General features: G+C 36.3%; 19 protein-coding genes and 1 long non-coding RNA gene across 32 annotated transcripts; 10 read left to right on the forward strand and 10 right to left on the reverse strand.

Annotated features, from left to right (window-relative positions):
- Window positions 1-12709: 12709 nt before the first annotated feature.
- On the reverse strand, window positions 12710-27403 carry LOC109054162 (kelch-like ECH-associated protein 1A). Its single transcript, XM_019071460.2, has 7 exons — window positions 26984-27403; window positions 20156-20770; window positions 18480-18836; window positions 16938-17614; window positions 14759-14964; window positions 13495-13671; window positions 12710-13375 (listed from the first exon to the last, which is right to left on the reverse strand). Exons 2-7 carry the CDS (start codon window positions 20363-20365, stop codon window positions 13200-13202), a joined length of 1803 nt encoding a protein of 600 aa, XP_018927005.2. The 5' UTR covers window positions 20366-20770; window positions 26984-27403; the 3' UTR covers window positions 12710-13199.
- Window positions 27404-29697: 2294 nt separating this feature from the next.
- On the forward strand, window positions 29698-45391 carry LOC109099638 (cytokine receptor-like factor 1). Of its 3 annotated transcripts, none has more exons than XM_042777953.1 (10): window positions 29698-31311; window positions 31929-32042; window positions 32165-32679; window positions 35594-35872; window positions 37573-37702; window positions 38296-38465; window positions 40267-40424; window positions 41759-41927; window positions 43201-43386; window positions 44165-45391. In XM_042777953.1, the coding sequence occupies exons 3-10, from the start codon at window positions 32622-32624 to the stop codon at window positions 44179-44181; spliced, it is 1167 nt and encodes a 388-aa protein (XP_042633887.1). In that variant the 5' UTR covers window positions 29698-31311; window positions 31929-32042; window positions 32165-32621; the 3' UTR covers window positions 44182-45391. The 3 variants fall into 3 exon arrangements, with proteins under 3 accessions (XP_042633887.1, XP_042633873.1, XP_042633881.1); XM_042777939.1 differs by having other exon boundaries at window positions 29699-31311; window positions 43201-43382; window positions 44165-45389; XM_042777947.1 differs by having other exon boundaries at window positions 29699-31311; window positions 31929-32679; window positions 43201-43382; window positions 44165-45389.
- Window positions 45392-48700: 3309 nt separating this feature from the next.
- Window positions 48701-51007, forward strand: LOC109099646 (outer dense fiber protein 3-like protein 2). Its single transcript, XM_042777967.1, has 3 exons — window positions 48701-48873; window positions 49507-49623; window positions 50306-51007. The coding sequence occupies exons 1-3, from the start codon at window positions 48726-48728 to the stop codon at window positions 50791-50793; spliced, it is 753 nt and encodes a 250-aa protein (XP_042633901.1). The 5' UTR covers window positions 48701-48725; the 3' UTR covers window positions 50794-51007.
- On the reverse strand, window positions 50718-54332 carry LOC109099661. Of its 2 annotated transcripts, XR_006162777.1 has the most exons (6): window positions 53403-54332; window positions 53150-53268; window positions 52370-52464; window positions 51811-51954; window positions 51506-51651; window positions 50718-50821 (listed from the first exon to the last, which is right to left on the reverse strand). It is a non-coding gene; the product is annotated as an uncharacterized LOC109099661 (long non-coding RNA). The 2 variants fall into 2 exon arrangements; XR_006162776.1 differs by lacking the exon at window positions 50718-50821 and having other exon boundaries at window positions 51223-51651.
- Window positions 54333-58318: 3986 nt separating this feature from the next.
- Window positions 58319-77515, reverse strand: LOC109103152 (helicase with zinc finger domain 2-like). Of its 3 annotated transcripts, XM_019116500.2 has the most exons (19): window positions 77308-77496; window positions 75074-75661; window positions 74474-74581; window positions 73855-74375; window positions 71546-72190; window positions 68922-69714; window positions 68057-68129; window positions 63766-67855; window positions 63438-63523; window positions 62723-62860; window positions 62420-62575; window positions 62197-62341; window positions 61726-61845; window positions 61363-61555; window positions 60833-60967; window positions 60542-60763; window positions 60125-60290; window positions 59839-60006; window positions 58319-59651 (listed from the first exon to the last, which is right to left on the reverse strand). In XM_019116500.2, exons 2-19 carry the CDS (start codon window positions 75590-75592, stop codon window positions 59539-59541), a joined length of 8391 nt encoding a protein of 2796 aa, XP_018972045.2. In that variant the 5' UTR covers window positions 75593-75661; window positions 77308-77496; the 3' UTR covers window positions 58319-59538. The 3 variants fall into 3 exon arrangements, with proteins under 3 accessions (XP_018972045.2, XP_042633930.1, XP_042633936.1); XM_042777996.1 differs by lacking the exons at window positions 73855-74375; window positions 74474-74581; window positions 75074-75661 and having other exon boundaries at window positions 77308-77492; XM_042778002.1 differs by lacking the exons at window positions 58319-59651; window positions 59839-60006; window positions 60125-60290; ... (5 more) ...; window positions 62420-62575; window positions 63438-63523 and having other exon boundaries at window positions 62722-62860; window positions 77308-77515.
- A 450-nt stretch (window positions 77516-77965) lies between these two features.
- On the reverse strand, window positions 77966-84056 carry LOC109103177 (guanylate-binding protein 1-like). 2 transcript variants are annotated; one of them, XM_042778013.1, is made up of 12 exons: window positions 83916-84056; window positions 83239-83338; window positions 82877-83073; window positions 82643-82770; window positions 82393-82502; window positions 82108-82301; window positions 81444-81689; window positions 81122-81270; window positions 80772-80903; window positions 80242-80454; window positions 79709-79811; window positions 77966-79577 (listed from the first exon to the last, which is right to left on the reverse strand). In XM_042778013.1, the coding sequence occupies exons 3-12, from the start codon at window positions 83067-83069 to the stop codon at window positions 79168-79170; spliced, it is 1878 nt and encodes a 625-aa protein (XP_042633947.1). In that variant the 5' UTR covers window positions 83070-83073; window positions 83239-83338; window positions 83916-84056; the 3' UTR covers window positions 77966-79167. The 2 variants fall into 2 exon arrangements, with proteins under 2 accessions (XP_042633947.1, XP_042633948.1); XM_042778014.1 differs by having other exon boundaries at window positions 83239-83284; window positions 83916-84033.
- A 2005-nt stretch (window positions 84057-86061) lies between these two features.
- LOC109103157 (guanylate-binding protein 1-like) lies at window positions 86062-97008 on the forward strand. The gene is made up of 11 exons (XM_019116520.2): window positions 86062-86216; window positions 89112-89308; window positions 90333-90460; window positions 90654-90763; window positions 90870-91063; window positions 91507-91749; window positions 91886-92163; window positions 92956-93168; window positions 93823-93925; window positions 94130-94323; window positions 96122-97008. The coding sequence occupies exons 2-11, from the start codon at window positions 89116-89118 to the stop codon at window positions 96341-96343; spliced, it is 1878 nt and encodes a 625-aa protein (XP_018972065.1). The 5' UTR covers window positions 86062-86216; window positions 89112-89115; the 3' UTR covers window positions 96344-97008.
- Window positions 97009-98235: 1227 nt separating this feature from the next.
- LOC109103197 (guanylate-binding protein 1-like) lies at window positions 98236-107354 on the forward strand. Its single transcript, XM_042778032.1, has 11 exons — window positions 98236-98453; window positions 98593-98792; window positions 100246-100373; window positions 100604-100713; window positions 100816-101009; window positions 101712-101954; window positions 102088-102365; window positions 102722-102934; window positions 103582-103684; window positions 103880-104073; window positions 105512-107354. The coding sequence occupies exons 2-11, from the start codon at window positions 98600-98602 to the stop codon at window positions 105731-105733; spliced, it is 1878 nt and encodes a 625-aa protein (XP_042633966.1). The 5' UTR covers window positions 98236-98453; window positions 98593-98599; the 3' UTR covers window positions 105734-107354.
- Window positions 107355-108254: 900 nt separating this feature from the next.
- On the reverse strand, window positions 108255-115474 carry gbp1 (guanylate binding protein 1). Of its 4 annotated transcripts, none has more exons than XM_042778053.1 (11): window positions 115242-115474; window positions 113827-114037; window positions 113618-113745; window positions 113421-113530; window positions 113127-113329; window positions 111150-111395; window positions 110898-111046; window positions 110126-110257; window positions 109690-109902; window positions 109482-109584; window positions 108255-109279 (listed from the first exon to the last, which is right to left on the reverse strand). In XM_042778053.1, exons 2-11 carry the CDS (start codon window positions 114014-114016, stop codon window positions 108885-108887), a joined length of 1869 nt encoding a protein of 622 aa, XP_042633987.1. In that variant the 5' UTR covers window positions 114017-114037; window positions 115242-115474; the 3' UTR covers window positions 108255-108884. The 4 variants fall into 4 exon arrangements, with proteins under 4 accessions (XP_042633987.1, XP_042633977.1, XP_042633985.1 ...); XM_042778043.1 differs by having other exon boundaries at window positions 115215-115474; XM_042778051.1 differs by having other exon boundaries at window positions 113827-114044; window positions 115215-115474.
- A 5778-nt stretch (window positions 115475-121252) lies between these two features.
- On the reverse strand, window positions 121253-131843 carry LOC109051743 (centrosome and spindle pole associated protein 1-like). Its single transcript, XM_042778068.1, is given in 29 exon segments — window positions 121253-121576; window positions 121656-121707; window positions 121709-121771; window positions 122319-122413; window positions 122689-122749; window positions 122848-122876; window positions 123123-123235; window positions 124050-124176; window positions 124443-124503; window positions 124863-124931; window positions 125063-125161; window positions 125399-125548; window positions 126099-126211; window positions 126298-126366; window positions 126455-126602; window positions 126809-126914; window positions 127346-127400; window positions 127703-127797; window positions 127894-128018; window positions 128506-128551; window positions 128778-128874; window positions 129228-129316; window positions 129451-129510; window positions 129612-129763; window positions 130113-130172; window positions 130462-130556; window positions 130651-130708; window positions 130793-130891; window positions 131450-131843. Coding segments are annotated over 28 exon segments (2463 nt in total). The 5' UTR covers window positions 130805-130891; window positions 131450-131843; the 3' UTR covers window positions 121253-121412.
- A 1200-nt stretch (window positions 131844-133043) lies between these two features.
- Window positions 133044-139807, forward strand: LOC109051728 (deubiquitinating protein VCPIP1-like). The gene is made up of 3 exons (XM_019069210.2): window positions 133044-135797; window positions 136053-136139; window positions 137043-139807. Exons 1-3 carry the CDS (start codon window positions 133214-133216, stop codon window positions 137690-137692), a joined length of 3321 nt encoding a protein of 1106 aa, XP_018924755.1. The 5' UTR covers window positions 133044-133213; the 3' UTR covers window positions 137693-139807.
- A 2438-nt stretch (window positions 139808-142245) lies between these two features.
- On the reverse strand, window positions 142246-144776 carry LOC122149017. The gene is made up of 5 exons (XM_042778101.1): window positions 144438-144776; window positions 144315-144355; window positions 144051-144209; window positions 142803-142888; window positions 142246-142727 (listed from the first exon to the last, which is right to left on the reverse strand). The coding sequence occupies exons 1-5, from the start codon at window positions 144649-144651 to the stop codon at window positions 142577-142579; spliced, it is 651 nt and encodes a 216-aa protein (XP_042634035.1). The 5' UTR covers window positions 144652-144776; the 3' UTR covers window positions 142246-142576.
- A 137-nt stretch (window positions 144777-144913) lies between these two features.
- adhfe1 (alcohol dehydrogenase iron containing 1) lies at window positions 144914-150984 on the reverse strand. Its single transcript, XM_019069211.2, has 14 exons — window positions 150867-150984; window positions 150439-150488; window positions 150315-150367; window positions 149963-150016; window positions 149610-149764; window positions 149312-149508; window positions 149070-149147; window positions 148789-148894; window positions 148159-148311; window positions 147890-147988; window positions 147398-147476; window positions 146920-147016; window positions 146483-146640; window positions 144914-145740 (listed from the first exon to the last, which is right to left on the reverse strand). The coding sequence occupies exons 1-14, from the start codon at window positions 150917-150919 to the stop codon at window positions 145657-145659; spliced, it is 1416 nt and encodes a 471-aa protein (XP_018924756.1). The 5' UTR covers window positions 150920-150984; the 3' UTR covers window positions 144914-145656.
- A 2048-nt stretch (window positions 150985-153032) lies between these two features.
- Window positions 153033-154048, forward strand: LOC109051731 (corticoliberin-1-like). The gene is made up of 2 exons (XM_042778142.1): window positions 153033-153100; window positions 153606-154048. The coding sequence occupies exon 2, from the start codon at window positions 153626-153628 to the stop codon at window positions 154040-154042; it is 417 nt and encodes a 138-aa protein (XP_042634076.1). The 5' UTR covers window positions 153033-153100; window positions 153606-153625; the 3' UTR covers window positions 154043-154048.
- Window positions 153561-159181, reverse strand: LOC109051730 (E3 ubiquitin-protein ligase TRIM63-like). Of its 4 annotated transcripts, none has more exons than XM_042778111.1 (10): window positions 158831-159181; window positions 157902-158074; window positions 157341-157521; window positions 157141-157236; window positions 156861-157006; window positions 156625-156763; window positions 156456-156478; window positions 156234-156358; window positions 155883-156148; window positions 153561-154548 (listed from the first exon to the last, which is right to left on the reverse strand). In XM_042778111.1, the coding sequence occupies exons 1-10, from the start codon at window positions 158948-158950 to the stop codon at window positions 154468-154470; spliced, it is 1350 nt and encodes a 449-aa protein (XP_042634045.1). In that variant the 5' UTR covers window positions 158951-159181; the 3' UTR covers window positions 153561-154467. The 4 variants fall into 4 exon arrangements, with proteins under 4 accessions (XP_042634045.1, XP_042634055.1, XP_042634064.1 ...); XM_042778121.1 differs by having other exon boundaries at window positions 157341-157518; window positions 158831-159177; XM_042778130.1 differs by having other exon boundaries at window positions 156625-156712; window positions 158831-159169.
- Window positions 159182-161459: 2278 nt separating this feature from the next.
- LOC109051744 lies at window positions 161460-164984 on the forward strand. Its single transcript, XM_042778151.1, has 8 exons — window positions 161460-161606; window positions 161689-161866; window positions 162017-162093; window positions 162178-162364; window positions 163087-163335; window positions 163531-163702; window positions 163781-163929; window positions 164049-164984. Exons 1-8 carry the CDS (start codon window positions 161523-161525, stop codon window positions 164222-164224), a joined length of 1272 nt encoding a protein of 423 aa, XP_042634085.1. The 5' UTR covers window positions 161460-161522; the 3' UTR covers window positions 164225-164984.
- A 1574-nt stretch (window positions 164985-166558) lies between these two features.
- Window positions 166559-181937, forward strand: LOC109070086 (cytochrome P450 7B1-like). Its single transcript, XM_042778177.1, has 8 exons — window positions 166559-166581; window positions 167145-167218; window positions 167569-167652; window positions 175350-175486; window positions 176525-177127; window positions 179776-179982; window positions 180105-180283; window positions 180957-181937. The coding sequence occupies exons 2-8, from the start codon at window positions 167175-167177 to the stop codon at window positions 181275-181277; spliced, it is 1575 nt and encodes a 524-aa protein (XP_042634111.1). The 5' UTR covers window positions 166559-166581; window positions 167145-167174; the 3' UTR covers window positions 181278-181937.
- On the reverse strand, window positions 181812-188435 carry LOC109070076 (solute carrier family 39 member 6). The gene is given in 12 exon segments (XM_042778167.1): window positions 181812-182344; window positions 182906-183096; window positions 183221-183301; window positions 183874-184203; window positions 184292-184379; window positions 184921-185097; window positions 185399-185568; window positions 185938-186042; window positions 186160-186304; window positions 186494-187186; window positions 188311-188355; window positions 188358-188435. Coding segments are annotated over 12 exon segments (2241 nt in total). The 5' UTR covers window positions 188421-188435; the 3' UTR covers window positions 181812-182191.
- Window positions 188436-191677: 3242 nt separating this feature from the next.
- LOC109070078 (caveolae-associated protein 4a) lies at window positions 191678-195398 on the forward strand. The gene is made up of 2 exons (XM_019086670.2): window positions 191678-192214; window positions 194536-195398. Exons 1-2 carry the CDS (start codon window positions 191834-191836, stop codon window positions 195142-195144), a joined length of 990 nt encoding a protein of 329 aa, XP_018942215.1. The 5' UTR covers window positions 191678-191833; the 3' UTR covers window positions 195145-195398.
- A 4452-nt stretch (window positions 195399-199850) lies between these two features.
- LOC109070088 (transmembrane protein 71-like) lies at window positions 199851-207144 on the forward strand. Its single transcript, XM_019086683.2, has 10 exons — window positions 199851-200002; window positions 202284-202334; window positions 202431-202479; window positions 202613-202822; window positions 203608-203798; window positions 203897-204079; window positions 204193-204259; window positions 204662-204720; window positions 205152-205201; window positions 205318-207144. Exons 1-10 carry the CDS (start codon window positions 199936-199938, stop codon window positions 205339-205341), a joined length of 951 nt encoding a protein of 316 aa, XP_018942228.2. The 5' UTR covers window positions 199851-199935; the 3' UTR covers window positions 205342-207144.
- Window positions 207145-222287: the final 15143 nt, after the last annotated feature.

Consider the following 222287-nt stretch of genomic DNA (forward strand, 5'->3'; position numbering starts at 1 on the left):
GAGGAGCATTAGTAATTAGGCATTAAACGGAGGTTGATCTGTTGCTCTCTAGATTGATTTATTTAAATGGCAAAGGCTGTAATTGCTCCTGCCCAGATGCCAGAAGGACAAAAAAAAGCCCTCCAGCAGCATTAGGGCAAGACCCTCTTCAGCACTTCCTCTTAGGTCATGCTCAATTACAGACCTGCATCTCTCATCAGCTCCAATACTGCATTTTCAAAGTGCTTTTATTCAGATTTCATGCTAATTGAATAGACTTGTTTGCATGCCAATCAGCTTATTTGTGAGTTCTTTCCAGAGGATGCAATCACAGTTACACAAGAAATCAATGCATCGCAGTTGACCTTCAAAGCAGTTTAAAAAACAGGGCTGTCTCTAGAGGAAGTAAAAGAATTTAGAAAACCCTTTATAATAAAACAAATTAATTAAAAAGAAAATAAATCACACTCCTTATTATTATAGCTACTTAAAAGATAAAACAATATAAATCTGGGAGTTTGTCATATGGGGAAATTTTCACAAGGTCTTTAAGTTTTTCATTCAAAAGTCCAGTTATGCAAATGTGTTGATCCTCTAGTTGATTTCAACAGCTAAAAACATAAAATAGAACCATACAGTATTTGTAAAATTTTAACATGTATTTTTTGTACACTTTAATAATTAGTTTTGTTGCTCAAAACAAAGTTGCTGTTTTTTTCTTATAGTTGAAATACATAAAAAGGCCTATTTAATTAGCATGGCTTCAACTGCATCCATGCTCACCCCATATAATATGACAATCTGCACACTACTGGCATACTGTCACAAATGACAGTACATTTACATAATGGATTTACATAATGAATTGTATCTTTGGTCCAGTTTCCAATACCTTATTTTTTTTTTTTTTTTTTTTTTTGCAGTCAGGAATTTAAAATATGTGCCTATGTAGAAAATGAATTTAAATATTATAATATAGATATTTTTAAATGACCTAAATATATTTATATAAATGATATAAACAAAAACAACAGTTATATAACTAAAAAAAATCCTTAAAATAATTGACTAGAGTAAAAAGTATAAGAACAGTTGAATATAATATTCAGTGGAAAGTCCCTACAAAAATAAACTTGTGTGTGTGTTGTATATGTTTACAGATATTTTTCTCTTTCCTCTACAGCACATGAACATGTTTGCACTGCCGGTTTTCCTGTTGGCTCGTCTTAACTTCCATGCTTGCCAATTCCTAGGACCTCATATAAATTGTAGGCCTGCAACAGACGGAATTTGGATGCTGACATCAATAAAATGGCTCTTGACGGACTAGACCTATAAAAAAGCAAATATAATTTTTTTTTTCCAGAGGTTATGGGCTGTGTATCAGTGGACAATCCAACTTAGAATTCCATGCATCCACTTTACTAACTTTCTATGAGATCAGTGTATCTGTATGTTGATTAGCTGGCCAGAAAATGCCTTGCATCTTAGTTATCAGTGTTAGGAGTTGGCGGTGGAGGGACTTAAGTTGGCTGTGATAAAAACAGGCCTGGTTTTGTGCATTTAGAAAAAACACTATTTTGCACATAAAATCAACTACGATTGAAATAAACATCCTTTAGAAGCAGTGGAGAGAACAGAGAGGGGAAAATGATGGAAGAGGAAAAGAGAATTAGAGGGAAAAAGCGAGTTGGGGGTTGGAAGGAGAGATTGAGAGAGAGAGAGAGTAGCAAGTAAAGAGGTCAGTGTGAGATTATAAAACAAAGCCCGACCTAACCTGGCCTATTTCTGACTGCAGCCTTTTCTCCACTCAGACCTAGAAATGACAGATTTAAGAGAGTCACTGCATTTCAAAGGAGATGACAGTAGTCATTTTATTTACCTAAGCTTCAGCTCTGTAAAATGCACAAATATCATTATAGCTTTTAATTTAATTGTTATTTTATTCGGCTGAAACAGTTTTATTTTAGTATCATTATACATATTATTCATTATAGATATTATTATTTTGAATTAGTTTTATTTTATATTTTCTGATTTCATTTTAATCTTAGTAATTCTGCTGTGTTTTGTCATTTTATTATTATTTTTTAATGCGTATGTAGTTTTAATTTATTTTTATTTAATTTTTCATAACTTAACTTAAACTAAACGAAAATGAGAAATGTTGCATTACTTTTATAGTTCATTATATAAAATGTTTTCATGGTTTTAGTTAACAATAATAACACTGGGTTAAATAAATTAAGACATTTTTCCAGTACCATGTTGTGATATTATTTTATTTTTTTTCCTAAATGAAATTGCGATGACTTCATTTAAAACCAAATATATCCATTTAAATAGTTTTTATTATTTTTCTCTGAATACTTTTTACATTAATATAAAATATTTAATGCAATAACAATATATCCTATTGAGTAACATGATATATTCAAACCAACTTTCATCCTATCTTAAGGAAACATTACACTTTTTTCCACCAGTCCTTGGTGTGACATGTTCACGCACTGACAAACATAACAAGCAAATATCTCTGATGTGATCTGAATGAAGTTCCCTGCTGTAGGCCTGTGTGTTTCATCTCATTGGGTGAAATACACATTTGTTGACAGTCTTCCCTGAGCCAGTGCTGTAGAGTTTCTTATCCACCCTTTTCAGGGCCTCTGTGCCCCCCTACTCCAATCCACCCTCATTCCCTTACACACACAGCATGTGTACAAACTACAGACAGCTAGAGGTACAAAGGGCCAGGTCTCATCTCTTCAGCCATTAACATTGGAGTACTCCTGACGGCACTTCACAAAAACCCTACAATACACTCTTTCCTCACAAACAGGAGTCTTCATTGTTCACACATAAAGCCGTATGTTAAAACAAACAGCAGTGTAACCGTAATGAAAGAAATAGTGTCTGTTTGCCTGTGTGGTTTAAAATTACAAACACTCTGCACCACTTACATACAGACAAGAATCTCATAGGAATCAAAAATATAAATGAGATTTCTTTAAATTCTCAAGGAGATGTTTGTATAAATCTCTCCCTTCACATATTTTTTGTCTTAGAAAAAGACCCAATCTCTATGGAAGCCTGTTTCAGACTCAGAGTAAATACTAAAACAAGTACTTGTAAGATGAACTTTAAATTAGGGAAAAAACTCATTATGAGATATAAAGTCACAATTGCGAGAAATAATGTTGCAAATAGGAGAAAGTTACATTTTGAAACATAAAGCCATGATTATGAGAAAGTAATCTTCATTTGTGTGATATAAAGATGTAAATGTAAAACACGGAAGCCCATTTCCAGAACAGGATAAAAAATAAAAAAAGGCCAATTGCCGCAGCTTTTTTTCTCGCAAGAATGAGCTTATATCTCACAATTCTGTCTTTTTTTCTTGCAGTTCAATTCACAATTCTAAGAAAGTCTGAATTGGGAGAAAAGTCGCAATTACCTTTTTTTAATTTTTATTCTGTGACAGAAACAAAAAACAACAGAATATGTAATTTCAGATTTCAGAAAAAAAAAATCAAATTGCAAGATGTAAGGAAGGAATTGCAAGGAAAAAAGTTAGAATTCTGAGTCTCCTTATTTTTAATTTAATTTTTTTTAAACAGTTTTTACATTTTAAAATAAAGTTAAAAAATTTAATAAAAGTAAACTTACGATGATGAGGAAATCTCATAAATCTGCAATTATGAGAGTAAAGTCACAAATGTGAGACATAAAATCATAATTACAAGTAAAGGCAAGACACCAAAGTCTGTAATCAAAAAAGTGCCCGATTTAAATATAAACTTAAATAATTCTCTCAATTAATTTGTTCAAGGCCAATTTATCTGCACTATGCTATCTACAATAATTATAAAGCCCTGTATTTGTACCATATGTCATTCTAGTCTATATATTTTTTTTAAGGGAGAACTATATCACAGTATTTCATTCACAAATTTCTCTGAAAACCCTTCACATATTCAGAGCAAAGAAGACACACTCGAGGACACATTCTCAATGGAATGTTGAGGGAGAGAAGTCTGGGAAAATAAAGGAAGTACTTTCAGCGGAGTAACCAATCCCTCTCTTCTTTCAACCGACAGGCAGAGCGCTAACCACAGTGGCAAGTAAGGGTGATCTGTTTTGAGACACACGGATGCATGCGGTGTCAGAACCAAAGCCTGCCGTGAATAATGAGATTTAACTCAATTAGAAATGTCATGAGGTGCAGAGAGAGCAGAGGAGAGATAGAGAGAGTGATAGAGAGACAGTAATCCACACATGTCCTACTCTTTCGGCACTAGATTATAGCCTCAGCCACTGTTTATCCTTGCTGTAAACGTTCTACCCTGCAGAGACACCCATCATCTCAATGGCATCCATTTGGGAAGATTTGATGAACGACATGTCTTATTAAAGGTGTACTCAGTCAGGGGTGTCATGTACAATATATACTGTATATATATTTGGGGGTCACACTTGTGTTGTTTGCAGTCAAAAGTGACCCAACACCTGAAATGTAGTCTTTTTTTATTTTCAGTAAAATCAATGTAATATATTTTTATTCAACAATCTTTTTTCTTTTTTATTTTGAGAGAATTTCATGATACTAATTAATATTATTAATTATATTATCTATTTTACCCCATTGAAAATAATATAAAAAAAATCCTAATATTTTTATATTACTTTTCTATCTGGTGAGAGTAAAAAAAGAAAAACATCTGAAAATCCATGGTTTAGCCACTAGATTCCTATAGAGCTCTATATAAAAAGGCTTATAAATTCTCTAGTTGTTTTTAGACATAAATACTTATTTTTTTTAAGTTGTGGATTTGGATATATATTTAGACATTCTCAAAGTCAACTTTTTTATAAAAGTTATTATTTTTTTTTTTTTTTAATGTTGGTTTGATATATCAGTTTAATTTTTAATTTAAAAATTTGCATTTAAAAATATCATTTCATTTTAAATTTTCAAATTAAAATGTCATTAATTTTTACTACAGTCAAATTTTTACTGCATTGAGGCTGAATTATTGATTTTATTTCATGCATTTGCAAAATAATGCTTCTGTCACATTGCAATTTTTTATTTTTTTTTGGTCACATTGTGATTGCCATAAACGTCATCAAGTTTCATATCATTCCGTTGAAGTAGGGATTTTTAACATTTAAAAAAAAAAAAAAATTCAGTCTAAAATGACAACACCAGAGGGTTAAATGATATGAAAACAAGCAAAATGTTTTCCTCACAGTGACTACAAACATGCTAACGTTATTGCCCCAATATTTTCAATTCTTGCGTGGATGGATTCTGTGATCATAGTATTCTGTATCTTATATACAGTGACGGCTGAATGAAAAATATCAGCAAGGTAAGGTACACTGACTTCTGTGTTTGGAAGTTTTTGTTTTTGTTTTTCATTTTGTTAGTCAGAGGACTGTCTGTAGTGCAAAATGCGCCGCGCGTATAGTGTTACCAGACAGAATAGCAGACCCATAGCATTACAGTAGGCCTATATGAGAACCTTGCTTTGGAGAGTATTGCAAAACACAACAACAAAGTTGCTGGTGAGCACAACATGTATTGTATGTATTGATTTATGGATCTCAACAAAAGCCTATAAAATGTCTATTAAGATATCACATAATACTGTCATGATGCTTTAGAAACAGCAGCCAATCAAAAGCAAGAAAGGAAGTAAGTTAGTAAAGCAGTTCTAAAACAATATCTGAAGCTGTATTTTGTGTCGCACGCACCTTGAGTGTGTTGTCTCTATTGTAAAGAGCCCGGACACTTAATGTGGACATTCAAAACCAATTCTGCCTCTCCTTAGTAGCCTCCTCGTCCGAGCACTCACCATTACTGTATCTCACTGGCCGTTACACAGAGAAACCAAAGACTGTGGATGATTCCACTGGGATGATTTGGTGAGAAGCCATAATTATATTAGATTAGGACCCTGCAGCAGACAGCTCATCTTCGACCACCTCGGCACCACAGGTTAGACAGAGGAGAAAAAAAGATTAAGTGCAAAGAGGAGGCAGAGGTGCAAAGTCATCAAATCAAATCTCAGCCTTTTAGCCGTTTGGCTGGCCAGGATCCGCTGCTGACAGGATTTTTTTTTTTTTTTTTTCTGCACGGCCAGAGGTCTTGGATTCTGTCTACATGCTGACTCCACATATGATCCCTATCAGGGCCTTGCAGGACCCTGTGCCCCTCACTGTCAAACAGAGCAGGTTTGCACTGACTGAGGGCGATGTAAGTGTTAACAGGTGGCGGCAGAGTTTAGATGCACACATATCTATCTGGGAAATGTCCGAGGTGAGTATAAATTAGTCAAGGCCTTTTTTTTGTGCTTTGATTTACATGTCAAATTCGATCTGTATTATTGATGATCAGCATCTGCCAATTTAAGCCTGTTTTGCAGTGGATCTTGGTGATGAGTTCCATCTGAATTCAATTTGTATTCCGAGTTGCCAGTAGGAGCTTTTTACTGGAACGCCCCCTCAAGTCAAACCCACAACAACTCGACTTCAGAATCCAAAATGCACCTCAATAGAAGTGAAAAAGTAGTAGCTAATATTTAGTATTGTTTATTGAAACTTTTGTTTGTTTCTATCTAAATAAACTCTGTGGTGCACACAGTACTATCTAAGTCAACATGATACTTCGGCATTATTATTTTGGCAATATTTTATGTGTGATATTGGTAACAATGGTTTTCTGATTGGCTGTCACTGTTTTCATTGTTTATCAGCTGGGGAAAATGTTTTGGAAGTGATTCCAATGATATTCCTCTGTGTCATTATTGTTATAGTTAGGGTGAGGACTCTGATAATTCTGAATGAAATTAAAGATTAAGGGAGATGAGGATGAAATAAAGGATCTCTAAAATAACTTTTTTTTAGCATTTTTTTTCTACTTGTTGGAATTATGTCATGTATGTTAGATGATGTCACACCGCAAACCTGGGTTATATAAAACCAACATTTGCATTCTCGCTTCTGATATTACTAAATTGATTACTAGTAAACAGCAAAGAGAGAGAAATCAGGAGAGAAGATGTCAACAGGGACAGCAGCAGCGATTATCCAGGTTAAATCTTTATCTGAACTAACTCCAATTGACCAATGTCCTCATGTCTCTAGGGATTGCATTATAGTTTTTATCCACTTACGCAGAGTGGGCATCTGCAGCTGTTCTCATGCAGAGACAGCGGCAGGGAGTGAGAGCAAGAGACAGAGACAGAATTAGGCAGGACTCCAAATTTATTTAGCATTTGTTTCAATGTGACTCATAATGTTGCTGTATTATGTATATAATATTAAATAAATGCCTTGGATTTTCACATTAATACATAAAGTTCTTCTCCCATTAATTCACATCTTTATCCCTCATCCTTTTAGATTCTCATGCACTATTCATTCATTCTCATGCCAAACTCTATCAGCATGCAACAGTGCCTTATACAGTTCTCACCGCCAAGTACTAGCTGCACAGATACGCTAATATGCATAAAATTGTCCCATCATCTTGAGTGAAATATGCATATCTTGTGGCTGATACTCACTGCATGTCCCAGAGGCAAAAGAACTGTAATCTTGCAAGCGGAAGTCATTCCCATCTGAATAATTGATGCGAAATGATTGGCATAAGAGGTGGCATGTGCCCATAGCCATTTCAACAAAGACGTTCAGTAATGGTCACCGCATCATAAATGACAAAACGACTGGCCATGCAATGTAAACACATTTTTTTTCCCAAAGAAAATACAAATTATGGTTTTATAAAATATTTTAGTGTTAATTCTAACTTACAAATAGTGACCAAACAGTAAATTCAGGTTAAAATTGTTTACTTGAAAAACTGGCAATTTATAAAATATAAATAAAAATTGGTTTACACATATGCATTGCAAAATAGCCCTTATTATTATAATTATTATTATTATTATTAATGTTGTTGTTGTTATTGTTATTATTATCCGTATGTTACATTCCGAAATTTGCATTTGCTTGTAAGTTATCTAATTTCAAATGTACTAATTTCTTATTTCCGCGGAGGGAGGGTGATACACTGACTTGAACAGCTGCTTCATGACCCAAAAAACTGTCAGTCTTTCCCTGGAATAAATTGTGGAATGTTCCATTTTTCTCAGGCAGGGACGCTTAAGGTTCTGTATGCCATGAATAAGAGCGTAAAGTTCTGAACTGTCTTTGATTAAAGACTGAACTTAAGTAAATCACTCATTTAGTGATCAATCCAAGCATTTATCGAATACATTTGGAATATTTGAATGTGTCTCCAAGAATAATGTCTACATTTTCCCCCGTCTCCGGAAGCTCTCTTTCAGGCAGACCCATACTAGAATCAATTCACACAGTGGGGAGCTTGAAACCGTCCACTCATGCTTCTCAGCTTAGTTTGGAAAAATAAGTCTTGAACACAGTTTGGATTTCAAAGTTGTACGATGTGGTTTGCGAGAGAAGGTTGCGACGTTCTTGCAGCATTTCACTCATTCGCTATTTCACACGACCTCCATATTAATACCGTTTAGAGATGTCGTGCATGATGGAACGAGTTAGCGTTTATTAGACTGAGCTGACGCTGTTCTTTAAACACGTATCGCACGTTGCCAGCGAGATAACCATCTTTCTACGTGCTTATGCAGCTGTTATTTCGCAGAGTTAAGTTATGGTTGACTTGATGTGACATCGGTCATCCTCGGCTGGACGGGCGTGTATTTGCATTCAAAGCCATGTTCAGATTGTTCAGATTGTTATTAAAATATTTAGTCAAATATGCTCTTATCCGGTATTATAATTGATATGATAAAAAAAAAAAAACTGTGTGGACCACTTATATAAAACAGCCATGAAAATTTAGATTTTAACCCTAAGTCAGGTGTCTTCAACCTATTTCAGGCCAGGCCATACAGACAGAGTACCTATTACGTAAAATCGAGTCTTGCATTTTAAAACTAGCATGCTTTATGATATGGTTCTTAGTTCCAGTCCCATGCATAAGCTACCACTGCACATTTTGTAGGGGTGCACGATAAATATCGGCCGATAATTATTGCGCATCACGTCAGTAAAGCCGGTTCTCTAATCAGCGGTACATTCCATCAGGTGCGTGATTTCACATAGAGCAGCTGTTACTACACGGATAAATCCAAGCTGATAATGAACATGGATTTGCGCAGCTTGTCAGTTAACAATGGCTCCGTGTAGTAACAGCTGCTCTACGTGAAATCAGTCGATATTTATCGTGCACCCTTATCGTGACTTTCAGGGAGCAACTTTTTAAAGGAATATAGGATTATTTAAAGGATATATTTGTAATGTGTACATTTATTAAAAAAAAAAAAAAAGTGGCAAATAATGACTGTTTTTGTCAGCTGTTACAGACAGCGATTGAGCTGTTGTTTCTATGGTTACCTTTTACGCATGCAGCACGCTAGGTGATTTATTTGTGAGTGGATACATTTAGCGCTTGTAAACGTGGTTGGCCGATCAGCGAAGGGAGATCTCCTCTCTCCCCTATTTAAGACGCTGTTTTTGAAATGCACCACATCGGTAACTGCAAAAGGCAACTAGGCCTATTCCAAATGTGTGATGAAACGGTGCTACTGGATTAAAACCGTGCATCCAGCAGCTGTACGCGAAAGCAGACCGAACGTGCGAACGAACTCAAGTGATAAAGTACGCAAGAGTCGCTTGATTTGTCTTGGAATTTTGTGTTAAACATAAACTGTTGATGTAATTACTTTTATTAAATATTGGGGAATATAAATCCCTTTCATAGAGGTTGTTTTCATGATTTCTGTATGTTTATACACTTTTTTTTTATTATAAAGTATATAGTTTATTTTTTAAACCATAACAAGGAGCATGGTTTTACTATGACTATAATCGTATTCATATTTGAACTATTTAATCGTTCTAATGAATTTTAATTAAAGTAAAATGTTAATTAAATTAGAGCTTGATGAGTGTCTTACATAAATTAGGTGTTATTAGTTTTTGACTTTCTTTTGATGGAACATAAAAGATAATTTGAGAATTTATATATATATATATATATATATATATATATATATATATATATATATATAGAATAGAATAGAATATATAATAGAATACACACACACACACATGGTGTACAGAAATATTAAATTTTACACTTATGATTGACATCTGTCAAGGTCATTTGGATTTGTAGTCCACAACTCAAGATGACAAGGAAAAATACACATTATTTATAAGCCTTAAAAGTAGTTTAGAACTATGCAGTTTTATGACAATTGATGTATGAGAGATCTAAGCAGGACTGATATAAAGCTTATATTTTTTCTTTAGTAAACGAAGGGGTGACATTAATAGCTGTTTTTTCCCCCATGAGGACAAGAACCCAGCAGCAACAAACCACTCATTTTGCCGTTGCTGTCAGCCAAGAAAGCAAAGGATCCTAGCGCCTCCTATGTATGGATGTGAAGACTAACACATTAATGAACACTGTCATTCAAAATACCCACCTTTATTTGCAACACGGAAGTAAGCTTTTTTTTTTTTTTTTTTTTTACTGTAAATGAGTTTTCCGTTTCATTAGCCGATAGAAAAAGTGCAGTAAATGATAAAACTATTTGCACTAAACCAATGTGTTTATGATTATGATACTAAATTGAAAATAATGTAATAACACTAGTTTGCAATATCAAGAAGCAAAAAGGACAGTTTTTGTACAACTAAAGTAACTGGAAGCGGATGACACCAGAAACAAATGGCCGCACCCGGTCTCATGTTACAAATAAAGTCAAAACAGAACTACATATTTCAGTTCTTTTTTCAGATATAGGCTATTACTAATATCAGAGTTTAATGATAAACTGTGGATTTTATATATTTATATGACTTTCTCAGATGTGACAACTGCCAATAACAACCTATGACATTACATTCCCAGTGTGGCCTGAAACATCCTTCATTTTACACTGTATCACATCATTATATGTTGCATCTTTCACATTGACTGCAGACACTCTTGAGCTTTCTTTGCTTTGACCAGTCAGTACATTCATGTGTTGAACATTGTGATGCTGTCTCAAGTCCCTTACACTCTGTAGAAGGCAGCTGTGTGTCAAACCAGATAATGAATTCGGGGGCTATTGAACATGTCAGTGTGGATGTGTGTGTGTCTGTGTACTGAAGAGTGCGTCATAGTTTGCTATGTGAGTCATCAGATATATTGTTAGGCTCGGGAAGAGACGGCCCCTGCTCTCCATCCAATCAGAGCTCAGGATGAGCCAAAACAAGGCCTTGGGTTCTTTACTCACACTCTTATGTGTCTCTCAGCATGTGTTTGTGTGTGACAAATCCACTGCCCGCTGATCACACATCTTACATCCTGCCACATGGTGAGGATTTGCCAGCCAGTCGCCCAAGGATTGGAATCTGTTTGCCCAGTATGCCAGTGTTGACATGACACCTCATGGTTTGATACGGATAAAGCCAGGAACCTACAGAAATAAAGTGGAGCCCCTGCGTTTGTGGATTAAACAGTTATCACTAGGTAAACAAACCATTGAGCCTCACCGTTGAAATGTAACGAGCAACTCTCTGTAAACTATAACATGTGGAGACAGTTAGTATTGCACACAAACCTTTCTCTAATATATATATATATATATATATATATATATATATATAAACACACACAATAGCACATAAACTTGTCTTGCCATGCAAAAAAATTATTCAGATATTTTATATTTTTCTATATTAATCTGTGAAAGATTTAATCAAACTAAATACTCATGAATTAACACTGTTTATTCAATAAATAAACATGAAAAAAAAAAATGATATAGGACACCTGTACAAAAATCATGTTAATTTACTATACATCCACATCACTTCATTCAGTATTAAGGGCCTGTTCCAATACCCACACTTGCTGTCTTGGCCACTACAAAGTGCACAAGACTGTTCCAGGTCTGAACAATGCCAAAGCTCAGTGCCTTTAATGCACACTAAATCTCTAGACTAAGCATAGTCTAAGCAAATGATAAATTGCAAGGAAAAATTAATTAGCTATTACATATAATTACATATCCAAGTTAAATTACATAGATATTACATATAATTTGGCAGTAATACTACTTTATTGATGCAGAGAGGAGTCTGTATTTTGTAAAATGTTAGTAACTGCTTTTAACTACTTAATTAGAAACACCACAATAAAACTTTTGTACTGTCATCTGTTACAACTGATAAACAGACATTTAGTGCAAAGTATAGAAAATCCAAATGTGGAAGTTTTATAAAACTTTACTTGCATTTTTACTACACAGTGTTATATGTATGTCCCAATTGGCTAATCAAAAGTTCTACAAAGACTTGGGGTCTTCACACCCACTTGTGCCAAATATAGAAAATGCATCATGTAAGTAGGCAAGTGGTCAAGTGCAAAGACCCCAAGTATTGAGGCTTGCCCTAGATGCTCCCATTGCATTTGCGAGTAGAAGTCCGCCACCTAGTGGTGAAAAGTAATCATGGTAACACTTTTTATTACACGTCAAAATCATATGTAATATAATATTTACCTATTTATCATTAAACCCTATGAAGAATTTTAAGTTTTATAACATGAAATTATCATTGTACTCTTTAATTATTTAGAAGAACATTCAACTGATTATAAGGTGTATTATTAGACTTTACAAATTAATTTCAGAATTTCTAATAGTTTTTTTAATGCATTATAGGTCCTGGCTTCAAAGAAAATGTTACTGCAAACACTCCTGACAAACAGCAGAGATCCTAAAGTTGTCAGAAATGAAACCCAAACTTTCAAAAGATTTCAGTGTTTTTTATCAGGTGTGCACATTAACATTAAAAATTATTATAGAACAAGTTCACAAAATTACATCTTCGGCAGTCCGACAAAACAATTGTGTGCGTCTCAGCTACAGAATATTAATTTAGTCCTGATAAAGTGATCAGAGGTTCATTAGTCCAGTGATTAGCAACACTCCTCTCTTTAAATCACACACACATTGTAGTGAAGATCTATCAAAAAAATAAAAAAAACTTTAAAATTAACCTAAATTACAGTAAATGTCCTTATTGGCATCACATGCACTAAGAAGTTTGAAGGAAATGCAGCACTTTCTGTCTTCAAAATGGCACATGTTCAAAGTTCACGTCAAACTTCGACATTACATCTCCTCCTCGTCCTCATCCTCCTCTAGCAGGATTACAGGACATGGTTCCATGGTTACAGCAACACCCATTCCACTGCGCCCAACAGGCATATCTGTTACATACGTCCATACATTACTGTCTGGACAGTAGCACTCCACACTAGACAAGAAACCCCCTTGATTAAATCCACCTGAAATGGAATAATATTTACATTTATGCATTTAGCAGACGATTTCATCCAAAGCAACTTACAGTGCCTTCAAGGTATACATTTTATCAGTTGTATTCCCTTCCACCAATCCAGCTCACCTAACACATAAATCTTGCATTGGTAGACCACGACTCCATGTGCACTGCGGCAGTGGTTCATAGAGGCCATGGGTTCCCACACATCTCGAGTGACGTTATATCTCTCCATCGTTTTGAGCTGAGTTTGACCATTATAGCCACCCACTGCATAGATGTAGTTATCCATACACACCACCCCTACAAACAGAATAAAAAAAAACAGACAGCTTAGTACATAATCAGCATGTGTTTATTTCATTAATACAATAAACCTGAAGTATTTTCTTATTTGTAAGTACATTCCGGTATGCTGCTCCCTGCCATACAATTAAAGTGAATGGTGACCAAGTATGTCAAGAATTTCAAAGGAATATTTTCATTGTATGACTCACATTTCAATCTTTCAAACATTTCATTTACTGAGTGACTATGCAAATTTTGACCAATTACAGTTTGTTGTGTTAGCTGCAGGGCCAAGCAGCTCTGGGAAGTGGGCATTCCTAGAAGAGCAGTCACCTTCATGGGTATTTTTAAAAATTGTTTTATTAATCTTTTTTATTTATTAACTTATGAATGGAAATACAATGTATCTTTTATTTACTTAGAAAGTTTATGTTTGATTCAGGTTTATTATTACATTTATATACGTTTATTGCCAGAGACTTACAAAAGAGAAATACAAAAAGTGATTAAACTTTTGAAGGTACTAACAGGAGAAGTGCTTACAATACAAAGTCTCAATCATTGTCTAGAATAGTAAAGTATTATGTTTCAACTTTAATGGTGTTTTATGGTGATATTGTTTTTTTTATGTTGAAAATGCCACTTGATTAGATGTGATGTGGTCTTTTGTTCTCTTATTTTCATATTGTTCCCTTTAGTCACTTTTATATAATTGCACCATTCCAACTGGGGGAAGTCGTGGCCTAATGGTTAGAGAGTTTCTCTCCCAACCCTAAGGTTGTGGGTTCGAATCTTGGGCCGGCAATACCACGACTGAGGTACCCAATGCACAGAACCCCCAACTGCTTCCCGGGCGCCGCAGCGTAAAAAATGCCTGCCCACTGCTCCGGGTGTGTGTGTGTTCACTGCTGTGTGTGTGCACTTTGGATGGGTTACATGCAGAGCACAAATTCTGAGTATGGGTCACCATACTTGGCTGTTTGTCACGTCACTTTCTTTTGTCACTTTCACTTTCATTCATGCAGTACATATGCGGTTCACTTGTCAAGTAAAAGAAAACAGTTCCAATTCATTGATTTGATAAATGATACAGAATATTTACCGAGACCGCTCCGAACTGTGTTCATAGGTGCCACGTGCTGCCAGGTGTTCGTGTCTGGTTGATAGCGCTCAGCCGTGTTCCATCGGTTGTCCCCGTCGAATCCTCCAACCACATACAGACTTCCCCCACACGCGACAACACCGGCCCCCAGCCGAGCTACTGACATAGGGGCCAAAAATGTCCAGCGGTTTGTCTCTGGGTCATACCTGTGAAAACAATAAGCAGGAAATCCTTACAAACCAGTTGTCAAGGAATATGATTTCCTAGAAACAGCTATGAGGATGTCAACACAAAACAGATTTTAATCTGTCTCTCTAAATGTCTCGGGCTCATCACTTCAAGAATTTGTTTTCCTTTGTTCCTAACAATGATATCTAGTGCCAAATACCAATCATACCTGCAAGCAATTCCAATGAGTGGATATATGAACCAACAGAATGTCACAATTAAAAAAAAAAAAAAAGCCTTCAGCAAGAAGAGGTTGCATTTTACCTGCCAACAATGCAATATCTCCATTTAAAAGCTTGTGAAGACAGCTACTGTTACTGACCCAAGAGTTTCTGTCTCTCAGCACAACAGAGGCACATACCGAGGCTTGAATTTCACACATCTTTGAAATTATAGATGATCTATCGACATTCATTATTTGAATTTGTGTCTAGCTCTAATTCTTTAATAGAATACACACGCCTTCTCTCCCTGCATTCCTGGACAGATTAACTTTCTGATTTGAGCTGCTCACTCAGTCATAAATTATCCTCAATAGGATTCACGTGGCTCTGTTATGAATCTGAACTTGTGCTCATCTACTAGAAAGCTAATGCGGTTAATGAGGTTTATGCCACTTACATATACTGTTTGTGGCATACATTTATCTTGTTTTTAGGATGTCTATATAATATATACACACCACCTTTTAAAGGTTTGGGGTCAGTAAGATTTTTATTGAATGAAATTAATATGTTTATTCAACAAGGATGCATCAAACTGATTATAAAGTATATAATGTTACAAAAACAAATAAATCAGAATATTAGAATGATTTCTTAAGGATCATGTGACACTGACGAGTAATAGCTGCTGAAAATACAGCTTTACATCATAGGATAAAATTATATATATATATATATATATATATATATATATATATATATATATATATATATATATATATATATATATATATATATATAATTATATATCAATATTAATATTTTGACTGTACTTTTGATTAAATAAATGCAGCCTTAGTGAGTATAAGAGACTTCTTTTAAAAACATTTCCAAATTTTTGAACAATGGTGTCCATACATAAATGTATTTTTTATTGTTCTAAGTTCAGTGTCTTAATTTTGTTTTCCAGCATTTGGTTATTCATGTAATTTTGTATTCTGTACAACACTTTTGAAGAAATAAAAATATCAAGACTAATTCAAGCTCATTCATTCATTTATCATTATTGGCAAGATTATTAAATTAGTTCGTTCAGTAAATGCTTCCTTTATGTAAATGTTTTGAAGTTCCAAAAACCTTTTCAAGGTAAATATAGCATCCACTGTAGTTCTCACATTACAATAGAGTCCTTCCTTTCAATTGTGACATTTAGATGCACTGTCATACAGTGTCTTGACAAACAACACGGCACCTTTGTTTTGAGTTCATGCGAAGTCTGCTTCCCTGATCTGTCACCATGCTTACTATTTAATAAATTTAAAATATTCAAATCAGGACACTTATTGTGCTGTGGAATGTACGTTATGAAACAGATTTGCCTGGAGCTTTTTAGTCAAGAGCGACTGCTCTGAAAAGAACTGAGCAAAATGATCTCTACACCCTGATAGAAGCTGCTTGTTTTAAATCAAAACACTTTCTATAACCGATGAGGGATGTATCACAAGTGTAGCGTGAAACATAACCTTTCTGCATAATTTTTCATTTTTATCTTGTATAGAAACGTTTTGTGTAAATGTTGTTCTGTTGGACAGGTGTGCAACGCAGTCTTCGATGTCATACAAACTCCTTCAACCAACTTTTAATCTGTCACTCTGCACTGTGCTAATGTTTTGTTTCCGCTAGCGTACGTATAATAGAAAGGAAATACAATATAAAGGGAAAAAACCCCACAGCGAAAAAGAAACAACACAAAATCTTTTCGAGTTTTCTTCCTGTCTCAGGCTCACCTCTCAACGCTGTTGTGATGTGTAGAGGCATGTGAACCCCCTACGGCATAAATGCTGCCGTCAATGACCCCGACACCCACTCGGTTTCTTGGTGTGTTGAGTGGAGCCAGCTGGGTCCACTGGTTAGTCATGGGGTTGTAGCAGGACAAAGATCCAGACTCTGTGTTGTTCTGCAGAGAGAGATTCCGTCCACCGACCGTATAAAGGAGCCCGAACAACACGCACGCCCCAAGCCCACTACAAGGAGATTCCATGTCAGCTAGCTTTATCCAGACATTCTTCCGTGGGTCGAAGGCTTCCAGACAGTCCAGAGAGTGTTGCTTGTAACCTCCCGCTATGTAGATGAGCTGAGTCCCACGATGAGGAGGAGGCGGCAGGGGTTTCCGAAGAGCCATGTCCTGGAATATCTTGGACAAGAAGTCCTTGCAGGAGTTGGCCTTGCTGAGGATGGGGCAGGACTGCAGTTGCCTTTTGAGGAATGTGGGCGGCAGGGCGTAGATGTGGACTGCGTTGAGAAGGGCATGGAAGTACTGTGCTCGGCTCTCTGCATCCCAGCGGACCCAGTCGATGCAGGCCTTGTAGACCTCGGACTCGCAGAGCACCTTTAGACTGTCCTGACTGATCAGTTCCAGCAGCTGGCAATGGGACAAACTAAAGAATTCTTCCTCTTTGGTTACCTGTGACAAAGAAAAGTATATATGTATATATGGACATATGTAAATATGTTTTCGCATAATTACAAACCCAAAAATAAATGTCAGCATCAAAGTGCGTTTACGTTAATTATTGATCAGCCAGTTTTTGGGGGCAAAATGACGTAATTTTGATAGGAATCCACAAGATTGGGAATTTTACATGAGGGAGAAAGATTTCCTAACACAGACTTCACAATGGGTTCAAGTGGGTCATGCAGATTCACCAGATTGTCCAACACGAGGATATTTGGTTTGAAAGTGACTTCTTTGTGAACGGTGCTTTATATATTGGTACACTATTGATTATAGACAATGTACTTCAATGCTAAATTTACGATGTTAATAACTGAAGAATCGGAGTCTGCTAAAAAGGTACACTGCTTCCATTGCTTGGAGTCATGTGGACCACTTTTACTTAGGTCGTTTTTGAGCTTGATAGTATGAATCACCATCCAACTTCCTTGTATGGAAAAGAGCAGCTTGCACATTCTTTCTGACATCTCTTTTTTAGTTTAAGAAGGAAGAAAGAAAATAATGCAGGTTGTAATGACATGAAGGTGAGCAGATGATGATAAAATTATAGTTTTGGGGAGAACTTTTTCTGTAATGCCTGATTAATTTGACAGCTGGATAATTTATACGAATCAATATCCATCTGCAAGACAGACCTGAGTTCCATTGACGAATCAATTAGCTACACAGTGCCATTCTCTATAGCCTTCATTCATTCAAAGACTAACTGCTGCAGGTCAATGGCTCAGCACAGTTACTTAAGAGAGCACAGCAGGTGCAACTATCGATTGGTGCTAACTGACAATTCGGTGAACGGAGTCCACAGGGCACGCACCTCATTGAAGTGAGTGTTGATATACTCTCTTGCGCGAAGATGCAGCTCGGTGCAGCCGATCTCTTCTGCAAATCTCAAGATACCTATGACATTTGACGGCTCCAGGTTCTTCGTGAGGAAATCGCAGCAAGCTTTGGCCACCTCTTCCATCTGATAGCGCATCGCCGTCAAAAGGACGTGAAGAACACACTTCTCGCCCACTGTTATACGGGAGGTGTAGGCAAAGTCAATGAGGCGGCTGATGACCTGAGGACACACATCTCGCAGGGTGACCTCTGAGGCATGGCATTCCTTGAAGTTACTGGTGAACATGGCTTTGAAGTAAGGACTGCAGGCAGCCAGCACCAGTTTATGCACCTGGGGAATGAAGACACTTGTTCATGACTGGCATAAAAACAAAGCAGGCAGGACACACCTGAAACTAAATCATGAGAGCTGTATGTGCCATGTTCTCATAATTACAATCAAATGCCTTAACATGTACAAACATAACTCTGCACTTGTAATGAGGACAATTTATCTTTGTGCACTGTAATTTGCAGTGTCAAGGACATACCATATTAAAAATAACTAACACGCTGGACCTGTTTCTTAAGCTAAAACCTAAACACCTAAATGCTACACATGAATTAAGGCATCACAACCTTATAATGTACAATATGAAGAATGAACAAACATATTTTTGAAGCACATAGTAAATTACATGCGTGCAATAATTTAATGCTTTTGTGTAATATTTCATTTTAAAATAATGTTTGCTTTTGTACTCTGCATAGAAAATATACACTACTGTTCACAGGTTTATGGTCAGCAAGTTAGTTAAATACTTTTATTCAGCAAGGATGCATTAAATTAATCAACGGTTAAAGATATTTACATTATTACAAAATATTTCTATTTCAAATAAATTCTGTTCTTTCGAACTTAAAGACTCCTGAAAAAAAAAATGTTTCTTGAACAACAGCATATCATAATGATTTCAGAAGGATCATGTGATACTGAAGACTGGAGTAATGACTGCTGAAAATTTTAAATTGTAATCATATTAAACAGAATTACTGCTTTTATTGTATTTTTGAATAAATAAATCCAGCCTTGGTGAGTTTGAAGAGACTTCCTTCAAAAAAAAAAAAAAAACTTACTAATCTCACACTTATGAACTCTATTGTATGTCAATGTTGTTTTATATTTTTAATAACTTTTGAGTACACTAATTCACGAATATAAGTAGTTTAATCGGTTCTCACTGAACTTAAATGTGTCCTAATCCACCTCTCTACTGAGAAACTTTCACGTAACAAATATTTGTTGCAAAATATTTCAAAGCTGTCAGTCATTTATGAATAATTATGAGTGCATTCTCACAGGTTAAGGCCACACAGTCTTATGAATAACTGATATACTGATGTAGACGAGAACTGTATAGTGCACGAGGTTGACTCAAACCCAGGCAACCAAAATAGCCCCTGAAAAAAAAAAAACTAAAAATACTGCCTCCTAACATTGTTCTCCATTATGCAGTTGTTAATTGTGAGAACATTATTTCCATTGCACTTTGGTTTCAATAAAAATATATTATATGGCATTAATTCTTTTTTTAAACATATTAGTCAAACTTGCTATTCAAGCTTACTTGCACCTTTGCACTTTTAAGAACTGACTTCCATATCTCTTACCTTAAAATCCACTATCTTGTCTTTGTAAGTCACATGTAGAACCAGGTCACAGAGCAACTCATGATGGCGGAACTCGTCCATGATCTGCATGGCTTTATAGGGATGACTTTCAACCGTGTAATCCAAGTAACCATGACCCCTCATGGAGGGCACCACGATGGCAGAAAAATCCTCATCTTTGATGGGTCTCTTCTTTCTTGGACATATCATTCTCTGAGACCTAGAATGTCACTGATATAAATAGGAAATGGATGGCGATTGCAGTGGAAGAATGTCTATATCCATCCACGTGTCATGAAGAAATACAGGCACAACTGATGATCGCTTAGGGATAGAGAGCCATGTTTCTTCTGCCTGGTCAGAAGTCCACCATACCAAATTTCTGTATCAAGCCAAGTTGGCATTGTTGAAATATCACTCTGTTGTTTCTTTTAAATCAGACAAATGTTGCTCTTTGGCTTGTACAGATGAGGTAAAAAGTCATTTTTATACTAGAGGATGTACAAACAAAGTTATCTTATCTAAAAAATTGTTTTAAACACAAGCATTAAAAAGGCAATATTCTTTTCTTCCAAAAAGTTATTGTCCACTGAGATGGTTTGTGCTCTTTTCACCCTGTGAAAAACAGAGATACAACAATGAGAAATGTTTTGTCTATCCCCTATAATGCTTTCATTGTTTACCAAATGCATAATTGAATATAGCCAAGATGGCTGAGGAAGATATTTTAGATATAAAACTAAACAAGCACTACATGGAAAAGGCGATATACAAGGAATACAATGGCAGCATTACACAAATCCTGAAGAAGCCATTTCTACTCTAACAATGAGTACAAGAAACTGTCTTTAATTACAGTCTATGTAGACAGCTGCACAGACTTGGCTGAATCATGTTTCACTTCCCTATTCCTTTGACGGATGTCAAGTAGACTTAAAAAAAAAAAAAAAAAAACCAAGCCACACCCTTATTCACAGACGCAACATGTGATTTCCTGCATAATACTGACAATACTTCGAAAACCATGCTTGGATAGTTTTTTCGAGTGAAGGTCAAAATCTCTGTTGGTGATCAGTCTTGATGTTGTTGCTCATCAGAGGCTAATTTTTTTCACGGGTTATGTAACGTCCCATACTTGCAGGTCATCTCTGCTGCTCTTATTGCACAATTCAGAGTGCTGAGGACACTTATTTGTCTTAAAGCAGGTTTTATCACAAGACAACGCAGCCAGCCACGGCTTCTTAAGAGAGCTCCTTCAGTCATGGCCTCCATCCCTCATAAACGCTCACTGTGTCATGCTCCCACATGCCATATTGCTAAGCCGGACTTTAAAGAGAATGTTAACATGCTGTGCTGTGCACATTAGCACCATGGCCCTGGTGGGATTAACTATTAACACACTGAGTGTCAGGTTATTTGAAGAATGATAGAACAGAAAGTGACAAACTGGAACTTTTGTCCTGGTTAACTACCTTTGTGGAAGATTATGCAGTTAAATGAATAGTTATTATTTGTCCACCCTCATGTTGTTCAAAACACACATGCTGTGTCTGTGGAACAAATCAGTTGACATTTTTGAAGAACCATTACACAGCAGTTTCTATACAATGTCTATGTTTACATGAACACCATTAGTCAGAGTGAGGAATTACTCAGATTAAAATAAGTTTACATGACACGGGCAAACCCCAATTTTCAATCCTACTGTTCAATGCTACTTTGATTACTCCCTAATAAATGTGGTTTTATCTGTATCTGTTCACTTGTATCCCAACCTACAACATGAAACGTTTGATTCAAATGCTGTTTGTTGCTGGTTTCATTTGTCAAATGCAAAAAAGTTTTAGGGTTCCAAGCCTTCCTCATTCTTATGCAGCACCAGCACGTGCATACTTGTTGTTTAACTAGTAATAAATGTCAAATTCATGAAACAATGTTTTTTTTTTTTTTTTTTGATGATCCAGTTAAGGTTTAGCTTGCTTTCCTCTTCTTATCAATGTTTCCATTTTATTTTATCTATTTGTTTATTCATTTATTACTTCTTATCATCATTTTATGTGCTATTGTGTTAATAAATTTTTGGAGCCTTTCATTATTATAATTTTTCACATCATATCTAAACATTTATGTATTTTATTTGTATTCATTGTATTCATTAATTTTGCTTATGTTTGCCCTTTTGTGTGTGTGTGTGTGTTTTCCATCTTGTTTGATAGATGTGAAATTTTCTGTAGATGCTCTACAATGTTCTCTGAAAGTGTCTGTACAGTATAATTTCTGTTTATTTAATAAAAAGCACACTTTGGCAAGAGTGCAAGAAATGTGATTAAAGCATATATAGTATAATTAAAATGTGCATTTTACTGCAATTATGGTTACTCAGATTATAAGCATAATCACATTAACATTATCAAAGTATCCTGTTTACATGAGCTCCATCTTAACTGTGGTACTCTCTAAGTGCATTATAAGAGTGCATGTAAACTCCAGTTCATAGTGGCCACATCTGACTAGCTCCAAAAAAAAAAAAAAAAGATGCATCTTGTGTGCAGTATACCAAGTCTTTCGAAGCCATATTTAGTTATTTACTGACATTCCATTTCAATAAAAAATCATGTCTATAGCCTCTGCTCATGTACAGATTGAAAAAAAAAATCTATGATGTGTCCACTTTACTTTGCAGTGTTTTTGTACGTCATGGAGCTTGACAGACATGGTCACATGAACTGATTAAAAATATCTTGAAAATTTTTACTTTTGTGCTCTGCAGAACAAACAAGTTCACAATGGCATGAGGTAAGTAAATAATGACGGCTTTTTCAATTTGGGGTGGACTATGCCTTTAATAAAACAAAGTCCTCACCACTCCAGGGAGAGAGAAAGAGAGAGAGAGCCAGAGGGAGGGAGAGCGCAGTTCCACCGTGTCAGCAAGAGGACAAAACACATCTTGATAACTGCACCATGACACATCAACATTGTCCTGATAAAGAGCCAGTCAGTATATGGGCACTCTGGAAGGTGTTCATGACTATGAGGAAAACTGAATCATAAAGACACTGGGTACATGGCAGGGCGGTGATCACTGACCTAGAATCAGGCTGATGGGAAATCCTTTGTTCCAATGAAGTTCTAAGTACACTGAATTCCTTGCACAATTGTCATAATCTACTAGTTAACTTGGAAAGAGTCAGATGTGCTCTCTCTCACACACACACTTTAGGAATGTACTGCAGTGTGACTCACAGAGATGACTAACAATAGTTCAATTAGCTTAGGACTCAACAATAAGGATCACCTGATGGCCCTGGGGCAGTATGAGAGGGTTTTGGGACAGTTGACTAAAGAGTCAGATCAGTGCTGCATTGCCACTATGTCTTATGAGGTCCTGGTCACCCAGTCTTAGGTTTATTTCACAATAACAACCAGATAATTGTGCTTTATCCTTTACATAAGTTCTAGCTATTACTAGTGAGTAAACAACAATAAATAAAAAATAAAGTACTGCACATACACAGAGGCATTACAATTTGCTACTAAAAATAAAAATTTTGGTGGCTTCAGTGAAAAATCTGAACTACTGCAGCAGAATTGTCTAGGCTATATGCAAAGAGATGAACAATCAATTCTTCTTGAAGCAATGAAGCGCTTTAACCTCTCAAATCAGCAGGGATACACATAATTAAAAAAGAGAATGAAATCATATAATTAGGCAATATCACACAAGCAAACAACTTCAACAATCAGTTAAGGCTGAGTACCTTATATTTTAGACACAATATTGCCAGTAACTTTGTCTATATGTGCTTTGTCAATGAAAATAGTTGCAGTAAAGCCACAGCACAATCAAGGTCCGTGTAAAGCTTCACAATTCAGTTTTCAGACCATATGGTGCAAATGCAAAAATAAAAAAATGAAACCATACGTTAATTTTTTCATTTTTTTTCAGTTACTTCATAAATGAATAATTGACATTTTCTCTCCTTTTTTTCAATTTTACTTTTGCAAAATTGTGACTTCAGAAATGATCGTTTGAATAAATGAAATATAAATGATTTTCTATTTTGCCAATTTTTTTTCTTTACAATTTGCTAAGTATATTTCACACAGAAATACTCTGTTCTACATTCACATTGTTATATCATATCATAAACTTTGGCCATGTTTAGCATGAGAATCCAACTCTTTAACAGTGTAAATAACTCAACATGCATGAAATAGCATTATACATCCCCTTTAAGCGTTTGTCCCCCATTGAAAACCATTATAAAGAAAATGCTAAACGTGGCTCAGGCATGAAGACAGAGATGTAAAAAGCCCAAATTCGGTATATATTTTTTAATACAATTTGTTAATAAAGTATAGGTTACTATGTACAGGAAAGCAGATGAGAATATGAACGCAACAAGCTGATTTGCACGTTAAAAGTTGTCCTCCCATAGGCTTAATGGAAGAACATGGTGTAAAAACACCAAATTCGACATACATCTTATTAATGTTGTAAACTATATTGCATACTGGAAAGCAGATGTGACCGGAATGAACTCAACATGCAAAATCTCACGTTAAGTGTTTTCCTCCAATAGAAAACTAGTATTTGCAAATGCTTAATGTGCCTTAATGCATTAAGACAGCAATTAAAAATCCAAGCAAAGCACAGGCCTACACCTTGTTAATAAAGCATGCTATTTAGAGACAAGCCGAAGACCCTAGAATATGAATGCAACGTGCTAAGTTGCACGTTAAGTAATTTCCTCCCATAGAAAACTTGAAACATGGCCCTCTTTATACAGATCTGCCATACACACACATATAGCCACCGGAGATATGTGTAAACATAAAGCTTTATTCATAAACGGAAATCTGTCTACATATATCTCCAGTGGATATATAGCTATAAGCGTTTTCTCAGGACTGTACTTTATACTCATTTATATGCTCAGCTGCTACGGACTTTCCACAGTTTGTATCAGCTACCAGTTAGATAGTTTGAGGTAATGTTTGAACTGTAAAAGCTATATTTGAAAAACATTATACATGTAGGCCTAGTAATTTATAACGTCTGCTATGCTCAGCTGCCACTTTCCACGGCCTGCCACAGACTTGCGCGCAGGACTTCATTTGGCAGTGTCTGCAGCGGCGGCTTGTATCAGCTGTTGACCAGTTACATAATTCGTAGTATGTAGCCTGCTGTAAAAACTACTTCATATGTAAATAATTTATAAAAATTTACTATATGCTCAGCTGCCATTCTTTGTGAATGCTGTGCTTCGTATCAGCTGAATATTTATTCAAATGCTTAATGCGAAACTTTGCGAGTTGCATTCATATTCTGGGGTCTTCGTCTTGTCTGTAGGCTATAATATGATAAGGTGTATGCTGAATTTCATATATTAATATCACTCTCTTAATGCATAAACAGTCCACATCCCGCGCTATTGGTACAGCCCACAGCGCAAATTGCAAGAAAAAAAAAAGTAAAAATAGAAAATGTTTAGAATTCATTTATCATTTCTGAAGACCCAATTTAGCAAAAGTAAAATTGAAAAAAAAAAAAAAAAAAAAAAAAAAAAATTGCAATTATTAATTTTTGAAGCAACCGGAAACAAATGAAAAAATTAACTTTTGGTTTTATTCTTTTATTTCTGCATTTGCACCTTATGGTATGGAAATTGAATTGTGAAGCGTTACACGGTTGGCCCGTCCCTCACAAATGGAAACAGAGTTGTAATGATGATAATGGCAAAATTAAGCTTTGCAACAATTCCGCTTAACCGCATAATGTATATACAGGCCACAGTATATATATATACTTTTTTCTTTTTTTTCCTCAAATGTTGTTTTTTATCACAATGTTATGCAAGGAACAGCACCTATAAATCTGTGCCCCATTACAGCCAACACTTTTACATTTTATCTCTGCAAAATATTTTTTCTGAACTTTTTTTTTTTTTATGTTTTTGTCAAAAGTGATTATAAGTTGTTTGGGCGTATTAACACTAAAAAAAATAATAATCATAAAATTTGCAATTTTCAGTCAAGTTTCATGTGAGCTTTATATGGGAATTAAAAAAAAAAAGATTATCGTTTACACCAGATTGTGGTCAAGTGGTTCACAAATTTATAAGTTAACACTTCTACAGAGATGTATGACTGCGTGCAGCATAGAGCGTTCTCTCGCTCCACGATCTCTCGGAACTGGTTTCTTGTACAGAGCCCAGAACATAGAAATCCTGGAGTAGCCTCCCTAGACTTTAAGCCTAGTGATTACAGAAAGCTTTGAGCGTGGGAGGGGCCGTTCCGCTCCACTAATACGCGTTGTTCCACTCCGGCTTTTAGAATGAGCGTTGCTTGGTGACACCCAAAGCTTCAAACTTTGGCACGTTCGGAGAAATTTTCGTTGGCTGAGAAGAAATATACGAACTAACTCGCCAAATTTTGTGTGAAACGTAAGTTGCACGACATTTTTAACTACTGCATAATATAACACTAGCAATCATGCTAAATGTATTTTTTTTTTTTTACCTACAGCTGAATCTGTACAATGCTACTACAGTAGCACTGCTCGTGTGATATTGCTTAAGGATTATAAAGAACCAAACTACTCTGTCAGTACTTTAATTTGGGGTGAAAAAACATGAAGCACTCATTCATGATTTTAGGAACTGTGGGCTGGCTGTCTCTCCCCTGATAACATTGTGCTGATAAGGCAAGAAGCAAAATTACATTTTAGTTTAGACAACTGTCAAGCGCGCGTTTTTTAGTGCGTTCTGGTGTCCATCGACACCAATTTAACGCAGTCCTCTATCTACACCCGCTAAAAGCACTCACCTTGTTTCAGGAACCGGCGACAGTTCTTCACTTACTTCCACTTACGTGCTGTCATAGGTGCTTTATATAAAGAACGATGCTGTTAAAATTAAAATAAGAGATGAATAAATGAAGAAGGGAATGCCCTCCGCGCGCTTTCACGAACAGAACGTTCCAGTAGCTAGTTGGCGCGTAAAATGTCAAAGCAAAACAGAACGGAGGAAAAAAATCGAAAGTTTGCTGTGTGGCAAAGCTCCACCGCCTTCCAGCTGTCAACTGACTGCGAAGGGAAACGCGCGCACACTCTTTCACTAAACGCTCGCGAGCCCGTCGGCAGCCTTCCAAACACACAGCGCAGTATGACTGTGTGAAGGAGGCTCGTGCACACTCACTAGCGCGCGTTCCCGCTGGCAGCGTTCCAGACACTGAGTGCCATTGACATCAGCATGACTGTGCAACTCCACTGTTCAGCTGAACGCCAGTGGAAAAAATACAGGCTGACTGACAAACCGAAAGCAAAGATATGAGGACTGTCAGTTGATCTCATTTGTCATTTAAATATACCTCTCAGATAATCCATATCTGAATGCTTCACAGTCCAGAAAATTTGACATGTTCTTTGCCAAAAATCCTTCAGGTTGTTATGTAAGAGGCAAACAGACACACACTGGGAAACCCTCTTCGTAATCCTAGACGAAATTTGTATTTGTTTGGGCTTGTTGAGATTTTAATTGTCACTGAGGCTTTAGTGAGTCAGAGTGGCATTCCACAATAATGAACAAGCTAATCCACATTACAGGGAACTTCAGCCTCATATTTGCCCCTTCAAACATAGTCATTAACAATGTGGACACAAAGCTATATATACAGATTTTATGGATTTCTGGAAGATAGCAGATCATTTTACAGTAAGTATTCCTCCAAGGGTTCCTGAAGATCGTATTCCTTGCTGGGTTACACCCAGGTCTTTGACCTTAGCAGCATTTGTGAGGATTGTTTTACTGATTCTTGCCTTGTCATGATCTTAAGGAAGTTATTGAAGCACAAACATTGTTTTCCATGTAAATTCCACCTAGAGCATGAAGTGCACGAGCAAATATGTTCCAACGAAGGACAGCAAAGTTTAATGTTAGAAAGATCAGGTGCATATGCAAAGCATTTTCTTATGGCAGTATTAGCACTGAATTTGTCATTCTTAGTCCTGGAGAAGCATATTAAACATTCAATAAATTAGCATTTATTGATTATGCTAATTATGATATGATAATTATAATAATCTACTTATCTTTAACATAACACCTTTTAACACTTACTGTGCACACTTTGGTACAGTAAAACTGTTTAGAATTACAATCAATTATCATAATTTGCCTTTGAGGACAGGTGCAATTGTTATTTGGTGTTCTTTCATATTGCACAAGAAGATAATGGACTTTGCCCTATGCTTGTATAATATGCACACTGCTTCTTTGCAATGTGTGCAGGACATCAGGTGTGCTCTTTCACTTACACAGTGCCAAGAGAATAAAAAAGCACACAGTGACACAGCAGAACATGAGACTGACTGATAGCCCTGCATGCGCAGCACTTTTTTTTAAAGACACCCGCTCCTCCCATTATGCAACCCTCCCTACTTGTTTCTCATTTATTATTTTTATTATTTGAAACCCATTGAGTTTGATTGCTTCAAAATGTAATGTGTATCAAAATAATTTGCATATTGATTAGTCAGCATAAAAAAGAGTAACCAAATGAAACTTTTAAATTTTTTAGCATTGAAAATTTGCTTAATAACATGTTAGTTTTATATGCTAGTTAAGATGATTTGAATAGCCTGATAACTTTAGAGACTGTATTACCAGTTGTAAAATTCTCATTTCTATAATCCTTAATCCTGAAAATAATTCTCAAATTGATTTAAATACATTGTGTTTGTGCTCCCTCTAATGGTTGTTTTTGAATAACATGAAGCTCAGTTGCCTAGATTTACTTTAATAGTGCACTGCGACTAGTGGTCTTTGTAACTGTTGTTATACTATCAGATAGCTGATCATAATATTGAGGAAAGTGCATAATAAAAGCTTTGAGTATCATTGTGTCTAATTAAAAATCTGAACAGCATCAGAACAATTAGAGCATGTAAAAGACCACTGAATTGTTTTTATTTATGCATTATTTTTCAGACTTCCGTACATATATGTTCATATTATGCACTGACTTTAAAATCTCATTTTACTTTAGTTTTTTCGTAAGCATATCAGGGGCATGTTGAGATATTTAGGTCTTTGAGTCATGAATTTGAATTGAACAGTAAATCTTCCAAATATTTTCATTTTCACAAAGAGTACAATATGGCACAGATATGACTATACACATGCCAGTAGTGTAGGAAATATTGCAAGATTTGCTTAACCTAAAAAGGATAGGGGAAGTAAGTACAGCATTTGGGGAATGAATGAAGAATTGGCAAAGGAAGAGAATGAATGGTGAAATATACATTCTCAACCCATTTCTTGTTTGATTGTCGATGCATTTCACCCAGCACATTGAATCCAGATGGAATGAGTAGACAGAGCAAGTTAACAACTCTAAGACTCTTGGGAATTTTGGCTTCACAATTGCAAGATCTTGCCATCACCGGGTGTATGGTTGATATACTGTACATCTGTCATGCATTATTGGCGGGGTGGGGGGGGGGGGGGGGGGGGGGGGGTGCCAAAGGTGCTTCTCTGGCTTTAGAAACTATGTCAGGGGTATCCATCAGAAACGGTGATCTGATTTGTATTTCTTTGACTGTTCATTCCATGTTAATTCACATTTATCCATTCTTTAAAGAAATAATGCGTTGTAACATACATTACAATATAAACAAAGCTTAACTGAATCTGGAAATGCTTTGACCCTACTTCAAACAAACATTTTCTCCCAATCAGTGAGGATTGTACTGCTGGGGTCAGTGACTGTCTCTGTGTATTAAGAGGAAATTGCTTGATTTACAGTGATTTCAGCACATGTTTCACAGAACTGGAGCCTCTCCCAGCTTTCCAGACATTTTTGAGAGGGTTTCTGTGTCGGCCTAGTTGATTGGACATAAAATGCTGAGGTGTGTTGGACTAAGGTTTAACCCCCCTTTGGGTAATCATCATTATATTACTGCATGTCAAATCTGGGTTCCTTGGAGTGCTTCAAAACAAAGCAGCCAATACTTTCACACTCGGCTTGAATGCTGTGAGTCCAGGCCTCAGTCCCGAAGAGAATTCCCCCTGAAATCTTTATGGTGGGATAATTTGTTCCACATGCCAGAGCTCACCCACTAAATCACAGGGTCCCAGTAATCAATGCTTCCCTGTCTCATTATGGTGTGTTGTGCTGTCTCAGAACAGGCTTCTGGAGGATAAATGTCCTCTTAGATACAGACAATTCCTTGAAGTCTAAGTCATGTTCTGGATAGGCATCACCTAGCTGGGTATGTGTCCAATCAGATGCGGTCAGTGAATTGGCTGAGAGATTTACGTTGTAATTCGTTTGCCCAGAGGAAGTTCTTGTTTGCTTTTCTGTTTCTAACTATCTTTGTTGTTCTGTCTCCAAAGCAGAACTCTTTCAACACATCACTCAGATACTGTAATACTGGAGGAACTCCTTTTCTTCCTCTCCTGTAGTTGATCTGCATAGCTAATGTTTTGGATTATTTTCCCATCTTTTAGGATTTAGCGAAAAGTATAATCACTCTCGCCCCTTCAAATTGATCCAAAGTCATTTAATGGACTGGATTATATTCCTAAAGACTCAAAGATCTGAGGCAGATGATAGTAAGACAATTTCCTCTGATATCTGGAGCTTATTTCTGTGTAAAATGACCATGCATGTCAGTTCCTCCAGGCGTGTGTTTCCCAGGAACAGCTACTTCATTCACAAATAATTATACCTTGTTAATCCGTTTGTACGGCTTTCATTTATCTCAAACCTACTGAGGTTCTTGTGATTACAACATCTTGATTAGAAAATGTAAATTTCCTGAGGTGCGATATGATAGATCGTTCTTAAGAATGCATTGACTCAGACATGATCCATATGCATGAGTAAACTGTTTAGAAGTGTAGAATATATTTAGGAACCAGGTGTTTAGAAGTGCAGACCAGCCTTTTAGAAGACATATGCATGAAGTTATAGAATAAAGGCAGAATTAATGAATGTGCTCTCCCTTCCCTTGAGGGCTCTGTGAGATGAATGGTCTTTGTCCCCATTCACAGACTTTGGATGACATCCCTCTTGTTATAGCATTGTATGGTGATAACTGGAAAGGAAGTCCACTCACTCATTTACGAGACAGAACCAGCGAGGAACTAACGGTAAACCCGGTATTAACAAGCATTTTTTCTACAACAGATAAAGTGCCGCTTTGTGGCTTGCTGACCCACAGGCGAACTGACTGTCATGGTTATTGTTTCAAAATATATTTTCTCACCGAGAGGGTGACTCAATGACTAGGACCACGTCTCCAACTGCTCATAACCACCATTAGTCAAACATTAGTCATGACAACTTTTAGGCGTTGGTATTGAATTGATCATTTTCCATTGATTTAAACTTTTTACAGCAAATAAATAAATAACTAATAAAAAGTTTTAAGCTTTTCATGTTTTTGGAAATGTATTCTCTTGTATTTTTTATTTTAAATGATTCTGTTTAATGCAATTTATTTTATTTTAGCAGTATGATTGCTCAGATGTTAACAGAAATTATTTTATTATTATTCTGTCAATATAATTCTTTCTCTGTATAATTGTTTATAGTTGTAGTTTTATTACATTCATGCCTATAGCTATCTAATCTATATTTATATTATAAATATATTTATATTATATATTTACATAATTGTTATTACACTTTTTTCATATCAAAATAATTGGCAAAATGCTATAAAATATAATCAAAATAACATGTATTTTCTTTTTATATTCCATAGAACATTTGGAATACAGAAAAGAGTATTTAGAGTCACATTATCTCCCTTAATTCCATTCTGTTAAAATATAATAATATGTATAAGAGACATGCCAGAGACAAGGGTATACAGAAGGTGAGTTAAATTGTTACTTTTTACAGTCAGTTGTCAAAGAATCTAACTGCTCAACCTTAAATGACTGCCCATAATAAGGCTGAAGGTAAGATTTCCTATCAAGAGATTCTTCTGGCCCACAGGTAGGCTAAAACTTCGGGATTCATCAGGAAACAGATATTACACTGTTCTAGATACAAAACCTGCTTGAGACAAGAGGAGGGCACAGACAGAAGGAAGGGAGGAATAAAACGAAAGAGGCAAAAATGACTTGGAACTATGTGGGTAGACATGGGAGGAGCTTGCAAAGTATAAACTTGGATGTTTCCTAGCAGTGGAGAGCCTCAGCACGGTAAACGATGCCAAAAGTAAATGAAGAGGACGAATGCACCGTGGCATCAACTGAACATTTGACGGATATTGTTTAAAGTTCAGTCTTCTGGAACATCCGTGAGACGCCAGCAGCTCAGGAACTGACGCTGAGATCAACTCTTCGGGTGCACTGGAGCTGGACTCGGTGTGGCATGCGTGGATCAAATATTCCTGCATAGTCCAAATACACTCTCTTGTACTAAAAAAGAAGCGAACTTATTTCGTAAGATGATCTGGTTATTGTTTTTGCTCCACTGTGCTGCCGGCGTGTTGTCGTCTTCCACCCGTGAGTACATTTATAGCCCTCTCTCTATAAGTGTGTGTCTGTGTTACATGTGTTCTTACGTACCTTCTTCATCGAATGGGGTTTGTTTCGGAACTTGACGCGTTTAGTAGGCTATTGAATTTATATTAGTAGATAGAATAGATAAAAAGTTAAAACTCCAGTACAATGTAAATTAAGTTATTTACAGTGATAATAAAACAAAATCCTCTAAGTAAATTTTTAACTATCCAGCATCTGCAAAACAGAATATTTTTATGTATAGGTCAATAACGTGCCATGTTCTTGTAATGTTTATTTTTATTGGTAGGGGGGTGTTTTTCCAGCAAAACAATGGTTATCATTTTTACCTAAACAAAACATCTGTTTTTATAAGCAAAAATAATAATATATTTTAAAAACGTAATAATCTTTACACACAAGGCATGATGGTTTAGATGGATCTTCTCTGTGATATAATTATTTTTTTTTAATGATTTTCATGTCACATTAAAACTGAAATTGGATGTTTACATGTGGGTTACCCCGGACATTAATCTGGTGGACAGGGTTTTCCAACATTTTAAGAAAAAAAAAAATCTTTTTTTACAATCTACATTAAGAACAACAAAATTTCAAAATGATCAAATTTTCTTAGTAATATTATTATTATATATTAAGTTCATTTTTAGCTCAAAACAAAAGTTGTTTTGTTTATGTTGTAATTCAAATGCTTGAGCTCTTGAAAAAGTTCATCATAGAATTTAAATTTGTCTTTGCATTTCTAATGCATTTTTAATAAATTTAATAGATCTGAATGCCATTGACCTGTATACAAATTTTAAGAAAACAGCATTCAGTGTTTTATTTACATTGCAATGCTGTTGTCTTTTTAAATTGCCTGGTTTAACGAATTGAACAACTGATGATATCTGTATCGGTGCAATATATTGAACTATACTGAAAAAGCATGCTAAGGGTTCAAATTTCAAAAGGTCAGAGCATTATTAATTTAACAGGTGGAGGGCTCAGCCTTATGAACCACAACAAAACCCTGACATCATGTTTCTTAAAGCTTATTTCTGTAATGCATATGCAACTGAATGAAAAGTTCAGGTCAAGTCAACTCTATCACAGAGACGATGGATTCTGTTAATAGCTACTTTTGGTATTGGTGAAATATAGGTGTTTGTGAAAGTTTAATTTACTTTTAATGAATAGAGAACAATGTAACAGGATCAAAGGGCATAATTGAGCTGTAAATAACAAAGGGCTAAATTATTAATAGCTATTGTGAAATACATTTACAATGCAAACGTTTAGCACATTCCCCTTACGTGACATTCCGAGGTGTTGGTGGAAGGGAAAATTGAGACTAATTACATCTAATTAAGTATTGCCTCATTCACACCCTCAGTGCCAGGCAGGGGATTTAGAAAGTGAAGTGCAATACAGCCACTGACAGAATACACTCCCCTCTCCTCTAGGTAACATTAAATGCAAAAGCATTTTTGCCGTAACATTAAACGCAAAAGCCTCAGTGAAATATAAACGGAGTTAAAAGGAAAAAAAATGTGTAGACAGAAGTAACCCTTTAAAAGGTCATTGCAGTTTGACAACACGGGTGTGAATGTCCAAAGGATGGTCCAGTTGTTCACCATCTCAGCGGTAAGATCCAGGCTTTACTGAGTTTCTCTCGGCGTTGCATTAGTGATGACAGGTTACAGGCTTACTTCATGAGACCTTCTCACCTGAAACCAAATATCTTACTGCTCATTTCCTATTCAGACACATGCTGTAAATACTTGTAATTGCCCCTGTCATTAAAGGGTTTGAAGTGAAATGTTTTCAAGTCAGATTTTTTTTTAATCCACTTAAATCAAAACACACCTTGCGAAGAGTAATACCAGGCCGTATCATGATTCTGTTTCATTAATGCTATAAATTAAAACAACTGATTTGTATCTTTTCCTTTTGTTATGGAGAAAAATGTCACCCTTTCCGCTCGGTCTGAGTGTGTGTTGATTATGTAATCTCTCTTTTAAGGTTAGTTTATCTATCCATCTTGATGTAATTACACGTAATCACACGACAGTTCTCTCATCACCTCTATTACTCAATTGTGCTGCACTGACACATTTTTTTGAGGGATTCCAAATTTCATATTACAAGGGTGATAATGAACTCAAAAGGGTTTACAAAATTATAATTGTATGTGAGTACCTGTTACACTAATTATCTGGGATTGTTCAGTGCAGTGATAGATGTCAAACCTAATAGAAATTACACGAAATTCAGGCAGCTATCAGGAACAGATGAATATTTAAAGTTTGACCCTGACAAACAATATTGTTTACATTTTGCTTCATTTTTTTCTCATCACTTGGCCAGTTTTATATCTTTTTTTTTTCTTTCTCTCACATAACAAAATAATCTCAAACCAATATTTCATGTGCATATATTTATTTAATGTTCAATTATTATTATTATTTTGTGCCTTTAATGGTAAAATATTTTTTGGAATGAACACTAAACCATAGGTGTATTTAAACGCTGACTCTTTTCACACTTTTTCTCACAAAATAACCTTTAAGCCAATGTTTCTTGTGCATATATTTATTTAATATTTATTTATTTATTTAGAAAACAGCATCTAATAAGGGAGATTATGTACAGTCAAATAAAAAGGAACCATTTGACTCTATGTGTTCCCTTCTTATAGTAAATGGATATTATCTCCTTTTGTGATCTTCTTGCGTTCCCAGCATTACTTTGATTTAGGCTGTCACTCTCAACTTTTTTGATGTGTTAGTCATGAGGTCGGTCTGTCTCCTCCTTTAACGTCATATATCATGTGAGCTCACCCATAACCAGACAGCCCATAATAACCATGCTGCCTCTTTCCAGCACTAACCTGCTTTATCTCGCCCTCCCTCAGAGGTGGCTACAATCTACCCTCAAGACCCGGCCCTTCCAATCGGCTCCAGTCTGACAGCCACATGCTCAGTGAATCCAGACCACGGCGTTCACGCAGGCTCACTCTACTGGACTCTGAACGGAAAGCGTCTTCCCAGCAGCACCTACAGCGTTCTGAGCCCCACTGTGCTCAGTGTCACCCTCCCGCGTCTCTCCGGGTCCCGCCAACGCTCCGGAGACAACCTCGTGTGCCATAACAGCGGGGGTCATGTGCTGGCCGGCTCCTGCATCTATGTTGGCAGTGAGTCCGTCTACCATATTGTTCGTATTTACTCTAGGCTCCTGTACAACTACCAAGTGTGTTTAATTGGCGAATGTGCACGCATCAAACTTAAATACAGTTAAATGGGTTTTGTGGGTAAGCCTGGAGCCTTGGGGAATATGGGTCAGACGTGGAAGAATTAGACAGTCTTTATGAATTGACCCCCTGCCACTGAGCCACAGTTGTTGCAGTATTTAATGTTTTCTGCCTGTCCACCAATGAACTCGAGAGTTGTTTAAGCCCCTTAAGATAGCTATCTGCTCTACTGTTATGCTTTTAGCACCTGTGTGGTCCATTATAGGCGCTTTCCTCGACTGACATGTATGACGGAACAAATGTACCGCATTTGTCAAGTTACATGGAATGGTGGCAGTATGGAAAATTACAAACACAGACACACACACAAGAGCGAGACAAAGTCAAGGAAGCGAGTGTCTGGTCATTTGGAAAAAAGATTGAAAGCCAGAAATGGAGAGATGTGGTTACGATAAGTGTGTGTGTGTGTGTGTGTGTGTGTGTGTGTGTGTGTGTGTGTGTGTATGTGTGTGTGAAGTGCTATGTTGACTCAAGCTCTCTATGTCTCTGAGGTCTCCTCTGTAAGGTTTGGTTCATATAATCACAGTCTTACACTTAGACGCAGTGTTTTTTGTTCTCAGCTGAATGGAATCTTGGCCCCATTCCTGAACTTAAATGAGGATGACAGCTGAAGACACTCATCCATTATTGAAAATATTTAAAGTCAACACAAAGTCAAAATTGACCCTATTTACTTTCTTAATACACGTTCCTCGTCTCATTGTGAATGATTCATTTGTGCACATTATTCCAAAAAAGTTAGTATTCATAATATTTCATCAAAACTTAATGTTTCTTGCTTGTTTTCTATTTTTTTTATTTGATCAAAAAATATAGTAAAACAGTAATATTATTACAATTTGTAAAAAAAAAAAATTGAAATGTACTCCTATCACATGATCATTCACAAATCATTCATTTCAAAATGCTGATTTGGTTCTCAAGAAACATTTTAGATTTGTTTTAAAATATAAAATGGTTGAAAAAGTGTTGCTTATACATTTCTTCATAATTTATTGATGTATAGAATGTAAAAAAAGTGGTGAAAGTGTTTGTCATTTCTAATTAGTTTAATGTATTGGTATATTTTTGTATTATTATTTATATTATTATCTCTAATTTTATTATTATTATTTATATAATTAATTATAAGTAATTATATTATATATTTTTTAAATATATATATATATATATATATATTTTTTTTTTTTTCAGTTTAATGCATCCTTGCTGTCTTTCTGTGTATCTATCTTTCTGTCATCTAACTAAAATTATTAAATTATAAAAAATAATAGTATACTATATAGAATGAAATTATAAAATTATTATATGTATATAATATTTAAATCAAATACAAATATATATATTTTCAGTTCAATAAAATCAAGTCTCTTCCTTCATTTTTGCAATTTATTTTTTTTTTGTATTTCATACACTGTTTCATGTTCACTTCAAAACAAGCAACTATTTTTGACAGATTTTCTGTACTACCTCAGCATTTACAGCATGTACCTTTAATGAGGTGTTATGAGAGGCATGAGTCACTTTCCACTAACTCACTTTGACAGCTAAGTGAAAACTCATTGTCCTTGTCTGTTTTTTAGTGCCTCCTGAGAAACCCGTGGATCTTACCTGCTGGTCCAGGAACACCAAAGACCTCACCTGTAGATGGGCCCCTGGGGGCCAGGGGGAAACCTTCATCAAGACAAAATACACACTCAAATATAAGCTCAGGTCAGTGCCACAGGTCATTCACACTCATGTCAATGCCTCTTCCCAAATTCACGCCTTATCTTGTTTGTATATGTCATGTTCTTACATGCCCATTCACTGTTGGACAGTGGAAGGATGTTTAAGGATGTCTCAAACCAACCATCTGTGCTAATCCCTCCTGATGGGCACATGCCATACACTTTTTATTTGTGACAGGCAAAATCATATAAAAAATTACTTCTAAATATTTAAAATTATTCAAAACATTTTTTTGTGTGCTGTAGTATTATCTTTTGCATTTTATATGTTATTTTTATATTTATTTTTTAGGCTTTTTAATTAATAATTGGCTTTCATGCCCAATGAGCAGATGGAATGCAGATTCCACACAACAATTTTTCACATTCCCATTACCATACCAGAAGGAATAAGCCATAATTAAGGAATCATTCCCACATTTGAGGCTATATGATTGGCTTGTCCATTGGCTCTTAACATTAAAAGCCTCCATATAGGGAACCCACAATAGATTACGGACGTATCACTGCAAACGTATTGTGTCCACGCAGTTGTTGGTATGCATCAGAAAATAAAGCATGTTTGTGCACCTATAGGTGGTATGGACGAGAAAAGGAGTGTGAGGACTATAGCGCTGGAGAGCCGTACACATGCTACATCCCCCGCGACCTCGCCCTCTTCACACCCTACGAGATATGGGTGGAGGCCTCCAACCAACTCGGAACCGCAACGTCTGACATCATCTACTTGGATATCTTAGACGTGGGTGAGTGTGCGTGACCTTTGACCCCAGCCCCAGGTGTTCTCTTCATGGGCAGCACACAATACGAGGAGACCACGTGCAACGTGAGAGCGCCACTCCTTGTAAAAACTGGGTGGAGGCATGACGAATTGCAGCGGTCCATCGCAGCGTCAGTATCCCTTTGCCTCATACAGTATCTACCCACCTACTCACACATACCTGCAAAGCCTTCCTTTACAGTCGAATGGAACTTTTATGAAGTTTTTCGCTAATCCCATTACCATGACCTGCCTGGGGCTACCGTTTAGCAATCTGACTGGAATAGGTGGAAATCTGTTTTGTTGAATTCTTAAGATCTTATGTGCTTTGAGTGCAGGCCAAGCTTGCACATAATCTCTTCAAACAGACATTTTATACAGCAAACATCTTCATAAAAATGGAATTAGAATTGTTAGGACTTAAGTCGGGGGGCATTTTGTCTTGGCAAGACATTAGAAAGTATTTGCAATTAAACTAAAATAGTTTGAACACACACTTAAGTTTAAGGTTATAAACTTTTATATCCTGTGAGTGTAAATCAGTGTAACTGTACCTGAAGGGGGAGGCAGGGTGATTTTGAATGGAAAGGGCATTAAGAGGAAGGTGGGTGCTCCTCGAAACATGCCATAGTCATGACACAGCCACCACACCTAGTGCCTCCACCTCCTTAGCAACAGAGACAATGCTCATCTAAGTTACCAGTTAATTAAACAACAGCTTTGAGATCCAAGAGAACTCCAATTACTTAGAATTTGAAGCAATATCAGTACTAAATTATTTTATAGCAGCCTGAACAAAATGCAGGCAAAGCGGAAAAATACAGAACAATTAGTCAGCTTGAATATCGAGAAGCAGCCTTTGTTTCATCTTAGTTGAATCACAAGATCAAGAAATAGTCTCTAGTCTCGGCTTGCAGACCGCCCAAAGTTTGTTCACTGATCAGCTAGTGCATATTGCATACAAAAAATGGCAAAAGTTTGTGACTGGCTAATTTTACAAAACTTACCAGAGTAAGTAAGGTTTTTTCTTAAAAACAGACTTGATACAAATTTGTAGCGAGTGAACTAGATATCCACGAGATCAGAACTATATATTAATCAGTAATTTTAGACAGACGTAAATTGTGATGACCGTATCTATTCTGTGTTTTCTGTACAATTATTTGTGGAGACTGACATGACACGATTTAAACCAATTTTCACAAAGAGCTGAAATTCATAAAAAAGATGCAGAATGTAATTGTAAGATAGATAGATGTTTGAAATGCCTCTTATAGAAATATGTATTTATTTTATATAGTTCATAATATTAAAAAAATTAACTTTTGTGGAACAGGGTGGGGAAAAAAACCTTTATTTCTTCATTTAAATTGCTAAACAAAAAAATCCTTTTCGTCATTCCAATTCAAATTCCAGTTCAAGAATTGAGGCGTGACACTTTTAACCACTTTATTACATAGAAACCTAAAATTCATAAGGTGCAGCATTGTAATTTCAATGTAAAGAAGTAATGAAACTGAATACAAATTCATAAGAATTTCAGTAATGGATGAATGGATGCATGAGTGGATGATTGATAGATATTTCATAATACTTAATAAATTAATGTTTGTGAATCAGGGTGGAAGAAAACTTGTCGAATTTGTCGAATTGCAGTTTGATAAACTGCTGTTCCGTGTCATTTCAATTCAAATTCCAGATCAAGATTTCAAGAATAAGTTACAATGAGGTCTTTTGTTGCAGTGACTCCAACCTTATCACATGTTGTTTGTGTCGTTTCCTCTCAGTGACGACAGACCCACCGACTGACGTGACTGTGAGCCGAGTGGGTGACCTGGAGGACCAGCTGACCGTGCGCTGGGGGACACCGCCTGCACTAAAAGACTTCCTCTTTCAGGCCAAATACCAGATCAGATACAGACTGGAGGAAAGCAGTGACTGGAAGGTACAGTAGCACTCTCGACCAATGAGCACACGTCATCGGCTCGCTCAATACTCTCTACGTTGCCCGTTATTCTGATTACTTTTACCATCTTCCCACTTTCACACCCATTTGTTTTGTAATGCAAACTGTGTATGCTTGTAAATAAGTGTCAGTTTCTCAATTTTAAAGCATTTGCAGAGTGGCACAATGATTAATTAGAGCGGTTCAAAAGATAACAGTCATGTTTCAGTAGAATTTGAGGTGTTTGTATTACTTGTCCGAAACGTCATTTCCAGCTGTAGCAGAACAGCACATGGTTTCCAGTCCTCTGGCCATGGAAGAGTCCGGCTAAACTTTAGGGCTTCAAATAAACTTAAGCTTTCGCTGTCCCCATTTCGCTCATATGGATCCAATCAGTTGGCAGGTTTCCATCTGAAGCTGGGCAGAGTTGGGTTACATATTTTTTTTTTCGCTTACCCATCATTGTGCTGTCAGTTGCACAGTCTTACATAGTTAACAAAGTCCAAATATGACAGTGACCATCAAAAACACATCACAGAAGACAATCTATTGTTCTAAAAACCCGTTAAGAGGGGTGGATTATCGCCTGGGCCGTTCTCAACCCCACAGATTGCTTACATAGCCTGTGCGGTGGGAAATAATTACCCAGCGTGCCTGTTACAAGGCAACCTGATGATGTTAACATTCTGCCACTCATCACGTTCCAATAGTAATGATGGTCCTCGGATTACGGAGCCATGCATATTAACCGTGTTTGTAGTTTTTGAAATGTGAGTCTGGAAATGGACTGTGGAAAGGGACTGATTCAGGGGTACCGGGATTGTAAATAATTACAGGGGGCCCAGGCCGTTTCGACATTCCTGCATTTGAATCCCATATACCTGTGCTTTAACACACAGGAAGAAGGAAGCACTGAGGCTGGAATGGCCTTGTCTACATGTTGATGATGCTGTCTGCACCCGTGCAATTACTTAATCTGTAATAAGTAGTAGATAACAGATTTTCTCTGAGGGTAGTGTTAGTGCTCCCTGCGTATATGTAGAGCCAGAAGGCAGGCCAATTATTTATGTGTGTGTCCCTGTTATTTACCTCCTGTCTTTGTCTCTGATATATGTTGGTATATCCCCTAGGAGCACAAAAGGGGGAAATGTCTTTGTTCTACGTCTTTGTAGATGAGCTTGTTTGAACTCGCTTAAGGATTTTGAAAGTGAATGGCTTTTTTTCCTTCTTATAGAGAACATTAAATATGCCCGTTAGGGTAACAGTGTGTGTGTGGTATATGGCCGCTGTAGGTGTTTGATGTAACAGACTGTTTTGGGTGTCTTTCTCTGCAGGTGGTGGATGATGTTGGGAACCAGACTTCCTGCAGGCTGGCAGGGTTGCGGCCAGGCACGGTGTATTTCGTGCAGGTGCGCTGTAATCCGGTAGGGATTCTGGGATCTAGGAAAGCTGGCATTTGGAGTGACTGGAGTCACCCAACTGCAGCCTCAACACCGCACAGCGGTAAGAGAAAGATCATTTAAGAGATCCTTGAAAAAGTAACTACTTAGCGGAAACTATTTTTGTGGAAGTTGGTGGGGTTTTTTTTAAGTACTTTGTAAATACCATGGTAAATATCAAAGTACAGGGATATCACTTTGCTTTTTTTTTTTTTTTTGTAAGGTTGCAAAGTTTATATTGACATTTAGAGAAAACTATTTCTGAGTTTTGAACTCAAAAAATAATACATCCAAAATTTGACTTGTTGATTAATTATAAAACAGATTTTGACTGGATGATCCATGTTCAAAGCCATTGTAAAACGCAAATAAATGTAAATGCACATAAACGATGAAGAAGTTAATGAACCTTGGTGAAAGTAAGTTAAGCCTTAGTTAGCTATATTAATGAACAATGAAAAATACTTCTAAAGCATTTTTAATCTTATAATAATTTAAACATTTATTAATTTTAACATGATTAAAATCAAAAATTGTGTCTGATAATATAATTTAATGGAATAACATGAACAATAAACATTTTTATTTGTATTTACTAAAGCTAACAAGTAAAGTCTTCTATTACATTTGAATATCCAGTCATGCAGTTCATGAAATTATAATTATTTTAAACTTGGACTTGTAGACTCATAGCCTAGCAGTCTTTTTGCGCAACGGGTCTCATGTGGGAGACATGAATTTGATTCCAGCTCGTCTTATATTTAAATCCGTCTCCTAGTTATTTCCTGTTTTTTTATTATTAAAGATGACAGAAAGGCCAAAAGCAACATAGAGAATAAATACATATAACCAGCGACACTAGTTAAATGGTAGCAGGAATAGTTGGATTGAGATGTTGCTTTCGCTGTCCTTCATCATATTTTCACATTTTGAACGTGTCGTGCAGTCCATCCTATAATCAGATACATATTTCCAAGACGATGCTCAGTCCAGCAGACACCAACTAGCAGATGCAATGCATTACTTTAGTCATACATCTCCTCGTTTTGTGGCTTGCCAGAGAGCCACGGGGGAGTGTTGGATATATTTTTTCAGAGGATTGTTTCTGAAGATTAACAGATTAACTCCTCTGCACATTAACTCTTCTGGAGCGGCCCACATCTGGAGCTCAGAAACCTATTGTTTATTTAAAATGGAAAAAGGATTTATTTTTATCCCAACTTGTGTTTGGTTGGCTGTGTAAACTGTGCTCTGTATCTGTGATAAGCTTGATGCGTGTACGATAGTGCTTGTCTCCCTGGACGGACACGTGTTGATTTTTGTCTTTCGCCCCACAGAACGGCTGCTGACAGGGTCATGTGACTCAAAGGTGGGGCAGCAGAACTCCACGTTGCGACGGGATTTGAAGCAGTTCTTTGGCTGGGTGCGCAAACACGCCTATGGTTGCAGCGGTATGAGTATCAAACTTTATGATCAGTGGCGGGTCTGGCTGCAGAAATCTCACAAAACGCGCAACCAGGTAGGTAAGGAGCTTTTTATTCGCATTCTACTTGTTTTTGAAGCCAAACCCCATTAATCACCGTTTAGGTGTCTGGTTTTCTTCAGCTTTAGTTTCTTCAACTGTTATGCCAGAAGTATTTGCTCTCCTAACTCTGTGAGACTGGATCCAAGCCCTTGAGTTATTGGAGTTGCCTGGGTTAATTGAATTAAAGTGCTTCTGGTGTTATTGTACTGAGTTTCCTGTGTTTTGCTCGGTAACCACAGAAGTAAATAACATGAGGCGACTCATATGATTTCAGGTAACTTTTCATAAACCATCGTAGTAAACCAGACTATTTAAATAAACTTGAGTAATGAAGTTCTGCACGCCGAGTATCATTCAACATATGAATTTGGTTCTGAGCTCACATCTGTCAGATTCCACAGTAATCTTGTTTTGGAAATTTCAGGGATAGTCCTTCATTCGAGAGAATATGCCCAACTTCTTTCATGTGTCCCAAGTGTGTTGTGGTCAGTGTTATATGAAAAAACATGACCCAAATGCTTGTGGAAAGATCTGACTTCACATTGGATGACCCGCTGCTATGTCATGACAAGACCAACAAGAGATAAACCCGTAGCAATTACACTAGGAATATCCAAATCTCTAAACCACAAATATGCAAAGACTTTTTAACTATATTTTTTGGCCATCACTATCCATGCCGAAACCATGGCCTCAGATTGTTTTTGAATGGCTATTTGAAGACTTTCATGTACTGTGGGCGTTTATCTGATTACTGTAATATTGTCTGCTTTCAGGTTCTTCAAGGAGATAAATCATAGCACGTCGCTCCTGGCAGGCAAAACATTTAACAACAACAGCACACTGTGGAAGAATTCACATTTTCCAGACTGCTGCTTGGCTCAGATCAGGAAAGTTAAAGTACAGCTGGACTCAAAACGGGATGTTCAAACAACAAAAGGTGTCGGGCGTTCGGTCCCTCGGACACAGATTCAATTGTGCAGTTCTCTAAAATGCCTTATTATACAGGAAAACAAACTGTCTTTGATAATAGCCATGGAGATCACGTGGACTATATCCTTGCAACTCGCTATCCGTGGAGACAAGTTCTTGAGTGTGTCGGGGAGCAATTAATTAAAGGTCATAATTTGCACATTTATTGATGACTATGCACAAGCCATGCTTAGCCGACGTGACACATGGTCTATATGTGGACCCATGACCTTCCTAACTTTAGCCGACCTGTATGTTAAAGAGGTTCCTCATGGACAAATGGAAAATGTCTGAATGTTTTTTCAGCCAGTGTTTTGTGCAAATTTAAGACAACTGGAAGAATATTAAGACCATCCAGTTTTACTAAAGGGAGTGACAATGGTGACTAAACTACAGCAGTTTACCTAAAAATCTGACAGGTATACCTCACAGAATATCTTGCCACTTTTTAGTTTCCTAGTTCTTTAAATAATCGGTACATGCAATGCAATGCTGAACATATCAATACATAGAAATAAGCCTCTCACTAAAATAAGTCCCACTGCCGTCATAAAGGAGGACCTACAGACATTCACTATATTCAGGATAAAGTTGGAACCATAGAGTGGACTCAGAAAATGGCCATTTAATAAATGGAGAGGAAGACTTGGCCAAATAATGTTGTTTCTCATGTTTATATATGTGTGTTGCAGTTACAAAACTGTAACTGTGTTTGTAGCATTGAACTGTTTGAAAATATTTTTATGTATTGAGACATTTTACTGCTTTTATTTTTGTACTGAATTGTATCCGCATATTTAAATTTAAAGTTATGTTTTGACTCTTAAGTTATGTGTAGGTAGATTATATTATTATTGACTGAATTGTTAAACCCTAATATTGTTCATAAAATCCTTCTTTAAGATAAAACTTATGAACTTAGTCCTTTTTGACCAAAAACAAGCACAAAAAAACAACCTCTGAATCTGTATTTTTGCATTGTAAAAATATCTCTGCATTCGCTAAAGAAAGATAAATCTACTAGTTTCAGAGAATATACTTTTTTTAACCACATTGGAATTTCAGTTTTTCTTGTTTTAAGTTTTAACATCAATAGATTTTGTTGTATGTATGCTTAAACAAGTAAAAATTATTAGGATAATTAAAATTCTTTATTTTAATTTTTTTAAATGAATAAATATATCACTTCATGTAATTTACAACATATTCTCTGAAAACAAGAGAATATCCCACAGTTATTTATCTTTAATTACTTATGAAAACAAGAAAACTACTGATTTTGAATTTATTTTTGCATTGTTTGTATTTTCTGACTTTTTAAGAAGTACAGTACATGAAAACAATTACAAACAGATCTCAAAAAAAAAAAAAAAAAAAAAAAAAAACAATTGCACAAAGCAGAAGTGTTTTGCCAGACCATGATCCTCTACAGGGAAAAAGATGAATGTGTGTACGAGCAGTTGTCTGGTTAAATTAGTGCTCTTACACTGGCCTCTTCCACGGTCAGTATTTCACTTTTCCCTAAGTAACACCCACAAAGGAACAAAAAATAAAAAGCTTTAGGCCACTGGGTTTAGAGTCCTTAACATTTCAGCCCTGTGATTTCATAACATGTGACTTAAAACAAAATACGACCTATGCTCTTCTAAGGGTTGTAATGGTGACCCTTACTATAATCCCTGTACTGCTTATTGGAGTATTGTTTCACAAGTAAGTGTTTGTAAAGTGAGTCCTCAGGCACTTTCATGCTACAGAGATCAATAATATGCTCGATATCAAGTTGCAGAATAACATTCCCTGCTTTTATTTAAAGCTATTAAAGTATCCATCTCTTGAAGCATATGTTGATTTTGAGTTAATGTACCACCTATATGGAAACCAGGTGACGATTATGTTTAGATACAAATTCATATTCCAGGGTAACTTGACCTACACCTCCTTATAGTCCTTTCTGGCCATCTGCCAGAGGTCATCTGTAGTGTTACCTGCTTCTACACAAGTCACCCAGTCCGAAGACAGAGCAGGTTAATGTTTAATGTCTGCTCACTGGTCAGGGATGACGTCTCAGCTTTCACAAGACACACTTTCTTAGCATGCTGATTATATTTTGTACAGAATTTGGTCAGTTTAGAGCTGCCAAAGAGAAGCAGATTGTTTTAAAGCAATGCAATTTTTGTTTAAAGTAGCTTCAGGCTGTTCCATATCAAGAGAAACTTGATATGGAACATCCTATTGTAAAACTATGCCACAGAAACAAGAGCAGCTTTCCAGAAGTTTCATTTGTTTTGAGTACTGGTTGAAGGTGGCCATGGGAACAGCGAGACTGACAGATTATATAAATCGTACTATATATATATATATATATATATATATATATATATATATATATATATATATATATATATATATATATATATATATATATATGTATATATATATATATATATATGTATATATATATATATATATATATATATATATATAGTGGGTGATGTTACATTGTACATAATTATATAATTATTTTTTACATAATTTAACACTGTACATAATTATAACAATTATATGTGTGTGTGTGTGTGTGTGTGGATCTTCCATGTATTTTTTAATTATTGTTATTTATTATTAAAAAATTTAATTTTACTAGGAACATGGGAAAATATTCTGTACTTCATTCCATTAATATGTTATATAAAAATATTTTCACCAAATTCATACTTAAATACATTTATTCATTCTTAAATATATTTAATAATTCATATTTGAAAGAGTTTCCACGCTCAGGAATTTTTCAAAAACGTGATTTCCAAGTCTAGTAAATTTTCATTTACATAAAAATGTATTTATAAATTAACTAACATTACAATAGGTCATGGAAAAGACATTGAAAAATTGATTTTATATACTTTTTTTCTCATTGGTGTACAAATATGAATGTGATAAAAATATTTTTATATCAAAAGTTGATGAAATTAAATACAGAACATCTCTCAGTATTTACATTTGAGGTGGCTATTAATATATAGTCTTGTTATCTGAAAAGAATGAAGTTATCCAACAATATAAACAGTAGTCATTTCAAATAGTTGTTGACTGTCTAGTTCACATTATGTAATTATTTAATTAGCTGCCGTTTACAGACAAGTTGCCAAGGTGTAACTGTAGTTGTCCTTTGTAGATGTTGATGGATGTTTGGAAATCTGTAATGCGTAAAGATATTGAGATGGATGTTCTTGTAGCCTGGACAAGGATAAGGTTTCTTGTGCTTGTAAGAGTCATTCATAATTCAGGCCGCAGTTGTATCTCTCCAGTGTGTCTAAACTGAAACTTCAACCTTTCCTGGACCTCCTTGAGCACTCTTCGTGCTGATTTTGCTGTCAGCTCTTTAAGCTCGCCAGAAAACATATGCGGCATGGGGGAAGTGGTGAGACGGCACCCCATCATTGCTGGCAGGGAAAGAGGTGAGTTTGTGACCGCTCATTTCAGTAGATTAATTTGTGCAAATGATTGTGTCGAAAGGATTATTCAGCAAAGTTAGAGATCAGATGATTTATTTTAGCACAGGGCTCTGTAAGTACTTCAAACGTGCACTGCATGCTCCTATTTGGCTCTTGAGACTGGATTGGCAGTTTGAAGAAAGAAACTGTCAGTTAGGGCTTTTATTGCAACACCTGCTTGTATCATTCTGAGAATAGAATGTCTTTTGTCTGTTCTTTTCTTGTTTTGGCTGAAGTTTGAAAAGATTGTATGACTTTTAACTATGTAGCAAAATTCATATGATTTTGAATGAAAGTTTACAGCCAAGGTTCTCCTGCATTTTAGAAATGTGCACAGCATGTGTGACATTTTATGTCTCACATGAATCACATTCCATAGTTTTATTTTAGATTTAATAATAAAGGAAATGACTCTGAGGAACATAATTAGCAGATGTATACTTTATATTGACTAACAAAATGAATCAACCTATGCAGACTGACCTGTTCTTATCTGTTATCAGTTATTACAATTTTAAAAAGTGTTATTTTATTATTTATGTATTACAATTTTTCATGTGCTTTTGTCATTCTTCTTATTTAGGTAAAAAATTTTATTTCAGTTTTAGTTTAGTTCAGCTTTTATTTATTTTCAATCAGTAATTTTTGTGCTTCAACTTTTCTAATTTATTTTTTCATTTCATTTATATTTTATTTTAGCTTTATTCCAATTAACAGAATTGCTTTTAATAGTTCTAGTTTTATTTAATAATAATAATTCTACTTATAAATACAATCATAGTACATAATTTTTTACCCCGTAAAGTTAACAAATACTGTATTTACAAATTATTTCCCATTAATTACCCAAACCAATTTCAATAAATGCTAAATGGCTCCACACTCTGTTTTTTTGTTTATGCCCGCAGGGCCCGGACCGGGGCGTTATGCTCTTCCACCCACTATCGGTTACATAAACCATGACTACACCAAACCCAGCAGCCCGGCCTATTCCTTCCACAGCCGCATGAGCAGCAACAGTGAGTGACATGACATGAAATCAAACACTTCTCACACCGACAGATGACATGATCCACTTAACTAATGCTGGGTTCAATCATCTGAGAATGCTTTTAATATGCATGTTCATGCATAAAATGGATATACATCAACATGGCACTGATATGAACTGATAATTTCATAGATTAATTAGTGTCTATTATGCAGTACTGAAATATTAGGTGGATTTACACACACACTTAAAATCCTCATGGTAGGAACTGAGAACACCCAGTCTGATCAAAGTATTCATACAAAAACCTTGCACATCTGGACTTTATATCACAAACAACAGCATCCAATATAATGATTAATGTTATTTCACTGGCATATTAAGCTGATAAAATCCACATGTTTGATTTTAATCCATATGTTTGATTTTAATTAACTTTAGCATTTCTGTAGCTCAAACAGTAGAGCATGGCAAGGTTGTAGACTCGACTGCAGGGAATGCATGAAAATATTCAACACTCTCAGAAAAAAATTATACAGAACCTGCCACTGGCAGTTTTACCAGTTTTTTTCTAAAAGTGATGTTGATTTGCAAACAAGCGTCTGCCAAATGTAATTCAATAAATTCTGATGTGTTTTCTCATACTGTTGCTTTTGAATAGTGGTGTCTGTGGATTCCAGTCCAGGACCGCAGTATCATGTAGATGCCAAAATGACACGCTTTGGCAGAGACGGTACCCCATCATACTCCATGCTGGGCAAAAAAAAGACAGGTGGGGGTTTTTCTGATCTGACTCTATATGCATTGTTTGCAATAAACAAATTGTTTATATAAACATAATTAATATCTTTAAATCATTAATTTTATATTTATCCATTGTTATTTCGATTATGTCTTTCGCTATGCTGCATCATGGGATTGTAGTTTTTTCCCTCAGTAAAGCTGTTAAGTACACAATCTTGTACCTTTGTATTTTTGTCAGATAATTAAACATGTTTGTAATGTTGTGATATACCTCATAGCTGGTTGGTTTGGTTCATGGCTTATAACTGTTTAATGAAGACCTTTTTTTTTTTTTAAATCCCTTTGGGAAAAATAAATGGAAAACAATACTTAAGGCTGCTGAAAAAGTAGGTGGGCACTGTTTCACTCTATAAGAAAAAAAAAATAGGGTGGGGCTTAAATTTTATCCATCTGGGATTGGTTGTATAATGGAAATGGGCATTGCCAGAATGTAAGGGTTCACTGAGAGAAATTGGTAATATCATCTGAAAAATAGTGTAGTTGTTTTTCTTTTTGGAATAACATGCACATGCACTTTTTGGATTGATCATGCATAATACAAATGGTAATGTGTATTCAGAAAGCAAATAGCATCATTTTATGTCATATTCACATTAGCTTTTAAGAGGGGATGCATAATCATATAAAGAAGTTGCTGATTCTCTGTTTTTGATCAGCTGATACATTCCAGACTCCTGGACCTGGAGCCTACTGTCCTGAGAAAGCTCCACCTTTGAACCTTCACCACAGACCTCTGTCTTACACCATGGCCTTCCGTACACGCTACCGCAGTGTGGATCCTGTACCGGCACCCAACCGCTACACCTTACCCAACCTCTTCAGCTCTCACGTTCCCCACAAACCCTCCAGCGCCAGCTTCACCATGTCAGCACGCAGGAAAGCAGGCGGCCCATCGGAGGACCTGTCCATGACCCCAGGGCCCGGCCATTACAACAGCACAGATCCGAGCATTTACCTGAACAGACAGCCTTCTTTCTCCATGCACAGCCGTTTTAATATTCCCACCGATGACACTCGGAAACCTGGCCCAGGCACACACAGCCCAGAAAAGGTGACAGCATACCTGCATCGTGCACCATCTTTCTCCATGGGTGTTCGTCACTCAGAGTTTGTAACACCACTGATTGTTGACGTATTAGACTGAAGGGTTTCATGCAGTGTTTTGTGGGCACCTACAAAAAAGGATTTGTTAAGGGAAAAATAAAGGTATAGGAACAATTTTCCTTACCTGACATCTGGAACATTTTTAACATTCATTAACCTCAGTTATTTTTTTAAAGGGATATTTCACCCACAAAATTAAAGGTTTGATCTTTAATTTTTGTTTGAATTATTTCTTTAATTCTTTTCTGAATGGGTTTATAAACATGGTTTTTCCTTTTAACAATTTTTTTTTAATTGAACATTTAAAAATTGTAAAATGAAATAAAGCTGAAATAAAAATCGAATCAAATATAAATATTAAATGAAAGACATTAACTTGAATGAAAATTATACATTTTTTCCAATGAAACCAGGATAATAAACTTTTCTGTACAGCTTTGTTACTTTGTTACATTATTTCTTGGGCTGCTTGAAAATGTGTGATTTTTACTTATTTATGATATTTATTATTTATTTATTTCAAAACCAGTTAAAATCAGTTAGATAATAAAGACTAAATAAAAAAAATGTTTTTTAACATGCTTACAAACTTTGTGATTACATGCAAGTGGAGCCATGCTGGGTGTGTATTATTTTTTTTAATTTAGTAGATTCTGCACATTGAGCCTGTCAAACAAAGTTATCCTTTGGTGACACAATAAACACTGCAATTCTAACACTTCTGGTTAATGTAGTGTAATGTAATGATTCACCACATCGGATGACAGGCATGGTGGCACTTAACGGTGCACTCCACTCACTGCTCTGTCATCCAGGGATGATATTTGGATGTACTGTAGTAAGTCTTTTCTGCCACCAGTTCACTCAAAACCATTTTATTAGACCCATAAGGACCCAGCTAGAAAACAAAGAATGTTAAATAATTAAATGAACTTCATAGTGACTTTTCAAGTGACTTTTCAAATAGTTCTGTTTGGTGCCTTTTGTTTCAGTACTTTACAGCTAGAAATGTAGTTGCTTTTAACACAGCTGAACATGGTCTACACAGGAAACTCACGGTTCTTGCTGTCTCAGGTTTGCCCCAGTGGAATTTCACTGTGTATTTAAGGAGAAAGTTGACAGGATCTGGCCAAGTGGGTGGTGGACCTCTTCCTGCCTGGCATTACCATCACGCTCACATTCACCGGAGGATCAGGTTTCACTACAGACCAACAAAGAACAAGAATTTAAACACTCATTATGAGCTCATGACACATGCATCAAGATGGAAACACTGATACAATCTTTAAAATACTGCAAAAGCAGCTGTTTCATCACACAGAAGTAAGGTTTTCTAACATAGATCAGCCAAAGCTTAAACTGATATTTTTTGGATGTAAATATTTGATTTATTTATTATTACAATTTAGAATGTCAGAATTTTTTATATTCATTATATGATTAAGTTTTATTATAATATTATAACATTAAAAAAATAATAATATATAATGGTGGAATAAATGAAATGGTAGAAGAGGACTATGAAATCTCACCTATCTGTTCAAAAATAATTGCCAATACGCGTGTTGTGCTACCCAGAGCATTAATAGCTGTAATGTTGATAAGAGTTGGTATACCTGCAAAAATCTCCAGTTCCTCTAGCGCACATTGCCTGTCTTGTTCTCCCCATTTCTGGCATTGATGGGAACTTGCTAGCGGGTCTGAAAAGCTCCTAAATTAAAATTCAGAAGGGCCTCAGCAAATATTCTGAACAAATCATCAAAAATATGGTGAGTTATACAATTAGAGCAATTACAACAGGTGTACAATTTAAAGTACAGCACAATATTCAAAACAAAGCAATATATAAATACACAATCTCTAACATCTTTTAAACTTTTAAAGGAACAGTTCATTCAAGAATTCTATCATTATTTACTCAAAATGGTCATGATAATCCAAACCCATTTATGAGAAATGATGTCTGATTCATGAACAAATCATTCTTTGAACTGGATCTTTTCAATAAATCAGTTTATTTGGGTCACAAAACCAATCTGAATGATTCACTCATGAATCAGAAGCTATTGCAGATTCATCAGAAGACTTGGAATACAGAGCATATGTACATATGGACAATTTACTGATATTTTATGGTGCCTTCACATACTTTTATTTATTTATTTATTTTTAAATAGCATCCATTTATAATTCAAACTTTTAAAACAAGCTTGTTTTAACAAAGCATTTAACATACTGTATACAAATGAACCTTACTTTAAGTGAACAGTTCTTAAGAAGAACCATTTTTTGTGTGTGTGAAAAACATTTTAATAATCTAAAGTACCTTTTTTTTCCACTATACAGAACATTTTGTGCAATGGAAACATGCCATGGATGTTAAGAGTGTAAGATACCTGTATGTAGCAATATAATGTGTTGGAAGTATTGGGTCTGGAGTCAGCGTCCAAGAGCATATTGCTTTTTTAGGGTGACTTGGAGACCAACAATGCACATCCGGGATGAGAGGGGGGATCTAAATAGAGCAAACATTACACAGGGTGAAATTTCATTTTAAGCTCCTTGTGTCATAAGAAAAATAGTGAGACATTTTACCAGACTAACATGTAGAGTATATATAGCATTAAAGTGAAATATGCATAATCCTACATCCCAGGTGTAGAGATACTGTTTGTATCATATCTCCATTCGGTTGGTGGCAGGTGTAGATGCCTTGGTCCTTCAAACTGGTGTTCTGTATGGAGAGAACAGGGCTTGAGACAAGCACTGAACTGTTGAATCTCACCCCTTTTTCTTCTCCGTCAGTGCATGGTATCTTCACAGATGAACCCACAGCTACAAACAGGTCTATTGAGGGAGGTGAGGAGGAAAAGAGACAGGCTTGGACAGATCCAACACTCTGTATGTGTGTGTTTGTTTGTGTGTGTGTGTGTGTGTGTGTGTGTGTGTGTGTGTGTGTGTGTGTGTGTGTGTGTGTGTGTGTGTGTGTGTGTGTGTGTGTAGAGGTGTCTGTGCATGAGACAGTAAGAGTATGTTTTCTGAACAAATAAACCTTACCTCGATTCTCTGGCTGTAAGTTTGTCCTGTCTTGGCTAAAAACTCCACTTGTTATGGCTAGTGCTCCAAAAACATATATCAAGCACATTTTTGGTGTTTTATGCTCACAAACACGTAAACAGGCACCAGTGTAAAAATACATGTATTTTCAAAAATTCATGTATACGTGTATGAGGGTCAGTAACACATTAAGACATACAAGATGATAAAAATGTAAAATACAACAAAACACTTTGTGTTTAAAAATTTAGTTTTAAAATCATGTGCAAATTCTAATTATTTCATGAATAAATTAATAGATCTCAACACACACAAAAATGAGTATTCAAAAACTAAATGCAGAACTGAAGCCAAAAAGCATGAGTTCAGTAACCCTCTGTATTACATAATGAATTGATAATAAAGGAATAGCTTGCCCAAAAATGAAAATTTACTTAAGATTTACTCACAGATGAGTTTGTTTCTTTATCAGAACAGATTAGGATAAATTTAGCATTACATCACTTGCTCACCAATGGATCACCTGCGTGAATGGGTGCCGTCAGAATGAGTTTAAACAGCTGATAAAAACATCACAATAATCCACAAGTAATGCACATGCAGGATTCTTCCTGTGAAAAAGTCCATCCCCTGTTGTCCTCTCACATTAAAATTGATGATGGATTTGTTTATTAGAAACATGCAGCTTTTTGCTTCACAAGATGTTAATTGATGGAACAGAGTTGCATGGATTATTGTGAAGTTTTAATCAGCTGTTTGGACTCTCATTCTGACGGCACCCATTCACTGCAGAGGATCCATTGGTGAGCAAGTGATGTAATGCTAAATTTCTCCAAATCTGTTAAGATGAAAAAACAAACTTATCTACATCTTGGATGGCCAGTAGGTAAGTTTTCAGCAAATGTAAACTTTTGGGTGAATTATTCCTTTAAAATAATGTTTACTACTACTACCTACTGGGTCAGTTCATACAAATAACCACCGATAAAGGGTTATGAAATATTAAAATCACAGTTTCCTCAAACAATAGATACTGCAAACAAATAATGTGTCAACAGGTCATTAGTTTTATATTTGCAAAACAGAAACAGGACACACTTGTGGTTAATAAAACAGATTCAATCTAAGAAGGTATTTTGACATCATTACAGAATCGCAAGCGTTTACGTGGCCAATGACAACAGCACCCTGCCGTCCAATCACTGTATTCATACCTCAAGGTGCATCTAAGCTGATCTAAACAAAGTGTGTTATATAGTGCCTTATAATTTATAAAATATTTTATCCAGCCCATCAATTATAATTTAAACTTAGAAAGAAAAAACTCTCAGTTTACATACTGAAGGATTCAGTGAGTGGTTTTCAGCTACCATGTGGACTGTGATATAATGAGGTCAGAATACTTTTGTAAACAGCACAATGTGCTTGTTTATTGAGTGTGTAGGACTGTTCTCATTCTTCCATTCTTCTATTTTCACAATCCTGAGTGAATACTTAATTCTCATAAGTCTTAAAAATGCAACAACTTTAAATGAAAACATGTTTTGCATTTGAGCTCTTTGGCTGAGACTGAGAATTAAAGGAGACTGAGATTAGTATCGATGAGAACCGAGGACTCACATACATTGACAGATGGTATTAAGGCCATTTTGTAATGTTTGAGGGATTCATAAGATGAACAGAATTGAGTTGTTTTCGGATGTGTCTTAATATTATGCTGTTACAGAGTAAGGCCTGCTGTCATGTCTTTATGCATCCTGGAGACTAAATGGTAGGATCTGTTGTTTGACAAGTTTAAAGTCTCCAACAGATACCAAAATCTGTTATCAAAGTAAATTTTTTTGCTCAAACATTGCACTTTCATGCCTTCATGGGATCATCTGAGTTTTTGGATATGTTTAATTGAATAATCTTCTGTTAGGTAGGTGTTTACTTAAAAATTATCCAGGGAAGATAAGCAGAAACAATTGCTTAATTAAATTAGACCTATAAGCTTTTAAAGCAAGAACTTTAAAATTAATGATAGCATAGACCAGATAATCTGGTCTTGGAAGAATTCGATGAGAACTTTTCAAAGATCAAACTCCACCAGCCCATGTCTTTTTAAGGCTTTATGTATGATACTTTCTGTGTCTTTCCAAATTCCAGATGAGGTAAGAGGTATCAACTGCCAGCAAACAAACAGTTTAATTTTGATTATTATTGCTGTAAAGGATAAGATGTTATCTATGAGCCTTATGACATCACAACAGAACCTTTAAATGATTAAAAACAGAAGCTTCTGGCTCTTCTGAGGAGGAGCATTTGCTTTAATGACAGCAGCGCTCAAGCTGCCTGAACTCCAGAAGTCTGCATAAAACCTGATGAGCATGTTCTCCAGCATGATTTGAATATGGTTTAAATTAGATTTTCAAAGTCGGCTCAGACCTTTGAACCTAAACACTGAAGACGGAAAGAAAGAAAGAAAGAAAGAAAGAACTAACAAACTGGGGTTATTAGGCACCATCTAGTGGTTATTGGACATTATTGCATTTTATTGGGAACTTACGTAATTTTCAGTAGTCCACCCGCGAGGGTAGCCATTTATCCATTTGAAAATCAATAAGGTAGTCCACACGACTGGTGAGCAGTTTTTCTGAGGGGTTGTGTGAGGAACACACGCAAATTAAGGTCACTATTTTCTTTTAATCTTCAGTCAACCTTTGTGGATCTCAAATATTATTGGCGGTCGCGTCTATAACGTGACACGCTACACAATGGCGTCATAACCGTAGACTGTATAAATTCATAACGTCCAGCAGCGCCATTTTTAATTGAACGTGACTGCGGAGAATGCAAAGGGAAAAACCTTCAGTAAATAAGGAACTAAATTTCAGTTTGTTCGTAAGAATCTTTACATAAAGCTATTGAATGGTTTAAGGAAACTCGATTAAGTCTTATGGATTTTACTCGTTTTACCTTTAAAAATATCGTCTTTAATTACGAATGGAGTGGCATGACATGGGGTGAGTAATGACGGAATTCCTTTATGTTGTTGCTAGCAACTGTTATGGCAGAAATTCCAGTTTTAAAATTGTCAGTGGCTCGCGGCACTGTCAAACTGCTTGTCAAAAATGGCGGAATTTTCAGAAAGTGTTGCTGATTAGATTAGCTAGTTTATGAACCAAGTGGATTATCTGTGGTATATCATCATGGGTGACAAATTATGGTAAGATTTTATGGTGACTTGTGAATTTGGTAATTTTTCTATAGGCTACCCCTGTTCCCATGACACCAAAATGCTTTTTTTGTGGTATGAAACAGAGAATATTAAACATCAACAGAGTGAATTTGGCTAAAATAAAGCCATTCAGTGTGAAATAGAGAGGTAGGGATGGGCATATCGATCCTAAAATATCGATATATCGATAACGTTACTGATGCGAGTATCAAAAGTATCAATACTCAAATAAAAATAATGATACTAAGGTGTGCTTTTTACCAGTGATTTTGTTAATTTAACAAAAAAAAAAAAAATTGCATTCAATATGCATTGAATTGGACAAATAACCTGTGTTAATGAATAATTGTGTAGGATAGAACTATTTTCCTGCTCATCTGAACACACGCAAATGCTGCAAGACCGAACCAATCAATCACAGAGAGCATTCATTCACTTCTGACAGTGCATTCAAAAAGGGTTGCGTTTAATATAAAGTTAAGTGGGTATCATTACCCATTTTACGCTTAGTAATTTAATACATTTCTTAATTAAAAAGTTCAGCTTTGAAGTATCATATCGGTATCGATATCGACGATACTGGCCTTTAAAAGTATCGGTATTGTATTGGCAACAAAATAAGTGGCATCGCCCATCCCTATAAAGAGGAGTAACCGATTTTGTAACCTGTAGTGCTGCCTTATTGGATTTGTTGACTCTGCTGTTTATCTGCAGCTATTCCTATCAGGCCAAAATGTTTTTGGGCTATGAAACATCACAGAGTGAATTTGGGTAACATTAAAGCTATTCTTTGTGAAATAGAGAGGGGCAATAAAATGCATAAACCTGCCTTGTTGCATTTGGTGACCCCGCTGTATATCTGCAGCTGTTCCTATCAGGCCAAAATGCTTTTTGGGGTATAAAACAGAAGATTGAAAATCACCATAGTGAATTTGGGTAACTTTAAAGCCATACTGTGTGAAACAGAGAGGAGTAACAGATCGGGACAGTTCGGTAAGCTGTATTGCTCTCTTGTCAGATTTGGTGACCCTGCTGTATATTTGCAGCTGTTCCCATTAAGTCAAAATACTTTTTGTGGTATGAAACAGAGGAGTTAAGACATCACCGGAGTGAATTGTATGCAGGACTTCATTCAGTCCGGTTAAACCCCACCCCACCCCTTCACACTCATGTTTATCTGCCTCCACAGATGTGCAACGCCAACAATCTTTTTGATAATATGTTACACTCAATTTTACATTACAGAATGGAAGAAGAAACTAACAAACAGGTTACACTACCCCATGCAATCAGTTTGAGCTTCAGCTCAAGTCTGTGTTTATTGCTATATAACTGACATACGATAGTACATTTGTCAAAGCGTTTTCAGTTGTGGATAATGTAAATAGCAGTCCAGAGTGTAAAAAAAAAAAAAAAAAACAACCTTTAAAATCAGTAAAGGAGGCTTAGGTGAGTAATTTGATATAGTAATGTTGGTTTCGAATAATCAGGATTCTGAATTTGTAGCATAAGAACGTAGTAAAAAGAGTGTTTTAGTGGCAGATATCTTAATTTCTTGCCACAAAACCTGTAAAATATATTAAGATATGGAAGGTAGCTGGTATAAGCAAAATAATGATTTTATTCTACTCTTCTCTGTTTGTGCTGACCCCTGGTTATTAGTTGTGGGAATTAAGAAATAGATTTCACACATCAGCAAAATTATTTTATATATACAAGATTCATGAGCCCCATGTTAACAAATTTGGTATTTTTATCAAGGTATCCAGCACAAGTTACATCAGCGCAACAAACACCAGAGAAGGTTAATGCAGGTGCTTGACACATTTTGCAGCTTAAATGTTCAATAACTTCAAAGTCACTTTCTTTGTATACTCATAAATGTAAAACATACAAGCCATTAATAAATATATGATTTGTAAGACAAATTCTTTTCATAAGTGAATATAGCACTCATACAACTATAGTTGCTACACTTACATTGTTGCATTTGGTACTACAGTAGGACTGTGGTAAATTGACATTAGCCAGCAGTCATAAAAAAAAAATAATAATTATAATAATAACTGGGTTATATTCAAAGTAAAACAAAAAATTGAAATTAAAAAAATGCAGACATGTGCAATGATAGACCAAGAAATGGCTCAGTAGATCAACATTTACAAGTTTTAAAAACAAACCTTTTGTGGAAATGTATGAATCAAAAGAAATGCATCTTTTTTTTTTCTTTTTTTTTTCTTTTTTTTTTTTTACACAATCAATCAACAAGAGTTGGTATACTTATATGCAACAAAATATATGTAATTTCTTCTCTCAAGCTGCCAATGTTTTAAATTGATTAAAATGTGAATGGCTAGATTTTCAAATTTGCTAGTTCATTTATATAACCATAACAATTAAAAATGTGGTGGAATGATACTAGAAATTTAGACTGTATGGTTAAAAATATAATCATAAAAAACACTGAGTGTAAAATGCTTCAAGATCAATCCGACTTTAAAATCTGATTTAACGGACATTGTGTACTGTAATCTGGTCTGCAGAGACCACACAGCCTTGACCTGAATAATGTTTCAGTAGTTTCTTCCATGCTGTGCTGCAGTTCAGTACCACCTGATTGCCTAAAGCACAGAATCAAGTAAATATATTAATATCTTATAATAGTAAATTAGTAATGGTAGTAGTAAGGATTCTATAATTCTTTTCCATAAAACATTGTAATTTTAGGATATTGGTATATGTATTTAATCATTTGTTAAAAAACTATAATTTAAAATCATTCCTAGATGAATGTAATATAGGGATTACCCAGAATGCATAGCCCATTCTGTGCTCTTGTGATGCCCACATTGATCTGGTTTTCATCACCCACAAAGCCAATGTGATTGGAGAGCCATTCCCTTGAAGGTTGAGGTTCAATCTCATTGCTGGGGCAGGAGCGAACCATCGACAGAATCACATACCGCCACTCACTACCTGCAATCACATTATCATGTTCCTCATTTTTTTAGAATGAAGCTTGAAGATGACCACAAACATTAATAAAATTTTATGTTAAAGCACGAACACAAGAGTCTTCAATAAAAAGCATCACCTTGGCTCTTTGTAATGGTGGTGACTGTGACTCTCTCCATCTGGGGGTCAGTGGACTTTCTGAGTCTATCTCTGATCTGGGCCACCTGTGCATTGTATGGTGACAGAATGGCAATGTCCTCCTGCCTCACAATGCCCACTGACACCAGCTGACGACAAATCTCAACCTGCGTAAGAAGAACACATTCAAACACATCTGGGCTTCTAATTCTAACTTATATATAAATATAAGGTGATATGTAAGACAAAAAGGGGTCAATTAAATTTTTTTTTTTTCATTTTTTACAGTGGAAGTGTCAAGTTTATTTTAAGTGTATTATGAGGTAGTCACAAATACTGTAGGTTCTATTCAGAGTTTGGTGTCTGATGTAAATGGGGTACTTTTTTTGATAGTTTTCATATTTTATCTTTTACTTACAGCTTTCTTAACCTCTGCAAAGTTGGCTTTTGAGTTCTCGTTCCCCCGTGCAGTTGAAACAACCAAACTAATCTCTTCACCTTGTATGTCTCCAAACAGAATGTGTTTGCTTTGTCTCGTTCTTTCAGTTTCAATCTGTAGCACGCTGGTCCGTTCGTCCACTTTAGTTATCAGCCTACCCAGATAGTATGCCTCTGAAGGGAATTTGCAGATCTCTTCATGCTGAAGAAAGAATCCCACATTAAATATGTGTAAGTATAAATGTGGAGCATGTATGTGTTTGTCTTGTACCATTCTGTATTGGGTGTCAAGCAGTAGTGCTCTATCCATGTAACGTTCAAAGAGAGAGTGTGTCATGCCCAGTCTCCGCACATGCTCATTCTTCACGATTGGACGCAACTGCTTGTGATCCCCCAACAGCACGACCTGCAAGACGAGTATATACAAATGTATGACAAGGAACTGTAAACCCTCACAGAAGGTTCTGAATGAATAATTAAGCATAATGCTGTGCATGTGATTTTAAAACTTTATTCTGCTTCTAAGTTTCTGCTGTACTGTTTTCAAAGGTGAGCTGGTAAAGAGTTCTTTGTGTCCAGCAGCTTCCTGTGAATTCTTTGTTTAGTGTATTATAAAGGGCATGTTTTAAGGTTCAGCTTTCTTCCAAAGCCTAGTTTCAGTACTTTAATAATTTAGGCTGTGCAGGCAGTTGTTTTTTGGATTTCTAGGTCATGGGGTTTGCAGCAAGTTTTATGTCCAGTCTGTATAGTTCATATCGTTTTTGACTGACTTGTTTGTTATGGGTCAAGAGTCACACTGACCTTCTCAGGTTTAAAGCTGACCAATGGGACAAGCGTCTGGGGTTCTGTTGCCATGGCACACTCATCAATGAGGATCTGTCGTGCACTGAGTGTCTTGGTGAGGCTGGGGGAGGCAGCAGCCGTGCAAGTGCATAGAATAATATCATGCCTTTCCAGTTCGAACAAACGTGCAGAATTTAGCAGCTTTTTATATCTGAGGATACACACAATTAAGCATCATGCAGACATGCATTTACATAACACACATATCTAGACATATAGTTAAATACGGAGATGTGCTGAAGAAAATGATAATGGAGATTAAGCTAAAAGTAAAGGAAGAAAGGTGGAAGAAGCATTAATAAAACAGAGACTTCTACTTACTCTTCTATGTCTGCATCTGTCAGTGAATGGGGGTTATGAGCAATTCTCTTATCAAATTTCTTTATTTCTTGAGAACAAGGGTTATGACTCATTCGAATTCTGTGATGAAGTGTTATTTCCCTAGACAAAATAATGTGAAAACTGAGTACTGTACAGATAAACCAATGATCAAGAACATTAACATGCATACTGATACTGTGATTTCTACAGAAAGAAATTTGCAAAAACAATATTTCACACTGAAAAAGTATTTCATTAAGTTTTAACCCTCTGTGCTTAAAATTCCAGCTAGTGACAGTTTGTTCTATTTTTTAAGGCCATTTCATCATAACTCTTTCATTATATATTAATAACTGACAGTTATTATTATCAGTTATCAGCTGTCAGTTATCATTATTATAACTGACAGTACAATATCAAATATGATGTTAGGTGATCACAACATGGCAATTTTTAGTTCATTGGTAGTACTTGAGCTCAGGTTTAGATCGCTCTTGGCGCAGTGATTTCTGTGATAACTGAAGGTTGCTTCCGGGGTAGGGAAACTCCTGCATCTCCATCTGTCTGCTGTACACGCGTAGTTGTTTCAGCTTACGTCCAAACCTGAGCAGGTATTCTGTACACACAACACAATCAAATAAATACACACAAGTTTTTTCTTTACACAAATTATAGTTCTCAAAAAGATACTTACCTGCAACTACATCCACAGACTTGTTTGACGGTCCACAGTAAAGAATAACTTCTTTTTTCTCTTTGTCTTTCACCTCCTTCAGCTTCCAAGGATTCTTAGTGTTCAGCTGTGAGAACCAGTAGACTATGTACGCTCCTACAACTGTCTTTCCTGTTCCTATAAAGGATAAACAAAAGGCTCTTTTCAGTCACATTAAAAAACATTTAGAAAAATAAAAGTAAAATCCTGTATTCTGTATGGAATTAAAATAAAGATTAAGATAAAGATTAAAATAAAAAACTGTATATGGTCAGAATGTGTAACCTGGAGGCCCTTGAATGACGGTGAATTTGCTGTTCAGAGCTTGGTCCAAAGCTTTAAACTGGCTTTCATTCAGTCGAGGCAGACCTGGTGGTGGTTCCTCTCTCATAAGCACATGTAGATATACAGCTGGTTTAAAGCCTGTGGATTGAAAGAACCAAAAGTACATTAAAAACCAAGGGACTAATGAAACCAGTGTAATTGTATAATTTTTAACTCACACTGCGGTGTTAAAATGTATTAAAGCTAATAAGACACTAAAATCCTGTCTAGGTATATTATTAATAAATAAACAGAAGCATACTATATAAATCTAAAATTTAACTGTTTCTTAAGAAGTCAAAATGATGATGAATATGCTGTACTTCCAAAAAAAAAAAAGTACTGCAAAAGAGAAAGTTGTAATTGATGGCAAAGAACAGTGGGTCCCATTCACATACATATGAAATTTGCATTTGAATGTTTTCACATTAGCTATTGATTTACCAAAAACTTTTGAATAAAATGTATTGAAAATTTATAAACAAATTCCAGTAGGAACCACTGAAACCACACACTAAATATATGCACAGCTAATGAGAGGTCTGTAACCTGGGTCTGTATTATAGGTGTTTTATGTGTTTGAACTGGTTTTGAGGATGGCACACTTGCATTGCTTAAGGATCTTGCCGTTCATGCACTCACTCAACATATGACATATTATGAATTTAATGCATACTTTCTTTCGGAATCCGGTGTCTTAGTGCAATGTTCTTAACGAGTTCATTAGCCGCTGTTAAATTATTCACTGCACTTTCCTTCCGTCTGGATGAATCAAGCAAAAAAAAAAATAATAATAATAATTAGGCATTAATTTATAACTTTGCATCTAAATGTTGAACAAAATATATTTAAGAACTGATACATAAATATACAAAAATTAAATAATGAGATTTGGTGTAATACAGTATCTTGTAATGTAAAGGGTTTAGTTGTAGAGTATTGAACACTTATAATCTGGTTGTTGTGGTGTGATGAGTCTGTTGTACAGTATGTCACATGCTTACATCTCTGGAATGAGTTTTGGGATCACCTCCACTGTAAATGTGGCATTCCTCTTGAATTTTGGAATGTTCATGGATGCATATTTTATGATAAAGTGAATAATTTTGGACTTATTTACACTGTTTTCCGGTGGATCCAAACATTGAGTTGTCACACCATGTGCCACCCAAGTAAAAAATTCTGGATCCAGCTCTGACTGATCCACTTGGTTCTGCTTTCTGCTTTCTCTTTTTCGGATACAGAGCAAACACCTGGCCAGATTAAATTCAATTGCCCACTTCTTGACATATTCCACAGGCAGAGGGAAAGTTCCAGAGAGTCTGGAGCCATCAAAGGATGGCACCCAAGTTATGTGCACATTCTCTATGACAACACAATCACTATCATCTACAGCACTTGCCGCAGATTCCATGTCACATAGGGGCTTCCATGTCTCCACATATTCCTCTACATCCTTATAGTAACCTTTGGATGGGCGGTTTGCAAGTTTGGAAAAGCACTTAATAGGATTGTCGGTGTGTTCCACACAGATCTCAAAGCTTGAACTCACACTCAGTAACTGTACAGTTGGTGCCCAGTAGCCTCTGTCCCTTTCTGAGGTCAGCTGGACCTGCACAGTGTCTCCAGCTTTCAGATAGAGTGTGAAGTCAGTGTAATGATCCGCTTCAGACATAAAAGTGCAATCAGGATCAAATCCAGAGATATGCACTTCACTTGTCTCACTGTGATCTCTCACATCTGCTTTCAATACAAGGGACTTTGCCTCTTCCCACTGTTCGTCTTGTACTGCCTCAACAATGGCATGCCAGGTGCTTTGCTGTATCTCTGAACAGAACCTCAAGTTCTGCAGTGGTGTCTTGGTCATGCTCAGTGAGTATATCCGTTTTTTCCAAGTCAGTGTCACTTGTTTCTGTTTTTTGTCAAATATTGGTTGATCCTCAAGTTGTAAATTTCTGTACTTAACAGGAAGCTTGTCAGGGAAAGTTCCTTTGTCAAATGGAAATGATAGTTTGAAACTTTCACTGTCATGTCGAACAACAGTGACAAAAGCCACTTTGTATGAACTTTGTTTTTGTAGGTTGACTGCGAGATATAGTGACTCTGCTTTGCTTTCATACTCCCGTGCCCTCATTTCTCCTCTTTTACATTTGTCACACAACAGCTCAATGTCTGTCTGAGAGTACTCAACAGCACAATCACTGAGAACTGCATGCATGAGCCTCTGAAGAACCACATCTATGTACCGGCGAATGGGTGAGGATGCATGTGTGTATGATTCCAGATTTAACGAATAGTGCCCAAGTAAAGCATCTTTGCAGGAGAGAGAACGAATGAAAAAAGCTTTACTGGTACTGGCCCTTAACTGAACAATTGCTGGAGCTAACTGTGGATGAATGTCATCTGTAGAAATGAGATCAGCCATTCTGTAAAAGTCACATGTCAAAGCTGCTGATTCAATCTTTTGCCACACAGATGTAAGAATGATGAAACTGCCAGAGTTCTGCCCAATATTTGAATCCAGATGTTCCTCCAATGCATGGAGGAACCCAAGCTCCTCATTGTCTCTCTTCAGTCTCCCCACCAGTTCAGGCGAAGCTGTCACCGGATAGTTAAAGGTGTTCGGAAATGGAGTTTCTTGATTAATCAGCTGATCACTAGCTTTTTGAAACATTAGCATCAGCTCATCCATCATTAACCTGCACTTGCTGTATTCTGATGATCTGAGATCATCAGGACTGTAACTGTCCACATGTCCAGAGAGTCTCTTTTGCTTGTGCTCAAGTGCAAAATGATAAGCCACAAGGATGCAGCCTTCTAGAGAATCACACTTCATCTCATTTTCACCTGGCTGGTTGATGATGCTGTCAGTTTCATTGTAGGACAATGCCCTGCTTGACTTTATGCGGGAAAGCACCAATTTTTGCTCCACTAGTTTGCCTTTTTTCTTTTCCACTTTCAGAATTAAGGAGATAGCGCGACGATTTTTGCCTGGCATAAAACTCCACATGTTTGATTGTGCACTCAAGTTCTGAATATTGTCCTCAGACATATAGCTAAAAAAATCTACTTTGTGAACACCAATTTCAAAATGACATTCAGAGTCACTGACAGAGATTGCATGTCGAAGGTGGCTGGGGTTACCATCAGGATAAGGATTATTGTTAGGGTGAACATCTCTAGACCCTGGAGAATACACAGTGAAGGTGATCATGTTATTCAGGTCCAGTCGATTTCTGTCAATATGAAATGTCAGGTGCGAGGACAAAGGAACTTCCATATGTCGATCACTGATCATCTTTAATTGTTCTGCCATAGGAGGAGCCTGACACCTCAGAGGAGTGCAGAGTTTAGTGTCTGTGTGTTCTGTCAGAAATTTTGACACTTCATGGTTAAACATTATGTTTAACTCTTCAACCATTAGATTTGCTTCTCTCTCCCCTGGCTTCCGGTGTTTATCAGGTTGGGCATAGTTCCAGTCTTCTTTAAGTCGTGCTTTTCGTTGGCTTCTGGCAAAACGGTAAGCCACCCTGACACAGTCCTCCAAAGTATCAAATCTTAGCTTGCCATCACACTGACTTATTATATACTCAGCCTCCTCATAGGTCAGCTGCTTTTTAGATCTGACCTTAGAGAGGTGAAAGGTCCTTTTTATGATAATGCCTGTTTGCTTTTCCACTGTGACAATTAATGAAATGGCTTTACGATCTTCATCTGGCAGAAGACTCCAAAAAGTGGTGGCAAAATGTTTTGGGAACATGAATGTAGGTTCTTTTCCAGGATCATAAAAAGTTGCTCCCATCTCTTTTGCAAGGCTATCAAGTGAACTGTCCTTAGACACAAAACTAGCCACATCTGCAACATGAACCCCTATTTCATAGAAGCTTCCCAGATTGTAAACACTAATGGCATCATCTAAGTCTCTAGCTGTGGGTGGATCAATGGTAAAGGTTTGTAAACCTCTGAAATCTCTTCTTTTCTCGTCATCAACTCCATCAGCTTTCATCTCTGGAAATGTATCCTCTTGCAGTAGAGGAGGAGGTGTTAGTTTGAACTCTGATTTTAAAATCTCAAGTCCCTCCTCTAAAGATGTCCCAATTGGTAGAATATCCATAACTCTGCCTAGCGGAAATAAACAGTGTTCTTTCCAGTCCAAAATCTGAACAACAAAAACATAGTTCTGTTTTATTTGTTCATCAACACGAAAATTTCTTGTTATTGTCCAATTGCCGTTGGCATACTTCCATACTGGAATAAAATTGCGAGTCTCTTTCTTTGTCAAGATGCGTATTTTGGTGGTGTTGTGATTGAGGGGTATCATCATTTTTGGCACCAAATTTTTGTCAGTGTTCTGTGTTCGTTTGTGATAATTTTCATCCTCTAAAAAACACACAAATTCAGAGGATGTTGGTTGTCTATTTGTGAAACCTAAAACTCTCCCAGTAAGAGAGCCTTCATCATCTCGACGAGTCTCAACCACAACTTCATCCCCAGGGAAAGTCATGCCAATGTTTTTCCTTCCTTTAATATGAATGTGTTCAGATGGATTGTCATAAGGTACTACATAACCTGACTGGTGTCCCTTCATTACCAATTCTCCATGCTTGTACATAGCAGGGTGTTTCCTGACCAGCTCCAAAAGGTTTTCTTTTTCAGAGGAAGAGAATAAAGGCCTCTTTTGTTCGTTCTCTTCCTCTGAGTCCTGTACATCAGAACCATAGTCATCCATCTCTTTCAATATAGCATCAGTTTCAGCCTGGAGAGGTACAAAAGTCTCAGACATTTCTACCTTTTCTGTCTTCTGAAATTTTGAAATTTCCAATACTTCCTGTTGTAGGACATCTTCTGTAAAATTATCTGGTTTCATGCTGCCTTTGCTGATGCAATGTTTTATGTAAGACCTCCAGATTTTTGAGCACTTTCCAAAACAACAAAGAGCACCAGCATCTCCAACAACAATCACCAGTGATTGGGCTCTGGTCAAGGCAGTGTTCAATGCACGAATGTCATCAAAAAACTCTGGACAGCTTGACTCTGACAGAAGTCTGTCTCTTGTCTGAACTGTTGTTATGATGACGACCCTGAACTGTTTCCCTAAGGACACAGAAATTTAATAGGAAAGTTGTCATTTAAAAAAACAACAATAATAAATAATTAAAAAATGTATGAACAGACACAAATTGTGATATTATTGTGAAATAAAAGGTAAGGCTGAGATTATTTCACTTTTTTCTCGATTAATCAAACATGTTTCCTGAGCTTCAGCAGACAGTATTGTTCTAAACCCCCCAGTACCTTGAATGTTTGCTAAATTTTGAACAGACACATGAGCTTCTTTCTGGCGGAGATGATTTTTGATGACCTCAAGCTGAAGAATTGAAAGAGACAGGATGTTTTGATGATGTATCAGTATTGTGACTGTAACAGAATTCAAGCCTTTAATAACTATCATTTTGTCACTATAATTTCGCAGTGTTTTTCTAATATTTCTTCCTCAAAATGACAAAGAAGTTTAAATCAAACTGTTAAGGAATTATAACCGTTAAGAGGAAGCAGATTTGTTAAATTCCTTAGATTTCTCATCCCTGCATGATTAATATTAACAGTTGGTATTTAATTATTGTTCATAGAGCATGTCACCATACAGCACTTAGGGGCCGTTCACACAGAATGCGTTTTTTAATTCCAATGCGCTACTTTTCCATTGTTCTCTTATGTACACACGCTAGACAGACGTGTATGATCGTTGCGCTCACGTCTCATGTCTTTTGAGGTGTCTCACACATGAGCGCCACATTTTTAAGACACTGTGTCAAGTTAAGAGAATTTCAACTTTTTACACACAGCGCTGCTCATCAATGTTAGTTCCGAAACAGTGGACCAATCAGAAGACACTGGAGGAGGGGCAAGCATTGCAAGCTTTTGTTTAGCAAGTTAGCATGTCAACTGTTTTACTTGATGGAAACATGGTGGAGGGGACACTGTTATATCGGTTACTGGATCATATCTCAAAAGTGCATCTCGAGACCCTCGCATTCTGCACTGTGCTTTTTTAAAACGCAAATATGCATTCTGTGTGAACAGCCACTTACAGTATGGCATTAGTTTTAGTCATAACTCATTTGCCATATGTCAAATTTATAAATGCTTTGAATTGTACCTGTTGGCCTTCACTAAGAACACAGATTTGCTTTGGCTCTTTATCACCCCATTCCACTGGCCAGTCAGTCAGAAGCTCTTGCACTATGTTTATCACACTGTTGACCTCAGCAGGATTGAACCAAGACATGGAGGTGGAATTCAGATAGCATTCTCCTCTGATATGCTGAAACATCAGGGGTTGTAACCTTGGGTGGGGAGGGACCTCTCCTTTGGCTTTGATCCCATCACTCACATAGAAGTGAGTGGATACAAAGTCCACTATTTCTGCAGTGGAACGATAGTTTTCGTTAAAGATGACCCTGCTTTTCTTGGCAATGTTGCTGCTCTCATCCTGGTAGAAGCGGAAGAGACGATTAAGCAATGTGTGTTCTGATCGTTTGTCATCGATTACAGAAAAAAGTTTTGGAGCCATCTGCATATGGTCTCCTGCTATAACCACTCGAGTGTGTTTGTCTGCTAAGCCAAGAGCCATGAGTGCTTCACCCTCTAGCATCTGAGATGCCTCATCGATCAGAACATGACTGAAGAAACCTTCAGGAAGCCTCAGCTCACGGAGATGCCTTGTCATTGATGTGGTGGTTATAATGATGCGGTGTGACTCTAGATCAGAGCGTGCTGGGAGGATGAAGGACTGTCTATCTGGAGAGCAAAGACAATATTTCTGAGTGATGTCATCAGTTGCCTTGATGGAGGCCCCACCTCTGTTTGCCTTTATCCTGAGTATTTTGAGGTTTGGGTGTCCATTTGCAATGTATGGATGGAAGTGCTCTCTGACATATAAGTCTGCAGAACTACAGGAAACAAAGCTCAAAAATTAGATTTCTTAAATGTACATTTAAATTGACAGGAGCTTTTATATTCACAGGGGAAATATTGCAAAGCAGATCTATACAAATTAAGTGTTGCCATCTCGATTCCAATAAACAACTGATAGTACTGCATTTTATAGACACATAAGTAACTTGTTTATACCATTCTTTTGAATAATGAATTCTGATCTGGTCAGTTCTGTAGTCAAGTACTTTTGTATAATGACCACTAAACTATAATTCTGTCAGGACCACTATCGTCAAAGATGATTGACACTTAGCATACAATTTGGATTAGCGGCATAGTTCTGTTCTGGGTGTAATAACAATAATCCTTCATGATGATTTCATGCAAAGAATCGACTTGGGTCTTCCTTCAAGTTTCAAAGGTTTACTGAACGTTGTTACACAATACAGATAAACAAATAAACTCCAGTCAAAATCTGTGTAGATCCATCTATACATTAAACATCTATACATCTGGAGATACTAATGGCTCTTACACTGGGCAAAAAACTCCCTGCCCAACCATGTAGTCTGTCATGAATGAGCAGGGAAAGCAGATATTACCCCCTTAGGGTAAACAGAACGGAATCAAATGCAGATATCATTAAAGGGTTACTCCACCGCAAAATGAAAATTTTGTCATTAATCGCTTACCCCCACGTCGTTCCAAACCCGTAAAAGCTTTGTTCGTCTTTGGAACACAATTTAATATTTAGGATGAAAATCGGGAGGCTTGAGACTGTCCCATAGACTGCCAAATAAATAACAGTGTCAAGGTCCAGGAAAGTAGGAAAAGCATCATCAGAATAGCCCATCTGCCATCAGTGATTCAACCGTAACATTATGAAGCGACAAGAATACTTTTTGTACACAAAGAAAACAAAAATAATGACTTTATTCAACAATTCCTCTCCTCTGTGTCTCTCCAAATCAGAGTAGCGCCATTTTGGCAATTCTGAGCTGTACGCAAATGGTGTACGCTCATCTGTGTCAGCCGCGCTGTGCCGATGCACTGTTTGCTTTGAAACCAAAAACGTATCCTTGTGGCGCGGCTGACATAGAAGAACGTAAGCCATTTGCATACTAGTCAGATTTGTCAAAATGGCGCTACGCTGATTTGGAGAGGAGAGGAATTGTTGAATAAAGTCGTTATTTTAGTTTTCTTCATGTACAAAAAGTATTCTCGTCACCTCATAATGTTACGGTTGAATCACTGATGGCAGATGGACTATTCTGATGATGCTTTTTATACTTTCCTGGACCTTGACACTGTTATTTATTTGGCAGTCTATGGGACGGTCTCAAGCCTACCGGTTTTCATCCAAAATATCTTAAATTGTGTCCCGAAGACGAACGAAGCTTTTACGAGTTTGGAACGACATGGGGGTAAGTGAATAATGACAAAATTTTCCTTTAGGGATGGAGTATCCCTTTAATGTTCCTAATGACATAGTGTAACAACATATTCAAGATAAAAGAGTCTGATTCAATAAGGAAAGCCAAGTCCTGACTGTGACGAAAGGAGGAGTTGGGGATGGAGGAGGGTAATTTGCTCCTGAGCAAGCAATAAAGTTGCTGGATAATACTGAATAGACTTTATATAGGAATGCTGTGATTGGTGTTGTATTCCTATATACAGTAGACGTGGATCAGCTGAGAGTCAGCTTAACTCACGTGACCTGCCAGAATTAATGCTACGCTTGATTTGTTGTATAAAGTCTGATATCATTTTTTGGTTTCTTTCTTCTCACATAATAATGATGTAAAATGAACATAACTTAAACATATTTATAACTTAGTAACTTACCTGTTAGTATATGTACAGATGAGCACTTTGTTTTGAGAATGTAGGGCCAGCTTTTCTGCTGCTGAGGCGAGACAGAGTGTCTTTCCAGTGCCAAATGGCCCATATATCAGCAAGGGAGGAGCCACTTTGTTGACCTCGCACTTGCCAAGGATGAAGTTCAGGGCGATTTGCTGCTTGTTGTTCAATTCAGACAGTTTGGTTATGCTCACAGGGACACAACAGTTACTGAAGTCAGGCAGAACGTTGTGCAAGTCTGGTAGGTGGTCAATAGCCTGGTGTATCTGACAGAACGTCAGTCTGTCCAATTGAAACTGAACCTCCATTTTACACCAGGTTTCTCTCCTCAGCTGTAGCTCAGACACACACTGTGCACACAGATGAAGACCGATGTGACCCTCACCAGCAGCTTGTTTGAGCACCAATGCCTCGTACACATGGTTTCTGCGATCTACTGGCAGACTGGCGTTTGCTGGTATGCAATTCACCAAAGCCATCTGCACCCCTCGTTTAAGCATCAGCCCTTCAGGAGAGTCTGGTGTGAGAGAGCAGGATACCTTCAGAGTGGAAAAGAGCTTCCCTGCTGCAGCATAAAACTTTCCATCACTCAACTGGTCAGAGAGAAACACACTCCCACAAACATTTAATCTACAAGTGTGGAAAAAGAAAACAGGACCAACCATTAATATATTGCATATGTAAAAACAGAGGAAATGAGCATGAACAATTAAATATCCAATATCGATCAATTATAAAATCTCTAATATGGGCTATAACCCAATATGACGCAGATATACAGTGTATCCCTATTGATAAACAATTTATTTACTTTTGGATTGGTCTGAAGGTCACAGAACCAATTTGGGTGAAGACTATATAGTCTTCACCCAAATTGGTTCTATGTGATCTTCAGACAAAGCTGTGAATTTTATTACAATTTGTGGAAAGACTAATTGTTCAAAGGTCTTTTCAGATCAGATCAGTATGCCATATTACACTGCTTTTTAACCAATGAGTTTTATGACCAGCCATAGTCATCTGTAGTAAAAAGATATCAGAAAATAATTAATAGTGGCTACACACCCTCAATGTTTGTCACCTAATTATTTAACAAATAGTAACTAGTGCCTTGGTGTCCTTTATGGATGAATCACACTGTGATTTGGCAGCTTTTTCAATTTGTCAGAGTTCAAAAGAGTGGCAATTGCATTGCCACTGAGACATATCAAAGTAATGGGAGTATTCATAATGGATTCCACCTAACAGATTTGAAAGTTAACACCAACTCATATATCCACCTCTTCATTCAGCAAACTTTTCATACTTTTATACTTCACCACCTTAGCTATACATAACAGCAACAGATTTTTAAAGTAGCCCAGCCCATGTTTTAACCATTCATGGAAACGGCAATTAACTTGTTAGAAAAGAATGCCTTTAATCTTTGGATTTCAGTTTCAGTTCAGTTACTTTCATATGATTATACCCGCCTAGTATTATCGAACTCAGAGGCCATTCCATGCTGTGATATCAATGCCTCTGATCCCTGAATGAGTTCAAATTCCAGAGTAAGAAGCATGTAATTACAATTACATATTGTATATTTGTTTCCATAAGGATATAACCTCTCTAGGAACTACAGAACCAATAGTTATAATAGAATCTAACTGTGAACCCAAACCAGAACCTGTTTATACACCTCTCCATCTTATCTATACATTATATCAAGATGTGTTGAACTTTGCCCACATTTTATACTATCATTAGAACAGGCTTGAATTTGCATTTAAAAAGAAGTAAATATGGGCAAACAATGTGTCCTTGTTTAAAAATTATAAAAGATCCACCTTATTTTTAACAGGCACAGCCAAAATAGTGGTTATGCTGCTTGATATTACAAACTGGTGTTTGTTGTGATTTTATTTGAACTTATTATTGCAATCATAAACATACTGGTTAGTAGCGTATATAGTCTTACCATTTACTGCAGCTGATTCTAAAGACTTAATTGTTTTCAGCGTTGTTGATTCCCTAAACCAGGGATGCTCAATCCTGTTCCTGGAGATCTACCTACCTGCAGACTTCAGTTCCAGCCCTGCTCCACCACACCTGTTTGTAATTATCAAGTGCTCCTGAAGATCTTAATTAGCTGTATCAGGTGTGTTTGATCAGGGTTGGAGCTGAACTTCGCAGGAGGGTAGATTTCCAGGAACAGGATTGGGCATTCCTGGCCTACAAAATACTGAAACTAACACTAACCCATAACCCAGGGGTGTTTCAAGTGGTGTACTATTTCTACAAACTATCTGTACCTGCTAATGAGCTTTTCCTGTGCAATTTCCTCTCTGAAAAGGAAGTGGTGTGCTCTTTCTCTGTAATTGTCACGATGAAGTGGGGAACTGTGATCTGCATAGGGATTGAACTGTAGGTTAATCTGGGGCGGTTTGTATTTACTAAGTAACTGCTCGTCCTTCTCCTTTCTGGCAACGAAGGGCACGATAACCCTGTTTCCACTGTTCCAGCGCTCATCTGATAGAATCTCAGCACATTCGCTCTCTTCTGCCTCATCTGGCTGGACATGGAACTGCTGACCGACTCTCACCTTCAGTTTCCTGAGCAGAACCGGTCGCATATCAAAGTCAAATACCAACCACTGCTCATACACACCGGGGCGGAATGACAGAAAAGACACACTCAGCTGGTAGGAGTGAGAGGAGCGAAGGTGGTGGCCTGCAATGTATGTGATTGGGGGGAAGGTGTTCTTTAAACTATCACTCAAAGAGAAAACAGCACCATTTTCTGCTTTCAGTAGAGCCACATGAGCCAAGGACCTCTACACAAACACAAATACACACAAGAAACATCAGTAACTATTGTGCAATATGGCTGAGTGTAAGATGATGCTGGTTAGTGCAGGTTCTGATTTCTGACCTCAGTGGTGATTGTGAATTTCCATCTGATTTCACTGTCTTCTTGTAAACAGTCCAAACAGAGATTCTCATCATGTGTAACACACACATCATCCACCTGCTCAGAGATCTGCAAAATACACATATATGTGTCTAGATGTAGATTAAACATTTAATTGTCGATTTTGTTCCTTTTTAAGTTAGTAGGTAAGTAAAATAATTCAAGGGATGGTTTACCCAGAAATGAAAATTCTGTCATCACTTACCCTCAAGTTGTTCTAAACCTGTATAAGTTTGAACACAAAAGAAGATCATTTTGAAAAATGTAACAAAACACAGCCATTGACTTCCATATTATATTGTGAAAGTCAATGGCTGCTGTCAATCGTTTGGTTATCAACATACTTAAAAACATCTTCTTTTGTATTCAGCAGATGAAAGAAACTCACACAAGTTTGGAACAAGTGGAGAGTGAGTAAAGGATGACAGAATTTTCATTTTTTGGGTGTAGTTTACTAACTTGAAAAGAAACAAAGTTGTATCTTTAAAAACATTAAAGTTACATAGTTGTGCATTGTTGCATTAAGTGCAGTTTTCTTGTGCAGATTTTCATTTTACTTACAATAAGTATCTCATTGCTGCTGCATCTGTATTCTTCCAGGAGTTTCTCCTGGTATGATGAAGGCTCATGAGTGCTCAACTGACCATCTCCTTGCCTGCTCTGTTCATTAAGTCGCTTTCTCTGAGTTATTAGATGAATTAATGTTTCACGATCAAGGTTTGTGTGTTTTTGTAAGTTCCACACCGCGGCTTCTTCTGGACTACTGGCAAAAGTGCAACTTTCATGATGCATATAGCACCCGATATCCTCCTTAAAGTACCAACACACTTCATATCGACTAGGTTGTGGGTAAGCGGGCCGCATAGACACAGGGCTCCATTTGTGACCCCTGACCTTTGCTCTGACTAGCAAAAGATTGTGAGAACAACGGTGAGGTGTTGCTATGATGGAGTAAGAAATGCGTGTCTGTTTATGAGTACAGGCATTACAAGTAGCTCTCAGCTCATACATCTGCATGAACTCCTGCAGCTGAGCATCTCTAGACTTTACTGTAGACATTTCCACCGAGATACAAGCCATAAAATATACAGTCTGGCATGAACGTCTTCAGCTGGCACTTACAGCTTCAAATACTGCTGTAGATTCAGCCTAAGGTGAGGAAAGAGAAGAAAAGAGCTCATCAAGTGACCCCTGTTCTGCTCACATAAGAGAGTATGCAAATGTAATTCAAATTTATAAAAAAATAAAAATAAAAAAAAATACTGCTATATTTAGACCTTTGACCAGCTATAGGAAAGTAGAAAGATAAGCATTCTGTAATTGTCGGTCAGAGTTGTTATGGTCATGTGAGAAAGAAAAGCTGGGGGTGTACAATACAAGGTCAAGATTATCATGCACAGAAGACAAAACAAAATACTTATTTTCCAATTTGGCAAGTGCTCACAACACCTAGCAACCAGATTTAAATGGTGTGAAAAAACACAAAACAAGGGAATTTATCTCCATAGAACAGGTTTTGGGTCAGACAGCATTCAGACTGATTACTGTAGTTAAAACCTCTTTAACCTGAAGCCTGTGAATGGCAGTATGCTGTGTATATTTGTCAGGGTGGATAAATAGGAGTTGTAGGACATGTTAGGTTTATTTCATGTCAATATGGTAGGGGAAAAAAAGGGCTTCAGATCATGTAAACATAATTTTAGGTCAGTGTGTGTAATGACAAACTCTCCAGAAAAACTATGCAAAGTACAGTACCTTTGTAAATCTTGCACAAATGCATTACACAAAACTTGCATATACATAAGGATTCATTTCATTGCATATTTACCTTCTGGTACACAGCCAGGGGTCAGATATCAAAATGTACATGTTGTTGCTAAGCAGCTCTGCCTAATTATGAGGTGATCGCTTCAGCCTAGAGTAAACACTTTTTTATTAGTGCCCAACACTCATATTACCATCATATATCCTCATGTCACAAGTATGCAGAAGTTTTTGTGTTGGCACCAGGAAATACTACTAGTTTGACTACTTTTGAACAGACAGTTGTCATTTTAAACTAGGTTTATCACTTCAGACACTAAAAAGGGAGATTCACATCTTACCACACATCACATTCCACACATTCACTACCATGGAGAGATAGGGTGTTTATAGAAGGAACAGTCATACATTATTTCCTGACTGTGATTACAAAGGAAGAGAAAAGTTTACAAAGAAATGTGCAGTGAAATTTTGAATTTGAACATGCACTTCACATGTTATAGCATCTTTTTGCACGACTTTTATGTAGCCTCTTTTAAAGCATAAGTTGGAGAGTTTGTGACTTTTTCGGTTGGATTTACGCACTCATTAAGTTATCGGATGATGGACTCTATGCATTTGGCGCTACACCGTTTCCTTCATCATTTGAATTGAAATTTTCAGTCTGAATGAACATGTTTATCTTATGTTTATATTAACGGTCATAATGTCTGTACTACCGTTACGACAAAATGTCAACAAATAGAGCTATTTCTTATTAAGAATACTGTGAATGACCCTGTTGTAAATTAAACTACACTTGCTGTTGAAGTGTCACACCCAACGGCTGATGCAAGGAAACAATAACATTGCATTAATAATGAAAATTCACTTTAATATAAACCCAGGCAGGCCTATAGTCTATGGAAAATAAAAACAGCGCGCGCTGTGCAATTACACGCCTGACATAAAATTGGCACGCCTGAAACGGAACGGTAGGCTACCCATCTTTTCCACACAAATAACACGCTTAATTAATTTTTTTAACCTACCTTTACATTTTTGAGTAGAGAAACGTGAGGTCACATGCACTCGAAACCATCTCCATCAAATGCACACCTCGCAAAACCAACTTCATCATCCTGTACTCATCTTTACCGTCGCCGCTTACTTGAGTTTCGTTTTCCTGGGAGTAGGCTATAGGAGATCGTCATTGGTCATGTTCGCCCTTCCCTTTTTCTGTTTGCATAATGACAGAGCGAATGTAAAAACAAATGAGTGTCCATCCATCATGTCTGTCTCGCTCACTTGTTTATAGTATAAGATAGAGGAAGTTACGCCCCTTAAAATCAATGTGGATTACTTTTAAACATATATTTAGATGTAGGTTTAGCATGTGCACGATAATGATGCATCAGCCATTGTGTTATTGATAGGAAATTAATAGAAACATCTGCTAATTTTGTTGTTAATAGCGCGAAATGGAAAATATCGAAAGAGAAGATGACCCCTGGATTAAACTGGCCCCTTACCTAGGGTAGGAAGCCCCATCCCACCAAATGTTGATATTCATGGAAAGTGACAAAATGAAAAAGTGTGTAGACATTCATCAAAAGTGCTGAGATTAGATTATGTGTTGTCTATGGTTAAGAAAAAAAATAAGGTGGGGCACATGCAAACAATTGCACAGGAAAAAGGAGATCAGAGATGTTCAGAGGAAAAACAATTTTATTGTAGAATACTGGAATGTTATATGGCACAAAATATGCTGTATGTTTTGTGGACCAAATTACATTAAGACGAAAATACATTAAGTGTTAAAGTTTTCTTCAATTTGACTTGCTATACTGATCTGGGGATTGGTCATAATGATTTAAGGAAGCCATATGACTGTGAGTTCTACAGTGCTAAGCATTTTTATAAATCTAGGCTGATCATATAGGCTGCATTCAGAAGGAGCATGATATCTGGGCTGAGCATATGTGTCTTTATATTGTCTGCACACCACAGCTTGCTATTTTTCAGTAATCCCTTAATCGATTCTTGACAATGTGTGGCCTATTACACCATTTCCTTATTGCAATATAAGTAAATTTTTAAAGCAAAAACAGGAACTAATAAATTTATTTAAACGTTAAATGGTTTCAAAACACTTCCTTTTTGCGTCTTCATATTTTATTTATTTTTTTCAATCCATTTATCAAAATATTGCAAGAAATTGTAATTGCTGATAGTTCAGTGACCCATGTAAAGGTAACTGTTACACCAGTAGGTGACAACCTATGAATGACTTTAAGCCAGACTTAATGATCTACTCTAGTCTAAGGTTTAGGAACACTTGTTCCTCCCAACAACATTCAGTAAATATTGTTCAGAATCTGGACAGATACCTTTCCCAGTTTAAGCCCCCTAACAATTTTGACAGATTTAAACATTATTCATTTCACTCAACCAGTGGAATGAGTTTGGGGTGGGACTTGCCATTTTTGTCCCATCAGTGGCAGACAGAGGCATGTTTTGGATTCAAAGTACCAGTTTCAGTGAATGCTTTTTGTGAATGCAGTGTGTCATTTCTACACCACTAATGGCACTTAATGGAATTGCAATCTGTTTCAGCAACCCAACCACCAGCTGTGTATGTTTGAGGTAGGACTACTTTTTTATCCAAACAATGGACTGTGCACTGGAAAACACATCACTGCCATTTTACAAATCCTCTGGGTGCTGCTAACGGTGAAGAAATTACATTGTGCACTTTCAAGGGTTCATATGTTCAGGATGCTCAGCTCATTTACTACCTGCTCTATAAAGTGCATGGTTTAGTAAATCATTAAAAGCTACAAAATCAGACAATCTGCAATGGAGTTATGTCAGTGAATGGAAAATATGAGACAAGGATTGTGTTTTGGGTTTTAAAGTTTCAATCCCTTTTTTAGGCTTTTCAACATTGATCTCTGCATGAGGAGATTGGGAACCATTTCTACAAGAGGGCGAAGAAATGGCATCACATAGTCCTTAAAAATGCCACCACCTCTTGAGCATTCCTTTTCATTATTTAACTTCTTTATTTCTTCCTCAAGGTTTTCAGCTTTCTGCTTAAAGCCTTTCTTTAGCATCTCCTCCCGCTCCTTCAGTTTGCTCTCAATGGCTCTGTCCCTCTCCTGCTGCTGCTGCTCCAGCTCCTTGTTGAACTTCTCCTGCATCTGTTTTACCATGTCCTCATGCCGCACTTTCTCAGTCTTCAACATCCGTTCATTCTCAATATGTTTCTCCTCTTCCTCTTTCATCTTCTGTTCCAGCAGAGCCACTTTCTCCTTCTCCTCTGAACATTCAGTCAAGATAGAAAGAGAATCAAATGATATATGATAAATTAACTTCAACTCTAAGTAATTCAGATTTAAGTGTTTAAGGTGGCTACATCCAGTGCTTCAAAAAAGCCTAATATAAACTTACTTTTAATTTGTTTCTCCTTCTCAGTGAGTTTATTATCCATGCAGAGGATGCTGTTTGCTTCAGGTTCCCGCTCTTTCAGAAACTCTTCCAGCACAGCCTCAGCCTGCACATAAACATATCTTAGACCGGTGGTTCTTAAATCAAGTCCTGGGAACATGCTAGACTGGATTGTGAACACAAAGTGTAAATCCAGATGTGCTTTCATTAACCACAAAATCCAGTTATAATGAATGAGGTTAAACAGCTAATAATCATATACATCACTTTTATAAATATATATATATATATATATATATATATATATATATATATATATATATATATATATATATATATATATATATATATATATATATTCTGATTTTGCAATGTGTAATAGGCAATAGACATTGCACTTTTGTGTTACCTGCTGTAAAATAATCAGATACTTCAGACGCATATACAAAACATATGTCAATGCCAGATATAAAAAGATCCTTATAGATGCACTTGAGTCGCATACACTCACAAATAGACACTGAAAGTATCCTTACCCTTACACCTTTGTTGGGTTCTCTGCGGTACTTTTCAACAATGGCATCTCTGTCTCTTTTATAGAGTTCATATCCTCCAGCCTGACTGTATTCTCCATCCTGCAGCCGTTTATTCATGTCCGCAAACAGATTCTTCAGCAGATCTCTGCACTTTTTCTCTGATGCCATCTGATTCTCTCCCAGCAAGTCTGTATAGCACACAGATACAGTTTCCTATAAACACATAAAAGCAGATATAAATCTCAAACATACATAAATAAACTTTCACAAAGACTGAAAGTATTAGAAAATGGGGTTTGTATACGTTGTTTGAATTAGTTGCATTAATCTCATTGATGTAATTTATGTAGTCACCAGACAACACATGAAACAATCTCTAAACTGACACATGTAGTGAGATCTTTAATACTTGAAGAAATCTAATATTCCCATTAATTCCAACGGCATTAATCTCCCAGTTACATATAAGCTAGGATGCATGCATGAGTGTACAAGTATCGAAGAGTCGATCTTATACATTTTTAACTCACCTCCAGTTTTTTCAGGTATTCAGTTTTTTCATCTTTGAATGAGCGTTTCATGAACTCAGAAGTGGCCAGCCTGCTGAATTTCTGGTGCTCACAGGTCAAATATTCTATACTGATTGGTAACATATTTTTCACCTGTAAAACATAGTGTGTGTTTACTTGAAGGGTATTTGTGCATTCATTTAAGATGTTCAAGCAAAATGGGTGGTTCTGATTTTGGAGACATATTCAAAATATTTGAAGGGGATTATTAATCTGTATAGAGACACACAGAGATGTACAGTGAAGGATAGAATTTGGAAACATGACAATATAAAAATCAAGTGAACTAAATCAGAATGCGCATGCCTCACCTCTTCCATTCCTCTCTGATATACTTTCAGAGCTTCTTGAACAGCTGCCTGGTTTTCTTGATTTGCCAGAACAACCACTGCATTGTCCAAACAGGGCACTTCACCACTGTTGATTTTGTCTACATATATCTCAACTAGACGGCCGAGCACTGACAACACACACAAACAGTTTAGAGAAAAGTAAATGCTCCATAGTATCTTCAAAACTAAATAATTGTTCAATTAGTTTATTTATTTGTTTGATTATGCAAAGCTCATACTGTATCTGAAATGTGTTTAAACATTCAAATGAATGAAACTTTTCATTTGGTAGAACACTCACACTGGCCAGTAACTATGTGTCCTCCTTTCAGTCTTTTCACGGCACTGTTTACAAACAAATGGTCACAGAAATGCTTTGTGACTTCCAGAAATTGTTGTGCAAGGTCCTGGTCTTGTAAGATCTCCAGGCGTGTCATGTCTTCCTGGGAGGTAACGGGAAACGGGAACACAAAACACTTCCGGCTAGGGAAATAACGCTTGATACATTCACGAGGCAGATTGTAGTCATTAATTTTCCTACCCAAACCTAAAAAGAGAACATCATTCATTTGCACAAATGCGTACAGCTGATGCATGTATTGTGTGTACTGCAGTATCTGTAACATCTGGATCGTACCAGTTTAGTATGTAGTCTAGATTGCAGGCATCAGTGGTTATGTCAAAAACATCACAGAACGCATATTGTATCATGGGTCAGTGAGCCTATTCATGTTTTTTCAAAGTTTATTAAATTCAAATTCTGCTCCAGAAAAGAAATGAATCTATCTGATGGGCAAGTAATTCTTTTGAGCCTTCCTGTAGCTCAAACAGTAGAGCATGGTTCTAGCAATGCCAAGATCATGGGTTCGATTCCCAGGGAAACCAAGGACCGATAATGTAGCTGAATGTAAGTTTGTTTGGGGATAAAAAAGCATCTGCGAAATGTGTAGTTCTGTCTAAAATACCTTTCTTCAGATTGAGGGCAAATTCAAGGTAATCGTCATCTGTCACTTTTTTTCCATCAATTTCCAAATCCAAGGTGAAATCTCTCACAACCCAGGTGAATGATGGGAAAAACATCACAAAATCAGAATCTTCCCCTTCCTCCTCATCTTCTGCTGACTTGATCTTGATATTCTCAGCGAGCTCAGCAACATAGCTGCAGCACATTAAGAATTATCAGCATCTTGTAAAGTGTATGTTTGTATATGTGAAAGAGGAAGTGGGTTGTGTGGCAGGTTAAAGGATACTGCAGCTTCTCCACTGCAGTGTTATCGATGGTGCCGCGGCTGTTGTACACCAATGTGCTGCTGAGCAGGACAGCCAGACAGAAGATCCAGCTGTCATTCTTAGAGTCTCCCTGAAACACAGAGTGTCTTCAGATCAAAACAACTTCATTTAGAACACAATACAACTTAATACTGCTCCTTCCGAGGTACTAATGGCAAACTGAGACTGGGAAATTATTAGTAGTAGTTAGTGAGTAGTGACTGTGCTCACTTTCGCCACGTCACCAAGTCCCTCTGTGTCCAGCAGCACCAGAGTGTGTCCTTTTTTATTAGGGTGAGGGACACACCACATCCAGATGCCTTTGGTCTTTGATTCAATAGTGCTGCCAAGAGCAAAGCCTGAGACAATTGCATTATTATTATGCAGTTACTGTTTCAGATATTGACAGATGTACACACATTCAGCTTTTATATTCTCATTATCATATCAACATTTTTCTTTCACCTGACTGTTGTCCTGCCAGGCGGTTCATAAGGTAAGACTTCCCCGTACGGTAGAGTCCCACCACAGACACCACCACCACCGGCTCATTGATCGCATCCAGAATGTCTTTGGCCTCTTTCTTCACATGTAGCTTCCCATTTTCATAGTTTTCAATGAGACACACTGGAGCTGGCATGTATTTACTACAAGACATGATCCTAAGTAAAAATCATACACACAGAATTAAACAGACTTACCATACAGTGTGCCATACATTGAGCCAGTTTGAGTCTGTGTTTCAGCTGTTATAAACTGCAGCTAGGCTGGGCTGCATCATGGAATAACAACTCTTGGTCAATTGATAATTAATTATTATTGATTACCTTATTTAGAGGCAGGTGTAGTCCACGTGGAATGTTTCTAAATTTGCTGCAGTAATTGAGGGAAAATTGCAAATCTTTAAGCCTGCGTAAACCACTGCACCTACATACAGTTAAAGAGAAACAGCTAAACACATCTTCTGCCTATAAGCTTCTTATCCTCTGCTCTGTGCAAGGTATGGACTGGGAAAAAAATGCACTCTCATTGGTCTATCCATAATGCAGGAATAGAAAGTGAAAGTGTTTTCGAATTCAGTTTAAGATGAAAAACAACAGCTCTATCAGTTATCTGAAACCCTGCTCATGGGCTCTGTAGAATAATAAAACACATGCATGATTATCTATTTATTTAGACAGAAATTATATTCCACAGTCATAACTATTCTTTTTTTCTATGGAAGCACTTCCCATCATTATCTTGCATTTCAGCTTGAATAATAGCAATACAGCAGTGTCATCCCTCTTCACTGGAACAACTGGAGAATACAGTATGTGGCGTAGCTGTTTAAGCAGTGCTGTGCTGCCCCCAGGCTACAGTATAATTTACAGCTCTTTTTACATATAGTTTTCATCAGAATTTGAATTACTACAATGGACTGTATGATTATGTGTTTTAAGAGATTTTATTTCTAATGTCTGCTATTGTAATTTAAAGAGGCGAAAAAAAAAATAGATCTTACCTCTGCTTGCCTTCTGATGGTTCTGACTGAAGCTCATGCATAAGGGTTGTGGTGGTCATTTTCGTCTCTAAAGCGCCCTCCCAGAAAGTCCGTTAAATGAGGAGATTTCCTGGAAATCATGCTGTCGCAGAATTGACTTCGTGAACAAAGTCAGTCAGATGCGGTTCAAGGGTGAGTAGATATCTGGGGCTTATCCCAGAGACATGCATGTATGAGTCAGAATACACGGATGCACTTACATAAAACACACACACACACAAAACAAACTGTATGCAGGGTGCGAGGGGGGATGTTTTATTTTTTTTCACCTTTGAACATCACAGTGGAGCCATAAATATATAGATTATTTTGGCAGCTGTTACAGAAACATTTTTGCAATAATTATTCTGATTTGACCTTGAGATTAGATAGTTTCGATATTTGACCACTATTTATGATGATAGCTACTTGGTTACAATGACACTAAAGTTCTTATTTCTGCCAGGCAAAATCAATCGTGAGTTAATGACATTTTAAATAGAATAACGTGACACAAACCTGTACATATTCAATTGCGTTTGCTTCCACCTAATTTTGATCAGTGCTTCGCTACACAGCATACAAACTTTTTACTTCAAAAGTGCGCACATTATGTATTCACAGGTTTACCTCACATTTCTTTACATACAGGGATGTAACGATTTATTCAACTCACGATTCGATTCACGGTTTTGATTATATTATATATTAAATTATATTTAAGACAAATTATGAATAAAGCTAAATGTGTCCTTTTATTATTGCTCGGACAAAATGCTGTACATTTCTTTGTGAAATTAAAATAAAACTATAATAATATACTAATATAGCACTTGCATATTATTGCTCTTTTGTTGGTTGTGATTGCTTCTATTGTCCTCATTTGTAAGTCGCTCTGGAATAAATGACAAAATTTAAATAGAATGTAAATTGCATTTTAATCATGATCCAAACAAGGATGTTGGATACATGCAACATGAGCAGTTTTTAATTTAAATTAGATTGTATAATTTCGAAATTTTGAAGCAAAAACAGATTGGTTTGACTTTAGTTTTGTGAAACTATACAGAAAAATATCCGCATGAAACTTCAGCGGACGAGCTGCATGAGACGCAGATTCACTCTCTGCCAGCAGGTGGCGCATACAGCAATTTCTTGGTTTCTGCTGTAAACATTTATGAATTTTAATATGCATTATACAGAGGTAAGATGAAAAGAAAAAAATACCATATAAACTTATACAGTAAGACAGTAAGTTCCCCTCAGACATGCATTCATATGAACTCCTACCCCATAAATGAATCGCGACTTGTTTAGCATCTCAACCGATTTGAATCGTCACATAGCCTATTTGAATTAATTTTCAATCTGCTCACAGTTAATCGTTACATCCCTATTTAAATAGAATAGAGTCATAATTTCTTAATGACTCACAAAAAGACGATTCTCTGCCGATCCATCAGTCAGTATTGCATAATCATAATTCCCACATTACGGTGACAGACAGTAGCTAAACCTCTGCGTTCTGTCTCATAATACATGCATCAGTTTATTAAATATATCTGTATTAGGGTCACAATAGAGTAAGTTTTGAGCAAAAACACTGTGTTTTAATCTCATACTGTCACGCGCGCTGATCTTTCTGAAAAGCCCTGCACGGATGAGGCGCGTGAACGAGATCACGAAACCCAGACCGTCTCTATTAAGCGGGAGCGCTGACAGGTAAAGTCCATTTCTGATTTTATTGTTGTTTGTATTGTCATGTTGCAGTATTTTACGTAATAAAAATATTTTTAGTTTTGTTATATTATATGTTTATCTATTTGTTATTTTTGTTATTTATATGCTTTGTTGGTGGTTGGTGGGATAGCATCACCCGGGGGATCTTTTATATTTTTTTTATCCCCACATAGACACTGTTGGATGTGCAGAGAGCAAAACTGCGGTTCTAATAGAAATTATTTTAATGGGCTCACGTGGCGCCTAAACTAACTCTGTTGAGTTATTTATCGGTGTCCGATACTGGTGACACCTCACCCAGAGCCTATGTTTAACTGTTTATGTTAAACGGGTGATTTCTGGGAAGCCCATAGCCTTTGTCTCGAGTGAACCGAACCAGCTTACTTTCACTTTTACTCTCGCCAGCAGCGGTGTGAGGGCATGTCTGATAAAAGACTCATAAAACAAGAAGACGGAAGGAGCCTCGGAGGATCGAGTTTGTGCGGTTCTGAATTTAAGAACTGAATACGTTTTCTGCTGTTAAAACAAGTCGCTTAGCTAACGGTCCGTCTGCCTTATTATTCAGTTTTATATATATATTTTTTTTTTTCTCCTGTGTGTAAGTATGAAATTACAGGCTAATTATTTTGTTTTGTTGGTGTTTTATGGAGTCAATATAATATCACATATATACGCAAAAAAATAAAGTTTTGCAAAGGAAAATAAAGTTTTGCAAACAAAAATTAAAGTATTGAGGAAAATAATTTTTCTTTTTGCAAACAAAAATAAAGAATTGCAAAAAAATAAATGATACCGCGCGAAAGCAATGATTTTGCAATACATATTTTCCATGGTCATATCTACAATTTTATTTGCAACACTGATTTTATTTTGCGCGTCAGTCTAGTTTGAGCTTGCGCTGCAGTTTTTCCTGTGCGCTTCATTTTTCTGCGCGTCTCGCTTTGTGGCGCTGTTTTGACGTGGGGGTGGAGTCAAGGGGCAGGGGCGTGTACAACATGCCTCCCTGGAAGTGACGTCATCGGCTCGAGACGCAGCTCACTGATCCAGGTACTGTCCAGGGGGGAAGGAAGTCGACCGGAAGTTGAAGTCGGCTGCGTGCCGACATCTTGTAGCAGAACTTCACTTGCGTTAGCATCCCATTGACTCCCCATTCATTTTGGCGTCACTTTGACAGCGAATAACTTTACATCTGAGGCGTTTAAAGACTCCATTTGTCCATTATTTATTTCTAAAAATACACGACAATGTATAAAGGGCTCCATTACCTTCTATGTTACATTATGGCCCCGTAGAAACAGTTTTTGTAAAAATAGGCTAACGATTGCGTCATAACCACTCGACTCTCTGTCGCACAGTAGAGAAATTACCGTACAGACAGGAGGAGAAGCTCGCAGGCAATCGGGGAGACGTCAAGAGGATATGGCGTACTGGTGTTACATTTAAAATACTATACAAAATAATTAATCAGAATACTTACTCCTGCTCACTCAGGCCAAAGAACTCCCCGCTCAAGCTCGCCGTCTCTGCAAGATTAACGATGGCAGTTTGCACGCACAGCTACTAGAAGATTTACATCTGTCAGACAGGTTGCTGACGTCATCAAGTTTAGTTTGAGTCTGCGCGTCAGAAACGGAAGTGCTAAAAAATCGCTAAAAACGGGCTTCATTTCCTCACTTCTTCAATTAATCGCTCCGCCACTTCCACCACTTCCACTTTCTATCTTACTGTCATGATGAGCAGATCCATGCGAGTGGATCGCTTCCTTTTATTCACTAGCATTAAAACATGCATGGTTTTGTTTTATTAACTTTATTAACAAATGTATATGTGTATTAGCAGCATTTGCTCAAGTTAAAGAAGTTGTTACCATGCACATCTGTTGTTTTATTTCTCTCGATGTGCACTCTTTTACTGGCATAAAGTTGGCTTGACGTTGGACGTTTAGATATTCGCAAATCTAGGGACCGTCTCTAAAGTTACATGCGAAACTACTATACCACTTCTCTAACGTCAATAGCATGCAAGGAGAATGACTAACAGTCATGAAAACAACTGTTAACTGTTCATCCAGGTGTCAACTATAATGCACACCTTTTATATTTTTTGATAATTATTAAAATAAACTGTAAATCAAATGTAAAATATTGCTACTTTTTATTACCGAATGGGCTCAAATTTAAAATATGCCATAATTTAAGCTCAATAGCATTTGAACAGAATGACTCACTTTCATAAAAACATACTATAAAGTGTTCATCTAGGTGTCAACTATAATGCACACCATTCATATTTTTCATAATTATTCAAATAAACTGTAAAGCATATGTAAAATATTGCTACTTTTCATCACCGAATGCACTTAAATACAAAATTTAAAGCTCAATAGCATTTGAACAGAATGACTCACTTTCATAAAACATACTGTAAAGTGTTCATCTTCGTGTCAACTATAATGCACACCGTTCATATTTTTAATAATCATTCAAATAAAGCTGTAAATCATATGTAAAATATTGCTATTTTTCATTTGAGCTTTTGAGCTTTAAATTAGTGTTTACGTCCATTTGGTAATGAAAAGTAGCAATATTTTACATATGATTTACAGTTTATTTTAATAATTATCAAAAAATATAAAAGGTGTGCATTATAGTTGACACCTGGATGAACAGTTAACAGTTGGTTTTCATGACTATTAGTCATTCTCCTTGCATGCTAATGACGTTAGAGAAGTGTATAGTAGTTTCGCATGTAACTTTAGAGACGGTCCCTAGATTTGCGAATATCGAACGTCCAACGTCAAACCAACTTTATGCCAGTAAAAAGAGTGCACATCGAGAGAAATAAACAACAGATGTGCATGGTAACAACTTCTTTAACTTGAGCAAACGCTGCTAATACACATATACATTTGTTAATAAAGTTAATAAAACGAAACCATGCATGTTTTTAATGCTAGTGAATAAAAAGGAAGCGATCCACTCGCATGCATCTGCTCATCATGACAGTACCTGGATCAGTGAGCTGCGTCTCCGGGCCGATGACGTCACTTCCAGGGAGGCATGTTGTACACGCCCCTGCCCCTTGACTCCACCCCCCCACGTCAAAACAGCGTCACAAAGCGAGACGCGCAGAAAAATGAAGCGCACAGGAAAAACTGCAGCGCAAGCTCAAACTAGACTGACGCGCAAAATAAAAATCAGTGTTGCAAATAAAATTGTAGATATGACCATGGAAAAAATATGTATTGCAAAATCATTGCTTTTCGCGCGTGGTATCATTTATGTTTTGCAATTCTTTATTTTTGTTTTTGCAAAAAGCAAAATTATTTTCCTCAATACTTTAATTTTTGTTTGCAAAACTTTATTTTCCTTTGCAAAACTTTATTTTTGTGCGTATATATGTGATATTATATTGACTCCATAGTGTTTTCTTTCGCAGAGTCATGGCGTGTGGAGGGTTCATGTCCGCTCCAGTGTGTCTCATTGAAAACGATGAAAATGGGAAGCTACATGTGAATAAAAAGGCCAAAGACATTCTGGATGGGATCCATGAGCCGGTGGTGGTGGTGTCTGTGGTGGGACTCTACCGTACGGGGAAGTCTTACCTTATGAACCGCCTGGCTGGACAACAGTCAGGTGAAAGAAACTGCTGACACGATAACTAAATGTGTGCAAAACGGCAACTTCATAAAATGAGATAATTTCGTTCATGTAAACAATAAATAGCCTATAAATTAATAATAAAGTAAAAGGTAAAATAGTAATAAAGGATTTATGCTCATTTTGTGTCCAAAAAATAATTTACTGAAAAGATGCTTTAAATAAAAATTTTGTTAATTTATTTTGTGGGGCACAAAGTAAATATGGTATATCTGTCCTGAGATGGTAATGAAGAAAAAAAATTAATTAAATGTGTACTCAGTAAATGTTTTTCTCAATACAAAATGATTTACACATAAAGCCACAAGATACATATACACATAAAGATTCTTTATGTTTACACCTGTGCACACCCACATGAATCTTCAGTCATAACAATTGGCCAATAAAACCTGTTTTATTTTACTTGGAGTGGTTGAGATTGTATAACCAGGTGACTAATACTCGCTTAATCTCAGTAACCTCCAATTATCTGACATAATCATGCTCACAGAATCATGACCAACTGAGTAAAGCATTTCAATAATGTCATCGGTAACTAAAAAAAGTAGAATGATGCTGCATTCTCACCACTGAGTGCTGATGTACAGTATGCCCAAGGTAACTGGCATATTTGCCAAAGCAACAATAAAAAAAAATAAAAAAATAAGTGCACTAGAAAGCTGAAATTATTAAGCAGTTTTGCCATCAGTATTCTCTTTAAAAGAGGAAGAAATAGAGAAAATATTTTTTATATTGAGAAAATATAAATCAGGTTGTGTTACCAACATGCAGGAAACCATATTATGTGGTTAGCATGTGACAATCATAAAAAAGATAATGAAGTCACAGAGAGGATATCATGGAGTTGCTTTTCTTAGAAATAGTATAGGCAATGTCTTTCAGAGAAAACCGACAAAAATTTCTTCAGTTCTGGATTGGTGTCTGGAATTTTAAAAGATTTGTTTGTCATTTTGAACATCCTTATTTGTAATTGATTTTAATAATATGATTGTCTCAGGCTTTGCTCTCGGCAGCACTATTGAATCAAAGACCAAAGGCATCTGGATGTGGTGTGTCCCTCACCCTAATAAAAAAGGACACACTCTGGTGCTGCTGGACACAGAGGGACTTGGTGACGTGGAGAAGGTGAGGAGGAAGTAAACAAAGCATCCATAGCAATGTTATCTCTATATAGCAATAAAATCTACCATCACTAGATGAGAAGATTAACTGCACACAATTATTAGGACTTTACATATCAGTTCTAAAATGGATGGCCTTTACTACTAAATCTAATAAGTGGCCACTTACTGGTGCTCACATACTTTTGATATTTCAGGGGGATGAGAAACATGACACATGGATCTTCTGTCTGGCAGTTCTTCTCAGCAGTACTCTAGTGTACAACAGCTTAGGGGTCATTGACAACATGGCACTGGAAAAGCTGCAGTATCCTTTTCACACACACATATATGACGTATTCAGAGTTAATAGTTAATAAACACAGTTAATAAATGGCACCAGTGTTATTCCTCCTAAACAGTGCTGAATGTAGCTATGTTACAGAGCTGACGGAGAACATTCGTGTGAAAGCAGAAGTGAGTCAAGACGAGGACGGGTCGACAGATTTCATGCGTGTTTTTCCATCATTTGTCTGGGCTGTTCGTGACTTTACTTTGGAACTGAAAAGGGGGGATAAACTAATAACATCAGATGAGTATCTGGAGGGCTCATTGAAACTCAAACCAGGTGAGATAAAAAGTTGATATTAAACACATACAGGACATACTCTTTTACTAACAGGCATAAATGCCATCACAGATGATTTTTGTCTTGTTGAAAAACATCAAAAATTCACTAGTCGTAATTGCAGAAATGATGACTGCTTTCAAAACATGGGATCTTTGGTTTGTCTGAAAAACCGATTTCTCAATTCAAATTAATGGAGTTGAGCCAATGCTGATAGATGGGTTGCTAAAAGAAAACAGCAGTGTTGAAAGTTCAAAACTGCCAATCAAGCTACAAATGGCCTACTAAAACTTAAAATAGGATAGGAGAATATGTTATAACATTTCAAAAACAGCACCTTTAACAGTTTTAGGTATAACATAAAAGTGTCCATTGTATACAGTAAATTAGCACTCATAATATATTCAGTTATATATTGTGATTCTATAATTATCTTATTTTAGGTAGCTCATCTCAGAATGAGCAGTACAACCTGCCCCGCCGTTGTTTGCGACATTTCTTTGCGGTGAAGAAGTGCTTTGTGTTCCCTCGGCCAGCTAGTACGCAAAACATGAGAAAAATGGAGAAACTGACCGAGAAAGAACTGGATTCAGAGTTCCTTGAACAGGCAAACAACTTCTGTTGTTACATCTACAACAATTCAGAGCCAAAAACCGTCACTGGAGGCCAGACAGTTACTGGAACAGGTGCGTGCCTTCACAAAATCTCCTCAACAGAACAAATTTATGACAGTTGTGAATCTCTTTTGAGAACCAATAATCAATGGACTGTGTACCAAAAAACATACAATTGACTGAACTATGGATTTGTGTTTCCTGACAGCTCTAGGTAATCTTTCTGAGGTTTATGTGGAGGCGATACGCAGTGGTAAGGTTCCATGTCTGGAGAATGCAGTTGTGTCTCTGGCTAAGATCCAGAATGTCTGTGCAGTGGAAAAGGTCATGCAGTTCTACGTGAACGAGATGCTCACCATAGCTCAGCTTCCTATGCGCCCAGAAGAGCTGTCTGACATCCACAAAATTGCAGAGAAGAAGGCCATTGAAGTTTTCATCACCATGTCCTTCAATGACATTGACCAAATCTACCAAAAAGAGCTCATGGTACAACACCATCTGCATACACACCAAACAAAGTTAGGGACAAACAGGAAAACAGTGACAAGCAGAGATAAACATGGAAAGATCAACTTGAAACATAGACTATCTGAACTATACTGAGTCCTAATTTGCATACTTCCACTATGCTCTAAATGTACATATTACACAATCAGTATGTGCTTCTATTGGCGTTGTCAAGTAAGAAGTAGTAGAAGGAAAGTTCCAGGTTCAGTACAAGAGAAGCTCAATCAGCAACACCAGTGGCAAAATGTTGATTAGCATAGAAAATATTTTTTATATTTTCATCAGTTATAAAAATAATAATAATAATAAAAATAAATCATCAGAAATGCGGTCGATAAAGCTTAAATTGAACTGGACACATTAATTTGCAAAATGCTATGACCATTTCTCATCAAAAAAAATCAAAAGAGAACTATCACAGACTCCTTTTCTTTTGCAAAAATCTGCAATATTATCTAAAAAAATGCATGCACAAACACACACATTAAAAAACTCAATGAAACACGAATTCTGAGTATGGGTCACCATACTTGGCTGTATGTCACTTTTTTTTTTTACATTTATGCACATGTAGTGTATTGAAATCATTTAATTAAAAGTATTTAAATGCATGAACCTTTAAAACGTAGAAAACTTACACTACACTTGTATTTATTATAGTGAATGTGCACAGATTTAAGTAATGGAGATTTAATCCAAGTACAATATTCCGTCTTTATGATTAAAGTGTAAACAGTTTTGCTCAATCTCTAATTTCTTCTCATGATTTAGGGGAAGATTCATAATGAATATCAAGATATGTGCCAGCAGAATCATGAAGCATCTCGCATTCAGTGTGAAGAAGTTCGGCAAGAGGTGTTTGGCAAGCTGGAAAAAAGCTTTTCTGATGGATCATACCTGAAACCTGGAGGATACCGACAGTACAGAGACATGCTCACACAGCTGACCAGTGACTACAGAGCAAAAACACACTCACAAATAATGGTACATTTGAGGCATGTATGCTTTTGCTCACGTTTAATTGTTTGGGAAGGTCACAACAGCACTGATAAACATCTTTAATGCTGACGTGATAACAGTCGTGAAACTGAAACAATGAAAACATTAACTCGGGTTAACCCAGGTTTGCAAATCTATATGCTGTTGTTATTTTCCTTGAAGCACAAAACTAAAAATTCTGAAGAATGTTCATGTTACTTTTTATCCAAATAACTGTTTGTAATGATCAGAGCTGTCGAACTTTAAAATCTGGAGGGAAAAAAAACACAACAACAACACCATGAATGACTAATGAACTGATGTGCAATATTCCAAGTTATTAGATGACATTCAATATGATATGGCTTCAGAAGATATTTAATATAGTGCACAAGACATATGGGCAATATTTATGGTACTTTATGGTAAATAAATGTTTTCATTTTGGAGCTTGACAGCCATGGTAACTACAAACTGTCATTTTACGGAAAATAGCAGCATCAACTGTCCTTGTGAAAAAAATAAACTCCATGTTGGTTTTTTCACGTAAATTATTAAAATTTTGATTAAAAATTTCCTTCCTTTAAGTATGATTTGTTGCAATCACAACAAAACTCCCATTGATGTTTTGAATGATTAGAAATGTGTTTTTCCCCACAGAGTGAGGAAGTGTTGAGTATTTATTTGAGAGCAAAGGAAGAGGCTGGAAATATGATTCTACAAGCTGACCAATCTCTCAGTGCAGCGGAACAGGAGAAAGAGGGTACAATTCAAATCAACTGCACACATTTCTATCAATCAAGGCTCTCAATGATACACAAGACAGTACAATGACTTAAATTAGAGCGCAGAAGAGTAAACAACAGATTTATATACATGATTAATATACTGTTTAGTAGCAGTAATTCAGGCTTTCATTACAATACCTGTTTTGTGTATTGTCTAAACTTTCACTTTTTCAATACAGTGCAAAGCCTAAAGAATGAGATTCTGAAGCAGCGGCAAAGAGGTCTAGAGGAACAGAACTTGTTACAGAAGCAGGCGTTTAAAGACATGGAAAGAACCCACGATGAGTATGTGAATCAGATCATTAGTCAGATGAAGAGAGAGCAGGAGAGAATGAGGAGAGACAATGAACAAGTCCTGGAAGCAAAACTGAAGGTAAAACAGGATATGTCACATGTTCAATGCTGTGCTTAAAGGAGTACATGGAGTCTGTAATACCAATGGAATCTGTACATGTTTGGCTCAAGGTTAGAGGAATATTTATTGTAATGTTTTTGGAATATAAACTCTGTTTATGGTCAAGATTAAGAATAGCCATTCTTAAAGGGATAGTTCACCAAAAAAGGAAAATTATGTCATTAATGACTCACCCTCATGTCGTTCCAAACCCGTAAGTCCTCCGTTCATCTTCGGAACACAGTATAAGATATTTTAGATTTAGTCCGAGAGCTTTCTGTTCCTCCATTGAGAATGTATGTACGGTATACTGTCCACGTCCAGAAAGGTAATAAAAACATCTTCAAAGTAGTCCATGTGACATCAGAGGGTCCGTTAGAATTTTTTGAAGCATCGAAAATACATTTTGGTCCAAAAATATCAAAAACTACGACTTTATTCAGCATTGACTTCTCTCCCGGGTCTGTTATGAGCGCGTTCACAACAATGCAGTTTAGTGATATCCGGTTCGCAAACGAATCACTCGATGTAACCGGATCTTCTTGAACCAGTTCACCAAATCGAACTGAATCGTTTGAAACGGTTTGAATAAACAATAAGCATTAATCCACAAATGACTTAAGCTGTTAACTTTTTTAACATGGCTGACACTTCCTCTGAGTTCAAATAAACCAATATCCCGGAGTAATTCATTTACTCAAACAGTACACTGACTGAACTGCTGTGAAGAGAGAAGTGAAGATGAACACGAGCCGAGCCAGATAACGAACGAAACATTGACTCCTTCTCGAGTCAAGAACCGTTTCTGTCGGACGCATCCGGTTCGAGAACCGAGGAGCTGATGATACTGCGCATGCGTGATTCAGACTGACACACAGCGCGTCTGAACCGAACTGGTTCTTTTGGTGATTGATTCTGAACTGATTCTGTGCTAATGTTATGAGCGCGGGTAAACTGAAGGCTTGAATCAAGGGCAATCATCGCCAATGAAGTCATTACGTCGAGCGCAAAAGAACTGGTGAACCGTTTTCTTCAACCGGTTTATTGAATCAAACTGTCCAAAACGAACCGGTTCGCGGAAAAGAACAAAACTTCCCATCACTACCGGTGATCCGAAAACCGATGCAACCGGTTCTTGACTCGAGAACGAGTCAATGTTTTGTTCGTTATCTGGCTCGGTTCAGTCAGTGTACTGTTTGAGTAAATGAATTACTCCGGGATATTGGTTTATTTGAACTCAGAGGAAGTGTCAGCCATGTTAAAAAAGTTAACAGCTTAAGTCATTTGTGGATTAATGTTTATTGTTGACGCGAACCGTTTCAAACGATTCAGTTCGATTTGGTGAACTGGTTCAAGAAGATCCGGTTACATCGAGTGATTCAATCGCGAACCGGATATCACTAAACTGCAGTGTTGTGAACGCGCTCATAACAGACCCAGGAGAGAAGTCAATGCTGAATAAAGTCGTAGTTTTTGATATTTTTGGACCAAAATGTATTTTCGATGCTTCAAGAAAATTCTAATGGACCCTCTGATGTCACATGGACTACTTTGAAGATGTTTTTATTACCTTTCTGGAAGTGGACAGTATACCGTACATACATTCTCAATGGAGGGACAGAAAGCTCTCAGACTAAATCTAAAATATCTTATACTGTGTTCCGAAGATGAACGGAGGTCTTACGGGTTTGGAACGACATGAGGGTGAGTCATTAATGACATAATTTTCATTTTTGGGTGAACTATCCCTTTAATTCAGTTGCTGTTTGTGTTGCAGGAAAGGGAAGCTCTTCTACAACAGGACTTTCAGCAGGAGGCTGCCAGGATGCAGAGAGAAATTGAGAACCTGGAAGCAGATATGAATAAACAGGAAACATCCCAACAATCCACACTAAGCAAGGTTGTGGAAGGTATCGGCACTGCGGCGACTTTTTTGTTGCCGGGTTTTGTTCCTAAAGCAGTTGGTTTTGGTCTGTCCATGCTTTCAAAACTGTTTTGAAAATGGATACAGTATTGTGGCAAGCAGGGCAGGGCCGACTCAGCTCGAGAGCCGTGGGAATTTAACTAGGCTGGTGACGTGAATCCTAATGAACATCACCTGCACGCCACATTCGAGACCCACGGAGGAGCTCCCGAAGGATAAGAGAAAGAGCGATGACAGTGTGTTTATTTTATAATTAAAGGTTTATGTTTAAATGTTCGCCGGTTCCCGCCTCCTTCTTTCCGTAACAATGAACTTTGTTACAGATATGTTATGAACTATGATCAAAGTTGTTATCAGAGTGACTGCCGTTTTCCATTTTATGTTAAAATGATTCACAAAATCTTTGAATCCTGATGTAAACTTCCTTGGAACCTTCCAATGATTATTTTGAAATTATGGCCAATATCTGTGTCCAGTAACAGCTTTGTTAGTGAACAATAGTGTGGTATCTAACAGACCAAATGTTCTTAAACTCAATTAAAGTGTATTCACTTTTTTTGTTTTCTTGTAATCAGATGAAATGCTATGCTGTGTATTTTGACATCCCTGTATGCTGAATGTGGTGACTGCAGTTTTCTGTGAAATATAATAAATAATTCTTTTGATTCAGGTTGACTGTGTATATATGACAATGTATCCTTGGTACTGAATAAACCTCTGAAAAAAGCTTGAACACGGAACACTCCTGTGTCGAGTCTGTTTCTTACTGTGGCTGTACATTCCTGATTGAAGTGGCTGAAAATGTAGAAATATCTACTTGGTATTTTTAAGCAGCCTCAAAATACTTTCACTACTTCTGAAAAAAAAAAAAAAAAAAACTACAACTGATTTAGATTTTAAAGTAGCATAATCTGTATATTTGAATCACATGTTTAAAAAAATGCCAAAATACTACCAAAACCTATTTCTGTGGCAAAACCGCCAACTGTATAAGGACTACAACTACAAAGATGCACTTGATAAACTGGACAACCATTTAAGTTCTTACATACCAGTAGCAACACAGCAAGCTGCATTGAAAACAAAAAGGTGGTATGACTATAGTTTTTGTAGAAGTTTCTTCAAGTCATGTCACCAAAGACCTTATTTTACACATAAATTAAAAAAACCTTATTCTAAAACCAATAGGCAATTCCTGAGAACACATATGAAAAAGTAGCATTTTGGTCTATAAATTTATGGCACTACTTAAGAATGACAAGGTTTTCAGTGTACATGTGGCCATTTCTTGTACTCTGTTCATAGTTAAAAATAAATAAATAAATAAATAAATAAATAAATTTAAAAAAATGAATGGAGACAAGATTGATTGAAAGTGAAAGTGTTTTTAGATTCAATTCACGCTAACAAACAGCTCCATCAGCTGAAACCCTGCTCATGGGCTCTGCAGAATAATATGTGCATGATAGTTTATTTATTTTGACAGAAATGTTAGTCCACAGTTATAACTATTAATTAGTTTTTTTGTTGTTGTTGTTGTTGTTATGGAAGCCCTTCCCGTTCTAATTTTATAGCATAGTTTCAGTTCTTATGTGAATTTAAATTGTGTATATGCCTACTCATAGTTTTATTCAAAATTCATTCTCATTTTTAAAGCTGTATGCTGTATTATGTGGGAGGTTTCCAAACTTTAATCTTCTTTTTCTTGAAAGGGAAAATTGTAGAAAAATTAGATAGCACACAGTTAGCCTGGTGTTTTAGGAACATATTGCTGCCTTTTACTTCAATAAATGAGTCTGCAATACAGCGTTTGTAGAGCTCTATACGAATGAATGTAGGTTAATTGCGTTTTAAGAAACAGGTTACTCTTAAATGCTAGATATAAAACATTTTTTCCTGTAGGCTGCTAAAAAAGCGATAAGCAGAGGTTATTTAACATTGTCTGACTCTGATGGCACCCAGCGCCTAGCTGTTTATGTTAAACGGGTGATTTCTGAGAAGCCTCTGCACTGATCGACCTGAACCAGATTCCTTTCACTTTCAGTCGTGGCGCCAGCAGAGAGAGCGCGTCCGGTAAAACACATTTCAGACGGGAGGAGCGGACTAGCGGATTAGTGCAAATGCGGTTCAGAATTTAAGAACAGTTTACGCGTTCTGCTTAAAACAACAAATCACCTCGCTAACGGTAGGCTAAACAGTCTAATTTTCTCCATCTGCTTTTCAATATGGCAATATCAAAATGTAATCTTTATTTTTTATATTTCTTTGTATAACTATGAAATCACAAGAATTTCTTTGTTGTGTTTTATTGTTTTCTTTTGCAGTGTCATCATGGCGTGTGGCAGGCGCATGCCAGCTCCAGTGTGTCTCATTGAAAACGATGAAAATGGGAAGCTGCGCGTGAAGAAAGAGGCCAGAGACATTCTGGATGGGATCAATGAGCCGGTGGTGGTGGTGTCTGTGGTGGGACTCTACCGTACGGGGAAGTCTTACCTTATGAACCGCCTGGCTGGACAACAGTCCGGTGAGAGAAACTGCTGAAAGTCTTTCTCGTGTGCAGTGCATGCTGATATGATAATAAGGATAGGATAACTGAATATGTGCAAAACAGTAACTGCATTAACATGAGTACATTTAATAGATGAATATCAATAAATATAAATTAACATTAAAGTAAAAGTTTAAATATTACAGTAATAATAAGAATAAACTTAATGATGCTCACTGAAAATTAGTTTATTTAAAAACAAATGCATGAATACGCAATTCAGATAGGCTACCAGGTGCACTCAGTATTTTTTCATTCATTACAAAACGTTTTACACATTTACATTTACATATTTATTCATTTTGCAGACGCGTTTATCCAAAGCAATAAAAAGAAGTGCCCGTTATAGGCTACAAGGTTTCAGTCATCGTTCATGATAGTAAAAGTTTGCACAGGAAGGGATAAAGGACAATAAGAGTATAGAGAAAGTTAAGGGACCGTTTTTTTATTTTTATTTTTTATAATTATTAATATTTTTTATATTTTATAATGAGGCAGTTAGATGCTCACGGAAGAGGGGATCTCGCACTGCGTCCTCTACTGGACACTATGGGGAATGCCATCAGCCTCAGACGTCACGCCCATGGCCCGTTGGCTGAACGTCTGTTGCATAGAGCACACAAAATTGGAAACACTTCGGGAGTTTTGAAGTCGTTATCGGATTGGTTAAATTATACAGAATTTCCAGGAGACGTGTGTGTCGCATTCTTTAATGTTCCACCTGGAACCAAATATTCCATGATGCCAAACCCCCTCATGTTAGAAGAAAGTCGTGGTGTTTACGTGGTGTTTATTTCTGTCAAAGATGTACCGATAAGGTCTACCCCTGAGTTGTGAGCTCTTTCCCTACCTAATATTTCTGGCAGCAGGGTAGGGTATTTTCAGGGTATTTTCATTTGATGTGTAACCCCCCATCCCTTCCCCCTTTTTTTAATAGGTGTAAATTTGCTACTATTTTTGGTGCTTTTTAAGCAAGTGGACAGGCAATACACCAAGGAAAGGCATAGTGGGTATTGTCATTCCCCATAGTGTCCACTAGAGTATGCAGTACGAGTTCCCTTGAAGGGGAACATCTCAGGTTATGCCTGTAACCATGGTTCCCCAAGAGGGAACGAGACACTGCGTCCCCTGGCCATGCCTTGGGCCTGCCTGTTTCACATCTCTTTCAGACAAAGAAGCTGATAACGTGCATTACAGGTGCCCTCTTATACTTCTGTGCACCCCCGCTAATGTCACGGCCTGTGCGGTCCAAGGAATTGGATATCATGTTGCTTTTGGAGTTGCTTTTCTTTGACGAGACATATAAAACATGAATACAAAGATTACATTTCTTAATTTCTGGACTGGCATCTAGATCTTTAAGAAAATATTTGTTTGTCATCTTAGACATTCTTATTTGTCATTGACTTTAATAATGCGATTGTCTCAGGATTTGCTCTTGGCAACACTATTGAATCAAAGACCAAAGGCATCTGGATGTGGTGTGTCCCTCACCCTAAAAAAAAAGGACACACATTGGTGCTGCTGGACACAGAGGGACTTGGTGACGTGGAGAAGGTGAGGAGGAAAACCACACAGTATCCATAGCAATGTGATCTCTATAGGAATAAAAATCTACCATCACCTTGTTTTGTGCTTTCACTTTCCATTAATTAATCACCAGGTGAGAAGAGTCACTGCACATAATTATTTGGACTTTACATATAAGTTCTAAACTGAATGGCATTTTGCTTCTAAATGTAAATAAGTGGCCACCTACTGGCACTCACATACTTTTAATATTTTAGGGGGATGAGAAACATGACACATGGATCTTCTGTCTGGCAGTTCTTCTCAGCAGTACTCTAGTGTACAACAGCTTAGGGGTCATTGACAACATGGCACTGGAAAAGCTGCAGTATCCTTCTCACACACATATGATATATTAAGAGTAAACACTTTATAAACACAGTTAATAAATAGCAGCACGGTTATTCCTCCTGAACAGTGCTGAATGTAGCTACGTTACAGAGCTGACAGAGAACATTCGTGTGAAGGCAGAAGTGAGTCAAGACGAGGACGGGTCGACAGATTTCATGAGTGTTTTTCCATCATTTGTCTGGGCTGTTCGCGACTTCACTCTGCAACTGATAAAGGAGGATAAACCAATAACATCAGACGAGTATCTGGAAAGTGCACTGGAATTAAAACCAGGTGAAAAAAAAAGAGTTGACACTAAACATACAGTACAAAAATGCTATCACAGACTATTTTTGTCCTGTTAAAAAACATTAAAATAAATTACGGTAAATTATATGATGCTAGTCTAGTGAAACACTCATCATAATTGCATACATAATGACTGTCTCCAAACAAGTTTTCAAAATGTGACATCTTTCATTATTTGGGAAAAACGCCAAACTCATGCAGCTGAGCCAATGTTGTTATGTTGCTATGTTGTTATATACAGTAGGTTGCTGAAATAAAAAGCAATTTTCAAAGTGCCAATCAACCTACAATGGCCTACTTAAACTTGTCTCTGCACATTAAAATGGAATAGGAACAAGTATTTTTACTAGGTATAACATTAAAGGGTCCATTGCATACAGTAAATTGGCACTCATAGTGTCATATATACAGTTTAGAAAATATAATATAATTAATAAAATATAGTTTCGGTCCTTCATTCTGAGTGAAACGATTTTATTAAGCATACCATTACCAGTAACATATTAATACATATATTTTGCCTTTAATATATGTGTTGGTGGTAATGGTTTTCTAAAAGCAATAAGCCAAGTGAAGCTGTGATTTACAGTGAATTTAGAACAACTATTTTTTTTTCTTTTACATTAACGGCGTCTTTGGGGCTTATTACTTTAATATCTTATGATTCCATAATTATCTTATTTTTAGGTTACTCACGTCAGATTGACAGGTATAACCTGCCCCGTCGCTGTCTGCGCAATTTCTTTGCCGTGAGGAAGTGCTTTGTGTTCCCTCGGCCAGCTAGTACGCAAAACATGAGAAGAATGGAGGAACTGACCAAGAAAGAACTGGATTCAGAGTTCCTTGAGCAGGCAAACACCTTCTGTTGTTACATCTACAACAATGCAGAGCCAAAAACTGTCAATGGAGGCCGTACAATTACTGGAACAGGTGTGTGCCTTCACAAAATCTCCTAAAGAGAAAGAATTTACAACAGTAAATCTCTTCTGAGAACCATCGATCAATGGACTGTGTATAAAAGAACAGACAATTGACTGAACTATGGATTTGTGTTTCCTGACAGCTCTAGGTAATCTTGCTGATGTTTACGTGGAGGCGATCCGCAGTGGTAAGGTTCCATGTTTGGAGAATGCAGTTGTGTCTCTGGCTAAGATCCAGAATGTCTGTGCAGTGGAACAGGCCATGAAGTTCTACATGAACGAGATGCTAAGCATTGCTCAGCTCCCTATGCACTTAGAAGAGCTGTCCGACATCCACAAAATTGCAGAGAAGAAGGCCATTGAAGTTTTCATCACCACGTCCTTCAATGACATTGACCAAATCTACCAAAAAGAGCTCATGGTACAGTACCTGCTGACAAACAAAACATAGACATGGAGAGATCAACTTGAAACGGTGTCCTAATTTGCATACTTGCACTATGAACTAAATGTACTTATAATAAACACTACATCATATTAAACTGAATGATCTTGTACATTTAGAATAAATGTAATGCATTAAAAGTAATTAATTAAAAGGGTTTTAAAGTATGGCCCTTCAAAACTTAGAAAAAATAGTGTTGCACTTGTATTTATTATAGTGAATATGTGCACAGATTCAAGTAAAGGAGATTCAATCCATGTGCAATATTCTGTCTTTATAACCAATGAAAGTATAAACAGTTTTGCGCTCTCTCAATGCTTATCATGATTTAGGGGAAGATTCTTGAGGAATATCAAGATATGTGCCAGCAGAATTATCAAGCGTCTCTCATTCAGTGTGAGGAAGTTCTGCGTGAGGTGTTTGACAAGCTGGAAAAAAGCATTTCCGATGGATCATACCTGAAACCTGGAGGATACGGAGAGTACAGAGACACACTCACACAGCTGACCAATGACTACAGAGAAAAAACACTCTCACAAATAACGGTAGTTCACACACGCATGCTTTTATTGTGAATTTAATTTTTCTGGAGGGTCACATATCATCACCAATCAACATCCATAATGCTGATAAAGATGATAATATGATAATTAGGACATGATAACAATCATGAAACTGAAACACTTACTCACTCCCAGGTAGTTCCAAATCTGTGTGCTGTAGTTATTTTTATGTGAATCACAAAATGAGAAATTCTGAGGTATGTGCATGATACTTTTTATCCAAACAATAGTTTGCAATGATTAGTGCTGTCAAGTTTGAATAAAAAGCAAAAGAAACACAGTGGAAGTTGTCCATATAACTAATGGACTTGTTCTTATATTTCAAGTTATCTGATGATATGCTTCACAAAATATGGAATATAGTACACACATCATCTGGGGAACTTTAATAGTACTTTTGGAGCGTGGCAGGTAGCCATGATAACTATGAACTGTTATTTCATGTAAAGTAGCAGCATCAACATTCCTCTTTAACACTGTGTTGGTTTGTCGCAATGTGATTGTTAATATATTATAATCTTTTTTATATATTTTGGTGAACTGTTCAATTAAGTATGATTTGCTACAAAACAGCTCATTTAAAAAAATATTTTTAATAATTAGAAATGTGTTTTTTTTTTCTTCCACAGAGCAAGGACGTGTTGAGCAAGTTTTTGAAAGCAAAGGAAGAGGCTGGAAATTTGATTCTACATGCTGACCAATCTCTTACCACAGCGGAACAGGAGAAAGAGGGTACAATTCAAATCACCTGCATACATTTCTATCAATCAAGCCTCTTAATGATACAGTACAATGACTTCAATCAGAGAATGAACAATAACCTACAGAATTTGTGATTGATTGATTGATTGATTGTACCTACACAGATATGTCTAATTGATAGATCTGACTGAGTGAGCAGACTAACCTTTCTCTTTCTTTATACAGTGCAGAGATTAAAGAGTGAGATCCTAGAACAGCAAAAAAGAAGCATAGAGGAACAGAACCAATTACAGGAACAGGCATTTAAAGACATGCAAAGAACCCACGATGAGCATGTGAATCAGATCATTAGTCAGATGAAGAGAGACCAGGAGAGAATGAGGAGAGACAATGATCGAGTCCTGGAGGCAAAACTAAAGGTACTGTAAAAAGGGATGCTTCCTCTAAAAACTCTCACATGATTAATGTTGTGCTTTAAAGTGAAAATTGTGTGGCTAGATTTAAAGAAAACACTAATCACAGTCTGGTGTGCAAATCGATGTAAGAATCAATTTGGTATGCAAATCAATGTAATATGGGAGATTTATAAAGTTGAATCCTAACATTTTAAAAATTATTTACTAAAGGTATGAATGGAGTCTTGTGTACATTAAGCTCTTTGGCCTAAATTAACTGCAGTAGTGCTCAAAGTTAGAGGAATATTCATTGTATGTTTTACTGATATAAATATAATGTCAGCACTACGTTGAATAAAGGGAAGAAAGGATTAAATTTAGCAGCATTTCAGCAAATATATTAAGTCATGCTGTCTTTAGATGCAAATACACTGTACAAGTGATTTTTTTTTTTTTTTTTTTTTTTTTTTGAAGAATGAAAAATTACTGGAATGTGTTTTACAAGAACTTTCTAGGTCTTTGTAACTGTAAAATTTAGTATCAGTTTCTGAGTGAAAATTTTTCTACACCAGTGATTCTTCAGTGTGTACAAAATAAACAAATGTAAGAAGTAATGTGTTTGTAGAAAGTGTTTCTATGCAGAATATGTAGAATATGCATGATTCTCAGGAACAATTTAACTTGGAAATGTTTTTGACATGCTTGATTAGATGTTAAAGGGATACTCCACCGCAAAATGAAAATTTTGGCATTAATCACTTACCCCTATGTTGTTCCAAACCGGAAAAGCTTAGTTCGTCTTCGGAACACAATTTAAGATATTTTGTATGAAAACTGGAAGGCTTGAGACTGTCCCATAGACTGCCAAATAAATAACAGTGTCAAGTGTCATGCTCTTCTGTATCAGCCGTGCCACAAGGATACGTTTTTTATGTGTATTTACACTTTGATTTGAAAGAAAACAGTGCATCAGCGCAGTGCGACTGACACAGAAGTGCATATGCCACCTGTGTACTGCTCAGATTTGTCAAAATGGCGCTATGCTGATTTGGAGAGACACAGAGGAAAGGAATTGTTGTTTGGAATTTGTTTTCTTCGCGTACAAAAAGTATTCTTGACACTTCAAAACGTTATAGTTGAATCACTGATGGCAGATGGACTATTCTGACGATGCTTTTCATACTTTCCTGGACCTTGACACTGTTATTTACTTGGCAGTCTATGGGACAGTCTTAAGCCTTCCGGTTTTCACCCAGAATATCTTAAATTGTGTTCTGAAGATGAACGAAGCTTTTACGGGTTTGGAACGACATGGGGTAAGTGATTAATGACAAAATTTTCATTTTGCGGTGGAGTAGCCCTTTAAACTGAGTTTACAAACTGCTCTATGAAGTTTACTGAATGTGCTTATGGTCAAGTTTAGGGTTAGATTTTCTTAATTCAGTTCCTGTTTGTGTTGCAGGAAAGGGAAGCTCTTCTGCAGCAGGGCTTTAAGCAGGAGGCTGCTCAGATGCAGAGTGAGATTGACCACCTAAAATCAAACTGGGAAAAACAGGAGACGTCCCAACCCTCCACAACGAGCAAGGTTTTGGATGTTCTCGGCACTGCAGCGACTTTGTTCTTGCCAGGATTTATTCCTAAATTAGGTGGTTTTTGTCTGTCCTTGCTTTCAAAACGGTTTTGAAAATGCATATACATTATTCACATACTCACCTAAACAGGCATATATATTTATACTACGGGGCTATTGAAGGATTGAAAATGATTGGCTGACGAATGTTATAAGGTATTCAGTTATTTTCAGGGAAATTCAAAGCTAAACTAGTTCCAGGTAGGGCTCAACCACATTACATGTTCTCACTGGTGAGGTAATAAGGACGCTGTTCTTGAAGCAGATAAATTTAAAGTTTCACTATTAGTAGAGAAGCTTCTACCGAACTCAGTTGAAAGAGATGCACAGACTCATTACTGTAACTGCATTAGATTGCATTTATAACTGCGTTAGTCTGCATATCAGTGGCTCAAATTTCGGTTGGCATTACTAGCTCTAAAGTGACATTTTGGAATTATCAATGGAAGCCTGGGATGAGACACGTATATAATCCTATGAACAAGAACATTTTAAGGACAAAACCTGAAGTCTTGAAGTACAACATCTGAACAATGTTTTGAGGTGTGGTGGTAACCGTAGTATAAGTGGAATAAATGACTTATTAGAAAATAATGCACACCCACATCAACACCTCGGATGTGCATTATATACTAATAATTCAACGGCTCGTCATCAATTATTCCTTACACACACACACATACACACACACACACACACACATACATATATATATATATATATATATATATATATATATATATATATATATACACACACACAAACACAAACACATACACACACACACACACACAGTATTTATTTCTAAATAATAATTTCTAAATAACTGTTCTTGCAGATGCTACATGTATATATATTGCCACACACCAATATTGCTACCAACATATATAGCCTAAAATATATATATAGTATATATTTATTGTTAGTTGCTATTCTTGCAGATGCCATATTAACTGACAAGCAAGCGCAAACATTTGTAATGAACTATGAACAAAGCTGTTATCAAAGTGACTGCCTTCTTTTCCATGTAACATTAAACGATTCACAAACTCTGTGAATCCTGATGTAAATCTTCCTTGTAGCTTCCAATTGACAGTGATATTTAGCCATTTTGAAATTATGACTTCGGCCTATATCTGTGTTCAGTTGGCTGACAAAAACAAAGCTTCGACAGTGAACAGTAGTGTGGTACTTAGTGCTTAAAAGTTTAGCAAACAGACTAAATGTTCTTAAACTGAATTAGAGTGTATTCACTTTTTGTTTTTTATTTGCTTGTAATCAGATGGAAGAAACTCTGTGCTGTTTATTGTGACATCCCTATATGCTGAATGTGGTGACTGCAGTTTTCTGTGAAATATAATGAATGTTTCTTGATTCAGGCTGATTGTGTATTGTGTATTGTATTCAGGCTAGTTAATGTGAGAATAAAAACCTGCACTTAGTTCTCAGTTAAGGGGAAAAGTACTGGCTGTGTGTATTGTGCATGCATTTGCTAATACCTTCTTACTCCTGATCTGTACTGAAGACATCACTGGCTGGTGATGTTGTTGCGGTTTCTTTCAATTTTTGAACATTCCTTACCTCCTAACCCATAACTTACATATGGCAATGTATCCCTGGCATTGAGTTATACCCTTGTTGAACAATAAAATGCTGAAAAAGCTTAAACATGGAACACTGTCTCCTGTGTCTGTTTCATCCCGCGTTTGTGCATTCCTGATTGATGGGGCTGATAATATTTGGGGTACTGAGAAATAACCATTAAGTAATAACAGAAATAACAGTTAAGTAATGTACAGCATGTGGGAGCACATAACTGTTAAGGAGTTTAAAGTCAGTAAGAGCTAGTAAGCAGCTGCTAACGAGAATTCAGACTTTAACAGACAAAACTTACAAAACTGAAGTCTAAGCACATTTAAACTATGCCTTTTGGTTGCAGTTAGATTAACAGTATAAGATTTTAAAAAACATAATTGAAATGCTTGCATAATTAACAACAAAAAAAAATTAAAAATGCTTTAAAAATGTAAAAACACCTTCTTGGTATCAAAATACTTTCACTACTACTACTACAACTACTTAAAAAATAACAATCTGTATATTTGATATGCTTTAAAAATGCTAAAATACAACCAAAATAAAGTTCTAGGCAAATTTGTGCCAACAGCATAAGGACTATTACAAAGATTCAACCATTGAAGTCCTTACATATCAACTTCTCAGTTATGTTGAAATAAAAAAAACAGCTTCAAAATTCATTTTGCAGTATGAATGTGCAGTTTTTGTAGAACAGTGTCTTCAAGTAACGTTTGCCACAGACCATATTTAAAAACATAAAGTAGAAATCCAGTATGGAATTCTTAAGAACAACTATGGTAAAGTTGCCTTCTGATTTGGCCTATACCTTTATGATAACACTACTTGGCAAGATTTGTAGTGTACATCTCAAAGTTAAACAATTATATTTTATCTGATGCATTTAATGATTGTTTAGAGAATGTAATGCTTACATCCAAAAAAAACAGTATGATAGAATGTGAAATAGAGGTCTACAAAATACTGGCATACTTGTATGTCTTACTAAGTCGAGTCATCTTTATTTATGCAGTGCTTTATATAATACAGTTTGTTTTGAAGCAGCTTTACAGGAAAATGCTGATTCAAATGATGCAAACAAAATTCAATTCTGTAAAGCAGCTCTAAAAAAGACAATAGTAAACATTTTAATTATCCAGTAGAAGTCATTTCATTGTTGATTCAGTTTGGTTCAAGAACTGCGTTATGTAAGTATGAGTTCAATCAATCTATAAAGCAGCTCAGGAGAGAACAATTATGTCATCATCAAGCCCAGTTCAGTTTCTCATCCAATAGTCTCTGTGTCCGAAATCAAATACTTCTCACAAAAAAAAACAAAAAAAAAAAACAGCATGTGCAGTAGGTCACAATTCATGGCATTTGAAAAACAGTAGGTGAAAAACAGTGAAAATTCTGAAGCGTCCCCCAAGCCAAGAGGCAAAAGTGGCAAAGAACCCAAACTCCCATCACCAGCAACATAGGACATACTTTTATTACACAGTATACAGTACATTAAGTATGTGAATTAGGATGCTACTCATTAACAAAGAAAACACAGTACAACAAAATAAAAACCTACTTTGTGTCTTGTAAGCTATATGAATAAATCAATTTGTGATGTAACGGGTAATTATATTTTTTTGAGTCCTTTCATCAGCACTTTATAATTAAGGATAGTTGGAAGGATTTCTGCCACAGCTCCTAAAATAGGCACCACATATTCCTTCATTAAACCACCAGAACTTTCCTTTTCTTTTTTTAGATTCGCTATCTCTTCATCCAGGAGATCAACTTTCTCGCTAAAGCCTTTCTTTAGCATCTCCTCCCGCTCCTTCAGTTTGCTCTCAATGGCTCTGTCCATCTCCTGCTGCTGCTGCTCCAGCTCCTTGTTGAACTTCTCCTGCATCTGCCTCATCTGGTCCTGCTGCCGCTCTTTCTCTGCCTGCATCATTCGCTCACTCTCAATGCGTTTCTCCTCTTCCTCTTTATACTTCTGTTCCAGCAGAGCATTCTTTTCCTTTTCCTCTGTCAGTCAAGATCGAAAACAAGAAAAATTATGAAATGAAATATGATATTAATCCCAAACCTCTCAAACCTGAACTCCAAGATGCCTTAGAAATGCTCTTGAGTAACAGTTTGGGCTTTTGGGTTCATTAAAATTACAAATGCTCCGGGGTTGAAGCTGTGTAATGAATTACAAATATTCATTAGGTTGGTAAAGATTTACCTTGAATCTTTCTGTCTTTTTCAGTGAGTTTTGTATCTGTGTAGAGGATGCTGTTTGCTTCTGGTCCTCGCTCATTCAGAAACTCATTCAGCACGGCTTCAGCCTGCACATAAACAGACATATATTAGAGAACTTTTACTGTATAGGCACACTCATACCTTCATGTATATTCAAAGAACAATTTCACAAAAACACTTTTTGTCCTCACCGATACACCTTTATTGGGTTCTCTGCAGTAATGTTCAACAATGGTGTCTCTGTCTCTGCAATAGAGTTCATATCCTCCAGATTGACTGTACTTTCCCTCCTGCAGCCATTTATTCATGTCAGAGAACAGATTCTTCAGCAGATCTCTGCACTTTTTCTCTGATGCCATCACATTCTCTTGCAGCAAACCTGCATAGTACATATCTACTTTTTCCTAAACATACAAAAACACATGCATCACATATACACGCTGGAAAAAGTCTGATATACTACCATAAGGAATGACCATCTGTGCACCTCTTCACACATAAGGGCCATATTTAAATACTTCAGCTAACTATTATTTAAAATAATGCGCAATGAAAAAAGGCTTTGCATATTTAAGAATATATTCAAATATCAACTGCATTATTGTGAGATGTGCATTTGAAACTTGCCACGAGTTTTTTCAGGTATTCTTGTTTTTCATCTTTAAAGGAGCGTTTCATAAACTCAGAGGTGGCCAGACTGCTAAACTTCTGGTGCTCTGAGGAAATATCATCCACACCTACTGGGAACTTGTTCTTCACCTGGAAAGAGCAGCATGCTTGAATGGCTGTAACAGCTCGGCCCAGTTTCAAAACATGAATAACTTTGTCAATCAAAGGCACAGCTTTATTTATAGGCTGAAAATGATCATATCAGCAAAAACAAAATAAAAACAGAAGCACACACATCAATGGAATCATTCTCAAACAGGTGCTAAAAAAAAAGATTAATCATGAAAATAGAAAAAAGTTGGCACACCTAGGCTCCAAAAATACCAAAATGTAATAACAGACTATCACATAGGTGATGTTTCAAGCATACAGACTGATCAGTCTGAGGAAGAGCCTGCATGCTCGAAACGTCACCTATGTAATATTCTATTACAACATTTTATTATTTTAGCATCCTTTTTTTTTTTTTCATGCCAAACATAATAATATCAAATTAATAACAGAACAGATGATACTCTAAAACTAATGCCTGCCAAAGTGATCTGTATATATAAATATATGTATAATTTAATTAATTAATTTTAATCAAATAATCTCAAGTTGTTTCCAAAATACACTTCTTTTAATTAAAAACCCCACTAAAGCCCAATTTAAAGCAACTTTAGATAAGTAAAGCACAGTTTGATGAGTAACTGCACTGAGTGAATAAATAAGATAATGTGTGTCATACCTTTTCCATCCCAATCTGATATGCTTTGAAAGCTTCTTGAAGAGCTGTCTGGTTCTCTAGATTTGCAAGAGCAACAACTGCATTGTCCAGACAGGGCACCTTACCACTGCTGATTGTGTCTACATAAATCTTAACCAGATGTCCGAGCACTGGCAACACACACAAACACATAAACAGATTTACCTTTCAATTCTAAAAGCTTATGGATCTGAACACTGAATTTTCTTAATATTTAACTGGTAAAACACTCACATTTGCCAGTAACTCTGTGTCCTCCTTTCACTGTTTTCACAACACTATTGTGAAAGATGTGGTCACAGAAACGACCCGTGACCTCCAGAAAATCAGGTACAAGGTCTCGTTCTTGCAAGCTTTCTAAACGTGTCATGTTTTCAGGTGAGGCTGGAGAAGGGAACACGAAACACTTCCTGGGGGATGGGAAATAGTTTCGGATGCATTGACGAGGCAGGTTGTAGTCACTGACTTTCTTGCTCACACCTTTAGGAGAAAATAGCACATTTTTACCTAAATGCACTAAGAAATATTTTCTTTTGTCAGTATTCAGTCACTGTTTATTTACATATACAAACCCGAATCCAAAAAAGTTGGGACAGTGTACAAATTGTGAATAAAAACAGAATGCAATGATGTGGAAGTTTAAATTTCAACATTTTATTCAGAATACAACATATATGACATATCAAATGTTTATACTGAGAAAATGTTTTATTATAAGGGAAAAATAAGTTGATTTTAAATTTCATGGCATCAACACATCTCAAAAAAGTTGGGACAAGGCCATGTTTACCACTGTGTGGCATCCCCTCTTCTTTTTATAACAGTCTGCATACGTCTGGGGACTGAGGAAGGAGACAAGTTGCTCAAGTTTAGGAATAGGAATGTTGTCCCATTCTTGTCTAATACAGGCTTCTAGTTGCTCAACTGTCTTAGGTCTTCTTTGTTGCAACTTCCTCTTTTTGATGCGCCAAATGTGTTCTATGGGTGAAAGATCTGGACTGCAGGCTGGCCATTTCAGTACCCGGATCCTTCTTCTACGCAGCCATGATGTTGTAATTGTTGCAGTATGTGGTCTGGCATTGTCATGTTGGAAAATGCAAGGTCTTCCCTGAAAGAGACGACGTCTGGATGGGAGCATATGTTGTTCTAGAACTTGGATATACCTTTCAGCATTGATGGTGCCTTTCCAGATGTGTAAGCTGCCCATGCCACACGCACTCATGCAACGCCATACCATCAGAGATGCAGGCTTCTGAACTGAGCGCTGATAACAACTTGGGTTGTCCTTGTCCTCTTTAGTCCGGATGACATGGCGTCCCAGTTTTCCAAAAAGAACTTCAAATTTTGATACATATGACCACATAACAACCTAAAAATTTTCAACAGTCAACTTCAAATGACACTTGGCCCAGAGAAAACACCTGCGCTTCTGGACCATGTTTAGATATGGCTTTTTTTTTTACCTATAGAGTTTTAGCTGGCAACGGCGAATGGCACGGTGGATTGTGCTCACCGAAAATGTTTTCTGGAAGTATTCCTGAGCCCATGTTGTGATTTCCATTACAGTAGTATTCCTGTATGTGATGTAGTGCCGTCTAAGGGCCCAAAGATCATGGACATCCAGTATGGTTTTCCCGGCCTTGACCCTTACGCACAGAGAATGTTCCAGATTTTTTGAATCTTTGGATTATATTATGCACTGTAGATGATGATAACTTCAAACTCTTTGCAATTTTTCTCTGAGAAACCCCTTTCTGATATTGCTCCACTATTTTTCGCCGCAGCATTGGGGGAATTGGTGATCCTCTGCCCATCTTGACTTCTGAGAGACACTGCCCCTCTGAGAGGCTCTTTTTAATACCCAATCATGTTGCCAATGACCTAATAAGTTGCAAATTGGTCATCCAGCTGTTCTTTATATGTACATTTAACTTTTCCGGCGGCCTCTTATTGCTACCTGTCCCAATTCCTTTTTGGAATGTGTAGCTCTCATGAAATCCAAAATGAGCCAATATTTGGCATGACATTTCAAAATGTCTCATTTTCAAGATTTGATATGTTATCTATATTCTATTGTGAATAAAATATAAGTCTATGAGATTTGTAAATAATTCCATTCCCTTTTTACTCACAATTTGTACAGTGTCCCAACTTTTTTGGAATCGGGTTTGTATTTCAAATTCTACCAATGTTTACGTCTCTCTAAAATACCTTTTTTGAGCTGGAGGGCAAATTCAAGGTACTCGTCCTCAGTCACTCTCTTTCCTTCAATTACCAATTCCAAGGTGAAATCTCTCACAACCCAGGTGAATGATGGGAAAAACTGCACAAACTTAAAATCTTCTTCTTCCTCCTCCTCATTTGCTACTTCTGTCGATCTGATCTTGATATTCTCAGCGAGCTCAGCAACATAGCTGCAGCACATTAAGAATTATCAGCATCTTGTAAAGTGTATGTTTGTATATGTGAAAGAGGAAGTGGGTTGTGTGGCAGGTTAAAGGATACTGCAGCTTCTCCACTGCAGTGTTATCGATGGTGCCGCGGCTGTTGTACACCAATGTGCTGCTGAGCAGAACAGCCAGACAGAAGATCCAGCTGTCATTCTTAGAGTCTCCCTGAAACACAAGAGTGTCTTCAGATCAATTCATCCACAACATATATCAACAAGACTATTAATTCTACAGCTTTATTTTTGTCCTCACTTTGGCCACGTCCCCAAGTCCCTCTGTATCCAGCAGCACCAGAGTGTGTCCTTCTTTATAGGGGTGTGCAACACACCACATCCAGATGCCTTTGGTCTTCGACTCAATAGTATTGCCAAGAGCAAAGCCTGAGACAACCATATTTTAATTATTATAATTAGCATGTAGCTGATATGTATTAAGATGGTATGTCTAGATGGTTCTCACACCTGACTGTTGTCCAGCCAGGCGGTTCATAAGATAGGACTTCCCCGTACGGTAGAGTCCTACCACAGACACCACCACCACCGGCTCATGGATCCTACTCAGGAACTCAATGGCATCCTTACAGGCGCTGAGTGATCCGTTCACATTCTCCACCAAACATATGGGCGAAGGCATTAGTCTGGCATTAGACATGCTGTCTCTTTCTAGCTCTTCCTGTTTGTTAAAGGAAAAATCAACCATTTGGTTACTGCAAACAGAATAATGTAAAAAAAAATGGACAAAAACCACACAACATACTGCAAAACAACTAGTTCTTCACTGACTTTCCAGTATGTTGCTCTATTTGCATCCTGTTAGCAATTAAAAATCTATTATTAACCTTTATAAAAAATAGCATGAAATGGTCACTGATCAATGGTCAACTGTCATTATGGTGACTCACATGCTTTATTACTTTACGATTTTAGCTGGTTAGCGAGATATTTGCATGATACAGTGATTAAAAATGGCAAATGTCAATGACTTGGGGTAATTTAGTATCTTTTGTCTTTTTAATACCAGAAGCAAAAAATGGAGAAACATAATAATAGTGCCATACAGGTCAGGTTAACTCAAAATAAATATTTCCTTAAAGTTTCAGGAGTGACGTCTAAATCCCTCATCCCTCATAATGCCAGATTTCAATGATTGGCATATAATAATCATAGCAATGGATGAGAGAAAAATATAATTGGTCAAAATAGATGTTCATGTAAATGCATACGATACTTTTTTTGTATCAAAATATTTTTGAAATGCGGTTGAAATTATCTGTAAAAGCAATGACTTGTACATCCTGCACACTGTACATTGCTATTCTTCTTGTGGTGAAAAGCCTGCATTACCAGACACTGTGACGTTAACATGTCTAGCTGTCAGACAAAAGACTGCGGACAGTTTTTTTTATTCAAACCCAAATAAACCCCAACTCCACCCTCCATGGGAATAGTCACTCCACGTTAAACTCAAAAGTTGGCAGCCCTGGGTTATGGTGGGAGCGGCATCAGGTCTGGCATCGCCTTGGTCAACATGCGATTCAGAAGCACAACAGAACGACACAACAAACATCCTGAGATTTGAATGTGTTCCTGTAAGGTTTTCAGAGTAAATTTCAGAGTAAGCACACTCCTTTAGGTACTCACATAATTAGAGTGTGTAATTCAGAGTTAAAATAAACGTTACATATTAATTAAATGAAAATATAATTAGGCTACGTAGCCTATACATGTCATTAAAAATCAGACTGTAAACAAAATGTACGTTTGCATAATTGAAAACCTTGAATGGATGTTCCACATTTGTTTTTGAATAAATAGCAAAGAAATTAATAAATAAAATAAAGGTCACTTACGTAACCCTAAATTTAAAATGTATTGACTTGAGCGTGCAGATGGTTCGCGAGGCGCTCTCTCTCTCCTCAATACTTCTCTGTGCGCACTGAACAGAATCGCAAGTCTTATTTACCACAACGATGAGGTTGTTTCTCAGTATACGCCCATATCGTTCTAAAGCTGACTTGACGGTAACCGATCGATTTCAGTAACCTAACCGAACCGAACCTGTGTTGTAGCCTATCACTTTTAGTTTCACTTTCGTGTCAGCATCACCGATTCGCCAATGAGAGAACACGCGCAGTCTCTGTACCATTTATGGTGGAAAAGATAACTTATCTCCAATGGCGCGGGAAGGGGGGTGCTGCGGGGGCTGCAGCCCCCCTCGTCATAGCATCAGCCCCCCCTGGTGGGGGGCTGTGGATTAACCTAATATTGTACTTAAAAACGTGAAAAAAATAAAAAAAATAAAAAACAGACATAACAATGTGTTTAATGTGGGATTAAGATATAGTGTATAAGATATAAAACTAATGATTAATTATTTTAATATTTCTGTGTCGCTGCAAAGACGATGCGGACTCGCCATGAACGCCAGAGAGAAATGCACATTTCATATGGATTAGGCCTACATATTCAGAGAGTAGCCTATTTCTTTTCGTTTTGAATATTTTCGTTTAAAAGTAGACATTTTTAAGCTTTCTATAATAGATAGCCTATATTTCTCAAAACTGTCTGTGAGGCACAAGCTGAGTTTCTGCGCCCTCCAGTTCACGTGCAATACAAGTGATGTGCCGGCACCTTATTACATTGTCTGCTAATATATTTGCTTGTTTATTAAATACAGGCAATGGGTTGATAAAATATTGATCAAAATTAAGATACAATTTATACAAAACGAAAATCTTTTAAACAGAGTCTTTCTACAAAACAAAACTGAATAAAGTGGTCAAAATCATGTCTTACCCACTCCATGTCTCATAGGCTATTGCGCATGATGTATCATATCTTTCTCATGCTGCATGCTCACTTTCATAATAAACATTGATTAAATAAATAAAAAAATTACATTAGCCTATAATATTTAAACAAATATGAAACCAAATATGTTTTCTTTAATGGCTACAACACATAGCCTAAACAGTACAGAGATTTTTTTTTTATTTTTTTTATTTATTTATTTTTATTAAACATCAAAGTACAAGTACATCAAGTAGGCTACAATTTTTGTGTATAAAACCAGTAACAATCACGCCAGGGGAGAAGACTAGTAGAGAAATTTCATGCCGTCAGTCACAACATAATGACGTCACATATTTTCCAACCCAGCCCTCAGCCCCCCCCGCATGAAACAGCTTCCAGCGCGCCTGCTTATCTCACAGGAGGAGGGTATGGGTTTTGCCTTTTGCTCAGTTGTGTTGAGAGTTTACCTCGCTAACGGTGTTTTAAGCAGGACATTTTACTAGTAACTTTTTAGACCAGAGATATCCTGAACTTTACTTTTTAAATGTGCATTTCTGCCCAGTATGGTAATGATATGTTGAATATAATGAGCCAGCAACATATATATAGAGAGATTAAGCAGGAAACTGAAACAATGAGATGGATGTAATTTTTTGATAAAACCAAATAGAAAAGAAACAGTTATTTGTACACAAGCACATAGAAAACGTATTTTTGTCAGTTTTGTAAACACTGTAATTTCGTAAACATATAGACTAAAGTGTTTGTTGGTCATCGAGTGACCTCTGGTGGCAGGATGGAGATAAGACACCAATTTTATTAGTTGTTATTTTCCTATTTTTCCTCCAGTAAAAACAATAAATATCATACCAGGGCTGTATACTAAATTTTTTTTTTTTTTTTTTTGCTACAGACACTGAATGTTTTTACATTAATGTCCTTTACAGGGTACACTAGTGCTGCAGACACTGAATGCTTTCACATTAATGTTCTGTACAGGGCACCCAAATTTCAAACCTTGTGGTTTTCAGGCAAACATTTTCTTTATTTGAAAAAAAGGCCAAAGGTATTAATTAAAAAAGAATAATAATAAAAAATAAATAAATAAATAAATAAAAATAGAAAATAAAACACCAGGTTTTCTGTACTTGTAGGGCTGCACAATTTGGCCAAAAATTTTGTTTTTTATATATCAATAAAATTAATAATGATTATGGTTATTTTTTCTAAATAAAAACATTAAACAAAATATGAAATATTCCTTTTGTAATAACACTATTTCACTATAATATACAAAACTGAGTATTAATATTAATAAATATAATAAATATTGCAATAAAAAAAGCACACTTCTTTACCTTGGAGAAGAACATAAGGAATTGCAAATGTTTACCTCAAAGTTCGTAATTATTTTAGCTATTTTTACTCAAATTAGGGTTTTGTGAGCAATAATGAGTACTCTATTTATTTTTCATTCATACTCGTCGCCGTCGCGCAGAAACTCTACAAGTGAGACTCACTGATGAAGTTCCAGGAAATTCAGCTTCCGCTGTAGATGTAGCCTACTAGCTGAATCACATGCAGACGTTTTACTGATGAAACATGATGAAAATAAACAATGACTGCGACAATATATGGTTTAATTATCTCTGCTCTTCAAGCCATCTCGCGTATTTTTATAAGAATAAAGTTTAAAATGCAATCCTAATCGATATCACTGTATTGATTTATGCCTCATTCTGTTTAATGAAACCATGTCAGATTACAATAATACATTATTTCAAAGACTCGACTGATGTTGTGTAGTGAATTTGGACTTAAACATATCATTATAATGTCACATACTGTATATATGGACAACGGGTTTGTAATCTTTCCTTGTGTTTTCATGGTAACCAATTAGCAATATCTAGGCTAACATACAAAGCCAGTAAGCCTTACTTAACAATCAAATTCATTCTGCGTATTGTATTACCATGTGGACTCTGATTGTATGGTGAAGAGGTACTCATGTTTATGTAATGATCTGTTTAAATGAAGATATCTCTTAATACATTCTCACTAGTTCTTTATGAGGTAGAAGATATCTCCAAATGAACAGGGACTCGTAATTATTCTGAATAAGTACTAGTATCTAATGAATAAGTACTAGTACCTAATAAATAAGCACTAGTATCTAATGAATAAATACTAGTATCTAATGATTAAGTACTAATATCTAATGAATAAGTACTAGTAACTTTACAAAAGACACTAGTAGCTAAAGAATAAGCACTAGTACCTAAAAATAAGCACAAGTAGTTAATGAATAAGTACTAGTACTTAATGGAAAATATACTAGTATCTAAAAAAAAAGGACTAGGAACGTTAAATTAGATACTAGTGCAGTTTATAGATTAAATGTTACAATATCTTGCCATAAACAGGGACTTGTAGTTATTCTGTTTTTGATATCATCTTTTAATTTCTGACTAGTAATTATTGCAACAGTAACTAGTATCTATTTAAATATTACTAGTACTTATTCATTAGATACTAGTACTTATTTTTTAGATACTGGTACTTATTCATTAGATACTACTACTTATTTAATCAGTACTAGTAGTTATTCATTAGTTACTAGTTATTATTTATTAGACACTAGTACCTTTTGTAATTACTACTTGTAACTATTCTTATCTTACTAGTCAGATCTGAGTTCAATTAAAAAATTTACTAGTAAAATAAAAAATCATACTAGTAACATTTCGAATATGTACTAGTATCTAATAAATGTGTACTAGTATCTATTAAATAAGTACTAGTATCCATTTAATAGGTCCTGGTATCTAATGAATGAGTACTAGTTTTTAATAAATAAGCACTAGTACCTAATGAATAAGCACTAGTACCTAATGAATAAGTACTAGTATCTAATAAATAAGTACTAGTATCTAAAAAATAAGTACTAATATCTAATGGACAAGTACTAGTATCTAATAATAAGTACAAGTATCTAATGAATAAGTACTAGTGTCTATTTAATAGGTACCAGTATCTAATGAATGAGTACTAGTATCTAAAAAGTACATACTAGTATCCAATGAATAACTACTCAAACATAAAAATTAAGTACTAGTCACTAGTGGAATACATACTAGTCAAAACTGAATAGTTGATATCTCAATGATGGATCCCGATAGAAGTCAATAGCAAAAAATTTAAATTTGTAACTAGTAACAATATAAAAGTTACTAGTCACTATTGAATTAAGTACTAGTATCTAATGAATAAATACCAGTATCTAATAAATAAGTACTAGTATTTAATCAATAAGTACTAGTATCTAATGAATAAGTACTAGTACCTAATAAATAAGCACTACAGTATGATCTTTTTAATCTGCAAAAAATGAGATTTTTGATGAATGTTCTAGTCTAGTTTTAAAAATGTTCCATGGGGCATTATATTCCATGTCTTCTTAAGTCGCAGTTTGATAACTTAAGGTCATAAATAGATAAAAGTGGTTATAATATAACCACATAGTTGTCAAAAATACACAAAACCAAGATGAATAATATATATATATATATATATATATACATACATACATATATATATATATATATATATATATATATATATATATATATATATATATATATATTATATATTTGCACAATATGCATATATGCATTTAAATCTCACATGCATTTGTCATCTTGGATATTTATATGTCATTGTGACTGTCTCAGGCTTTGCTCTCTGCAGCACCACTGAATCAAAGACCAAAGGCATCTGAACATGGTGTGTTCCTCACCCCTGTAAAGAAGGACATACTCTTGTGCTGCTGGACACAGAGGGACTTAGTTGTGTAAAGAAGGTGAGGAGAAAGGCATCAGCAGTGCTGTGTTACATAGCAAATGCCTCCACTGCAACAAAATATACCTTCATTGCTTGCAAGAGAGAGGTATTGTATTAAAACCCTGTTGCTCTCATAGTGTCCTTTTGTAGTAAAGACAAATATATATATATGAATGAGAAACATGACATGCGGATCTTCTGCCTGGCAGTTCTTCTCAGCAATACTAATAGTAGTGTACAACAGAAAAAAAAGAAAAAGAAATTGACCACACCATCCCCCGTGAATTATTTTTACAATTTGACCACTAGCTGTTTGTGTTGTATTGTATTGCAGGAGAAGGATGCTCTTTTACAGAAGGGCTTTCTACATTTATGCATTTAGCAGGTGCTTTTATCCAAAGCAACTTACAGTGCATTCAGGCTAACATTTTTTTACCTAACGTGTTCCCTGGGAATTGAACCCACAAACTTTTGCGCTGCTAACGCAATGCTCTACCACAGATGCAAGCCTAACAGATGCAGAGGCAGATTGACTGCTTAAAATCAGAAATGCATAAAGAAGAGGAGTCAAAACCATCTGCAGTCAGATGGATTATGGATCAGAATTGATCTTGCCGTGCTTTGTTAGCCACGGTTTGTCGACAGTCTCGAAATGGTTTAAACAAGTGCAGAATGAACATGCTTCTCTCACGCATGTCATTCACTCTAAAGGGCCTTTCATACCAAGGATAACTATATTAGTGTTCACACCAAGGGACAATAAGTTTCTCCTTAATTATAAACATGCGCTGATGTCATTTGCCACTTTATATGCTTAAGCTCTTTAATGTCAGATGGATTCTGACTGGTCGTCAATATTTTTTATCATTTATCAACTGGAAAAAAATCATTCTGAAAAGTGCCACTTTCATACAGTAGATATGTGGACTTTGCCATTTAAATTGTGAAATTCTGAATGATTTTTAGAACTTTATCGTTATAGTTATCATCCTTGGTTTGAACAGGCCGTAAGCCTCCAAGCAATCAGGATTATAGTGCTTTCAATATGTGTTATTTACTCTGGTGAATCCTGGTGTAAAAAAAAAAAGGATAAAATGTATTAAAAAAAGTATAAAAAGCTGTCAAAATGCTAAAAAGTATTTGTGTCTTGGAAAAAAAATACCACAAAAAAGCCCAGAAAGATTAGAAATGTATCATTCCCTCTATATTTTGTTAAGATATAATGGATCCACAAATCAGTTCACAAAAGAGATTTTGTGAAGCAGTTAAAGCAGATGATCTCGAAGAGATTCCGCTGATCAGTCTTTTATTTAAGAGATCTGAAGACTACATAAAATCTCCTATATATACTGCATTGCAGTAAAGTGCTCACACACTCTGAGCATGTGCGGTCATGTATATTATGGCCCATCTTAAAGTTTAGAGCCAGACATCAGCCTTCTGAGCGTGTCTGATGTTTCTGCTTGAGTCCAGGACTCGGCAGTGGTGGTATCAATGGAGCTGGGCCTGCCAGGAGACTGCAGGGTAAAATGCTCATCACCACAACTTGCTTCATCATCGTCGTCAGAGCAGCCTCCTAAACACATAATTGAAATAAGATGTGCATCTCCAGAATCATAAAACATACACAGAGATGAAGACAAACAGACACACACCTGCTGTGATGCTGTGATGGCCAAAGGCTTGTAGTCTCTTCGTCCTGATGAGTGTTTGTGTCTCTGAGCTGCCTCATATTGAGAGACTGCAGCTGCACTGGCTTCCTCTCTGCAGACTAAACACACATATATACACTGTTTATTATATCATGCTTTATGATGACTATTTTCCACACTTTAGAATCATATTGAAGTCATCATATATAATTTTGTTGAACTTGTCTTCACTATCTACTAAAACTAATTCAAAAACAAAATTTTAAAATCAACAAAACTTTGCAAATATATTGTGAATGTTTTTAGTCACTTAATAATTTCCAATAACTTTATAATTTTAAAAAATGTAATTATTAAAAAATATTATTTGTATTTGGGGTACACAAAATGCTAACTATAAAAAAGCAAAGGAGTCTGGTACTTTATTCCAGAAGTGTTAAATGTTGTTTTTAAATTGCACTATTGAATTATTGCATATCATGAATTCTTCAAAATGTAAGATGTCTAATAATGAATGAACTGACACATGAAGAAAACTCTGACAAAAAATGCAGTGTATTTCTGTCAGTATTAACTGCACTTTAGTCTGTAAGAGTTTGAAAAAGGAGTAGAAAAAATGTGCCGTCACTATACAGACATATGTTAAGATGTTTCAGTGTGAATTACCTTAAGGTTTGCTAGTCTGCGTAGCTCTCGTGCAGACAGCTTAACAGATTTCCTCTCACTGTCTGGAGGAACTGGGAAAGCAACTCCATTCAGATCTAATGATAAATAATTAGACAGCTGTACACCAGCAGAAAGCAGTCAACAATGTGTAATCATACAAAAAAACAGATGTTTGAGAAATGGATATATAACATTTATCTTTTGATAAAATGTGTTCATATTTTTATTTAAAATAAATGTCACTTGGTTTAATGTTTTCTTATATAATGCAAAGACATTAAAACATTTTTAAGTGTGCCTTAAGTGTCCAAACAAATCTCGGGCCCACTGGTTACACTCATTAAGCAATTAAAGAAATGTGTGATCCCACCAATAAATTCACTTTCTGACAGAAGCACAGATCCTCGTCCACCCTCAACATCTCTGTTCCTCTGTGTGATAGAAAAACAGAACTGTCATGTTAAACAGCATTCAGTACTGAAGGAGCTGCTTCTAGTACTGCAGAACCCAACGGAAATGGAAAACTTACAGACTGCCATGTTCTAGGCATAAAGGCATCTGAGAAATGTGAAAAAAAATGTGTCAGTTTCATCACAAAAGATCGATTTACATAACACCAAACATTAAACTGGGCTGTCATTTTACAGTCATAATATTTATTTTTAGCAGACTACAAATGACTTCAGTATGATTTGACCTGCTATATATTGAAGGAGCTACAAAAACTCATAAACTAATATTTATTTCATTAACTACAATCCTCATCGCTCAGATTTTTATTGGCATTAGCCAGCCAGTTCTTACCCCTGTACATGACGTCATTGGCCCCCTCTGAGCTGATTGGCTCAGTGCCGCGGGAGGAGGGGCCTCGCACAGGCATGCCCAAACGAGCCATGTCAAACACATCCATCCTGTGCCTACAAACACACACATGAAGTGCTATGTTGTAAAAACAGTCACAGTTAAAGTTATTAGGCATGCTGGAGTGCCAGCAACTCACTTAGTTATGATTATTCACAATATTGCTTCTATAAAACTACTGTTTATTATTCTTTACAGCAGAACTGAATTTTGTTTGCATAACTGAAACATTTTCCTGTTTAACACTGAAAAGCTGCTTTGACAATCTGTATTATATAAAGCGCTATAATAATTAAAGGTGACTTGAATTAATAAAACAGTGACTTCATAATAAAAAAATAGACATTTATTAAAGTGTCATTTAATTAAGAAAACGTAAACGTTTTCTAGAGGATATAACAATGTGGTATATATGAGTGCGGCACATACAGTAGAGAACAGTTATTTCACTGGTATATTGATGTAAAAAATATATATTTTTTGGGAATATGATACATTTGGAAACTTGGATGGTGACAGCAGCGGCAATCCACCTGTCACTCAAGTGGCCACGCCCTTAATTATGCAAAACTTTAAGGCTTAATATAATTTAAACGTATGTTATGAGAAATTCACCCCCCTCATAGTTGTCATGAAGGGCAAAATTAGCTATATATACCAAAATAATTTTTTGAACCAGGCTGTAAACATGTTTTTTTCTGCTGTAAAGTTGGGGATTTTAGCATGGGGAGTCTATGGGACTGACTCCCTTTTGCAGCCAGCCTCAAGCGTCCAGTTGATGAATTGAAGTTTTAGTCACTTCCTTGTTGGCTTCACGAGAGAGAGCGGGAGGTTGTCGCTCGATCAAAACACAAACACACTGTACTGTACCTGTCAGTGAAGGGGGAGGGGAGATGCTCCCACTCTGTCTGCAAGAGCTGCTCCTCCAGATGCTGCTGTTCACTGCGCAGACGTCTTCTTAAAGCACACAGCTCATTTACAACCTCACTTCTGTACTCTGAAGAAAAACAAATACAGTAAACCCTCCAAAAATATGTGAGGGTGGTATTATGTGAGGATAACTTGCGTCTATGAACTAAAGACCAAAATAATTTAGGGACCAAATACTCGCAATGTTAGTAAAACCTGAAATCACCTACATTTTGGGCAAATCAATTCTGTAAAGCTCAGGTTTAGGGTATAACAAACACTACTAGATTAATATATAAAAACAAAAAAAGCCAATCTCAATCATGATATGTGTGCACATGGATAAGTGTTTACTCTCTGTTCTCTGGCTGTTTCTGTTTTCTGGAGATGGAAGAGCCCGAAACACAGAGAAATCCTGAAAAATATATAGAGGTTAGTGAGTGAGAACTCAACCTGAGTGTTTGCAATTATCTGAAGGAATTACAACAGAGTTGTGGTAATTAGGCTGAGGGTCTGGTTACAAGGTCATGAGAAGATAATCACGGTTGCCAGATCTGCATAACAAAGCTAGCCAATGGACAATCAACAATAGCCCAAAACTAATCATATCCCAAATATCAAAACTCAAAATATACAATTCCTATAACCTAAAATATATATTTTATAGTAACTGTTAAATGTGTTATACACAACTTTATTCACATGACGTGAACATGAGCTTTTGCAATGTTTGTTTGTTCAAATAAAGTTTGTGTTTAAGGCCGTTTTCGTTACCGTAGCATTTGAAGGGTTGCAGTGTTTCTTCTGTAGGGTAGGGATAGGAGGGGATGGTGCACGTTGAACCTAAAAAAAAAAAAAAAACACTCACTACATCTAGAGAATTTTTCAGCAAATATAACTTAAATATATACAGCTTTTGAGATGTAGCTCGCGCCAGTAAATTTCACTTTTCACTGCTCTTCCTGTTCTCTTACAGCTGCTCTCTCTTTCTCTTCTTCTTCTTTTTGCTTTTTTTCTGCATCCCTCCGTTTCTCCTCCACAAGATGAGTGAGTTCTTCATTCTTCAGTTTTTGCTGCAAAAAGATACGTTTACTTAAAGTTAGCAGTGCTGGTCCCTAAGGTCTGAGGTCATCAGGAGTGCTCACATAATGCACTGGAAACATGGCGACATGCATTTGATGGCATTTTCTTAAGCACTTAAATTCCCTTTATCTGGATGGAAAATGTTATTTAAAGTGAACAATTATCACATTATTACATTGTGCATCTCTAAAATAAAACAGGCAGGAGTGGATGTGTGTCTGTCTGACCTCCATCTCTCTGTGGTTTCTGCTCTTCTGCTCCTCTTCATACTCTCTCCTAAATTTCTCTCTCTGTTCCTCCAGTCGCCTGTCCTCCCTCTCCTCCTCTGCCCTCATCTGCTCTCTCTCCTCCACCTGCTTCCTTCGCTTCTCTTCTACCTAATGCCACACACACAATTAAAAAATAAACACACACACAAATTAGGTTTATATACAGGTACAGTGGGGTTGAAAAGTTATAAAATTGAACCACACAGAAAATCTGTGATATGATATCTATAATTTAATTTGGTCAAAATGAAGTAAAAACAGTAATATTGTAAAAAAGAATTCAATTTAAAACAACTGTTTTTAACTTTAATGTATTTTAGAATGCAGTTTATTCCTGTGATGGCAAACCTGAATTTTCAGCATCATCACTGCAGTCCGATTTGGTGCTTAAGAAATATTTCTTCTTATTATCAGTTTTGAACTTAATATCTTTAAGAATGCTTAATACTTCAGCAGTGACATGAAATGCTTCTGCTTAATATGTTTGAAGAATGGAACAGCATAGGAGTTCATAGCAACAGCATTTATTTGAAAAATATTTTTTGTAACAATGTAAAAGTCCTTACTTTTGTTCAATTTAATGCATTCTTGCTGGATAAAATATTCATAATAATATTATTTTTTTCTAAAAATCCTACCAACCCGAAACTGTGTGTACCTGGAGTCTCAGGTAAGTTTTGTATTGGTCTTGCTCCAGTAGTCGCTGGGGTGACAGCATCTGATTAAACACATTCCCTCTTGCAAACTGTGGAGTGTGTGTCTCGGCAAAACCTTCAAATACACACACATTCAACTTGAGGATGTAAACATTCACTAAAGACACCATATGTGTTTGTATGTGTGTGTTAACATGTTACCTGGCCTCTCCGGCTTTTGTGGTGGTGCTGCAGCTGCTGCATTCAAAAGATGCATCTTCTTCAGATCAGCTACACACACAAACACATCATTTCTATAGTCACATGTTCCATAACTAACAGGCTAAAAGGAGATTAAATCATACTAAATAAATCATACTGATTAGATTTCCAGTGCTGTCTCTGAGTGGTGCACCAGCTCCGCCTCTTCCCCAGGGTTCATATGCTCTCATATCGGCTACAAGATTAGCCTCCAGTCTTTGCTTCTCCTCTCTGTCCACCCTCCTCTGTGCATCCCGCTCCTCTATCTACTCACAGGACACAACAACAAACCTAATAAGCTGGAAGTCTTCAAGAAGCATTCTATTTCTCTTTTTCAAGTAGGAAGTTGGAATAAATTTATAAATGCAAACCCACCATTAACAAAGACACACCCACTTTTTAACATGTCTATACGAAATACTGTTTAATATGCAATAAGGACACACCCCTCTGTGAATATGTATTAGCACACCTGCTTTCTGAGCTCCTCTTTATAGCTGAGTCTGTCCGTCTTTGCGTGATGTGCAGGAAACACTAAAAGACCTGAACCCTCAACTTCATTCTCACCCACAATCCTCCTGAAACACACACAAGCACAAGTACACCCCAAAAACAAGATGTGTATTAACTGTCTGCATATAAGCATATGGTTTAAAAATGAGAGGGAAAAAAATTAGTTCAAAACTTGCCCAATGCTAAATCAAAAATAACCCAAAACTAGTCCAGTGACCCTATCCCAAATATCAATATACTCAAAATATTTAACTCCCATACCTAAAAAACATATTTTACAGTCACTGTTTGTCTACATTATACATTTATGGGAAAAAAATGTATATGCATTTGCCAATATTAGGTACAGTCAGAGAGCTAGAAAGTTAGCAATTTCCAACACTTAGGTTGCTACTACTAGACAATTTCATCTGGTGTTACTGCTAAACAACCACAAATTATGATCTGAAACGTGTCTGGAAAATTGCCTATTTGGGAGTGTCTGTTGCACGCTTACTGTCTGTGAGTGCTTCTGCTGTGTGGACTGAGTGGGTGTGGCTCTCCTGATGATGCTGAAAAAGAAACTCCCGTTATTGGGTAATCTGTGGAAACAAACACTTGATGTAGTGATGTAATGATGTAGCACCAGTAGGAATCTTATGCTAAATGGATCTAAAAATTGCCAAGTAGATTCAAGTGGTTTTGAATCAGGATCCAGAATACCCAACACAGTGCCAAAATTATTTACAGCACAAAAGTAAGCAGATATGATTCATAAACATTGATGCACCCAATATTTCACCGCACAAGACCATGTTTATCCTCACTGCAAGTAATATTTTATGTAATCTGTTGTGTCATACGTGTGTCTTACAGGTTCTACTGGGGCTCAACAAACTCTCAGAATCATTATTTGGAGTCTTATAGGCATCTGTAAGGAATGGGAGGTGAGTAGGGACAAAAGGCACCCTGCAGAAAAAAACAAAAACATGTTTGTGAGCTTGAAGTACAGAATGTGCAAATATGTGTGCTGGTGTGTTTGCACTTATGTATATCCATATATACCTGCAAGGAGACAAAAGGTCTGTCCTGTATTGTAGAACACCCTCAGGAGAATCAGCAGTGTCCAGGCGGATGATGTCATCCCTTGGTTGCTTTCTGTACGCAGACGCCTCACTCACAAAGAGCTGCTTTAAAAGAAAAGGTCAGAAAATCAACACAAGAACATCAACAAATATGTGACAATAGACAAAACCACAAAACCAATTGATTTATATATAATCTGAAAGCTGAATAAATAAGCTTTCCATTGATGTATGGTTTGTTAGGATAGGACAATATTTGCTCGAGATACAACTTTCTGAAAATCTGGAATCTGAGGGTGCAAAAAAATCAAAATATTGAGAAAATCGCCTTTAAAGTTGTCAAAATGAAGTTCTTAGCAATGCATATTACTAATCAAAAATTATGTTTTTATATATTTACGGTAGGAAATTTACAAAATATCTTCATGGAACATGATCTTAATATCCTAACGATTTTTGGCATAAAAGAAAAATCAATAATTTTGACCCATACAATGTATTTTTGGCTATTGCTACAAATATACCCCAGCGACTTAAGACTGGTTTTGTGCTCCAGAGTCACAAATGTGAATGCACAAACACACCTTGTTACCTTTTTCTCAGCATTTGTTGAAACTCTCAGGTCCAGTTCCTTCTCCCTAAAGAAAGTTGAATTACAGGAATAGTTCATGAGAGCTGCATGAACGTTCTTCCTAATTTTTTGTGTTTCACAAAAGAAAAAAAAATTGGGTTTGAAATGTCATGAGAATTAGTGAATTTTCATTTTTGGGTGAATTTTCCATTGTACACTGAATTTTTTTTTTTAATTGAGGTAACAATGTAAACCAAATACACCAGTCAGACTATTTTTTCATAAACACAAACCTCCTCCTGTGACTCTGTTTCTCTGCAATTTGTTCCTGTAGTTCACATCTATAACGTTCCTTTTTCCTCTGCAGTTTGGTCTCCAGATCCACTGCACCTGTCAGTCAAAATCAGCCGTGTCAGAAGCCTGAGCCTTAATATCAGTTAAATGGATGAATATCCTGTCATCATTTACTCATCATCATATCGGTCCAAAACTGTATGACTTTCTATCTTGTATTTTGGTGCCCACTGACTTAAACTCAAAATATCTTCTTTCTTTCTTCCACAGATGAACAACAGTCATACAGTTTTGGGACGAATTTTAATTTTTGGGTGAAGTATCCCTTTAAAATCAAATCAGAATCATTCTCCACTGAATGAAGCAATGAAACATCACTTCTCGAGTTATTAAGCCAATCAGATCTGAAACAAGGACCTCAGAATCATGATAGTAAACTCATACAGTACCTATTAAAAGTCCAGTGGTGCAAACTGTGTCCTGACTGGCCGCAGATACAGATCTTTCGTTGGCTTGGGTCGCAACGGATATCGACATTCTACAACAGTGACAAGAGCAACAGTGAAGGAGAAGAGATAAATGTGGGTCAAAACCATTCTGCCACTCAAAAAAAAATGAATTAAAACTGGGTTTGCCAATACTGTAAATCTAAACAGTGTATGCATTTTGTACCTGTTTCTGTGCTGTAGTTTGCTCGTGTGATGTCCTGTCTCTGTGTACAGTTCCCTTCTTCTTATGAGAAAGAGAGCAACAGAGATGTTAATTTACATATATAAATATTCGTGACACGAGTCACCAGTTCTAAACATCTCTCCCTCTGTCTCTGTCATCACCTGTTTGCCGTCCTGGTGTCTCTCTCTCTCTGATGTCGCCTCCCTTGCAAAAGCATGAGTTCATCATCAATGCAGTCTTCCTCAGAGCTACACACACCCCATCCCAGCCCACACACCTCTGTAAGGGTGGCCACATCCCTCACACGGACCGTCTGAAAAAGTGAGCAGGAGAGATTTGCCCTTACAAAACATTACATTGGCACAACCATAGTACAGTGATAATATCAGATGGTTATATTATGGTAATGCAAGATACACTAGCAGGTGATGTGGCTTTTCTAATGAAGTAGGTCAGAAGAAGTGGGATGCAATGTGGAGGGTTGAGTAGCATCAAAAAACTTTTTTTTTTACTTTGTATCAGAATACTCATCTGTGCGACATAACAGCAGATATAACAGGTATGAGAGTGACAGATGCAGAAGTGAAATCTCAGCCTCACAAAACTGTGTGGTACCTAAAGAGGGAAACTGAAACAATCATGCTTTTGACCCAATACTGTACCCTGGGTATTCGTCTTCTCTCTGGAACTGTGTGAATGTCAACAGCATCCCAGTGATCTTTCTGCAAGAGACAGAAATTAAGTGAGAAGTAAAGATCGTGTGTGCAAAATTTTGATAGAAACATTTTCGCAAACAAATCACGATTCACCAAAAACATTCACACTAAAATTCATACTAATTTACGAAAAAATGTAGGAACCACATGTAACTGAAACCACACATATGCAAAATCACATACTCTGGGTGGCCTTATATTTTTTTTTCATACTACTGTCAGTTTGATTACCCACATTCATCAAAATATCTTCTTTTATGCTCAATAGGATGACACGCTTGCCACTGTGTCTCACCTCTGCCATGTATTTCCTGTAATCATTCCTGAGTTCTTCTTGCAGTTTGTGTTTCTTTCTCTCATATTGCTCTCCGAGTGGCAGACTCACACCATCTACATAATGAAATAACACATATACACCTTTAAAACCAGGTTTGCATTTAACAGAAATGAATTTACAACCATTAAATTGCAAACAGTGTTGTACCTTGCTGACTTGTACGTGAAGGTATGTTATCTTTCTGGAGAATATGGCCTGTCTGCCTCTGATACATCAATATTTAACAACATTACAATGAAGACCAGTCACATACATTCTCTTTATCCCCATCATTAACTCTCTCTCTCACCCTCATCTCCATGTAAGGGGGCTCCTGTTCCAGACATGCCTTCTCCTCTGCTAGCTTTGTTTTCTGATCTTACAGAAACTTCTCCAATAACTCATCCATCTGGAACACATACAAATATTAATGCAAAGCACATAAAACATAAAGTGCAGCTCTACAGCGCCACCTGTAGATACATATAGCATGTTGCATAAACAATACCAGTAATTCGTTCCAGTAAAGTACCATAAATTAAACTTAAACTTGTGGTTAACTAACAACAAGCAATAATATAAAATTATAATTAGGTTATAAAAATGTATTGTCAGTTTATGTCAGCTCAGGCCCATTAAATAATATTAATACAACCTCGGCTTTTAATATTAGGCTACTCTAGAAGTATTTTTTTAGTTCGTGTTAACTAATGTAGTTAAGCTTAATTTATAGATACAAAAAAAATGTCAATGAAAATAAGAGAAAAGAAAAACAGAACACAATGAGCAAGAAATACATAAAACAAGTAACAAACAAGTGGCATATGCAACAAAGTATGACCTTTTCTAACTTAATATTTTAGCCATGTAATCTAATGGAATGACATTCAGACATTTGCAAAGTCTTCAAATACTTATGATCGATGAACCACCCTTAAAAAAAATACCTTGGACAAAAAGTGAACACTTCTCTGAATTCCTTCTGGTGCTGAAACTCAGTTTAATCATCTGAACCTGAATACATCCGATCTTCCATTCCACAAAAGAACCATTTGATCAGATCACATCGATAATAAGCACGGTAATAAAAGTTACTAAATGTGCTGTTTATTTACTAAATCTAAGGTGTTATCTGTTACAAACTCTATTCCGAACTAATAATCTCAACAGAAAATATACTGTTTCATTCGGTAAAGGTAATAAATGTGTCATCTGATATCTGGATCTGTTCATATGTTGGAAACTATCTAATATGTTAATCGGTTCAAAATCTGATTTCACTGATCTCCGGTTGCATTGAATAGAAACAGAGCGCCGCTACTCTTCTCTTCCAGTCTTCCTGGCTTTGTTCGGTCGTGACGTTTTTTAGGCCAACCCACTGAACCCGGAAGGGGCCATGTGTTTAAAATAAAGGTTTTAAATCTATGACAAATAAATTAAAAAAAGAAAATAGATCAAATTACCCTTACCCTTTCACCCTGTTCATTGCACACAATTTGTTGTGTATAATTTATGAAAAAAAAAAAATTTCACGTGTAGGCTACAAATAAACTCACTATACATGTTTTCAATGTTTAAAATTCATCACTAGAGAATTGTTTATATATATAATATAATAATAATAATATTATATAAGTCATTTACATTTCCTCTACAATACATTTGTTGCATTATGGCATTCTGTAATGAATATTACATTTAAGACGTTTTACAGCTAGCATTTTATGTACTATTTGGCATACTCTTTATGAAATAAGACTTAAAATAAGAAAATTCTGTTTGAAGGTGACAAGTAATTCTGTAATTAAAAAGTTATGAACATTTTCTCCACTTGGCAAATAATGCATTTTGTTTAATATAATTTTGTAATGGGAACTGCAATTTAGACTGTTTTGAAAAAAACCGGCCAACTTTATTGTAAAGCTAATCACATAACTAGTTTTACTTTTTTATATACTTGGAATTACATAATTCAACAAAAATACTGAATGAAAATGATGCACAATTAAAGGATTACATTCACAATAGTCTTTTTGATTATTTTCTTCACAAATCACATGTTCACTATCAAGCATTATGTTGTCTTTTTTGGCAAAAAAGATAATTATCTCAACTCGACAATAATTTAATTTATAAATATTTAATCACGTCATAATAAACAATATTATTTGCTATAGCTTATGTAACATAACATTACATTTTATTTTTTCAGCCTGTGAACTTTAAGCACTCGTCTTCTACAGAGAAAGAGAATAAACAATGTATGAAACAGTGTATGTTTATGTTTGCAGCAGTTTATTCTCACGCCCATGTAAAGATTGCTGAACTCAATAAACACAACACAACCTTTGGCCTTCTTTGTATTGTGGATATTGCAGTTTTGTTAAAGTCACTTTTGTTATTTTATCGTATGATTCGTCCCAGTCGGTAGTAAACAAATATTGCATTTCGTATAGATAAATAAATACATTATGTATAATATTAGAATACATTTTAATTATTATTTTTTAAAATAATGTCGTTAGAAGAGCTGTGATGATTAAGAACTTCATTTCCCAGCATGCCTTGTGCTGCCCATAGGGTCACACTGTGTTACAGAACCGCTTCCGTGTTGTGTTTGTTACTGGAAAACAGAAACTGCGTGAGGTGACATAATTTTCTCTCGCCCGTCACTGATTAGACAGAGATGCTTTTGTAAACCGCTGCGTCAGAAGAGATATTAGATTGGACTATGTCGTTGATTCCGGGCACGAAGCAGAAGGACAGGCGCATTTTATGCGGGATGTGCCCGGACCCGCAGTGCCAGGCGAAGCTCTTCTTCCCCGCACATACCTCCATGAGCATCGAGTGCACTGAGTGCGGCCAGAGACACGAACAGAAGAACCTCGCGAATGTGGAGGAAGTGACTGACCCAGATGTAGTGCTTCATAATTTGCTGAGAAATGCTTTGCTGAGTGTGCCAGGCCCTCCTAAAAAGGGCTCAGAGCTGGTGAAAGTGCTGGGACTGTCCAACTATCACTGCAAGCTGCTGTCTCCCATCCTCACCCGCTATGGCATGGACAAACAGACAGGCACTGCCAAACTCTTGAAGGAAATGAACCAGGGAGAGATCTTCGACTGCTCGCTTCTTGGGGACCGGGCATTTCTAATCGAGCAAGAGCATGTGTCCACTGTTGGGTATGGACGGGACCGGTCAGGAAGCCTGATCTACCTGCATGACACTTTGGAGGAGATCAAGAAAGCAAACTTAAATAGAGAGTGTCTTATTCCTGTGCACGTGGACGGAGACGGACACTGCCTGGTCCACGCCGTGTCCAGGGCATTAGTTGGACGTGAGCTCTTCTGGCATGCCCTTCGAGAAAACCTAAAGCTCAATTTCAAACAGAACATAGACCGCTACAAAGCCCTTTTCCAGGACTTTATAGATGCCGCAGAATGGGAAGACATTATTAATGAGTGTGACCCGTTGTTTGTCCCTCCAGAAGGTGTTCCATTGGGCCTTAGGAATATTCACATTTTCGGCTTGGCGAATGTACTGCACAGACCCATAATCCTGTTGGACTCCCTGAGCGGTATGCGCAGCTCAGGCGATTACTCCGCCACCTTTTTGCCAGGCCTGGTTCCAGAGGAGCAGTGCCGAGGAAAAGACGGCACTCTGAACAAGCCCATCTGTATCGCCTGGAGTAGCTCTGGAAGAAATCACTATCTACCCCTAGTGGGCATCAAGGCGGTACCTTTGCCCCGTTTACCTGCTGCACTTCTCCCGAAAGCTTGGGGTGTTCCTCAAGAGCTGATTCACAAATATGTGAGCTTGGACTCCAATGGAAGCTGTGTGATCGGCGGCGACCGGAGCCTGCAGGATAAGTACCTGCTGCGACTCGTAGGCGCAATGGAGGACGTCTTCATGGACAAGCACGGCATCCACCCCGCTCTAGTCGCCGACGTCCACCAGTACATATATCGACGCACTGGAGTGATCGGCGTGCAGCCGGAGGAGGTGACGGAAGCGGCTAAGAAATCCGTTCAGGAGGGTCGTCTCCACCGCTGCCTTGTCTGCAATGCCCTTTCGGAGCTCCACGTGCCAGCAGAGTGGCTCATACCAGGAGGGAAACTCTACAACTTGGCCAAGTCGACTCACGGGACGCTGCGAGCGGACAAGAACTACAGCTTTCCTTTAAATAGTTTGGTTTGTTCCTATAACCCAGAAAAAGATGTGCTGGTGCCCGACTACAAACTCAGCACACTCACGGCCTGCACCTGGTGTCACGGAACTTCAGTGCGGCGTGTTTGTGGTGACGGCTCTGTGGTCTATTTGGATGGAGACCGTACCAACACTCGCTCAGAGGGTGGGAAGTGTGGCTGCGGGTTCAAACACTTCTGGGAGGGCAAGGAGTACGACAATCTTCCTGAAGCTTTTCCTATCACTCTGGAGTGGGGCGGCCGTGTGGTGCGAGAGACAGTATATTGGTTCCAGTACGAAATGGATCCGTCACTCAACAGCAACGTTTACGATGTGACGATGCGACTCGTCACAAAGCATTTCCCCGGTGAGTTCGGCAGTGAGATTCTAGTCCAAAAAGTTGTGAACACCATCTTGCATCACACCGCCAAGAGGAGCCAAGACGAATACAATCCAGTGGCCATCGAAGGTGCTCATGTGCAGGATGGGAGAGACGGGAGTGAATCTGCCACTCACCCTCCTACTAAAATCATCCTGACGGGACAGAAGGGCAAAACCCTGCATAAAGAGGAGCTGGTGATGAGCAAAACTGAGAGGGTCTTGCAGCACAGCATCAGCGAGCAGGCGGCCCTGTCCCAGCGCCGCAGCACGGACCGCTTGCGCCAACAGGATTCTCGCCTGTCATTTCCTTCCTCTTCATCATCCTCTGCACCTCCCACACCCACCAAAGTGCCGCCCACCAGCGGAGAGAAGAAAATCCGTGTAACGACCAGCGACGGGCGGCAGGCCATGCTTACGCTGCAACCGCACACCACCTACGGTGAGCTCCAGAATTCCATCGTCCAGGTCTTCAACTTGTTGCCCGGACAGCTGTGCATCCGTCATGGCTTCCCACCCAGAGAGCTGCCCCCGCCTCGTCCCGAGGACCAGAACCAACCCGTGGGGCTTCAGCATGGCGACCGAATCTCTGTGGAGGCACTGAAAGAGAGCTCGCCTGATACTCAAATGACCCAGACGCACACGCCTCAAACGCACACTCACTCTGACCCGCGACTCAGCCGCACTAGTAGCAGGGAACTTCAGGACAACATTGACCTTGAGATGTCATCACTGTGTCTCCTGGCAGCACTTATGGGTAAGACACACCCTCCTGTTATAGATCTGCGTTATGAGAAGACTGTGTCATACTAGAATCAATATCTACTTAAGTGTGTTTGTGACTCTCTGGATTGTAGGATACAAGCCTATAAATGTAATTTACAAAACAGGATGATTCATCACTAATTTCAGATCATGTTTAATCAAAAAATGATTGATTACTAAATGTGTGTGTGAGGCCTGTCTATTTAATGTTTTTCTCTTCTCCTCTCTCTTGTTCTGTTTCTCTCAGGTGAAGATATCTGGACATATGCCAAGAAACTGCCTCACCTGTTCCAACAAGGAGGAGTCTTCTACAATATTGTGAAGAAAGACATGGGTAATCTGTCTTTTTATCACTTTCTCACACAATTTGAATTGAGTTTTCAAAATTCTAAATTGTGCTTGGCATGACGAAGTCCATATGTATTACCAAAAGCATTTGCAGTAACTCTTATTCAGAACTGGTTTTATTTTCTTAAAAATACAGAATGATTTTCATGGTTTGTGGTGTGGAAGTGGTCCTCTGTTAATCCAGACTTTTGTTTGTTCTACCACTGGCTGATAGAAGCAATGCAGTGGAGTTAAAAATAATACAATTTAGATTATCTGTACATGCCCAGTAGTCTGAGAAAAGTAGTGAAAAGATGCTATTTTTTAAATTTTTAAATGAGGATTATTTAATATAATTACATTTTTCTTTACAATGTATACTGTCTGCATAACAATTTAAGTGAGAAGTTGAAGTGAAAAGTTAACAAATTTCAGAATATCTTAGTATTTGGTTTGTCAGTCTCTTTCTGCTTTACTGTAGCTCAAGCAGTAGAGTATGGGGCTAACAATTGCAAGGTTGCAGGTTTGATTCCCAGGGAGAGCAAGAACTGATTAAATTTTTTTTTTTAAATGTGTACCTTGGTTGCAGTTTAAGTCGCTTTGGATAAATGTAAATGTTTAATGAAAGCAGGACTCAAGCTGCATGAACTCCTGAGGTTTGTTTAAAACCTGATGATCATGTTTTCCAGTGTGAAATGATCTTGTGCTTCACTAGATTCAAGAACATCTAACCTTACGCATCAGAGTTCAACTTGTCATTGTCACAGTTATTACTGTTTATGTTTTTTGTCTTGGCGTTGCTATTTCACAAAAATGCATAAATTGCAATACATTTTGTCATTTTTTTAGGAATATTATAAATATTTGTGAGAACTTTAGAGAAACTAATAAACTGTTTTTCTGTGTTAAGGTCTGTTGGACGGGAAGCACTGCACACTGCCTCATTTGTTGGGTAAAACGTTTGTGTTCAATGCTGCAGAGGAGCGTTTGGAGCTGTGTGTGGACACAGCCGGCCATTTTCCAGTGGGCCCTGATGTGGAGGAGCTCGTCCAGGAGGCCCTTTCCCAGCTCCGCTCAGATGCAGCCTCCCGTAGCCGGGAGGGAAGCCCTGCACATGGCTTGCGATTGGGTGCTGGTGGTGCTGTGCGCAAGAAAGAGCAGGCCGTCACGGCCTTCCAGGGCAAAGGTCACTCGTTGGGTTCCGCCCCTCCTGAACACCCACCAATCAGGCGGCAGCACAGCAGCGGCGTGGATCTCAGCGGCAGCGTTCAAGGTGAAGGGTTAACGTTGTCAGGGGAGGAGTTGGTGCGCGTGGCCCCGGGCATGCTCACTTTACGTGAGGGCCGCGGTCTAGGGCTGGAGCCCGCCGTGATCGAGGCCCAACGGCAGCGCTTGCAGGAGATGGTCTCAAACATACAAGCGTCCATGGACAAACACTTGTGCCAGCATGCTGCAGCAAGGCAGGATGTGAAGGAAGAAGAGGCTCGTGACAAACAGGAGGATATGGAAAGTCACGGTGCGGAGCCTCCCAGCACCTTTGAACCCATGGACCAGTCTTGATACTTCATTACCCATATAGCAGAGTGAGCTTCCTGGCATAACACACACACACACACACACACACACACACACACACACACACTGTGATTCAACTAACAAATAATGGTGCAGCCAATTTACATATGGATTGTTTGAGTGTGAAACGCATTCCTTAAATATTCTCAAAGTCTTAAGATATGAAATTTGGAGTGATTATTACAGGAATTGAGTGTCAGCTTTCATTCACCTAAAATATATACATGGTGCACACTAATTTAAAGAGATAGTTAAACTAAAATAAAACACACGGTTACTCATTTGCTCACCGTCATGTCATTCCAAACCAATGCCTTACTTTTTTCTGTGCATCACAGCAGATCTTTGGAGAAGATATTTTGAATGTTTCTGCCCATATAATAAAAGTAAATGGAGTCGAAAATAACATTGGAACCGAAAGGGTTTTTTTGTGTTTTGCAGAAGAAAAAAGTCATAAATAATGGCATGAGGGTGAGTAAATGTTGACAGAATTTTTATTTTTGGTTGAACTATCCCTTCAAGATCACCCTTGAGCTTTGCTAGTATCCACATAGTACTTAAATAATCAAAGTGCACTTTGACCCTCATTGCTGGGTTCATGGCTTTCTTACCAACTTAATAATTCACAATCCAATTTGAAACACTGACTGTCTCACTGAGTCTAAACTTCAGCCCTGCATCTGTGTGCACTTAGTAGGTAACAGGGTCTATATATGTTTGTGTCCTCAACACACTTCTGGCCTATGGAACAATCATCTTCATCTACGTTGCTTCTCTACCCTGTTTTACCCACAATTCATTGCTGTCTATCCAAAGAACACTATGTGGTAAAAGCCTGGAAAAGATTTCCAGCAGCATTTCACGTTTACTTAATCGTCCCACTGCACACTTAGAGCTCAGGAGACCAGCATGGAGTATCTGTACATCTGAGAGCCAGTTTCTGTTCTGTAATCTCCGATTGGCCTTTGAAATTGTAAGTGTTGCCTTTGATGCAGCCCAGAGTCATTCAGACTTATCATTTGGTTTTATTGTAACGTTTTGCATGTCCTGTCTTCTTTAAACACTGTTCAGTACAAGACAATTCATAGAAGTTTACTTAGTATCGGAATGTAATGTAGACTCTGGTAAATTCTGAACAGAAAGTAGCAGAGTGGGTGATATTTTCAGGATATTCTGAGTTCAGCGATGTAGTAATATTTTTACCTGTGTGTTAGGCCATACTAATATGCTGAAGTAGAGGGCAATGTGCGTCAAGGACGGTTTAAGAGTTTTCTCTTCAGTTCAGAAAAAAAAAACGATATCCATATTCTGTTCTAGACAGATTTTTCTTGTCACCTTGGCAACTGATTCATATAAACCAAAAAAAAAAAAAAGTTTAACATTAATAGAGCTGTTGAGCTTTGTGCTTCGGTCACTGGGTAGAGAATAAAACAGATGGAAAATCCTAGAGATTGTGTTGAACTCGTATCTATTGAAACTTTGCTGAGCTGTTGCATTTAACCCGGCATTGCCAAAAAACAGGTGGCCAAACCTGTTGTTAACAGCCTTAATGAGTCTCCTACCCTCCCCGGCTCTGATCTGCAGTGTTTGTGTGTGACACACTTCTGTATGACAGAGGATTGGTTCTGAAAAGGATAAACTGGAGTACTGGAACGAGGCCTGACTTTGGTCCAAGGCCAAGTGAAGCATGATGATGGAGGAGGCTTGATGAGCTTTTGATTTTAAAAGATTGATTTTTGATTTTTAAGTTGGCAAAATCTATACCAGAGCACTTTTCTGTGTGGGTGTGTTTATTAGCTCTTGAACATAATTGATATTGTTGGTGTGAAGAGCAGCACAAAAGAAATGTTTTGCTGCTTCATGTAACACAGACTCAAGCGCAGGTTGTTTCTCTGTGACTGCTGCCCTCCTGATATATTGTATTCCAGTGTACAATAGTGGTATATATTGTATTATACTTTCATCTGTACAGATATTGAATATGTCCCCCCCCCCACCCCTTCCTTCTGGATTGTTTCTCCTCTGTTTTTCAATAAAAGCTGTTTGCATGCTTGATTACTTTTCGCCTAATAACAATAAAGTTATTCCATATGTATGAAACGATGTGGTCACTGTTTCTTAATCACTTTCTAATGCAGTTTTCTATTATCTCTAATAGGACACTATAGAGTAGACCACATCAATATGAATTAGTGGTATTACTTTACTATTGGTTTTTATATGTTAACATTTAATTTAAGAAAACATTAAATAATTAACAATACTTTCCATCTTGGTTGATGATAAACTCTACATAAACTACTGTTCAAAAATTTGGGGTCAGTAAGATTTTAAATGGTAATACTGCGTTACAAACTTTTCTATTGTAATGCATTTTAAAATGTGATTTATCCTTGTTATGAAAAAGCTGATTTTTCAGCATCATTGCTCTAGTCTTCAGTGTCACATGATCCTTTAAAAATCATTCTATGATTTGGTGATCAAGAAACATTTCTTATCACTGCTGAAAACAGTTGTGGTGCTTAATGTAAAAAAATAAAAACTAAAGTTATTTTAACAGCATTTATTTGACATAAATCTTTTGTAACATTATAAATGCATTTACTGTCATTTTTAATCAATTGAATGAATTCTTGCTGAATAAAAGTAATTACTTTTAAAAATTAAATATTACTGGCCACAACCTGCTGGGTGTATACTAATACATTTTTAAAAATTTTTGGTTGTAAAAATGAATGTAACATTAATGTATTATGAACAAATGTGTACAATAGTACATGTGTTGTTATTAATTTTCATAAATTCTGAAGAAATTGTTCCTTGTTAGTTCATAATACATAATGCATTCACAAATTAAACCTAATTGTAACATATTACCAAATTAGAGTTGATATTTTTCTCCTAGTTAAGCTTGATGAAGTGATGATCATTATAGCCTGTGGATTACAAAATTACTTTTAATTTCATTAAATTTTGCAGCAGTCAGAGCTATGTGCCAACGTCCTCTAAATACAAGCTAAAATGTCCATAAAAATGAAAGAGCGTCAAGGGTAAACACCATCATATAACAGTATTCATACCATCGAAAATGACAAATAAGATACTTTGTGGTATGTTGGTCTGAGGTGTGGTTGAAATGACATTGTATCATTTTTATGTAATATGCAGAATTAAAAAAACAATCAGGGTCAAATACCCCCCCCCCCACAAAAAAAAAACAATTAGTTGCTCTTAAAATGGAAATCAAAAACATACACTACAAAATACTCTTTATAATACTTCCATTGTAAATAGATTTCTGTAAGCGTGTTTATTCTGTATGTTTTTATAGATTGTGTAAAATAATTTTCTCTGGTAATAAACTTGTATATTTTTAAGACTACGTTTAGTAGATATACTTTTTTAGGTTGATATTAACTTTGGCAACACTAGGATTTTAATATACAATACAGAAAAAACAGTAATATTGTGAAATATTATTACAAACATTTTCATAATTCTGAAGAATTGTTCCTTGGTATTCCATAATACCTATGCATTTCACAATTAAACCTAATTGTAACAATATTACCATTAGAGTTGATAATTTCTCTCCTAGTTAAGCGCTTGATGAAGTGAGTGATCCTTATGCTTGGATACAAAATAATATTGTGAAATATTATTACAACTTAAAATAATAGTTTTCTATTTGAATATACTTTAAAAAAAAATAATTTATTCCTGTGATGCAAAGCTGAATTTTCAGCATCATTACTCCAGCCTTCAGTGTCACATGTAACATCCAGTCTATCACATGATCATTTAGAAATCATTCTAATATTCTGATTTATTATGAGTGTTGGAAACAGTTCTGCTGTCTAATATATTTGATGAATAAAAGGTTAAAAAGAACTGCATTTATTAAAAAAAAAAAAATAATTCTAATAATATATATTCTAATAATATATTTTCTTTACTATCACTTTTTATCAATTTAACACATCCTTGCTGAATAAAAGTATTGATTTTATTTTAAAAAAAAAAGAAAAAAAAATGTACTGACCCCAAATTACTGACCAGTAGTGTATATTGTTATTACAAAATATTTATATTTTAAAAACCTAGCTTCTTTTTTTTTTTTTTTTTTTTTTACTTTTTATTCATCAAAGTATCCTAAAAAAGTATCACATGTTCTGAAAAAATATTAAGCAGCAGAACTGTTTATGATAATGAATCATCATATTAGAATGATTTCTAAAGGATCATGTGATAATTATCCTAAAAATTCCGCTTTGCATCACAGAAATAAATGATAATTTAAAGTATAATAAATTTAAAAACAATTATTTTAAATTGTAATAATATATCACAATATTACATTTTTTTTCTGTATTTTTGATCAAATAAATGCAGGCTTGATGAGCAGAAGAAACTTCTTTCAAAAACATTAAAAATAGTAATGTTTCCAAACTTTTGACCTGTACTGTATATTTACAGTATATATATGTGTGTATATATATACACATACACATTTATAAACTAAAAACAATTTCTCATTGTAGTCTTTCGGTATTATTAGTCAAAACACATACATATCAAATACATTCATAGGTGAAGAAGAGTGTGACATTTCCGATCAAAATCACAATATTTACATATTTACACGGGGCAGTAATGGTAAAGATTCTTAACACCAGTTTCAGTTTCAGTGCCATGAACTGGCTACAAAGTTACCGAGGCCCCAAACCCTAATCAGGACACCAAATTCTGTTTCATCTCCAAATCTGAAGGAGTTGCATACAGACTGAACTTTGGTGTCACACTTGTCCTAGTTTCTGCTGTTCTGTGACCCATTTAGAAGAGAAAGGTGGAGCTCTGGGGTTGGATGCATCAGTCAGGATGAAATGCAGGATTGATGGAGCCGATCAAACGTACAGCATGTCCGTCACTACGTCGACGAGAGAGCAGCCGCTGAAGCAATCGAGGTGAACCTGGCACTCCTGACAGAGACGCTCGCCGCAGCAGTTTAAGAGAACGCCCTCTAGAAATACAAACACCAGTGATCACACAAAACGACAAAAACAAATCAGAGTTACACAACATCATAAATACTCACCCAGAGCAGCCAATCCGATCTTTAGATGACGTTTGTGTAAAGCTCTGCGATGCCTGAGTCACAATGGGCCTCAATGACTCCTGCGTCTATATATATACATATATACATTTGTTTTAAGATAGGTAATTATATATTTAGCTGTAGTGTGCCAGTAGGAAATATCAATTTTATGTTTCCAGTTTGTCTTTAATGTTCCAAGCATCTTGGAGAAGTTAACACAGTTTTGATCTAGATTTAGGCCATTTCAGTTTGCAAAAGGAATATCTTGAAATCTGAAATTTATATGTCCTACTGACACACTAAAGCAAATTATATAAATAATCTTCTTAAAATGAAGGTTGCACAAACAAATGGAGTAGAAAGCCTTTCTAGAAGACAAGAAGCTGTTACAGGAGCAATGCGAGCCCCAACTCCCTATTAACCTTTATGGAAAAGAAGTGTGCTTAATTAAATTGAATGTGCACTTATAGTGTACTTCAAATCTTAAAAGTAAATTTAAAAAAATAATTATTGAAGATAGTACAATAATAATTAAATAAAGGCCACTTTACTATACTTAGCATATACTTTCATGACTATGCTTCTTATTACACTTAAGCATTTTGTTAATACAGTGCCCAATTTAATGTCAAATTACAAGTAGATTTCAAATTATTTTGTTTTAATAATCTTTTGTTGTGCTTTAAAGTACACTTATTTTGATGTGTTACCTAACATCCTAAAGCACATGTATTATTTGTATATTATATTTCAAGTAAATATACTTCATCATTACAAATGTGTATTTACAAATATATTTAAGGTCATAACATTCAGGTTTCAATAGAAATTGCTTAAAAATTTATTTTATTTTACCATAAATACTTGTCAGTACATTTGGCAGTACACATTCTCCATATTTCAAAGACAACAGAAATATTTGAAAAAATTAGATATAATCAAATCCTACTTATATGAGTCCAAAAAAAAAAACACTCTTAAGATAGAACTTAAGATAAACTATAATACATTTTAATTTAATTGCATATAACATGCAATTAACTGTCAGAAAACATTACAGTTTGCACCTAAGTCTATTATATTGAAGTAGCTTTATTATTTCCAGAATGAATACTCTTTTTAAAAGTATGCTACATTGTACTTTTCACAAGGGATCACACATGGATTTGAAGTGAAATACGCAGCATGTGTGCTTTAGGCCATGTAGTGCATCATTTGTGCATTGTATGTGCTTATGTGGATGAGTACCGTAGTGAAGCAGGCTGTGGGCAGGTATCCTTCCTTTCCGTTCTGAAGTCGGATATAACACCAGTCAGCATTCTCCTGATACAGCAGCAACACCACCTCACCGGCACGGACACTCAGCTCTTCATCACAGTCTGCGCTGTAGTCTGCTGCCACAACCACCTCATACACACACAAAAAAAAAACATATTTTGTCTTTACCATCAGCTCTGTAGTATAAACTGCTGTATTACATGATCCTTCAGCTCAAATGAGAAAATGTGTTACCATTTCCCTTTGGTGCTTGAAAATCACTCTCTTCCGACAAACTGAAAGATTCAATCATTTTGCTGTAATGATATTTGTAAATTTAGCAGAAATTATAAAAATGAACAAGAAAAGATGACTAACCTTGAGGCGACAGAACAGTGGTGAACACTTCAAACTCTTCATGGCTCTGTGTGTAGATTTGCTGCATGACGAAGTCAAACAACACACAAACTGCAAGAAGAACTGACACTTTATTCAGAATCACCGCAACTGCTACATCTTCTGCCGTCTTTATATACTCTCTTATACGCACACACATTACAAGATCTTGTTTAGGTGCTTTTCTAGGAAACATCAGCACTCTTAAATCTATTTAAATCTGTTTCACTTCAGTTAATAGTTTTAATGCGGCAGGTCATAGCTTTGATCAGCCAATCACACACTTCCAGAAGCCAAAGCTCTGATCAGCCAATCACATGCTTCTCAAAGTCAACTCTCTGCTGCACTCACACCAATAACAAATGACACTAGATTTCACATTCTATACCCAGTCCTTTAGCGAAACAAGGCCCTAAATAGAAAACCTCATATACGTAAAAAAAGGCACGGCATACTAATAATTTTTCATATTTCATACATTTTATTAGCCTGCCATACAGTAAGAAATATTCTGGTTTCAAAATCTTTCACACAATAATCTATATACTCCCTTAAATTCAGTTTTTAATGCTTCTAGCTCCATTTCAAAGAAAATTACTTGTGTAGCGATGATTGATATTAGTGAAATACTAAGATATAGGGAAAGTAGGAATATTTCATTCATCATTTTCAGAACTTAAAATCCTATAAGGGTTCCTCACTTCAGATAAACATTTTAGGACAGCATGAACAAATAAATCTGAATGCATTAATCAGTTTTAATTCATCATTGACAACTCAACTGAAAAAACAATGTTGCTTACTAGATTAAGTCTAAATCTGATTCTTAGATTAGACTCATTTAAATCCAACCTGCCTAAATCACTCTGATTAACAAATCAGCCTTAATAGTTAGATTGAATGGAGAGGATGCATGCTCAGTGTGTGTGTGCAGGGTGGTTTAAATATATCCCAATATATTTGTCACAGTAAGCACATGTATGTGTCATATTTAGATATGCAGAATACAGTATCTGATTGTGAGGGTGTTACTGTCTCTGCTTTTCTGGCTCAGGACAGTGACATCACTGAAAGGATTAAAGGTCAGTGAGGTCAGAATGTTGAGATCAGTGTCTCTGCTTACATAATGAAATCAGCACAGCTAATCAGAGGCTGTGCTTCTGAGAACCACGTCAATATGTTAAAATGCCCTTCAGTCTGCTCAGTAGAGCTTCATGGATGCTGCAAACAGAGCAGTCAGATCCTCTTCAGTGTGAGCTCGAGGAGACAGTTTAGTTACCCGCTCCTGTCAAACACACACAAAAAAACTCTATTACAAACTCACAATATAATGTGATATTGGTTAGTATAATGTTGTAAGCATTGGAGTGTTGCATACATACTTTTTTATGATGCTAAAACTGTGAAGTCATTAAAATAAGCATTAATGATTTGCTTGTACATCACATTTAATTTAACCTAATACACTTTAATGTGGGAGGGACAATAACAAATTGTAAAAAAAAATAATAATAATAATTTTAGGTTTGGCCGATATTTAACATATATTTTATTTTATTTTTTCACACAAATTTGTTTGAGATTAAACAGTTGGCAGAGCAACAGTTAAATGGCATAATAATTATTTAATAATTGAATATTTATTTACTTTAAATATATATAAAATACTGTAAACAGTGTATAAATTAACATTGATATAAATTAACAAATGTTAATTATATTTATGCATTTATTGTTTATTTTGTTATTTAAATATAACAAACATCAACAATTAATTTGAATGAATAATTATAAAATTACAAATATTAGATATTAATTATAGTTATCATAATTATTATAGCTGTTGTTTCGTTCTTGTAAACAATCACTTTAGCTGGAGGAGTCCAGCCCTCTAAATTGCCATATTTCTCATTCTCAGGTGATTAAGCTGCTTGGGTGATTTTTGATGGAGCAGAATTTCAGCTTTCAGCAAAAAATGATCTCTGTGGCGTTTTTAGTAAAGGGACGTGACATCGTGATATGTTGACCTGAGGGATGGTGCCCTTCACCAAAGATGGAATGTCCTCTTTAGTGTAGCCAATTGCAAACAAGCCATCCTCCACTTCCAGGTCATACAGAATCGATCTGAGAGTGTCGGCCAACACACGGCCAGCATCATCTTTCTTGATGTTACTCACATCAGTACCTTAAAACACAAACATTAACCATGGCCAATTAAATCATACAATGTTTCAAATATAGAACTTTCTATAAAATCATCTCCAAAAAATAAAATCATTCATAACATAAACAGAACAAACTAAATATGCATTTTACACAATAAACATTTAACTTTCCAACAAAGCAACACAAATAAATAAATTTCTTTAGTGGCTTTTCTGAATGAGACATCTTTATAAGCTACTATCACATTGCAGTGTTTATATCTGACACAGTTTTGAGTTTAGCCTTCTGTGCGTTTTACCTAGTATTTGTGCTGCCTCCAGGTGGCGCTCAGGACACATGTTTGCAGTGAAGGCAAAAACAGCAGGGGAAGTAAGAACTACAGAGAGTCCATGAGGCTGAAAGAAAACGGCACTGTAAAACACTGGGAATCTGCCACGAAGAAAAAACGCAAAGAAACTACTTTGAGATCTGATCATTCAAAAGTTTGGGGTCATATTTTTTAAAGTCTCACCAAGGCTGCATTTATTTGATCAACAATACAGTAAAAACAGCAATATTGTGAAATATCACTTCAATTAAAAAAAAAAAAAAAAAAAAACTTTAAAGTTTGAAATAACTTATTTAAATATATTTTAAAATATAATTTATTCCTGTGATGTCTTCAGTGTCACATGATCCTTCAGAAATCATTCTAATATGCTGATTTGGCGCTAAAGAAAAAAAAATCTAACTGACCCCAAATTTTTGAACAGTAGTGTAATACAGTTTATAGTTACCACTATAGGATGTTCTACATTGTAGCCTCTAGCCCTGTGAGTTTTGACATTCCCAGCAATGGGATACGACATTCCATGACTTGAACAAAGAAAAGGAAAAGTCAACAACACATTATCAGATAAATTCCACAAATAAATATCAATAGAACTACTGGAAGGACATCACTGTACATGTGATTTTCCTATTGGATTGAAATGAAAGGCATGTTATCTTAAAAGTGGCATGAAGGTCAATGCCTGCATCACCAACTAGCTATTACTAACTTTCAACAAGAGCTGTGAGATCTCTACGCCTTTCCATTCCATCACACAGCAGTAAGTTCAGTCCACCTGCGCTGTCTGATGTATACAAATATGGAGATTTACTACAGCGCAGCACTAGTGATTCCATTAGCAGTCTCTTAAGTGTGTTGCAATTTGACGCTGCCAAACTCATTACCAGAATCAGCTCTTTTTTTGGGTGTTAATTTAATGTTAGTTCTATTTAATTACCATAAATGGACTCCTGCATTGCCAAAGCCAATTCCAGCAAACACACTGGCCAGGTGCATGCTGGAGCGAGCCTCCACATCTCCAGCATCACGCACCGCCCTACAACACACGCGTATTCATATCTTAACAATATTACATTTCAATATAATAACTTTAAAATACAGAAAAAAATTAAAATATCAAATATTTCAATAAAGTACCCAAATAGTCAATAAGCAACAAAACTCATGACCTAAGTCATATTATAAATCCTAAAAACAGAAACATACCGCTTCAAGTATTTGGCAACGATCTTGAGAGCATGTCTTGCCCAAACATCACTGATTGGATTGCTGCCCTGGTAAGCTGGGCGATTGATGGGGTTGGATGGGCAGGGACTCCTTAGGTTATACGGCAAAGCAGTGAATGACTCTAATGCATGACTAAAAAGAGAAGGATTTAAACCAACCACAATGAATATCATTATCTAAACATAAATATCAAATATACACACGCCATTCAAATGTTTGGGTTAAGTAAGATCTTTTCTAAAGACACTAATATTTTTATTCAGCAAGGATACATCAAATTGATCAAAAGTGACAGTAAAAATATTTACATTGTTACTAAAGATAAAATAAATGCTGTTAACTTTCTATTCATCAAAGAATCGTGAAAAAGAAGAATCAGTTAAATTTTATTATATTTTAGCATTAATAAGTCATTTTATTTCCATTCATTCAAAAAGTTGAAAGCACCAAATGGGCAGATAATAAAGCAGGTTTATACAGAATCCTCAAACCAGTACTTTCTGTCAGTATACTTACATTTTAACATCACAGTTAATAATGATGTTAACTTGTTTAGTGATTGTCTTAGTTAGAACATAGTTAATAAATACTGTGCATGTTAACACACACCAGAGCACATCAAAGCCACTGTTAGCTGCCACTCTGGATGGCATGTGAAGAGTATGTAGGGGATCCACCATCCCCAAAGTGGGCTTTAGGGCTCGATTTGCAATACCTGAAAAGACAAACACATTAATGTGCTAAGCTTACTCAACAAACTTACACACTACACCCCTAACTATTAAGCATTAACCATTAAGTCATCTTAAACCTAAAACTCAACACTCTTTCTGAAATCTGTATATGGAGAACGATGATGAAAGGTTAATAAGTAAAATGTTTCTGCAAACCAGTTTTGGCCTTCAGGTTTTCAAAGTCAAAGATTGCCACTCCTGTAGTTTCACTCCCCGTTCCAGCCGTAGTGGGAACTTTCACATAAACAGACACACACACCCACACACAAAAAAAGTATAATGTATCAGCATATCTGCAATGGTTTTTAAATGGTTGGTCTATGGTCAATGGTTCTTAATACCAAGAGAGAGACAGAAAGGGAAAAAAAGAAAAAGTAATATTAAGTTTGACTTTGTACCAGCGATTAGTGGCTTTAGTGAGGCTGTGATGGGTTTTCCTTTTCCAATTGGTGCATTGACAAAGTCTAGAAATTCTGCCTCTGGATGAGATGCATAGAGATTGGCTGCTTTACAGGTGTCAATCACAGAGCCCCCGCCCACAGCAACATACACATCAAAATGTCCTTGTTTGGCAAAATCAATCGCTGCTTTAAAGCTGAAAAGAGAAAGTGGCATTGCTTTCACACTGTTGTTTTTAATTTGAAACACTTATATGGACATCAATAAAAAAACTCCCAACAGTCTGCACTTTTTCACCTTTTGTCTGTTGGTTCTACTCGCACATCCTCATAGATCTTATATTCGACTCCATGTTTTGTCAATGAGTCCAGCACTACTCCAACTGGCGGCAGCTGAGACAAGGTCCTATCCGTCATCAGACACACATTACGTGCTCCCATGTTCTGCAAATCCTGATTATATCAGCCAAAACAGCAAACTTCACAACCAACGACCGACAACTCCAAAGCTAAACTGAAATCAACTGAACAGGGACTTTCTGAGCAATATGCAATATGTTGAGCAATAACAGAGTCTACTTAATCAGTTCAGTGCCTACAAATGGTGCACAAACAAAAACATGAGAGTGAGTAAATGATGATACAATTTACCATGCCAATTTCTTTGGTAACTCCTGCTCCATATCTGATATTTGAACAAGCCATCTGAAACAAAACAACAAGAATGAAATGGATAACCACAATAATAATAATATTTATAATTATTATAGTATAAAGATCTTTGATGTTATGATGTAACTCCTGGATATTCAGATTCATAATTATACTGAGTGACTGACATTGATTAAGAGAAAAGTGTTTCATTATAAATAACTGTATTTCATGTAACAAGGTATAAAATAAAATATTTAACATTGTTTTAAAAAACTATAAATAAGTGGTGGAACTATATTTCACAACGCGTAACTATCTAATATTAAATGCATGCATGTTGTGCACTTACTTCAAATGCATAATCTGTTTTCCGTTCACACATATGAACCTCACCTGTAGAAACTACACACACAAAACACACTCACATATGGCAGAGTCCATTTATTCAGAGAAAAATCACTGAAATATTTTACCTCGGTTATAAGTGTGGGAATACGCTTGAGAATGAGCTGGGCATCTGCACCTATAAAACATATTGCATTCAAAAAATATCAGTTGTTATAATAATTATTCTGTGGAAAACAAAAGGGAGATGTTTGGCAGGAGAAATCAGTCACCATTCTGAAAAAAACTGAGGCTGTCATTCTGCCTAATATCTCATTTTCTGTTCCACATAAGAAAGAAAGTCCAGGTTTGGAACAACATGAGCGTGCGTACATTATGTCCGAATTTATTTTGGTGAACTGTCCCTTTAAGGGTCTGTTTACAACTCTTGTCTATCTTAGGGCATTGACAAGAGTCAACATGCATAACCTATACACATAGAAAACTGAATGTTCACTCACTTAAACTGACACACTTTAATACCTTAACGGTGCAAACTTAAACGATTTAAACTTACGCCGCGCTCGCGAGCTGACGCATCAGATGAGCGACTCTCTCACCGCCTGCCATGATTTCTGCTCGCGCCCGCTTGTGCGCGCCTCCAGACACGTACAGTTCGCACTGTGTCCGTCTGCCACCTGCTGACAGATATGCACTCATGAATGAGGCGGAAACATTTATATATATATATATATATATATGTATTTATTTACTGTAGCCGGGAATATTTATTTACTTGAATGCCAGTTTCTGTAGCTTGGCACATTGTCACTAATATGGGTTAAGTTGTCACAATGGGAATTAATACAATTGCCTAATACAAGCTTCTTCTTCTTCTTCTTCTTCTTCTTCTTCTTCTTCTTCTTCTTCTTCTTCTTCTTCTTCTTCTTCTTCTTTTTCTTCTTTTCTTCTTCTTTTTCTTCTTCTTCTTTTTAGCAAAGTTAAATAATAATAATAATAATAAAAACAATTATAGAGTATCTTTTCATTAAAGTCTCATTTTATTGTAAATGCCAGTGTAGTTTTATTGCGTTCACTTGTTCATCCAATAGCTACAGAGCCACCAAAAATCATCAATCAATCAGTTTGGAAACCAAGATATAAAACAACTGCTTGAGAAAATATGTACAATTTGACTCGTGCAGGATGCATGAAAACATACTACAGAAAAAAATCTATAACCTATTTATTTATACCACAGTCATGAAATGATGCATAAAGCACGTCCGTGTTGTGTTATCATATGTGCTGACAGTGTTTTACTCAAGTCATAATTAATTAATGGTGTTGTGTTGAACTGTTCAGTGTGAAGCAGCTGTTTGTGTTAATTGATTTTAACAGAACACTTTAACATAATTATTTAATCTGTCAGTAATTATACCGGAATAATATAATAGAAACCAAACACAAACACTTTTTTATATAAATGAGATCATCCGAAATGTTTTACTTGGATGTCCATCTAATATTTTTTAATTACTTGTTTCAGAATGTTTAGAGAACGTTCAAAAATAACGTTCCCATAATGTTTGCAGAATGAAAAAGGAATGTTCCGTTATTATCTGCATAGCTATGGGAAAAAAAGTAAAAATAAAAAAAAGTTAACAAAAATTTGAAAGTTCAGCCAAAAATGAAAATTCTGTCAATTTACAAGATGTTCCAAAACTGTATGAGTTTCTTTTTTGTGTTGAACACAAAACAAGATGTTTTTAAGAATGTTGGTAACAAAGCAGTTGTCAGTCTCCATTGACTTCCATAGTATGAAAAATAAATAAATAAATACTAAGGTCAATGGGGACCAAAAACTGTTTATCCATTTTATCTTTTGAATTCAGAAGAAGAAATAAAATTCATACAGGGTGCGATAAATGTTGAATAAATGATGACGGCATTTTCATTTTTGAAACTATCCCTGAACGTTAACAAAACATATTTTATTAGCTGAAGAACCAAAAGAAAGCTTTTTTAAACCAACTTATCAAATACTTATCAAATTCTATCATAATTCTATCTATTCTAATGTGTGAAATTGCGTAAAAGTTCCCATTTCCCTACAGACTAACATTTTACTAAAGAAAAAGCACCTGTTCTTTGTTAAGGCACAAACATGAATACATCATTTGTATAATGCAGGACGGTGACTCAGTTGGCCAACTGTCCCCTCACGCAGCGATATAGTCCCCGTTTCACGGCTGGGCATTCATGTTTGAGCTCATTCCCACGACAGGCAATTTGGAAAATGGATGAATGCATTTTGTCCATGTTGGTGATTATTTTAACAGGGTAAGATGTAAACAGCTGATCCCGCGTGGGAGGCCCTTTGACCCCGTACCCTGGACTGATTACTCGTGTCTCAGATCTTGCGCTCACCGGTACCACTGCCAACGATTTGAACAGGTGGAGATGCGCTGCTCTCCCTCGGCGCGTCAGTGCGTCATCAACAGAGTCTCTCAATTACCGGCGGTTGAATCAGATTCATTAACACGAATTAAGAAAGTCCCGGTTAATTCAGAGGAGACTGACTCTCGATTAAATCTACAGCGTGAACTAAACACACGACGGAATGCAAGAGCATTTTCATTTTGGATTTACTTGAACCGCAGCCAATTATTCCATGACTCATTCCGGTGATTCTGTCATCTCAGAAATAAGATGCTCTTCGCCTCATATAAATAAACCCCACCGATGCTCGAGATGCACCGACAACGGACTCTCACAAACAAGGTCATTTCCAGAGGACACCGACCTGAGGTAAGCATGAACTTAAATCAGGCCTTTTACAAGATGACATAAATGTAAACTGTAGCCATGCTAATGGGTTAATGTGCTGCGTAAGAAAGTGTTAGTTAATTCATTGAAATAATTGTTTGTAATAAAAGTAATGAAATCGAATCAAAAGTCTGAGACCACTTTTTTTCTTAAAGCCAGACATAAGTTCTGACATAAGTTTTAACGTGAAACTATACACTGAAAAAAAAAAATGCATTAAACATTCAAGCGTAACAGGGTGACTAGCCTATATAGCCACGTGTCATTAAAAATGCTCAAATGGAATAGAATATTTTCTGGTAAAAAAAAAAAAAAAAAGTGAAATATAAGCATTTTCTAGTAAGCATTTTCTAGGTACCCATATATGGGTTATATATAATTATACAAGAAAGTATTAAAAGTCATGCACACATTAAAGAATAAAGAGAAAGAAACGTTTTCGAGTCCTGGACACGTTTTTATTGCCTATAATTTCATGTTTATTCAGATAACCGGGAGTTTCCCTCAATGAAGCTGCACGTGCTACTCGCTGCTGTGTCTCTCGTTGTCTTCGTCTCGCTTTCTGGATCCGCCCCCGGACACACGAACATGCGGCTGCCGGTTCTGATGCGCTCAGGAGCGGAGTACTTCATCAGGCTGGACAACGCCGCTCACAGTTCGCGCGCGCCTGACCGGAGATCACCGACACGCACCGAGGCGCTTCAGCTGCAGCTCACGCAGCGGCGGTTAGGAGGTAATCTCGGTAGTGTCGGTAACGAGATCCTGAACAGCCTCGAGAAGCGGGAGCGCCGGTCTGAGGATCCGCCAATTTCGCTGGATCTGACTTTTCACCTGTTGCGCGAGGTGCTGCAGATGGCGCGAGCCGAACAACTGGCCCAGCGCGCGAGCAACAACCGCAAGATTATGAACGATTTAGGAAAATAATACACGACTTACACAAACATTATATGTATAACGTATTAAAATATGATTTTATGTTTATTTATAAAGAGACGTAAGACATGTATAAGGTTTACATGTGAATACTCTTTTGTTTAAAATATTTTTATTCTTGTAGGCCTTTTCCTTCATCTTTTAATTTATTCAGAAACAGGCATATCATCAGTATTAACATATACAAAAGACAAGATCTATACACATTAATAATCCTTTATTTCCCATTTTAGTCAGCTATCTTTATAGTTAGAAAATGTTATCAATGAATATTTATGCCTAACTTTTGTGTTTTTATCTTACACTGATATTAAATGCATATTTATGACTTAAGTGTCAAAGTAACAAAATATTAGTTATGAAGTACTTTTCTGGAACAAACTGTGATGTTGCAGGTTTACTAACTTAGTCTGACATTATTTTGGCATATTTAACCAGGAAAAAGAGAAAACGTGGTGTGGTCCATCCTCAGATGTCTGGCTGGGACCGGCAGTTACCTAAATATATGGAAAAGGAGGAGAAAGTGAGATGGAAAGAGACAGATGGCGATGGCTGGACAGAAATGGAAACAGTAAGACAGAGCAAAAGGGGTTTCATAGTGATTTGTGGTCATAACAGAATACAGCATCTATCTGTGGTCATAAGACATAGTTTTGAAATGACTGAAAGGTTAGAGATGGGGCAGGTCAGAGTTTAGGCATTTTGTGATTGTCACTCATAATTCAGGATTGTTCAGGGTTTGTCATCAGCTCTTTTGGGACAAAAACTTCAAGCCTTTTGACTAGCAGCTCAGATTCTGAAGCTACCAGCCTATTGCTCATGTTTAAATCCCATTTTATTGATGGGCAGCCTCAGTGTTTGTATTGTTCTTGTATTTCTGAGGACACTTTCAGTTATTACTCAGTTCTTTCTGGTTCCTGAATATATAAGTAAATTAATTTACCAAAGCATTTATGAGAATGATATTGTGACATTCCTGAAAACTCACACACATATTTATATAATTATTCATACTTACACATATTGTGGCCATTAATGTAGGCAAAAGACATGAATCAGTGTTCAACATTTTAATTAGAATATAATTTGTAGAAAAGATTGTTGCACTCTTTCCAGATAGGCAATTGTATTTTTTTTATCTTAATTTCTCTTTAGTTTAAAGAGACTGGGTCACATTATAAATAAATAAAGAACCATATAAACTATGTAAATATTGGACATTTAAAAAAAAGAAAAATCTTTCAGTATGTGTCAGAAATTTTATGAATGTCCTACATCTGTCATGGCTAACATTTTAGATTTTCAACATGTTGAATTCTATAAGAAAACTCATGCAGTAAAAAATTATAATTTTGCAATGTAATTCACTGAATTTGTCAACATATGTTCTTGACTAATTTTAAATACCATTACATAAATCAAAGGAAAAATAAACTACAAAAGTGTCCATATTTTGGTGTCAGGGGTCTTGTACTGTCCGATATTTAGGAAAAAGAGTGATCATGAAGGTCCACAACTAACTCACTAGGATGTGTTAAGATCATCCAAAAATGTTGGAATGAGATCATACTAATTAGCAACCAACACCAATTCGACAAAACATCAAATATTTACAAATTGCCATGAGATTGTGTTAGTTTAAATGCAAATGTAACCTTATCCCAATACAGCAACCACTGTTTGTGATCCCTATATGTCTTTAGATGTTTTTCTGAGATTTTCACTAACCGAAGTTAAAAATATTTACTGACCAATCCTAAAAACTGTATTAAATAATTGCAATTCCAAGGCAGCACAAATATGGATAAGAGTAAGGGAGACAGAATCTTACCTGAGCAAGTGCATCTGTGGAAGAGTTGTGACTTGTGTCTGGAGTGGGCGTAAATAAGGGCGTGTTCTCTGCTGGGTTGATGTTCACCGATTGGCTTGGTTTTGATGACATCTGGGAGGAGTCAGCTGCCGTTGGTGGAGATGTTGGTACAGGGGTTTGTCTCTGCTGGGCCGGGGCGGGCGTAGCCACTAAAGATGGCTGAGTCTCTGGACTTACAGTACCTGCTGATTCTTCCTCATCATCATCCTCTTCATTTTCATCACCATCTACAGTAACAGAGAGAAAGATCTTATATAAAGGAACAGATTTAAAAAAAAAAAACAATTAGGGTTAGGATTAGAGTTAATTTACCCTTAGTAAAGTCTATGCTGAGTATTGCTCTTCGTTCAGGGCTGAAGTTTGCAGTGAAATGATCCATATTTTCATATCCACGTTCCACCTTTTCTAAATGAGACACATTCCTGCCTTCTGCTATTCTGAGATGAAGAAGACAGAATGGATAAGATGGTATAAATGAGAAGTGTCTACAATTTAAAAATGTTATAATCAGTAAAATGATTATTTGAATCTTACTTTTGTAGTAGAGGCTTTGTATTCTGTTAGAGAGACATGAAGATTAAAAACTTAATAATCTATTGCTTAGGAAAAACATGCTTTCTTTTCTAATACACAACATATTATTTACTTGAAGTGTTTTTGTTAAAGAAAAGCATGCAAGTCTACAATAAAGAACTTGGCAGACCTGCAAGAAGATGGCCATCTCAGATTCCTCCATTGTCTGAATTCCTGTCTCCACTAATTTGGCTGTGTTATCCAGGTGCTCTCTGTAACTACACAGGTGATTGCTGTGATTGGCAGTGTGTAAAGATTGCATAAACATACTAAATAAAAAAAAAAACATGCTGTTAAGGATATTAAAAAACTTTGAGTGAAGCAGATAAATGTGTAGTGTGCATTTATGTGTGTGTGTGCATGTACTTGCACTGTAGGCCACCAATGTAGTCAAGTTTCTCCTGCTGTTCTGCGGTGACCTTCAGTGTGAGTTCTCCTCTGCGCTCTTCCAGGAGAGCATACAGACGATCAAACCACTCACATACACGAGACTTCTGCCTACGACCGTTCTCCTACACACAAACACACATGCACTGACATCATTGCAAGGACCATAATGTAAGAAATAACTCAAATTTGACGACATGGTCAAAAAAAGCCACAAACAAAACAGTCATTGCTGTTGATAACACACACACACACTGACCTCCACTGCTCTGCAGCTTTCCTCTAGCTGACTGATGATGCCCTGAATTCTGTCATTGTTACCAACCAACACAGCAACACCATCAGACAACTCGGCCTGCACACACAATCACATAAATATAACCTGATCAATCATCATGAAGATTAAATACAGAGGTGCAGGTAGAGGAAAGCAGAAAGACAGATTTAAAGCAGTCTCACTTTCTGGGTCTCATAGACAGATTTGAGTGGAGCAACCTCACAGGACTGATGACTCCCAAAGACTTTACATAGCGAACAAGTTGGAATAGAACAGGTCACACAGTATATATTAATCCTCTCATCCGGATGCTCCTCACACATCAACACATCGTTCTTCAGTTCTGGCTCAGGCTTACTGCTGCTGACAGAGAATCAAAGATTTTACTTAAATTGCCTTTATTTACACCTACTACTGTTTAAAATGTTGTATATAAGTGTATAGTGTATAAAATATGAATCTTCAACAAAAACAGAAGTGAAAGAAAGTAACTGTTGTTGTTCATGTTGATGTGTTTACAAACATGTGTGTGTGTGTTGTTGGGGCAACTGATAAACACAAAGTGTGTCTGAAATAGCTCCTGTCACATTGGCCTACTTATAAATATAGCCCAACACACACACACACACAAACTGACAACGTGCTTGAATAGAATAGAATGGAATAGAATAGAATAGAATGATTATACAGCATAAATGATTAGAGAAGAGGATATGAAGCTGGTTTAGTTATAGTAAAAGTACCCGCTGGATTCCTGTTTGTACATATCTATGATGTTCTCCACCAGCAGGTTCCTTTGCAGGCCATACACCCCATGCCTATCCAGAACCACTTCATGCCTACAGGATGGGCAGCGGAACCGGCCACCAGAGCCCAATGTAGAACTTCCTCGTGTGGACAGGTAGGGGTTTGAGGCCTGAAATACATACAAATACATTTACATTTTCCTTACAAGGGGATGGAATACACAGTCTCATGCATTATATACAAATAAAACAATACACTGACAGAAGAAATATTACTTTATCAATAATGTTACAATTATTATAAAGTAATGAGCATAAAATAAATAAATTAAAATAATTTGTAATTTTTTTTTTTTTTTTGTAATTCAATAACTATTACAGTTGTGCACTTATTACTTATTAAAGCATTTTTTCTTGCTTAGTAACAAATCCATACACAAAGAACCTGATGTTATATTTGTAATCTCTTTCCCAGTCCGGATATTTTTATGACTGTTCGATTCTTTAAACTTCAAATTTACCCCTCCAATCTTATTTGTAGCTAGACATTTGATATTAAGTCTGGTATCAGTGGAAGAATGAAATCCATCTATAACTTAACTAACTTTTCCAACTGTACACAAATATGTAGGCTATTATAAATAATAAGTTGTCATCATTATACAGCAGTACAGCTGCTGATTTTAAAAGCACCACTAGAAAATCAAGCTTAAACTGGTACTTTTGGAACATGTCAGAAAGCATTAGGTAGTCTAAACTGGTTACTAGCTGTTCTAAGCCATTCCAAGCACAAAACAATCTTGAACCAGTAACATACCAAATGTTCATACCAGATTCTCGAGATATTTTTTTTTTTAAATATGGTGCTATGAAATACCATGCTCTAAAAATAGCTGTTAACTTTAAGTTTTGTATACTGGCGGTACCTGAAAGATGTCATTGGCACATTTGCGACAGAGGTTGTGCTGGCACGGTAAGATCACCACCGGCTTGGTAAAGATCTCAAGGCAAATAGGGCATATCAACTGCCTCTCCAAACTCTCCATGGTCTTGGGCACCAATAATCCAAACCCACGCTCATCACGCAGAGCGCACTCTGCTGTGTGTTGGTCTGTCTGTTTTTATTTTCTTACAAAAGAAATGCAGTTGTGATACTGTCTAACCATGTGGGAAGCGTACAAAACGCTTCGTCACCTTCCTCGACTTCTGGTCTGTTTTTAGAAAGGGTACGTCAAGGATTAAGTGACCATATATGAGAACTACACCGCGCGAGACCGGACAGCTGTCTGCCCCCCACCACAAGCTCGCAAACCTCCCCTGGAGAACACCACCGCCAGTCATTCAGACAGTCATCTTTTCTCAAACAAGTTTAATGAGATGCTTTTCTTGTTAAAATTGGACTTATTTAAGTGTAAATGAGATGCTCTTCTATTTTTGTTTTGTTTCTTAAAATAAGTTTCATGTAAAAGCTTTTGTTTAAATGACCGACAATTGGTTTTCTAGACAAATATTCATTTAGTAAACTTACATTGTTATTTATTTATGTATTTGTCAATCATCTTTTAAAGGGTAGCCTAACTAAACCCTAAACCAACTTTTTTTTAGTTAATGATCTGTAAGAATGGGGCTTTATTAGTGCTGATTCATTAGTCATTGATTCGAGTAACTTTTTTGACATTTGAGTATAAAGTGTTTTAATTCTGCAATATATGGTGTAAAAACGTCTGAGTGCTGCCCTCTTTAGGTTGCACGGAGGCTACTGCAGTTGATTTTTCCTATTGGATGTTTGCGGTGGTACGTGACGTAAGCGGCGCCCTTGTCCGTCAAATCACTGTAGCGAGTCAGGATGGAGTATTTCAGCATCTATTTGCATAGCATTTATATAGTTATTTAGATTATTTCGTGTAGCCTATGTAGTTAATTTGCATAGTTGTTAGTGTAACGTTAGTATTGTTAGAAGCATAGTTAGTTAGTCGCATAGTATTGCATCAGTTAGGATAGCTTCAAGTTAGCGTAGCTTTATCTGTATTTAGTACAGTGGTCAGGATGGTACGTAGGTGTAGTGTTGCTGGTTGCAACAGCACTGCTGGACTGCATAGTTTTCCAGCAGACTTGAAAATTAGGCGCCAGTGGTTGCATGCACTTGGTCTGGAAGACCGCGAGTTCCCGCCTAGAGCTGGAGTGTGCAAACTGCATTTTACGCGGGATTGCTTCTCCAACGCAATGGAGGTGGAAATGGGCTTCTCCACACAGCTCGCGCTGAAAAGAGACGCAGTGCCTTACGCTGCTCCTCCTGCAAGGACTCCACCACCGCAGCGGCGTCTTGCGGTGAGTGATCATATATATATATATATATATATGTATGTATATATATGTATATATATATATGTATATGTATATATATGTATATATATATATGTATATATATATGTATATGTATATGTATATATATGTATATGTATATGTATATATATGTATATGTATATATATATATATATATATATATATTTTAATATTTACACAATTTATGATTTGTCTAAAGTTAAGCCTCTGGGGTCGACAAACGGTGCGCATTTTGCTGGATTTTTTTCACATAGCGGCAAAATATGAATATCCCTACAGAGAGCGCGCGCTATTGACATCAACTACATGAATAAAACTCATCAGATTCATGTAATTTACGTCGTCTTGCGACCGTGTGATGAATAATAATAATGTAATCCTAATAATTCTGGAGAAAATTATCTCAGAAGTTTGTGAGTTAATTAACTAATAGTATTTAGAAACAATTTAAAATCTCTAAAATGACTGAATATAAGACTGTAATTGTAAACCATAACACTTTTTTTTTTTTTTTTTTTAGCCTACTATGACCAGAGAAATTGGGTGCCAGACTGAACCAGTCAGCTCCATGTATGCAGGAGTGCAGGTTAACATGAAGCCCATGAGGAGAAGCAAAGGTGTTTTTCAAAATACTGTGGAGCTTTTGAATGTTTCATCATATACTCAAGATTATATAATTTTGTTTTGTACTTTCGCTGTTTATTGATAACAAATCTATTATTATTTTGTGCAGCCACCCAGTCCAGAGTGGCTAACGGCACGTGTGACACAGGCACACCAATGGAGCCTTTCACAGAGTGTCCCGGGGCAACATCTACACCAGTAAAGAGGAAAAGATGTGAGGTGTCCACTGATGACTCCAGCTACCATCAAGACGGAAGTGAGAGCTCCATGAACTGTACAAGGTTATGCCTTCAGTCCCAGTTAGGCTATATTTGAATGTTCTAATTTAGCTATTACTTGTTTTTAAATACTTTTGATTGATTGTCATTGTTATTTCTGATACATACACATTACATAACCATAATATGATTATTTATGCTTTTATTTAAATTTGTTTTAACTTTTTCTTTTACAGAGTCTCCAATGAAGTATTACACCACAAAGTGACTAAGTATATTGTTTATGAAGATAAACTGCTGGAGCTTTTTAGAAGATGCCCTGTCTGCACCCGGAGTGTGGTTGTTTCACACAAAACAATCATTGGGGACACTTCTCCGTGTCAAACAGCACTGTGCTTACTGTGAGTACTCCAGTGATTGGTCGAGCCAGCCAATGGTAAACAATATACCAGCGGGAAACCTACAGCTCTGTGCAGCTGTTCTGTTCACTGGCTCATCGTTTTGTCAGATATCGAAGGTGAGAGATAATAACATAGCGCTGTCATATTTTCACGTCACCCCTCAGGTTATTATATGAAGATGTATTTTATTTCTTTTAGTTCTTGGATGCCTTCAAAATCCAGGGGATCTCTGAGTCGTGCTTCAACAAACATCAGGCCAAGCTCCTTATCCCAACCATAAACTGGCAGTGGAAGATTGACCAGGATGACGCTATTGAAAATGCCATTGCTAATGGGGCTGTGACTCTTGGTGGGGACATGAGAGCTGATTCACCTGGTAATAAATAACTCAATAATTATATATATATATATATATATATATATATATATATATATATATATATATATATATATATATATATATATATATATATATATATATAATATGAAACTGCTGTCAGGCTTTGTGCAAATAACACAATTGTAGGACATTCAGCAAAATATGGCAGCTACACCATGATGGATCTCAAAGCCAATAGGGTCATAGACATCCAACTAGTCCAGGTAAACAACTACACAATAAAAACATTTTGTTATGTGAATTACTATATACTGTGCATTGATCTAAGTATTTGTTTGTGTTTGCAGAGCAATGAAGTTGGAAACCACCAACAAATGGAGATGGAGGGATTTGAAAGAAGCCTGTCTCTTCTTGAGGAAAGAGGTGTTGTGGTCCAGTCTTTGGTGACTGACCGTCACACAGGGGTACAGAAGTTTATGAGGGAGCAAAAAAAGGACATTAGTCACTTTTTCGACCTTTGGCATATGGGAAAAGGTTAGCATTTTGAATAGAACGAAAACAGAACCAGTATTTCTAACAGAAAATTTCAGTTAAAGTGCTAGACAGTTATACGGGAAGATTGCACAAAGTGAACTTTTTAAGATGCCCCAAAAGGGTTAATATATCACAAACTTATTTTTATCATATAGCCTATACTGAATTAGGGCTGCACAATATTGAAAAAAAAATTGATATGCGATAAAATATACTCATTAAATAATGCGATACGATAATGCTTAAAGTGTGTAAAATAAACTTAAATTATATAAGCTACATGTGTTTCACATTCTTTTTGTGACAAGAAAACATCCCTATAACTTCTGAAAGTGAACAACAGTGTTTTACTGAAACATAAGAGGTGTTATTTTAACATCAGTGTAAACCACAGGGTTTAGGGGTTCAGCTGATCATACATTAGGTTTATTTAACAACAGAAACTGAATAATCAAATGTAAAAATAAAACACTGCATAGTCTTCACTGTAAAATATATTCTGATTTATATTAAAGCTACAAACGTTACTCAGCTAAGAGGTGTGAGTGATTTTCTCTTTGTCTTTTATTCATGACCCCACTAATTGCAACCCATTCCGATATGCATTTCACGGAATATACATGTGCATTATTTCAATATACTGTGCAGCCCTATACTGAATAGTATTTCACCACCTTGTGTACCTGATTACAGTAATTGTTTTTATTATTCTTTGTGTTCAGGGCTTGGTAAAAAAATGGATGTCCTTAGTAAAGGTAAGGGGCTGCAGGACGTGGGGCTGTGGAGAAAGAGTGTGGTCAATCACCTGTATTGGTCTGCAACCACATCAACAACTGGAGAGGAGATAGTGGCCAAGTGGAGCTCTGTAGCAAACCACATTCAGAACATCCACAGCCACGAAAACACCCTGTTTCCTTCTTGTCTCCACGAGCCTTTGGTTGGTGATCAGACAAGACACTGGCTCAAACCAAGTAAGTACAGATAAGCTGTAATGCTAATGTATTTTATTTTGTAGTCATATCACTCTCTAGATTTATACAAGTCAAACTTAATCCAAATTATAAACAGTATTGAGAAATGTATTGTGTTAAAGTGATAGAATTAAAAGCATTCTGGCCACACTGTCATCAACTGTTGTATTAACAACTTTTAAATCTTTTGTTTAGGCACAGCAGCATGTGAAAAATTCACAGCAATTTTGTTGTCACCACGTCTTCTTAAAGACCTGCACAAAATTAGTCCAGAATACCATACATCTGGAATCGAGTGTTTCCACAGCCTCATTCTGAAGTTCTCACCCAAAAATACGGTGTTCTCCTTCAAAGAAATGTTGTGCAGGTAAACAAGATAATGGATTACACATTTAGTGCTGCTTGCTAAAAACACTACAATGTTGTAACCTTGTTTTCCTTTCAGGCTACAGCTTGCTGCGATGCATTACAATGAAAATGCAGGCAGATCACAGGCATCCACTGCAGATGGTGATCTGCGATACTCAATCGTTTTCCCCAAATTTAAGCATGGCGAATTCATGGTGAGAGCTCTGAAGAGTAATCCAACCACAGGTAACTTATACTTGTCTGAGTTATCTCCGAAAAATTATATTATATATATATATATATATATATATATATATATATATATATATATATATATATATATTATAATAATTCTCTTTTTGAAGGCTACATTGACAAATTAATGGAGCTGCTGTTCCACCACGTGGTGGAAGAACCTCAACCATACCTGGACTTCTCTGGACAAATGGCTGTACCAGAAAAACTGTGTGCTCAGTTTATTCGGCCCGACAAGGAGGAGGCAGTGAGCAGACATGGGTCAAGGATCTTTAAAATCACGTGAGGTCTGTGAGATCCATCTCTAATCGTGAACTGAGTATCAGATCGGTGCATCCCTACTTTATGGAATCAGCCTGTTTAACACTGGCTCTTACTTTTCAACACTGTAGTTACCAATAAGTTCAGAAAGCTTCCATCAAACACAAGGTAAAGAACTGCTTAAAGCTTGGTATGGATGTTATACCCACTCTGCCAGCTTGGACATGTCTGTCATCTACAATATTGAACAAAATGGGTTTTTTTTTTTTTTTGGTCCGTGTGTTAGTGCTACTGATTCAAATTTAGAGGGCAGAAATAGGTTGGTACATATTCATTTTGAGTTTTGTAGCTGATTTTTTGATTATTATTATTATTATTATTATTGTGTACTGTTACTCAAGTTAAAAATGCTTCTTTATAATTCATTTTAATTTAATTTTAATATAATACAAATATATTCAAAAATGCAGTGGGGGAAGGAAACCTCTGTATGGTCCTTCTTCAGGAAACTCTTCCCTGATCCGTGTCACAGTGCATGAAGTTATGACCACCTGAATGTGTTGGCCAAGTTACCCCAACACCACCTTACGACATTGCGATATGCAAGGTGTCTATAAACGCTGAAAGAGAGGTGATGCACATGTATGTTGAAGTGGAGGGTCAAAAAATGTTTTATTTATTTTTAAATGCATTTAATTTTTTCCTATTTATTTATATAAACAGTGGCAGTAGTTTGGTGTGAGAGCATCTGCATGTACAGTGAGGCCAAGACTTTTGGACAATGGCCTGGTGTTAAGAAGGGCAGCAAAGAAGCCACTTCTCTCCAAGAAAAACCTCAAGGACAGACTGAAATTCTCCAGGAAGTACAAGGATTGGACAGCAGAAGACTGGTGCCAAGTTATTTTCCTCTGATGAAGCTCCCTTCTGACTGTTTGGGACATCTGGAAAATCGATTGTTCGGAGAAGAAAAGGTGAACGCTAACATGAGTCTTGTGACAAGCCGACAGTGAAGCATCCTGAGACCATTCACGTGTGGGGTTGCTTTTCAACCAAGGGAGTGAGCTCTCTCATAATTCTGACCAAAAACACTGGCATATATAATGGTATCAAAACGTCCTGGAAAAGTGGCTTCTTCTAACTATCCATGAGCAATTTGGTGATCCTTGCATTTTGCAGCATGATGGAGCACCATGTCACAAAGCAAGAGTGATAAAGAAATGGCTCGAAGATCATTACATTAAAATTTTAGATCCGTGGCCAATCCCATAGAGAAGCTGTGGTCAGTCCTCAAAAGGCAAGTGGACAAGCAGAAGCCCACAAATTGTGATCAACTCTGAGAGCTAATAAGGCAAGAATGGATCGCCATCAGTCAGGATTTGGCCCAGAAGCTAATATCCAGCATGCCAGAGCGAATTGCAGAGGTTATGAAGAACAAGGGTCAAAGCTGTAAATTTTTGCAAATAAAAGCCTTTAAAACGTATGATATGCTTATCATTGTTTTTCAGTATACCATAGAAACATGTGGGAAAATAACCTACAAATAATGAAGCAGCAAACTTTGCAAAACAAAACTTTGTCACTGCCAAAACTTTTGGCCATGACTGTACACTGACATGAAAAAGTGTTAGAGCGCCATCTAGACGTTCAGCATTGCTTTATATTTTTCACAGTTGCTGATCTTGTGGACCTTTTTATTGTGAACAGTTTCCAGATAATACAGGTGTGTCACACGTACGAACACACACACGTCTCTCTTAACACAAAACCAAAAAACCATGGAGTGTAACAGTTCAATGTCTCTTTTTATTTGTATCTACACAACTGTAAAATGACAGAATCCAGTGTTTCTTTGGCTCAGGATGAGTTCAGCTGTTCAATCTGTCTAATTCTACTGAGGAATCCAGTGGCTCTTACCTGTGGACACAGTTACTGTATGAGCTGTATTACAGACTGCTGGGATCAGGATGATCAGAAGGGAGTCTACAGCTGCCCTCAGTGCAGACAGACCTTCACTCCAAGACCTGTTTTAGGTAAAAACACCATGCTGGCTGAAGTGCTGGAGAAACTCAAGAAGACAAAACACCAAGCTGCTTGTCCTGCTCTATGTTTTGCTAGATCTGGAGATGTGGAGTGTGATATCTGTACTGGGAGAAAATATAAAGCCATCAAGTCCTGTCTGGTGTGTCTGGAACCATTTTGAATGTCATGAAGGATTTCGCTCTGGATAGCTGACGACGACTTTCATACCTTTTCTGGACCTTGACACTGTTATTTATTTGCCAGTCTATGGGACAGTCTCAAGCCTCCAGGTTTTCATCCAAAATATCTTAAATTGTGTTCCGAAGACGAACTGAGCTTTTACGGGTTTGGAACGACATGGGGGTAAGTGATTAATGACAGAATTGTCATTTTGGGGTGAAGTATCTCTTTAAGCAGTGACGGGGACTGAAAGCTATTTTGGTAGTTTACTGGCAGCACTGAAAAGAGCACCACAAAACAGGCGAACAGAGAGACCTTTATGTGTGGAGCAGAAGGCCTCCCTGCTGGCATACATACACTCACATACACACTGAGTCACAGACGGAGAGAAGAAAGAGTGTTATTTTGTATAAAGAGAATCCTTCTGTTTCCAATCAGCCACTGTCAGAATTTCATCTGGTTTGTTAAACTGCACCGACCCCAAAACATACAGACAAATACAGTACAAACTTTCTTTTGAGTAAACCCTGGGCCTCAGCAAACATAGAGGCCAAAAGATGACTTACAATTTTTTCATTATGTAAAAGTATTTTTTTTTAATAATTTGTAAACATACAAAACAATAACAAATGTATATTTTAATTTATAGGTAGGCAAATTTTAATATTTGAATCACTATGTCTATCTGTTTGCCTGTCTGTCTGTCTGTTTGTTTGTTTGTTTGTTTGTTTGTTTGTTTTTAACAGGACTGAGTCAAGAAGAGTAGTGTCTTCAACATGCTGCTGCGTGCATATCAGGCAATACACATTAGTGGCTGTGGGTAGGTCTCTTCTGCTTGTGTGTGTGTGTGTGTGTGTGTGTGTTAGAAAAGCTTGAGTGGCCCAAGTAGGCTAGTAATACAAGCAGGCTGTTGAGCAATGTTTAATTATCATTGCGCGACCTCCACTGGGCGTGACTTTCTGAAAATCTTGGACACTTGCATTTGTTCTTATATTATCTCCACATTTCATGTTTTATCTCCCATTGGACTCTGTTTAATTAGTGCGGAGATGATAAGCACTCTTTCAATTTTAAAGTAACGTTCGCAAAATCTGGACCTATCGCGTGAAGTGCATCGTGAAACCTTTTTTTCGGACCAGTCTTACAGGGTTTTTTTTTTTTTTTTTTCAGAGGCTCGTTAATAATGTGTTTATTGACGATTTTTCTGGGCTTTTTCTCCGTGCTGTTGTTCTGCGCTTTCTGCAGTCGCAGGAGGTGAGTTTTCTGACTATTTTGCTGCTTGTTGTCATGTAGCCGATGTTTAATCATTGTAATACGGATGAATACTTTGTTTAAATGAATGTTTGTGTTTAATTGTGCTTATGTGTCTATGTAGAGCGTGTATTTATCATCAGGCAGATGCCTTTTGTTCAAGTATTTTGAAGAAACATGATGAAAAAAGTCTGAAAGCAGATGAAACTACACTCTTAAAAATAAAGATTCTTTAGGCATTGATGGTTCCATTAAGAACTTTTAACATCTATGGAACCTTTCCTTTCCACAAGGTTCTTTAGATTATTGAAATGTCCTTACTGTAACACGGTTCTTTCAAGAACTCTTTACTAAAAGGTTTTTGGTGAACCAAAAATGGTTCTTCTATGGCATTATTATCGCAAACCGATATAAAGTTGGTTTGACGTTGGATATTAGACAGATATTCAGCCGCGAAAAAATTCAATAAATTATTAGTCGATAAGTATAATTGTATAAAAAATGGCTTATCTGAAAAGCATTAGAACGTAGAACTGAACACACATCGCAGTTTATTTGTTTTAATCCTCCTCGATTTGTTGCAACACATAAACACTCTAGCAGTTGCGCGCTAGCGCTTAGGCCAGCTAGGGACCGTCTACAAACTACATGAAAATCATAAAACTATTATTTTTTTCCCACCGGAATGTTTTTTATAAGTAACAAAACAAGAGCAATTTGTGCACTAAGGTCTTTGAAAGATATAAAGACAAACACTTATAATGCTCACTTGAATTTAAATAAGAAATATTGTAAACAAGATATGTGACAGTGGTTATTATTATATTATTACTATTAATAAATATATTAATAAAAGAAAAACAATATGAAAAATCATTATCATTCCATAATCCAGTGGTTATGCAGTAGGCTAATTTCAAGTGAGAACATTTTTTTGTTTGTTATATTCACAGAAGTATGACACCAAAAAAAGTAGGCTACATGCTATTGAAATTAAAACCAATAAATAAATTCATTTAAAATAAATACACTCTTCTTTATCAACCTCATGTTGTGTGTCTTGTTATTGTTTTCATTTATATATATATATATATATATATATATATATATATATATATATATATATATATATATATATATATATATATATATATATATATATATATATATATATTTGTTTTAGTCACAGAACTATAACAGAAAACATGCTATTGAAATTCAACAGTTAAGACAACTCTGGCACAAAGTGTTGGTTTGCAGTTGTTTTGACTGAGTTTGACATTCCAATTTTTTTAATTAATAATTTTAAAATGAATACAGTTTTCCATCTCAACTTCAAAAGCTGTGTCTTGTTACCTGGGCCTAAAAGAGAATTTCCGTTCAGGTTTTACTCTCAATTGTAATTCAGGATACATGCTACTGAATTAAATTCAAATCTCTTAATAAATTAATTTAAAATGCATGCAGTTTTCTTTCTCAATTCCAAAGGGTGTGTCTTGTTACTGGTTCCTAGAAGAACACTTTGATGGTAGCTTTAGCCACAGAACTATAATAGAACACATACTATTGAAAATGAAACCAATACATAATTTAGTTTAAAATAAATACAATCTTATATACCAGCTACAAAGGCTGTGTCTGGTTACAGATTTAATAAAGGATATTTTGCAGTAATTTTCATTGTCAAAAGCAATGCCGAAGTCATGCTATTGACATTCAAAAACCGCTTGTGCTGCCTTCCGTAGAGAATAGATCCTTTGTACATTTTTGTGCTATGACAGCTAGCAAATGTTTATATTTATTTTTAACTTTTTACTGTTATTTAGAATCACATTTCTAAATGTTACCATCCAAAATAAACTATTTAAATAAATAATAATAATGAAATAAATATGAACTAAAAAAAGTAATTTTTCAATAATTCATAGTCTTTTTTCACGGTCTTCAGTTGCAGTCATCCAGTTTTTATTATACATTTAACAAGACTGACTTTTTTAATACTGTCTGTAACATGATTTTTTTTTTTATGTCTTGAATACAGTTGTTTCCTGCTTAAATATTTTTCAATATTATGAAAAATACTAATACAGTACTAATTTAAATATTAGTCAAAGATAACACAAGTAGCATGCAGTTTTTAAATGAAGATTTTTATTATTAAGGAGGAACAAAATCCAAAACTACATGACCCTGTGGGAAGAAGTGTTTGTCCCCCTGTTAAAACTGTGATTTATCATACCTGAGTTCAGTTTCTCTAGCCACACCCAGACCTGATAACTGCCACACCTGTTCGCAATCAAGAAATCTCTTAAATAGGACCTGCCTGACAAAGTGAAGTAGACCAAAAGATCTTCAAAAGCTAGACGTCATGCTGAGATCCAAAGAAATTCAGAAACAAATGAGAAAGAAAGTAATTGACATCTGTCAGTCTGGAAAAGGTTATAAAGCCATTTCTGAAGCTTTGGGACTCCAGCGAACCACAGTGAGAGCCATTATTCACAAATGGCAAAACCATGGAACAGTGGAGAACCTTCCCAGGAGTGGCCGGCTGACCAGAATTACCCCAAGATCACAGCGACCCCACAACAACATCCAAAGAACTGCAGGCCTCACTTGCCTCAGTTAAGGTCAGCGTTCATGACTCCACCATAAGAAAGAGACTGGGCAAAAAATGGTCTGCATGGCAGAGTTCCAAGACGAAAACTGCTGCTGAGCAAAAAGAACAAAGGCTCTTCTCAGTTTTGCCAGAAAACATCTTGATAATCCCCAAGACTTTTGGGAAAATACTCTGTGGACTGACGAGACAAAAGTTGAACTTTTTGGAAGGTGTGTGTCCCATTACGTCCGATGTAAAAGTAACACAGCATTTCAGAAAAATAACATCATACCAACAGTAAAATATGGTGGTGGTAGTGTGATGGTCTGGGGCTGTTTTGCTGCTTCAGGACCTGGAAGACTTGCTGTGATAAATGGAAACATGAATTCTGCTGTTTGCCAAAAAATTCTGAAGGAGAATGTCCGGACATCTGTTCGTGACCTCAAGCTGAAGCAAACTTGGATTCTGCAGCAGGACAGTGATCCAAAACACACCTGCAAGTCCACCTCTGAATGGCCGAAGAAAAACAAAATGAAGACTTTGGAGTGGCCTAGTCAAAGTCCTGATCTGAATCCTATTGAGGTGCTGTGGCATGACCTTAAAAAGGTGGTTCATGCTCAAAAACCCTCCATTGTGGCTGAATTGCAACAATTCTGCATAGATGAGTGGACCAAAATTGTGTTATGTTTTATTAATATTTTAATTTGTTTGATGATCTGAAACATTCAAGTGAGACAAACATGCAAAAAAATAAGAAATCAGGAAGGGGGCCAACACTTCTTCACACCACTGTATATATGGAAATGTTTTTTCTCTTTTGGATTAGCATTTCATATATGCAGTGGTGGCCAAAATTATTTGAACACTAGTATTTTCACCAACTAAAAATGGTTTTAAGTCAGTTATTTAAAAAATAAAAAATCTTTTGCTGTAGTGTGTCAGTAGGAAATAGCAGTTTACATTTCCAAACATTCATTTTGCCATTAATTGTAATAATCCAGTGAGATTTTTGTATGACAGCAGCCAGTGCTCCACACAGAGATCTGATCTGATCATCATCCATCTGTATGGAATGACATACAAACTGAGAGAATAAATCCAGAAGAACTGTGACAATGAGATGCTTCAAGAAACCTACTATTTAATTCAATAGCACGTGCCCTGAATTACATATGAGTGTAAAACCTGAATTGAAATGTTCATTTAGAAATCAGAAACAAGACACACCTTTTGAAGTTGACATAGAAGACTTTATTGATTTTAAAATAATTTATAAGTTTGAATGTCAAACTCAGTCAAAACAACTGCAGCACATTCCTCTAGGGGGCAGTAATACTGGAGACTCTATGGAAGGCAGCACAAGCGTTTTTTAAATGTCAATAGCATGACGTCGGCATCGCTTTTGACAATGAAAGCTACTAAAAAAATATATTTTATTTTAAACTAAATTATGCATTGGTTTCATTTTCAATAGTATGTGTTCTGTTACAGTTCTGTGGCTAAAGCTACCATCAAAGTGTTCTTCTAGGAACCAGTAACAAGACACACCCTTTGGATTTGAGAAAGAAAACGGCATGCATTTTAAATTAATTTATTAACAGATTTGAATTTTATTCAATGAACTTCAATAGCGTGACTTCTGCATTGCTTTTGACAATGAAAACTACTGGAAAATGTTCTTTAAGAAATCTGTAACAAGACACAGTCTTTGAAGCTGAGATAGGTGATTTTATTTATTTTTAAACTAATTCATTGTTTGTTTAATTTTCAATAGTATGTGTTTTGTTATAGTTTTGTGGCTAAAACCACCATCAAAATGTTGTTCTAGAAACCAGTAAGAAGACACACCTTTTGAAGTTAAGACAGAAGTGCATATTTACATTACATTGATTGATGTATTTGTTGACATTTCAATACCATGTGCTGCCTTATAGTTTTGTGAATAAAACCAACATTTAATGTTCGTTTATGAACCAGTAACAAGACACAACCTTTGAAGTTGAGATGGAATACTGTATGTTTTAAAAATGAATGAGTTAACAGATTCAAATTAAATTCAATAAAACATAAAAGATGGCTGTAAATATTGTTCTTTGAACAAGTAACAAGACACACTCATTTAAGTTTACATATCAAACTGTGTGCATTCTAAATTAATATATTTAAACTTCTGAATGTCAATCTTGGTCAAAACAAGTGCAATATTTTCCTCTAGGGGGTGGTAAACTGCACAATATTTGTAATGCTTTGCAAGGTTTTTCTCAATTGTTCCATTTCAATAACTTTTCTATGTGCCAACATCTAAATGTTCTTTTATGAACCAGTAATAAGACACACCCCTTATATTTATACATTTCACAAGTGAAGCTTCTAGATGGAATAATTGTGCCTTTTGCTCTTGGTTTTGCACTTTGCAGACGGTCCCTATCCTGCACTTTCACATTATAAGGTCTATCAGTTACAATACCTTAAGGCAGATTAAAACAAATAAAACACATTGTGTGTTCTCTTCTACATTTGAAAACAATTAGAACACAGTATGTTTCTTGTCATTGTGCTAAATCCAGTGCTCGAATTGAATCAAGGCTTATGGGGGGTCTCCATCATAAGACTCTTTTTTTTTTTTTTTTTGGTGGGGGTGGGGGTTAGTCTCGCAATATACAATTTAAATACACAATATATTTAATCATAATATGCATAACAATATACTATTTATAAAAACAGGCTTACATAAAAGAACAGGCTTTTGTGTTGATAAAGAATAATTAGTCCAATGGTGCACAACAAAGAGAGATTAAGCTACTATTCTTTTAAATGGCTTACTCCAAGTAATACTGGATTTAGAGGGTGACAAAGCAGCAGACCCAAAAGGGCAACTATGGCAAATATACCAGGGGACTACATATAAGGCACCTGAAGATCCATAAAAGCATGTGACATCAAAATACATTGAAATTTCTCAAAGATAGTATAAAATATTCAGATGGCTTTCGGACTCACTGAATGGTATTCAGATTCAGCAGTGGCACAGGATTAATAATTATTTCATAATGTCTCAGAAAGCAGTGATAAAGGAGAAGTCAGTAACTTCAAACTGACCCATTTAAGGACCTTCTTATTACTTAAACAGTAGCAAAAGGATGGAAAAATGCTATCAGGCTGTAATGATACTATAGAGATGAGATCAGGTATTATTCAAAGAGTGCAAGACAACTGGTCAAACAGGATATAGTCTTTATAATAGTTCATAAGTTTAACATAGGCATGTCCAGGAGATTCTCAAAAGTCAACTCATTTATCCATAACAGCTTTCAAGGTAATTTCAGGAACAAATTGTTTTCAGGATTCTTTGATGAGTAGAAAGTTCAAAATAACAGCATGTCTTTACTGTCACTTTTTATCAATTTAATGCATCCTTTCTGAGTTTCTTTCCACCCCCCCCCCCCCCCCCCCCCCCCCAAAAAAAAAGTAAATTCTTACTAACCCCAAATTTAACATATCCATTTCATGAATTTAATCACATTTGTCATTATCATTTTTACTCAAAAAAAAAAAAAAATATATATATATATATATATATATATATATATATATATATATATATATATATATATATATATATATATATATATATATATATATATCTGCACGAAGACTATTTTTTACTTCTTATGGGGGTTCCCGGATCCCCCCCAGCCCCCCTTCAATTCAAGGACTGCCTAAATCGTTAAAGAACTATTGAAGATTTTCGAGGCTGAATCTCTGACAAATGTCAAAAGTCGAACCAACTTTATATCGGTTTACTGCAAACCCCCTCTTTTGGAACCTTTATTTTTAAGAGTGTAAACATTATAATCGTCATTCATCACTTAAAGTTTAAGCCGCGTGTCTTCTAAGACCATATGAATAATTCACACTTTACAGCAGGACTGGGAGCTTGTTTACTCTCAATTCACCTCAGAAACTGAACCTTTCACTGGAAGGCTTCCAGTGATGGGAAGCTCGACAAGAATTTCTTCTTTCTAACAATTCGAACCGATACAGTGATTCCATTACGTCATCTCGTTGTTCTCTAAAAAATTCCAATAAAGCCATATGTAGAAGTATAATTTTATTACATGTTATTTATAAAGATGTTTATCATTTATATATATATATATATATATATATATATATATATATATATATATATATATATATATATATATATATATATTATAATATAATTCTAACCAATTGTTCAGAGCAGCGTTTCCCAAAAGCATCGTATTTGAAGTAGATCATACTAGAGACCATGGGTAGCCTACCTGCATTGTGAACTGGTTTAAATGATTGACTGAAAAGATTTGACTGAAAAGAATGATTCATTCACAAATCAGACATTGTTATTTTGGTGCACAGATCCTATTGTTTCAAAACTGCTTTGTTTGCATGTTGAAACAAGTATTACAACATACAGTAACTGACGCGCACATGTAGTTAATTAGAAAATTTGATATCTGAGGTGTAGTTCTGTTTTTACCTTGCTTCTCTTACTTTGTTCCAGATAATCTATGCCTGTCTTTACAAAAAGGTTATGTTTGCACAGTGTTTCAATGTTCATTGTTCATGGACTTCACAGATAGTCAGAGGGTTTATTTTATTTTATTTTTTCCTGTTTCTGTGCTAAGGCTTTGAGTTAGAGATTTTGGGGTGCAGTCTTTTCTTGTTCATTCACTATGTGCAGCAGTGTGTTTTCTATATTCAGTTATCAAGCTGCAATCTCAAAAGGAAGTTTTAAGAGCTAATTCCCAAAGACCATCGCATTCTTTTCTGGTTAGCCTCGAAAAGTAGGGCAGGGGAGTTGTACATTAGCAGTAGATCACAGAAGTTATCACACAGTATTCTCAGTAAATGAGTCATTTAAAATAATACTAGCATTTAAAACCAATTGAAACGCAACAAAGAATTTTGTTCAGCACCGTTATATCACTGCTTGACCACAGAGAAAATTATCAAGAGAGAATGTGACCTAGATGGTTAGGGTTCAATTGTGTTTGTCAGACATTGTTGAAACAAGCATGTCAAAAAAACATGACTCTTACATTGTGTGTGCATGTTACAGGAAGGGCGGTGAGCCCCCTCTGATTAAAGGCTGGATTCCATTCCTGGGGAAAGCTCTAGAATTCAGAAAAAACTCTCAGCAGTTTCTTTCACAACTACAGCAGGAGCATGGAGATGTTTTTACTGTACTTATAGCAGGTATATGACAAATGCATATTCATTTACTTTTGTGACTAACAAAATTAACATTTTATCATATTTTGCTAAATTTTGTGCACACAGGTTTCCTTTTGCTCTTCCTCTCAAACACAATGTTATTTTGCAACACCTGCTCACATAGTTATGGTAATTAAAAAGATCCTGAAAGATACTGTGAGAATAGCAATTTTTGAATAGTTGACAAATAACATTGACCTTTTTATTATTATTTTTATTTATTTATTATTATTATTTTGTACTTTGTTCTAGGTAGTTGCTATTTAATTCTAGTCGATCGTTTAGAGTTGCATTTTCCAAAAGCATCGTATCTGAATTAGATTGCATTGTGAACTGGTTTAAATTATTTATTGAAAAGATTCAACTCAAAAGAATGATTCATTCACGAATCAGATATTGCTCTTTTGGAGCACAGATCCTTTTGATTCAAAACCACTTTGTTTGCATGTTGAAACAAGGATGTGGGTAATTGCTAGGTGGTTGTTAACTAACTTACTGTACCTCCTTTAAGTTTTATTTTATTTTATCCACTTGAGAATTTTAAAGGGTTAGTTCACCCAAAAATGAAAATTATGTCATTAATGACTCACCCTCATGTCGTTCCAAACCCGTAAGACCTCCGTTCATCTTTGGAACACAGTTTAAGATATTTTAGATTTAGTCCGAGAGCTTTCTGACCCTCCACTGAAAATGTATGTTCGGTATACTGTCCATGTCCAGAAAGGTAATAAAAACATCATCAAAGTAGTCCATGTGACATCAGAGGGTCAGTTAGAATTTATTGAAGCATCCAAAATACATTTTGGTCCAAAAATAAAAAAAAAAATTTGGGTGAACTAACCCTTTAAGTCAGTAGCACCAACGGGCAAAGACAAGTTACAAGTTGTGGAATCCTTAGGGTTAGATCAGATTATGAATAATAGTGATGTTAGTAAAAAACACTAAAATCATGCAAAAAATATACAAATAAAATGCATTATGGCTTTACATATACCTGTTCATGTTTGTGTATTTCTTTAGGAAGGTACATTACATTCATAATGAATCCTTTTCTGTATCCGTCTGTGATCAAACACGGGAAACAGTTGGATTTCCACACGTTTTCAGACAGTGCAGCATCCAGGGCATTCGGTTACCCACCGGTACAGAGTGGCCTCTTCCCTGGAATGAGTGACAACATCCAGCGGAGTTACACTCTGCTGCAGGGGCCTGCCCTCGACCCACTCACGTTCAGCATGATGGGAAAATTGCAGCAGGTCCTGCGATGCAGTTTTCTGTCCAGTGAAGAGTCTGGGTCTGATGGAGATTGGCAAGAGGCAGAACTATATGAGTTCTGTAAATGCATAATGTTTCAGACCACGTTTAACACGCTGTATGGACATTCAGCAAATCTGCGTCTGGATCAGCTACGAAAGGACTTTGAGAAGTTTGATGCCATTTTCCCTTTACTAATGGCCCGTGTGCCCATCGCATTGCTGGGAAAAACCAAAGAAATTCATGAGAAGCTAATAAGATTTTTCTACCCTCAAAGAATGGCAGAATGGAGGGCTCCATGCAAGTTCATACAGACACGAATGGAACTGTTCCAGCAGTATAAGACGCTTCAAGATGGAGATAAAGCAGGTGACTCTCCCACATACACACACTAACACACACAAATAAAATCTAAAATGACTGAGGAGTGTGTTTCTAATGGTAAATGTCCCATCTACAGAAGTATATTAATTTTCCAATCATGACTCCACCCATCATACCACAATTCTCACAAAAGAAGCGTTCACACAGACATTTAAATGACTTTTTACAGTAGTAATAAAGGCAGCATAGATGTAGTCCATAACCATGTATTAACCAAGCGGCAACCTCCCGCTTTCTCTCGTGAAGCCAACAAGTGACTAAAACTGCAATTCATCACCTGGCCACTTGAGGCAGGCTGCAAAAGGGAGTCAATCCCATAGACTCCCCATGTTAAAATGCCCAACTTTACAGCAGAAACAAACATGTTTACAGCCTGGTTCAAAAAATTATTTTGGTCTATATAGCTAATTTTGCCCTTCATGACAACTGTGAGGGGGGTGAATTTTGTTATAACTCATCCGTTTAAATTATATTAAGCCTTAAAGTTCTGCATAATTAAGGGCGTGGCCACTTGAGTGACAGGTGGATTGCCGCTGCTGACAATGCCCTCGAGCTGGGTGGGCGTGGCTTCAACAACCAGCTCCCGCCTTTTTGCCTATTTTCGATTATCCGGGAGAGTCGCACGGTGACGCGCTGCACACTTTGAGCTTCAAAACCGCTCTTCAGGAGTCTGTGGGTGACGTCATGGACACTACGTCCATGTTTTTATACAGTCTCTTGTATTAACCAACAACCCTAAATTTAATTTAATTTAATAATATGTGTAAATGTAACTACACTTTGTCTTATGAACCGTCAGTAACTACACAGTAGCTGCAGTAACTAACTACACAGAGTTAAGTCTCACAGTTAGTTGTAATCTATGGTTTTGATTCAATAAAATTAATCCTTTCCATAGATCACCTTTTTGAGAATTTTCAAACTCTCCTGTGTGTTTTTCTGTGTGCGTTCTGGTTTCGAATTACAAAGCCAAAAGTTTCTATTTACAACGTGTTTTGCAGGGTTGAGTATTGTAGCCAATCTCAGGCCTCTCGGCTGAAAGCAATGGCCAATCAGAGATGTTTACTGTAGGTTAGTCAGAATCCACTCCGATCTAATTTTTGTTTTCGCAAGTTTGCATAGTTCTACCTACACACGCTCACAGATCTTCCTATTAAAACAAGACAAAAAGAAAGCATACACGATATTCATTGTATAATTAGTTATTGATTATATCAGGAGTTTCCGCATGAGTAAGCTGCTCGGTCAGTTACGCTATAAGGAAAGCGCCCTTTGCTCATTTTTTCTTCATTCACAGTTTGAAGAAAAATGTAAGAGGACCAAACCGTCCACGTACTGTTTCAGGAATGATAAACGCAAGTGTAAAAAAATTACGTGACTGAATCCGCCAAATTGATCCGCGATTGTCGCAATGGATGGAATGAACTATCTGACAAGCCTTTGTCAAAACATAGCTGTGCTTTAAGTGAGTAAATTCAGAGTAACAAAACTATAGCAGCAACAAGTCTGTGTTGCCTTTAGCAGCTTCTTCAGGTAAAGATAACTTGAAGCTCTTTTTTCGATGTGTCCTTTTTTATGCAATGTTTGAATAATGTAGTTTTTAAATTAAATCTAAAAAAAATGCCAAAATATTTAATTCATTATTTAATTATTATACCATTAATAATTCACTTAATTTGTAGTTAACTAGTTAAGTATTAAAAAAATTAACCCTACTAGTCTGTTGGTGTCTGGGATTATTTATTTATGTAAAAATGTTCTTATTTCTAAATGACATGAGACTTTGTGACTTCCTGCACTTGCTATGCTTCATAGTCATTTTATAATAAATCCAAAAGTAAGATGTGAGGAAAAACTAGGGAGTTGAAATGACAACTGAGCTAATGAGTGATCCTCTGCTGCCATCTACTGGATATAATGGTCATTTCGTGTCATTTTCATCTTAAGTATTTGTTTTCCACCAGAAGACTTTTTTTTTTCTTGTTTTCATCATGAATGAAATTGAACATTTAGAGTGAATTTTGGCAGAGTTAGAAAATAATAATAAATGTTTTAAATTATTATAATTGTTTAAAAAATTTAAAAATGTTAAAGTAAAATTATATCAAAATTACCTAAACATAGGAGCCTGATAAAAATGCAAATTTTAGAAGAAAATTTCAGATGGCACTTAGTCTTTTGTAACTGACCTCTTCATATATATATACACACACACACACACACACTTTAGTTTTAGTACTTTTTTCTTTTTTTTCCATTTTCCTTGTAGTTGCCAGGGCAGCATTTACTGTAAGACATTATTTCTGAATCATAATTTTGACAAACAGCTCAAGAGATTTTGGTGCTTCCCCATTCAAGTGTGTAGGACTTGCGCATACATGCCTGTTCCCCACTCATTAAATTCCTGCCCTGGACTGTTGCCAAGATGACTCCTGATTTCTGACTAAATTGACATGTCTTAAAGGGGCTTTTTGCCATCAGTTCTGTCTGATGTAATGTGGAAGCAGGATGCACATGAGCAGATGAGCAACGAAGGCTCATCATGACTGTGCCGTATTGGTTTGGACCGATGCCCAGTGGCTTACACACACATACACATATCTTTCTTTTTTTCTTTCTTTCTTTGTTCATAGCACATCATTTTGCCATGCTGTGGGCAGCAGTGGGAAACACCATCCCAGCAGCCTTCTGGTGTCTTTACCATCTCATCTCCTGCCCGGAAGCCCTTGAAGCAGTGAGAGCAGAGATTATCAATGTGGTTGGAGAGAAGAACGTGAAGTTGATCTTTGAAGAGAACATTACAATTACACGACAACAGCTAGAACAGATGGTTTACCTGGGTAACATGCATATTCTTACATAGTTACCCACCAAACAAATCAATTATCGTCTAAATAGTGCTATAGATTTAGAGTTACTATGCCAGTTTTAAATGATTCAGACTGTGTTTTTCTCTCCACAGAGAGTTCAATAAATGAGAGTTTACGTCTCTCCTCTGTATCAATGAACATCCGTGTGGTTCAGGAAGATTTCTGTTTGCATCTGGATGCCCAGCATTCAATAAACCTGAGAAAAGATGACATTGTTGCTCTTTACCCACAAAGCACACACCTTGACCCTGAAATATATGATCAGCCTCAGGTAACATGCATTTCCAGCTGCCTAGATCAATGATTCTCAACCAAGGGGCCTCAGCAATTATTATCAATGCTGAGCACAAATTTTTGTGGAAACTGCAATACATTACCACTCAAAAGTTTAGGGAGAGTATGATTTAAAAGAAAGAAAATATAATTTTATTCAGCAAGGATGCATTAAATCTATCAAAAGTAAAGTCTAAAGACTTATAATGTCACAAAACATTTCTATTTTTGAATAAATTCTGTTCTTATGAATTTTCCATTCATGGAAGAACGCTAGGAAAAATTTATTTTAGGACTTCCACAAAAATATTGAGCAACAAAAATACTAATAATAGGAATAACTATTAAGAATTGAGAACCAATAATAATTGAGTACCAAATTTGCATATTTTAATGATTTCTAAAGGATCACGGAGCAATGAAGAGTGGAATAATGACTGCTGAAAATTCAGCATTGCCATCACAGGAATAAATGACAATTTATTACTTATCAATAAATCATAAATAACTAGAAGTCACTGCCTTTGAATATTATAATGGACAATGGGGGACTTGAAGTCAAAAAGGTTGAGAATGCCCTAGATCCACCTAATGGACCTCAATTTAAACATACTAATTTATTGTTAGAAAACTCATTTATTGAGATGTCTTTTGTGTGTGATTTCTTGTAGCGCTTCCGATTTGACCGTTTTGTGGAGGACGGGAAAGAAAAAACAGATTTTTATAAAGGTGGTCAGAAGGTCCGGTACTATCGTATGCCTTTTGGCTCCGGAGCCACACAGTGTCCAGGGCGTTTTTTCGCAATGAATGAGCTGAAGCAGTTTGTGTGTGTGACTCTGCTCATGTGTGAAATGCAGTTGCCGGAGAACCAGCAGGAGGCGATGCTAGACAACAGCCGTGCTGGTCTGGGCATCATGCCACCTGTTAATCAAATCACTTTCAAATACAGAACCAAAAAACCAGGACAACATGAAGAGGGAGGAATGAACTGAGTGAATATAGACAGTTGTCTGTTCTTTGCTTGGATATTTTGCTTTCATTTTTTCAGAGCTATACACTGCAGTTTGATGCACTACAGTGAATAGCCTTCTATGTATATGCAAAAGTTACATAATGTTAACTTTTCAAACATCTTACCTTTAAATTTATCTAGTCACTGGGTGTAAATAATTATAAACTCATAAAGTGGCAAAGGCTGCACATGCAAGTCAACTGGAATTTATGCACTGCAGCTCATCATCTAATCACTTCTTGATTTCAGCCTTGAACATTAAAAGGTAAATGTTTCTGCTGTTTAAGTTTATTTTAAACCCTTACAATTTGGTCAGGATTATTGGAGAGACATGAAATGTATATGTAATAAACAAATCGCTGTCCAAAAGCTTGGGCTCAGTAAGATTTTTAGATATTTTTTAGTTATCAAATCTGCCAATGAATATCCATTTGCTTCCATACTATTACTATACTCTGCTGATATGCTCATTGTCAAGTTCAAATACAGTTTAGACAGAAATCAGACAAAGACATGATGGGACACTCAGTACTTTACTGGAATGTTAGAGGGACAACATGTGCAAAAATGAACATGTAACTCATTTTAATAGCTACTGTACAACACTGTAAAAAACAAATAAAACATCTCCACATTCTCAGTGTGGCTCAAGTTTTGTTTTTATACTGAAACTGTAACAGTCAACACCCATAAATACTTTTTTACTTCTACAAGCCATAAATAAGATGACAATTATTCATGCATATTAAAGTGCTGCCATTTCACAGATTAAATAAGATCTCAAGCATTTCAACAGGTGGACACCAGGTTAGCAGAATTTAGGGTCAAAAAGCAATGTTAGTAGATGTTTTTGAGGAGTGATATTTTTAGGAGTGATGGAAAAATGTCCTCAGGTCAGAAGCCAATGTGAAGTTGTATCCTGTGCTCAAAAACAGCAATGATAAGCATGATGGCAAAGCCCAGGAGTATCCCAGCATTCTGCAGGAGGAAGAAGCCATAGTGACTGAAGCCTGCTTCGTTTGCGTCATTGTGTAACATCTCAGGTACCCAAAACACACACACACACAAAACGCCAATTTAAGAGATCAGTTTCAACTAGATAAACACAGAGGACCACAATGTGTATGTTGCTATTAACAAGTTTTTATTCACATTACAACAATATTTTCCCTTAAAAATATATATAGATCAACTGTATGAGGAACAGTGTTATTTTGGAATTATTTATATACAACACTGGTTTTTATTAATATATTGAATTTGTGTTTTATATTTTTTCCATTTCATAGTTTTCATACGAATTTATTCATTTTGTTATTTTTTTTGTTTAATGTACGTTTTAGTTTCAGCTTTTATTTAGTTATTTTAGTTATATTAGTTATTTAGTTTTTTATTTAAGACAATTTAGTGCTTAAAATTATTTCAGTTTAATTTTAGTTTTTCATTCAATTAAATTCTATTTTATTTCTGCTGTATTTCAATGAACAAAATGTTTTATTAGTTTTAGTTAACAATAATAACCCTGCTGAAGACATAATATTTCTAGTAGAAAGTCTTTGTAATTCTGCTCTTCTCAATCACAGAATTTCTCTTTTCCGTGCTACTCACCATGTCCACAAGAGCGACGTACAAGAATAACCCAGCCGTGAGAGCAAAGATCCACGTGGCAACATTTTCAGCATAATGACCGATCAGAATGCCTGTGATCATGCCCAAATATCCCATCAAGGCTGAGAGCAGATTATACAGGATGGCCTGTCGTACTGACATACCTGCCTTCAGCAAGACCGCAAAATCACCTGCGTGAGGATTAGGCAGGTGAGATTAAGAAAAAAAACATTTCAAAGTTTGATGGACAACTCAACTGAGACTTCTGATTCCTTTGTCAATTCCATACACTGATGATGACATACAATGTCTTACCAAGCTCATGAGGAAGCTCATGGCAGAACACCGCAACTGAGGTACTTAGACCACTGGACAAACTTTCTGTGAATGCCGCCCCTGAAATACAAAATTGCACAATCTGTAAATGCTGTTCTAAAGCATAGTATGCAAAAGCCTTTGTGTGCATTTTTTTGTGATAAACATTTTATTCAATTTGAAGAGTACATATCAGTTTTATTAAATGCAAAGTATATATGCATGCACATACATACATATAATACCAAAAACAGCACAAACTATATACAATTGCAAAATCCTTTAAGAACAAATGAAGATATTATATATATATATATATATATATATATATATATATATATATATATAAATAAATGTTAAAAGTATATTATATAAAGAAAAATTATACATTTTAATTGTGTATATATTTAAACTTTAAAATTGAAAAAAAATAAATAAAATAAGTTTAAATTAATCTCTATATATAAATAAAGGCCTAAACAAACTGTGAAAACATGTATGTGATTTGTAAATACATGCAAAAACATGTTTCAAAAGTGCTTCAATAAGTTTGTCCTAAACCTATACAGTGTAAACTGTATGCATAAAACTTTTTTTTACATTTGTACTGCAGATCTAAGGTTTTATTTGTTTTATGTGTGTGTAAAATTTACCTATGGCAAGTCCGTCACTGAAGTTGTGAAGTCCATCTCCCATGATGACCATCCAGGCGAGTGTGGCCACGCCAGCCTGCTGGAAGTGCTGGAGCGAGTAGGAGTGTGTGTGTGTGTGTGGGTGGTGGTTCTGGGAGTGGTGGTGATGCAGTATGTGGTGATAGTCATGGTGATGATGATGCTGCTCATCTGACTGGCCAACAGTGTCATGGAAGTGGGAGTGGCATTTGTTTTCACAATCCATGTCACTGTAGAGCTCCGCCCCCAACATCACCTCCTCTTCCTCTGCAACACCCCGCCCACATGCGCTTCCACCGTTCGTTTCAGCAGCTGATGTTATAGAAAAATCCAAATCATGGACGACAATTGAATTTTGCCTGCATAAGCATTAACAAGCATAAAAAAAAAGTTAAGTTACCGTCAGTTGTTTTGACATTATCGTCTTCTAATGATGGCAGTTTCTCAGATTCCAAAACTTCTGTTGCGAGATCAACCCTCTTCTGCACCTACAAACACAGAGATAATACATTAAACTACAGAAATTCAAGAAACAACGTCAAAACATTCAGGGAATTAATGCTATGATTAAGCCTAGGACACACTTCACGATTTCTGGCTGTCCTAGACAAAAGATTGCCATTGTGAAACAATCATGGCGATTTCTTTGATCGTGGCTCCTAATTTGCGGTCCTATGCATGTACAGTGAGAGAGGCTGTCACAGTCTTGCGTCCGAAGATAGCCCATGTTAATTTTGTTTGTCTGTGTAAGAAATTCAGCATGATCATCACACAGTGCGTTTGCTGTTACGACCTATGTCTACATTTACATTTAGTTATTTTGCAGACGCTTTTATCCAAAGTGACTTACAATTGGGGGACACTTGTCTACAAACCAGCCAGTAAAAACGCAAAATTAAATGCCATGTTGATCAATGCTAAACTTAAAACCGCTTACCTCAAACTCTTTTCCATTATGTGACAATAATATGAAATCTTATAAAATATGAGATCTTAGACTTATATTGTCTGTTTGTACATTTTGCTGACCTTCTGTTTTTTGTCTTTGTACATTTTGCCGAGGGTCAGGAAGTGTTCGATGAGGAACATGATGTAGACTCCACTCAGAGCTGTGAGCCCTGTCCACACAGGCCGAAGGGAATCCTCTTCCACCTCTTCGTCATGGTGATGGTGCTCGGAGTGGCCATGCTGGTGATGACCCCGAGACTGACAGGTGCCAATCAAAGGTCAATAAGAATTCTTGCAGAATATAGAAAAATGTGTATACACTACTGTTCAAATGTTTGGGCTTAGTTAACAAAAAAAAAAAAAATCAAGAAATTAATACTTTAATTCAGCAAGTATGCATTAAATGAATCAAACGTGACATCGATAATATTAAGAAATATTTCTTGAGCACCAAATCAGCATATTAGACAGATTTCTGTAGGATCATGTGACACTGAAGACATAAAACTTAGGCCTTAAAAACAACAGTACTAAATATGAATGCAAGTTTGTGACTTACATGTGGTATGAGGTGGAGAAAAGCATCTCCGCTGAGAGTTCCCACTGCAAGCGCTACCAGGAAGCTCAGCAGGAATTTGAAGCAAACTCTGTTCATGAGTGGGATCAAAACCACACCAACTAATGCCAGTAAACTGATCAAAGTAATGGAGAGAAACCCTCCTACCCAAGCTGTAACAACACACACACACATTTATTATTTCATTTGTAGTAATTCATACCAATTGATTTTAGTGTTTTATTTTTAAAGCATTTAGTCAAATCGTAAAGAATTTTAATACTGTCCATTTATAATTTATCAACCATTAAGTGATACTTAATTATCAGCCCCTGACTGTGCATCCCCAAGTTTGTGTGTTTATCTAAACCAAAAGTAAAGCTATGATTTCATTGGCTGAAACCTTCTTGCTCAGGTGACTGGCTATACATAAAATGTAATTTGCATCAATGGAAGAGAATTATCATAACATAAACATAATGAGTATGCAACTTAGCCTTGTTTTATCTAGAACTAAACGATATTAAGTAACACGTACTTACCAATTTTAATCGAAGCATTCCTTGGGCTTCTGCCGTTAGTGTGATTATGCAGATGATGATTGTGATGATGATGGTGGTGGTGTTGGTTGTGATGATGGGAATTATCTGGAAAAAATTAAAAAGTTAATTGTTATACAGATTCTGCCGATCAACTAATGCGATTGTGAAACAAAAACATAACAAAAACATAACTTTATGTAAATCACATTCTCAAAAGCTCACCTGAATGGTCCTCAGCGTGCAGGAGGCAAGAATTGGAATCAATCTGCATGAGAAGGGCAGGGCACAGGTAACTGAAGTCCTTGACAGAGAGAACCATTTCCTTTGCCATGCCATGTGACTGCAGGATTGTGGAGGCATTTTGACACTGAAAGAGAAAAGACAGGACTTTTGTGAGCGGAGTATGTCAGGGATTTTCAAGAGTCTTTGGAAAGGTTTAAAGAAAAACTGTGTAAATTTGTTTTAAATAAATAAATGATTAAAAATCAAAGGTAATAATTAAATAAAAAAATAGACTAGATATTAGATAAAATATAAATAAATAAAGTAACTGTACCGCTTGGCTTGTATGGTCTAGTACATGCTGATCATGCTCATCGTGTGTATGGCCAGGTGTGTCCTCAGTCTGGTGGGTGTGGTTAGACTGTGTTACAGTGCTCTGGGTGGAGTTAATTGGGGCGTGGTCCTGCGTTAAATCATAGTCAGCACTACGATTGTTCCGCCGTGATTTTGTGACGTAGGACGGCGTTGTCAAAGTTGTGGTCAAGTCCTGATTCATCTTCATGTAGAGATTGTGATGAGCATCCAAGTGGCTTTTCTTCCCAGAGGCGGGATCAGGCTGCGCTTTTGGGACGGGGTCACTCTTTTCAACATTATGGTCAATATCCTCCTTCTTTCTGGTGACAGGATGTGTGTGTGTGGTGAGTTTGTCCACGTGAACATGCGTGTGATCTTGCTCATGCGTATGATTATGTCCGTTGCCATGGTGATGCACCATCACTTTTCTGATGCGGTCCAGCCCCACCCCCTTTAGGAGGTTGAACAGGCCTTCTAAGGAGATACTACCATTTTGCCCGTACTTGGCAAACAGAGCATGTAAGTGGCGCTGTTGTGCCTGTTCTGCCATCTGAACATCAGTCTCAGTGGCCATGGACTTGCAATCTGAACCTGCGCTCAGTGAACATGCCCACAGCAATGTCAGTGACATCACTGGAAAGAGGTGTGGCCACCAGCCAATCATACTGGCATCCTAAAACAGAGAAAAATAATACCATTATTGTCACAATGTTGTAATACCACCACAATGTCAACATTACAATTTTGAAATAGAGAATGAATGAAAACAAAAGCTAAACAAAAATATATTTTAATTTTTTCACTACAATTTGTGTTAAAAAGGAAACGATTTACCAAAAACAACTAAACAGTTAACAATTGATATAGATTCAAAATAATGGGTCACACACACAAATCATGTTTCATCAATAACTTAAATTGCAAAATGTTTATATATATATATATATATATATATATATATATATATATATATATATATATATTATATATATATATATATATGTGTGTGTGTGTGTGTGTGTGTACAACTACTGAAATTACATGTACACAAAAAAAAATCCCGTATTCTGGGTGGCCTTTAAAACATGTTAAGATTAAATTGTATACAGGAAGGAAGGCTGTAGCGAAAGGTTTTTTCTAAAGACCCATATGGATATAGTTGTGTGTTTTATACAAATGACTAACCTTGGGCATACAGTCGCTTATCTAAAATACACCAAACCTAGTAACATTAGAACGAGATTTATAACAAAATTCACTTGCGTACGCACATGTGAATAAATACGAATAATCCACGCAATAATTAGTAAATATGAGACTTAATGATTTTTATACTGTACAGAAAGTCCAAAAAAGTGATTCTTCTTCGTATTCTTCTGAAAAGTGTTCATCTGACATTATATTACTGTGTTATTTATCTTGAGTGAGGAAAAAGAAGCACACATCAGAATCAGGTGAATTTTGTCTTCTTGCACTTCTGTAACTGGTGTTTCTGGCAGGCTACAATCACCAAACACGCCGCATCACTGACTCTTGTTTACACTGTGACAATGCGACTCACTCACGTCGTTTTTTACCATAATAATGACGTTTCTTACTGGGTTGCATGTCGATTTCGGTATTCTGAGATCTATGAAATCTCTTTTAAATTTAACAGAGGCATCAGAACTGATGTGGAAGAACAACAGGCGTCACGAGGCCTAGTTGCTACCTTCCTGCACTCCTAATTTCTCCCGTCCTGATTGTAGGTTTAGACGCTGAGGGTCTGTTCATACATCAACAGCATTTACTGCTTACCGGGAGTCCACACGCGCGCCGCGCTCGACAGTAAGCGCGTTCTAGAAGGCGATTCTGCACACAACACCACCACGAGCACTTCGACCAGACCGTGTGCATAGAAGCGTCATCACAAAACCGGAAACATAGCGAATGTCCCTGCCATTCCCGAGCTAACGGCAGTTAAGGAAAAAACGTTCAACTTACCGATGCGATGTGATTACAGAACTCTTTATACGAATCAAAAAGCGCACTCTCCGGGATCGAGTCTGAGGATTTTAGAGAAGAATTTTAGAGAATGGTTTTAGAGAGAATTTTAGAGAATGATTTTAAGGTGTCGAAAGCTGATATCATTGGTTTAGAGTAGTCACATGACAACGCATTTGTCTGATTCATCTCTAGTCAAACCTATAAAAACAGTATTTAACATGGTAAATATTTGTTGAGGGCTTCATTTATTGCTGACAGAGAGTTAATCAAGTGAACTGTTCTGAAAATCTTGACCTTACTCGTCTTGATTTTCTAGACAAGATTTTTCGTTTCTAATAATTAAAACGCGTTTTAGCTCGTCTGTATTTATCCAGATGCTGATAAAAGTTTAATAGTTTATACATGTAACCTTAGCTTGCTGACCATGGTGTGGCTGGACATAATCTCTGAACAAACACACACGCCCAGCAGTAAATCTCACACCCATACGTTCGTGTTTATTTAGCTATTTATGAGGACATACAGTCTAGCCCAAAAACTTATATTTATTTGTTACCACCTCCATCCTAGTGCATCCCTGCATCTCACTCTATTCTATTCCATTCTATCATCTATAGCACAACTGTACATACAATTTATTTATTTTTCGATTTATTTTTCAATATTTGTCTATTTGTATTTACATATATGTATTATTATTATTATTTATTTATTTATTGCCTGTGTGGTGTTGTTGTCTCTGTGTACTGGAAGCTTATGTCACTAAAACAAATTCTTTGTATGCACAAGCATACTTGGCAATAAAGCTCTTTCTGATTCTGATATAATACATTTAGTGTAATAAAAAGTAGGTGTGATCTGGGGCTCTCTGGTCTGCAGTGCAATCGAAGAGGCTTGAATTTTGCCCAATGGCCAGAAACTTCAATACATCCTGATTGCTGTGATCATCGCTGCTGTACAGATTAGCTTCATCATCGCTATGATAATATGCATCACAAGGGAAAAATCACATCACATGCACCCAAGCATGCACCAAATAAATGCTAATATAGAAACAAGCAAACATGTCATATACTCACCAGTCCTCAAACCTACTGTATTGAGTTTAGGATTCATCCGAAAAAGCCACAAGGTCGTCTTCAGAAAAAGAACCTGGGTCACTTTCCTAAAGATGGAGGACAAAGGATTGTATTGCTGCTGATTACTTTAACACAAAAAACACAAACAACTGCACAGCTGTCTTTTAACATTAGTATTTCAGTGGCCTTATTCCACCCTGTTTTTACTTGAAAATCTCTAAATTCCCAGGGCAGTTGTGGTCTAATGGTTAGAGAGTTGGACATGTAACCCAAAGGTTGCTCTCTTCCAACTTCAATACCTCGACTGAAGTGACCTTGAGCAAGGCACTGAACCCCCAATGCTCCCTGGACACTGCTGCAGAAATGGCTGGCCACTGCTCTGGGAGTGTGTGTGTTTGTGTGTTCACTGCTGTGTGTGTGCACTTGGCTGAGATAAATGCAGAGCACAAATTCTGAGTATGGGACACCATACTTGGCCACAAGTCACCTCACTTCTCTTCTTTTGTCATCTATGTCCCTCAAGTTCTTACTAGTCCAAATGCAGCACATCCACATGGTGAAATGTTTACATTATTTATTATATTTTCTGAACAAAATTTGAGGGATTCTTGCCATGCAAAACATCCTAGCTTGACACTAGAATGTTTGTATGTATTCTAGATTGTTTGCTATTACTTTCATAAGCTATAAGATTAATGATTGGAGGACAATATAACAGGCAGTATAAAAACACTGACTGAGGGCCCTGAGCCACATATATGGACCAGAATAATACCAACACTTTGTGGTGGCCTTTTTGAACTTTGGCCAGTAAGCAACCTCCAAGAACACCCTAACAACCACATAGAAACATAAAAAAAATCCAGAAATCCCAGAAAGCTTTAGCAGCTACACAGCAATGTCCTGTCAACCATATACAACACAATAGCTGGGGTTTGGAGGTTAAAACATATCAGAGAAAGCCCATTCTTACAAGAATTCATTGTTTTCTATTTATACTTTGCCTTCTATCCACCTTATTTTTAACATGAGAAGGGGTGCTGCCATTTGTAATTTGAATGTGCAATGTGACACTTCCAGTTATTTTAGCTATGCAAAAACAGTCCATTTATGCTGCTTGATATTACAAACCAGTGTTTGTTATCATATTTTTAATGTATTACTGTAATCGTAAATACACTGATTTTTAGCGCAAATATTTTTTTTTTAGAGTTTAACTGTTACTGCACTTTGTTATTCTTCTAGTTTTTTTTTTTTTACAAATAGTGGCTAATATCAGAAGAAATGCACATTCACAGAAAATAGTTCTGTGTAGAAAAATAAGGTGGATAAAGTTGGGAAAAATATGACAATCTTTTAATTTCAGAAACAGAGAAAAAAAAAGGTGTTTTATAGCAGCACAATCCAAAACCAAGTAAAACAAACCTCTTACAACTGAATCCTTGTAAAGCAGGTTTTCATAATGTGTGACTGTGAACTTCTGTGCATTTATCAGTTTTATAAAGTCAGTTTGTAAAGTGATTTGCTATTATGAGAAGGTCTGTATAATATTGCATGTCAAATCTGTAAACATTTATAAAGTGAGTTTAAAGGAAAATTTCATTGTTTTAGTGTTTTCCTTTATCTTCTGAGTATTTTCATTTTTAATGTACTAGTCAGTCTATTTTTTTCAGAGGTTCAAAGTGCATGCTGGGAGATGTAGTTTTCGAATGTCAGGTTGCCTGAATGTGAGGTCAGAGGTCAAAACACCAATGCCAAACATCTCCAAGGTCAATTTACACTGTGTGTGTGTGCGTTCCACAGCTGTTGGCTTCAGTTGAGTTGACAGTATGCCAAAGGCGGGTGGATTTATAAAAGTAAGTCCACCTCATCACACAAACATACACATTTGCGCTCTAGATGAATGTCACTGTCATTTTAGCTATTTCAAAGCTGAGAGAGCAATGCATATTATGCATATCCAAAAACCTCCCTAACACATGCAAACAATACGGAAATGTTTGAATCAATGGGGCTTTCCAGTGCTTCTGTGATACAGCTTCCAAAAATGTCTTAGTATCCTCTTACAGTTGTATTTATATCCATGCATTTATATCTGTGTGTGTGAACAGGGTGGAGTTTGTCAGATTCCACTGGGTTCTCTCTCTTGGAGTGTCACTTTCTCTCTGTACTGTGTGTTTGATTCCATCTGGCCCTTTATCCATCTCTGGCCCAGTAGCTTTACTTTCAGGCACGTGTGAAAGGGAGAGTTGGAGATGGAAAAGAGAGGAGATGTAATGCTGGGGGTCGAGGATGAATCCGGGCAACCTGTCTCGGCTTTGTCGATTCTCTCTCTGCTGGAACGGGTGTCTACGATCATCGATGGCGTCCAGGCCAGCCAGCAGCGCATGGAGGAGCGTCAGCAGCAGCTCGAAAGCTCTGTGAGCGCAGTCCAATCCGAGCTTCTCAAACTAGCTCACGACCATGGCGCCACGGCCACAACCGTTGACAAACTGCTGCAGAAAGCCCGCCGCGTGAGTGCGCACGTTAAAGAAGTACGCTCACGTGTGGAGAAACAGAACGTGCGTGTGAAGAAAGTGGAAACTACACAAGATGAGCTCCTCACCCGCAACAAGTTCAGGGTTGTTATCTATCAGGTAATCACATTCCTACGTAACAACCGCTGCATGTGTGTTATGGTTGATTGAGGGTGTGGCTCAATCCTTTTGCCATTTAACAGCAAGTTGGCACTGTAATCTCACACGTAGCAATAGGGGGCACACTTGAGAATTTCCTTTTTAGAGATGATTAACAAACTATTTCTGTTAGTATGTCTGAAATAAAGATGTTTTTGATTTGTCCATTCAAGAGACTTCCAGAAAGAGAGAAACAGAGAGTGACAATGGGCCTTAAAGGGATAGTTCACCCAAAAATGAAAATTCTGTCTTCATTTGCTGACCTTAAAAAAAAGTGAAAAGAAAAAAAAAAGTGAAGTGAAAGTGACGTACCGCCAAGTATGGTGACCCATACTCAGAATTCGTGCTCTGCGTTTAACCCATCCAAATTGCACACACACAGCAGTGAACACACACACACACCGTGAACACACACCCAGAGCAGTGGGCAGCCATTTATGCTGCGGCGTCCAGGGAGCAGTTGGGGGTTCATTGCCTTGCTCAAGGGCACCTCAGTCATGGTATTGCCTGCCCGAGACTCGAACCCACAACCTTAGGGTTAAGAGTCAAATTCTCTAACTGTTAGGCCACAACTTCCCCACGAATTCCCTTCATGTTGTTGTTTTTCCTCCGTGGAATACGAAAGAAGATATTTTGTAGAATGTTGGTAACCGAACAGTTTCATGTTCCATTGACTTCAATAGTATGAAAAAAAATGGCTATTGAAGTCAGTGGGACCCAAAATTCTGGTTACCACCATTCTGACGTTTGGAGTAAAATGAAGGGGAGTAAAGATGACAGATTTTCATTTTTGAGGGGACTATGATATTGAGTATCATAGATTAGTAGTTGTCTAATGTGGTTTTGTCAATGATCTATTACATTTTTGTTACATTTTTCAACAATTTACATTTGGTGCCCCAATCCTGACTAAATGGTTTGGAAGTGACACAAATGATGTTCAGTTAAATTCTTCTAAGTCACAATGCACAAATGCTGGCAAATTTTTCTGTTTGACTCCTCACTGTGTTGTGCAATATTTCAATATACAGAATGAATATTTAGAGAATATGTGTGACATAATGAAATAAAAAATTTGGCTGTTAGAGTGTGTGTGTCGGTATAAGCGTGTGTGTTTGTATGTGGTTATTCTGAGGTTTCCTAATATAGAGCTGCACACACAGCTGAATAGACTATTCCCTGAATAGGGAGTTTATACATACACATACATAGATGTCCATTCTTACAGACTACAAGAATTCCCTACAGGGAAGGGTCATCTCATGTAACCAGGCTTTAGACTGACATAAAACCTAGTCTCCTTTGCTTGTCAAGGCCAAGAACCTCCCACTTAAACAGGAAGAGACTGTCTAACTGACTTACAAAGTGACCAACCACAGTATGTTTTGTTTTGATGTCATTTAAACATACTGTAACTGTGAAACTGATGATACCAGATTAGTAAATCAGCACTAAAAATAAAAAATTTAACTAAAACACTAAAACTTGTGAAATTTTATGTGATCAGAATTTCTGTGCACCTAAATGTAAAAGTACAGATTATTGTAGACATAATTAAAATAAATGAATTAATAAAAAACACAGAATATGATTGATATCTGAATGACTTTCAAAGATTTGACTTCAAACCTTCCAAAGGACTGACAAAAACCTGTAAAACTTTTAAATTGGAACTGTTGATTTTTACAAGTTTTCAACTTTTTTGTGCAATGTAACATTGAACATATTATCTTATATGCTTCATGGCAAACCTTCCAAAAAGTAACAGCTGGAAATTTTTTGGTAAACTGTATTTAAAGGGAAAATTCTGTCATTATTTAATCACAAAATTTTGTGGAACACAAAAGAAGACATTTTGATCTGAAGATGAAAAGTCATTGGGGTCCAGTGTTGTTTAGGACTCCACTGACTTTCACTGTATGGGCAAAAACAGTTGAAGACAACAAAGTATTTGAGATGTATTTTGTAACTGGACCAAGATTTTTCACCATAACTCAGCACCTGAAATGTAGGAGCTTATTTATGTGTCAACATAAAAATCTAAAGGAAATTAATCTGTGGTAATCAGCTCCATGACTCTTGCATCTAGGTGGGTTGCAAGAAAGCATAAAAAATCCAGGCCTCTTGCAAAGCTGTTAACTGCAATTTCCTTATGAATGTTACTACATACAGTTTTATATACACACACATACAGTTCTTCTCCATGACCTTCTAGGAGCAGGTGAAGTCACAGTGTGTTTTTCTGCTAAATAATGGTCTCTCGTTTCTGTCTTTGACTGCAGGGTGAAACTGAAGTTCCCTCTGCTGCTGTCACCAAGACTCCCAAGGGGGCAGGGCTTGCTAACTTGGAGGTGGAGCCAGATGAGTATGAAATCCCTGCTGAACTATCATCTGATGAAGAGTACATGGTGGTTGAGGAGGCAGAGTCATCACGGGGCGCCCGTCTGAAACAGAGTGGGTTAAAAGGCATCGAGAACATCAAAGCTGCGTTCTCCAAAGAGAACATGAACAAGACCCGTGAGAAGACGCGGGAAAACCTCAGCAAGACTAAGGAGAGCCTTAGTAAGACGGGCCAAACGCTCGGAACCAAAATCAACACCTTGGGTGAGAAGATCGTGCCCCCTGAGCAGAGAGAGAAGATCCGTCAGGGCAGTGAGAGGCTTAAGGAAAACATTGCTAAGAAAGCACCCAATAAAGAATCATTCAAAATCAAACTGAAGAAGGAACGCACAGTCGCTGAGGGCCAAGAGGGCGCAGAGGGGGAGCCTGCTGTGACTCCTCCCAAAGGCAGGAAATCTAACCCAGATGTGACCTACACAGAGGTGGTTAGCGAGAATAAGAGGGAAGGTCCAGTATCAGAGGAGGGAGCGACCCGTATCCAAGAGGACTGAAATCAGCAATTTACCACAGGAACTGTGCAGAAGTGGAAGGAAAAAAAAACATATAATGCAGAGATAGAAAGTAGTTTATGTGTAAGTGGAAGAAAGAAGGGATTTTTTTTTCATAAAAAATGTGCTCCTAAATGTGAGAGTGTATGAGTATGTGTTGGGTTGCCAAATTAATTAACAGTGCAAGCACTAGATGTGTTTGTATCATTTCTGTTACTATAAGCCACATGTGAAATGTATTAAACTGTGAAAACATATGCTGTCTAATGTGTCCTTTTACTCTGCATTGTGTCTTAATCACCATGTAAGGAGCGGATGACTTTGTCCAAACACTGGTAGTTAAGCTGGGGACTGAACCTCAATTATATTTGGATCTCCCAACATTTGTGTTCATACAAACGCCAATATCATAGAGACAGAGACTGGCAGAGTGAAAGAAAGACTGACCCATCAGCCAAAAAAAGATCTCTTGAAATTAATCTCAACAGCTGAGTGGCTCTGCCCAGCACACACTAGCACACAGTTTATCTTAAAACAAAACCGAACACTATAATACATGCTCATTTTTCAAGTTTTCACATAGTTCTCCTGATATAAAAAAAATATATGAAAATACATGTGAAAATAAATGATAGTATATGTAATATAAACTACTGTTCAAAGGTATGGGGCTGAGAAAATGTTTAATAATTACATTTTAGAAATCTTTTATTTAGCAAGGATGCATTAAAGTAATTAAAAGTGACTGTTACATTTACATTGTTACAAAAAAATGTTTTTATTTCAAATAAATGCTGCTCCTTAGAATTTTGGAAACCCTACTGCATTTAAGGTGCTCTAGCGTGTGGCAGCACTGAGATTCTCATAAGACCCACAGCACTAAACGTTCAGCAGCCAAACACTCATATTAAGAGTTAGAGACTTTCAGCTCACTAGAGCCATTTTCTTTGCCAATTATAGCAGTTCTATCTGTACAGTATAATTGCAGCCTGGTTGATTTCTCTGTGCGGGCAACCGTTTGACACACCGCAGGAGTACGATGATCCCAACGCCACCATCTCCAACATCCTGTCCGAGCTGGTGAGACGTTATCATAGTAATAATATCCTTACAAGTGTGTGTAGAAGTATTTGGGTTTCTTGATTATCGCTGTATATCTGTTTTTGTAGGGCGGCCAGCTCAATTTCCCCCCATCTAAACTGAAGTCTGTCATGTTCTAGATCAGCTGGTAGAAAAGGCACTAAAGAGTAAAGGATTCACATGGAACAGGTAACAGCACGCGCACACACACACACACACACACACACACACACATGAGCTGATTGTGTGATGTTCTGTGCTGCTTTAGGTCTCATATAAACCTACAAAATTCTACAAAATTCAAGAGGGTCCACAAACTTTCTCTTCCCACTATATACACACTGCTGTACCCGTCTGTGGAGGTGGAAGAGGAGTGTGTGTAGAAAGATGATGCTGAGCTCACACTTAGTAAAGTGGAGGAAGAAATGACAGTGAGTCAAACACAAACACTATTCTAAGCTTTACCCTCCTGAGCTATATTAGCTGTTTTTTTCAAGGTTATGAGGAAATTAGCTCAGGATTTATTAAATTATATCTGGATTATAGTGTATTTATATATTTTGATTAGATCTGCTTCAAGCAAAAGTCAGAATTTGCAATATGTGCAGAAATATAATAGGAATTTGTTATGATTTCCAGGAGTTCAGAGTAATTATATACATACATACAAAACAAGAGGATAGAAAGGAAAATTAAGTAGAAGTAAAATAAAAACTTAAAATTATATACATCTCGATGGAGTAAGCAGAAGACTTATGTACAGCTGTGCTCGTTATGTACTGGATAAATACATTTAAAACATAATAAAATCTTCTCCAGTATGCCATAGAAGACAAATCAAAACAATATATTATTTATGGAGTAAGCAAAAACATTTTAGAATTTTTGGTTTGCATAAAAATCAATGTCAAAGAGATAAATGCATTTTTTTATTATTATTTTAAGATTTTAGATTGTTTAAGTATATATTACAATTTATGTGACAGAAAAAAAACTATATTTTTCAATTGTGATATCTTACTTTTACTTTGGATATTGTTCTACATCAAAAGCAAATATATTTGTAAAAAAAAAAAAACGTTATAAATAAGTGATATATTTTAACTAAAATCTAGAATATCATAATATAAATGTCTGCCTATATCGCCCACCTCTTATTCACATAGTAAAGTGAATAAAGGCATGACAGTGAATCACACACACAGACTCATGTGTAAAGTGAGTGAATGTGCATCTTCAGAGTGTGAGTTTTATTTGACATAAGAGCATGTGATACATATAATAACATGATATAAACCTGAAAGGAATAATAACTTTCTTTCTCTTGAGATATTTGATATTGTGTCTGTGCTATAAATCATGAGGAGCCCACAGTCTTTTTATACTTAGACAGGAGTGACTTTATTAATACTTTAAACAAAGAACTAGTAAACAACATTATACCCTGTATGTACAGTAAAAGACTACAGGCAGATGTGTGTGTTTAGGAACTCAGTGGATCGAGGCCTGTGGTGGTTCTGGAGTCAGATGTTGATGCCGCTGAGTGGAATTTAGAGGTGGAGCGAGTTCTTCCACAACTTAAAGTCACCATTCGAACTGACAACAAGGTCTCAAATATGTCAACCTTTAATCATAGTATGTCACTTCTATGGTGATGGAGAAGCTCTGATTGACTGAAACACTGGTTAACTTTTTTCAGGACTGGAGGATTCATCTTGATCAAATGCATACATCAAGACGGCATCATCACATCCTTGCAAGACGCCAAGCTCAATCATGCATCAATACATCACTGATGTTTTTTAAAAAAAAATGTTTTTAAATAGATAATAATGTGAAATATTAAATCTTAGTATGTATATGTGTGGATGTTTTCAAGGTTGTCTGTTTAAGCTGAGAGAAGACATCAGTAAAACACTGGAGAAAGTGAGCAGTTGTGAGAAATATCTTACCACTCAGCTTGAGCATCATATTTCAGAATACCGCCAGGCACAAGCACAGCTCAACAAGGTGCACATCTCGACCAGTCAAAACCTAAATCATTGTTACTAACCTTAAACCAGTCAAAATATTAAGATGTCAAATGTTGCATGTGTTTTTCCTCTCAGGAAAAGGAGCTTTATCAGCAAGCCAGTGGCAGCGTCACAGAGAGATCCAGGATTCTGGCTGAGGTGAGTCTGAAAACACTGTATTTTTATTACAATGATTTCTGATTTCCACACATTAGCAAATAACAGCATCAGTAGTTTTACATAAATGAATGTGTCTCATAATGCTGTATACAGCCGTACTATGTTCACATATCCAAACAATATTCAAATAACATTCATAAAGCGTATTTATTTTTACTTCAGATTAGCGAGGACCTAGAAAAATTCAAACAGGAAATGGAAGAGAAAGGCAGCAGCATGTCTGAATCACACACACAACAAACCCTCTTTCAAGCTACTGATGATGCAGTTTGTTCATGTGAGCTGTAGTTTCTGCTTGTTAATGTGTTTTTGTTGCAGCTCCAGTGGTGAAGATCCATCAGAGTCTGACCAAGCTGAAGCAGGAGATCGAGCAGATGGATGTTCGGATGGGAGTGGTGGAGCACACGTTACTACAAGCCAAACTCAGAGAGAAAAACAATATGACCAGAGACATGCATGCGACACACCTCTTAGAGCCAAACACACAGACCTACTGAGTCTCACACTCTGGTGATGTTGCATGTGTTGGTTACATTTTATATAAATATTTTGTGTTTAAATATGTCTTTAAGTGTAAATAACAAAATATCTAGTACTGAACAATAAAATAAATATTCTTAATAGAACCTTTGCTCTCAAAGTTTGCAGAAGTTATAACTTACGTAACTGTCTCCAGAGAAAGAGAGAAGGATGTTGGTAATAGAGGCCCCTGAGCTGAGTTTAACACACACATGCCACTGTTCCATGATGATGTCATCCTCACACACTGCAGAGAAACACACTAGAGATTATTCTGCTCTGCTTTAGTTCATTTGTACATACTCAAGTTATCAGTACACATTCTGAGGAAACGTTGAGTCTGTGTTCGGCCTAAAAACAATTAACTTTTTGTAATTTTGTTGAATGACTAATTCTAATCGTGATTCTAAATTATTAATAATAATCCCATGAACCATCTACAATTTTACAACTTGTCTTGTAACTAACACAGGCACTAAAAGCTGAAATAAAATCAGAACCGCTGTTATGGGTTTGTATCTTTTGCCTGTTGAAATCAGAAGATATTTTGACGAATGTTGGTAACTGTACAGTTGATGGTAGCCATTTTCTTCTACAGAATGAAATAAATAATAATATTATACGTCAATTGCTACCACGACTGTTCGGTTACACAAGTCCTTCAAAATATCTAATTTCGTGCTCAAAAGAAGAAAGAAACTCATACAGGTTTGGAAGGACATGAGGGTGAGTAAATGAAGAAATTTTCATTTTTGTGTGAACTATCCCTTTAAACGATGATAGACTTTCTTGTGCAGTGTGACTTACAAATATAAGAACTTAATCATAAATACTAATGTATTCCTATTTGTGCACGTATATCCACAAGTATGTGAAATTATTAATTTGATCGAATATGTCTGCATTACTGGTGCAGTACTGTATTCTTCAGAGAAGTTTTGTTTTGAACAGCTCTCTCTCTCTCTCTCACTCTCTCTCTCTCAGTGGGCGTGGTTCTTCATGCATGTCAGTGTTTGTAGGTAAACGGACAGACTTGATCCGCACAGCTATCCGCATTCTCCGCGGTTTAGGTAAGGTTTTCTATTGTTTCTGAATCTTAGTTGTTTCATATTTTCTGCACAGTAGATACACAGCACATTCAGCCTTAAAGAATGCGGAGAAGAAGAAATCGGATATTAGTACCACATCACGCTTCGGCATAATCACTCTATAGCCGATATTATCTTTATACACTGTGAGATTTTTTATTAAATTGTACGATTATCATATGTAGTACAAACTCACAGCTTTGAGTAAATGTTTCTCGCACATCGCGTATCTGCTTCAGGCCCCGCAACAAAGACTCGAGGAGCGTCGCGTCTGAACGCAGGATTAAACTAACAGATTTAAGAGCGTGAAAATAATGAGGACGCCAGATTTCGTATAAATATCACACAAGTATATATTCTGAGTAAAATAAGATATATTATTCTGATATACCATTTAAAATAATCTATTATTGTTAATGTCAAATTATTTATGAAAGGTAGACCATAGACTGTTAGGTAGACCATTTTATTTATTAATAAAAACTACAAAGTAGACCAAAATATGTTAAGATTAAGTTAAGTTAAGATTTTTTTTTAAAGAACTGAAAACAGAAACAGATAAATTTTAGAAAACATAAAACCACTAAAAGAACTAAAACAGAAATTACATCATCAATCGTTAATAACAGAATTAACAAAAATACAGTGGTTGCAAATTTATTCTCTTCAGCCATATATGGGTTAGATCACAATCACAGTTTCTTATTAAATAAGTGAGGACACAAGAAAGAAAGTAATAGAAATTTATGAATTATTAAATAACAATTGCCAGTAGAAATAAAATGTTTATTCATATTTTGAGCTCTGTTTGTGTGTTGCAATGCATGTGCGGTTTGGTGGTTTGCCTGCATTTCTGTAATGAGCTTTAATATTGCAGCTACTCTGCTGCAATATCAGCATCTCATCATGCTTTGTCTTCCTTGTTTTTATGTATGTAGAGACTACAGGAAATGAGTGTGAGGGTTTTGACGACTTTCTGTTCAAATACAAGCATAAGTTGCAGAAGTGTGTCATGTGATCACTCTGGGAACAGATTTTTAAGAAAAACAAATGAGCTGCTTTGTGTGTGTGCTGGAGAGAGAGAGAGAGAGTGATATTGTCCTCCCTCATTCTTTGCCGTTAGTCTCCACTGCTTCTCTGATAGCAGCTGCCGCGCGCATGCATGCACAACACTCTGTTCAGCCAATCAGTTTATTTCCAGCCAGGAAGTGGTTAACAGGAAGTACAGTAACTGGTCCCCACCTACTTTGCCAGCATCATCCCCATTTCGATCATCATGGCTCCCTGATCCCCCTCCCCATCCCACTCACTCTACATCCTGTCAGACACCTCTCCCCATTTTTTATTAAATGATACATTTTATTTCATGAAATATATTTATTTTTGAACATTTGATCTATTTTACACAAATATTAACATGGAAAAAAGAAGTAAAGACGATAAATAATATATATAAATAAATATAAATAATAGCCTTTCCTCTCATTTGGCCTCATTTCTTTAGAAATCCATTGCAGAAAAGAATGCCTGTTATATTACATTTCCATATAATCTATATTGCATATTTAATTCTTAACCTTTTTTTTTTTTTTTTGTGATTTTTGAAAAATATTTTACTTTAGGAAAAATGTATAAATGTACATTCTATTCAAGACTTCAGCAGTGATTATTTTAAGGATTTAAAGAAGTACACTTATATAGTTATATATTTTATATTTTATTATACTAACACACTTGTTATGCTTATATATTTTAAAAATTGTTTTCCATTAATGATTCTTTTTAATTCTATAGCAGAAAAATTATGGATCTGTGAATATCATTAATTTGGCCCTGCTTCCAGAGAGCAAATGATCTTGTGTGACCGACCTTATATAATTGACAATCATTTTCATTCTTTAAAATCATCTTTCATCATTACTTGTTTATATATATGTCAATATATAACTATTTATATTTATTTTTGCTTTTATTTGATCTTTGTTTTATTTATTCATTTGCACAACCGTAATGTGGTACAAGGCGTTATTCACGAAAATCAGTGATCATTTATAATAAGTTATTTTTTGCTTATATCTTGTCTTTGTTGTATGTTTTTCTTGTTGCACAACCTTAATTTTTACACAAAGAATTATTCAGTAAAATCTATGTGAAGTAATTTAAAGTAAAAAAAAAAGAGTAATAGAAATAGTTCAAAAATTGTTTTACATGAGCAATGCACTTTTGATAAATGAATGTTATTTTGTGGTTGTTATTATTACAGGTTTAACAGCAGCGGGAGCCATGTCTTTCTTCTTCAAAGGAGCGGTTACAAGTATGTATGGCCTCATATCACATCTCTCTCTCATTCTTCCTTTATCTTGTGCACACATTCTTTGATAAGACTGACCTTACCTGATGTTTGTCATAGGTTCTCCGGTTAAGACCAGGAGGCAGGAGGCTGAATATATTTGTCACAGGTACAGGCATGTAGACAAACATCAGCAATTTTATAAGCTTTTATATTTCTCCAAGAATATGTGTAGTGCTTATGTATGCATCTGTAAAAAAAATGTGTGTGCACTGCACATTAATGCTGTTTCTCTCTTTCAGTCTTGACGTTTCCCACTTTTCTGACTCCTCCTTTGAGTGTTTCTCCACCAATCCACTGACAGGCTCTGTGTGCGCATGCCGCCGAAGCCCACGCCTACTAGCCAATGGTTATTATGTTATAACAGAGGACAGTTTTACCACAGATGATGAGGGTAATGTCACCCTGACTCCCTCACACACCAGCGTCTCATACAAAGAGAATCTTGTCCGGTGAGATTTATCAATGTGCACATTGAGTCTTTTTTCATTCCAGCTGTGCTGTACACTAAACACGACACACTGTACAAAAGCACCTGTTAAACTGTTAAGTATTTTACACTTAATATTTATATTTATATATATATATATATATATATATATATATATATATATATATATATACAATTTTTATTTCTGTATGCCTTGTGATTAAAGAAAAAAGTAGTCTTACATGCTCTAAAATTTTGAATGTACATAAATTTGAAACCATTTTCTAAGCCGAGCAAAAATACAACTCTGGGCGTTATGGGTCAAATTTTTTTCTGTTGTTCTAACACAGTGGAGTTTATTCAGTGAATGCTACAAAAATTATTCATTTAAAAAATTTTCACGTGTTTTCTGAGCCGTTTTGTTTGTTGTCTCAGTGATATAACATATTTTACTTAAATTAAATGGCATTAAAATTATTATATTATATTAAAAATAGGTTTGGATATGGATTTGTATTACAGTGTTTAAATGGTTTAAACTTTTCAGGACTGTATTTTAACTGGTTAAAATATATTATTTTTCAAATACATCTGTGTATTTGAAATACAGTTGCAATTTTGCCACGTTTTTCTTAAATTATACCTTGATGCAAATTTTGCCTAATCAAAATGGTTTTTATAACCAGTGGCTTTCTAACGGTGCAAAACAGAATATGTCATGAATCTCAATGCCTGTCTTTCAGGATTAGAAAGCAATTTTAAATCTAACAGAATAATAAATCCTTTTTGTGTGTGCATGCTTATTAGCATATTCAGACGAAAGCGCCGGGCAAAAAGATCACTGGTCAGTCTTCTAAGTGATGTGAGCCAATCATGCCAATCCTGGCTGGAAGAAAGTGTATTTAGAAGATCTGTCCCCATCACTCCATTCAAGTCATCATCATGGGAGGAGGTAGACGACAGCTATGAGACAAACACACCCATCAGCTTTACCTATGGTTAGAAGGCTTCTAGTTTTGGTGTTCAAAATCATTGACACAACTAGTTTAAAATATTTGCCTGTTCAGTTTTTGTGAAGATGTGTGTTTCTTTATAGATCCCACAGATCCTGTTTACTCCCCTGATAAAGTGCCTCAGACTCAGCTAGAAGAGGAGGAGCCTCCATGTGAGTCATGCTCCGCCCATGAACAATTCAGCCAATCAGTGAGTGGCCTCCTGGATGTTCCTCCCCCATCCATGTGTCAACTCAATAGTTATAGCTCATCCAGCAAGACATCAGGTGAGAAAGGGCAATGAAGGAGCAGCTTCAGTCCTTGCCTACTATGAGCTTTTGATGAATATGAAAAATAGAAACAGCTGGAAACTATTTTGATTATGTTTTTTTTTTTTCAGAAACTGTGCTTATGAAAGTCCTTCTCCTCATCCTTACTTTGTGCCTCTGCATTGCCATCTCCTCTGGGTAATGGAAATGTGTGTGTGTGTGTGTGTGTGTGTGTGTGTGTGTGTGAGAGAGAGAGAGAGAGAGAGAGAGAAGCTGTATCTGAAATTGCATACTTCACTACTATATACTGTAGTGGCCGAAAATCTAAGGAAGCCTGTTTCCAGCACGGAATAAAAAAATATATAAAAATTGCGACTTTTTATCTCACAATTGTGACTTTTCCCCTGTAGTTTATCTGTTTATATATCAGAATTCTGCTTTTTTTTCTTGCGAAGTAATTACTTATTCAAAAGAAGTACCTACTCAGAGAGTATGTGATTATGGACACAGCCAGTGAGATTTCTGTCTGTGTGGCTCATTGGTTTTGGAAATGGGTGGAGCTTTACTTCTAATAGATTAATGACATCATAATCCTCACAGGTGGCTGCTGGGAAGTGTTTCTACAGCAGTGGCATTCATGGTTCTGCTTTCATCAATATGTGAGTAAACAAATCATGTAAAATAGCAAGCTTAGTCTCTATTATTTCTACATAATCTCACATATTCTTCATGAAAAATATACATTAGTGACAAAAAAAAAAAAAACAGCATGGGACTTTTTGTAAATTCTATTCATCCACATTTGATTGGTAAAAGTGAGTTACACAGAATAAAACAGTTGTTTTTTGCTCCAATGAATCGTGCACAGTAAGACAAGTAGAGTATATTAATGTTATATGTGTGTGTGTGTGTGTTTTCATGTTGATTTCTTGATGAGTATCAAGATTTGTTACTGTCGTTTATCAAGTTTGTTAAATAACAATAGGAATACACTCCCATAAACCAACTAGATTTAGGGTGAGCGGTCCTAATTTCCTAATTTCTCTACTGTTTTATGGGTAAAATATTGTAAAATCATTCTCTCCCTTAGGTATGTCTAAACCTGGAACCACAGTGCGCTGGAGGAGAGCAAAGACTGAGGTGAGAACCTGTGTACAGATTAATAATAGACTCCTGACTTAATGAAGTTTCTGTACGCAGAGACAAAAATGAGACTAAAAAATGCATTTAACATCCATATTGTGTCTCTTCATCAGGACATCACCTCCAGAAACGAGTGAGGAGGAACCACACATACACACACACACATCTGTGTAAACTCTGTCCAGAGGAGGCCAGAGGAAGTGAGTTTATGGACACACATCCTGCATCAGCGTTAAATATTAGTTATAGATCAGTTTTTGTAGTGGTGTTTTCACTGATCAGCTAAAGAGTTCTGAATATAATAATTACTGAAGAGTTACCGGAACCAGTGATGGCAGATGACTGTCACAGGAAATTTTACGTGCTAAGATAAGCATGCATTTTTTTTAAATAGATGGACATATCAATGCAGAATGACCATTCAGTAAATGTTCAAGAATTTGATCAATGTTCCTAACTGAAAGACTGGATTGCATTATGAGGGATTCTTTGAGTCAGTGGAGATGCCCTGCATGACAGAGCATAGAAGTGAAATGTATCAGTTGTATTTGTAAATGCATCAGCTTGGCTTGGTCAGACTCTTTAACATGGTGACCAGGGCATTATGTTTCATTGCCCAGCTTGTTTAGTCAGATTATCAGATTATAAAAATACAATTTATTGCAAAACCTAGTTTAAAATAATAATATAATGGCTTTGCAGGGTATCTTTAACTTTTGAGAAGTTGTAGCAAAAAAAAAAAAAATGCCAGTTTAGCTTTGCACAGATGCCTCATATTTGTCAAGTGCCTTTGTTATACAAAACAGGAGGAGTGTTATTGCCATTTGCCAGGGTTAAAGTCACACGTCCAGAGTGTTGCTAATAGGAGCGCAATAATTGGATTTATTATAAAAACCTTGCACTTAAAAAATAGGATTTAAAGCTCTTATTTCACAAGGACTTAAGACAATTAAACCTTGTTTGCAGGGAATTAGTGCTGCCAAAGAAGAACATGTTCTTGATTTACTGTATAATAGGTATATCATTTTGTCGCATTGATACAAGGTGCCTGCTCTCACAGAAAGTTTGAGTTGAAAACTGTGAGTAAAAAGCAGTATCTGTACAACATAACCAAAATGCATGAACTTATATCCTCAGAAGGGAATGTCTAGTTTAAAAAAAAAAAATTTTTAGGATGATAAAAACTTTTTTTTTTTTTAAACAAAGATTCAAAGTTTGTAGACAGTGGAGTTTTTTAAAGGCAGTTCTGTTTTGAAGAGAACAAAGACATTCATGAGGAAACAAAAGCAAAGCAAGGATAAAATGAAGTGTTTAAAGTAATAGCATCTCAGTTTTAGAGGTTTAAAACTAGAAATCTGAGCACAAACATGTTTGAGACCAAGCCAAGGTGAATGAGTGAATTATTAAAATGCATTTATCTTAGCCAGTCTATATCTAATGTGTTTATATGATCTGTATTTTCTTTGGTGTTTACTGCAAATGTTTTTGTAAAGCCAATGAGCAATGAAACAAGAATTAATATGGCTCTATAAAATAGTCTATATTTACTGTAAAATGTTCTGTAGAATATTTATCATTATTAGGTGCCAAGCACAGACAGTTTAAAGGTGAGGAAGCTGAATGGACTTAAGCCGTTTCTGGCAAAACCGTACATGATAATGTAATATTAAAGGGCTGACGACGCCACCTATTGGGCAAAAGTTATAAGTAATTCTATTTATGGACTTGAAAGTGCTTGTCCTTAAATCCTTACCAGGAATGCTATGTCCAATCAGATTTACACATCATTTAAATAAGGTTTTTGTTACTGTGCCTGGTCCTGTGAATGCTGCTTGCAGCTACATTTATAATTATTATTATTGTTAATACAACAATCAGTTAGATGAGGGATATTATCAATTAGTCTGTTGTATCCCTTCAGAAATGGGATAAAAAATGTTGAAAAAAAAATACAGAAGGAAATGTGTTTTTATTTATAAAGTATTAAGTCACTGGGTACAGAGTTAAAAGGCAAGATGATTCCAATATGACTGCTTTAAACAATTGACTTATTATGATTTGATGTAATTTCATGCCAAAGCATGTAGAAAAATTAAGATGGAAGTGCAAAAAGCACTTTTCACATTCTCCTGTACTAAACAGGCCTTATAATGTGTTCATTGATCTGTAATCTGTAATTCAGTAATTCATTGAGGCAAATTTTTATATAAAATTATATAAAATGATTTCCCTGCCTTTGAACTGATGACTGCAGTCAACCTGTAACTGCATTTAACAATCTAAGAGGTAAAGATTACTGCAAATAGTAAAAATGTTAGTTATTATGTATTATTCCACTGCATGTGAAAGTAAAATGTGAAATGTGGTTCATGTATACGCTGTAAAATATAATCTTAAAAAGAAAATGCATTTATGTAATTTGCACAAACACAATTTGCCATGTTAGAAAGTATTAAATGAGTGATAGGCTTTAAAACAGATGTGTTTTTTAAGGTTAATAGTTTTATAGTGTATTTTGAAGGAAAAAATGTATATATTGTCCATTTTCATCAATAAAGTATTATATATAATAGTTTTTGCTTATTGCTTTAATCAAACACATTCTCCTTAAGCCAGGATACTCTTTAATATTTGTTGTTTTTAAAATTCATACTGGATCAGAATCACTGCAGTTGATTGTTGTAATGTAATTAACATGTAATGTTATGGGCCTGCATTGATTGATGGACTGTATTTACACATTTTGACAAATTTGCTCCAGATATTATTCAATTTGGTCTATTTGTTTGGTCTATTTGCTATTTGTTATGGTAACAGGAAGAGAAATTAAACAGGACTTTGGGAAAAATGACCCAGTTATTTAAAATGTAGGGGGGGGGGTCCCTGTAACAAATTATACTTTTTTAAAAAATCTGTTATCTAACATTTAATATATTTAATTATATTATTTTCTGGGCTTTGTGTGTTTAATATGGATTTAGTGCATCTGGACCTGTAGTTGTGAGATATCTGTATTCGCCATCTCAGGTACACGATAATGATATTAATACCATTAATCAAAGTTTTATTCACAAGCTCACAAAACAAATTGTTTTATTGAAGTATTGATTTTATTTAATAAGTCAGTCACTAAACCCAAAACAGTGAATCCTAATTTCCATCAATTCAGTCATTTCTTGTAGATCTGCAGTGTGAAGATCTCTGCATCTGCCTGGGACCTTTAGGAGTGAGAAATTATGCACTATAAACTGTAACTATAAAAAAATGACATTTTCAGTTTAAACAGTTTGGAAACAGTGTTTGCACTTACCACCTGTGTTTTAAGCAGCCTCATCAAGTTTACAATAACCTAAAATAAATGATACAGATATGATAAATGTTTTACATAAACTGTGGAATTACAGTCACACATCATATTTGCCGGTCTTTGTTTTACCTAAGTTACATGATCAAGATTCAAATGCGTCAGACACAAACCTTTTTTCAGAGGTGCCTTTAAGAAGTCTTCCATTAAAACACACTCCATTTTTGACTTAAATTCCTGTATCACTTCATCTGGTGTGCTTTCATTACGAGCTGCAATGGGGGACAGACAGACATTCATTGTGAATATAAGTCTGTTGTGTAACTGGATCACTTTGCATTGGTGACTTTACATGCAGCACATACACAGTTTTAAATATTTACTTTAAGGTTTCGGGGTGGGTGCACATTGAATTAAATCTTTTCATTGCTGTCCAGTTTAACATGTTGCTCTGATCATGTAGGTGAAAGAATACAATGAACAAACATGATACTGACCAAATAGCAAAGCACTGGCTTCCTCGTCTTCATCCACAACCAATATTATGATGCATGAAGGGCAGTTTATGAGCTTGCCATCCCAGATCAGCGCAAAAGCATTGAAATCTGCTTACACAGTGATACATTTTAAAAAGGAAATGAAATCCCAAGAAATCGTTTATCTTTTGAAATGCTTATAACTTGATTCACTGAAGAAGGCTTGTTGCCGAAATGTCTGATTGTTGTTTGGTTTGTTGCAAAATTAAAATAAATCGAAAGTGATTAAGAAGATTAAGCGAGTACGGATATTTTACTAGAAATAATAATAACTAAAAATTATGATAAAGATTATTAATTGATCTCATGGAATAATATTGCTTGATATTAACCCATTATATGGTGTAAGTCTTGGATAGTCAGTGCTGAATTACTGTTTCAGACTGATCAGATTGTACATCAGTTCCTACCGGTTCTAAACAGGAAAGGGTCTGTCACAGACGAAGCAAAGTAGCTCCAAGTATTTTTCTGACACTGATCTCCACTGCGATATACAAAAAGATTTTATATACTTGAAAACCTCACATATAGTAAATAATAGAACAGTCAAATGTCTCTCTCTCTGTGTGTGTGTGTGTGTGTGTGAACTTGTTTTCACTACTTTGTGAGGATCAAAAGACTTTGTGAGGTTCTTAAATCAGACATATTTATTATATTTATATTTATTGTATATTTCTCTTTTAACTATCTTTGTGGGGACATTAAAACCCCACAAAGTAGTGTAAACTAGTTTGTGTGTATTTGTGTGTGTGCTGTTTTCCACTCACACGCGAGAGTCTTCAGTCACTGTCAGGGTGTCATTAGCGCCTTTCTGAATGTGAAGAATAGAGCTGTCGGTGGTTTTGAAGGACTTAAGATCATCTTCCTCCCATCCAGCTGCTGCCACAAAATGCCAAGTGCCCATATACTGCACAGGAAAAGTAAATATTGGAATAAGAATACACACACAAATAATATCTAAAGGCTTTGGAAAAAAGGTTTTTCAAGCCTCTTACCTCATTAGTACTAATAACAGCAGTGGAGAGAGGAGCTGGAGGAAGACATGGCACCATGACCTGTATCCCAGAGTAAAACAGGCCCGTTAGTGAGGTCACAACACCCCATAATGTGCTCATAAGCATGGCTGCATCAATGAGATTGCCTTCTTTGTCAGAGATGCTTTTATACAGTGCTCAAGGGAACTTTCACCCTGATTTGTTAGCCTTTTTCTGTTTGTTAGTTAGTCCGGTAATGGCTGATAGTGTGTTTGTCAGGGCAATGTGCAAGTACACCACAAAACATTCGACCTTGTCCTGGACCACTATATCTACCCACGCAATCCTGCAGAAATATACATTGAAAGCCAGGCAAATGGAAGATAATGTGACAAAGTGGTTTAGCCTTCGCAATGTCTCACAAATAAATTTTGATGGTAAAAAACAACAACAACAGAACTCACAGGAAAAGAAATATCACAGAAGAGCTCACTAACTGTTTCTCCTAGACAGAAATGAGATTAAAAAGAAAGGAAATGAAGACTTCTGCTTTAAATTTTTCATTCAATTTTTCTGTCTTTCAACTTAATTTAACACTATATAAAGTTAATAAAGTAGGAAGTTGCAGTTTAGAGTCAGCGACATATTGATCTTATCTTATTTGCAAAAGATTGGAAATAATTTCGGTTTAATTTTATTTATTTTTATTTTTTTGTTTGTTTTAGTAGCAATATCTGGCAACACTTTGCTAACATGATAGGACATTCGGTAAAAGAAACGCAAAAATGATCATGATATTATCTGTCACAAGACCTTAACCATGTCTTGAACATGGGGGGGGGGGCCACTAATATATATATATATATATATATATATATATATATATATATATATATATATATATATATATATATCTGTATATGTATATGTATATATGTATATGTATATGTATATGTATATATGTATAATATATATATATGTATAAAATTAAAATAATAAAATTAAAATAAAAAAAAAAAAATAAAAAAAAAATATTAAAAATAAATATGTATATGTATATATATATAAATAACTTATTCTTACTTGTTCTTATTCTATTGTTTTAAATGGACATTTTAAAAGGCTTATACACATTTGAATTTGACATAATAGCTTACATAGTCTAGGGTACTTGTAATAAAATGTAAAAAAAAAAAAAAATCCCATTACTGTAAATCACTTTAAGGAGTCAGATGTCACCTTGTAATGGTAACTGTGCGTTCACACCGCCGGCATCAGGAGTGTCAAAAATCGATCTGGCCGCTCTGCTCACAACGCTGCAGAAAGATTCGTGAGCGCTCTGACGTAGATCGAATGCTTATCGTGTATTTAAAGGGGCCGCAAAGCAAACAAGCTTGTTGGTCTTGTGCAGACTAACCACAATGAGAGTAACGTTATAAGTTAACCTCAATAAATATTGTTGTGGACGAAGTATTAAGGTCCTTTACCTAATAATGTATAAAGCACTCTAAAAATACTCTGATGCAAGTAAAAGTCCTGCATTGAAAATGTTACTTAAGTAAATATAATCAAGTATAAACATTACTTAATGTACGTATAATCAATGATTATTTTTTTTAAAAGTAAACTGGGACTACTGTAGCCTAGTATTATTTATTATATCATTAGATTACTTATAACATCATTACAAACTTATAACGTTACCCTCATTGTGGTTAGTCTGCACAAGTTTAACAAGTTTGTTTGCTTTGTGGTCGCTTTAAATACAAGATAAGCATTCGCTCTACGTCAGAGCGTCAGAGCTCTCACGAATCTTTCTGCAGCGTTGTGAGCAGCAGAGCGGCCAGAGCGATTTTTGACGCTCTCGACGCCGGCGGTGTGAACGCACAGTAAGGCTATTTTTTTTTTCATTTTAATCAGAATTTTTGATTATTGAACAGAAGGTTATTATTTTTTTTTTTTAATCTTCGAGTACTCCTAAAAAGTAAGCTCAGAGCCCTGAGAAACGAGCCAACACTATCCCTCGCCTTTTATTAATAAAAAAGCTTCAAGACATTAAGCCCCGTTCACACCGCCAGCGACAGCTACATAGCGTTATAATCCCATTCATTTTCAATGGAGAGCTGGCGACTTCCGGCAACACGAGTGACAGTTACCGTTGGCGAAGGAATGTGGGCGTATCAAGCGATGCGAATCAAGCAACAAAAGTTCAGAATTCTTCACCATTATGCAAATAAGCAGCGAATTTCGCGAGCGACAATCAATGGGAGTGAAGTCAGTGGAGAGCACGTGATTTATCTGCTGTAGTGGAGTGTTACGGGATAACTAGGCAACCAGTAGTGAGAACGCCCAGTAGCGACCTCAATTGCCAGCCACAAGCAACAAACAGCGAAAAACTCGCTGGCGGTGTGAACGGGGCTTTGCTCAGCAGCAACGAGGTGTTTTTTGAAATAACAGAGACGAACAGATAATTCACATTCACAACTTTTATACTCTCTCTCAAAAATTGCCATATTTAAGGGGGAAAAAATTCAAGCTGGCGGTTATTAAGCCTCTTATTAAGAAACCACAACTAGATCCTAGTGAACTGGCAAATTACAGACCCATTTCAAATCTTCCATTTGTCCTCCAACTCTCAAAAGACTGTTTTGATAGATAGGATCCAATTTATATAACTTACGGTCTCTTCTTATTTTTGAAACAGGTGAAGATGACAGAGCAGCAATTTCTTGTTAGGTTTTAAATCTCGTTCTCTATCTTCTAAGAAGAAATTAATACTCCAGAAGAGTCCAAAGAGGCTTGAATTTCCTTCCACTTTTGACTCCTTTTTTTTCAGAATTTTCTTTAACTTCAAGAGCCAAGCAACACCAAGCTTCAACTTTGTCCAGTCTAAAAAATGAGTAATCAGCCTATGAGTAGCATTTGTTGCACTTGGCATTTCATTTACAACAGTGCTATTTACACACAGGTTTCTCTTTACCTCAAGATCATCTGCTTTATGAGTACAATCAAATATTTGAACTTGACATTCTTCGACTGGTCAGACGTACTGTCTGTCCAGAACACAGAGTCCACCAATGGAAACTGTATCTCTGCCCTCAACATTTTGTCCACTCGAGCAGCAAGTACAGCAGCTGTCAATTCAAGATGTGGAATGGTTACTTGTTTCAAAGGTGCTACTCTAGCTTTGCTAAGTAGGAAAGTTACATGTATGCCAATATTTGTATCCATCCTAAGATACGTTACAGTGCCGTATCCAAGTGTACTTGCATCTGCAAAATGATGCAACTGAACGTTAATAGGCTTGTCCATCCCTGTTGGTTTTAGACATCTATCCACCTTGAAGTCTGCAATCCTCCCAAGCTCTTTTAATTATGAAGACCATTGTCTTTGGAGATTTGAGGGTAGTGATTCATCCCATCCACATCTTGTCCTACGAAGCTCCTGCAGAAGAATTTTTGCTGTGAGAGTGAATGGTGCCAAAAATCCTAAAGGGTCATATACAGCGCATACTGTTGACAAAACACCACGCCTGGTACAAGGATGATCTTTGATAGTTATTTTCAACTTGAAAGTATCTGATTCAACACACCACCACAAACCAAGAGCTCTTTCCATTGGTAGTTGATCTTTGTCCAGGTCCATCATTTTTATCCCATGGGCTCTATGTTCTTCAGGTACAGTTTGCAGCACAGCACGGCTATTACTAACCCATTTTGTTAACTGGAAGCCTCCTGTTAAACAAACAGCTGTGAGATCTTTAATCTTCAGGATGGCTTCTTCCTCTGAAGCTACAATTTTCAGACAATCATCCATGTAAAAGTTTGGGTGAATTGTGTCAATTACCTTTTCCAGCAAGTCAGCTTTATTGTCTTCAGCAGTTCTGCGTAGAGCATAGCAAGCACAACTTGGATATGACACGGCTCCAAACAAATGTACATTCATCCTGTATTCCACAGGTTCTTGGTTTATGTCACCATCTTGCCACCATAGGAAATAAAGAAAATCAGTATCCTCTGCTGCAATTTTGACCTGGTGAAACATTGCCTTTACATCAGCCATAAATGCAATTGGCTCTTGTCGAAATCTCACCAGAACTCCTAACAGTGAATTTGTCAAATTAGGACCCTGTAGAAGTTGATCATTTAGTGATGTACCTTTGAAGGCAGCTCCACAATCAAATACCACTCTTAATGTTCCTTTCTTGGGGTGATAAACTCCATGGTGAGGGATATACCAAACTTTCCCTTCATCCTGTTTTAACGGATGCAATGGTACCTTTTCAACATAACCTTGCTTCAGTACCTCATCCATAAAATCTTTATATTCTTGATGGAAAGCTTTATTTATTTCAAATTTCCTTTTCAGTCCAATTAAGCGCTGTTTAGCCACACAAAGGTTATTTGGCAACATGCGGTTTTCCATCCTGAAAGGAAGATTCAATTTGTAATGTCCATCTTGAAGCTCAATTGACTTGCTTACCTTTTCCATAAATGCATGCTCTTCTCTTGAAATTTCCTTTTTTTCAGCAGCATTCTCATTAAATTCATGATTATATTTTTTATTGAGCATCTCCTCCAATTTGCTTACAGAAATCCTGTTAACAGAATCATCTGGACATTCAATCTTGTTCCTATTATCCTTGCTTCCTTGGAGTGGTCCACTTACAACCCATCCCAACAGGGTTCTAACGGCATATGGTCCATCTCCATCGCTGTTTATAACCTCCCAGGGCTCCATTACCTTGGAAGCATTTGCTCCAATCAGCAAATCCACTTATCCATCCATTTATCCAAATTCCTTTGAGTGACAATGTTGTCTCTGGACACAGGCATTCTCTCTTGAGTGAAGACTTCTGGAAGACTGTAAAAGATTTCATCAAGAAGGCTAGACACTTCCAGTCCAGTCAAAATTGTACTATTAATTGCCCTTTGATTGCCCATTGTTTTCAAAACAATATTAGTTATCTTTCCTTTTAATTTCAAACTGTGCATTAAGCGTTCTGAACAAAATGTGGCAGAACTGCCAGGATCCAAAAAATGCATACGTTTGAATTACTCTTTGTCCCTTACTGGATTTGACTTGAACTGGTACAATTGATAATGCACAGTCTCCATTGCCGCTGGCCCCTGTTTGCCCACACATTTTAAGGGCGACATGTGCACTACCTAGAGATGGATGTTTCTGATCCTGAGTGCCCGTTCTTTCCTTTTGTTGAATATGCAAAATGCTGGAATGCATCTGGCCACATACTGCACAAGTCAAGCACTTGTCACAAGCCTACGGTGGCCGAGAGACCTCAACGCGCTGCAACTTCAGAAAATATGCAAATAGAAAAAGCACCAGCAAATCAAGAAAACACCTTCATCAATTTGACAACACATTTGACAACACATCAATTTGACAAACAAATAAAGAAACGCACTGCAAATGCTCACAACATAACCAAATAAATTTTATTTGCAGTTAGTTGCTTTGTTTGTTTTGCTGTGGGTATTTGCAGTGCCTTTCTTTATTTGGTTGTGTTGTGAGCATTTGCAGCGTGCGTGTTGTCAAATTGATGAAATTGTTTTCTTAATTTGCAAGTGCTTTTTTCTATTTGCACCGCGTTGAGCTCTCTCAGCCACCGTACAATCCTTGCTCATGTGTCCAACACAAAGACAGCCAAAACAAATAACTTTCTCCTTTAGAAAGTTAAATTTTTCACTTTGCAGCTTGTTTTGCATTTGTGTACACTGATCCAGTAAGTGATGTTTGCAGCACAAACATACAATTCGGGACTTTGATCTTAAATCAGTCTCACAACACTGGACTGATTTACTGTTGGTAACAACCGTTGTTGCAAAGCTGTTTCTAATTTTAGTCTTAGATTGAGATTTCTGTTGTACAGGTTGAGTACTCTGGATATCACCAAACAGTGGATCAGATGACATTTTGACTTGACGTTCAATAAATGCTACGGTATCTTTGAACCGTGCCCTATGATTGTGTCTTTCCAGTATCTCGCAGGCAACAGTTCTCCACTTTTCCCTTAATTTATAAGGCAGCTTCGTGATGATGGTTTTCAAATTGCTTGGCATCTCCAGCTCCTCCATATAATCAATTTCTTCCATTACTGCAATGAATTTACATCTTCTGACTTTACTGAAGGCCATCCAAGAACCTAATCTACATATGCAGCAGCTATTTTGAACTCATTACCGAAATGTTCTTTTAACAATGCTTTAGCTTGCAAATGCCCTCTTTGTGCATCCATATGGTGACAACTTTGTACAAGTTCCCTAGGCTGACCTTGTGTGTATTGTTCCAGAAAGTGTAAGCAATCTTGATTATTTTTGGTTTTGTCTTCTATTCCATGCTCAAATGCTCTGATGAAAGTTCTATATTGCAGAGGATTACCATCAAACACAGGAATATCTCTTTGAGGCAGTGTACTTGATTGTTGTTGTTATACGAGGAGGGCAGTAATCTCATTTTGCTTTTGGATGATACTGCAGATGTTTGAAATTGATGTTGCAACACTGTTCTGCATTACATTTGATGTTTGCACTGGTGACGCAGAATTAAGATCAGTTTGTGGTGCACTGTGAGGTTGCCGAATCACAATCCTTGAGCTTCCTTGCTGGGAAGTTTCCTTTGGCATATTCCTCTGCATGAGGGTTGAGAGTAACTTCTTGCAACTCATCACAGTTCCTTTTTCATAATATGCATTCATATCATCAGTGCAGGTTTTGGGAGACTGATTGTTAGAATTATTTAAAACAGAAATTTTGGCAGTAGCAGCTGCTATTTCTGCACCAATATCCAGTTGTTCTTGTCTGTGTCTCGGCTTTTCCTGTTGCAGCTCCAAAGCATGTTTCTCTTTTAAAGCAGTTGCACGTGCAATTAATGAAGCCTTCTCTGCCTCTGCCATGATTCATGCTGAAGAAGCAGAAGATCTCCCACTACGCACACTGCTCTAACTTTTCTTACTAGATGGTTTACTTCTGGATCAACGTCATTTACACAACGTCCTATTAAATCCAAATCCAAAGCGAAATCCAGTGATTAGTCCATTAAAAGTTCAAAAGGTTCCAAAGTGATGCATGAGAATCCACAAAGAAGCATTTTTTGACAAATGTAGTGACATAATCATTTTGTCACTTGAGGTGTTGTAGGGTAGTTTCTGATGTGTGAGATCCAAACAAAACATCGTCCTCCAAATACTGCTTTATCAGATTTATTCATCACACAGCTCGTACCGGTCATTTTAACTCACAGTTCTGCTGCACAATGCACATAAAATATCATCGGATGCCTCCACATATTCACCTCCAGACACGATCAAAAAATGTTGCGCTTCCCTCTAATTACACACCTGCCTTCTCTTACTCTTTGCCTACCTATATACTCATTAAGGCCCACACTCCACCCAGTGGTCAAAACCAGAATTACAATAGACATTATGGCCCTTACGGGTACTATTCGAAATGTTACTAGTAAGATTTTTATTTTACTAGTAAGATTTTTTAATTGAACTCTACAGTGGTCATTCTGACTAGTCATAAGACGAATTTAAAAAGTTTTTGTTACTAGTAAGATAAGAACTGTTACTAGTAACACTTACAAATTATACTAGTGTCTATTAAAGGGATAGTGAAAATTCTGAATAAATAAAAAATAATTCTGTCATCATTTACTCACCCTCAGGTTATTCCAAACCTGTATGAGCTTCTTTTTTTTCTGTTGAACACAAAAGAAAATATTTTGAAGAATATTGCTAACCAAACATTTGATTTCCAAAAAAATACTATGGAAGTCAATATGGACCATAAACTTTTTTCATGGTACTGTACTTATTTTTTAGATACTATTATCTTTTCCATTAAGTAGTAGTACTTATTCATTAGGTACTAGTGCTTATTCTTTAGGTACTAGTGTTTATTCCTTAGGCACTAGTGTCTTTTGTAAAGTTACTAGTACTTTTGAGGTGTCTTAATTAGATACTAGTACTTAATCATTAGATACTAGTACTTATTCCAATAGTGACTAGTATTTAATTATACTCTTCTTGTTAAGAAAAAATAGAACTAGTACTTTTTTTAGTTACTAGTAACTTTTTAGACCAGAGATATCCTGAACATAATAGATACTAGTACTTTTTAAATGTGCATTTCTGCCCAGTATGGTAATTGTATGTTGAATATTAATGAGCTAGCAACATATAGGAGAGAGATTAAACAGGAAACTGAAACAAGGAGATGAATGTACTTTTTTGAGAAAACCAAATAGAAAAGAAACAATTATTTGTACACAAGCACATAGAAAACGTATTTTTGTCAGTGTTGTAAACACTGTAATTTCGTAAACATAGTAGCCTAATGTGTTTGTTGGTCATCGAGTGACCTCTGGTGGCAGGATGGAGATAAGACAGCAATTTTATTAGCTGTTATTTTCCTATTTTTCCTCCAGTAAAAACAATAAATATCATACCAGGGCTGTATGTTAAATTTTTTTTTTTTTTTTTTTTTTTTTTTTTTTTGTGCATATAGCACTGGTGCTGCAGACACTGAATGTTTTTACATTAATGTCCTGTACAGGGCACCCAAAATCCAAACCTTGTGGTTTTCAGACAAAAAATTTCTTTATTTGAAAAAAGGCCTAAAGGTATTAATTAAAAATAATAATAATAAATAAATAAATAAAAAATAAAACACCAGGTTTGCTGTACTTGTAGGGCTGCACAATTTGGCCCAAATTGTAGTTTTTTATATATCAATAAAACTAATAATGATTATGGTTATTATTTCTAAATAAAAACATTAAACAAAATAAGGAATATTACTTTTGTAATAACACTATTTCGCTATAATATACAAAACTGAGTATTTAAGAATAAATATAATAATAAATATAGCTGCAATAAAAAAAAATGCACACTTCTTTACTCTGAAGAAGAACGTAAGGAACCGCAAATGTTTACCTCAAAGTTTGTAATTATTTTAGCTATTTTTACTCAAATTAGGGTTTTGTGAGCAACAATGAGTACTCAATTAATTTATTTTTCATTCATACTCGTCGCCGTCGCACAGAAACTCTACAAGTGAGACTCACTGATGAAGTTCCAGGAAATTCAGCTTTCGCTGTAGATGTAGCCTAGTAGCAGAATCACATGCAGATAGACGTTTTACTGGTGAAACGATGAAAATAAACAATGACTGCGACAATATATGGTTTAATCTCTGCTCTTCAAGCCATCTCGCATATTTTTTAGAATAAAGTTTAAAATGCAATCCTAATCGATATCACTGTATTGATTTATGCCTCATTCTGTTTAATGAAACCATGTCAGATTACAATAATATGTTATTTCAAAGACTCGACTGATGTTGTGTAGTGAATTTGGTTTTAAACATATCATTATACTGTCATATATGTATATATATATATATATATATATATATATATATATATATATATATATATATAGACAACAGGTTTGTAATTTTTCCTTGTGTTTTCATGGTAACCAATTAGCAATATCTAGGCTAACATACAAAGCCAGTAAGCCTTACTTAACAATCAAATTCATTCTGTGTATTGTATAACCATGTGGACTCTGATTGGACGGTGGAGAGGTACTCATGTTTATGTAGTGATCTGTTTAAATTAAGATATCTCCAAATACATTCTCACTAGTTCTTTATGAGGTTGAAGATATCTCCAAACGAACAGGGACTCGTAATTATTCTGAATAAGTACTAGTACCTAATGAATAAGTACTAGTACCTAATAAATAAGCACTAGTATCTAATGAATAAGTGCTAGTATTTAATGAATAAGCACTAGTATATAATGATTAAGTACTAGTATCTAATGAATGAGTACTAGTAACTTTACAAAAGACACTAATAGCTAAAGAATAAGCACTAATACCTAAAAATAAGCATTAGTAGTTCATAAGTACTAGTACTTAATGGAAAAAATATTAGTATCTAAAAAATAAGTACTAGTAATGTTAAATTAGATACTAGTGCAGTTTATAGATTAAATGTTACAACAGCTTGCCATAAACAGGGACTCGTAGTTATTCTGTTTTTGATATCATCTTTTAATTTCTGACTAGTATTTATTGCAATAGTAACTAGTATCTATTTAAATATTACTAGTACTTATTCATTAGATACTAGTACTTATTTTTTAGATACTGGTACTTATTCATACTAGTACATATTTAATAGATACTAGTAGTTATTCATTAGGTACTAATACTTATTTATTAGACACTAGTATCTTTTGTAATTACTACTAGTAACTATTCTTATCTTACTAGTAAGATCTGCTTTTTTACTTGTCTTATGTTATGACTAGTCCAAATGGCTACAGTAGAGTTCAATTAAAAAATTTACTAGTAAAATAAAAAATCATACTAGTAACATTTCGAATAAGTACTAGTTTCTAATAAATGTGTACTAGTATCTATTTAATAAGTACTAGTATCTATTTAATAGGTACTGGTATCTAAAGAATGAGTACTAGTTTTTAATAAATAAGCACTAGTCAATATTGAATTAAGTACTAGTATCTAATGAACAAGTACTAGTATCTAATGAATAAATACTAGTATCTAATGAATAAATACTAGTATCTAATAAATAAGTACTAGTATCTAATGAATAAGTACTAGTACCTAATAAATAAGCACTAGTATCTAATGAATAAATACTAGTATCTAATGATTAAGTACTAGTATCTAATGAATAAGTACAAGTAACTTTATAAAAGACATTAGTAGCTAAAGAATAAGCACTAGTAGTTAATGAATAAGTACTAGTATTTAATGGAAAAGATACTAGTATCTAAAAAATAAGTACTAGTAAAATTAAATTAGATACTAGTGCAGTTTATAGATTAAATGTTAAAACGGCTTGCCATATATTTAATAACTACTTACTAGTATCTAATGCATACATAGTAATAATTGTTTTAATTATACTAGTCACTATTGGAATACATACTAGTCAGAAATTAATAGTCAATACCAGAAACAGAATAAATACTGTACAATTTGAAGGAGCTAGAAAGAATGTATTAAGAGATATCTTCATACAGACATTTACATTAAGTCATTTAGCAGATGGTTTTATCCAAAGTGACTTACAAATGAGGACAATAGAAGCAATTAAAACCAAAAGGGCAATAATATGTAAGTACTGTGACAAGTCTCGGTTAGCCTAAAGCAGTACATGTAATAAGGTTGTTTTTTTAATATTAAATAAAAAGAAAACAAGTAGTAAGAATAGAAAAAGAATAGAGAGTGCAAGTGTTAGAGGGTCATTTTTTATAAAAAATAAAACAAGTCAAAAGAATAGAAAAGGAATAGAGAATGCTAGTGTTAGAGGGTCATTTTTTTATAATAAATAAAAAGAAAACAAGATAGAATAGAAAAAGAATAGAGAATGCTAGTGTCAAGTGCTTTCCTTTTTTAAAAAACACAAGTAGTAAGAATAGAAATAGAATAGAGAGTGCAAGTGTAAGATGGTCAAGTGTTTTTTTTCTTAGAATAGAAGATGGCTAAGGACTCGGATTGAGTTGGGCAGGTCAATCCACTAGGAGGGAACAGTTAATGTAAAAGTCTGTGAAAGTGATTTTGTGCCTCTTTGGGATGGCACAATAAAGTGACGTTCACTTGCAGAACGCAAGCTTCTATAATTCTGTGCCAGGGGCAGTTGTGGCCTAATGGTTAGAGCGTAAGAGAGTCAGACTTGTAACCCAAAGGTTGTGGGTTTGAGTCTCAGGTCCAGCAGGAATTGTCAGTGGGGGGAGTGAATAACCAGTGCTCTCTTCCACTCTCAATACTATGACTGAGGTGAGACCCTTAAGCAAGGCACCAAACTGCTCCCCAGGGACTGCAGCAATATGGCTGCCCACTGCTCCGGGTGTGTATGTTCTCACTACTGTGTGACTGCACTTGGATGGGTTAAATGCAGAGCACAAATTCCGAGTACGGGTCACTTCATTTTCACTTTTCAAATTGATAAACAGAGGTGTGACTTGTTAAGGACAAATCTTGCAGCCGCATTCTGGATTAGTTGTTAAGGTTTGATAGAATTTTGTCTTAATGTTTAGCAAATAGATTAAAAACGTTTTTAGGTATTGTTGTGAAAAATGAGTAAATACTGTTCCAGGATGTACAATAATGGATAATAAGAGAGGTAACTGACCTTTCTATGAGTAATGATTTTAATATTGGTTTATTATTGATTGATTAAGAAAAAGCATTTGATTGT

Source organism: Cyprinus carpio, chromosome A2 (assembly GCF_018340385.1).
Source record: "Cyprinus carpio isolate SPL01 chromosome A2, ASM1834038v1, whole genome shotgun sequence".
NCBI classification, from domain to species: Eukaryota; Metazoa; Chordata; class Actinopteri; order Cypriniformes; family Cyprinidae; genus Cyprinus; species Cyprinus carpio.

Coding starts and splice junctions, on each gene's coding strand:
- LOC109054162 (XM_019071460.2), bottom strand. CDS start 20,365: ATGATATGTCCAAGAAAGAAGAGACCCATCAAAGATGAGGATTTTTCT. Junction 17,615..18,479: donor TCAACACTCACTTCAATGAG/GTGCGTGCCCTG, acceptor TCTTTGTCACAG/GTAACCAAAGAGGAAGAATT. Junction 13,376..13,494: donor ATGCAAGATTTATGTGTTAG/GTGAGCTGGATT, acceptor ATTCCATTTCAG/GTGGATTTAATCAAGGGGGT.
- LOC109099638 (XM_042777947.1), top strand. CDS start 32,622: ATGATCTGGTTATTGTTTTTGCTCCACTGTGCTGCCGGCGTGTTGTCG. Junction 37,703..38,295: donor ACACTCAAATATAAGCTCAG/GTCAGTGCCACA, acceptor GTGCACCTATAG/GTGGTATGGACGAGAAAAGG. Junction 40,425..41,758: donor AGGAAAGCAGTGACTGGAAG/GTACAGTAGCAC, acceptor CTTTCTCTGCAG/GTGGTGGATGATGTTGGGAA.
- LOC109099646 (XM_042777967.1), top strand. CDS start 48,726: ATGGCTCCACACTCTGTTTTTTTGTTTATGCCCGCAGGGCCCGGACCG. Junction 48,874..49,506: donor CAGCCGCATGAGCAGCAACA/GTGAGTGACATG, acceptor GCTTTTGAATAG/TGGTGTCTGTGGATTCCAGT. Junction 49,624..50,305: donor CAAAAAAAAGACAGGTGGGG/GTTTTTCTGATC, acceptor GTTTTTGATCAG/CTGATACATTCCAGACTCCT.
- LOC109103152 (XM_019116500.2), bottom strand. CDS start 75,592: ATGGCTTGTATCTCGGTGGAAATGTCTACAGTAAAGTCTAGAGATGCT. Junction 74,376..74,473: donor AATTCACAATCACCACTGAG/GTCAGAAATCAG, acceptor GTGTTTGTGTAG/AGGTCCTTGGCTCATGTGGC. Junction 68,130..68,921: donor TTCTTAGTGAAGGCCAACAG/GTACAATTCAAA, acceptor TCAATTCTTCAG/CTTGAGGTCATCAAAAATCA.
- LOC109103177 (XM_042778013.1), bottom strand. CDS start 83,069: ATGTCTTGTAGTAAATACATGCCAGCTCCAGTGTGTCTCATTGAAAAC. Junction 82,302..82,392: donor ACTGCAGTGGAGAAGCTGCA/GTATCCTTTAAC, acceptor AATGTGCTGCAG/CTATGTTGCTGAGCTCGCTG. Junction 81,271..81,443: donor ACACATAGTTACTGGCCAGT/GTGAGTGTTCTA, acceptor GTGTGTTGTCAG/TGCTCGGCCGTCTAGTTGAG.
- LOC109103157 (XM_019116520.2), top strand. CDS start 89,116: ATGGCGTGTGGAGGGTTCATGTCCGCTCCAGTGTGTCTCATTGAAAAC. Junction 90,461..90,653: donor GACTTGGTGACGTGGAGAAG/GTGAGGAGGAAG, acceptor TTGATATTTCAG/GGGGATGAGAAACATGACAC. Junction 91,750..91,885: donor CCAGACAGTTACTGGAACAG/GTGCGTGCCTTC, acceptor GTTTCCTGACAG/CTCTAGGTAATCTTTCTGAG.
- LOC109103197 (XM_042778032.1), top strand. CDS start 98,600: ATGGCGTGTGGCAGGCGCATGCCAGCTCCAGTGTGTCTCATTGAAAAC. Junction 101,010..101,711: donor TGCACTGGAATTAAAACCAG/GTGAAAAAAAAA, acceptor TCTTATTTTTAG/GTTACTCACGTCAGATTGAC. Junction 102,935..103,581: donor AAACACTCTCACAAATAACG/GTAGTTCACACA, acceptor TTTCTTCCACAG/AGCAAGGACGTGTTGAGCAA.
- gbp1 (XM_042778053.1), bottom strand. CDS start 114,016: ATGTCTAATGCCAGACTAATGCCTTCGCCCATATGTTTGGTGGAGAAT. Junction 111,396..113,126: donor TGCCCTCCAGCTCAAAAAAG/GTATTTTAGAGA, acceptor TTTCTCCTAAAG/GTGTGAGCAAGAAAGTCAGT. Junction 110,258..110,897: donor ATCAGATTGGGATGGAAAAG/GTATGACACACA, acceptor TGCTCTTTCCAG/GTGAAGAACAAGTTCCCAGT.
- LOC109051728 (XM_019069210.2), top strand. CDS start 133,214: ATGTCGTTGATTCCGGGCACGAAGCAGAAGGACAGGCGCATTTTATGC. Junction 135,798..136,052: donor TCTCCTGGCAGCACTTATGG/GTAAGACACACC, acceptor TGTTTCTCTCAG/GTGAAGATATCTGGACATAT. Junction 136,140..137,042: donor TATTGTGAAGAAAGACATGG/GTAATCTGTCTT, acceptor TTCTGTGTTAAG/GTCTGTTGGACGGGAAGCAC.
- LOC122149017 (XM_042778101.1), bottom strand. CDS start 144,651: ATGTTTCCTAGAAAAGCACCTAAACAAGATCTTGTAATGTGTGTGCGT. Junction 144,356..144,437: donor CACTGTTCTGTCGCCTCAAG/GTTAGTCATCTT, acceptor TGAATCTTTCAG/TTTGTCGGAAGAGAGTGATT. Junction 142,889..144,050: donor CCACAGCCTGCTTCACTACG/GTACTCATCCAC, acceptor GTATATATATAG/ACGCAGGAGTCATTGAGGCC.
- adhfe1 (XM_019069211.2), bottom strand. CDS start 150,919: ATGGCAGGCGGTGAGAGAGTCGCTCATCTGATGCGTCAGCTCGCGAGC. Junction 150,368..150,438: donor TTCCCACACTTATAACCGAG/GTAAAATATTTC, acceptor TTGTGTGTGTAG/TTTCTACAGGTGAGGTTCAT. Junction 148,312..148,788: donor AGTGGCTTTGATGTGCTCTG/GTGTGTGTTAAC, acceptor TTCTCTTTTTAG/TCATGCATTAGAGTCATTCA.
- LOC109051731 (XM_042778142.1), top strand. CDS start 153,626: ATGAAGCTGCACGTGCTACTCGCTGCTGTGTCTCTCGTTGTCTTCGTC.
- LOC109051730 (XM_042778111.1), bottom strand. CDS start 158,950: ATGGAGAGTTTGGAGAGGCAGTTGATATGCCCTATTTGCCTTGAGATC. Junction 158,075..158,830: donor GTGCCAATGACATCTTTCAG/GTACCGCCAGTA, acceptor TATGTATTTCAG/GCCTCAAACCCCTACCTGTC. Junction 157,522..157,901: donor TACAAACAGGAATCCAGCGG/GTACTTTTACTA, acceptor ATTCTCTGTCAG/CAGCAGTAAGCCTGAGCCAG.
- LOC109051744 (XM_042778151.1), top strand. CDS start 161,523: ATGGTAAACAATATACCAGCGGGAAACCTACAGCTCTGTGCAGCTGTT. Junction 161,867..162,016: donor CATGAGAGCTGATTCACCTG/GTAATAAATAAC, acceptor ACACAATTGTAG/GACATTCAGCAAAATATGGC. Junction 162,094..162,177: donor TAGACATCCAACTAGTCCAG/GTAAACAACTAC, acceptor TTGTGTTTGCAG/AGCAATGAAGTTGGAAACCA.
- LOC109070086 (XM_042778177.1), top strand. CDS start 167,175: ATGCTGCTGCGTGCATATCAGGCAATACACATTAGTGGCTGTGG. Junction 167,219..167,568: donor ATACACATTAGTGGCTGTGG/GTAGGTCTCTTC, acceptor TTTTTTTTTCAG/AGGCTCGTTAATAATGTGTT. Junction 177,128..179,775: donor TCAAGATGGAGATAAAGCAG/GTGACTCTCCCA, acceptor CTTTGTTCATAG/CACATCATTTTGCCATGCTG.
- LOC109070078 (XM_019086670.2), top strand. CDS start 191,834: ATGGAAAAGAGAGGAGATGTAATGCTGGGGGTCGAGGATGAATCCGGG. Junction 192,215..194,535: donor TCAGGGTTGTTATCTATCAG/GTAATCACATTC, acceptor CTTTGACTGCAG/GGTGAAACTGAAGTTCCCTC.
- LOC109070088 (XM_019086683.2), top strand. CDS start 199,936: ATGTCAGTGTTTGTAGGTAAACGGACAGACTTGATCCGCACAGCTATC. Junction 203,799..203,896: donor ACCCATCAGCTTTACCTATG/GTTAGAAGGCTT, acceptor GTTTCTTTATAG/ATCCCACAGATCCTGTTTAC. Junction 204,260..204,661: donor TGCATTGCCATCTCCTCTGG/GTAATGGAAATG, acceptor TAATCCTCACAG/GTGGCTGCTGGGAAGTGTTT.